Genomic DNA, 288,358 nt, shown 5'->3' with positions numbered 1-288,358 from the left:
AACCTGATTTCACTGTGATTATCTCAGAAAAAAAAAAAATAATAATTAAGCGGTAAAGCTGGGCAAGGACTTCCCTGGTGGCTCAAATGGTAAAGCATCTGCCTACAATGCAGGAGACCTGGGTTCAATCCCTGGGTCGGGAAGATCTCCTAGAGAAGGAAATGGCAACCCACTTCAGTACTCTTGCCTGGAAAATCCCATGGATGGAAGGGATTTTCCCATGGTAGGCTACAGTCCATAGGGTCGCAAAGAGTCAGACATGACTGAGCGACTTCACTCATTGACTCACTTAAAGCTGGGCAAGGTGGAGCTATATTGCATAGGGACCTGGGAGGTTTTGAGCAGTTAGTACCCTGGAGAGTAATGACTTGCCCAAAAGTCTCCCAGGAAGTTATAATATCCTAAACTGGTGACCAGCTCACAACGGGTGGGTAGTTTTGTTGTTGTTGTTTTGTGGTTTTTTTTTGTGTGTAACATACTCAGCAACTAAAAAAGTAATGAGGAAACAGAAGGCCCAAGATAATGCTGAGAGCTTAGAACACAAGAAGGTGAGCATATGCAGAAAGAGCCTATCCATTAAGAAGAAAATTTTTTGTAACATGATTCCTTTCAGTTTTATTCTCCCCAGACTGTGAGGAAGGAGAAAACTGCAGCACAGAGAGTTTTATAACTTGTACAACCATGAACCTTCAGCTACTAAATAGTAAAGCTATGATTCAGACCCAGGCTGCCTGATTCCATAGCTGATACACTTACCAATATAACCTTTGCTGGAATCCTTACAAATAAGTCTAATGAAAGGAGAGAGGTGGAGATTCAAAAATAGTGCTTTCTTTACCAAACAGCTAGTCAAGAAATGAGTTATTCTTTTCTTCTCCTTTGACTATCTTTGTTCTAAATTTTGGGCTTCCCTGGTGGCTCAGCAGTTAATAACCTACCTGCAATGCAGGAATCTGAGGAGACGTGGGTTTGATCCCTAGGGTGGGAAGATCCCCTGGAGAAGGGCATGGCAATCTACTCCAGTATTCTTACCTGGAGAGTCCCTGGACAGGGGAGCTTGGTAGGCTACAGTCCATAGACTCGCATAGAGTCACACACCACTGAAGAGACTTAGCATGCACACAGGTTCTAACTTTTAGTTTCCGTATACTCATAGGTATTTTTCTTATCTATAACTAACTTGGCATAATGCCTTATAGCTCTGAATCTGTCTTAATGTTTTGACTCTGCCCCTTGGCCTGTTACTTGATGTGGTATATTAACTTCAACTTTGACTGTGTATTTCCTAGACTAAATCCTCAAGAGAAAATGTGCTTTGGTCTGGCTCATATTTTAGGACCAGAACAATGTTATAAGCCCCTATCAGGAACTGGATATTCTTGGGTCACATGTCCATCTATGATCCAATCAGCTACGGCTGCAAGGAAGGTTTTTCAGGAAATGTAAAACCAGGCTAAGCAGATATAAAAAACTGTGGGTGTAGAAAATTTCCTTTCGAGGTAGGCAGTGTAGACACTGTAGTCAGGCTGAGCCCAACAGGAAAGGGCTGCAAGAGGATACTAATCAATATTAGGTGGCGACTCTTTTTTTCTTAAATTCCTTCAAAAGAATTGGCAGGGGAGGAGTGCAGTGTCACCACTAAAGACTTCTTACTCATTCCTGCTCCCCCAACCTCAGCCCCTTGAAATGAGGTGCCCTGGAGTCTCCACAGCACCGACCTTAGGGCTTTGACTATCACATGCTTGCCTAAATCCAAAGGCAGAAAGATTAAGTAGAAAAACAATTTTTTAATCTTGTTTCTTTAGTACCTTTTTTATCTTGTCAGAGATGAATAATGATTTGAACAGGATTAGGCAAATTCCACACTTGAAATGGAAATCCATTTAATGAACCTAATTGATATTCAATCAAACCTTCTCCCCAGAGAGCTGCTGTGGACTCTTTACAACCTTCTGATCTTGCATAATTTACATTCCTGCATAAACAGCTTGTTCTTGCCACCACTGGGCCATTTTCAAATTGCTTTTTACTTAACCTAATAATCTGAACTTTGATGTCAAGCGTGATTCATAAGCCATGACTAAAAACATCTGAATAGCATGATCTAAGATAAAGTAAGTAATAACTATTGATCATACCAGAAATCACTTTCAAAATACTGTTGTTACTATATGGAAACTGGTTAAATATTACGTAGAGGGTTAACCATGTATCCATAGGAAGAAGTTAATTGAAAAGTTTTTGTTAAAACTGTCATATTTTTTGCAGTTTGGATTGTAGTTAAACCAGAGGTTCTCAACTGGTGACAATTTTGCCCCCTGGGGGGGGAATGGCACTGTCTGGAGACATTTTTGATTGGCGCAATGGAGTTTGGGGGCTAAACATTCTGCAAAGCACAGGACAGCTCCTATAACAGAAACTTGTCCAACCCCAAACAGCAATGGTGCCAAGGCTGAGAAACTCTCAGTAAACCACAGCAGAAATCTGAAAGCACAGCGTAAACTGACATGTAGGTAACCATAAAAAAGTAAGGAGGGCTGGACGGGTTGGTGTCCCTCTAAAGAGCATGCTACTGCTGCTGCTAAGTTGCTTCAGTCATGTCCGACTCTGTGCGACCCCAGAGATGACAGCCCACCAGGCTCCCCTGTCCTTGGGATTCTCCAGGGAAGGACACTGGAGTGGGTTGCCATTTCCTTCTCCAATGCATGAAAGTGAAAAGTGAAAGTGAAGTCGCTCAGTCGTGTCCGACTCTTAGCGACCCCATGGACTGCAGCCTACCAGGCTCCTCCGTCCGTGGGATTTTCCAGGCAAGAGTACTGGAGTGGGGTGCCACTGCCTTCTCCACTAAAGAGCATAACTCCTTCTAAAGTGTTTGGCGGTTGCTCAGCTCCAATGTATTGATTCCACATGGAAATATAGACTGAGTTTAAGTATGGCCAGAACTATGGATTTTTTATATGAACACTATCAATTTTGAAATGTTGGCAAGGTATGTAAAATATTGATTGGATTCTTAGGCTAATAATCAAAAAGTAAATCAACATACATTCAATAAGATAGCTGGTCATTTTTGGCAGAAGAGAAATCATGTTGGGTATGATTTCCTAAAACTTTCTAAATCTGTTCTCAAGATCTTATTTTAAAGTAATTACCCAAATAAACTATACTGCCAAGGCCATAGGAATGTTTTTATGAAAAACTTGTCTAGAGGAAAAAATTATAACACCTTAGAATGCTCTACATAATAGAGCAGTAACATCTCCTGAAATTTTTCTAGAAAACAAAGAAAGACTTTAAAAAATAATGGTTTGGTCTCAAAATACTCAATGTATGCCCCTGTCAACAATATAGGAGAAAACTTATTTCTCTATAGGTTTTCAACACTGTTTACTAGGATTATTTAAAATTTTTGCTTGTATAATAGTTAAAAAAAAAGGATGTCCTGTATGGTTTTAATTTCCATTTCTTTTATTATGAGAGGAATTAAGCATAGTTTCATATTTTATCAACCATTTGTAAGCTCATAGTATATGTTTATTTTCATCTGTGAATTTACAATTGTAAATTGAACCACCAAGGAGACCCTTCTCACTCTGGGTCTGGCGAGCATACATTGACAGATTTAGGACAGTAGACTCTCAGCATGATCAAAACGTCAAACTAGTTTGGTTGTGTGCAGAAAACCCAGAAACTTCTAGTTCACTAAATGCTAATTTGACCTGGAGGGTCGGTTGGGCTTCAGGTCACCTAATAAAGGACAATTGCTTAAGTCAGAGAGAGTGCTGCTGCTGCTGCTGCTAAGTCGCTTCAGTCGTGTCTGACTCTGTGCGACCCCAAGACAGCAGCCCACCAGGCTCTGCCGTCCCTGGGATTCTCCTGGCAAGAACACTGGAGTGGGTTGCCATTTCCTTCTCCAATGCATGAAAATGAAAAGTGAAAGTGAAGTCGCTCAGTTGTGTCCGACCCCATGGACTGCAGCCTACCAGGCTCCTCCATCCATGGGATTTTTCAGGCAAGAGTACTGGAGTGGGGTGCCATTGCCCTCTCCGAAAGGGAGTGCTACTTGATCAGAAACTAACAAAGGGATTTGCGATATCTAAAGAGAGTTATGGAGACAGTGCTGAAAATACTTTGGCTTTTCCTCCAATTCTATGCTTCTTTCTAAACCATTTTCTGTCTTCAAAATTTCCAGAAATTACATCTCTTACTTTATGTTACCCATTACACAGGTACAGACACAAGAAAAATTTTCACAAGAAGCAATGCTGCTGCTGCTGCTGCTAAGTCACTTCAGTCGTGTCTGACTCTGTGCGACCCCATAGAGAGCAGCCCACAGGCTCCCCCATCCCTGGGATTCTCAAGGCTAGAATACTGGAGTGGGGTGGGTTGCCATTCCCTTCTCCAATGCTTGAAAGTGAAAAGTGAAAGTGAAGTCACTCAGTCGTGTCCGACTCCTAGTGACCCCATGGACTGCAGCCTACCAGGCTTCTCTTGCCATGGGATTTTTCCAGGCAAGAGTAAGGGTCAGATTTTATAAAATACATTGTAAGTAAAAAGAATTTTAAAATTGTAAATTTTGAATTAGGGTTTAGATCAAAATTAAGGATGACTATTCCCCATTTCCCAATAAAGTTTTGGAGAGTAAGCATTCATTTGTGATATGTTTTCCATTAAAAAGTACTAGTGATGGTCCTCAAGCTTTCCCCTTTCCCTTTTCTACCAATTCACCAGAGAGTTATGTGCATAATTTGAAAAGTTTCTTAATTATATTGCTCATCCTCTCCTCTTCCTACATGTTCCCCTCACTGACCCCAGCTTCAAGTTACTGAATTAAACTCATTCTTAATTATGAAGACAGAAGACTACTTACTCCTGATTGTCCCTCCTCTACCTGCTTATAAAATAGTAATATAAAAAATGGGATAGAGAAGTAAAGGGCCAGAGGAGATAGGTATTTAGACTATTAAGTGGGTTGCAGATCCAGGAAAAAGTTTATCTGATAAAAACACTAATAAGACCCTAAAGCAGGAATACAGGGACATAAAAGAAGAGACCTAAGATCCTTGTACTAATTACTCCAAGTTTATAACTCTTACCTTGGAGACAACAGGTGTGTGCTCGTAAAGGAAGCCCAAACTTCACACACTAGAGGTGCTTTTCTACATGGTGTAGAAAGGAGAGTGAAGCACTGCCTTTGGAAATGGATAGAACCCGGATTCTCAGGGAATATCCGTGGGAAATGATGTGCTCGGTTCTGAAGCGCTTAGTCTGTGACAGTGGTGGTTCCCAGTGGCCTTTTATTTATATCCTTTGGTTGCCCCTGAAGAGAACAACATTTTCAAACCAGGTTCTCAATAGGAAGGCCCCTCAACACCATGATGAGTATGTAGAGTAATAATTCCTTCATCCTTCCCCTATGGGGCCCATGGAAATATACTCACATGACAGCATTCTGGAAAACAGAAATGCTTGAATATTTCGAAAACAGTTGCACAAGAGGACCTGATACATCAAGAAGGTAAATTATTACATTGAGGCCCTTCTACTCTGAAAGGAAGTAAATAGTTGTTGAACATAGACTAGCTCCTGTGACTCACTTTAACCAATGAAATATAACAGAAGCCACATGGTACCAGCTCTGGACTTAGTCTTTCTAAGGCTTTGCAACTTCTACATTTTCTTGCTTGGAAATCCTATGCCATGTAGGAAGTGGGTTCTAGGCACAGTATTAAGTAGACCATTCTTGCTCTGCTCTTGATTCCTGGAACCATGAATTGGTAGCATGGGGACAAGCCTCATATACTAGGCATCGATCTGTGGTATATTCTCTTCTAAAGAACAATACTTCATCCTAGTAAGTGTCATCTCCGAGCTAGATCTCATCTATACCGACTTAAGGACATCCCACTGTTTTATCAGGCTGGTAATTTCTGGACGCTACAGTATGCGGTAGGATTAGTGAATCTTATAGGCATGTGCCCACTGCTTCCCTTTATCTATTTTAAACTGGGATCCTTGGGCTGATGCGATGCCAGGATGCCAGGTCAGTGGATCAAGAACTCTGTAAGAACTTAGGACCTTCCTTCTTGATGCTTTATGTCCCTTGGTGTTGATGTCAATGTGGAATCTATTATAGTAGACCACAAAACATCTGAATATTCTCCTTTTCTCACACTACAGTCACATGAGTGGATGGCCTCCTTTGGGAAAGGTCTAGGGGGTTGTCATGCTATATATGGTATATATTAACCATTATGTTGAAGAGTCCTTCCTCTTGGAGACCTACCTTATCCTATGATCAGCGAACTCTGAGCTTAAAAACAGCTCTGTTTCTAAAACTGGGAAATGGATTTTCACTTTTTATTGAACAGCTGCCCTCAGGCCATATAATCCTCTCTATCCTTCACTTCTTTTCACCATTTAGATTGATGTCCTTGTTGCCTTTCCATTCACTTTGCTGCTGGAGTTGCTAATTTCTATTATTTATCTCCATGACCCTGTCTAACTTGCCTTTCATTGCTGTACTCTCACCCATCTCGATTCTGAGAGTTAAGTCTCCACTGACCTCCATTATTTTAGGATCTCCTTTTGACCCACGTTGCTTCCAGGGAGCCCAGTTGTCTAACAGTATGCCCTACTATGTGTGCTGGGGATAGTCACTACTGGATTTTTCAACAACGCTGGTGTCCTTATTTCACAAGCTTTTATCACTGTGATAATGGACTATTTTCCAGACACTCTTGGTTCCATATTTTCTGAATCATTGTTTCATTTTACTATCCAGAGTTATCTAAGAAAACCATCACATACTTAGTGCTATTCTTGATGACTGTGTTAGGAAGTTCTGACTGAGTAGGAATAAATAGTAAGAAAATAAATCAACTATATAAACAACTGTACCTTCCATTATGGACAAAAACTTGGATATAATATCAAATCTCTTATTACTAAAACCACTATTATTACCATGATTGATTTTGAAATACTTCTATATTATTTATAAGCTATGTTATTGATACATATTTTCTAAGAGGCTTAAAGGATATACACCAAAATTTTGATCATCTTCCTTGGATGCTGGGGTTATGAGTAATTGCCTTTATTTAATTTACTGTAAAGTTATCAAAAATTTCTACTGTAAGTATTTTAGTATCTTTAGTATTAGTATATACTAAATACAGCAGAAAATTTAATTTAAATTTTTACTTAAAATTACATCAAATTCCTATTTCCCAGTAAAGTCAATATTCATTGATTATAGTATTCAAAGTGCAACAATACTAAATAAAGTTTTGAATTTGTTTTTTTTCACAGTTTTGCAGTGAAAAAATTTCACAGTAATGTAAATGTCCTCTTCATCCATCTTTCAACTGCCTTCAATAAAGGTTATTTCTCACAGATCTTCCATTCGGATTCCTATTCATTTATCATCATTTTTTAAGTTCTTTGATAATCAAAACAACAAAAATAATGGTGGCTAAAATGTATGCAGCTTTACCACGAGCTTGGTATTCTGTAGCTTCAGGCTTCCTACAAGCTGTTTTTTTGTAACCACCCTATAATCTCAGTACAATTGCCCTTATTTTAACAGATGAGAAAATCAAGCTCTAAGTCACTGTGGCTTACCCAGTGCAGCACAGATGTAAGTTGCAGACAGCTTCTGTGATTTCCCAGACACTATCACTGCAGCCCATCACCATGTTTCTCGACACAGCCCCCTCAGTATTGTGGGGCTGGGATGGTCATTTACTCCTATATGTTGGGAATTGGATATTGCTGTCTTTTAAACCTAAACCATTATCTTTCTGCTGGTTGGTTGACGTTTAAAACCAGGTTTAGAGATCATCAGCTTCTGTGGGTGTTTGCATCAGTTTTTCAGTACAGTCAGAACTAAAACATCAGCCAAGCAGGAGGACAGAATAAAGACACTGTATTCTTTCATCTTCCACAGAGTCCATCCCTAAAAAGGTATGTTCCTTATTTTTGCTTGATAGGTGGACTTACTATGGAGACTTTATACTTAAATGTCAGCAAAGGTACAATGCTAGCGATATACAAAACTAAGTTCCTTTTGGATGATGGTTTAGGAAAAACCTTTAAGTGTTTGTGTTAGCACTTAGTAAAATAGAAGATTGGGGTCATTGAGTAACAAGCTCATGTAGAAAAGTGTATCTATAAAATACACAGTTCACAAATGAAGTCATATTCCATAGTGAGATCAGCTCAGTTTATTTATTGTTGTAGCTTCTCATTTTTAAAGTATATCCTCTGCCTTGCAAAACACTTAATCTATCTGCCACTCTTCTCTTCACCTGAACCTGGAGCTGATGGAGAAAAGTCATGCAACCAGGCTGATGGGCATCTTAAACTCACTACAGCATCCTCAGCATGCCTGGCAGCCCCACTGGATTTCTTGGGTTTCCCCATTTTTCACAGTGACCACTGGTAACAATTTCCCCTCTGTCCAAACATTGAACAACCATCTCTCTACAGCTGCATCCCTTCAATCGCTTCTCAATTCTCTCAAAAGAAAATCCAAAATGTTTACTACCATCTCTTTCCTCCCAGACTTGGCTGATACATTCTTATGCCCATCTTTCCCTCTTTGACTCTGACGCACAATCTTGCTATTCCTCCCCCAAAACACCTTCCCTGAGACCTTCCAACTTAGGATCTTTGCATGTGCTTAACCCTCTGCCTGAACAGCCTTTCCTTTGATTTACAATTAGCTTCTTTACTTCTCGCAGATCTCGCACTCAAGTGTCACATTTTCGGGAAGATCTTTCTTGATTGCTGCTGCTAAGTCGCTTCCAACTCTGTGCGACCCTAGAGGTGGCAGCCCACCAGGCTCCCCTGTCCCTGGGATTCTCCAGGCAAGAATACTGGAGTGGGTTGCCATTGCCTTCTCCAATGCACAAAATTGAAAAGTGAAAGTGAAGTCGCTCAGTTGTGTCGGACTCTTAGCGACCACATAGACGGCAGCCTACCAGGCTCCTCCGTCCATGGGATTTTCCAGGCAAGAGTACTGGAGTGGGTTGCCATAGCCTTCTCCTATCACCATTCTCTATTCCCTTTATCTCGGTTTAGTTTTCTTCATAGCACTAACAGCAACTCATACAGTTTATCTATTTATCAGATTTTTTTTTTTGAGGAGAGGGGTCTGTTTTCTCAATTAGAATGTGAGCTCTCTGAGAAAAGAGATTTTATTTTCTTTATGTCTATATCACTTGGGTTTACAATTTAGCATATTGTTCCAAAACAAACATTTGTTGAATGAGTGAATGAATCAATGGATAAATGACAGACTGAATTTCTTGACTGACCTTTAGTCTCAGTCTCACTCCTTTCCAACAGATTCTGCAGAGTGTCAGAGTCAATGTTATAAAGCAGGCTCTCTCAAAGTGTGGTCCCTGGGCCAGCCCCAGCAGCAGTGCGTAGGAGCTTACTAGGAGCAAAAGTTCTCAAGCTCCATTCAGGCCCACTGTTCATAGTCTCTGTAAATAGCACTAAGAAACTATATTTTACAAAGCTCTCTGGATGACTTTTATGCACTCCCAACTTTGACAAGCATGTCTTAAAAAGAATATATGACAAAGGTACTGCCTTACTTGAACTCTTTCCTTTTCCCTGAGACGGTGTTTAAATGCTTTCACTTGTTCCTAATTTGTACAAGGCCCAATCCACATCCATCCATCCAGCTTCACCACATCACTAACCCTGTGATGGAGTTCTAGTTTGTCTAACTTTCAAAGTACTTTCAGTGAACTGTATTCCCTCCTGCTTCATCTTCCACATATGTTGCTTCTGCCTGTGGTCTTCACCTGCTTACTCTTGTCCATCATTTGGGCTCTTACACGCTCTTGCAGTATATTCAGCAACATCCTGAACTTTTGTGGTGTGTTAATGTGTTTAATTTCAATATTTATTTACCAGTTACCCGGGCCCTTAGTAGGCTCATGAATATTTTTTATATAAATAAATAAATAAATACAGAACTGGGAATATATTTTTTCCTGATAATCACAATGCTATCAATTATCATTAGAGCTCTTAATAGACGGTATTTCAGCTCCCAGCTCAGAGAGATTATTTGTTAACTGGACTTTTTGGACTCATCTGGATACATAAGCATTTTGGAAATTTCTTTCAGTTCCCAATACCTGATTTCCATGCTGTTGTTAAAAAGATTCCCAACTGATAAATTTAGTACTGCCATTAAAAGGGGATGCAATGCAAAATAAGGGAAAGGAAAGCAGTTCCTAAGGAAAAGACAAGTGAAAGATTTAGCAAACCACAAGCATGAAGCTGTAAAGGAAAGTGTTAGAAGGTCATTTAGAAAGTTAAAAAATACAGAGTGCTTAGCACCGAAAGCTTGCCGTAAAGACTTCTAGGAATGGTCAATTTGGTGGAGTTATTCTCTGACTCTGATCTATGAAAAGAGAGGAAGTAATTATGCTTTGAATTGCCCAAACTGCTAGTTTTTCATATGACCCAAGACCCTACATTAAGTTAGAAGAGAAGTAATTGCAAATGAATGTTCCTATGTGTTATTGCTTAACCTCCTCTTTTATGTTTCTTGTCCAATAAAAGAAGCCGTGGTGCTTTCTTTTATATCTCATTTTCCCCAGGCACACAGTGCAGTGGAAGCTGCCATGGACTGCATATTGGAATGATTAGTTGACCAGTTAGCTCTTTAATATAAGACTTTTCATATCTTATGCATTCATCTTCAAATGCTTAGGAGCACCAGAGATTCTATGGTTAATGGAGCTGTCGGGAAGAAATAAAATAAATTTGGATTGTACAGGGACATTCTCACTTCCCATCTGCCCTTGGCTTTATGTTTTGGGTTTACCATTCTTCATTTGGGCAGTATCAACTCAACTGGGATCATAAGGAGGCAGCTTAGTGGTTTTAAAAAGGGCCTGGATTTTGCAGCCAACCAAAACTCAAGTTCCAGCTCTGTGGACTAGAAGCCCTGTGACCTCAGGCTAGTAATTAATTTGAGTCTCCATTTCTTTTTCATTAGTAAAACAAGGCTAAGAATAGCATTTGTCATGAAGGAGAAGTCAGATACTGTATGCAAAATGCATAACTCAGAGTGGACTGTTAAAAAAGATTAATTCTGCTTCCTCTACACCACATCACCCTTTAAGGAAGGAAATAATTATTGATTATTTGTTAATTTGACTAATGTAGCATTAGATTTAAGACCTGAATTATCAGGTCTAGGTGTTTCTGTGTTTATTAAACACCTTGGCTAATTAACCATTCTTTTTCTACCTCTACACAACTTAAAAATCAATCCCACATGTTGTAGAAATCTTTCTAAATAAAAGTGCCAAATATAGAAAGCAGCACCATGAGCAAAAATTATGTGCCTTAAATCAGATCTTGGAAAAGCTTTTATAGAAAAGAGACTAGAAGAGATTAGAAACATCTGAGAGATGGAGAAGTGGCAGTACAGTATCGTGATTCACTTTTTTTTTTTTAGCATCTCTGTTCTACCTGGAATTTATTGTGCATCTTACTCTCCCTAATGTTCGACTCATCTTAGAGCAGCATATACTCCTTTTTGCCCTGATTTTCCCCTAAAGGGGCCTGTCGACTTAAATGTACAACCTGAGAGTTGTGAGTTGTTTTATTGGGGGCAAAATGAGGACTGCAGGCGGGAGATAGCACCTCAGACAGCTCTGAGAGACTGCTCCAAGAGGCAGTGGGGGAAGGTCAGTGTATATGTGATTTTTGGTGAACAGGAAATACAGACAATCAAGCACAAACTTTTTCTATAAGTTTTCTACTTGTCTCATGAAGCCTTTGCTAGTCATGAGGAATTGTCACTAGGAAGGATTTTAGTGCTTTACTAGATATGAGGAAATACAAGAATTGGGCTCATAAAATCAGTTCCTGAGAATATCTATCTGAAGACCTGTCCCGCCAGCTTTTCCCTGAGCACAGAGTGCCTCATTTTTGCTCTTCACCCTAAACTCCTTCAGGGGGTGTTGAAAATCAGCAGCTGCAGCAAGACATGATTTAATCCTTGTAAAGGTAGATGGCAAGCACCCATGCCAAGTACCAATTTATAGCTAACAGGCCATAACTTGGTTCCAATCCATTTTGGTAGACACATGTTACAAAATCTAGACAAAATTAATTTATTATTCAGACAATTAGGTTGGCTACGTTACCACTAGGAAACTTCAAAAAAGTATAAGCCCTAGAGAAAGTGGGTCAGCAGTACTTGGTGTCCAGACTTTCTAAACCAAGAACTGGAGCACATTGTCTAGAAATGGAAGAAAACATTTTAAATCTATGGTTTTACACAATTTAGCAAGTACCCAAACTTTAGGAAAATGCATTTAGTGTTTCAGTCAGCAACTGGGAGCCGACCTCAGGTAATATGTACATGCACATATGCAGATATGCTGTTCAGTTTCTGCAGGAGGGTAGGTAATGGTTTGGCCTGCTGCTACTGCTGCTAAGTCGCTTCAGTCGTGTCCGACTCTGTGCGATCTCATAGACGGCAGCCCACCAGGCTCCCCCGTCCCTGGGATTCTCCAGGTAAGAACACTGGAGTGGGTTGCCATTGCCTTCTCCAATGCATGAGAGTGAAAAGTGAAAGTGAAGTTGCTCAGTCGTGTCTGACTCTTCGCGACCCCATGGACTGCAGCCTACCAGGCTCCTTTGTCCATGGGATTTTCCAGGCAAGAGTACTGGAGTGGGGTGCCATTTCCTTCTCCAATGGTTTGGCCTAGCCAGAACTAAAGAATGAATTACAATGCGTTCTGCATGGAGTGAGTCAGATGACTTTAAGGGCTGAATTGGATCCACCCGACAACATATTTTTACCAAACCAGAGTTTGCAAATATTCCCACACAGAATGGAGTTTCCTGCTGTTCAAGAGGGAGGTGGATATGATACTTTAGAAATTCTCTTTGTCCTGTGTGGTGTCTGGAATTGTCAATGGGCTACATTTACATGATAAATAATGTGGCTGACAAAAGGCTAGGTCTTCCCCAGTTTTTCAAAGTGTTAAGGATAAGTGCTTTATGATAGGATGTTTATAAGAAGACAGGATGTGAAAGGCTATCCTTGCTCTGGGCCTGCAGGATACTCCTCAACACCCAATCAGGCTAAATCACATTTCACAGGTCGGGGGAAAATTAAGGTAATATGTGAAATACCTAGAAATAGACTCATACAGTACAAATTTTTTAAATATATGAAAATATGAAACTATTTTTTAAAGTACAAGAAGACTATATCCACCTCTTAGATTTCTTTAACATTTTACTTCCTGGAAATGGGTTGAAGAACATCCTTTTGTTTTCCCTGTCAAGAGTTTGAAAAATAACTGGTGTTTTCAAAACCACACCTCATCAGAAGCTTTTCGACATTGATCCAGAAACTTCAAATCTTAAAAAAACCTAAACTGAACAACCCCTACTGGTTTGAATGTAAATTCTCTCTCTCTCTCCAATACTTGGAGTCTCTCTTGTGACTCTTAGCATACTTTACTGAGTATTTAAGCTCGGTGGGGTTTCTCTTTTTATCCTGTAGATTATAAGCTCCTAGAAACCAGGACACTTATTTTATTCATCTCAAAAATATTTCTTATTGTGACTAGCTTAATGTGATTATATAGTAGGAAAGTGAAAAAAGAGTAAATATTATTAAATGTGTATATTTCAATGAGGTAAAACCTTTTGAGATATGAAGCAGGGCCTTGAGTCTACAGAAATCCTATTTTAATTATGTTCCATCAAGGTCCCGGAGTCTGGTCATTGAGTGGATGGATAACAAAGGATTACTATATTCGTGCATCGCAAGCTATGGGGACGATCATAAATTATCTTGATGCTCATTTCCTCTAGTCACTCTAGCACTTTCAACATGGGGAAAACGTTTTTGTTGCTTTTCTTTAAATTTGTGAGACCTAAATGGTGGGAAAGAACCTAAAACTGAGGTTGTTCAAGAATTATTTAATGAGTATGTAAAGCTTAAACTCTCATAGAGCCATTTAACAACCAATTGATCACAGAGGCCATGCTTAAGGTGACTGTTTCCTAAGTGCCATTTTTAGGGGATTGACTGGTGACCCCAGAGGTTGTTGACTTCATCCTAAGTCACCCAGATGTTCCTCATCTGTGTGCTGAGTACATGAGGTGATGTAACAAAGGTCCCCTGTTTTTCTCACAGAGATTGAAAAGAAAGCAGAAGAAAAGAATCTCTTTAATTTCTGGATGATTTCTACTCTCAAAGTCTCTGAAATGTAATTCAGAACCTTAAAAGGTTATATCATTTCTAGATCCTTCCATCAGTTCAGTTCAGTCACTCAGTCGTGTCCGACTCTCTGTGACCCCATGAATTGCAGCACACCAGGCCTCCCTGTCCATCACCAACTCCCGGAGTTCACTCAAACTCATGTCCATCGAGTCAGTGATGCCATCCAGCCATCTCATTCTCTGTCATCCCCTTTTCCTCCTGCCCCCAATCCCTCCCAGCATCAGAGTCTTTTCCAATGAGTCAACTCTTCACATGAGGTGGCCAAAAGTACTGGAGCTTCAGCTTTAGCATCATTCCTTCCAAAGAACACCCAGGGCTGATCTCCTTTAGAATGGACTGGTTGGATTCTGGATCTATGTGAAATTCACCCACAGAATTTTGTTCATGTCCACATTCATTAGTAGAAACAAATGACCTCATTTTGTTCTTCAGTTTCTTACCTATCTGTACATATTTTTAGATAGTTTTTTAAAGTACTTAGGACAGTCCTAACCAAGCAAATGCTGAATAAATATTTCTGAATTATCCACCATAAATGTCTCCTGGAAATTTGCCTGTGGATTACTTCTCTGTGGCTGCTAATTGTCTCATTTCCTTGTCTTTGTTCTCATTCCAGGATCCTTTGGCGTCTGCTTCACTTCATTGCTCTCTCATTTTTCATTTTTTCACGTAGGCTGAGCTAATTAACTGTAGCATTGAAAGTAGCAAGGATATTAATTCTGTATAGTGCTTTGAAATATACTTCATAGGATTATGTATTAATGAATAAAATTTTCATTCTGTGCCTTCTCTCTTTATTCTTCCCTTTAAAGAGAGGAAAGATCATCCTAAGGAACTTGAACCATGACTCACTCACTTCACTAATTTCTGTGAATTTTACATCTCTCATTGCTGAAAACTTGGACATTCTATATATGTTTTGCATTAAAAACCCCACTTTCTATTGTTGGTGCGCATTTCCTGTTTTCCCTTTTCTCAGTTCCCACACCCTGTTTCAGGACTCACCTCTCATGATGGATTTATTTACAGAGAGACCTGTTAACAGGGCAATAACCACAACCTCCCCCTCAGCTACTGCCTGTCAGCGCTCCCACCCAAGTGGCATCAAGTCCTGTGTGGTTTCTTTTCTCTTTTCCTTTCTTTTGTCTTTATCACCCAGAGTCATTTCTGTGCATAGAGACATCTCACATGGGGACAGCTTCAGTTGTCAAATGGACCTTTGGACACCCTGAAATTTGCCTCTTGCCACTAAGATTCAGCAAAAATGAAAGAAAACAGAATTCATCCATACTTGTCTCCTTGAATTTGGAAGCCAAGGACATATTTTCTGCTGTTTCTAGAGATGGACTGAAGAGAATCCTGCTTGGAATAGGCAGATGCTGCGTGAAGAGTGTGAAAGCATGCTGGATGTAAATCTTTGGGAGATAAGTCCAAAGACTCCAAACTGCTCTGTAGATCATTGTCTTCATCAGAGATGTAAAACTTAACAGAGAAGGGTTGATGTGTGAGTTTTTGTAAACAAGTTTGGTATTAATACTTAGGGTTATGAGTGCTGCTTCAAATTCTGAATCCTTTAGCTCCTATGTTTTCCCATTCTTCCTTCTTTACGTGACTTGGTATCTGTCTGAATCAATCAATCTCTCCCTCTCTCTCTCTCAAATAGACCTTGAATAAAAATTAAGAACAAGAGTAACATGAAAACCTATTCTCTTTGGTAGGTTTTCTTCACTATGTTGTGGTAAGTCTTTAGTAGAGAGTAGGTAGGGCCACCTTAAACAGTAATTTATTACTTTCATCAGTCCTAAATATTCCTAAAGACAAAAATCAACTCATTCCCAAACTATCAGCTGTTGATTGTTTGCATCATGAACCTGACTAGAGAGATGACCTCTGAGGAGAATCCTTCAGTAATTCATTCCATCAGATAAATTTGCTAACTATGTTTAAAGATCAGGCCAGGCTTTCAATGACAAAACATAAGAATTGGTGAAGAAATCTTTAAAATTTTTGATTATCTATCAAACATTATAATAACCTCTGAGAATTACAATCTTTAACTTCTATGGTGTTTTAAATACTTGATAGGCCTCTTTTATTCACTATTGATAAGATTTCTCACAAATTTATTATTCTGAGGGAAAGAAATAATTTCTTTAAATCCTCTGAATAAGTCATAATAGCCTTTCAAGTCTATAATGGTTTGTCAGGAGAAATAGATTACTAATAATCTAGGATTTAAGAGTGCAATATGGAAGTCAGAATTAGAAAAGACTTTTAAGAATTAAAACTGCCCAACAATGTACAGTAATGAGCTGCTTATAACCCAAAAGTATTATAGCCAAAGATAAATGACCACCAGGCACGAACACTGTACAGCATATTCTCACACTGGTTGGGAGGCTGTATTAGAGAACATGTACTCAGTTTAACACAGTCTGACAGAATTTCCAAATTCCTTGCCATTTGCACTTTCTGGACAAGTTGGGTCACTCTAAAAATGCAGTGTCTAAAGTTTTGTATAATATTGCACATATGCTCTGACTAGGGCAGAATACAAATTGACTAATGTGTAAATGATGTTTTATTAATGTAATTCAAAATTATGTTAGATTTTTTTCATAGCCAAACCATATGGCCAATTTTTGGTGAACTTCTAATAAAGTAAAACCCCCAGATTTTTACTGATAAGAATGTAAAGAAACCCAACCTCCTTTATTCTGTTCTAGCATAATTGATTTTTAAATCCTGAATGTAAGTGCTCACATTTATTGCTGATGAAATCTGTATTATTGATTCTAATGTTGAGATAATTTTTCATCCCAAATTAGCTTACTGCATAAATATTTCAAAGTATTTGTGTCATTTAAAATCGTAAAAAATATATTTTCTACATCTTCCAAATTACTGATAGAGGTTGAATAGAATTGAATCTAGTGATACTCTGATGGAGTCTTCCCAGAGAAAGTTTATCACTACTATCCATAAAGCAAATTCTCTAAAGACCCTACAGTTTTAAATAAAGTATCTTTCCTTTAATCCCTGAAAGCAACTCTTTATTCATCTTTGAAAAAGAGCACAAAAAAATAGTAATATATGATTGACGTGAGGATTTCCTACCGAGTGGTTTTTAAGTTATCTTAGGCTGAAAAACATAAGAACTCAGATAGGGACCTACCCATTCTGGGTTAATCAATAACCTTTGATTTTGCAAACACATCTGTGACTGTTAAGAGTGAATTGAAATACATTAGAAATGGCATTACCGGGTGATGGCAAGGCTGCAAGCCAGAGGTTACAGTCTCTGCCTTCCCAGGGCAATAGGCTTGCCTTTTGGTCCCTTTGAAAGCCCTTCACATCTGGCTGGTGCTGAATGAATCTACTGTCAAACCATGACTGCTGTGGTACCTGGTTTCTTACGAATTAATTACACGTTCAGAACAGAGGACTTAGGGGTGTCTGGGGACTCGTGGCAGAGTTCACACAGCCTCTGTTAAACAAAGGAGGCTCTGTCTCTCCTTATGCTCCTGCTCTTAACGAGGAAGTGAGTTTGATCACCAGCTACATTAGGGATCCCTTGTTTAACAGAGTTGGTGGTGATTGGATCAACTTTTAAAAAAATAGCATCTGTGTATTAGCCACAAGGGATGTTAGCTTTGTTCTATTTGGCTTTCAGATGTAGTTCTTATCACTGACTAGCCTCAGAGAAAGGAAAATAGCACAACTGTGTTTCCAGCAAGGTGTGTGTGTATGTGTGTGTCTCTGTGTGTATGTGTGTGTGTGTCTGTGTGTCTCTGTATGTCTCTATGTCTATGTGTGTCTATCTGTGTGTGTGTGTCTGTGTATGTATGTCTGTATGTGTCTGTGTGTCTGAATGTGTCTGTATGTGTCTGTGTGTATGCCTGTGTCTGTCTCTCTGTGTGTGTCTGTGTGTGTCGGTGTGTGTGTGTGTGTGTATCTGTGTCTATCTCTGTGTGTGTCTCTGTATGTCTGTGCATATGTGTGTATGTGTGTCTGTGTGTGTCTTTGTGTGTGTCTGTGTCTGTGTGTGTGTCTGTGTATTTGTGTCTGTGTGTGTCAGTGTGTGTGCCTGTGTGTTTGTGTCTGTGTGTCACTATGTATATGTGTGTGTCTGTGTGTGTCTGTGTGTGTCTTTGTGTGTGTCTGTGTCTGTGTGTGTGTCTGTGTATTTGTGTCTGTGTGTGTCAGTGTGTGTGCCTGTGTGTTTGTGTCTGTGTGTCACTATGTATATGTGTGTGTCTGTGTGTGTCTCTGTGTGTCGGTGTGTATGCCTGTGTGTTTGTGTCTGTGTGTGTGTGTCTGTGTGTGTCTCTGTATGTCTGTGCATGTGTGTGTGTATGTATGTCTGTGTGTGTCTATGTGTGTGTGTGTATTTAATCACAAGAAGTAGGAGAAAAGTAGAGGTTCTCATAGGACAGAAGAACTGGAAGCAAACTAACCAGTATCAGAAGACAAGACCTGTATTTGTTTGCTGTTTGTACCTCTAACCAGGAATTTCTATTTGAAACATTGGAGGAGTTTCATGTAGTCTGAAGGGACAATTCTAGCTGACAGGGGACTGCTCTGTGATTACAGCATATCTCAGAGGTTGCAGCCCAGAAACCAAGTCCCAGAAACCTAGGATTTTCAAAATGCTTCCCATCATGTATTAAGAAGTGCTCGAGTGACAATTGTTCTTTGGTCAAGTCCCTTTCTAAAATCACTCTAAAGTAGCAAAATCACCAAAGAAAGCCAACATGACTGGATTTTAGAGCTGGATCTGGGACTTGGAATTCAGATAGTACTGCTTTCCATGGTTGCTCTTATCTAGTCACTAAGTTGTACGCGACTCTTTTGTGACTCCGTGGACTGTAGCCCGCCAGGCTCCTCTGTCCATGGGATTTCCCAGGCAAGAATACTGGAGTGGGTTGCCATTTCCTTCTCCTGGGGATATTTCCAGCCCAGAGACTGAAGCCACGTCTCTGCCTTGCCTAGCAGCTTCTTTACCACTGAGCCACCATGGAAGCCCCTCTGCTTTCCCATCGCCATCTGCCTAGACTGAGCTGTCTGATCACCTCTACCCATGTGCGTGCTGCGCAGGATGTTAACAAGCACAAAGAAGGAGACTCTAAAAAGACGGCCAAGCAAGTAGGAATCAGTAAGAATAAATAATATCCACTCTAACCAGCTGGCTAAGTGAGGTCATTGTGTCCCAAAGGCACGCAAGACTCGCCAGTAGCTCTTTAATTCCCAAGACTGGATGAGAGAACTTTCCCTGCTCCCCACTCCTCAGCTGTCAGAAACCCTCCTTAGAAAAGAAAAACATCCAGAGGCAAAGAATTAATGGTATGGAAGAGATGAGGGGTGTAGAATGTTGGAGGGAAACCTTGCATATTAATGCCACTTTCTTTGGTCAACTTATAATTGTGCTGGCTGAGTTCTTTCTCGAAGTAAAATGCATTTTATTCTATGAATCAAGAAGGAAATTTACCCAGATTCTGCTGATTTTTCTATATTCTTCTTTCAAGCTGAAATTAATGACCAAACAAAAATGTCCAACTTCTTGAAGATTTTCTTATACATTTTCACGGCTATGTGTGTGAGTGAGAAAATCATTACATAATAATAAAAAGGAAGGTCATGGGTGGGTTTGTTTCCTCATTGTCAGTGATGTTGTGCTAGTGGTACAGCTAAAGCTGTCTGAGTGGATACGTGCGGAGACAGCCAAGGGACGATGGTGATGAATTAAAAGGCTTTTCTGTTACCAGAGTCTAGAATTCTAAATGGACTTGGAAGTGGACCAAGTCTAAGCAACTTGGAAAAACAAACAAAAAAAGCAATTGAAAACAAATGAGAGGCGTGGCTCTTATGTGTAATTATTACTTTTTAATTTTGCATTGTTTCCTAAGTAACCAAAGCAGTGCATTGAATAGCTAAGCACCACTGCTTAGTGCCCGATTCTCTTGAGGTCATGTTATTTCAATCATGTGATCTACTGAGATTTCCCTTTGCCAAAAGACCAGCGGGATCCTTGAAAGCAATACTGGATCACACCCAAAAATATAGAGGATCTGGTATTTTCTTTTCAATTGCAAAGCAAACTGAATTACAAGGAATTGGGAAGGGAAATAGGTATGGGCCCAGGAAGTGGTGCAATTTGTAAAATGGAATATGTTCTTTCTCCTTTTAAGGACAAATTGGTATTTATTTATTAAAGTGGGTATTTAGAAGAAAATAAAAATGTTTCTGCTTTTAAGATTGGTCAAATTATGAGCTGATTGTTCAGAAAAATAAAGATGTAAAGATACGTTACGTTATATTAGCAAAGCAGAAAGTGAGTGGCAGTTTCTGGTTATCTCAGTTCCACATGAGGCTGGAAATGTACATTGGATTTCAGCCTCTCCTCTTTTGGCTCCACAAAGAGGAAAACTATTTGGCATCTGTTCCAATTTGGTGTTGGAAATTGCAATTTTAAACACCATGTGTGTGTGTGTTCATGCACTTGCTACTGTGCAAAACAACTTGGTCCTTTATTTTATGAATTTTACCATGGTTTATTATAATAAGAAACGTTGGGATTTTCGGAGATCAGTATCTAGCTCCCTTCTCTTTGCTACCTGAATTCCAAAGCAGAATTGAGAGAGAAAACAAGAGTCAGACAGATGAAGATCAAAGTATTACTTTTGTTACCGACAAACTGGACAATGTGGCTTTTGATTTGCAACCAAGATGGCTTATGATTTTATATTTCAGCCTTAAACAGACACCTCCAAAAGTTTCTGACAGAGCCGGGGATCTGCAGGTCTCCCATGAAGTGAAGGCTCCAGAGAGCCCAGTGGAACACAGAGCAAGTGGTCTGATGAGCCAGCCCAGAAGCTCTGAGCCCCTGTGCCCAGCCTTTCCTCTTCCCCTGGGCAGGAGTGAGGAAGGGGCAGACAGAGGCCAGCGGTGTTAATCCTAAATTCCTCCCCATGGAGTTATGATGATGCCTTGGAGAAAAGGAGATCCCACAATAGGAATAATAACTCTATTTCTATAGTGATTTCATATTCCCATTTATCATCACAGTTTGCTGGGGAAGGGGTCTTTGCAGCTGAAAAAGACTGACTTTTGAAAGGGAAACATAAATGGTACTTTGTGCATGTAAAATAGAATTAACTCCTTTCATGGCCTGAATGTATTGGGTTGGCTCAAAAGGTTTGTTTGAGTTTTTCCACAAGATGTTATGAAAAATCCGAATGAACTTTTTGGGCCAACCCAATACTGTATTTTCATCTTGCTAATTTGTTTTTCTAAGAAAACGTAGGTGCTGACTATATTCCCTTTGTTACTCTAATTACCTAAAAATTAACAAAAGTGATTTTTAACTTTATTTTTAGAAGTTAATGTTGCAATGTGTATGGATAATATATTTGATAACACTTTCAGTCTTACCTAGATTGCAAAAGAAACAGATTTGTCTAATTTGTAAAGAAGACAGTTTGTCATATTTATGATCTTCCTTCTTCAATTCAGAAGCTTCAGTTTTTTTTCTCTTTTTCTTCCCATTCAAAGCATAAAAAACCTAGAATATGAAAAGATTCTTTTTTCTAAAGCTGGGATTCAAATGCTTGGTTTTCCATGGTGGTGATGGTGGTTTGGTCATTAAGTCATGTCTGACTCTTTTGTGACTCCATGGACTGTAGCCTGCCAGGCTCCTCAGTCCATGGGATTTCCCAGGCAAGAATCCTGGAGTAGGCTGCCATTTCCTTCTCCATTTGTTTTCCATATAAAGGACAAATAAGGACTGGGGAGAGACTGGGGCTCAAGGTGCCAGTAGATGTTCTCTACCACCATAGGGAGGTCAGGAGGGGGACAGTGCAGCCATAATAGCGAAAAGCAGCAGAGCCAAGGGAGGGATAGACAGGGGGCCCCTGGCAGCACAAGCTGCATCACTAGTTCTAGTAATACATTAAACCAGCTCCCTCCTTGACTTTCTAGTTTTGTGAGCCAATAATTAACCTCTAGGTGAAATAAGAGTTATTTTCTGTCACTTGAAACCCAGGAAGTCCTAGAAAATGCAAGGCTTGTTCCCCTAGGATATCTAAACTTAGTCTGTAAAATATAACAAAACTTCAGTAAGTGTCCAAGTTAATGGGAGAGAATCACAATACAAGCCACAAAATTGACTCTTTACCAGTAAGTCTGATCCTGATCAAAACCACTGCCTTTACAGGAAAAAGCAACAGTGTCCTGGTCCAGAATCTGCTTGGAGAGTAAGTCCCTAAAGAAAACAGAGCTTATAGAAATGCAGCTTTACCATCATAACTTGTCAGTTTTTTCTATACCTAGTTATTCATTCAAAGATCTGAGAAACTTCTTTACTATTTCCAGGGTCCTATCCTAGACCTGCTAATAACTTTTGGAATGGGACTTTGAGATCTGAAAATTTATAAAGTTTACAATATGATTAAAAAACTGTATTTTGGGGTATTTTTCTACCAGCCATCTTGGTAAAAGGGAAAATTATCCCAAACACAGCCTACGAATGGGAGCTCTGAGAAGAGAAGGCCTCAGTTCGGTCGCTCAGTCGTGTCCAACTCTTTGCGACCCCATGGACTGCAGCACGCCAGGCCTGCCTGTCCATCATCAACTCCCAGAGTTTACTCAAACTCACGTCCATTGAGTCGGTGATGCCATCCAATCATCTCATCCTCTGTCATCCCCTTCTCCTCTTACCTTCAATCTTTCCCAGCATCAGGGTCTTTTCAAATGAGTCAGTTCTTCGCAGCAGATGGTCAAAGTATTGGAGTTTCAGCTTCAACATCAGTCCTTCCAATGAATATTCAGTACTGATTTCCTTTAGGATGAACTGGTTGGATCTCCTTGCAGTCCAAGGGATTATCAAGAGTCTTCTCCAGCACCACAGTTCAAAAGCATCAATTCTTCAATGCTCAGCTTTCTGTATAGTCTTTTCTGTAGATGGGTGGAGCTGTGTTCTCTCCCTGCTATTTACCTGGGGCCAGACTATGGTGTGGAGAAGGCAATGGCACCCCACTCTAGTACTCTTGCCTGGAGAATCTCATGGACAGAGGAGCCTGGTAGGCTGCAGTCCATGGGGTTGCTAAGAGTCGGACATGACTGAGCGACTTCACTTTCACTTTTCACTTTCATGCATTGGAGAGGGAAATGACAACCTACTCCAGCGTTCTTGCCTGGAGAATCCCAAGGACGGCAGAGCCTGGTGGCCTGCGGTCTATGGGGTTGCACAGAGTCGGACATGACTGAAGTGACTTAGCAGCAGCAGCAGACTATGGTGGAGGTAATGAAGATAATGGTGACCTCCTTCAAAAGATCCCATGCATGTACTGCTACACTCACTGCCTTCAACCCTGCATCAGGCCACCACTGACCCACGTGTCCACTGGAGACTCTCGGACACTCCTGGACAAGTCTGGGTCAGTCTCTTGTGGGGTCACTGCTCCTTTCTCCTGAGTCCTGGTACATACAGGGTTTTGTTTGTGCCCTCGAAGAGTCTATTTCCCAGTCCTGTGTAAATTCTGGCAGCTCTATGGTGGGGTTAATGGTGACCTCCTCCAAGAGGGCTTATGCCATACCCAAGTCTGCTGTACCCAGAGCCCCTGCCCCTGTGGCAGTCCGCTGCTGAACCGTACCTCCACAGGAGACACTCAGACACAGTTCCGCCTCAGTCTCTTGGGGTCCCTGGGTCCTAGTGTACACAAGGTTCGTTGGAGCCCTCTGAGAGTCTCTGGTGGGAATGGGGCTTGATTTTAAATGTGAATTCACCCCTTCTACCTCTTGCTGGTGCTTCTCCTTTGCCCCTGGGATGGGGTATCTCCTCACAGCTGCCCCAGCACTGCGCAGCTGCTGTTCCAGCGCCTACCATCTTGCTGGGGTTTCTCTGATCTTGGATGTAGGGTATCTCCTCATGGTCACTCCAACAAAGAGCAGCTGCAGCTCCTTACCTTGCACATGGGGTATCTCCTCACAGCTGCTCTGCCGCTCCAGTGCCGTGAAGCCATCTTGGTAAAAGGGAAGCTTCTCCCAAACATAGCATAGGAGTGGGAGCTCTGAGAGGAGAAGGCCTGTTTTTCCTTTAATATCATGTTCCATCATTGCCTTTTTCCTATGCACTTGGACTGAGATATTTACCAAATCTTTCTCAGTGTATACTTCCACTCTCTCTGCTGAATTAAGCTATTATTTTTTGTCTTTCATTTTTAATAATAACTAGATATTATTATCCATGGGGTAGCTAAGAGTCTGACACGACTGAGCGACTTCACTTTCACTTTTCACTTTCATGCATTGAAGAAGGCAATGGCAACCCACTCCAGTGTTCTTGCCTGGAGAATCCCAGGGACGGGGGAGCCTGGTGGGCTGCTGTCTATGGGGTCGCACAGAGTCGGGCACGACTGAAGTGACTTAGCATAGCATAGATATTATGTAAAAATGAAAAAAAGAGCATGGGGTCTAAACCAGACTTGGTAAGGTTGACTAGATGCCGTCTCCTCTGAGTTAGTCAAGTAGGACTAAGAAAAGTATCAGTCCCAGAACATAGAAGAGTTTATGCATATCTTTAAGTGATCTCAGTTGAAATGTATAGTATGGGCATTAGATGATGAGAAGATCAGAAGTCAAAAAGACCATTAATTCAATATAAAAGTAACTCTCTCTGACATTCATAAACACAACCACACTTCTCAGTTCAGGGGCTCAGTCACATCCAACTGTTTGCAACCCCACGGACTGCAGCATGCCAGGCTTCTCTGTCCATCACCAACTCCTGGAGCTTGCTCAAACTAGTGTCCATCAAGTCCATGATGTCATCCAACCATCTCATCCTCTCTCATCCCCTTCTTCTGCCTTCAATCTTTCCCAGAAACAGGGTCTTTTCCAATGAGTCTTCTCTACTTCTACTAACATCCAAAGGGAATATTTAAGGATTTCTACAAATTTAGCTTCCTGATTCTTCAAAACCAATCATGCATATTCTATGTTAGTGATCCCAAAACAAAGATACTACTGGCTAAATGTAGTATCAATCATAAAATACAGAAGAATCATTTGAATCATGACTCACTGAAGTGAACCAATATTGCCATCAACAAGACATTATTGATACCATAAGACTAGATCAATCCTCTTCTATTCACGATGTTGATGGACTGGAGACACAGTTTGTCCAATAGCATATGAATATGCCACAACACAAAGAGCATGCAGTTACTTTTAGCATATTTTGTACAAAAGCCAATAAAAATTGCCCTCAACCCCATTTTACCATATTTTGAACAGAAAAATAAATGATGACTTTAACTTTCAGATGACATAAAAATCATATTATTCAAGAGTTTATTGGTGTCAGAGAATAATAGAAATCAGGATGTATGGTGAAAGTAGAAACTTAGATGAATTAGACATTGAAACAGGAAACTTGGCAGTACTCACAATTAAAGAATGTGTGTGTGTGTGCACACATGAAAGTTTGTGTCACAACAATCTCATCTTTCTGAGAATGTTGTTTTCCTCGTTTAGATCACTAGAAAATTTCTTGGGGGCTAGCCAGAAAACCAAATGAGAATTCTGCTGGAATACTGAGTATTGGCTAGAGTGGTGATCATAGGCTTTTGCATGATAACTACCATGCTTTGTAAAGTATTGACTTGGCTAGGCTGAAATATATTTCCCAGAATTGCCCTTCATGTCCATTTTCCATTTTGGTGGACTCTATAAGAGATTCTTCTATGGGATTTGAAGACTGCAACTGTTCCCCCTTCCCTGGAACTACTTCAGCTTCTCTGATTCTTGGGCCAGGGTCTAGTTTCAAGGACCCCCAGGTTCTCTGGAATACTATCAAGTTCAGAGATTTGAGAACTGACACGTGTCCTTGTCTATTCCCGCTTGTTCTTGTGACTTGCACCTTGTTCCTGATCCTCCCTATTTCCCTTCCTGTTGCCTGCCCTGAAGACTTCAGGCTTTAGCATCAGACACAAGGACAATAGCATTATAGAGACTACTTAACCAGCTCTCGTGATTGTGTAAGACCAGATTGCTCTAAAAATCCGGATTAATATCTATTTTGTTGATATCTATAATTAGAGATAGCTATAGATAGACATAGTAGATCTATCTCTTAATATCTCATCTATATACTCTAATAGTTCTAATTCTTTGATTGAACCCTAACTGACAAAATAACCACAGAAATTCTGTAACTTCCAAATCAAGCTCTATTAAGCTAGACTTGTTTTAACATTTAACACTCACATACCCATATCATCATCACCATCATCATTTAAGAAGATCTTTAATAGAGACAAAGACCTTGAGAACATATTCACTTTATATATTTCCTGACCTTACTGAATGAGAGATGGAGATGCTCTATTTCATTGTGCTAACTTTAATATATGTAATGTATATAAAAATAATATTTGAAAAGTATCTATTAAACATATTAATTCTTTAACCCAATAATGTAACTTCTGTGCATCTATCCTTTATGAAAAAAGAACCATCACCCCTTCTAATTGTGGTATATTCATACTATAATTTATTATGCAATTACTAAAAAGAATGTTTGCAAAGCAATATATATGTTATGGTCCCATGCTTGTAAAAACTAATAGGTGGAAAGACCTAGCTAAGTATGTGTTTGCATACAATTACAAAGAGCATAGGAAAAGGTGGGTAAAACATCATCACACTGGACTGATAACACTGGTTACTGGAATGGAGTGGCTTTGCTGAGACATTAACATTTTCTTTATACAACATGCCTGTATTGTTTGAATTATAACAAAAAACATGCATTATTTTTATGTTTTTTCCCATTCTACCCAAACTAACTTTGGAAAAACAATAATTTCAATGTGGCTTTGTTCTTCAATACAGAAAGAAAAGAAAATATCACATGTGACTGCTCACATGCCCCCTGCACCTACGTAGCTGACGGACTATATACATGTGAGGAAGGCTATTTCAGAGCCCAAGCTGCACTCCCTGCACACCCTGATTAGGTCAGTTTATACATTTAAACATTTATACTTGCAACTAGATTTGCTTTGAAATTGGTAAGATGTTATTAAAATTGCTAGGAGGATGAAATGGTTGGATGCCATCACCGACTCAATGGACACGAGTTTGAGCAAGCTCTGGGAGTTGGTGATGGACAGGAAAGCCTGGCATGCTGCAGTCCCTGGGGTCACAAAGAGTCAGACATGACTGGCGACTGAACTGAACTGAAGATGTTGTTTAATTTAGTAAATAGTCTCCTACTTATAGTTTTGCTAAACTCTGAAGGTTAGTAATCAAATTGAAAGGAGTAAATCAAACTATGTCATTTTATAAATAACAGTATTTTAAATAAGGGCAACAGGAATGCAGAGATTCCTAATCACAAAGTATTCTGTAAGGGCTGATGTGATAGAGAAAGGGATTAATATGAGTGAGCAAAGAGAGGTTCCTTCCATGCAGAGTCTTCCTGAATTTATTGGAAGGATTTTCTTTCAGTGGCATTAGATCTTGATTATATTTGTAATCAACACCAGAAACAGGCTTGGGAACTTTAATTTTGATTTCCAACTTCTCCAGAAAGGAATAAAAATGTTACTGTTATTATAAAAGGGAACATATTCCATTCGTTTGAACTCTAGAAGGGCTCACTCTCCTTCATTTCACTTTGTCTGGGTTGGAGGAAGTAAGATCCCTCAGCCCAGTTTTCAGGCTATTACTAGATGTATCCCTCCTTTCTCTTGTGGAAAATACGAGTTACATAGGTTTATTAGACTAACATCAATTCATAGAACTTCTGAAGGACAGAATACAGCATTCTTTCCCACCACTGTAAAGATAAAGTCGTTGGGTTCTTATTGATAGAGCCCTTGTAATTAGCAGTCAGCCCTCCCAAAGCCCTGCCCAGACTGTAGGCCATACAGCCAACTCAAACACTTTAAAGAAAGAGTAAGGTATTCCACAGAATATAGCTACCAACCAGAGACTAATCCTTATTCTCTAGGAAAACAGATCTGGCTTTCCACTTAAAGTACATCCATCAAATCTGACCAAGCAAGTTTAGCCTATCTTTTTTAAATGATGCCTGAAAATAGTTTTTCTTTTTCCCTAGCTAACTGCTCTATGACATCATGTCTCTGAGATGTTTGTTTGCTCCCTTCTAAACACAGAGGCCTTCCCTTTCTACCAGCAAGAAATGTTCTAAGCAAAAGGCATCCTTACCCTATTTGCTTCCAAAAAGTAAAAGAAATGATTCTGGGCTTGGTTGAAAAGAGAAACATTTGGCCACTTAAATGAATCATGTCTTCTAAAATATTGACTGAAAATTTAAAACTAAAAACCATGGCAGAAGACTCTGATTATTTCAAAACATCTATGGTTCCTGGACTGACACTAGATTTTCTAGATCCTCTTCTTTATAAAGTTTCATCCCTCACGCCAAATTTTCACAGGAGGAGAGAGAATGAAGAAAGTCAGTTAAAAGAGAAAGCTTTGGGGAACCAGACACCCACGTTCATTTTCTATCATCCGGTATGAGTCAAGAAACAGAATCATCAGTGACTGAGCAATTTATTTTGAATGGCAGAGAAAATGATTTCTAAATGTTAAATTGAAGTACTTCCTTCTTTTAAAGATGTATTAACTGCCTCTGAGCTCACGTGGAGAACGGTGTTTCAATTTTGTGTTGTTTACATGAAGTACCTAAATTTGAAAGAAGACAAAAGAAAACAGCCTGGCTTATCAAATCTTCTTGTGGTGACTTAGATTTAGAAAGGATGAAATTTTGCATTCAAGATATGAAACGATGCCTATTACAGCAGCAAGAAGCAAACCGTAAAATGTGTTTAATGGATTACTCCTAAGTTCCATTTTTGAAAGATCATGGCTCTCTCTATAGCAGTGGTTGATTGGCTTTTGAATACCTTGGGGGAACTTTTAAGGAATGCTGATGCCTTGGTTCTACTCTCAGAGATTCCTAGAGAACTGGGTGAATGTGCAGGGGGCACTTTCATGCACCACCAAGCTTGAGAAATTCTGCTTCAGAACATGCTGGTACAACCTCCCTCATCAGGTTCCAGCCACCCAACTGGGGAGTTATAAGGTGCTTCATGATTCCAGCCACCTCATTTGCTTCGGGTACCTTCAACTGAAAGAGAAATAGAAGCATTCCTAAGAACACTGTGAAAGGGAAACTCTGAAACACCAGAAATTAACAGAGTCAAGTTAATGCAGTTGTAAACTGATAAAAAGGAAGAAGAAAGATGAGTTAAGACACAGAGAGATAAACATATCTTGAAATACGGTGTCTCTTATCTTTCCTTTCAACTTTCTTGGAAGTAGATGTATTCATGTTTTCCTTCAAGCCCCAGAGGAAAGTGGACAAAGGACATTTAAACACGGGAATAAAGCAGGTGCCAAGGGCAGCTGGAGGAGAACTGAGAAATGGTCACAATGGCTCCCGTAGCAGCTGAGAGACCCCTTTCAGAAGTAAGAACTTTGAAAGGGTCAGGATCATGTCCCAGGGCCCTTGCTCTCAAAAGACTCAACTAGCCTTACTGGGTTCCATAGGAGGAAAGCTGCTACCTGGAAGAAGTTCCCATCCCTGAGCTCAGGGGCTCCCCCTGGGTGGCTCAGAGCGTAAAGAATCTGCCTGCAATGCCAGAGACTTGGGTTCTATCCCCGGGTTGGGAAAATCCCCTGGAGGAGGGCTTGGCAATCCACTCCAGTATTCTTGCTGGGGAAATCCCCATGGACAGAGGAGCCTGGTAGGATACAGTCCATGGGTTTTCCAAGAGTCGGACACAACTGAGTTCAAACTGGTCTGGATTGTCAAAGCGGGAACTCTGAGTCACACAAGACAGAAAACACACCATTTTACTTCGACCCAATTAAAACAGAAAAAGTAAAAGGGATGTGACAGAAAACCAGAATATAACAGTCAGGACAGTTTTTGATATTAAGGAAGCTTGGAAGTTCATCCCAAACTCTTCTTCCTTCAAAGAACAGTCAACAACCTTGTTATAAAAACACATCTGTTATGCAAACTGACTTTGGAAGGTACATGCCGATTATATACATTCTTTCCACCACTAGTCTTCTGAGACTTACAGTTGTTAATGTAAAATATCTTCCAAAAAAGAAACTGGCATTTTTCTAACTCCATTACCAATTTTCCTAATTGTAGATAATTTTGAAATTGGAATAATTACAAATGATAGTCATGTTGCAAGGCAGCATACTCTTTTTCAAGACGAAGAGAAACTCTCTTTGTATTAACAAGGATCTAAATGAGAGTTGATATGTTTCTGTTCCCTTTATTCTAATATGGTCTTTAATACTCAACAATTTATCACTGAGCATCTGTGTGCCATGCCCAGAGCCAGCTCCAGGGATTACAGTGAGGAGTAATATCTGATCTTTATGACAAACAGGTCAGTGGGTGAAACAGACACAGATACCACTAGCTGTGTAGTAGGGGTTATGCGGACAGTATGCACAAAATCTTTAGAGCACAGACTCAGAAGCCACTTAAGAACACAGGTAGCTGAGTGTGTGTGTGTGTGTGAGAGAGAGAGGGAGAGGGAGAGAGAGAGAGAATATCCCCAAATGATTGACAATTTGGGAGAGACTGCCTACAATGAGATCTATTTGTTTGTCTCCTTCTCTAAGAATTGTTAGCACAACTCACTTTTTAGGGCCACAATGACCCTAAAAATGGCAGGTCTAATCACCAGTGTTTTGCTTACTTCCTTAGGCCCCACGGACAACCGTTACCACTGAGAACATCTATTAAATTTGATGTCAGAAGCCTCAACATATACTTGGTTCGTTTTTGCTTGCTGGTAAACATTAACCAGCTGGTGAGCCTTGACTGTGATTTCCATGTACAATAGCACATAACTGTATGTTCTCTTAAACACTCAGCACCACCTTCCTTTCTTGTCTATTTCTTAATCTCTGGGTTCCTCAAATGTTTTTTTTATACAAAATGTACAAAACCTTTACAATGATGCAATACCTACTTTTCAAATATTTAAAGCCACAGAACTCTTTTCTTCAAGCAAAGTCTTATGAGGGAGATAAATACGCAAAACAAATTAAAGCAGGGCCCCGTGGTTAGAGGGGAGAGGCAGTTTACAGCCCTGTTTGCACGGATTCCACCCCAGGTCTTTGTTCTTTAGCTGCTGTTTCCTTTCCCTCCCAGGCGCCTACCTGAGGCTCTCTGAAAAGGTCTTCAGGCTCCTCAAGACACAGTTGGAAGGCAACTGTTTTAAGGAGAACAGATTTTTCATGCGAGGCATTTAGTAACATCTCTGTGGTTGAGTCTGACTGGAGTGGAGTGTCGGGCATTAAACCAGGTCCCCCAAAGGAGCCAAGCTGGGCACAAACTTGGCACATCCCTGAAACTTAAAAACGCTTCCTCATCTCCACCATCATGTCCTTACGAGTTGCTTTAAAGATTTAACAAAAAGCTTGCAAAACTAATCTGCAAACTTCAAGCACTATTCAAGTATAGGAACTACTGAAAATGTGTGCCTTTTTCCCTTGATTTAACGAGGGTACAGTGAAAACAACTTTAGCCACAGAAAGGTCTGCATTCCCATCTGGCTCCACGATTCACCAAATATGTGACTCTGACAGTAATTTTCCTAGCCCCTCAGTTTCCTCATTTTCAAAAATGGAAGTGGTGATACCAAATAGGGTTATTGTGGAAGTTAAATCACAACAGAAGTCCCTACCTAGCCTGAATGCCTGTAGACCCTAGATAAATGTTCATCAGATCCAGATGCCCTACACTGCAGCAAATATATTACCAATTGTCTCACCTGAAAAATGGTGCTATATAAATGCAAATTTACTCACTCAGCACAATCACATATACTCATCAGGATATGCCTTTTCATACCTTTCTTCCTTAAAAGCTATTACACCTACTTCTTTGCTCTGTATAGCAACTGCCCTTAGAACTTAATGAGCAAAATTTTTCATTTCTGAGCCTTTTTCTCTTTTTGATAGAAAGAGCTCATTTGGTTAAAGGTGATTTGATGAAAGTTTACAGTCACATTAAAATGTAGAAATGACTATATTCAGTTCTTTAAAACTAGGAGAACATTTGCTGTTTTTTCTCTTGAATCACTGTTGTTGCTATTTGGTCACTAAGTCCTGTCTGGCTCTTTGCAACCCCACAGACTGCAGCACTTCAGGCTTCCCTGTCCTTCACTATCTCCTGGAATTTGCTCAAACTCATGTCCATTGAGTCAGTAATGCCATCCAACCATTTCATCCTCTTTCTCCCCCTTCTCCTGTCTTCAATCATTCCCAGCATGAAGGTCTTTTCCAATGAGTCAGCTCTTGAGTCATTACTTTAATAACGTATATTTTGTATTATATATGAGACATTTCTGTATTTTCCATACCTTATTGACAATAGGCCATCATGGGAATCTTAGAAAAAGGAACAAAAGAACCAGAGAAAGACCACCCTGCTATCTAACTCTTCTTTTATTTGTTTGATGACTATTTTTGAAATCTTGTAATATGTGAAATACATATCTTGCCAAATCTGTATATATTTTGTCACTTCCAATAAGAAATTGGATCTCACATCTGTTTCTGTTTTGAGAATACATCACTTTTTTTTTTTTTAAGCAGACATGTGAAAATCAGAAAATGAAGGGATCAGAAATCTGTGCAGAGAATTTGAGTTGGACGTTGGGGGTGGAGGGGTCATCCTGTGGATTCACAGAAGTCCTTGATCTGGTGGATGTTTAACTATTCCAGCCTCCTCTCACTGCTCTATTCAGGACATTTTGAGCACTGAGCCTATCTCATCTGAGAAACTCACTGACTCTTCCAAAAAACCAGAAGGAACTTATTTAACAAGTTACAATCCCATGCCACTTAAAATAGTGTGACGTTAATTCTAATTCAATTAAAATCAGTGATCGTTTATTGAAAACTAACCTTATTAGTTCTGGTTGGGGGAAGAGAGAATTCTTACTCCATTCCACTTAGAAAAACCAAATTGATGAGACAAGACATGGCTTTAGCATAATTCATAGTTTCTGGGGAACAACTCTGGTGCTCATAATAAGCCAAAGGTTGGAGATGCAATACATTAAATGCCACAGAGTATACCAGGAACGACAAAAATCGCTGTATAAAGCAACAAAGGTGGAGTTGATAGAAAATGATCATAATACATAGGAAAGTAAGTCGACTTCCTTGGCAAGCACTCTGTTACACTGCATATACACCATTGTCTTTGCAGTGATGTTCAGTGGAATAGTCATCAATAAAAAGGACACAAATGCTTTCTTTATTCCTGGAAGAAGTGGGGATATAGGTGGGCCTGGGAATTATCAGTAGCCTTTAAAAAACAAACTTCCCCCAAATCTGCCTCCTCTGCAGGGAGGTGGGGTTGTAGGAATGAATGTGCTCTTGGTCCTCAGTCCCCAGGGGATGACAGTCACCCTACCCCTGCCCTGCCCATCACTGAAGGGTGCTTCAGGAAGGACACACAATGTACTGTTGAGTTTGATTGTCTTTGGTTCCAGAACCTAGAATATTCTCTTAATTCCAAAATTCATGGTTTAGAAAAAAGCAAAATAATATGATTCAAAATGATTTAAGTTATATTTCTTTTTTCAAAGATAAAAAGAGACAACTTCACACTGTTTTTCTTAGCTGTTGGCTTATTTATGCCTCCCTGGTGGCTCAGATGGTAAAGAATCTGCCTGCAGTGCAGGAGACCTGGGTTTGATCCATGGGTCAGGAAGATGCCTGGAGAAGGGAATGACAACCCACTTCAGTATTCTTGCCTGGAAAATCCTGTGGACAAAGGAACCTGGCAGGTTATAATCCATGGGGTCTCAAAAGAGTCAGACACAACTGAGAGACTAACACTTTCACTTTTTTTTAAACTTTATGTATGCCTCACAACACCCTGAAGCAAAAAAGCAAAAAAAAAAAAAAACCAGAGAAAATCACTTTATCAACTCCAAATGCCCAGAACAGAGACTCTTGCACTTGAATCTGGTTATGTGTCCATCTAATCCAGTTACACAATTGCGGTTAGGGTCGGGGGAGTCCACCCCCGTGGGCCCCACAACTCAGAGAAAGTGAGGTGGGTATCAAGTTGGGCAGACACCATAAGCACTATGGGAATGCATGCATGTTCGGTTGCTCAGTTGTACCTGACTCTTCTTGACCTCATGGACTGTAGCCTGCCAGGCTCCTCTGTCCATGGGATTTTTCAACAGGAATACTGGAGTGGGTTGCCATTTCCTCCTCCAGGGGATCTTCCCAATCCAGAGATCGAACCCCTGTCTCCTGCACTGGCAGGCAGACTCTGCCACTGAAACACAGGGAAGCCCATAACACTATCTACTGCTTGTTAAATTGCCTCCAGGCTCTGCAGAGATCTGTAGGTCAGTCCTATTATTTATTTATGCGCTACCTTCTCCCAAAATGAATTCTCAATGGTGTAGAAAATGATCATATGAGCAGAAGAGGGCAATTAGAATTGTTTTAAAAATAGATTTGTATGAAATAATAATGAAATGTAAAGGACTCTTTCGAGTTCCTAGGTAATTCATCAGCTAATGCAATTATATGCTAAATTTACATCTGAGCCCCCCAGCAGCCAAGATAACAGGAAAACTCGAATGATTATAGAATTCTCTTGTCCAGAAAAAGAATTAATCAAAGGAAAAGCATTTTTTTGTCCAGGCACTGAACTCTAGAAAGAATTCATAAACTAGGTACTTAGTAAAGAGATAGTACATGAAATAATAGAAAATGACTTCTATTATAGTTTTATAAATCATTCTTCAAATGGCTGTTTCTATTTCATTTCTGTGGAAGCTAAAGGAATAACATTAAACTTTAACTCAATAAACGTATGAAGGTAAAAGATTAATGTGGTTCAGCTTGCAAACACCTGTGGGGACGCATGATTTTTAGATTGCAACTTGTTCTGAGGTCTGTACCAGGTCTGAGCCAGCCTGAAAGATAGGCTAAGAGGTATGTAGTAACTCTCTAAACAAAGAGAGATATAATATTACATCCTCCAATTATTTTAAAATACTGCTTATATTATAGAAGCATGTAGACATCATAATTTGAAAAAATAAAACTTCACATTGCCACCACCCAGTGACTACTGCTATAAATTCTTAAGCACTTCTCCTTAAGATATTTCTGCACATGTTGTTATTTATCTTTTTGCCAACTTGATTTTTTTCCCTGATCACTAATCTTCATCTTTCCCTTTTAAGAAATTTTCATTGCAACCAATACTGAGTCCACATTCACATTGACCCAATTGTTCCTAAAATACTTTCACAGGTGGTCTATCCAAACCAGGATCCAAGAAGATTTATTTCATCTGGTTATTAGGTTCCTTAGGTCTTTTATTCAAGCACGGTCTTTCTATTATGACCTCAATTTGTTGACAGGACAGGGCAAGTAGTCCAGCAAAGTGTCTCATCTTGCAGGCTTGTCTGGTTATTCAGATAATCTAGTTGGGGGTCAGGGGATGGAAAAAAACAAAAGACCTAGACGCCTTCTCCCCTGGTTCCTGGTTTAGCCCTGGAGAGAGCCGTGGTGTGGGTGCCCACTGCTCTGGGAGATTGTATGTCGCAGATGGGTTAGTCTGGGCACTGGCTGGCAGAGGAGTGTCTCCTCTCTTGAGTTTGTGATTAGAAAACTGTAGTCAGAGGAAAGCGGGGTGGGGCAGGCAATGGGCCAGGACTGAAGCAGGATCTTGGTCGAGAGCTGTTTACTGGACCATGTATTAATATATCTTTTATAAAATGTGAATCAGTGGCCATGCCGACCAGAGTCTGGCTTTCAGCACTACTGTTAAAAAGAACAACCAGCTCATCTGAGGGGCAAAGTCACATTGCAGTGGTCCTGGGAAAGGAAGGAACTGCCCTCTCTGTGTGAGTTAATGTTTGCATTTCATAGTAACCTTTTCACAAGGGGATAATTCATTCAAGGGTGGTAACTGGTTCATCTCTGAGTCTGCAATATGTGACACAGTCCCTGGTCCATTAAGGGTCAGACTTTGGGGAGTGTCTGACATCCTTAAACATATAATCCAGAGGAGCTATTCAGTACTGACTTAGATCCAAGCAAGAGAGGCAACTTCTGTAAAGGGCTCTGCCTCTGTCTCCTGCCATCAACCCCCGCCCAGTGGGATGAGGCTTTCTTTGGGACTGAGCAGTGTACCCACTCAGGGCCCTTTCCTTGTTTCTAGACTATGCTGTAGATACACAGACCCTGGAATTCACAGCACAAATGGTGCCAAATGTTTTTTGAAGGACCTGAGTCAAACTCTCTGCAGGTCTAATCTCTTGAGAAGCCCCCTGAGCCGATAATATATACACCCCTAGGCCTGGAGGCTGGTCATGGGATGACTCCTTGCAGGGGATGTGGATGGAGCTTGGACCAGAGGGCTAGGTTGTCTGAGATTTGGAAGGGAGCTGGCTTGAAAAAGAAGTGGGACCAGGTGTGGAGAGAGGTAAGCAGAGTCTGACCCAGCTTCCCCTATACTCCACATCCCAGCTGGAAACTCTGAGGAGTCTTGAGTTCTAACCTGGCTTTCCACCTTGTAATCAAGGTGCATTTGTTAAGGTAGGAGGCCAGGATATTTTATTCGAGTATTTTCCCTTGATGTATTATGTTTAAATATTTAGACAAATGATATAGGAACTCTGTACTCTTGTTCCAGACCTGCAATCACTAGGAATGAGCCAGTCACTACTTCTTGCTGAAGGAAGTACTCTATAAAGATAACTGTTTTTGTTTTTTTTTCTCCTACTTTTTGCATAAAGTACTTTCAGTCAACCAATCCACTGCTCCTGAGTGATGGAGCAAGAAGTCAACTGAATTCAAGGGAATTTTTCACAGCTCTCATGTTCCTCTCTGAGATCCTTATTATGGGGCCTTATTATTAGTGAACCAAAGTCGAGTCTCAGAAATAACTCATGGACCATCCACTGCTTCTTCTCCTGCTCACCTTTAATCATTATAATACTCTTTTCTACCTCTACCAGTATAGTATCAGAATTATAAGAAAATGGATCTTAATTTCACTGACTTAATGTCCCTTGTGGGACTTACCAGGTGGCTCAATGGTAACGAATCCATCTGCCAAGCAGAAGACATGGGTTTGATCCCTGGGTTGGGAAGATCCCCTGGAGGAGGAAATGGCAACCCACTCCAGTATTCTTGCCTGGAGAATCCCCATGGACAGAGGAGCCTGGTGGGCTGTAGTCCATGGGTTGCAGAGAGCTGGGCATGACTTAGCGACTGAACACCAACAATGTCACTTGTAGTAGACAAGAATTGGAAGCATGAAGATGTCATTATTTTGTTTTTGTTATTGCTACTATTACGTATCTATTTCAGTGCCTTAGCTCTCCATTAAAAGCTAGAGCCCCAAACTGACAAAAGACCAATTTTGGAAGAAACATCAAATAATTAACAGACATCAAACAGATGTTTAGGAAGTCATACACTAGAGAAATGCTTTTGCAAAAGAGAATGGAGAAATAAACATTTCTATCTTGTCAGCTATATAGTTACTGAAAGAAAAATGAAAATATTCTTTCTTCTATAAGCAGGAAAGTTTTTCAACCTGAATTACCCAGCTCAGCCATATCAGAGACACTTCCTATAATAAATGTGTAAGGAAAAAAGATCATGTGCCAGCAAAATTGGATCCTTACTGTGAAATGTATTTATACAGTATAAGTGAGGTCAGAACAAAATAACTCAGGGAATGGAGGGAAAGTTTCCTTTGAAGTGTTCTGAGATTAAGAGAAGCTCCAGTACCCAGATGGAAGTGCCATTCGCTTTGCGTTTTCCATTTCTCTCTTTCTCTCTACTAAGACAAACTATCACAGTGGCCCTCAGACCTATATTTTATAAGAAGACTCATAAGTGAAAACATCCGAATCTTGGGAACCTGATCCCCGTTACCGGTTGTATGTTTCCAAAAGGGCATTTAAAGACACCATTGTTTGTTCCCAGTGACTAGTTAATTGCATTCTGATTTGGTAATTGCAAACAGATCCCAGTGTCTCAGCTTTTCTATAAGCATAGCAATCTTTAATATGATGGAACCAAAGTTATACTCACAAGTTCCCAAAGAGGTTTGTATTAGACACTCAGATGCTTTTCTGCTCTTCTATTGTTAATGTTAGATCTAGGGCTTTTTTTCCCCTTAACCTTTAACAATGGTCATTATTGATTCAATGTTGATTTGGTCTATAGAGAAATTGCCCAAAGATGGTGGCAGAAAAGACCACAAAATGTTCCTATTATTTTATTTCATACTATAGGTTATTTACCTTTACATGCATGCCAGACGTAGAGAAAGAAAGGCTACCCACAAGAAATGGAAGTGTTTTCTTCCTGAATTGGAATGATCGGGGAATTATGAGCTGTCTTTGGAAACTCTACTTCTTCTAAGAGGGCAACTGGTCATCATATTTGTAGCATATTTAAGATGGAGACAGATTATTAGTTGAATTAGTAGGATTCTGAGCAGGATGCAACCAGTGCTAAAAGTAAAGAAGCTCTACACAAAAATAAAAACAATGAACTATGGATAACATGTGGCAAAACGGATGAAACAAACAGACATTATGGGCTTCCCAGGTGGCACTAGTGGTTATGAATACGCCTGCCAATGCAAGAGATGCAAGAGATGCGGGTTCAGTCCCTGAGTAGGGAGGATTTCCTGGAGGAGGCCATGGCAGTGCACTCCAGTATTCTTGCCTGGAGAATCCCATGGACAGAGGAGCCTGGCAGGCTACAGTTCCTGGGGTCACAAAGAGTCGGACATGACTAGAGAGACTCAGCACAGACATTATGTTGAGCAAAAGGGCTACACATAAAAGCCTACATACTACGTGATTCATTATATGATGTTCGGAAACAGGCAAAATCATCTATGGTGTTGAAGTCAGAGAGCGGTTATCTCAGGGGTAAGGGTTGGACCTGCCTGGGAAGAGCATGAAGGAAACATCTGGAGTATGGAAATGTTTTAAATTTGCTCTTGGTGGTAGTTACCTAGGTCTGTACATAAGTAAAATGTTATCAAGGTGTATAATCCTAAAATCTGTGAGTTCTGTACACTTGACTATATGAATATTTGACTAATTAAAAAATGAAGAGAGGAGACAACTAACTGCAGTTAGTCTCCTTTCTCAAGATCCTGCTCTGCTTTATTTGTATTTTTTATTTTTTGCTCTGCTTTATTTAGTTTCCTTCATCTCTTGTTCTCTCATATGTTTTTCCTTCCTGTTTTTACATAGAAGGTGATTGGAGATTGAAGAATCATCTGAGTTCATGAGAGGACAAATGGGTTTCGAACCTTATTGAATTTGGTGCGAATCCAAACCAAACTCAGAATTTCCTTAAGGATGCAAGTAGAAAAGGACAAAATAAGATTAGCTAATATTTGTTAATCACTTTATAGTTTAAGAAACTTTTCCATGTTTATTGTCTCATTTGATCATGAAATAACACTAGAAAATATTAATATGCATTCATGCTCCCATTCTACAGATTTAAAAAATCTCAGCTTGGAAAGTTAAAATGACAAAGTCTGCACAGTCAGTAAGTGGTAGAGCGCTTACTGAAACCTAGATTTAATGACTCTGATTCAGGAGATCCATGAACTTGGATAGGAAAACCAATTTATATCTTTATGCTATAATTCCTAACTAAGCATTTCTGTCCATTTTAAATGTATGCAACAAATTTCAGTAGCATTCATAGTTCCTATAACTATCACTTTCAGTCAGCTTGGGTTGCCAAAACAGATTACCATAGACACGATGAAAGTTAAGAATCTCTGCCTCAGACCTGTGCTTTTTCTACTATGTGATCATTTCACACTGTTTAGGAATAACAGGAACACATTTAGGAAAACTTGGCTTGAAAGGAAAGTAAAAATTCATGATCTGTATCATTCGGTTTCTCCAACTATTGCCTAAGAACTGGGTGAGATGTTTACAAAAACCTTTTTCTTCTAGGTCTCTGCAATGCTAGGATCCACCCAAGCCAAGCATAGTCCATGTTACAACCTCCCTCCATGGTAGTTGAAGGTGCAGCCAACACAATTTTATGTGTCTAAGGTTAGTCAAAATAGCTAAATAAAAAGTGGTATACTCTGTCTGATTAGGCATAACTCTTTTGTAAGCTAAATGATATTAGTCCTGACTGCCTAGAAATAGCAAAGGATAGTTTTTTTATCAGCCTAGGATTGAGGACACTGTGCACAAAGGATCTTGACATCTGTACTGATGGTTGTGTTACCATCAGCAGATCAGGGTTTGATCAATACTTTGCAGAATCATGTGATTTATACAAAGAAGTTTGCCATCACTACCATCTCCCAAGTATTAATGCAAAAAAGATAATAATAATTCTCAATCTTTATAATAGGAAGTACAAAGCACAATTTTTAAATGAATCAAATGCTATTGCCCCAGTTATGTATGTGATAGAATGAAAACAAAAGTGGCTAGTCTGTAGAAAAATGTCTTAAAATATTTAAAAATAAAGGTGATCGAACCAGTAGCAGGTGCCCAAATGCCTAATTCCACATCTCTTTCTTTTTGCTTTATCGAACAAAAAAGGGTTAAAAGTATTGGGCACTTTTAAATGATTAAAATACATTTACAGTGAAATACTGTCTTAAAAATAAAAATAAAACCAAAAGTAATATTGTCAAATCTATAACTTAATTATTCCCTCATTTTTCAGGATAGTGAAGTGTGATGGTTAAGTGTGGAGTTTGGAGGTTTATTAAGCCCTAGTTCAATCACTCCCTAGCTCTGTGATTCTGAACAAGTTTCTAAACCTTTCTGGGTCTAAGTTTTCTCACAGTAAATTATAGCTTTAATACCTCTCTTAAAACACTGCACACAGTAAGTATTTGACAGTGTTAACCATTGTAAACCATGTAAATCTCTGGAAACAAATAAAAATTATGTTTAATTTTTGTCTTACATATAAATAGAATTTTGTATAGGGTCTTTTATATTTTTGCCATAGTTCATCCTTCAAAATAGAAGGCCAGATGGCTAACATTAGACTCTTAGTACACTGAATAAAATATTTAATTCCCAGAAGGGAGGACATTTACAAAAATCTGAAAACTTCATCATTTCCCACTATTCAAAACAAATTTTAGGAGTGATAAATTACCAAAAGTATATGATCCATTCTGCCTATCGATAAGAAATCACTTAGCTGTCCTGGATATTATAAGTATAATCATCTTGCCCTTTGAATTATTTTTCTATGGCCACAAAGAGACCAGTCACAAATCCTGAGCAGCATACAACAATTAGCATTAATTGCTCACACATCTAGGGCCGGCAGCTAAGCAAGCATCCCTGTGATCCAGGCAGGGTTCACTCGCGTGTCTGGTGTTGGCTAGCTAATGGCTGATCTAATAGCTGTGGCAAGGGTGACTCTGATGACTCAGCTCAACTCCACATGGATCTTATCATCCCAGTTAGCGCAGACATGATGTCGTCATGGTGACAGCAGAGAACAAAGGCCCAAGCACAAATGTGCTAACACCTTTCCAAGTCTCTGCTTGGTCTTATCTTCTAAATCCTGCCAGCCGAAGGCCTTAATCAAGAAGCAAGGATATATACTTCACCTCCACATGCAAAGTCACACGGCAAAGGACCGGGGCCTAAGGGAGGGTGAAGATCGGAGACCACTAATGCTACCAGGCTGCCACATCCAAGCACAGGTGTGGATCATCGCCACAGAGTCTACCAAGCTAATAGAATTCACATCTTAGGCCAGTAACTTTTATGCATCATAATACATTAATGTATACATGCTTTGCTCTTTGAATGCCATCTTATACCACCATCTCCCTTTTCTAAACTTATCAATTTATCAGACAATTTGTCTCATCTGAATTACTGTTTCCATTCCTTCTTTTTTTCCCCCCCTGGAATAAATGTAAGCTCTATTACCGATCTAATAATATAACATATACATTTTTCTCTTTGTTATAGTTGTGCCACTGTTGACTGCCACTGAAATGTTTAAATTTTGCACAAGTCAAATTGAAGTGTATGTAAAACCCAAATTTATGATGAGTACCTAAGGGCAAATATATCTTCTGTAAGTTTTTACTGTTATGAAAAAGAGCTGTGATTGATGATATATACTAGTCTTTCCTGGTCATGATTGTCGCTTATATTTATATTCTTCTATAAATACTTCAAATCTGCCTAGAAACTGATCCACAGCTGACTTTTGTAACATCGCCATGTTTCTTGTGCATGATGACATAGCTAGCAAAACTTTCACTCAAAAATTCATGAATGATAAACATCCTTGTCCTCATGGCATATTCCAGCCAGTGGTTTTTACTATTTCCCTCTACATGGGTTTGCAAAAGTCAAAAATTTCACCATTCTCTAAATCTTACATCATGTTCTATCATATTTGGCATCTATGACATTCCTAGTGACTTAACAATGATGATAGCCACAATAAAATCCTGAAGGAGGCAATTGATAACTTCTTTGAACTTCTTTCTGAATGTTGAAATAAGAAGGTGGTTTTGGAATTGTTAATTTCCCCTCAAATTCATCTTTTCCCCTCTTTTCTCCTTGTAACATTAGAGACCATTTAGATCTTTTATTCTCAGTTCTTGTTACATCGTTAATCTATCTCACTAAAAATATGTCCTATCTCACTAAAAATATGTCTGCCTCTGAGAAACCTCTTGCAGAGGAAGAATGTCAACAGTAAAAGTCAAGTTTTCCAGAAATATCAAATGTATATGTCCACATTATAGGCCTGTTACAAAAACTCAGAGTATCATACACTTGGTTAGAGTTTAAAATGCTACGAGCAATGACAGGAAATAAGATATGATATTTGACAGCCTTTGTTCTATTTTTCTTCTCCATCTCTTCACTTTGCTTTCATTAATGTCTGCAATGAATACTTAATACTTTATATATTAATCAGAAGGAAATACGTCTGCTTTGTTTGTACTGACTCTCTTTTTTTTTTTTTTTAACGCCTCCGCCCGAAGCTGAGCGTGCCCCCCGGGAACCACAGCCACCCGCCCTCCAGGCTCTACGTCCTCGTCGCAGCGCCTGAGGGAGCCGCCGACTCCAAGAGCCGGAGCGCCGGCGACCCCGTCCCCGTCTTCGCCACTGTACTGACTCTCTTCCTTGCTAAATCTTTTTCTTTCATTTCCTCATATGAGTCACAGTTCTTCCATTCTTTTACAGTACATGTAAATCCTAAAATTATTTGTTTCCTATGGTTCTTGAAAGAACTCTTGTCTGCCTTTTTCCTTTTCTTTTCTTTAGGCTGCCATGGAAAGCAGCCTTACTGACTTACAGAGAGTTAGGTCTTATCCTTTCTGTTTTCAATTCAACCGAAAGCTTCACTGGCTGGAAGGAGAATAACAAAAAACTGTTTTATTTCTGTCTAATTAGTATGTGTGCTTTTATTTCATTTCCCTCATATTTACTTCTATTGTAAAATAGTCTGCTTGCTGTATCAAATTTTTCTATAAATGGTGGGTTTGAAAGACAACCAGCAGCAGTTACAGGCTGATATAGGAACCTCTTTTGCCTTAAATTAAAAGACTTCAGAAACCCAAAACAAAAGGCTAGGTGGATAACGTTCAGAGTGGAGCTGATGGGTCATGAATGTTATCAGCTATCAGGTTTTAGGACCAAGTAAGGCTTCGTGGAAGTGAGAAATAGATTTAAGGGCCTAGATCTGATAGATAGAGTGCCTGATGAACTATGGAATGAGGTTCATGACATTGTACAGGAGACAGGGATCAAGACCGTTACCATAGAAAAGAAATGCAAAAAAGCAAAATGGCTGTCAGGGGAGGCCTTACAAATAGCTGTGAAAAGAAGAGAAGTGAAAAGCAAAGGAGAAAAGGAAAGATATAAACATCTGAATGCAGAGTTCCAAAGAATAGCAAGAAGAGATAAGAAAGCCTTCTTCAGCGATCAATGCAAAGAAATAGAGGAAAACAACAGAATGGGAAAGACTAGAAACCTCTTCAAGAAAATCAGAGATACCAAAGGAACATTTCATGCAAAGATGGGCTCGATAAAAGACAGAAATGGTATGGACCTAACAGAAGCAGAAGATTTTAAGAAGAAGTGGCAAGAATACACAGAAGAACTGTACAAAAAAGATCTTCACGACCCAGATAATCACAATGGTGTGATCACTGACCTAGAGCCAGACATCCTGGAATGTGAAGTCAAGTGGGCGTTCGGAAGCATCACTACGAACAAAGTTAGTGGAGGTGATGGAATTCCAGTTGAGCTATTCCAAATCCTGAAAGATGATGCTGTGAAAGTGCTGCACTCAATATGCCAGCAAATTTGGAAAACTCAGCAGTGACCACAGGACTGGAAAAGGTCAGTTTTCATTCCAATCCCAAAGAAAGGCAATGCCAAAGAATGTTCAAACTACCGCACAGTTGCACTCATCTCACATGCTAGTAAAGTAATGCTCAAAATTCTCCAAGCCAGGCTTCAGCAATATGTGAACCGTGAACTTCCTGATGCTCAAGCTGGTTTTAGAAAAGGCAGAGGAACCAGAGATCAAATTGCCAACATCCGCTGGATCATGGAAAAAGCAAGAGAGTTCCAGAAAAACATCTATTTCTGATTAATTGACTATGCCAAAGCCTTTGACTGTGTGGATCACAATCAACTGTGGAAAATTCTTCAAGAGATGGGAATACCAGACCACCTGATCTGCCTCTTGAGAAATTTGTATGCAGGTCAGGAAGCAACAGTTAGAACTGGACATGGAACAACAGACTGGTTCCAAATAGGAAAAGGAGTTCGTCAAGGCTGTATATTGTCACCCTGTTTGTTTAACTTACATGCAGAGTACATCATGAGAAATGCTGGACTGGAAGAAACACAAGCTGGAATCAAGATTGCCGGGAGAAATATCAATAACCTCAGATATGCAGATGACACCACCCTCATGGCAGAAAGTGAAGAGGAACTAAAAAGCCTCTTGATGAAAGTGAAAGTGGAGAGTGAAAAAGTTGGCTTAAAGCTCAACATTCAGAAAACGAAGATCATGGCATCCGGTCCCACCACTTAATGGGAAATAGATGGGGAAACAGTGGAAACAGTGGCAGACTTTATTTTTCTGGACTCCAAAATCACTGCAGATGGTGACTGCAGCCATGAAATTAAAAGACGCTTACTCCTTGGAAGGAAAGTTATGACCAACCTAGATAGCATATTCAAAAGCAGAGACATTACTTTGCCAACAAAGGTTCGTCTAGTCAAGGCTATGGTTTTTCCTGTGGTCATGTATGGATGTGAGAGTTGGACTGTGAAGAAGGCTGAGTGCCAAAGAATTGATGCTTTTGAACTGTGGTGTTGGAGAAGACTCTTGAGAGTCCCTTGGACTGCAAGGAGATCCAACCAGTCCATTCTGAAGGAGATCAGCCCTGGGATTTCTTTGGAAGGAATGATGCTAAAGCTGAAACTCCAGTACTTTGGCCACCTCATGCAAAGAGTTGACTCATTGGAAAAGACCCTGATGCTGGGAGGGATTGGGGGCAGGAGGAGAAGGGGACGACAGAGGATGAGATGGCTGGATGGCATCACTGACTCGATGGACGTGAGTCTGAGTGAACTCCAGGAGTTGGTGATGGACAGGGAGGCCTGGTGTGCTGCGATTCATGGGGTCACAAAGAGTGGGACACGACTGAGCGACTGATCTGATTTGATCTGATCTGAAGGCTTTGTGTGCAGCGGTTCATGGGGTTGCAAAGAGTTGGACATGACTGAGTAACTGAACTGAACTGAACTGAAGTAAGTTACCTCTGAGCACTGATTCTCCTAATAAATAACGAAGGAGTATATGGAATTTGAAAATAACTTATGACATTTGTGCTTGATTGTGTGGTAACATAAGCATTGTCTGTCAAAATTTCGATTGGAATATAAACTAGTGTAAACTTTCTTTTCAAATTTCTAACTATTCCTGTGGTATGTATTATTTGGCCCTGTAGCCGGCCTTGATAGTTTCATATTTGTCTGTCCAGCCTTATTCTTTTTTAAAACAATAAATAAGCTATACCTTTTTCTTAAAATAAAAATGTATATTTGCTGTAGCTATAGGAGAAGGAAATGGCTGCTGCTGCTGCTGCTGTTAAGTCGCTTCAGTCGTGTCCACCCACTCCAATACTCTTGCCTGGAAAATCTCATGGACGGAGGAGCCTGGTGGGCCGCAGTCCATGGGGTCTTTAAGAGTCAGACACGACTGAGCGACTTCACTTTCACTTTTCCCTTTCATGCATTGGAGAAGGAAATGGCAACCCACTCCAGTGTTCTTGCCTGGAGAATCCCAGGGACGGGAGCCTGGTGGGCTGCCGTCTATGGGGTCGCATAGAGTTGGACACAACTGAAGCGACTTAGCAGCAGCTGTATCTGAGATACTCAAAATAAAAGACTAAAATAAACTTGGGGTATTTAGAATAGGAAATTAAAATTAGCATAATTCTAACAACCAGAGTGAATTACAATACTATTTTAGTTATCTCCTTTTAAACTCTTTACAACTCTATGATCCATGAACATCTTAAACTCAACGTAACCAAAATGAAACTTACCCTATATTGAGTGCCTATTAAATGTCAGGCATAAACAAAATTAAGTCCATGTCCTACTGATTCTTACAGTCTAATGGCAGCACAATAAGCAAATAGATTAAAAAATCTATTTATGTCATATTTCCTTCCAAAGAGGAAGTGTCTTCCTCTTCTTCATTTTGAAAGACACTTAAGAACCTTTCCTTTTGCTCATCCTTCTCGTCCAATTATCTGCCCAACTCAAATCACCTAGCCCCTCTATTTTTATTCAAATCTCACTGGCTTTTGTCTAAACTGTTACAATGATTTCCTAAATATGCTTCATATCTCCAAAATGTGCTTCCAAAACGACAAATGTGTCTTATCACTCTACTTCTCTATATCAAGTTTTTGGGTTTTTTTGCTTTTTACTTAAAAGATACTGCAACTCTAGCACAACTTTAATCTTTGATTATAAGATACAAATACAACAGAAGTAATATCTCTGCTATAGTTTTTAGTAGTCAAAAAATATTTAAAAGGAGGGAGAGAGGACAAATGCTTAGGGATACAAAGGTTTGGGGACGGGCTGGGATTTTTTTTTTTCTTTGTAATCTTATTTTTTTCTGATATTATTGGGCTATAGTATTCTTCTCATGTGTAAATTGAGAAAATGTAAAATTAGAGATAAATAATGAGAAAAATAATTTTAAAAATGTATACTGCAGAATAAATAAGGAGAAAATATAACAATATATCAACCAAAAAGTAAGACATAAGACTCAGGACTTAATATACCAAGATAGAAAATGTATAGGTAAAAATATAGTAGAGGTTTAGACTAAGAAAATAATCTATGCTATGAAGAAATAGATGGGATAATCATAACTTTTGTAAAATGAAGGTTTAAAATCATATATAGTAAACACCCCTAAGTGGAATAATGATCTACATATTCTCACTTCAACAGTAACAAAACTTTGCAAACCGAAAGAAAAGGAATGTGGGGCTGACTTACCCAACACAGAGGAGGGCGTAATAGACTGGAGTCAAACAAACATGGGTTCAAATCTTGACTCTGACCCTTACTAGCTTTGAGTCTGCATGAATTAAGTACACTGAGTGCCAACACCATCATACAGAAAACGAGAACAGTAATGCTTACATGTCTGGACATGCTACATGGCATATATTTGGTACAACTGCCTGGCACTTTTCTCCACAAATTGTATGTACTGTTAGGATTACTAGAATCATCGAAAACTCTACAACCAAGGCAAAGTAATCTCATATCCAAACCAAAGCAATCATGTGGTTTGGCCTAAATTATAGTTTATGACTGAAGAAAGAGATGTTATCAGAGAATTCTAGGTAGAAATTACTATGTTATGAATACTTTACATTAATTATTAAAGCCCTCACATAGTATATGCTATTTAGAGAGGAAACGTAATCGTCAGCATTCATCCTGTTAAATGCTACCACTTTCCCTCTTTTCATTGTTTGTGGAAGTAGTGCCGGGAGAAAAGCATCAAGTTTCTAATTCCTTGGAGAATAGGACAGACATTGGTATTTGAAAGCTCCTTGTGGAAGTGCTGAAAGCACAGGCTTCAGTGATTCATGCATGGTGTAGTAGTTTTGGTCACTTAGAGGTGTTTTGCAACCTGCGTTTTGGCAGGACTATAACTTCCAACTTCATTCAAAAGGTCCAAAGAAAAAAATCTATTCTAGTCTATTTTAAAATGAGAGAGAGAGAGAGGAGAAAACATCTTTCTCTGTAAACACTGAGTGAACAGATCAGTGTTTGTGGGGAACCCAACTAAATCATGGCTGATCCAGAAAGTTTGTCAGAACACCAGGTATTTAGTTTCCAAAACATGTTGTACTTGGCTTTTACACCTTTAGTAAATATGACTGAGCAGCCAACAGGCAATCCAGAAGGACAACATGTGCACAGAATCATCAGGTTTTTTTTTTCAAACTGGCTGGAAAAGGAGAGGGTTGACTTGATGGGTTCTTTTAGGATGTTAATTCCCCAAGAGTCTCTTAGCCTTTCCTTGCATAGCAAGTGAATTCAATGCCTGGAAACATAACCCAGTACTACTCTTTATGACCAGCTTGCAGCTCTAGTCCATGGGGGACTGTGCTGGCCAAGACCAGCAATGTCGTTTTACCTTCCAGTGGCTTTAGCTACTTACTCCAGAATGAAAACTGGGGGGAACCTTGGAAAAAAAGAACGGGCTAACTTAAGACTCCATTTTTCTAAATTTTAACATTTATAAAGTTACTTGGAGCATAGGAATACATGGTAAACTGCAAAAACGGAATCCTAGGAAATACTTATTGCCTTTTGTTTAATTTTCCTTGTTTCTTTTACTGTGTGTATCCAGATAAATATTAGAAAGTGTATTGAGATATTTAGTAGCATTTTGCTGTTAGAATTCAATAAATAATTGTTCTTAATGATCATATACCAAGTCATTGATAAAAATGCTAATCAAAATAATATTTTATACATAATACTACTTCTCACAATGAGTATCCCTCTAACAATGATGTATATTCATTAATCAGTTCTTTTTTTGTACATTTGTTCTGCTATGAATCTATCAAAATCTCCATGATTTCAAGTCTTATTTTTCAAAATTGTTCAGTTGTCAAGTGGGACATTATGAAATATTTGATGGGCAGAGGACATCACAAAGATTAGTCACACCAAACTCTTTGAACTTTGAAAATCCTATTCCAGAAAATGTGACCATTCTTACCAGTCATCACTGAGTTCTTTTGTAATGCATATTCTACATGCCCCAGAGCTGTTTATTCCAATAGGTCAAAATAGCTAAGATATTTTATATAACAAATTTGAGTGCAAATCTAGCCATATGTGTTAAATGCAAGTAACAGAAGAACATGTGGGTAACTAACCATTACTAACACATCTATAGGCATTAAAAATCTTGGTTAGGAGATACCTCCAAAATGTTAACGTGCAAAAAAGAAAAGTCTGACTTAAAATCAAGACAATATTCTTTCTCACAATCTTGTCCATCAAAGCAGCTCGTGGAATATACTTTTCTCCTGTTATAAAATAGCCAAGTCACACACGTACATCCCTAGTTTCTCAGTGGTCCTCTGAATTCCAAGATTTGCTGCTGCTCTCCTTTGAAAGTTATTTTTGTACCTTGTGGCTGAATTTATTCTAGCCTTTAGGTAGACTCCTTTAGAGCTGCTAAGGACCGTCTTAGAATCATTTTGGGTTTAATGGGCTTATTTCCCCATTCATATTCATCTCATCATTTTCCATCTAAATATGATTCTTTTGATGAAAAGAGAAGCAAAAGAGAATGTGGAGTTCAGCTTTTTGTATCTCCAAAATTACACCACTGTCCTTGGGCACCAGGCCTATTTTTCCTTTGCTTTTATGGCTTCAAAAATAATCTAAAGCAAGTTTTCTCTTCTGCTATTAGCATTTTTTTACAATAGACTTCCTGATATAATTCTGATAAGACTATGCCATCCACTTGCACTTACCCTTAAAAGAGAAACTATATGCAAAAAGCTTTGGATGATTCTTGGCACCTCATGTAGTATGGTAGTAATCATCATTGTCCCTATTGTCGTCATGCCTGTCATTATTAACTGCTCTTATTTCTCTTTTCAGAACTGGCTCCTTTAAAATTTGAAATATTTGTGCAAATTGAATGCTTTTGAAAAATAGTATCAACCTCTAATAACTGAAAAAACTCCTGACTCTAACCATCATCACTAATTCATCACTGGAAATTGCTTGTCCGTGTTCGCATAAGAAAACCAGGTTCCTAATAAAGTCTTTGAAAGAGAAATACTATATTTTCAGCAAACAGGAGGAACAAATTAAAAATTGGCTCCCATTCCTTAAGCTTTAAGTGAGGGCACCCTGTTGCTTTCAAAAGATTTTTATGTTAGATATTTAGAAGGGAAAGTTGATCTCACAGGTGTGCACACTGGTCTACTCAAGCTTTGACGGAAGGAGTGGGGAAAGGGGAGGGAAGTCCTAAAACATGATCAGGTTTCAGTGCCTAGTCACTGGAATCCCAGTCAATAAATACAAACTCAAAGTTAAAATGTAATGATGAGAAGATTGTACCCCCTCACCCCAAATTATCCATCTCTTTTTATCCTTAGTTTTCTTTCCTGGTCTCTATCTGTGATGCTGCTCTGCAGATCATAAATATGAATTTTATCACTATTAGTTTGTAATTTTTGCCATGCTTATAAATTTCTAAATTGTATGCTTTAATAATGATGATAATATCAATAATAATAAAGTGAAAGTCGCTCAGTTGTGTCCAACTCTCTGCGACTCTATGGACTATACAGTCCATGAAATTCTCCAGGGCAGAATACTGGAGTGGGTAGCCTTTCCCTTCTCCAGGGGATCTTTCCAACCCAGGGATCGAACCCAGGTCTCCCACATTGCAGGCAGATTCTTTACCAGCTGAGCCACAAGGGAAGCCCAAGAATACTGGAGTGGGTTGCCTTTCCCTTCTCCAGGGGGTCTTCCTGACCCAGGAATCGAACCAAGGTCTCCTGCACTGCAGGCAGATTCTTTACCAATCGAGCTATCAGGAAGCCCATTAATAACAATAGTGATTACACATATACTCAGCTTAAGATAATTTTCTGTATGAAGCCCTTTCTAACTGTTTCAGGTAAAGCCAACCACTTCCTCCTTTGTACCCTCACTGTAATTGTGCACATGTCCATCCTGGCTACACAACACTTCACTGTGTTTATTTATATACCCACCTCCTACTACCAGATGTTAGCTCCTGGTAATAGCAACTGTACCTGGGGATACACTATGAATCTCAACAAGTATTTGTACAATGATTTTCTGAATAAAGAAATGATTTACTCAATAGTTTATTACTTCTGTATCTTTTGCTATATCAGTTTAGTTCAGTTCAATTCAGTTGCTCAGTCATGTCTGACTCTTTGCAACCCCACAGATTGCAGCACGTCAGGCCTCCCTGTCCATCATCAATTCCCAGAGTCCACCCAAACCCATGTCCATCGAGTTGGTGATGCCATCCAACCATCTTATCCTCTGTCATCCCCTTCTCCTCCTGCCTTCCATCTTGCCCAGCATCAGGGTCTTTTCAAATGAGTCAGCTCTTTGCATCAGGTGGCCAAAGTATTGGAGTTTTAGCTTCAACATCAGTCCTTCCAGTGAACACCCAGGGCTGACCTTCTTTAGGATGGACTGGTTGCATCTCCTTGAAGTCCAAGGAACCCTCAAGAATCTTCTCCAACACCACAGTTAAAAAGCATCAATTCTTTGGTGCTATATCAACTTGATACCAAATTTTTGATATAAGAAATTAGTATTTTACTCTATAGAATGACTACTTTACTAATTAGAATAAGATTGGTAAAGCAGTTAAATCCTCCCTTCACCATGACTTTCTATTCCATCATTATAATAACACTTAGGTCAATGCTGGTATTGCCAAGGAAATATATATATTTAACTTTAGTAGCCAAACCATTTTCCAAAATATTTGCATCATGCAACTGAGCACGCACGCACCCTTCCCACTAATGGTGTATGATACTCTAGTAGCTCCACAGACATTCCAACACTAATAATGTCAGCCATTTCTATCATAGCCATTTCAGTGGATGTGTTTCACACTGTGATTTTAACTTGCATTTCCCTCATGATGAAGGATGTGCAACGCTTTTCAAATGCTTATTAGTGATTTGAATATGTAGTTCGATGGCAGAGAATAACACATTTTTGAAAGATGTTTAAGATAACAAACCTGAATTGAAGCTTCATATTGACTTAGGTCCTTATCCTAACCCTCCCCACACTATTCAACAGCAAATACTAACTTTAATGTAGTTATCTGTGTCCAAGGATGAGAAAGGAGCAAATATAGAAACGTACATATGCATACACTCACACACCCTTAGAGGAAAAGGACTTGAAACCCTTATATGAAAAATAAAGCATCCATATATATAATTCTCATAATCTCTGAGAGATTGAAACGTAGTCCTTGGAAAAAAAAGAAAAGGGATCCCAAATATATCATACAAAAGGTTAAAGAAAAGATAGAACATCCGGAGAAGACCAACAAATAGTTAAAGCAACAGGAACGAGATTGAAGGAAAAATGAAAACCTTAACAGATGACTGCTATGCTAAAACAATAAAAGGTAGACAAGAGATAGGAAAGTTTCATAAAATTATATAAAAATAATATGGAAAAGAACAAGATATAAAAGTGATTCAAAAAAGATGAAAGGTAGAAAAAGGAATACCAATGTATACATTGTTGTTCTTAGAAAAAAGAACAGGACAAATGTAAGAAAAATGTATTTTGACAATAGACTGAAACCTGCCCATTGAAAAGTCAGGAAAAATAAAAATAAATAAGAATGACCCCAAGGTCCCTAGTTGGTATGATTTCTTCTTTCTGTCCTGCAGAGTTTTCTCACATATGATATATATATATGGTTGTTGGCTCTAGTTGCTGCTGCTAAGTCGCTTCAGTTGTGTCTGACTCTGTGCGACCCCATAGACGGCAGCCCACTAGGCTCCCCCGTCCCTGGGATTCTCCAGGCAAGAACACTGGAGTGGGTTGCCATTTCCTTCTCCAATGCATGAAAGTCAAAATGAAAGTGAAGTCGCTCAGTCGTGTCCAACTCTTAGTGACTCCATGGACTGCAGCCCACCAGGGTCCTCCGTCTATGGGATTTTCCAGGCAAGAGTACTGGAGTGGGGTGCCATTGCCTAATTAGTGATAGTAATAGAAATATTTAAGTCTATTTCATCTTCTCAGAAGTGCAAGTCTGTTGGCTGTATTTTGATCAGTTTCTGAAACGATTTTTATGCCCAGCATGTTTCTCTTCCTGAAGGAACACAAGGATGTTCACTCTGAGTCATCATCTGATGGGCCTCCCTTTTCCATATGCTTCTACCAAAAGGCAAACTCACCAGGTGTTTTTGATAGGGGACATTTTCATAGGTAAACCTGCTCATATCGCCTTTGGCCTACTTACTCTTTTAATGGAAATCACATTATTACAGCCCTGAAAAGCACTTTGAAATTTCAGAGTAAGTCATTTTCGTGAAGAGGAAGAAATATATAAATTAGACAGTAGAAAAAAAAGTTACTCATTCATAAGACCATTTTCAACAATTTTTTCTAAAGCCTAAAAAAAACAGGACTGTTCTATTGGTATGCACAAAATTCTATGTCAAGGGAAAATGTAAAGCAAAACCTCCATGACACCAGCAAAAGTCATTTAGACAAAAGAGAGAAATTTTAGGGATGGCAGGGTGGAGAGAGGGTGCCCTGAATCAGACATCCCCACTTTGCTTCTCCTCCTCCATCCTCTACTTTGCTCGGTGGCTTGCGTATTGGGCCAAGCAAAGTGGGTCATCAACGCGTCCCTTGCTCCCTGGTGTTCCACTGGTTTTGATTCCACAGGAATCCTGACAGCAAGTGGAAGGAGGGCAGTGAAAAGGACATCAGGGAAGGGATTTCTTGATACTCTTGTGGGGTCACCTTAGGTTGCTAGGTGTTATGTTCCTCAAGAGAAGGTCACCCTTCCTCCGAGGATGGCCTCCCTGAAGTGTCCGCTCAGGACACCTCTCCTCTCTTCAGAGCCAGGGATGGTTACAACTCCATTGTCATTAATCCCGGGGAGGGCAGTAGCTCCACTAGGAGCAGTTTATAGAGTTTCAATCACCCCCTGACGGAACATGTGCTTAAAGTGGTCTTCATTCTACACATATGTCTGAACACTTTTGCTGTTTTATAGACAGAGTTTTAAGGTTATATCCTCCTCCATATTCCTCTTGACGGTGCTGCTTAATAGCTCAAGACTCTTTTTCAGTGGGAGATTTTGTGTTTGTGTCCACACATCGCCCTATTTCTTCTGTAATCCCTTCCCCTGCCCCTAGCTTTCTTACCCTACAGGAAGTTGTTTCTTCTATCTTATTTCCATTATTCCTTTTTCATTAATTTTTAAGACATATGCAAAAACCTTGGAACACTAATTCCACCAGCCCAAGGTAATCTTCCATCTTATTGTTACTTATGTTTCTATTCTTAAATTCCTGTTTTAAAGAAATCATTATTGTTTTATACATTTAACATTTTTTAGGAGTTTCCCACATCTACAATGTTTTTATCTTTCCTTCTTGGATTTGAGTCCTTTTTTGAGTTAAAGTTCTTTTTTCTTGAAATACATCTCCTGGAAGGTTTTGTTGTGAAAAGTCCATTAGTAATCTAATCTCCATTTTGATTTGTCTGAAATGGGCTATTTTGTTCTTTGGGAAAAATATTCCAAGTTAACACTATTGTGCTAGCATTTTGAAGATGTTCTTTCACTGTCTTCTGTTTTCTATTGCTCTTGAGAAGTCAATCATCAGGACCTTTTGTCTTTACCGATAAAGTTTCTTTTCTTTCCAAGTGCTTTCACAATCTGTAGCTTGGTTTGGGTATTGTGTAGTTTCACAATAATGGGTGTAGAGATATATTTTTTAATGTCTCCTTCTTGGGATTTGTTGGGATTCCTGAATCTTTAATGTTTCTCTTGAGTTTTAAAAACTTCTTAGACATTTATCTCTAACATTGGCTTCTGTCATTTTCTTTTTTTAAGAATTTGGTAGATTTTGATTTTTCTCATTCTTCCACCCTCCCTATGTTTAACTCATTTTCAAGTTTCCCCTCACTGTCTCTTTGATGCATATCCTGGATGATTTTCTCAGAATTATTTTCCAGTTTACTGTTCCTTGCTATAATTGTATTTAGTCTATTATTTAACCTCTCCATTAAACTTTCCCTTTCATTTCTGCAAGTCTTTTCTTCTAATTTGCTTTCAGAGTCTCTTAGTTTCACTCATTTGTTTATACATTTAAAGATAATCACTTTAATTTCTTACATGATACTTCCAAAATTTGAAGTCCTTTGAGCTTTAATTCCTGTACTTATTTCTGCTAATCTGTGGCGTTTGTTTTATTGTTTATAATTTGAGTATATGCTCCTAGTTTGGTGATCAATGTCTGTAGGAATCATGAGGGTTTAAGCTACAGAGACATTCCTCCAGAGAAGTTTTACATTTGTTTCTTCCAATGACTGTGGAACATTTATAATCATGTTAAATTAATTTAGTTTCCCTGGACTGCACAGGTAGTCTAAATTTAAAACTGCAAACTCATATAATGTCTGCTCTACAGCTATAGATTCTCAGGGGAGAATTTCTATTTTTCATTGTAAAGACAAATTGATTTGTTGTCTCCCTTTTAAAACCATAAATTTATATTGCCTACATTATAGCATTCTTAGTTCTAATCCCTCCTTGCACAGGCCTAATGTCTTATTTCTGTCCTGTATGTAGCTGTTAAAATTCATGGCCATGTACTCCTGGAGCTGGTAAATACTTTTAAGGCTGTGTTGGCATTAGAAGAGATTTTTCAGGTCCATCTTCATTTTTTGTCCCTGAGAATTAAAAATATACTCTTATTTTTAGTGATGTGAAATTAACATAAAAATAAAAAATATTTTTCATTTGCCTATTGCTTAAGGAGAAGGCAATGGCACCCCACTCCAGTACTCCTGCCTGGAAAATCCCATGGACAGTGGAGCCTGGTGGGCTGCAGTCCATGGGGTCGCTAAGAGTCGGACACGACTGAGCGACTTCACTTTCACTTTTCACTTTCATGCATTGGAGAAGGAAATGGCAACCCACTCCAGTGTTCTTGCCTGGAGAATCCCAGGGATGGCAGAGCCTGGTGGGCTGCTGTCTATGGGGTCACACAGAGTCGGACACGACTGAAGTGACTTAGCAGCAGCAGCATTGCTTAAGTTCTTTACTTGCTTTATTTTTATTCACTTTTCACATGTATGATCCATTTTCAACTTTTTCTAATGATTACTCATCTTTAAATAAAGCCAGCTTTTTGCTTTAGTGTCATGTGAGAATATAGGTACATCTCCATCCCTGGGAGGTGATTCTGTGAAGGTTGAGATGTTTCTCCAACAGAGAGAAGTGGTTCTGGCACAAAGAAGGTTCTCAAGATTATTTGAATAAACAGATGAACAACTCTACACCCTAGATTTATATTGAACACATTCTCACTGTATTTGTTTCTCTTCTAATCTTCATGCATATTTCTCTTCCTTCAGGATTCAGTTTAGTTCAGTCGCTCAGTCCTGTACGATTCTCTGTGACCCCATGGACTACAGCACGCCAGGCTCCCCTGTCCATCACCAACTCCTGGAGCCTACTCAAACTCATGTCTGTCACGTCGGTGATGCAGTCCAACCATCCCATGCTCTGACATCCCCCTCTCCTCCCACCTTCAATCTCTCAGCATCAGGATATTTTCTAATGAGTCGGTTCTTCACATCAGGTGGTCAAAGTACTGGAGTTTCAGCTTCCTTCAGGACTGGCCTTCAAAAATCCAGCCTTCTTCACAATAAAACCCCTCATATGCCAGATGGTTTCCTCTTTGTCCTACCACTTATCTAGGCTAAGAGGCTAGAGCAGAGGTAATTCCTGGCCATTCTATTTGAGCTAGCTATCTACAAGGAATAGTCTTATTTCCCTTAGACTTTGCCCACAGTCTAGAGCTCTTGTCTCTTTTATTAAAGGGATTATTGGCTGAACCTTTCAGGACTGTAACGCTGACTTCTAAGGAAATTTGTCTCCTGCTTGATGTCTGAAAAGTTTTGTCTGGGCACTCAGCGCCCTCGTGTTTTCATTGGTGTAGATTTCTCAGTATTTGGAAGGTTTGCTTTATAATTTGTGGTTTGAGGTTGTGGCTATTTCTCTGTTTTATTAAAAATGGAGAGCTTTTCCCTTCAATTTTTCACTAATTTATTGTTCACAGTTGGGTTTGAGCAAGAGTGTGAGCTTTACCCATGGTGTCTTCCTCTGCTGGAGTTCAGGCCACCCACATCTATCCCCCTCTTTTTGTCACTGTCACCATCATCTTCTCACATCTAGAAAAAACCGCACCTTTAAAAATTTTCAATATCCATGTCAGACTTTTTCTCCACAACCACTCTTATCCCACGGCCTCTGGGGGTTATTAACTTTAAGTTGGGAACAAGAAAATCATCTGGTGCTTTACCCCCCATAATTTGTGTATCACCACATAATATTTCAGTGTTTGAGCTCTGAGACCAGTTATACAAAAATAAATCCATGATTATAGTAATGTCTAACAGGCAGCCTCGTTGCCTAGATATCTAAGTTAAATTCCTTTACACTATCAACCTATGAGCAATAGGATTTCAACAGATTTGAACAATGTATAATTGTACAAATTTCTTTTGTGACCAATAGAATGTACTTCAAGTTGGCAGGTCTCATTAGGCATGCTATCTGTATCAATAGAAATTTAACTCAGTCATAGGAATCAAACTCAAGTTTGATGCTTTTGAACTGTGGCGTTGGAGAAGGCTCTTGAGAGTCCCTTGGACTGCAAGGAGATCCAACCAGTCCATCCTAAAGGAAATCAATCCTGAATATTCATTAGAAGGACTGATGCTGAAGCTGAAACTCCAATACTTTGACCACTTGATGCGAAGAAGTGACTCATTGGAAAAGACCCTGATTCTGGGAAAGACTGAAGGCAGGAGGAGAGGGGATGACAGAGAATGAGATGGTTGGATGGCATCACCGACTCAATGGACATGAGTTTGAGTAGGCTCCGGGAGTTGGTGATGAACAGCGAAGCCTGGCGTGCTGCAGTCCATGGGATCACAAAGAATTGGATGCAACTGAACTGAACTGTTTCTACCTAAGTGAACCAAACAACCGGGCTTAATCCTATTCCATAATAATGTGCTCTAAAATCCAATGTTTATATTCCCATCTACCTCATTAGATATAAAACCTCTAATAACAAATATAATAAAATTCAAAACCAACTATTTCCCACCACATGTATTTCTTCCTCTGCCTTACATGTTAGACCAGAGTATAAGATAAACAAACAACAAAAAAGAATATTTTATACCCAATCACCTTTCTAAAATTGTTTTTTCCTTTTACCTTATATCTGCAACCAGTCTAATACTGTCGTTAATTAAAAATCTAGAAGGTTATTTTTGGTTGCACTGGGTCTTTGTCGCTGTCACGGGTTTTTTCTAGTTGCAGCAAACAGGGGCTACTCTGCATTGAGGTGGTTTCTCCTGTTGCAGCACAGGTTCTACTCATGGGCTTCAGCAGTTGCAGCACATGGGCTCAGCAGTTGTCACATGCCAGCTCTAGAGCACAGGCATGGAAGTTGTAGCACAGGGACTTGGTTACTCCACGGCATCTGGAATCTTCCCAGACCAGGGATCGAACCCAGGTCCCCTGCATTAGCAGGCAGATTCTTACCCACTGTACCACCAGGGAAGTCTTAGAAAGTTTTACTTATTTTTAAGCTCAATCAATTTACATTGGGGAAGCAGAAAGAACCAAATCTCTCCAGAATGTTAACATACTTTCCAGGTGTAGAAGGGAAGTCACGTAGGATCCAGACTCAAAACCTCAGAAATTTTTGATGACATTATCTATTATTTGAAATTGGATTTTCTTCCCTTTCCAGTAATCATCTGGACATTCTGTCACTTTTGTATACAGAATATACAATCAGTTCTGCTCTAATGCTTGTTTTGAAAAATGCAAATTTGTTTCAAAGCAATAATATATCAGGAAACAATTTTAGCACAACAGATTTTATGTTTATGTGTAATCTTGAACGAGGAAACATAGGTGAACACAGAAAACTGTACTTAAAGATGAGTAGAGCAGGAATACACGAAGCACACGTGTGCATGTATCTCCGTTCTTAACCATCACCAGCTACTTCAGTCCACTGGGTGTGCTATGAGCCACGCCAAGGCATCTGGTATTTCTAATAACCATTTAGAAATGGGTATTTCATCCCATTTCTAATAACCCTCCTTCCACCACATCACAGCAATACACAACTGCAACCCCTGCAATGCCCACTTCTGTGTGCAAACTTCAGCTCTTCGTCAAGGTAAAGTGCCATGTTTAGCATGGTATTTATGTATTTCTTAACCATTTAACATGTGTAAAATTGTGCTACCAGTTTTATAAGGTTATTATTATTTCACTCTATTGTTGAGAAAATTTTTGAGTGTTGTATCCTTAACCTTTGTAATTTTTTAAACATTTAACTTTAGAGATAATTGTAGATTCACTTGAGTTGCAAGAAATAACATTGATATATCCAGTGTATCCTTTACCCAATTCATTCCCCCAGTGAAAACATTGTGCAAAAGTATAACATCACAACCAAGAGATTGTTATTGAGACAGTCAAGATAGAGAATGATTTAACTACTGCAGGGATTTTCTCTGTTGCCTTTATTAATACTACTATTTCCCTCTTGGTCCCTCTTCTCATCTTTAACTTCTAGCTACTACTAATCTGTTCTCTACTTCTGTGGTTTTGTCACTTTAAGGATGTTATATAAATGGAATCTACCAAATATCACTTTCTGGGGATTGAGTTTTTCCACTTAGCGTAATTCCCTAGCAATTCATGTTGCATGTATCTGTAGTTTGTTCTTTTTTATTGCTGAGGAACCTTCCATGATACGGATGTACCGCAGTTTAACTATTCAGGTTTGAAGAGCATCTGGGTTGTTCCCAGTTTTGAGCTATTACAAACAAAAATGCTATCAATATTCATATAAAGGTTTTTGTGTGAACCTAAGTCTTTATTTCTCTGGGCTAAATGCCCAGGAGTACAATTTCTAGGCTGTATGTAAGTTGCATGCCCACTTTATTAAGAAATTTTCCAACTGTTTCCCAGTTTCTCCACATTCATACCTGCTGCTGCTGCTTCTGCTGCTAAGTCGCTTCAGTCGTGTCCGACTCTGTGCGACCTCACAGACGGCAGCCCACCAGGCTCCGCCGTCCCTGGGATTCTCCAGGGAAGGACACTGGAGTGGGTTGCCATTTCCTTCTCCAATGCAGGAAAGTGAAAAGTGAAAGGGAAGTCGCTCAGTCGTGCCTGACTCTTAGCGACCCCATGGACTGCAGCCTACGAGGCTCCTCCATCCATGGGATTTTCCAGGCAAGAGTACTGGAGTGGGGTGCCATCACCTTCTCCGACATTCATACCTAGTGAGTTACAAAGAGTTGGACAGGACTGAGCAACTTTCACTTTCACTTTTTTCCCACATTCTTGTTGGAGCATTGAATACTGCTATTAAATTGTTAATCACATTTTTAATTTTAGCCATTCTGACAGTTGTGGGATATCTTATTGTGATTTCAATTTGCATTTCTCTAAGGGCTAATGTTGAATATCTCTTCATGTGTTTATTTACTATCTGTATACCCTCTTCCATGAAATGTTTCTTCATGTTTTTTGCTTATTTCCTAATTCAGTTGACTTGTTTACTTTTTGACTGTTAAAATTTTAATCTTCTTTATATATTCCCAATACTAGTCCTCTGTCGACTAAGTGGATGGCAATTTTTCCTTGTAGTCTGTAGTCCATGTTCCTAACAGAGTCTTTCACAGATCAAAAGGTTTTTACTTTGATGAGGTTCAATTAATCAATTTTGCCTTTTGGGGCACAGGTTTGGTGTCAAAGCTCTATGGCTTCTGTGAAATGATTGTGCCTAGCATGTGGTTGTATGGCATGCACGTGTAACATTATAGCAGAATTGACTGTTCTTGACAGAAATGGAATAAAGAACTATTAGGATAGCAAACAACATTTTAAAACAAGCTGTCATCTGGAGAAGGAAATGGCAACCCACTCCAGTACTCTTGCCTAGAAAATCCCATAGACGGAGGAGCCTGGTAGTCTACAATCCATGGGGTCACTCATGACTGAGCGACTAGATTTCAAACTTTTCAAACTCTCAGGTACTGATTAAATGCTTTACATAAAAAGCAAAAATAAATAAATAAAACAAGCTGTCATTGGCTGAATGATATTATAAAATCTCTAATAAATTCTGAGGTTCCGTCTAAAACAATTTGGAAAAATTGACTTTAGGTCTCGTTTCACACTGCATTAAGTTCATGGGAGGTGTGGCAATTATCTGCTTAGTTTGACAATATCCATGAAGATGAGCTCAGGGGAACAGATCCTCACAACACTAAACTCAGAGATTCATTCTGTTCACAGCAGTGCCCTATATTTAGCCACTAGTTCCAATCATTAGTAGGAAAATATCTGTCAATGAGTTTAAGTATTAGCATCCTGTTAAAAGATCTCTTTATCTCACTGGTTTTCAATTAAGCAAGACCTCTATTACAACAAAAAGCTGAATGTTTTCCAGCCAGCCCCTCAGGAAAGATACCATTTTGACTCTGAAAGCCATTATGAAAACTTGACCTTTTTACCTCTTCCTGACCAGGGCTTTCCCAGATGCAAATTTAATGGCTTAAACACTGAATGCTATCAGCCTCATAAAGCACGAAACCTCCTCTCTTCAAAGCAGCCCTCGTAATTTAACTGGCGAGGCTGCCACTGTGCAGCGGGCTCCAGCCGTGTGCCTGCCAGAGAAGCCGTCGGAGCAGACCTGCCCTTTCTTCAGCTTTCAAGGGTACCGAGAACTGACCTCGAGTTAGGTCTCTTCCACATCCAGGAAGGAGAGAGAAGAAAATAAATTATTACATAAAACAAAGACTATATTATTTGGTACATATGTTATGGTTTACCCCCATTTCATCCTCTGAACAAGGGATTGTCTGCCTTCAACTTTTCCAGGCTCTTAAAATCCCTCTTTATAGTCTGTGCAGTCAACTTAATGAGGACCATTCGAGGCGCATAAGTAAAATGATGTCATTTGGTCTCTCTCTTTTTCCTTCTGGGTCTCTAACTGCAGGGTTTGATCCACCCTGAGTGGGACACAATACGCACACAGTCTCAGAATTATTAAGGTGAACACTCTGACCTGCTTCAGTGCACCAAACTAATGCCTGCTTCTCCTACCATCTGAGACTATTCTGGATTCACCCGGAATTTATTGAGCACCTGTGTGCCAGGCGTTATGCTAGACGCTTTTATTTCACATGCATCCGTTTTTCTCTCACAGCAAACTGCAGCACCAGCTTACACAGCGCTGGGAGATTAGTAGTAGACTTGCCTCGTTATATTACACCCAGTGGAGTGCTGGAAGCAGGCTGTGCTGGCTTGTGAGAACTGACTGTTAAATTCTCAAGAATTTTGTGAGCACTTATTCAGTATAGCCGTTATTTAAAAGTCATATTATAGAGGCTTACAATTAAATAAATTATATTCAATGCAAAGGTAACAAATACTCAAAATGCACCACTTCCTAATTATTTGACTATATTTTATTAAATATCTATGCCCTTGAGGTTATAACTATTGATTCTGCATGGTAAAAATAGTATAATAACGGTGTGATCCTGCACGTCTCTTCCCAATTCCACCTTCAGTGATGTCCCATTGGTGGCTTCAAAGTGGCACTCGTGGGAGTATTTATACCATGGAAATGAACAAATGCTACAAATCAGAGTTTTTGCCCTCTCAAGAGCTGGTTGCTGATACTTTACCAGCATACCAGTGACTACACTCTTCCATGGCTCATATGTGGTACTGTGTTTGTGAACGACTTATTACTGACTAAAAGTTTTGTGGATAACTATGAACCGAAAGAAATTAACTACAGGACAAAAAACCTCTCTGTGTCTTGAACTCTGGTAGAAATGAGAAGCTTGTTTACACTACATGCATTCTTCTGTTGTTCTAGAAGGAAACATCGTCAACTTGGGGAAATGAGCCATGTGCTTTGTATGTATCCACATCTGTCTGAGCACCATGGGTAGGGCCTCAAAGACAGTGTCTGCCTGGGGGAAACGAAGAGCCCTATGTGAGATCTGAGGAGAGAAAAACGTGATTCACGCAAGTGTGGACCATGGGCGATGACGTGGGCACAGCTGAGGTGTGTGCTGCCCTCTTGTTCTTTCCTCTTCCTCTGGTTTGCATGAGTCCCACAGGATGAAGCCTCTGAAAGACAGAGCACACCAGCAGGAAGGAACACGCAGTCTCACTAAGGTCACTATATGGTATTGACAGCATGAGGCAGCCCAACCTTGTGACCGTGGGCCCATATGTCCGGAGTTAGGAGACAGAACTTCACTCCAACAGGATGTGGGACCAACGCTTAGGGAACCCAGCAAAGTTGCAAAGCAGGAGAGCACACAGCAGCGGGACTAGTCTGTTTGGTCTATGTCTGGAGTCAATTAGGATTCCACGGGGCATACTGTATCTTGGACGATCAGATGGAGTTCAGAGAGCTCAACATTACTATACCAGACAGACAGGAGAAGACAAAAGGTGAGAAAGCGAGGCTACCATGAGGTACGAGAACAGAATCCCCAAGTGTGTACCAGAGAACATAGAAGACTCCACCCACTGGCCAGGAGTATTGCCTACATGACCACATATGGAAATAAGCTCAAGGGATTTCTTAGACTAATTGGGAGAAATTTAAGGAGGCTGAAACCCCACATTCTTTTAAATAAGAGCTGAGTCAGGAAATTCTATCCTGTCCCTGTTATTCAAATCCATAATAGTTTACCTCTGGGTTGGATTGGTTGGACTGGGACTAATCTATTTTCTCAGCAGTGGTTCCAATGGCTTATCTATATTCTAAGATGGGAAGCCTTAAAACCAGAATTAGTATAAATTCCAGGTGATTACCATTACAGTCAATGAAGACTGCAGGAAGAAGTAATGCCTACTAACAACATGCATTCAGATAGCTTTCTAGTAAGAAGAACTTGCTATATTCTCCTTTGACATTTTCATCAGAGAGCATCTCATCAGATCAGTTCAGTTCAGATCAGTCACTCAGTTGTGTCCGACTCTTTGTGACCCCATGAATCGCAGCACACCAGGCCTCCCTGTCCGTCACCAACTCCCGGAGTTTACCCAAACTCATGTCCATCGAGTCAATGATGCCATCCAGCCATCTCATCCTCTGTTGTCCCCTTCTCCTCCTGCCCCCAATCCCTCCCAGCATCAGAGTCTTTTCCAATGAGTCAACTATTCGCATGAGGTGGCCAAAGTACTGGAGTTTCAGCTTTAGCATCAGTCCTTCCAATGAACAGCCAGGGCTGATCTCCTTTAGGATGTACTGGTTGGACCTCCTTGCAGTCCAAGGGACTCTCAAGAGTCTTCTCCAACACCACAGTTCAAAAGGATCAATTTTTTGGCACTCAGCTTTCTTCACAGTCCAACTCTCACAACCATACATGACCACTGGAAAAACCATATCCTTGACTAGACGGACCTTTGTTGGCAAAGTAATGTCTCTGCTTTTGAATATTCTATCTAGGTTGGTCATAACTTTCCTTCCAAGGAGTAAGCGTCTTTTAATGGCTGCAGTCACCATCTGCAGTGATTTTGGAGCCCCCCAAAATAAAGTCTGACACTGTTTCCACTGTTTCTCCATCTATTTCCCATGAAGTGATGGGACCAGATACCATGATCTTCATTTTCTGAATGTTGAGCTTTAAGCCAACTTTTTCACTCTCCTCTGTCACCTTCATCAAGAGGCTTTTCAGTTCCTCTTCACTTTCTGCCATAAAGGTTGTGTCATCTGCATATCTGAGGTTATTGATATTTCTCCCAGCAATCTTGATTCTAGCTTGTGCTTCTTGCAGCCCAGTGCTTCTCATGATGTACTCTGCATATAATTTAAATAAGCAGGGTGATAATATACAGCCTTGACGTACTCCTTTTCCTATTTGGAACCTTTCTGTTGTTCTGTGTCCAGTTCTAACTGTTGCTTCCTGACCTGCATATAGGTTTCTCAAGAGGCAGGTCAGGTGGTCTGGTATTCCCATCTCTTTCTGAATTTTCCACAGTTTATTGTGATCCACACAGTCAAAGGCTTTGGCATAGTCAATAAAGCAAAAATAGATGTTTTTCTGGAACTCTCTTGCTTTTTCCATGATCCAGCGGATGTTGGCAATTTGATCTCTGGTTCCTCTGCCTTTTCTAAAACCAGCTTGAACATCTGGAAGTTCATGGTTCATGTATTACTGGAGCATCTCATAGAGTTCATTAAAAAAAAAAAAAAAAAACTGCAACAAACCAGGTCCTCTGGTTTTGAGGAATTATTTAGACTGCAAGGAGATACAACCAGTCCATTCTAAAGACACAACCAATCCCATCCCAGCCCTGGGATTTCTTTGGAAGGAATGATGCTAAAGCTGAAACTCCAGTACTTTGGCCACCTCATGCGAAGAGTTGACTCATTGGAAAAGACTCTGATGCTGGGAGGGATTGGGGGCAGGAGGAGAAGGGGACGACAGAGGATGAGATGGCTGAATGGCATCACGGACTCGATGGACGTGAGTCTGAGTGAACTCCAGGAGTTGGTGATGGACAGGGAGGCCTGGTGTGCTGCGATTCATGGGGTCGCAAAGAGTTGGACACAACTGAGTGACTGATCTGATCTGATGTGAGGAATAGACTTAGGTTTTAGTCAGTCCCAGCTGAATGACCCTTTTTGAGTTACAAAACCTTCGTGTCCCTGTCTCACCATCAGCAATGGTAGAACTCTGACATGCTAGGATTCTAAGTGAGCCAGCTCAAAGGAAACCATGCTTATAAAGAAGTGTGTTTGCAGTTATTCAAGTGGCCAAATAGTCTACTGCTAGACAATCTTCATTGGTAGAAATCTGCACAGCAATCTTTGAAAAGCACCTGGCCTAGAGGACAGTGCTAAAGATTGTTTCATGGTTTAATGTCCCAGGCATCCTCTTCCTCCATTTGCCTCTTTGGAACACTGTGGGAAAGAGCATCACTACAGAAATCTCTAGCACATTTCTCCAAGTTATTTCCACAGGGGCATCCCATGCCTTTCAAACCCCAGTGATATTGTCTGAGAAATACACATCTCACTCACAGCTCTGGTCTGAGCTCTTTAAGTGTGTTTTCCCCAATTCATGATTTAGAATAAGTCAGGCATAGACCAAGCACTATTCACATCTTTTCAAGATTCTGTGTCCACCAAGCCTGTTTAAAAATAAGTAAATAGTTCCTAGGCAGGCTTCATTGTTTATTATTTTTAACATAAAAGAGAACTTAACATGGAAATAATTTTCAGATTAGTTAACATGCAACTGCTGATCCAGGATAAGAAAAGCTCCCGGGAAGGGATTGCCAGGAATGATGGCACTTTTCACACATCACTACAAAGTGGAACAAATGAGGAGTCTAGTGCTTTTCAAACCAAGAAAAGCAGCTTGGAACAAAAGCAAAAACCGAATGCAAGAAGCTGAGTGGTTCTCCCTCTCCAACCAGGACATTGAGGGTGCCTCACAGGTTGAGCCACAGTGGGTCTCACCACTCGCCAGAAGGAATCCTACTATTGCATATAGAGATTCTCCACTGATAACTAAATGGGAGAAAGACGTTATAGTAGAGTGTATGCGAAAAGGGCATTCTTATCTTGAGAAAAGCATCAATCTGTAGGCTTTATATTGGTTTAAGTCTGGCTACACACCTGACTCAACTATGCCAAAAGACACGCTGCTTTGGGTATCATTGGGTTAATACTGTTGCTCATGGTCTTTCCATTTAACCCAGATGACATCTGCATCCACCAACTGAGTGCTGAGAGGAAGTCAAGGTGTATGGCCCTTAATGGGAACACTGTTCACTGAGTCTCACACTTTTGACTGTGAATCACCAGTATTCACACTGAGTAACAGACAGGAGAACACTGGTCCAGGAGTCCAGGAACCTAAGTCCTAGATGTGTGCTTGCTACTATTAGGTCGTAGCTCCCTCATCAAGCCACCAAACCACTCAGCATTGGATTAGGCAATAATCATGATCCCCTCTTGTTCCACATTTTAGGATTCTTACAAGAAACTTTTAAGTCTCTCACTGGATGAGCATCAGAGCTTGGACATTTTGGAATGCAAATGTCCTGAGCACAACTGAAATTAGGGTGATTGCTCCAGGCCCTGTGTTAGAAATCTCTGAATTGTTAAAACCAGTGACTGATGGGCAATGAATCCAGGAGCCATTTTGTTGGAGAGGAAGATGAATATTGCTCCACTGCTCTCTAGGGAACAACTCTGGTTCCTTAATCTCAGAGGTATAGTCTTGGAAAGACACCCAGAATGTAAAGCACTGAATATTTAAAAACAGAAGTGAAGAATGGGAATTCGCTTTGGGTCTACTTGCAATGCTCTACAAATGACTTAGACGTGCTCTAAGTATGGGCACTAGGCATGTGACTTAATTGAGCACTTGAGATGAGGCTGGTACAAGTTGAGATGAGCTCTAAGTGTAAAATACACACTGATGCTTAAAGACTTAGTATGAAAAATACGTAAAATATCTTTTTCTGTTGTTGATTTTTTTATATTTTTCATATTGATTACATGTTGAAATGACTATATTTTAAATATACTAATTTACCTTTTTTCTTTTTTAAATGTGCCTACTAGAAAATTTAAGATCACGTATGTGGTTCACATTGTATTTCTACTGGAGATTCATGGTTCATGATAGTTTGCAGACCTTATATGGCTCCTGAAGGAATTCCAAATGGAGATTGTAGGGTAGCGCTGAAAGTAAAAGGGAGGGAGAAGGCAAATTGAGATGGAAGAGATTTAGCACTGGGCCTGGAACTGTGTGGTAGTGTATGCTAAAATGGCTACTTGTGTTTGCATCTATGTGTTTCTTCGACTGCATTATCAAATATCATGTTTGCCATTTTTTGTTGTTATCCAAACATATCTCTCTCTCTCACAGGTTTACTTTTTTTTTTTTTTCTCCTAATTAAAGCTGAGGCTGTAGGCAGGTGCAGTGCAGATCTCATGGGGCCTTATGGATCCTGTACGGATTTTGCTCTTCATTCAGCAGGCAATGGGAGGTCCACAGACATGCTTCATCAGGAAGGGTGTGTGATCAGACTTATATTTCCTTGTGACAGCAGAAAATGGACCAGAAAGGGCAGGCAACCAAAGGCAGCCAATTCATCTTAGAAGTAGTCCAGTTGTTGACCATGACCCGACTTGGAGCAGTGGGATGTCAGGTTGGGGGCGGCGGTGAAAAGACCTGGACACGAGGAATATTTTTTTAGATGAATCAATATTTGGAAATGAATGAATATTAGAGGATGACTAGAAAGTGAGGAGTCAGGAATGACTCCTAAGTTCCTTACAGTAAATCCCTGTCTTTGCAGAGAGACAAGAAGCCTTAAAGAAGCCAAGTGTAGACATATGCTGTGCTGATCTCAGAGGCAAGTGCTACAGCCTCTTCAACACAGCCCCACCCTTACACTAAGATCCCTTATGGGGAGCCATCAATACCCTAGAATCTGTTCCTTTTGCCTCCATCCTTTTTTAAAACAGGAGGTTACATGTAAAACCATATGTGTCTGCTATGTAAGTCTTCCTTACTATAGGCTAGTGATGAGCTTTATGGAATTCTTTGAATATATGTAATGTCATGTAAGGGAAAAGAAACCCAAGTTACAAGGTAAGTGAAGACCAGTAGATATAAAAGACAGAGAAGCTGCATGGAGAGGTTTGCTCAAAGAGTCTTTAGCAAACTCTACCTGAGGGTCTTTCCCTAGTTCTCTTGGGGAAATCTAAAGAGTGACAAGTTGTTTTAGAAGGAACATAATAAAATCCTATCACTAAGATACTACATCAATAAGATGCTGCTGCTGCTGCTGCTGCTAAGTTGCTTCAGTCGTGTCCAACTCTGTGCAACCCCATGGACTGCAGCCTACCAGGCTCCTCCATCCATGGGATTTTCCAGGCAAGAGTACTGGAGTGGGTTGCCATTGCCTTCTCCCAATAAGATGCATGCATTACCAATACCTATATATGTTTGTTTGTTTAATTTCTTACCAAAAGCGGGGGGGGGGGGGTACATAGAACTTGGAAACTATTTAAATATAATATCTAAATCAAACATGAACACTTGGTGACTTGCTCTCCCTTGGAAATTTTTTAGTTTATTTATCTAAGGTTTGAATGTAAGGTTTCATCATTCTCTGAGTTGTGACTCATTAAAGGTTTTTACCTTTAGAATCTGTGCTCCATAAAACCCCCCAAACCACTCTCTACCAGAGACATAATATTGTACAGAGCAGTCGTGTGTTGATTTTTTTCCAACCATCATATGCTGTGGGCCAAGAACCACACACTAGGAAAAGCAAACCTCCCCAATGCATCACCAGACTATTATTTTTTAATGTTTCACATTATATGAAAGAGAAAAATGTCTTTATTGTGACAGAACACATATATGAACAAAATATGAAACCTTGAGAATGAACAAACATCAAGCGAATTCTAGCAGGACTAGGAGAAGTCTTAATGAAGAGATTGCAGCCAGCCAGCCCCCCTCCTCCACTTGGCTTTTCATTTCCCGTCCCCATTCCCCCACAGTAAGAGCAATAACAATAGCCTCTTCTGGCTGGAGACTTGAAATTGGACCTGTTTTGTCTGCAAAAGAGAGACCTGTGAAATTGTGGACCCACCTGTTGGAGAAAGAGCGCTCTGTAAAATGTGAAGTGTTCACAAGCTAAGATGATGAGGGAGACCCCGATCCAAATCAATGGCTAGGTCTCCAAGAGTTGATAAGGCAGGCAGTGCTTGAGTGCTGGGTATCCAGAGTTCCTCGCCCTGTGGATAATCTGTCTGTAAAAGCATCTGGGAAAAGACTAGGACCAAACTCTGTGGTACGTGTCTATAGTGTTCAAACCACCCAAGGCTCTCTTCGCTGCTCAGCATATTTTACCACCCAATAAAACCAAGCACTTGGAAGTTACATATTTGCTTTGCTGTCTCTCAGTTTACCTACCCCTGTTTGGAGATAACCCTCTAAAATAACTGGGATAATGATGAAATGTTTGGAGAGCAGTTTTCTCTACTGTCTCTGGGTGGACTCTCTTCCAGGAGCCTCTCTGTTTTTCTTTCCTTCATTACCATCCAGCTGCGTCTTTGCACAGCACCTGTGCAAACACCAGCACTGGGTTTGACTCTCTCTGCTTCTGTCTGGGAGCAGGTATGGAGGACAAGTGAGGTTTAATGATGGAGGAGAGCAGTTTGTTCTCTGGACACGCTGGAGTCCCAGGCTGGCACACTGCCTCACTGTGCTGTGCTTAGTTGCTCAGTCATGTCCAACTCTTTGCAACCCCATGGACTGTAGCCCTCCAGGCTCCTCTGTCATGGGGGTTCTCCAGGCAAGAATACTGGAATGGGTTGCCATGCCCTCCTCCAGGGGATCTTCCAGACCCAGGGATCGAATCAGGATTTCCTGCATTGCAGGCAGATTCTACAGCCTCTCTGAACTCATTGCAAATAGCATTGCTGAAGTGCCCAGACATGGGGGCAGGAATCTCCACTCAGAGAGGACTATAGGTGGAGAACCAAGGCTGACCTAGAGCCCAATTTCCCATCAAACAAAACATGCAAGAAATAGAGACTTACACAACCTTCCCCATTCCTCCTATTCTATATTGCCTCATCTGCAAAGATAACTCTGACCCTACTTTTATAAAGTGAGATAGAGGTGTGAAAAGGGATTAAAAACAGCATAAAAATTGTATCAGTAAGGAAACCAGGTCTCTGCTCAGTCCTGCCATTAGGACCCTGAACACCCATCTCAGGCCAGGGCACCACTACTTGTCGCCTACTTGTCTGGTGTTCCTCTGCGTTTCCCACAGGCGTTGATGCAGTCCATGCATGCCACAGGGTAAGAATTCCTACTTACAGATTGGGTCACTGGAACAAGCCTGGGACAGGGGCTCTGCACCTGACTCTTCTGTGCTAGAGCCTCTCTGACAAATCTCATTCAATTTCTCATCTCTTAGGCTCATATCTTATACAGTCATGAAATTAAGATGCTTGCTCTTTGGAAGAAAAGCTATGACAAACCTAGACAGCATATTAAAAAGCAGAGACATTACTTTGCTGACAAAGGTCCTTATAGTCAAAGCTATGGTTTTTCTAGTAGTCATGTATGGATGTGAGAATTGGACCTTAAAGAAAGCTAAGTGCCGAAGAACTGATGCTTTTGAACTGTGGTGTTGGAGAAGACTTTGAGAGTTCCTTGGACTGCAAGGAGATCCAACCAGTCCATCCTAAAGGAAATCAGTCCTGAGTGTTCTTTGGAAGGACTGATGCTGACGCTCCAATACTTTGGCCACCTGATGTGAAGAAGTGACTCATTGGAAAAGACCCTGATGCTGGGAAAAGATTGAAGGCAGGAGGAGAAAGGGATGACAGAGGATGAGATGGTTGGATGGCATCACCGACTCAATGGACATGAGTTTGAGCAAGCTCCAGGAGTTGGTGATGGACAGGGAAGCCTGACATGCTGCAGTCTACGGGGTTGCAAAAAGTTGGACACGGCTGAGTGACTGAACTGAACTAGGTTCTTATCTAGCTGAATGGAGAGTGATCATGCCTCAGTTCATAGTCAATAATAGCTTAAAATATTAACCTTCTTAGAAGACACTTGTACTAGAAAATTCATTATCTTTCTCAAAGAAAGTGACCCTTGTTGGGGAGATGGGGGAGGGGGTAGAATATGGGGAAAGGGGAATTGGGGAATTCCTTATGCTTATGCTGGTGCTCCAACCTTATGCTGGTTGGAGCACCAGCATAAAGCCCATCATTTTAGGTGTATTTAGAATGTCCTAAAACTGGAAGAATCAAGAGATATCTAAATTTATTTGAAACAATAGCTAGGGTGGGGAAATGGCTTCCAGGATTTGCTTTGTTCTCCATTTACCACCCCCAGGCCATTAACCTTTCTTCTCTGTAGAAGGACTTCTCTGCTCGGCAGCTTGTGTCATCCAGCCATTCCACTCATCTTGCCGCTATTATGTCGTCCACGCGCTCCCAGGCCCACACACCCCTGAAACCCATTTGTGGAATACATATTCACTTCTCCACTCCAAGCCCTGCCATCACTGGATGGCAGCCGCCTTTGTGGGCGGCACCTCCATCAGCCACCAGTAGAGCTTCTCTCTTCATGAAACCAACAATCTTCACCTCCACTCCACTCGTCACCCACCCTCGTGAACCCCTCTTGGGCTCCATCATCACCTAGGGATGTTCCATCTAGCAGTCCCTGAATATGATCCTGGACCCCAGCAACCTCACCCCCTTGATTCCAATGCAACTGCTTTTCAACCTCAGACCTTCAGCGCCTACTCCTCTCACTTTTCATTGACCATAACCCTCCCCATGGCCATTTCCGTCTCTACTCTCAAAGGCCCCATAGCATCACTTCAGCCAGAATCCTCAGGATCCTTCTGCCATGCTGCCCTCCACTTTGGCTCAGTCTCATTAGTGATATTTTAGTTTCCATACACAAAATGCTAAGTATTATTGTGTAAACACACATATGCACTCACAATATATACCTACAGATGGAGAAATGTATCATCTACATTTTTTTGAAAGTCCTGAAGCCTACAGCCTTTTTACATGATCCTGGCCATTTTCCTCTTGAATCACACTTTCCAAGCCCCTGGTTGTCATCTCTCTGATACCTGTGTTCTTTGTCCCATCCCTTTCCACCCTTTTCAAAACCATCACTTTGCTTTCTCTCCTGTAATTTCATTCTTTCCGTTTTCTTCCCCCACTGCCCATAATAGCTATATTACCTACTTTTCAAACACTCTCCCTAGTTTGTGTCTAGTTCTGGTTATTTCCCTACCTCTGTCCTGCCCTTTATAGCTGATCTCCTCAGAATAGCCTGATAGACCACCTTACTCAGCTCCCAGTCACTTTTCAAACCACTGCCCCCTGGTTTGTCCAGATGAAAATATCACTGAAAAAGCTCTGAAAGAGGTAAATGAAATTTCCAAGCTAAATTACTCTTTTCCTTTAGCATCCTGTAGCCTTTAATAGTGTCAACTCTCCCTTCTCCTTAAACTCTTTTGTGCATTAGAGTCTCTGGCCTCCTTCTTCCAGTGTTCTTCACCAGTTCCTAGTCTGCAGCCCAACTGTTGAGTGATTGTGTTCCTAAGAGATCCAGTTGCATCACTTCTCAGTTGTGTGACCTTGGAGGAGTTCCAAGTCTCCACTTCTTCACCGATCAAGTGAGAATAGTAATGGTATCACGCATCAAGGGCTACTGTGAAGATTGAGTGAATTAGCATATGCAGTGCACTCAAAATCATTTCTGGCCCCTGGCAAACACTCAGTAAACATCAGCTATGGTTGTTATTGTGGCGGTGGTTATCATGGCCCTCTTTCCACTCCACAGCTCATGGGGGGAGTCTCACTTCCGTTGTTCCTACAAATATTTGTATTTGATGATTCTTCTCAAACTCACTATGTCAAACATCAAGCTTCTCATTTTCTCCTAAAAACGTACTCCTCCCCTACTAGTGGGAATCTCAATGAATGACCCCATTATGCTCAGTTCATCCTTTCAAAACTTATTATGTGTCTATCCTTACCAGGCACAATTCTCTTTGCTGAGAATACAAAGTCTCCCTCACGGGCAATAAACAAGACACAAATGTTACCCCAGAGAGTGATGAGGTCTGTGAAGAAAATACAGCAAGATAAGGAACAGTAGGCGACTGGATGGAGATGAAGGACACTCTTTTAGAAAGTCAAGAAAGGGTGTCATCCTGGAAGAGACGGCATGTTATCAAGATTCCCAGATCAAGCCATCGATTGCAAGCTAAATTCTGATGTCTTAGCTTTATGTTTCTATATTGGTTTTCATTGCTTTCTCTCTTGCCATCGTTTCAGGCCCCCTTTTTCTCTTATAGCAGTTATTATTAGATTTTTATTTTTGTCTCTAGTCTTGCAGTCTTAGCTCTCTATACTTTTTGTAACTCTGAAGTTTTTTTAAAATTCACATACAAATCATTGTGGGTCCAGGTGAAAGGTGGTCAGCTGCTTCCACTCCTCCGTTGGAGGCACGGACCTCCAAGAACCTTGTGCCATCACCGCCTAGGTCCTCTCAACTGCTTGTCATCCACACCAAACACCCATGCTTGTAGTTTACCTCCTTGTCTTCATTCATGAGGTCCCTTCTGGCTACCATGCCCTTTCTATCTAGCAATCATTTAGATTAGTCATTGATTTTCTAGTTTCAGCAAAAGCTGACATTCCTAGACCTTGCTCTACCTTGACACTCTAGCAGGCCTGCCCTCTCCCTCTTAGGTGCCTTCACTGTGTACTGGTCTGCTTTCCTCTCCTGAGATCCTCAAGAGCCAGGACTTTGTCTGGGCCCCGGAATCCACTAAGTGCCTTGGACGTAGTTCATAGGAGGCAGAGCAGACCTTCACACTCACGTGGAACTCTGAAGCTCGCTCTGTTCCCGTTAATCCCTGGAACAAGAGTCTTACCCTAAGACAAAAGCTTGGTGAATGATTCCATGACAAGGCTCATTCAGGACCCCTGCACATTCTTCCTCCTGCAGCTGCCTCACCTGTTGAGCATGATTAGAACCCCTTTCTTGCCACATGTGAATCCACCCACCAAGCTTTACTCAGGGCCATACCTTTCTTTTACTCCTTTACAAGGGTCTACTGAGTTTGAACAACTCTGGGAGATAGTGAAGGACAGGGAAGCCTGGTGTGCTGCAGTCCATGGGGTCTCAAAGAGTTGGACATGACTGAGTGACTGAACAATAATAACAACCATTGTATTGGTGTTGGTCTTATTCTCTTAGTGTCTGTGCTGCCTCATCCAGGATAAGCTAAAGAAAGATCTGAGATGTGGACTTAATCCATATATATCTGCTTGAATACTTGCTCTATAAAGGGCACTGAATGCAGAGCAGCAGGCATTACACAAAGAACCCAGGTCTGATCTTAAGGCACATGCAATTCATGAGGAAAACAGACTCACACAGGTAAAAAAGGGTAGAAGGCAGAGTGTGAGGAATGCTGTAGCAAGAATAAAAAGTCTCAAGGGAATCCTGAGAGCTATCCCTCCTAACAGCGCTCCTGATATAAGATCACTATCCGCCAGGCAACATCCTGTGGATTGAGTATGAGAACTTCCTGGAGATCACAGACACCATTGCCCTCGTTACCACTTTATCTTGGAGAAGACGTGAGCTTCTGTAAAGCACTGCTCTTCCACTGCAAATAGCCTGGTGTTTCCCTCTCCCGTCCCTCAGCCCCAGCCCTAAGCAGAGTAAAGAGGAAGGGCTATGTCTGCGCCCCGCCAGTGCCACACCCAGCTGTTAATCCATAGACTTGGACTAAAAACAGGGAGCTTTTTTCCAGCTATCTCAGAGATTTGGAATTTGACTTGGTCTTCATTGCTGCTTCCTATACCAAGGACTCTGGTATTGATAGTGTTTGAGGGAAAAAAATCTGAGCATATCTGCTATGTGATCGATGTGATTGTCCCTAATCTCTGGGGTCTTCAAAGTGTCTCATCCAGGGATGAATCCCATCTGCTCAACTGGTAAATGGAGGGAAGGTCCTCTCTTCCCAGTAACTGAAGGTTTGTCACTTTGTCATTCAATTCATGGCCTTGGGTTCGTAATTCCAATGGATCTCCACCCACTAGCTCTCTGTCAGGTGCATGCAAGTCTGAACGTGCAACTTCTTGCCCCAAATTACTTTAAAGGCTAAGGAAACACAGCGGAGAAAGAATGTTTATCTAAGTGGATAAATCTAAAAGTATCGAAATGCAGTTATTGGGTAGTTACCTGCAAAAATTTCAGTTTCTCTGTAATTTCAGATGAAGAAAGACAGTTTAAGTCACAGATTTCTGGTGGAACATAACATGTTTGCTCTACTAAATAATTTAAAGCCTACAGTTGAGGTAACAATCTGTAAGATTTTGAAGAAATCCAATCTTCCAGAACACCTGAGTTTGCACAATGAAAGCATGATTCTTTCCTTAGGTAATATATATCAGCATGCTTCAAAGGGTGGGCCATGGGAACTTTCCCTGGGATCTGTAGTCAGATAACTTTGGGAAATGTTGGGTTAAACAGATTTTCTTTAAAGCAGAACTAATTGGAGACTTTAGTAAGCTAAGATACCTTATGAATGTCTACGGTGGGATAATAGTGGCATAATGGAAATCATTATTTCCCAAATGTATTGGACCATAGAACCCTTTTTGTAAGATACATCTTATAGTACTGGTGTTCCATAAGACAAACTTTGGGAAATGCTGATCTAAATGCATATCAAGCATCTTTAATGTAGACTTTAATGTAGACCAGGCTTTAAGAAAAATCCATATCTTCCTCCTATTAAACTCATTACTATATCAGTATTTTTGCTGACAATGTAAAACCTAGCTAATTTGATTTCTTCCTGAAAAATGTAAATCCATACCCCAGAGTGCTGAGAATAGCAGCATTCCCGTATCTGTCTCTTATCAAATGTGGCCTTTTAAAGTACTAATGCTTTTCTAATCCAGCTCTCTCTGGAAATATCACATCTAGAGTTAACAGTGCTGTCTATTCTTTTCATTTTATTTTTTAATTTAAGTATAGTTGATTTACAATGTTATGTTAGTTTCAGGTATACAGCAAAGTGATTCAGTAATACACAAACACACACACATATTCCTTTTTAGATTCTTTCCCCGTATAGGACATAAAAAAATATTGAATATAGTTCCCTGTAATATACAGTAGGTTCCTGGTTGGTTATCTCTTATATATATGGTAGTGGGTGTATATTAGTCCCAAACTCCTTATTTACCCCTCCCCCACAGCCTTTCCCCTTTGGTAACTGTAAGTCTTTCTCTATGTCTGTGGGTCTATTTCTGTTTTATATAGAAGTTCATTTGTATCTTTTTTTTTTAAGATTCTACATTTAAGCAATATCACATGATATATGTCTTTGTCTGGCTTACTACACTAAGTATGATCATCTCTACGTCTATCCATGCTTATTCTTAATAGCCTGAGACACAATCCTTGAAGAATTTTAGTTAAATCTTCAGAATTTAAATAGTTAAATACCAAGAACAGCTAACCTCTACTGGGCACTTGTTTATTACCTCATAAAATCATTACAGCAACCATATAAAACGGGCAGTATTATTGTTCCCATTTTATAGGTAAGCAAACAGAGAGGTTAAGTAAAATGTTCAAGGCCACACAAGTAGGAAGTGGATGAGCTGAGGCTGGAATCTGGTTCCAGGGGCCTCGGCCTCACCCACCGCACTGCTGTCACATAAAGGGAAAGCTAATGAGGTCTGTGGGAACACAAGTGAATACAGAAAGTTGTTGGCGCAGGCTCCGTCACCCGAATCTCCACCACGCAGGTATTGCTGGCTGTGGATGGACAGTCCTAATACACTGGCACCAAGAGTCTGCTCATCCCTCAGACAGACCTGAACACAACAGGGTGACCTGAAGCTTGTTAAGATAATACCAGAGGAGGCCTAGTTGAACCACATGTTCTCATCCCATACCCTGAACCGCTGAGTCCCATGTTTAGAGTTTGGCAGGACTCAGAGCACACTGAGCCAAGTTTTCTTCTCTTTAATTGCTAAACCCATGTTTATTTGAAAGCAGAGTTAATCCATGTATTTCTGATTACCCATCAGAACTCATCAAAATGAGGTCCTGAAAAAAAGTCTGTTTGATGTTCAAAAACTAATCTGAAGCCATTGCTCTTGTGAACAGGAAACTGGACTTTGCCAACAGTAAACTGTCCCAAATTTTGAAAGACCAGTGTGGTTTGATCCCTTATAAGATATTTGAACCTCTTCACTGCAGACTTGGCCCAAACTTCATCCCTCTGTCTTTATTTAATCCACAGCCCATGCTTTTGTTTAGGGTGTGATGGTGATTTCTGTCATCTGGGATGAGAACACTGCTAAAAATTTTACTGTGTAACTAGTAGCAATAAAAACATATTATTTCCTTCATATGCCAAGCCATGGTTTCCACTTTCATGATAGATATTTTTTTTTTTAGTCCCTTTTAAGTTCTCTTGCTTAATTTTATTTTTCATCATGGCTAAAATATATCAACCAGTTAATTGACAAATATGAATATAACAGGGCATGGAATTATAAGATATTTTAAGATGTGAAGAAAAACCCAGTAACTTCAGTTAGGTTTCAATATATATGTAATGGGTATGTGAATATATTTATTTATGGACTTTGGTGTTTCTTTTTTTCATATATAGAAAAAAAGAACTATATGATCTCAACTTTGAGATTTAACTCCAGAATTCTCTGATTTCATAACAAATTTTTATAAAGTTCTGCTATAAAGTAACTATATACAAGCCACACTTGAAACTTGTTCTCACATGTAACTTCTCTCAAAAGTTCCATGGCTAAAATGTGCAGAACGGATTCAGCACATTTATATATGACAGGTTTGGGAATGAGAAGTTTTGCAGTAAACCCTTGCAATGCTTATAACATCCATAAATATCATGTAAGTGTATTTTTATCCTTCTGTCATTAAGAAAGTTACATCAAATACTCTTGAGTAAAGTATCCTGTTTGTTCCTTTAATAAGGAGGGCCTGTTTGATGGTTTAAGAAACATGATTCCAGACAGAAAATAACGCAGGTGTCTTCATTTTCTTCCTTCAGAGAATAAATGTTTCTTTTAGCTCAGTCATCTGTTCCATGGCACTGCCAACGACTTAATTCTCTCTCACATCTGGATATCTTTATCCTGATGAAAACTGCAATTAACTTTGCAACCCAAACTCCCACTTTCATGGAGACCCAGAATTTTCTATCTACTTCCTGGCACTGCCCTTCCTTTGGCAGTCCCCATCCTTGAGGGGAGCCAACTCAGAGCAGGAAAAAGGAACCCACCGAGTGGATGTCCTCCGTTGGCCAGGCCCAGTGCCCTGGAGTCCTGCGAGTGCCACACGGGCATGAGGACGCAGGTGTGGGGCAGCGAGGTTTACAGGAATAAGCTGGACTTGGCTTCCCCAGGCCTCCTCACTCGCCAGCGGAGTACAGATCCCAGGTCTTAAGGAAACACTTAGGGAAACATGAGGTACAAAGTCTGGGGGCTGAGTCTGACCCCCAAAGTGCCCAGATCAAGGCACCCGATGAATGGGGACAGAAAGGGAAAAGCAGTGCCAGCCCAAATGTCTGCAGTCAAAACAAAATCTCCTCCAGGTCGAGACCCCTGACAGCTCTGGGATGTTGTTCTCCGGGGCGGCACCCTTTCGTCTTGCTGGGGGAGCGATTATCCACGATGAAGTGGAGCCGGGCTCTGACTCAGACAAACACTGAGGCTTGTATAACTCTCCCTGGGTTTGTTTTTGCTTGTTTTTTTCTTTTTTTTCTTAAATTAGAGAACAGGCAGAAAACTACCTGACAAGGTCATTAGTTTTGTTTACTTTTTTAACATAACTTTTTTTTTCCTTTCAGTTTTGAAAGTAACATGCTCCTTGTAGAAAAGTCTGCACATCCAGAAAAAATGTGAAGAACAAAATAAAAACTAATGCAGAATCCCACCACCACCCAGGGATAAAAATTGTAATATCTTGTAGTATTTTCCTCCACATTTCTTTCCCATGCATTAATTTCACCAAACTGAGATTATGCTCTATATAGAGTCTGGGGTCCTGCTTGTCCACTGACCGTAATTTGAGCATTTCCCCCAGATCATTAAATGGTCTTCAAAACAGGATTTGGGATGGCTGCATAGTCATTTTCTTTAAATGGACCAATGTTGAAATGTTTTTGGCTGGAGGAGATCATAGGCCTTTTCTAATAAGCACGAAGAGTTCCCAGGTTTTGTTCTATGTATTACATGTTCCTTTTCCATTAGGAGTTTTCACGGGGTGGGGTGGGGCCAGGTGGAAGGACTGATTCAGCTCTTTGTGGAGGACTGCAAGCAGGTAACCCGCAGCCTTTTGGAGATCTGAGCTCACCAAGTGTGGAGTTTACACTCAAGTCCTTTATCTCTGAAAGTAAGAAACAGTTAAGTGCCATACACTGCCACTTCTCCTTCCCTACAACATTTCTGAATTTCTGCTTTCTTTTCATGAACTTAGGGGATGATGGGGTGTAATGACAAAATGAAGTAATGAGTAAAATAAAAAGGCAAGCAGAGAATCCACAAGAAATAAGTGTACACTGCTATGGTAGAGGGCAAACTTTGATTAAACTGATGAATAAATATGATAAAATATGATAAATAAAACTGATGAATAAATATGCACAATGCAAAGATTAAGCAGCGTTTCTGTCCTGGAAATGTGAAGGTGGCAAGAAGAACATAGGGCATCTTAGAGGAGGTGAAGAAACAAGGAAAACAGTGAGGATCCCATTGGTCAAATTAAACTCAGTATATGCATACGTAGTTGATAAAACTACTTATTAAAAAAATCCAAGGAATAAACAACACCACACTGAGATGGAGGTTACCTTTTGGGAGGTGGGAGTTCACAATGAGGGAGCATCCACAAAGGGCTTTTGAGTGCTGGCAACGTTTGATTTCTTGACCAGGGTGGCTTTATTGTATGGTAATCTGTCAAGGAACTTATGTGTATGCACTTTTCTGTATGATAAATTCACAAGTAAGGGAAAAAAAAAACAGAATCAATTGCTAGACGTACTTGGAAGAGTTTAAGATTTTGTGTTTGGACTAAAGGAGAGTTTAATTGATCAACAAGGGAATACACAGATGAGAAATAGCCTTTTGCTGAAAGGGGGAAAAATGGAAAAAATTCACATGTATGAATTGGGATTGGGAAGGACAAAAAGATGCTCCTAGTTTGCAAAGTTACTTATATAATAGTTGTGCAAAATTCTTAAGGATGAGAAAATTAAACTCATGGCAAAGGTCTTTAGGAAGATACAAAATGTACGGCCAGGTGACTATAATTAAGAATGTTGTATACTTCAAAAATTTGCTAAGGCAGTAGATCTTAAGTGTTCTCACCACACACATATATAAAATATAACAATGTGATGTGATAAGTGTGCTAATTAACCCGATTGTGGTAACCATCTCTCAATGTACATGTGCATCAAATCCCCACATTGTACACTTTAAATGCATACAATTTTATTATTTATATCTCAATAAGTCTGGAAAAAGAAAGAAATATACAGGAAATGAGAAAGAGGCAAGACAATGAAGTAAGGACTGCTGATTATATGTGTGTGTGTATATAACATATGAATGAATGTAATTAAAACGGAAGGCAATAACTATTGCTCAATCAAATCACTAATAGAAAAAGGCTGGGAAGCAGACAACCTGGGTTGCAGTTGTACTAATTTGCCATGTAATATTTTCCAAGGCACTTGATTGTAAAAATAGAGATGGCAGTATAGTCTGAGAGTTCAGTTTTTGCCTTTGCAACCAGATTACTGAGATCAAATTTCACTTTTGCTCTTTTGACTTGTGTCTTTTAAACCTGTCTGTGCCTCACTGTTCTTGCAGTGAGACTTTGTGAGGATTACATGAAATTGTCTGTGTTATTTGCTTAGCACAATGCCCATAAATGCTGTTACTGCTGTCCTTGTTATGAGTAACTTGTAGGAGTCTTAGCTCTAAAGTAAAGGTAATGCTTTAAACAATGACTAAGCCCCCTTCCTATTAAAAAAATAACAGGATTCCATTCCAATGGCAGTGCTTCTGATGTGTTAAACTATCTTAGACTGTCATGGAGCCAAGAGTAATCAGTAAAATTGTGCCAAAGTGCAAGAAATTGAAGAGATATGAGGTGAAAATCACTCTGATTATTCCGAGTCCATGATGACATATCCCTCAAGAAGAACCAGAGATAGTGCGAGTCAGCCCCTTCCCCTGTTGACACCTCCAACTACCTGAGTGAACTAATCTTTCCCCAAATCCCTGAGATAATACTTGATGTTGTTTCCTCAAAGGGTCTGCCCAATAATTCTTTACAAATGTATTACTCAAAAGAAAGAAAGCATATATACTTTTACCTGTTTTAGTTTATGAAAAATGCTGTTTGGAATATTGACTTTGCTTTTATTTGCTGATGGCTTTTAACCCACTCTACTGAGATGTCCCAAGCCCTCTCTGCTACTTACTGCCATGTTATCCCACAGTTGTGGCTGTGAGACTCTTTAAGGGTGACTCAAAGACTAAACTAGAAATGTTTTTCTGTTCCTGAAAATATTGTTGAATATTTCTTTGTTAGTTTATCTTATGTCTTAAATCATCCAAAGCTAGACTACATTCTAATAGCCTTCCATCTGTCTCCTGGGGTCATAGAGGAAGGACAGTGTTCATATCTTTACGCGTGGTCACCCTGAAGTCACCTACCTCTAACCCATCCCCTCCAGCCCACAACACTCACTGCTGCTGCTGCTGCTAAGTCATTTCAGTCGTGTCCAACTCTGTGTGACCCCACAGACGGCAGCCCACCAGGCTCCCCCGTCCCTGGGATTCTCCAGGCAAGAACACTGGAGTGGGTTGCCATTTCCTTCTCCAATGCACGAAAGTGAAAAGTGAAAGTGAAGTCGCTCAGTCGTGTCCGACTCTTAGGGACCCCATGGACTGCAGCCTACCAGGCTCCTCCGTCCATGGGATTTTCTAGCAAAAGAGTACTGGAGTGGGGTGCCATTGCCTTCTCCACAATACTCACTACCACACCCTTATATCTGCAGTTCATTTCTGTCAAAAGCATCACCTGATTTTGGTTTGTGTCCAGTAGAGCACATAGAATACAGAGCTAGTTTTAAAATTTTATCATGTATTACCTGATTCTTTGAGGGTCAAAAATATGTCAAATTTTGCTATTACTATTTATATTCCTTTTGTCATCCTCATAGCATATGAGAAAAAGTAAAATAAGCTATCAAATGAAATATGACACAGTATATTTTCATGAGTATTTGAGTTTCTTATTTTTCCAGGATATATTGTACAATTTTCTTCAATGAGACAAACTAAGAATTTTTAAAATGGTAATATGCTTTTTCAAATGATCATTTCTACTAAGTTTCTATTCATTCAGATAATTTTAAATTGAATCTTGATCATTATCCAAAACCCGAAACACTGTGATTTCATAATTGGAAAGGCTCAGGAAATACAGTATTTTCTGTGAAAACGGTTGTTTCAGTGAAAACATTTGTAGAGACTAATTCAGGGAGGCAGAACTGATATTTTGTAGGTGTTGGATAGAGATCTTAAAGGCTGTTGGGCAAGAAGGTTGGTAAATCTCTATAAGGATCCCAAATTCATTTTGAAACTGAATAGTGTGAAATGAGATGATCCTGACAAATGGCAAGTGACAGGGAAGGGTAAAGAGAGACCTGGGAAGTAAAACTCCCATGAGACATGAGACTAAAGGCTGACTGTTCACCCCCATATACGGGGTGTGGGATCACTCCATCACAGTGGGATGGAGACCACATATTTATAAACTCCTAGCCCCTAGATCATGTTCCAACATCTAAGAGAGGGCCAGCAAGAATGTAGTCAGGTTATCAAATAAAAAGAGTTACCCCATTGTTCAAGCCCAATATCATGTCCTTGAACCACTGTCACAGAGGATGGTGTTTACACCAACCTCAGCAGCAACCACTGGACCAGAAGGCTCAGCCCCTGTGTCAGCACTTCGGGCCTAACTGGAGGCAGTGTTAAGTCATCTTAGTGGTGATCATGGACGACTCCATGACTACCTGAGTTTGACCTAATATTTCCTTCTGAAGCTACTATCTCTAGAGATAATTGTGAAGTTCAGCTGCCTCCTAGGTTCCCTGGCCTAGCTGAGTTTGGATCCAGCACCAAGACCTGAGCCAGCACCCTGAGGGATTCTTGGACATCCAAGGGGTGAGGTGTGAGGGAAGGAGATGAACTTCCTAATAAAGGTGACATGCAGAAGACCACAAAAAAGGGAACACAATGTTACATAACATTCAAAGAACACTTAGAGTTAAAAAAATAACTTGTGGGTTTACAGCGCATTTAGCACCATATTGGGAGTCATATTGATTGAGACAGTTTTGCTGAAACTTGTTTTTTTAACTCCCTACATTCAAGCCAATATAAATGATATCCAGATTCTAAGTACAAATATGAATACCTGTTTTCATTTGAAGTGAAAATTTAAACACAAAATTCTTCAGATTAAAGCACTAATCAGCCATCAAGATGACATAAATATTTTAAACTTGTTTCATACTCCAGGATAAACATGTTTCTGGTGCAAAAAAATTTTTTTTTTTTTTTTTACTGAAATTCAGTTTAGTAGATATAGTTTATAAACATGTTTTTTTCCATAATATTACATCAAAAATATTAATGTTAAAGGGAATGGTAATGGAACTTTAATCAATTACTGTTACAGTTTAATATTATGTTCTACTACCACCAAAATCAATCTATTCCATTATATCCCATTTTGTACTTGACTTTTTTGAAAATAAACATGGCTAGATATTAGAGTTACTTTTTATTCCACTTGAATCTTTGAGTGGGGTTTCTGATTTCTAAATTCCAAAATGAAGGTTATCTTCTTCTTTAGCTCATGAATTCATTTCTCTTAAGGTTAACCTTGATTTCTGCTTTCAAATAAAATATCCCTTCTTTAAGTACTTTTAAAAAGCCAGGAACTGTCCCTGTATGACTGTCCAACAAACATACGTTTTACACCAAAACCTTAGGCAGTGATGATTCATGAGTCGGTAGTGAAAGTTGCACAGAATGGAAGTTAGACCAGGATGAGTTTGTATAATGCATATAAAGATGGAAAATGGGTAAGAAGGGCTCATTTAGTTCCAGTTCATAAAGTTCATAATAAGCAATTAAATATCTGTAATTAAATCTCAATTTACTCAGCAGACCAGAACAGCATGCTCAAATCCAGTCTTCAGAGTAAGTAAGCAATAAGCTTTATGAAAACTACATTCATTAATTCTGATAATAAAGAACGTAACAAAAACAATAAAAAATAAATGTGTGTTTAAGAGCTCTGGTGGCATTTAAGGTCTAGACAGGCTTAACTGGACTCCAAAATTAATACGCACCTGCAGAAATAAAATAAACAACCCTAAAAATTAATATGCATTTATTTCAGTACTGAGTAAGACTAGCAATTCATGTGGGCAAGAAAGGAGTTTAAGAATGAAACACCTGTGGGTATTAAAAATAGTAACATGCCCCTTTAAAATGATTTCTGTTGCTATGAACAATATTCAAGACATGTGGAAGGGGGAGATTTATAATATAATAAAGGTATGATTGTTGGACTCATGGCATTCTTGGGTCTCAATAATACCCTTCTTCTATATAAGACAAATTGGATTATATAGTTTTCCATCCAAAATAATAAATATGAAATAAAAAGTTTCTCATTTGAGTAAAAGTGCTGCAGATAAATGACGGTAAGAACTACTGAATTAGGGTTTATTGTGGACTTTATGTTGTCAGAGATCTGAATTAGAAACACAAGGTCTAGAAGAAATGAAAATATGACTCCGGTTTTTCAGATGCTTATATTGCGACTGGAGACCCAGGACATACTCTTAAGAAACAGAACAATCGCAAAAGTGTGCACACACATCCATTTACAAGCCACTTTCCTCTCGTTACCTCACTAAGACACAAATAATTTTATAATATGAGAAAAGAGGAGAGTCATTATTGTTATGTGTGAGTTTGAAAAACTCCACATCTGTCATAAATTAGTAATAATGTAACTAAAGAATTAAACATTTTATAGGCACTGAGATAACAGTTAAATGCAATCTTAATTACATTTCACAACAACCCCAGGAGGAAAGAGTGATTATATTCCCACTTCAGAAATGAGAAAAATAAAACTAATTTCAATAATTTTCCTGAGAATACACAGCCAATAAGTGCTAAAACTAGCATAGATTTGAACCCCTGTCTGACTGACTCAGAGCCTATGTCCTTAACCTTACAGTATCCCACCCTCCAAGTAACATCTTCCTCACTCTAAGAAGGTGACAAGTTGCAACCTCTCCGAGCTCAGTGTCCCCATGGATAGCATGTAGCTAACAACACCTGTGTCTGGGGCTGTTTTGTGATTAAATGGCATAACTTTGGACAAGTTCTTGCTCCAGTAAATGCATTAAAGGCAGGGTCCTTCCTCTTGCCTCTCCCTTAAGTTGCATGCCCAGGGCACACAGCCAGTAAGCGGGCAGACGGAGTGCTGAGACCCACCCTCTGTCTCCGTGCTCTCTGACTGCCCTAAGTCTCCTTCCACAGTGCGCCTGCGCTGTGCCGCGTCCATGGTAGACATTTCACTCCGTTCAGTGTTACTGCAGTTCCAGGACTCGTACGTCCACAGTCTGTAACAGACAAGAGCAAGCAGCTGGTGTGCCTCCACATTCACCAGGCACTCAATGGAAACACTAATTTCTGTGTGAGCTTCGGAATCACCGCTGACCATTCCACTGTTTCATTGTTGTTTTTTTTTTGGTGGGGTAGGGGTGTATGGGGGTTGGATACCAGGCGAGATGTGTTAACCAAAGTAAAACAAAGTGTTCTACAAGCAAAGGAAGTCAGGGAGATTAATTCTATGTACTTCGATTTGGAAACAATACTGCAAACACAACATTAAAATCATAAAGGCAACCAGCTGACAAAATGTTATTTTTAAAAAGAACTGCAGACTTCAATGGACTTGACTTAGTCATTGGGGTTCCCTTTTGGGGTATTCCTTACTCTGCTCTCAGAAGTGTTTTAGTATTTTCTATGATTTGAAACAGATTGTTTAAGCCTGTACAAGAGCACAAGGACGATCAGGCAGCAACAGCAGCCCAGCTTCACGGGCCAACAGACATCAAGATGCACTGAGCGAAGTTTTAAAATGCATGAGTTGCATCCTGTTGTTTGGAGACCAGATAATTCAGGATTTTAATAATTACTTGCAAGAATAATCACTTTTAATCACAATAATCACTTGTAATAATGTTAATAATATTGCACAGTGACAATTCTTTCAGTTCTGACAGTAATGGAAAGCTGACCTCCTATGCTGAGGAACAATGAAAATCAGAGGTGAGAACTCACAGTGGATCTTTGAATTATTCATGAGCTCATACTTGTCACTTGCATCTGTATATTAAACAAAACAACAACCAAAAAAACCAGTGTAATAGCACATTAGTGATGCAAATTACAAAAAAGCGGGCTGTATTCTGGTTTAGTAAAGATTTTCATAATTTGGGCCATCTAGCATTTTTACCAACAGTGAAGTGCCTGCTTTTTGTTCTTTACAGTTGCTAGGATTCATTTGCTTGGCCAGGTCAACATTTTGGGCATCTTTTATTTCACTCAGCTCTGACTTATCCATTTTGTCAGCCTCTAATGCACACCAATGACATTAATTAAATCACTCTCATAATTTCTCTGAGGTGCAATTTGAGTGGGGTTGTATCATGTGTATAGTTAAAATATGTGAAGTTAACAATATATGTACAAAGAAGAGGAAAGGATTTTTTAAATCTACTGCAAAAACACGAGAGAGAGGAAAAAAGATATAACAAATGTGGTTGAAATGTTAACCTTGGGGAATTCTTCGGACTGTTACAGCTTTTTGGTAAATCTGAAATTATGCCAAGATAAAATATTAAAAGAGAAAAATTACATCACAACTCAATCTGCCACTAAATGAGAATGGACAGAATGAGAGAAGATGGGACAGGATGTGAAAGTCTCAGTTGTAGTTAGCACTTCCCTCCATGCATGCCATGCTGAGTGTGAGTCTAGGGTTTTAATAACACATTTTTTTTTGGTATGTAAGAGACTATATTTTTTTAAAATTACAAATACATTTTATTATACACTATATATTACATATTTAGGCATAGAAATTGTTAAAAGAATTATAAAACTCTACTACATTTCAAGGATGATGTAAGGTTTTCAAGGGCGATTTCAGCTGTGTATGATTTTTGCTTCATGTAACAACTTTAGGTCTTGTCCCTAACATGCGAAAACACTGAACCCTCATTTACAGGTAGAGAAAGAAGTTACATGAATGAGTGAGTTAACAGTCTTGTCTGGAAGGCAACTCTGTCCTCACAAAACCAGAGAATGACATCTGTCTGGTTCAGCATTCCGTTCCCTTTGCCGTGCTCTTTGCCCTCTTTTCCCATCTGCCATCACTAAGGGGCCACACCTTTAAAGTGCTCTGGTGGCCCCGGCCACTGAGTGAAAACATCCTATAAACTTAATGTGCAACATGTCCCAGGAATATTTTGAGGGCAAAAATTGCTGTCTGAGAAAAGTAACAAACAAAAGGAAATCTGACAAATCTGAGTCATTAGTCGGAAGAAGTCTTTGGTCTGGGGCAGTTCCTGTAGCTCTTTGATTATTAATTATGCCGACATACTTATTTCATTTGTTTCTTGCCATTTTAACCTCTACTACTGCTGAGGTCAAGCTACATTTATTCTAATATGTCAAGGTATTATAGGTACACTATGTATAACAAAGGACAAGCTTGCCCAAGGAAATTTTTATTTTACCTATCATAATACACATCTTTTGGAGATTTGGTTGTTCTTGGTTTAGACTTTGAAATAAATGTAAACTGTAGTCAAAAGACCTAGGATTAAGAGTTGGAAGATCTGTTACAAACTGTATATTTGCCAAGTTACACAACTTTCCTATTCTTCATTTTCATAATTTGTAACAGGCATGAAGATCATTCAGTGTCTTAATAATTACTACTGGTCACAGTCATCACCTGTGAAAAGGTTAATGGCAACATGTCCTACCTAGCTCACAGGTTTGTGGTAAGGACCACAAGAGATGCTTATGAAAGCACTTTATAATCTCGAAAGCATAATTACAGCACAAGAGACTATCTGTGATGACTGGTTTTATGTATTAACTTGATTGGGCATGGCTCATTGTTCATTGTTCAGTCACTAAGTTGTGTCTGACTCTCCTGTGATGCCATGGACTGTAGTCTGCCAGGCTCCTCTGTCCATGGGGTTCTCCAGACAAGAATGTTGGAGTGGGTTGCCATTTCCTTCTCCAGGGGATCTTCCTGACCCAGGGATTGAATTTGCATCTCCTGCATTGGCAGGCAGATTCTTTACCACTGAGCCACCAAGGAGACTCTTCAACTGGGCATGGGATGCCCACATATTTGGTTAAACATTATTCCGGAAGTGGGTTTCCCTTGTGGTTCAGCTTGTAAAGAATCTGCCTGTGGTGCGGGAGACCTAGGTTTGATGCCTGGGTTGGGAAGATCCCCTGGAGAAGGGAAAGGCTACCTACTCCAGTATTCTGGCTTGGAGAATTCCATGGACTGAAGAGTTCTTGGGGTCACAAAGAGTAGGACAAGACTGAAGGACTTTCACTTCACTTTATTCTGGGAGTATCTGTTGAGGGTGTTTCTGGATGAGTAACTAGTACTGGAAGTATACCATCAGCTCTCCAGCTTGCTGACTGAAGATCTTGGGACTTTACTGCCTTTATAATCACATGAATCAGTTCTCCTTATAATCACCCAGAGAGATAAGAAGATGACAGATAGATAGATTTATCCTATTTAATAATAGGTTACACTGTTATTATATATCATACATGTACATTAACATATGCTGTATATATCTCCTATTGGTTGTTTCTCTGGACAACCCTAATGTACTAGCTATGAAAAATATTTCTTATACCTGTTAACTGGGTAAATTGAAAGAATGACTAGTGAACAGTTATATCAATTAAACAGTTTCATCATAATATCTATGCACCCTTCTCCCCTGTATCTTAAAATTACCATAAGGGCTGAAGGGTCTAAGGTGGTATAGGACCATCTGAGCTTATTTCTGGGAGCATCCATTTCCACTCAGCTTGTCTTCTTTGTCCGTAGACTGTTTCACAGTCATGTAAAACAAAAGGAAATGAGATTTCATGGTTTAAAAAATGAGAAATCACAAAGCACCATATTAGACATAAATTAGCATTATGAACCCAATTTATCTCACTGTGATAATGTCTTGTGTGCTCCCTCCTCCTCTGGAAAAGGTTTCTGTTTGTACCGGTTATTACCTCCTTCTCTCAGTGGAATTCGTTTTCCAGTAAGTGGTAGAGAATCCGCCTGCAATGCAGGAGACATGGGTTCAACCCTTAGGTCAGGAAGATCCCCTCAGAAGGAAATGGTAACCTGCTCCAGTATTCTTGCCTGGGGAATCCCATGGACAAAGAATCCTGGCGGATTACAGTCCATGGGATCACAAAGAGTTGGACACGACTTAGCAACTGAACAGCAACAAAAAACAGCAGCATAGCCTGTAATAATTATAGGCCAGCACTGTCTTCACAAGCAGTGTGTAGGGTTTTTATTGTCCTTAAATCTTATCTAGATTAGGCATTTAAAATATTAAGTGCCCCAGTACAAAGTTAAATAAGGAAATACCAGCAGCGGCACAATCTCCGTCAGGAGTAAGGAAACGCAGCCACAATTTGATTCACTTACAGGACTACATTTCTGTAACGGTTCTTGTCAAACACAATAGATGGAACTAGAAGGGAAAAAAGGTCTAGGTTAGTCTGCCCTCTAGTGTAGTTTACTGGTTCCTGGAATAAACTGGAGGAACGTGTCCTGGAAGCCAATTAGAGCAGTTCTGTCAAGATGGCAAGTTGCCATCTTCGCCAGCACCAGACTGTCGCAGTTCCCTCCTCCCTGGGAGCTATGGACTTTTCTAGCATTAGGTCACGTTTCTAACCTAGTTTTCAAAAGAAACGCGTATGAGCCACGCCCTTTTGGACCTGCGCCTGCTTGAAGTCAGCGTTACATGGATATCTTTGACCGGGTTTTTGCCATTAGCTACCATTTCAGGAGAGCAGGGATGCAAATAAATAAAAAGACATTTCTGAGTTCAGACATGAGGGCTTTAGGATTGGCTTCTGGAATGGAGCTATTCAGTCTAAGCACTGTTATTACTGTGAGCTAGTCTCTTTGGGACAGTCTGAGCTGTCTACAAAATAAAGCACTCGGTCCCTGGCTGGCTCTCTGAACGTGAGCTTGCTGCAGTATGGATCCCAAGCTGGACTCCAGGGGCCATGTTAGCCGCACAGAAACATCTTTGTGTTCCCTGTTTTATATCTTCCCTCAATTTCTGCTTTAGAGTTGGGAACAAAAATGCCTTGGGGGAGAGATTTTTGAAAAAATTTGTAGTGTATACTCTACCACATAAACACTCCCCTCCTTTTTTTTAAAAAAAAGAAAGTCTAATTCTTGTAATTGGTGTACTAGGGTAGGTGAAAGCTTTCCTGTGACACATCAATTTCTAAACGATTTCAAACAAATAAATACAATGTCAAGTTACCCTTTTAAAAACAATTTCAAGGCCCCATGTACCTATTTACCAGGAAAACCTGAATTAACTAGTTGATCACAATCTACCCTGTACTTCCTTGCTCTTTCCACATTCTCTTAGTTCATCTCCCAAAGATATTTAGCTAAGTAGCAATATTTTGTTTCCAGACACCTCCGAATCACTACCAATTTCAGGAAATAGCAGTTCCTGACTTCCACAAATAAAAGCAATAAGAAAATACTTTTTATATGTAAATGATATATACACACACAAACAAATATTCTGAAGTCTACAAAATGTAAGAATATTCTTCTGTTTATATTTCTGTTATCATAGCTAAGAGTTCTGGTGGGCTAGTGATGAACCAGTGGGCCACCAAGCCCCCAGTGATTGCACTATGATGTACGGATATCTCATTGACATCAGGGCTTCCTTAAGCCATCATGTTTCACTTCACAGTAGAAGTGAAAAGACAACTTTGATCTATTTTCTAATTGTTCATCTTTGACAGTAAGTTAACCATAGGATCTCAGGCCCTAGCATTACTTTTTTTGGTAAATTCTACATTTTCTTACATTTAGTATTTTTACATTTAACATTTATATTTTTTATGTTTAATATGTAGGCCTTTTACATGTCTTACATATAATTGTCACCAGCCTATGTACACTAACCTGGGTATTTTAAAACAACTGTGGACAGTAAATACCTAATAGCTATAAATCCTAAGAATTACTTTTATTGGAGTATAGTTGCTTACAGTGTTGTGTTAGTTTCCGCTGTATGACAACGTGAATCAGCTATACGCATCACATATGCCCTGCCTCTTGAACCTCCCTCCTAGCCGCCCCCCATCCCACCCCCCAGGTCATCGCAGACAGCCAAGCTGAGCTCCCTGTGCAATAGAGCAGCTTCCCACTAGCTGTCTATTTTACACACGGTACTGATATGACAATCCCAATCTCCCAATCATCCCTCCCCTTCCACACCCACCTTGTGTCCACACTTCCATCCTCTATGTCTGCATCTTATTCTTGCCCTGCAAATAGGTGTATCTGTACCCTTTCTTAGATTCCACATATATGTGTTCATGTATTTTTCCCTCTCAGTGGAGTTTAATGAAAAAGGAGAGGCAATGTGAAAAACAGACAGAGTGCTAAGAATCAAGAGACCTGAATTCTAACTGTGTTCCCGTCACCAGTTAACCTGTTCACTTGAGTGGTCACTTCACTATTCTACAGTCTTCCTCTTCTCCTCTGTGAGAGGTGGGCCGGACCCAGGGAAAATGAAGGTATCTGAACTTTCATCACCAAACTGCCTGTTCTAATCACATCTGTGTTCTAAACACATCCACATCTGTGTTTCAATGTGTTTCAGACAAAAAATATAACAGATCTGAGTTTACCAATCCAGGGATAGTGTTATCCAAATACCATATTCTCACTGAGGCAGGTTCTCAATCTGTCCCACACCCATGGCATGTTTGCCATTTGCTGTGCTGATTTTCCGTCTTTTTTTCCCTTTGCCCACGTCTCTGAAAGACATTATGAGCTTAATCATTGTCATAAAGGGAAGATGAAAGATTGAAGGCTCTCTGATTAGCATTTTGCATATTTTTTTTCTTAGAATTTCAAGAGCACATAAAACTCACTCACTCCCTATCAGCATTTCCCCTTGCCCCTTTAGTGGGCTGACATGTGATTTTCAAGTCATTTTCGGAAATCTGAAACCTGTTAGAGATCACAGATGCCAAGATCGGCATGATTGCTATAGTTTTGGCAGAATATGCTTTCTTAAGACAACAAAGGCAGTAAAAAAAAAAAAAAAGAAAGAAAGAAAGCTGTTTTTCTCCTTCTCTATTCTTTTCCAAATGAAGAAAAAATAATTGTGGATGCATGGCATTTAATAAGATTTTTAGACCGTCTTGGTTTAGACTGGTTTTGTTCTCAGTTTTTACTCGAAATAGCATTTAGGCTTTTCATCTTGAGAATTGCAAGCTTATTCCTGTTACCAGCTTCCACTTAAGAACAAGCTTCATATTTTCTTTAATGTCTGTGAATCTCTTTAATAAAGCTAACCATGTAAGTGCCAGTAGTTGGCAGCAGTAAAACTATGTTTCTGCCAATATGAACAAGTATATGACTAATTTGAACCCTAACCTCGGCCAAGCCTCCTAGTCTTCATGCATTTAAGCTTCTAAAGAGGTCCCCCAAAATCTACAAATGTATAGTTTTGTAAATAAGCATAGTAGATGAGAAAAAAAAAAGAGAGAGAGAGAGATATGACATCTGACTTCAGGTTTGGGGGAAAGGAAACATTTGAGGCCTTCAAGACTGGATATAATTTTAAGGGATAGAATTGGGAGAGATGGAAGTGGAGAAGGAGTATTAAAGGTGAAGAGGTAAGAAAGGAATAGACATGGAAGAAAAGCCAGAGGCTCAGTTTTGTTACAATGTGTGCTAACACAGGAGAGGTGGTCTTGGAAAGTTGATCTATAGTTAGACTAGAGAGGATGTAGGAGTGGAAAGGGGTCTGCACTTTCTCAGTGAATGATGGAGGGTGCCCCAAAGGGAGAAACAGGGACCACCCAGACCCTTACCAGGTTTGGGACACCATCCAGGTTGGCAACAGTAGTCCCAGCCAGCTCCAGGAACCAGAGGTGGGGAATCTATGGTGTGGGACCCAGAAGAGGGGCCTGGTGGCCCAGGACTAAGGGCAGAGGCTTGGGGGACACCGCAGGGAAGAAGCAGGGAGTTCTGAAGGCAGCCTACAAAGTGGAGGAGGCGGCACTGAAGACGGCATTGGCATTCTAAGCCTGAGAACTAAGTCATCTTTTGCATCATGTGCTGGGCCCTGCCCTGCCCTTCTTAACATTGTTTTAGACCATTTTCTGGAGAAGGAAATGGCACCCCACTCCAGTACTCTTGCCTGGAAAATGGTATGGAAGGAGGAACCTGGTAGGCTGCAGTCCATGGGGTCACACAGAGTCGGACACGACTGAAGCGACTTGGCAGCAGCAGCAGGCCATTTTCACCTCTGAGAACTTTCAGTGAAACGAAATCAAATACATGTGACTGTGGCAAATTATTTAACCTTTCTGTGCCTCCATATTTTTTTTAAAAAAATCTGTAAAACAGGATGTTTATTTGTAAAACAGGATAATGTTTTATCTGTAAAATGGGATAATGTTTATTACATGTTTATGAAAAGCATCGAGTTACTCTTTGTAAATCAGAACAGTACCTGGCACAGAGTCAGAGCTATTTAAGTGGCTGTTAAATACATAATGTCTTACTTTTTCAGAATCCTCCTTCATATATAAACAGCACAAACAGGAGAGCTGAAGAATCTCCCAGGTGACCACACCATTAAAGCCCCAAAGGCAACCAAACTACCTTATCCTTCTAGAAGCTCCTCTTGCTTCCCTTGGGAAAGGAGACAAGGGGAAATGGAATTTCACCCTGCCTTTCATATGAAGTCTTGATGTAAATTTGCATCACCTCTAATTCAAATTTTAGCTGATAGCCAAATTCAGAAGCAGACTGTTTCTTCCCTTCCAAGGCTTTCTGCTGTTACAACTCACATCTCAAGATTTGCTGTGCTGTTTGTGTCTGCAGTGGGACACGGTAAGCTAAGACTTCTTCCCCCAAGCCCCACCACAGCACTGACCCCATTTCACCCCTTCTATGTCCGTCTGCCCTTGTTAGATGGGGAGTTCCTTGCAATCTGGGGCTGTGTCATTTTCATCTTTCTATTCCTCAGCAGCGGTCAGCATGGGGTTTATACCAAGCACATAGTTGACAGTTCTTTCCTAGGCAACACTGATAGAAAAAGCATACAAATGACATGTGTGTGTACAAACACTTTCAAGGAGATGAACAACTAGTTTTCTTGTAAAAACCAGAAACAGTCTGTGTGAGAGTATCTGGCTGGGCCCTTCATGGGTGACACCAACTGAATCACCTGTTTTGTCTGAAGACTAAACTTTTAACCCCAGCCCAACATCATAGCCCAATGGAATGATGTAAATGAAGCCATGTGGTCGAGCAGGCCTAACAAATAGCAGTCTCATTTCTCCTGTTGCTTTAAACTCTTGAAGTTTCACATGACTGCAGACTGTTAGAATTACTTGGAATCTGTTTCCAAAGCCTTGCCTCTACCCTTTTTGGAAATAAGTCCCATCCAGCTGCAATTCCTGCCACATCACAGTATAGATGAAACACATGCAACTTTGTTTTCTATTAACATAAAAAATCGGAGTCCTGGATCCCGAGCCAGCATCTGTAATATCACAGGGAGTTAAAGCAGAAAAGATTTCGGAAATCAGCTGATACAGTTCCTTACTTTTCCTGACAAAGTTCTATAAACAGGTGGGGGAGGTGGGGGAAGATAGCTGACCTACTTATCCATAGGGCTCAGTAGGTCACATTGCAAGGAATATGTAGATGATTGAGGAAATGAATTTTTAGTTCAGATACTATATAAGGGATTTTCATCCAGGAATCAAAGTGTTAATATTAAGCTTTGTGGATTGTTGTTAAAATCCCCACCCCACTTTTTCTTAAAAAAAAAAAATTGATTTTTGCTATCTCATTCTCTCCTGGTTTTCCTCCAAATCTTTGGCTTCTTTTTCTAAACCTGTATCCTTTTCCTTCTAGCGTCCTATAAATGTTGATGATCTCCAGGGATCATACTGATATCTTTTTCTCTTCCTGATCCAACTCCCTCTTCTCGTGTGAGCCCAGCCACTCCCATGGCTTCAATGACCACTCTACTTTGATGTTTCCTAAAAGTCAATTTCCAGCCCAGCACTAGCTTCCTGAGCCACACACACTTATGCATTGAAGAATACCTACACTTGACTATCTTTCAAAAATGTCACATTCAGGGTACAATGAAAAGATCTTCACATGGCATGGAATATGCTAGTAATTTGACCCCAGCTGCTCCCTGGGCTCCTGTTTCACCTCGTTTCCTGCTCATCTCCCCCCAACCATTCATAAGAAACCAACGTGCATATCTTAACCAAGCATTTGAACTTGAACTCATTCCTTAGTATCTGTGTCCCTTCTGCCTGGAAGCCTCCTATGCCTGGTTAACCACCTCTCAACTTCCACGTGCAGCTCAGAGCTCATCTCCCCCGATATCCCCCTGCCTCCCAAATCTGTGTCAGTGCCTCTCTAATGTCTCACATGTTGTCCTCGACCAGCTCTGCTGTATCACTTAGCCCAGTTCTATATTTGTTAGGGAGTGCACTTCCCATTAGAAACAACTTATTGAGCTTTGTGTCTGCAGCGCTGACAGAGCTTAGATCCATTCCTGGCACATGGCAGGTTTTCAATTGTTGGCCGTCAAGTTAACAGAATGAAAGATGAATCTAAAAAGAAACCCAGACCCTTTTAAGCCAGGTTATTATTATTTTTACAACATTTTATTTTGACATAATTTACAGCTTACAGGAAAGTTGTAACATACTATTACAAAGAACTTCCATAGATCTCTTACCCAAATTCACAGATTGTTTATATTGCTTTATGATTCTCTCCATGTGTAACCATACTACTTCTAAACCATTTGGGAGTAGTTTGAAAACATCTTGCCCCTTTACCTCTAAATACTTTAATATGTATTTTCTCAAAGCAAAGATATTCTCTTATATAATCAAGTGAGGTTATCAAAATCAGGAATTTTAATGTTCAAATAACACTGTTATCTAAGTCATAGTCCATTTTCAAATTATGCCCATAATGTCATTTGTTTATAGCTATTTTATAGCTACTATCTTGCCAATATTGTCTTTTATAGCTTTTTTTTTTTTTTTTCCCCCGATCCAATCCAAAAGCAACACATTTTACTATTATTTCTCCATCTCTTCTAATCTGGGGAGTTCTAGTGTCTGGGCCTTTCGTTTTGTTTTTGACCTTGACATTTTTGATGAATACATCCTAGTTTTTGTAATAGACTGTCCTTTAATCTGGGTTTTTCTGGTATTGCCTAATGATTAGATTTGGGTTATGCAGTTTTGCAAAGAAGTGTTGCTACATCTTCTCAGAAGATGCTATCAGTATCTTCTGTCCCAGGATTGACCGTGGTAGCTTTGATCACTTAGTTCAGGTGGAGTCTGTCAGTTTTCTCCACTCTGAAGTTACTATTTTTCCCTTTATAATTAAGAACGATTAGGAGGGCTGGGACACTTTGAGGCTACATTAATATCCTGTCTGTTTTAAAACTTTAACTATCAATTTTACTTCCCATTGATGATTTTCTAATAGCACCATCCTGCCTTTACTTGCATGACGTTTAGCTATAAAGAATGTTCTGTCCACTCCTCCTATTGAGGTGTTTTTTTCCATTAATTTATTTGTAACAGTGTTGATTGGTTGACTCTGGCTTTATGCAGTAAGGTGTAATCCACTGTATCATGACTTATTGTGATGTTCAAGTTGTCCCTGACCTGCTCAATGGGAGTCCCTTCCTTTGGACTGGTCCTTTTGTCCCTTAGACATCCCCTCAGTATTCTCCGCACACTCCTTCACTGTCAACTACAAGAAGATTTTCTAGAGGAAGCTATTTTCCCTTGTGTAACTTGGGAATTAACCAGTTTTTTTGGTTATCAAAAATAATCTTTATGGAAGCATAATTTATATACATTCATATATACAATATACACATGTATACATATATACAACTGCATTCAGTAATTTTGACTATATGGTCCAGTTGCCATAACCATAACCCTGTCATCACCTCAAACTTCCCTCTGCCTCATTGCTCTTAGTCTTCTCCTCTTCTCAGTACCTGGCACCAACAGATCTGCTTTCTCACTGTAGATTCATCATTTATTGACTTTTAGGTAAACAGTATCATACAGTGCCCACTATTTATATCTAGCTTTTTTCACTCAGCAAAATGCTTTTGAGATTTATCCATGGTGTTTTTTGCACCACCTGTCAGTCACCTAGGTCACAAAACTTTCTACTTTTTTCTAAAGGTGTTGTATTTATCACTGTTATAACCATGATAGATTAAATTAATAATTATACATGGCATTAGGATCTTTTCCTTCCATTTAATTTCCAACTGTTCCAATACCATTTATTGAAAAGATTATTCTTTCTCCATTAAATTATCTTAGCAATTTTGTCAACAATCATCCAAATATGTCTATATCTGTACCTGGACTCTCTATTTTGTCCTATATTGCCTTTGTCTCATTTTTTAAAATCAGTAATTCCATCCTCTTAAGGTGAGTTAGAAAATACTCTATAGCTGGAAGAATTCACTAGTGAAATCATTTGAGCTTGGGGATATTTTGATTGGGAAGTTTTGAACTATGACATCAATTTATTTATTGATTATAGGACTATTTAGGTTATTTATTGCTTTTACGTAAGCTCTGACGATTAGTATATTTTTAAAAATTATTTCTTTCCTTCTAAGTTGTCACATTTATTGACATAAGTTTTTTCAAGTATTCATTTATTATCCTTTTAATTAAATTTATAGAATCATTAGTGATGTTCTCTTCTCATTCTTGATACAGGTAATTTGTGTCTTCTAAATTTTTTCAATCTGTATAGAAATGAATCAAGTTTATTAATTTTATTGACTTTGCAAAGAACCAGCTTTTCATGGTTTCTACTTCAATTAATCAATTCTTTATTACTTCCATCCTTCTGCTTATTTTACATTTAATTTACTCTTTAGTTTCTAGAAGTGGAATCTTAAATCAATTTTGTTTTTCCTTTTCTAATAAAATTATTTAATCCTATAAATCCCTTTCTAAATACTTCTCTAGCTCTATCCCACAAATTTTGATACACTGGCCTTTTATTGTTAGTTATAAATTCTGTGTGACTGACTTTCAACCCATGAGTTGTTTAGAAATGTTTTGCTTAATTTCCAAATATTTGGGGATTTTTTCATACATTTTTTCTGCTAGCAATTTCTACTAAATTCCACTGTAGTTACAGAATATACTCTGTACAATTTAAATCCTCTTCAATTTGTTGAGATTTGGTTTATGAATCAGCATATGATCTATCTTGATGAATGTTCCATGTGTACTAGAAAATAATCTGTGTTTTTCTTTTTCAGGGTGGAGTATTCCATAAATGACCGGTCAAATTGTTTCAGAGTTTTGTTCAAGTCTTCCATTGCCTGACTTAATTTTTCTTGTTTTATGAAATCACTTAGAAAAGAATGTTGAATTTCAACTATAATTAGGATCTATTTGTGTTTTCAGTAGTTTCAGATTCTGTTCATGAAATTTAATGTTCTTTCATTATGTGTACATAAATTTAAGATTGTTATTTCTTCCTGATGTACTGACCTGTTTGTTATTTTGAAATGTCCCCATTTATCCTTGGTAATATTTCCTGTTCTGAAGTGTATTGTCTAATACTGACATGGCCGTCTTTCCGTGATACTTCCATATGCACTATAGTTAGTTGGCTTGCTCCCCGAAATTTAGCTTCCATTTGTCATCATACAGCTGATCCCTGTTACCCACTTGCCCCCACCCCACTCCGCCACTCTCTCCTCTCTAGCAATACTACCCTGTTCCATCTGCATGTTATACCGTATTTTCTTCATCCGTTGATGGCCACTAAGGTTGTTTCCACATCTTGGCTACTTTAATTTGTCTCCATTTCTGAAAGAAATTTTTTTGTTGGTATAAAATTCAAGGTTGAAATAGTTTATAAAGGCTGTTCCATTATCTTCTCACCTGTACATTTTCTGAAAAGAAGCCCTGTGATTCTTCTATGTAATTCATTATTGGATTTATTTGACTTGGTTATCAAGAATAGTCATGGAGAATGGCTCAGAAATGGATGATGGCTTCATTTCTGAAATAACATAGTAAATTTAGGAGTGAGTGGAAATTGGCTTATGAGGCTAGAGGCAGTGGAGTGGTTGAGATATACAATGAGTTCTTTCAGCTGCAGCTTCAAACCTTAAAAATTCTCTCCCTAAGGACCAGTCTTTTCATTTAGTAACAGACTATACATATATATGATAAGAATAAGCTATATGTGATACCAAGAAAAACAACTTATGTTGATGCTTCCAAACAGACACTGGAAAATTACTAAAGAAAGAAAAAAAGGCTAAAAATGAAAAGCAAAGCTAATTTTTATAATTATGAGAATTACTTATATACAATAATTTCTATGCATGTATATGCATCAAATTAATAGTTTTGAAAATTCAGTTTGCAGTCAGCTCTTTTCATGACTGCTTATCCTTCCACTACCTACATTCTAATGTTTTATATTTCATACAAACATTAAAACAATATGGGAAAAGAATGTGTCTGCCTTCAAAAAAACAGTTTGGTGAATATAATGGCTCTTCTTTTGTGATAAATATGTTTTTGCCAGTAGCCATTCTCACTAAAGTAGTTTAAATCCAGGTGGCTTGAGGCGATGGTCCTCAGACTTCAATGTATGTAACAATTACCTGGAGAATTTGTGTTAAATGCAGATTTCCTGCCCCTTGCCAAACATGCTGATTCGGTAAGAGTAAAACCCAAGAGCAAGTGGCACATGTACCCTTCTGAAGACTTTTTTACAGGTAATCTGGAGAATACACTGTGAGAAACACTTTTGAGTTTGAACTCATAAAAGAGTATATGCAGAGATTCAAGGGATAAGCTTTTTTTTTTTTTTTTTTGCCATTCATTTCTTTCCTCTAAAAGGAATTTGAAAGCAGGATTTGAGGAAAATATTTAAGTAAAGTTTAGTTTTGTCATCTTTTTTCATCTTTTACTCAGAGTAGTGTTGCACATGATTGTTTATACCAGCGACTGGATGAAGTATCAGACTTTTTATGTACATTATCTTTGAGGCAGGTAATGTCTCATTTTTGCCAATTACAACCAAGAAATGTGAAGTGACTTGTCCAAGGTTACACAGCTAATAAATGTGAGAGCTGGAATTCAACTTGGGGCTGTGTAATCTAAACCCCATGTCCTTTCTGCAGCCTCTGCCTATCCCTCCTCATCCTTCCTCTGTGCTGTTTCCAGAGACTGCAAGCTTAGGAGTAAATAAAATATCTAGAAAGTTTCTTATTCTTATCTTGGAAAATGTATATTATTGAAATAAATGAAATCAAGAAAAATAAATGTTCCAAAGAAAAACAGCCATAAGGAAAGAAAGCTTTATAAAACTGACCAGAATATTGTGATTAATACTTTTATACCCATACTTATTAACTGGTTTGATCTTCTTGCTGCCCAAGGGACTTTCAAGAGTCTTCTCTAGCACCACAATTCAAAATCATCAATTCTTTGGTGCTCAGGCTTCTTTATGGTCCAACCCTAACATCCATACATGACTACTAGAAAAACCACAACTTTAACTATATCGACTTCTGTTGGTAAAGTGATGCAAACCAGTTAATATTAAAGGAAATAAACCCTGAATATTCACTGGAAAGTCTGACACTGAAGCTGAAGCTCCAATACTTTGGCCACCTGATGAGAAGAGCCACTGGGACAGATCCTGATGCTGGGAAAGATTGAGGGCAGGAGGAGAAGGAGGTGACAGAGGGTGAGTTTGGATGGCATCACTGACTCAGTGGACATGAGTTTGAGCAAATGCTGGGAGAAGTGAAGACATGGAAGCCTGGAGTGCTACAGTCTTTGGGGTCGCAAAGAGTCAGACACAGCTTAGTGACTGAACAACAACAACCCATACATATTACTCCATATTGATGTTTACTGTACAACATACCTTTTTTTTTCCCACTAGAAAGTGAGTTTCTCTAGTTCAAAGTACATGTCTTATTTATCTCTGTGACTAGCTACTGCTGACAAGTTACATTGACAAGTTGCCTGTGGTAGATGACAATAGTGACAAGAAATGTCTCTATAAATGTCACTATTTGTTCATTACGACTTAGCGAACATATTCTGTAAATGATATTCCAAAAAACAAAATTTTTTCTTCCAAATTGAAGTATCAGGAAATGTTTTGCTTTGCCTCAGAAATTTGTATGCTCCCTTCTTATGGACAGTATGAATCATATAACTTTAAGAACTTATTTTTAGTATTGCTTTGGTTTCCAGGAATTCAAGAGCCAAATTTGTGGCTCAGCTAAATTATTTCTGTTCTAAATTACCACTGATTTTGGCCTTATAATCAAATTTATATATTCCCATTTTATTCTTTATTTACTACTCAAATCTTTGTATTCTTATAGGTTATTTCAAATATTTTGTGAAACAAATTATAAATGAAGTCCCAGTGCCTAGCTCTGTTACTTGAATATACCAGCTTTTCTAACAGATAACCTTTCAAATCTTAATACAGTATATTTTTCATATTAATTTCCTTGGCTTAATAGCTTTCCACATGGTTATTCAGAGTCCAGGCTCTTTTTGCCTTCTGGACCCTCCCCTCCCTCCTCCAGGATTTTAGAGACATTGGGATTCAACCAGTATAGGATGATGAGACTGGAAGAAGGTACCTCCACTTCATTCATGTTTTATTGTTAAGAACTGGAAGCTAGTTTCCATCTATGCCAAGTGTGCTAGAAATCTAAGAGCTGGAAATTCTGAATGTGGAGCAGCCTTCCAGCACCTACCTGTATTCAAAGAAGGCAGAACACAAGTCTGTGCTGATCACTCAACTAACCCCACTCTCAACTTAAAAGATGTTCCAAGATATTTCTTGGATTATTTAATGTGATACTTCCATACTTGGAAAACCCTTATTTGGTGAAAGAGCTATTCTGTGTATATGTTCCCCATGGACCTTGCATTATTTACATGTAATCAACATGTATTAATATATAATACTTACATGGTCATGCCTATGAATCAAGTTTCTTACACAAAACATACTATAAGTCCAGTATTTTGTGTGACCTCAAACTGCCAATCAAAGTTTCTTGGTCATGGTCATGTAAGCCAACAGAAGGTGTTTGTTAATGACTGGCCTCCAGTTGCTTAATGGAGAACTATGGCCAGTAGGCTGAGCAGATGGCTGGATGAGGTGAGGGAGGCTGGACTACATGGACCATGAACACAGTTGTCAGAGTGGTAACAGGAGGTCTACAAAAGGCATCTCAGTTCCTTCTAATCTTGCAAACTAACACAGTGGGGCAGAAGACCTGAAGCTGATCATCAAAGTCAGACCAAAAAGCATCAAATTATGACATGAGAAAGACCAACAGTCCTTGAGTTGTTCTCACCAGGGCTGCAACAACAGCAAAGTTAATTCTCCAAAATGTCAGACCTTTATATTTTAGATCAGGTTCTGCGTATCCAGAAAAACAAGCTTTTCTAACTGTGTTATCAGGATCCTCAATATTTCTTACACTTCCCTCAACACAGCCCTCTTCTCACACTAGGTCCTGCTTTTTCTTAAAAGTTATAGTGGTTTAAAAGGAAGAAAAAACTATCAAAATAGCACATCCTCCTTTGGTTCCTTCAGTATTCCTTTAGAAACTTAGAAACTGTATCTTATCTGGGTTTATTTCACAACTGTTGCTCTCAAGTCTCTGCCCCTATCCAAGGAGAAATACATAGAACTTTCTTTGAGAGTGTTCTCCAGTTATGACTGATATTAATATAATCATGATTTCACCTGCACTGGATATGATTTCATAGCTCACAAAACAGTTGCACATATTAGTGACATATTATTTCACTATAGCCTTACAATAATCTTATAAAATAGGATGATTTCCATTTTAACAGATGAGGGAACTGGGTTAGTTTGCCCAAACACATTGTAAGTAATAGAATGACCATACATCTCAGTTTCCCCAAGACAGTCTTATTTTATGCCTGTCATCCTAGTATATTAACAGCAGCCCCTCTCACTCTCAGAGCATCCCAGTCTTGACAACAGTCAATTATCGTCAGTGGTGAATTCAGGACTGGGTCATAGTTCCTTTGACACCAAGATCATGGTATAGTGCTCATTTCACAACATCAAGTTGTTTCCAATTATAATCAAACATCATCATCAAGGGAGTGGGGATCACAACACTCCGTCTCTTCTGGGTTACTAGAAATTTATAGAGCAGAAAGTATAGTCAGAGAAGTATAGAACCATGATTCTCCCTTTCTAAGAACTGGGTAAAAGTAAGCAAATTGGGATGAAGAAAGAAGGCTGTTCTTCCTTTAACCTCAAGGTAAGCTCCAACATTCATCCTGAGTTTGGAAATCATGTCAGTTCAGTTTACAACTAAATTGAAAGAAAATTCAGAGATTTTCCCCAGACTCATGGATCCATTGTTATTATTCAACCCAGGTCTTTTTCTGCAGAGCTACGTCAACTGCTAGCCTCATATTACTTCTATCATCCACTGAGAAGATCCATTAGTGACACAGCTTCATTGTTCCCGATACCTTTGGGTAAGGCCAGAGTGCAATGCATTTTCCTTTCCTCAAACATTTAGTCATAGTACGCAATTTAATGTCAATTAATAACCAAGTCATTTGCTGCCTGGAGGGCTTCACTGGTGGCCCAGAAGGTAAAGAATATGCCTGCAATGAGGGAGACCCAGTTCAATCCCTGAGTCAGGATGATCCCCTGGAGAAGGGAATGGCAACCCACTCCAGGATTCTTGCCTGGAAAATCCCAGGTACAGAGGAGACTGGCAGACTACAGTGTAGTATAGGGTTGCAGAGAGTCAGACACAACTGAGCAACTAACACTTTCACCTTCATTTGCTGCCATATGTAAGAAAGAACATAGCTACCTGAGAATAAATGTGAAAATCAGACTGTAATGGTCTGGAGGCTGAGCCCAGGGAGAGATGAGACAAGCAGAAGAACTGTCCTCTACCTTGCAACGTGTTTTCCTTTCATTTCTTTGTGCTCATCACTGGTTAAATGCCTCAGAGCCCAATTCCTTTCTCCATCTGCATACCTTCAGGAGGAAGTGGCTCCCCATGAAGCAGGGAGAGAGAGCATCTTAAACAAATGGCAATAAAAAGCCATTTCACAAAGCCAGAACAGACTTGTGTCTGAAGCAAATGGCAGCCCTGCAGGTTTTTATGAAAAGTACCTTTGTTCCAATAGTTTTTCAAGAACAAAAATGTATCTTCACACTTTTGTCATTATATTTATGAACTGTAAATCTCATTTTATGGAAATACTCCAGGATTTCAAACTCCTAAATCAACCTGGTAAATCTCCAACCTCAGGAGTTCAATTCAAGGAGAACCCCTTCAAAGATACTGACATTTTATAGGGAACTTCAGGAAAAACAAACAATGAGAGTTTTCAATGTACATTTTTTTTCGTTACCCTAAAGGCTTGTCATGGGAGACAGCTAACATGTAGACAGAATAAAGACTGCTGCTGAGATTGCATTTTCTGAGCCCCAGGTCAATATGACTTAAACAATAACAGTAAAATGGTCTCTCGGGAAATTTGGTCTGGGGCCCCTAACAAACCACCATTGTTTTCTTAGAGGACTATTTTACTTTTATATCAGGGTATCATGATGTTGGATACACAAGTAAACTTTTGAAAGGGAGAAAAATGACTCTTTAGAAAATCCAATTGCGATTGCAAAGCACTTTATAAATATTGCAAGCTTGAGGTTTCACCTCTCTTACAATATTTCCCATTCTCTGCTGGACACAGTCCTATTATAGTGGTTGTATCTCCACAAACTGTATGCCAACCTCTACTAATGACGCCATTTCCACACACCCAACCTCACCAATGTTTAGCCAGCTGGTAGCCCACGTCAGCCAACCCAAATATTTCATTGTTGGATGAAATAGTTTCACAGGCAACCGCAGGTCTTGGGCATGTGAGTTTTATTAAGGCTTATTCCACAGACTAGGACAAAAGAGAACACAGAGCAGTTTGCCCTGAGTTGCTGAGTGAGACTCATTGCAAACAATTTCCACCCACTCACTGAACAATGTCCAAAAAATTATGGTCCTCACAGAATTTTGAGTTGTGGAGGTATGTAGAAATGCTTAGGGTCTCAAGAGCCATTCAAAATCATGTCTTTGTCTGGTAGTGGGAAGGCCTTAGTTCATTAAGTGCTTAACAGAGGTGGAGGCAAGTGTCTGTTAATCCCCGAAATAAAAAGGATACATAGAAACTATATAATGAAATGTCTTTCTTTCTCCAATGTACAGAGGTAGTGATGCCAAGAAGTAATGCTGTATTTCTGCAAGTCTATACCAAGCTTATTTAATGACACTGTCAGCAGGATGTCCTATACTCATTCCTACATGGATAATTTTATGTGCTCTTGAATGAAAGACTCCCCTTTCCTAGGCCACTATGGAAACACACTGCTTCCCACAGCTTATGCTTCTCCATGCTGTCATAACCACTTTGGGGAATGTCTTTATCAGCCACTAGAGACTCAGGGCTGGAAAAAGAATTCCCAGGATGTCCTTAGGTCTACTTACCAAGAGGGCTTCAATGTGTTCAGTGGCGTCACCAACACATTTAAAAAGTCAGACACTTTCCCCAATTCCTTTGGAAACGGAGTGAAGAATGTTACGAGGAAACTGGGCATAGACTCGGGCAATTCAGGCTCAAAAAGGTCACAGACCACAAGAAAATGAAACATCAGTGTTAGCCAAGAGGGGAACAGTCACAGCAAGGATGCTCAAATGATAAAATTGGTTAAGAAGAATCAATGAGGTATTGGCTACACAGAGGAACTGGGGGCAAGGGTCAACCATAGGAGACTGGTTCCCCCTGCTGCTACTGACCTGTGTGTGATGTGTCTGGGCAGCCTTAGCAGAGTTTAGCATCCCCCATACCCAGTCAAGGTGATGTCTCAGATTTGAAATCATCTATTAATGGGGACACAGTCTACTTTTCTTTGATTTATGTGTTTATGAATCTTGTCCCTTCATTCTAAATTATAATCACTTTAAGGTCACAAACTATTCAAAATATGGCCTTTGGACCCACATAAATACTGCATATGTTGAAGGAAACCAAAAGTGAAAGAAAGTAAAAGTTGCTCAGTCTTGTCCAACTCTTTGTGACCCCATGGACTGTAGCCTGCCAGGCTCCCCTGTCTATGGAATTTCCCAGGCAAGAATATTAGAGTGGGCTGTCATTCCCTTCTCTGGAGGATCTTTCTGCAGCAGGGATCGAACCTGGGTCTCCTGCATTGAGGGCAGATTCTTTACCATCTGAGCCACCAGGGAAATCCTACCCCAAGGATTAAGTTCCATGAGGGCAGATGCCCTGAGAGATTTTCTGCTCACTGTTCAATACCAAATACCTGGCATAGAATGTTTAGTGCACTTTTTTTGGGAATATGCAAGAAACTCCAATACTTTGGCCACCTGATACGAAACGCTGACTCATTTGCAAAGACCCTGAGGGGAGGACAGTGGATGAGATGGCTGCATGTCATCACCGACTCAATGGACATGAGTTTGGGTAAACTCTGGGAGTTGGTGATGGACAGGGAGGCCTGGCATGCTACGATCCACAGGGTTGCAGGGTCGGACACGACTGAGCTACTGAACTTAACTGAACTGAAGATTTTTCAAATGAATTCATGACTATTAATGTATATTTGACCACATTTATATACTTCTACCTGTGTTTTAACGAATTAATACATGCGTATCCATTTTCCCATTTAGTAATGGGAACCTCTCTTCTAGAACTGATTCAGCAATTTGTCCTTTATTGTATAACAACCATGTAAAAATGCTACACATGCGTTCCATCTTTTTTCATCCCCTTCATCTTGCTTTCTCTTTCTTTTGATGGCCAGTCTCTTTAAAAATTCACATAGGAAAGAATTTTGGCTAGACAAATTTTAAAAAGTCCAATACCTTATGAGGACAGTTGTGGGGTTTTTATAAAGAAAAATTTGTAAAATTTTAATTATTTATTTTGCTATTGTTCAGTCACTAAGTCATGTCTGAGTCTTTGTTGCCTGAAGGACTGCAGCACTCCAGGCTTCACTGTCCTTCACCATCTCCTGGAGCTTGCTCAAACTCATGTCCATTGAGTCAGTGATGGCATCCAACCATCTCATCCTGTCATCCCCTTCTTCTCCTGCCTTCAATCCTTCCCAGCATCAGGGTCTTTTCCAGTGAGTCAACTCTTCACATCAGGTGGCCAAGTATTAGAGCTTCAGCTTCAGCATCAGTCCTTCCAATGAATATTTGGGGTTGATATTCTTTAGTATTGACTGGTTTGATCTCTTGCTGTCCAAGTGACTCTCAAGAGTCTTCTCCAGCACCTCAATCTGAAAGCGTATTTCAACATAATTATAGATTCACCTGCAGTTCTAATGGTAGAGAGATCCTCTGTACACTATTCCTAGTCCCTCCTACCCCATCATCATAAGACCACCACCTTGCAAAACTACAGTACAGTATCAGAACTGGATATTGGCACTGATAACACAATATTCTGAACATTTCTATCAATTCCTCCTATGGTACTTTCACAGCCACATCCTCTTCCCTCAAGCCCCACTCCCTCCGTAAACTCTGGCAACCACTGATTTGTTTTCCATGTCTATGTTCTGTGCTTTCATTCCTGCTATATAAGCAGAACTATACAAAGTGTAAAAATTTTGAAGGTGGGCTTTTTCACAGTATAATTCTCTGAATATCCACCCAGGTTACTTCTTGTATCAACAGTTTGATCTGAGTTCTCTTACTGAGCAGTATTCCACGGTATATATCTGCCACAGCTTACCTATCTATTCAGCCACTGAAGGACATCCGAGTTGTTTCAGTTCGGGGCTGTTATGAATAAGCTGGTGTAAACACTTGTGTACAGGTTTTTGTGTGAATGTAAGTCTTTATTTCTCTGGTATAAATATCCAACAGGGCAAAGGACAACTATTGGACTGGATGGTAGTTGCACGTTTATTTAGCAATTGCCACATTGTTATTCTGAATGGCTGTATCATTTTACTTTCTCATTAGCAATGTACAAATGATTCAGTTTCTCCACATTCTTGCCAGCTTGTAGAATTATCAGTATTTATTTTAGCCACTCTTATAGATGCATAGAGAGAGCTTACTGGTTTCTTTTTAAATTAGTAAAGACTTTTTAAAAAGCAGTTTTAGGTTTACAGCAAAATTAAGTGCAACATCTGGCATTCCTGCACGCCCACTCTCCCTACATATACACAGCTTCCTCCGTTAGCAGCATCCCACATCACATTGGTGTATTTGTTGTTACTGAAGATCCTACACAGAAAACAGCATTATTACCTGAACACCTGAACAACTCTTGCTGTTGTACATTCTATGGTATTTACAAATGTATAATGACACGTATCCACTACTATAGAATCGTACAAAATAATTTCACTGCCATAAAAATCCTCTGTGCCCCACCTTTTCACTCCTTTTTTTCTCTAACCCTTGGCAACCAATAATCTTACTGCCTCCACAGTTTTGCCTCTTCTAGAGTGGCATACAATTGGAATTATGGTGTATGTAGCCTTTTCCGTTTGGCTTCTTTCACTTAGAAATATACAATTTAAGTTTCCTCCATGTCTTTATATGGCTTGATAGTCTTTTTTAGTGCTGAAGAATATTCTGTTATCTAGATGTACCCAGTTTATTTATCCACTCACCTACTGAAGGATTTCTTGCTTGCTTCCAAGTTTTGGCAATTATGAATAAAGTTGCTATGAATATTTATGTGAGGTTTTTGTGTGGACATAAGTTTTTAATGCATTTTGGAAAATACCAGTGAGTGAGATTGCTGGATCTTATGGTAAGAAACGGCCCATTGTCTTCCAAAGCGGCTATATACCATTTTGCATTTCCATCAGCAATGATGAGGGTTCCTGTTGTTTCACATCTTCACCAGCATTTGTTTGTCATTGGTTTGGATTTGGGCCATTCTAATAGGTATGTAGTGGTATCTCATTTTTATTTTAATTTGAATTTCCTTATGATATATGACATGGAGCATCTTTTCATATGCTTAATTGCCATCTATATAGCTCCTCTGGTGAGGTGTCTGTTAAGGGGTTTTGCCCCTTTATTTAAACCTGTTTGTCTATTTTCTTAGTGTTGAATTTAAAGAGTTTTAGGTACACTAAGGATAAAAATCCTTCATCAGGTATGTCTCTTGAAAATATTTTTCCCCAGTCTGCGGCTTATTTTCTCATTCCCTGATACTGTCTTTAACAGAGCAGACTTTAATTTGTTAAATCTAGCTTATCAATTCTTTCTTTCATGGATCATGTTTTTGGTAACATGTCATTGGGTGTGTGTGTGCTCAGTTGCTACAATTGTGTCCAACTCTGTGATTCCATGGACTGTAGCCTCTAGGCTCCTCTGTGCATGGGCTTCTCCAGGCAAGAATACTGGAGTGGGTTGCCATGCCCTCCTTCAAGGAATCTTCCCGACCCAGGGATTGAACTCACGTCTCCTGTGTTGCAAGTAAATTCCTTACCCACTGAGCCAGCAGGGAAGCCCAAAATGCCATTGCCATATGCCATATCATCTAGCTTTTCTCCTATATTATCCTCTGGGAGTTTTATACATTCCGATAAAACCCCAGCAGTTTGTATACTCTGGTAGCACAGTTTCTCCTGAGGATAGGACTTGTTAAGAACAGAATACTCTGGCTATTACAAAATGGTGACTTTTCCCCTTTTCCTGCCAGGAACATGAAGAGATCTTTCTCTGGTATTCTCTGGAAAAACATGGTGGTAGAGTTCCTGGAAGTAAAACGCACAGAAGTGCCGGAGCCCTCCTCTAACTGTGTCACCCGGGAGTTCTTAACTCTCACTCTTGTCCACACGGAGCTCCAGCAATTTGTGAATTACAGTTCAGGTTTTCCTACACGGGAACTGATTCCCAGGCAGATTTCTGCTCATGGATACCTGTGTCAATAAGTTCCTCTCTGTATCTGCCTGTCTGTCTCTCCAGTATTGGGGGCTGCAGTTTTCCCTGTGCTCTCACTTCTCTGGCAGATCTAACAGGACTTGCTGATTTTTCAGTTTGTTCAACTTTTTACCTTTTGTTAGGAGGAAAAGACTTCTAAGCTCCTTTTATGCCACATCAAAAACCAGAAGTCTCTCATTGTGGATTTAATTTGCATTTTCCTAATGGCTAATGAGAAGACTCTTAAGAGTCCCTTGGACAGCAAGGAGAGCAAAACGGTCAATCGTAGAGGAAACCAACCCTAAATATTCATTGAAAGGACTGATACTAAAGCTGAAGCTTCAATACTTTGGCCACCTGATGCAAAGAGCCTGCTCATTAGAAAATATCCTGATGCTGGGAAAGATTGAAGGCAAAAGGAAAAGGGGGCAGCAGAGGATGAGATAGTTAGATAGTATCATAGACTCAATGGACGTGAATTTAAGCAAACTCCAGGAGATAGTGGAGGACAGAGGAGCCTGGCACAGTATAGTCCACAAGGTCTCAAAGAGTTGGACATGACTTACTGAGTGCACAACAGTGATGCTGAGCATCTTTTCATGTGCTCAGGTCATTTTAAAACACATTAACTTTTAATGACAACTAACCTTTCTAACTCAAAAGAATAACTTCATTCTCAAAAAATTTTCACCTAAAGAGATTAGACCACTCAGATCTATAGTCATGTGTCTGCTGGAAAGACAACCCATGCCATTTACTCATTCAATACTTCTTGTCAGCAAGAGTGACGTCTTCTTCTCTAAGCACAATGCTGTTTATGGAGCTGCATTATCCCTTGAATAGGTGACTGACAGCTCAACAACAGAATTCTAGGCAGGAAAAAGCACCACTTTCTTATTTTATGGAAGTAATAGACATCCAAAGGCCAACCAGTGAAAGGTGGAGCTAGTGAAACTGTTTCAAATTTCTAAAATCCCCCATAAAGTCTAGAATTGTAAGCCACATTGTGGTATGGTTTATCGTTACATGTATCAGGCCATTGCCAGTGAAACAAGAGCTCCAACTACTACAGATTTTAAAAGCTAAAAAATTATTGTGTGAGGGAAGAGATTTCCCTGTGATAGCCTCAGCCTTACACATAGCTCTCATAGTGTGTATAAAGCCAATATGGCCAATACCACATCTAATTACAACCCAGCAGTTCCCGATTCTAATGACCTATTTTCCATTTTACCTAGACTTCCCAAAGTCACATTTTAATAGTGAAATTTCAAGTATGTGGTATTCTCTGACACTTTGAAATTGTTTAAATATCTTTGTTGTTGCTTTGGGATTAGTTTTGGCTAATGAGACCACACACACACACACACACACACACACACACACTTGAATTTAACATCGATGACAAGATAGATCCAATCACTCTTTGGAGCTCAGGAATGATAGGCTGTTTTACCAGACACACAGAAGCCAAACTAACCCATATACATATAATGCAAGGTCAAATCAGAAACAGCAGGAAAGCCAAGAGATGTAAACAGTTGCAACTGTCCCCTCCAATCCTGAGGAAGCTGTTGAGATCTCTAGTAGAACAATCTGTTGTTTATCCATGTCAGTCACTCATGTCCTCCTGCGCACACATTCTCCAATACAGGGAATGCATGTGGTTCCCTTGACAGTTTATTTTTCATTTGTGGCTCAGCAACATGTTTGGTCCTTCTCTTTACCTACCGGAATTCTACCCCATTTGCTTTTGTTTTGTTTTTGAAGATGTTGAGGAGAAAATAAGCTTATAAAAATGAGCAGTAGATTTTAGAAAGAAAAGATGTAAGAATAATTGTAAAATATGGTAGTAATTTTAAGTAAGGACTCTTGTAGAATTCCAATTTTCTAGAAGAGTGTAAACAGAAAAATTAACATTACCTGAGACCAAATGGGGTGGCAGGAACACAAGTTGGCAATCTAATCTTTTTTTCTTACGAGTTTATTTCCCTGCCTCCTCACAGATGAAGGTGGCAAATGAGATATAACTAGAAATTATTGAGGGGCCTTTCTGATAAAGCATTTTTGCCAGTAAGTGAAAATGATCGCCATGTCTCCAGCATCCATATTGAACTCAGAGGAGAAAACAAAGAGCATCTTTGACATCCGTGCCAAGATATTCTAGAGGTGTCAAACCAAGCCAACAAATACCTACCAGAACATTTAGGAAAAAAAAACTTCTGTGTGATGAAGCCACTTTTGTTTGAATATTCTGTTATTGGTATTAGAACATAATCCTTTTTGATACTATTGGTAATGGAAAAAATTTAAAACCCATTGGCTGAATTTGAAGAGAAAGTTTAACTCCTATTTGAAAGCAATCCACACTTATCCTCATTGGAGAAGAGTATTTCTAATGTGTGAATATAAAATAAAGATGCTACATGCTGACATGTACAAATCTTGAAATAGAAATAAGGATAAGTTTGGACTGAAAAAAAACTTAATGGGAGATTCCTAAGAAATCTCTAGAATGATGAACTGACTTGTTGATTTGACCAACTAGAAGCGGCCATCTGGTGAGAAGTTACATATGTAACTTCTAGGAGCTCAAATTAAAATTGTTCATGATGAAAGCAACATCAACCAAAAGAAATTAAAATGTATAGTATTCATAGTGCTTATGAAATAGTCTTCATCGATCATTCTAACAAATGAAAGTATCACTTATATTTTTAAAAAGGGATCTCAAAAGTGATTCTTTGAACTTCCATGGCAACTGGTAATTTCTGAGAAATTATCTTTGCAATGTCTTTCATTGTGTTAGATATGTCTTCTGTTGGGATTATGCAGTTTGTTTAAAGTGCAAAAACTAAATCATTATGTTGAACATTTACAAAAAAAGTCAAAACTTTTATTCAGTTATCTGGATATAATGGGAAGAGAGAAAGAAAATAATCTGATTTATGAAATTCTACACTCCAACCTTCCAGGCCACTATTTACCTTGCTGGACAATTTTCTTATTAGCCTTTAAAGCTTTTAATACAAGATAAAATAAGCCACAGAATTAGTTTCAGGAAAAAAAAAAAAAAAAATTCTCCCATAGCCACATGGAAGTCAAAGGTAATTTCCTACGGATAACATTTTCAATGGACCCTTTGTTTTTTCATATGATTTTTTAAAAAATGTTAAATCTAGCCAGGCAACTTTGCTTTTTAATTACTACTATTGCTTGTGTAAAAGTATGAAATTTAGGCTAAATTATTAGCAGTTAATCCTCTGAGCTAGATACCATCTCTGTAATGAAATACATTTTATGCAACAAAGGTTTTGCTTTTTTCTTATTAACTTGGAAATTGTGAGAAGAGAGAAGCTTATAGTTATAAATAATTATTCTCACTAATAATAACTATTCTACATCATACATGTACTATACCCCAAGCACTCTATTAAGGACTTTACTTTAAAAATTCTAATTTCAACATCCCCAAAAGCTAAGTACAATTATTATCATCCCATCTGACTGCCAAAGCAGGCAAGAGAGGCCAGAGAGACTCTGTATTTTCCTGAAGTCACATGGTTAGTAGAATGTCAGAGGGGCACCTAAATGCAGGCTGTCTGATTCCAAACCCATGAACTAATCACTATACGATATTGCTTAGACTTTGAGGAGTCATGTATTATAATGGAAAATAAGTTTAAAATTTCCGCAAATGAACATGAAAACTCAGATAAATGAAAATAAAAATTTATGGCTTTACCTCTTCAATAAGTGGTCCTGGGAAAACTGGACAGCTACATGTAAAAGAATGAAATTAGAACACTTCCTAACACTATACACAAAAATAAACTCTAAATGGATTAAAGGCCCAAATGTAATATAAGAAACTATAAAATTCCTAGGGTAAAACATAGGAAAAACACTCTTTGACATAAATCACAGCAAGATTCTCTTATGACCCACTTCCTAGACTAATAGAAATAAAAACAAAAATAAACAAATGGGACTTAATTAAACTTAAAAGCTTTTACACAGCAAGGAAACTATAAACAAGGTGAAAAGACAACCTTCAGAATGGGAGAAAATAATAGCAAATGAAACAGCTGACAAAGGATTAATTTCCAAAATAAACAAGCAACTCATGCAGCTCAATACCTGAGAAAAAACAACCCAACCAAAAGTGGGCAGAAGACCTAAACAGACATTTCTCCAAAGAAGACATGCAGATGGCTAATGCACACATGAAAAGGTGCTCGACATCACTCATTATCAGAGAAATGCAAATCAAAACTACAAACAATAAACGTTGGAGAGGGTGTGGAGAAAAAGCAACCCTCTTGCACTGTTGGTGGGAATGCAAATTGATACAACTATGGAGAACAGTATGGAGATTCCTTAAGAAAACTAGGAATAAAACTGCCATATGGCCCAACAATCCCACTACTGGGTATTTACCTTGAAAAACCATAACTGAAAAAGACACACACATACCTCAATGTTCATTGCAGCACTATTTACAATAGCTAGGACATGGAAGCAACCTAGATGTTCATCAACAGATGAGGGATAAAGAAGCTGTGGTACATATACACAACGGAATATTACTCAGGCATAAAAAGGGATGCATTTGAGTCAGTTCTAATGAAGTAGTTGAACCTAGAACCTATTATATACAGAGTGAAGTTAAGTCAGAAAGAGAAAAAAATACTATATACTAATGCATGTATGTGTGTGTATATGTATGTATGTATGTATGTGTGTGTGTATATATATATATATATATATATACAGGCTCAATTGGTAAAGAATCCACCTGCAATAGAGGAGAACCAGTTTTGGTCCCTGGGTCAGGACCAGGGACCTGATCCTGTATATGTACCACGGCTTCTTTATCCCTCATCTGTTGATGAACATCTAGGTTGCTTCCATGTCCTAGCTATTGTAGATAGTGCTGCGATGAACATTGAGGTATGTGTGTGTCTTTTTCAATTACGGTTTTTTCAAGGTAAATACCCAGTAGTGGGATTGTTGGGCCATATGGTAGTTTTATTCCTAGTTTTTTTTAAGGAATCTCCATACTGTTCCCATAGTGTATCAGTTTGCATTCCCACCAACAGTGCAAGAGGGTTGCTTTTTCTCCACACCCTCTCCAACAGTGGAGAAAGGAATGGCTATCCACTCCAGTCTGATATATGGCAGAAACCAACACAATATTGTAAAGCAATTATCCTTTAACTAAAAATAAATTAATGTAAAAAAATTATGGCTTTAGACTAAAGGATGACTGAAAAATTAGTTTGTATTTTGATGTCATATTGAATGAGCCAGGACTTTCCTCATCTTATGGAGAAAACTCAGCTTGTTTTATCACGGATGAGTGACGGTGTCTACCTGGAAGATGAGATAATATACACAAGAAGTAGACATTAGATTTCTCAGGAATTTTAGCCTTAAGTAAACTAGCTCCTCCCCGCTTCCTTTCTTATTTCTTTCCTCAATATAAGCCATCTTAAAATACACTAAGACTATATTTTTTCATCTCCGGTGGCATGGCAATTCTCACATCCAAAAACTGAAATAAAAATCAATTCTTAATTGCTTTTCTCCTTGATCATTTTAAATTGTTTTGCAGCACTCTTTGACACGTTACTTTATCCACTCCACAGACCATGAGCATATAAGATCACAATAAGATCTTATTGAACAAAAGATGCTATGTGGAGACTGCTGGAGTGCTAGCCCTGTTCATGTACTAAGGCACTTAATCTCTCTAACCCTCAGTTTTCTTACCTATAAAGTGAAGTCATTAGACTGCATTAATTCTATCCCCCGCCTCCAGAAATAAGATTCTACAGTCTCTGAAGTGTCACTTAAACTTTTAGTGTGGGTTAAAAAAAATTTTATCACACACTTTTCTCAACTTGGGCAGTCTATCACCACCCCTTCCGTGATGCCTCCTGTGACAATGTCCTTCCTACTCCTTTAGACAACCATTGCCCAACCATCTTGTGCCTAAGATCAGCTCCAGAGCAAGACTTGCCTGTGGTTTGGTGCCCTGGGCAGCACTATGACTAGATGTAATTGACCAAAGGCATTTTGAAGATGTCAGTAATGGTGAGTCAGGGTGAAGCTTAATGAGTAGAATGTATCAGACCTGTAGTGGGTTATTTACAGTCAATAAGCATATTTCCCAGAGAAGGCAATGGCACCCCACTCCAGTACTCTTGCCTGAAAATCCCATGGACGGAGGAGCCTGGTGGGCTGCCGTCTATGGGGTCGCACAGTCGGACACGACTGAAGTGACTCAGCAGCAGCAGCAGCAGCACATTTCCTTACACAACTGAATCCAACAGGCAGGAGTGTGAGCAAGGAGGGTTAGGATGTGAAATCAGGTACCTTGATGCTACGGGAGTAAGTTTACCTCTGAGGACTCAGAGGAGAACCATATCACTGGAGAAAAAGAATCCAACTCACATGATGAAGGAGATTTTCATTAGAGACATTTAGAGAGGTATAGGGTGGGTGAAGAGAGACCAAGAACTACATTGCAATCTCTCGGGAACTAGCAACACAGGAAGGCATTATCATGCCTAGACCTGAAGGGACAGGAGACACAGTAGCACCGAGAATCCCAGGGAGAGAAAGTGCCAGGGAGCAGGGCCCATATAATAGGATCTCTAGTGGTGGAGAGGTGCACCCAAAGCCAGAAAACAACCCAAAGCTGGCAGATGCAGAAAAGAAATGCCCTATCCTTTGTCACACTGCCTTCATACCTCCTGCCAATGCCTGTCATTGACCAAGGCTTCCCAAATGGCACTACTAGTAAAGAACCTGCCTGCCAATGCAGGAAAAGTAAGAGATGCGGTTTTGATCCCTGGGTCAGGAAGATCCCCTGGAGGAGGGCATGGCAACCCACTCCAGTATTTTTGCCTGGAGAATCCCATGGGAAAAAGAGCCTGCCTGGCTACAGTCCATGAGGTTGCAAAGAGTCAGACACAATTAAAGTGACTTAGCACAGCACATTCATCAAGGAGCCCTGGTAATACAGTGCTTAGATTAGAGGTCAGTGTCTTGCAGCTCAAAGTAGGGCAGGGAACAGCAGGGAATGGATCTGTCTCATGCAGGGGATTAGTGGGCAAAAAACTAGCATGGGTACTAAGATTTTCCAACATCAGTTTTAGTACAATTGGACTATTTTTCATTCCTAATGGAGAGCTGAGTATAAAGAAAGTATGATTTAGTAGATAGTCCATTTTCTCCCAGTGATTTTTTTATAGGCAGACAGTTTCCTTTTGATTCATTTTCATTTTGACTGTTCATTTTTATTGGCACTTAGATATTAATGAAGAATTGCTCCATTTCCCTCTAATTCTTGCTTGTCTTGATTGATACTTCTCCACATTAGGGCCTTGTCAAACACTGTCTAGCACTGGCACTACCCTGTTAGAGCTCAGCATATAAAACAAAGCAGACTGGCTTTTGTCCTAATATTCTGAGATGTTCTAAAAGTTAATCATTCTGATTTTTAGATTAAGGAAAAGTGAATTCGGAGTAGGAGAATATGTACTTAACATTAATTGTGGGCACTATTTGAGGGTTCTATTTGTTAGCCCTGAAATATGTGTCATGCCTTGAGAAGAAAAGGTAATTAAAACATGGAGACGCTATTTCCCAGTGAATCGCTACATAGACTGTATTGCTCTTTCTAAGCACGATATTTTGGATTACTCTAAAACATGACATTGACGTGTGAACAGATTAAGAATAAAACTGAAAAAAAAAAAAAAGAAGAAGAAAACTGAGTCCAGTGTATGCCAAATTTGGGCAGTTCATAAACCCAGTAGAGCTTGCTGTTAAAGTATAGCTTGGCAAACCCGCTCATGGTCTGAGCTGCAAGTTGGGCTGTTTTCTATCTCTCTGTATCCTTTAAGATTCTGGGATTGACCAGAGATGTCAGCTTGGTTTAGTGAAACAGAATCCAGCTCCCTCTTTGATGCATTCAGTTTCTTAGGGGAAAATTAATTATAATTTAAACTACATATATTTACACACACACACATATATGCATGTGTGTGTATATATGTGTGTGTGTGTGTGTGTGTGTGTGTATATATATATATAAAGTTGTTAAAGGAAAAGAAACTTTCAGGGTATATCGAGAATGTAAAGTCACCCTTGGATCATATAGTAGACTTACTTGGTTTTATATTTTACCATTATTTCCTCCTTTGCTCTCTTACCATGTAAACTAATTTACAGGAATTTGGGATTTTTGGATAAGTAATCCAACGACAAAGACAATTTGAAAAGACAGAAAAATATTTAGTCCATTGAATTTATAATTTTGTCACTTGGCCTTCTTTGTATTACTCGAGCTAAATGTTTCCTAACATAGTCGTCCAGGAAGACATACAAACTTATAAGCAAACATACAAACATATGAGTGTCTGCTTTATAATTGTTGAGGAAACATTCAGAATAAATACAGAATTCCTGTGTTTATCATTCAGAAGGAGAGAGATAAAAGATTTAAAATACCATGGGAAAGGGCTATAATATATACATATCCATGGAGGTCTGAGGATGAAGCCTGGGAAGGCACAAGTGGCTTCATTGAGATAACACATTTGAGGAAGGGCTTTAAAAGATAAATAGAAGTTTGTTTAGTAAACAGGGGAGAAAAGACATTCCAGACAGGAGGGAATGGCATCTTTAGGAAATAGTTTTGCTCTCCAGAACAGGGTCTTTGCAGAGGAATGATGAGAGATAAGATCAGTGTAGGTAGAAGCCAGAACAGGTAATGTGTTGTGTGCCTGGCTGAGGAGGCTGATATTTATCTGTTAAACAATGTTTAAACAACTGTGATATATTTTAACTATATATTTGTCTTGATTACATGAGTAATTCAGAATTTACAAAAATTTCAAAATTTTCATAAGAGCTGAGGAAAAGGTGAAAATCCACATGATCATAACCTCCACTGTTTGTACATTAGTATCTTCAGAGTTTTTCAGTGCTGAGCACTGAGCTAAATTACACCTTTTTCTGAGTTACGAAAATGGAGATAACAAATGCTGCGGTTTCAAGCACTAAATTTGGGAGTTATTTGTAGATAGCCATATAGAACTCTGTATATAAGATAATCTGATAATCACAATTGTGTGATCACTCACCTAGAGCCAGACATCCTGGAATGTGAAGTCAAGTGGGCCTTAGGAAGCATCACTATGAACAAAGCTAGTGGAGGTGATGGAATTGCAGTTGAGCTATTTCAAATCCTAAAAGCTGATGCTATGAAAGTGCTGCACTCAATATGCCAGCAAATTTGGAAAACTCAGCAGTGGCCACAGGACTGGAAAAGGTCAATTTTCAATCCAATCCCAAAGAAAGGCAATGCCAGAGAATGCTCAAACTACCACACAATTGCACTCATCTCACACGCTAGCAAAGTAATGCTCAAAATTCTCCAAGCCAGGCTTCAACAATATATGAACTGTGAACTTCCAGATGTTCAATCTGGTTTAAGAAAAGGCAGAGGAACCAGAGATCAAATTGCAAACATCCACTGGATCATCGAAAAACCAAGAGAGTTCCAGAAAAAAACATCTATTTCTGCTTTCTTGACTATGCCAAAGCCTTTGACTGTGTGGATCACAAGAAACTATGGAAAATTCTGAAAGAGATGGGAATACCAGACCACCTGACCTGCCTCTTGAGAAACCTGTATGCAGGTCAGGAAGCAACAGTTAGAACTGGACATGGAACAACAGACTGGTTCCAAATAGGAAAAGGAGTTCGTCAAGGCTGTATATTGTCACCCTGCTTATTTAACTTCTCTGCAGAGTACATCATGAGAAACGCTGGACTGGATGAAGCACAGCTGAAATCAAGATTGCTGGGAAAAATATCAATAACCTCGGATATGCAGATGACACCACCCTTATGGCAGAAAGTGAAGAAGAACTAAAGAGCCTCTTGATGAAAATGAAAGAGGAGAGTGAAAAAGTTGGCTTAAAGCTCAACATTCAGAAAACAAAAATCATGGCATCTGGTCCCATCACTTCATGTCAAATAGACGGAGAAACAGTGGAAACAGTGTCACACTTTATTTTTCTGGGCTCCAAAATCACTGCAGATGGTGATTGCAGCCATGAAATAAAAAAAACGCTTACTCCTTGGAAGAATAGTTATGACCAATCTAGACAGCATATTACAAAGCAGAAACATTACTTTGCCAACAAAGGTCCATCTAGTCAAGGCTATGGTTTTTCCAGCAGTCATGTATGGATGTGAGAGTTGGACTATAAAGCACTGAGCACTGAAGAATTGATGCTTTTGAACTGTGGTGTTGGAGAAGACTCCTGGACTGCAGGAGATCCTTGGACTGCAAGGAGATCCAACCAGTCCATCTTAAAGGAAATCAGTCCTGAATGTCCATTGGAAGGACTGATGCCAAAGCTGAAACTCCAATACTTTGGCCACCTGATGTCAAAAGCTGACTCATTTGAAAAGTCCCTGATGATAGGAAATATTGAAGGCAGAAGGAGAAGGGGACAACAGAGGATGAGATGGTTGGATGGCATCACCAATTCAATGGACATGAGTTTGGGTAAACTCTGGGAGTTGGTGATGGACAAGGAGGCCTGGCTTGCTGCAGTCCATGGGGTCGCAAAGAGTTGGACACGACTGAGTGACTAGACTAAACTGATGTAGAACTCTAACATACACTTCTACTTCCTGACTATTACTTTCACAGCAAACCTTGATTCTCCTTGTGGCTTTGGCAGCTGGCTTCTCACAGGGATAAACTGACAGCACCTCCCCTAGGCTGTCCTGTTTGTTTTGGACTGGGGGCCCCAAACCTTCTGACACCACAGGTATAAGACTCCCATGGGAACTTGCTCACCATTACACAGGTACAACCCTGTGTTGTTCAGTCAGTCAGTCTCGTCCAACTCTTTGCAACCCTATGAACTGCAGCATACTAGGCTTCCCTGTCCTTCACCATTTTCTGGGGTTTGCTCAAAGTCATGTCCATTAAGTTAGTGATGCCTTCCAACCATCTCACCCTCTGTCATCCCCTTCTCCTCCTGCCTTCAATATTTCCCAGCATCAGGGTCTTTTCCAATGAGTCGGCTCTTCACATTAGGTGGCCAAAGTATTGGAGTTTCAGCTTCAGCTTCAGTTGTTCCAATGAATATTCAGGGTTGATTTCCTTTAGAATGGACTGGGTGAATCTCCTTGCAGTCCAAGGGACTCTCAAGAGTCTTTTCCAACACCATAGTTCAAAAGCATCAATTCTTTGGCATTCAGCCTTCTTTATGGTCCAACTCTCACAACCATACATGGAAAAACCATAGCTTTGACTAGACGGACCTTTGTTGGCAAAGTAATGTCTCTGTTTTTTAATATGCTGTCTAGGTTTGTCATAGCTTTTCTTCCAAGGAGCAAGTGTCTTTTAATTCCACAGCTGCAGTCACCATCCACAGGGATTTTGGAGCCCAAGAAAATAAAGTCTAGAATGCTGTGTAGGAGAGGAAAAATAATTTTCCCTGTAGTCTTCTAAGTTCTGTGGCTGAGGTCTCACCCTACCCTCCACCGCCCACAATAAAAGACAGATTAACAGGAAAAAAGAAAAATAATGTGGATTATGGATACCCTACAAAGATATGAGACTCCAAATGAGTGAGGTTTATATGAGTTAAGGAGAAGGATAGGATCTAGGGGTTCAAGAGGGGAAGGCAATTCATGCAAAGGTGAAAAGAGGCAAAGTTTGATAACTAAAGTTGCCTGGCCCAGCAGATAAGTCTCTCAGGGGAAAAAGTGATCTCTGGTAATATATCCCTTCCTGGTATAGGTCCCCATTCTAATGTAAATTTCCCTTATAAAAGGGGTATTACTACTCTTGTTTTCAGAGCTTTTCTTGGGTCTGCAATTCCTCAAATTAATCAGCTCAAAGTTTCCTTATGTCAAAGAGGCCTATTTTGGGAATGGTCAGTTCTGCTATTTTCATCTAGAAGGAAAGGGAGTCCATCCTTAAGGGGCAACTCTAAGCCCGTGTAGGACAGGAGCCTGTCGAATCATCTTCCCTCCACTGTTGCACAGAGGATGGTTCTGCCAGTCTACGCAGACTCTCGGAGGCCCCAGGCCATCAAGCACCAGGTGCTCACAGTAGTAACCAAGTCAGTTAGGCATCCTCCATTGGCTTTCCCTCCCACGCATTAACCTCTTCTAAGACAGAAATTCCTTTCCACTGCCTGCACTCATGTTCTTTTCTCAGGCTTTGTTTTTGGTTGGGGAGTGGGAATGCAAGCTAAGGTACTTTGTCTTCTCTTAGCACGGTGGAACCAGGTCAAGGACTTACTAAATATTGATGGTTTTGTTTCTCATAGATTGAAGAAGCAAATGTCTAGAATATCCCAATAAACATATACTTTTCTTTGGCTTTTTATTACATACATCTCTTGCCTTTTTTTCCACAGAGTTTTTACCTCACAGGCACAAAACCTATTCAGCCCAACACTCTCTTTGCTACAACAGCACATAACACTGTTACAACTCACATACACTGTCTTCCTGGATCAAAATGTTTTGGCCCAACTTGAAATGTTAGCAGTCCTTCTGCCTGTCATGCACAGCAAGTGAGAACCCCTAGCAAATATATTTAAGTTAAATTCATAGTGTGGGTTTTGCTCCCGGTTAATTCTTTTGTTATTTTTACAGAAATATGAGTAAAAAAACATCTCTGATTACTGCTAGAATCATATCCAGACAACTGCATGTAAACTCCAAGATACCTAGTCCACCTCAGATAGTTCCCAAAACGTCACTGGTTCCAGTACAGTTTGTATAATGCCTGAAAACCCTCTGCAGAAGTAAGATCCAATCCCAGATCCTAACCCCATGGTCTGTGCCCCAGAATCCAGACAATATTTTTTGCAAAAGTTTTCTGTGTCTCTGTGTGTAAGAGGAGCATTTTACAACTGACCTTTCAAGAAATGCCACAGATCTATTTTTTTAAGAAAAATGCAATGTCTCCCTTAGCATTTCCTAATTTAGAAAGAAAATTAGTTTTCATTTAAAATCATTGGCAAAATTTCCAAGAACAATAAAAGACTCCTAAATAAAATGTATTTATTCTTGGATTACATAGCTCCCTTCCTGATCTCATGCTGAGATAAAACTTTTAATTCTCTCTCTCAACCCTGCTTAGTTTTTATCCCCTAAAGTAAGTTGATTGGCTCTCAGCTCTACTCAGTTTTTTATCCCAAGACTAATGAGGAATGAAAGCAGAAGGGAGAATTGGAGAGATTTTCCAAACTAGTCTAAAGAGACTATTGAAATTTCCTTTGGTTCTCTCAGGGCAACTTGGGGGCTTCTAAAGAATTTAAGTATAAATAAGCAATTTTCACATAGCAACAACTTTGCTGTGGAAACTAAATGAATCGCACAACAGCTTGTGGTCTTGTATAAATTTGTTCTTTTCTTATCTTTCTTTGTCCTTTGTCTAAAAGAGCAAATTCGTTCTTAAAGGGCCAGATACTAAATATGGCTTGTGAGCCATACAGTCTCTGTCACAACTGCTCAACTCTATCTTGTAGATTGAAAATAGCTGGAAACAATATGCAAACAAATGAGTGTAGTTGTGTTCTAATAAAACTTTATTTATAAAAAGAGGCCAGCCTTCCAACTACATTTTCCCAACAGATGGTCTAGAACAAGAAACTTATTCTATAGGGTGAAGTTACATTGTTTTGTTTCTATGTCATCCTTTCATCCCCAGTGATCCAACCACTTATATTTTAGTTTATTAAAATATATTGAAAGAGGAGGGAAATCTCTGTGGTACATGTGTAAATAAGCATATATCTTTGAAAAATTTCCAGAACAGGAAACACAACTGAAAATAATAAGGAGCTGTTTACACTGATGGATGATGCAAGTTCAGCTTCACAGTGTGTTTGCTGTACTTTGGAAGTTCAAGAAAAATGCTGCTCCTCGTAATGGATAGTGGTGTCAAACACAGAAATAAATAAAAATGCAAATGGAGCACTGGCTCATGCAGATAATGGCTAAATAAAACTATTTCTAAAATAAGTATCTCCTTGACCGAAATAGATACATTCCAGTCTGACAGTAATCAGTGTGCTGTAGTCCATTCCATAATACATAGCACAGCCTGGGATGTCTGACGTGACATTGATAGGCTGAGGTAACATTCAATATTTCTTCCCTCTCTGCCTTATCTAAGGTTTTGTAAAAGATCTTTACAGTGATGTGAGTCTCTGAAATCGTAAGTAGAAAGTGTTGTACAAATTTTTCTCAGGAGTGTTACAGAAAATTTTCTCAGGAGAGTATTCATAAGGTGGCTCAGTGGTAAAGAATCTGCCTGCTGCTGCAAGAGATGTGGGTTCAATCCCTGGGTCAGGAAGATCCCCTGGAGGAGGAAATGGCAACTCACTCCAGTATTCTTGCCTGGGAAATCCCACGGACAGAGGAGCCTGCTGGGCTACATACAGTTCATGGGGTCACAGCAGTCAGAAACGACTTAGTGACTAAACAACAACATAACAGTCAACAGCTTTTCAGAGACTCCATGATTCCAGAGTACAAAAAATCACATCATTAATGAAGTGAGAGAAAAGTAAACTCTTCACTAAACCCAAATTTTAGTCCACTTACAGGGTACGACTGGAAAGGTAGCAGAAAAACCCAAGTAAAAATATTCTCGCCATTGAAACCTCAAATGTCACTATGACTTGATAAATGTGTGTTCATTATCACACTTTATTTCAGTTCCATCTTTAAAATGTCTTTTATTTTAAAACGTTCTTTAAATATGGAATGTGCTTTTAGCAAATAAAAGTATTTGCTAAATCATTCAGTTAAATTTGAATTTTGTATGGGATATATTTATAGTAAAAGGTTAGTCATTGTTTATCTTAAAATTCAAATTTAACTGGGTGTTTTATATTTTATCTGGTGAAACTAGCTGGAAGCAATATTACTCACAGCATTGCAATGAAAAGGAGATAAACTAGCTTTAAATTCATGACATTTTTTGAACATATCATAAAACTGAAGTTGCAGAACAAATAACTTGTTCAAAATTTCAAGAGAAACGGGCACCTACTGGGAGAGAGGAGACATAAGCATTCACTAACCCAGGTTAAAAGCGACCACACACCAGTAAAGCTTCAGCTAAAATAACTGATGAACTGTTGAAACCAGGATAGGACCAGGCAGACAGCATGAAACAATTAGGAGCCATAGAAATTGGAATAGTTCATATGCTTTGTTCTTTTTTCCCTCTATAAACCCCACTGGATGCTCCCTCACAAAAAGAAAGTGCCTTAAAAATATCAGTTTTAATGCAAACCTTGGAGAGGAGAAGAACAGCCACATGGGAGAAGCAGGGCACCTTGTCTGTTTCTCCAACCTCCTTACAGAACAAAAGCCTTAATCTTTGGGGAAGGGGGCAATAGCAATGATGCTGTCCTTAGGACACAGATGAAAACCTGCAGTGGGAGGAGGGAAACAGAAGGCAAAAGGTTAGTCCTATGTTATGGGCAGGGATATACACTGGACCCCAAATTACAACCAGGACAGGGGTAGGAAAATTGAGAAGGCCGTATTTCTAAGATCCTCCTAAGACTGGGATTTGGTCACAGCAACTGAGAATGTTCCATTCCACTTTCCTCCACCACCAAGGAAAAAGTTCAAATAACAAGTAACAAGAAGATTGTGGTGAAATGGACATCAGAGGGGCAAGAATGTACAAAGAAACCCTCCTGAGGCAAAGTAGAAAGGGAAGACTTGGCGAGCAGGGCCAAACTGACACTGTAACTCTCAGATTAAACACAAGGCATCCACATTTGCAGCCTGTGGGGCATGGAAGGTAACCATAGCAACAGCAAACTTCAAACCCAACCTAACAGAACAGAACCCAACAGAAGACACTCAGCTTTCAAAAAATACTATGAAGTATACAAAAAGGAAAGAAAGATGACACAAAGCAAAGCAATCATTGGAACCAGATTTGGGTATAACACATATGTGGAAACCATCTGATAGGTAATTTTAATTAATTTAAAATAATGGTGACTAATATGTTAAAAGCTCTAAAGGAAAAAGTAGGCAACATGTAAGATCAGATGAGTAATTCCATCAGGAAAGAGAAACAATCAAATGAAAATGCTGAAAATGAAAGGCACAGAAGCAAAATTAAAGAATGACTTTGACAGGTGCATCAGTACACTTAACTCTACCAATGAAACCATCAATTAACTTGAAGAGAAGACAATAGAAATCACCCAAAATAAAGAGTGAAAAATAAACTAAAATAATTAAGAGCTGTGGGACATCACACATTTATAACACTCACATAATTAGAAACTCAAAAGAAGAAAGTGAAAACAAGGCAGAAAAAATATTTGAAGAAAAAAATGGCCAAGAATTTTCCAATATTAATTACAGATGCCAGCCAGCCAGCCAAGAAGGAAAAATACTAATACGCACACAGACACCCACATCTTCAAATGTCATATTTAAATTGTTGAAAACAAAAGGCAAATATAAAATTTTAAAGCAATTAGAATAAAAAGAAACATTACACACAGAGGAAGAAAGAGAACTGTAACAACAGATTTCTTATCAGAAACCAGTATATCAGAAGACAATGACAGACATCTTTAAAGCGATGATACTGGGGCTGGGAGGAAATCATCAAACTAGAAATCTATAATCTGTGAAAATAACTTTCAAAACTAAAGGAAAAAGACTCTCCTCAAACAAATAAAAGCTGATGGAATTCATTGCCAACAAATCTATTCTAAAAGAAATGATAAAGCAAGTTCATCAGGCAGAACGAATATGAAGTCAGACTAAAACTTGAATATGCAAAAAGAAATAAAGAACACCAAAGACTGGGAGAAAATATCTGCAGATGATATATAGATAATTATGCCCATAATGAACAACTCTCAAACCCACCCTCCAAAAAAGAAAACACACAAGCGCAATATTTTTAAATGGATGTGTTTCTGAGTAGATGCTCAAAGAAGACGTATGGGTGGAAATAAGCATGAAAAGTTGTTCAACATCCATTGGCAATCATTTATTGTTGTTGTTCAGTAGCTAAGTCATGTCCATGTCTTTGCGACCTCATGGACCAGCCTGCTAGGCTCCTCTGTCCTCTACTATCTCCTGGAGTTTGCTCAGATTGATGTCCATTGAGCTAGTGATGCTATCTAAACATCTTATCTTCTGACGCCTCTTTCTCCTTTTGCCTTCAATCTTTCTCAGCATCAGGGTCTTCTCCAATGAGTCAACTCTTCACATCAGATGGCCAAAGTATTGGAGCTTAAGCTGCAGCAGCAGTCCATTTAATGAATATTCAGGGTTGATCTCCTTTAGGATTGACTGGTTTGACCTCCTTGCAGTCCAAGGGACTCTCAAGAGTCTTCTCCAGAACCACAATATGAAAGCATCAATTCTTTGGTGTTCAGCCTTCTTTATGGTCCAACACTCACAGCCATACATGACTACTGGAAAAACCATAGCTTTGACTAGACAGACCTTTGTCAGCAAAGCAATGTCTCTGCTTTTTAACACACTGTCTAGGTTTGGTAGTCATTAAGGAAGTGTAAATTCAGGCACAATAAGGTAGTGATATACAGAATGGTAAACATTAGGGAAAGCTGAGTTAAGAGCAGAGACTCTGGATATCTTTGTAAATTTTCTGTAAGAACAATATAATGTCAACATGAAAAAGGCAAGGGACATTTTCCACTGTTGAGACTTCAGTAACAGAAATTACTAGTAGGGAGGGCACCAGAAGAAAGAGAACATCTTTAGGAGGGCTAAAGGCACACTTTGGCTAAGAAAGTCCCTTGTTAAGTTCTCCTTAAAAGGAAACCAAATATATTACCTCAAAATATCCCTCTTTGACATACAGATAATTTTGAACTGATGGTAATTAAGAAGTAGCAAAAGCAGAGAAAACCTCTCTCCCTTTTCTGCTTAAAAGCAGGATATAAATTCTCCTTTCAGACTCTTATCAGAGGTGACACCAGAGAAATTTACAAACTTTAACTCATTAGTTTCCAGTCATATATTTACTTTCCAGGTTTGCTGCCCTTGGAAGCCAAAAGCTACCTTTCTAGGCCTGCCATTTCTCTACAAGTTTAAGTTTTTGTTGAAGATGCTCTATAAGCTGGGACTCAAAGCTGCCATTTTGAGTTACTTTAGGTTTAAGTTTCTCCCATTATGTGTGGGCTGCAGCATTAATAAACCATTTTTCTCTCGTCAATCTGTCTTTTTGTTAAAAGAGTCCCAGCTGAAAACCTAAGATGGGCAGAGGTGAAGTTTTGCCTCCCCTTCACCAACAGGGTCTCAGAAATTTCCTAGTGACTCAGATAGTACAAGTATTACTATATTCTGGGCAAGTACAAGCTCGTAAGCTTTGGCAATCACACCTCACCCCCCATATCTGATCGTCTCCGGCGATGAGTTCTCCTTAGTTGTTTCTGTAGTACCTGCCATGTGTATCAGGTATTGTAGCATTAACAGACTAGAGGGAAAGGCAAGGGGTTTCTCAGAAAGTGAACTGCCTGCTAAATGCAAGTGATCTTATTGTTACTCAGGGCCGGTTTATTATAGTGTCCAATAATGAAACACATTTAAGTTGAAAAGTGGTCTATTTTGGTGGTGATTGAGCTTGTCTTAATGACTACTTCCACTTGCAGTTATGGACAATTTTCCTTTTCATTTAAGACAATTCTAAGACCCCACCAAGGCAGAAGCTGATTTGGAGCTTCATGCCAATCTGGCTTCACTGATTGGGCCTTGGTAAGCTCACCTCTTAAACATTATTATTCTTCAGTCTTAAGAGTCTTTTTAAGAAAAAATTAAAATGTTAAAGAATAGTTTTGGATCCAAGACTTTTAGTGTTCAAAATCCTTTTCAGGTGTGCTCACATGTAACCATATAACATCTGGTGAATTTCTCAGAAAGCGTTGGTCTACATAGCCTTTGACTGCAGTCCATGATTCTATCAATTAAATTTAAAATAACCAAAAATATGACTTAATTTCCTCCACTCATCTCCACACACAACCACCTTTTGGGAAGCCAAGTACAACCTTCTTTTTGGCCAATGAACCATACACCAAAAACCACATTTCTGCAAATGTATCAAATAGACCTCTGTGAAGAAGTTCTAGCAAGTGCTCCAAATAATACTTCTCTACATGGCATAAATATGTAGAAAATCACTCTTTGCTTTGTTGAACTAGTTAGACTTTGTTGCGGGGTGGGGGGTGGGTGCAGGAGCAAAAACTTGCTTTCTTTTACTCTTCTTTATAAATTACTTACTCTGGCTCAAAAATTGAAAATTATACCCTGAGAACAATGCTTCTCCTTTCATCGCCCGCTGTTCTCTGCACTCAGTGAACAGAGAAACCACTGCAACCCTAAGTTCTCCAGAGGTGTTCCTTGTCCTTCTTACCCTCATCAGCTCCACCTGTGTGTTGGTCTGGGCTCTCTCTACCAGCTTCGCTGTTCCAGAGAAGGCAAAGAGCCTCCCTCCACAAAGAGTCATCCTCGGTCTGAGTGTAGGCTCCTGGGCTCAGGCCCTGCCTCAAGGCCGGAAGAATGTCTTGCAATGTCAAGTTAGTGCCCTCCTGACCCCCAAGTTATCTCTCTATTTCCTTTCCCATAAGAATCGCAGGGTGTGTCATTTGTGTGTGAACTAGACACCATCAGGGGGATGGAGGAGAAGCAGCAGTCGACAGGGGCAGGCCTATAACTACTTAGCTTACTGCGTGGCATCTATCAGTTTATTTTCCTGTTTCTTCCTTTTGCTATAAGAATCTTGAGGGCAGGGACGATGCCTTGGTATTGTATCTGACCAAGAATAAATGTTCAGTACATTTAAAAAACTACTTAATAACAGTTTTGTTTAATCTGCGCAATAAACAGAAATAAATACCCAACCAGGAAAAAAAAAAAAAAAAAAGACAAACTAATTGGGGAATTTTATCTCTACCAGGGATAGTGACTGTTTTGGTTCTTTAATAAAATTTTCATTTAGATATATGAGATAGATTATCTATAAATAAGAATCTAATACTCAGCAATGGGGGGAAAAAGGCAAGAGATTTAAGACTGTAGAAGTTCTAAATGCTTCTCATGTGTTACATAACCCTTTTTAAAGCCTAAACTTGGGTCACAATGAGCTTGTTCTTAGCCTTGAAATGATGCTGAATTAAATCTTTAAAAAGTAATTAACTACTTAAACTTGGACATCCTGGTTTTTGCAAATGCGAAATGAACTCACAAGTGGAGGTGAACCATAATTTGATTTTGTGTTGGGGAGTCAGAAGAATAGAACCTGCATGCTGAAGCTCTCCATCCATAATTGCATATCATTGGCTTTATCTGGAAAGCTACTATCCAACTACCAAAAACCTAGTCAACAAGTTAATATCTTTGGCTGCATGCAGTTCCTTACACTGCCTATCATCCTGGAGAGTAAATTTTCACTTGGCTTCCTTAACAGACAGAGAAGAAAGAATAATACCAAAACTCCACAGCTGCTTCTGCATAAGCAAGGGTTTACCATCCATACTGTAGTATTTGGCCATCAAATAGCTTTTTACACTCCACAGTGCCTGTCTGCACAGCAAGGAAGGAAAGGGAGTTGGAACCACACGGGCCACATGAGAAATGGAATTGCTTCTCTTGGCATGAAGTGCTAGGCAATCTATAAAACTACTCCCTGGCATACACCCGTCTTTCTTTATTGACTTCAAATGATCTTAAGGCTGGAACAGCCAAAGTCGAGGTGGATGTTCTCCACATCTTGACACCCATGGTCCAGTCCAAGAGTTGCCAACAGGCCTTTGAGGGAACTTCTAAGGCACCCTGATTTCCCTTCCCCTTAAGAGACACTGGGAGGACCATATATTATAGCAATTAATAGCTTTGAGGTCAGCAGGCTTCAATTTAAACAGCTCTTCTACTGTCTAACCTGTACTGAATCTTCTCTGAGTCTCAGGTCCTTTATCTGTAAAATGAAGATATTAACACTTACCTCATAGGGTTTCTCAGGGAGAGAGGAGAGGATGAAATGAGAATAAAAGAACTAAAAAACAAAGCCAGCACATAGTAAGCACTATTAAATAGTTACTATGATTACAATTTTCTCTTCTCTCTCTCTTAATGTTTCTCCTTGTTCCTTTCCCTCTCTCCTGCCTCTCCCTTTATGCATCTATGCTGCCTCTGCTTCAGGCATGCCAGGGACATCTAAGAAGACCCATAGTCCCTACACAGGCGGCACCTCTGCTTAGAGACCCCACTGGCTCTCATTCAAGACTTTATCACAGGATGGCTTTTGCCAGCTCTTAAACACCACTCAAGTGCTTTTGCTTATTTAAATGATCCTTCTTTCAACTGTTAATTGAAGTTTGCTTTCCACCTGTTATGTTTTCTTAAAATAACTTACTTCAGTGAAGTGCATTGTGCCACCTCTAAGTCCAAATGATGGGATGCTAAAAATTAGAAAGCTTTAATTTTTGGTTGATAGTGAATATTTTCCTAAGGGTGAGAACTCCTGGGATTCAGTCTCTCAACTTTCATATGTAATACATAGCAGTGTCAACTGTATTTACCATACTGTATACTACAAACCTGGTACTTATAACTGGAATTCTGTATCTTTTGACTGCCTTCATCCAATGCCCCCTCCCCTCCCCTCTGCCTTTGGTAGCCACAAAACTAATCACTTTTTCTATGAGCCTGTTGGTTGGTTGGTTGGTTTTTGAAGTATAATTGATCTACAACACCGTATTAGTTCCTGTTATACAGCATGCTACTGCTGCTGCTGCTGCTGCTAAGTTGCTTCAGTCGTGTCCGACTCTGTGCGACCCCATAGACGGCAGTCCACCAGGCTCCCCCATCCCTGGGATTCTCCAGGCAAGAACACTGGAGTGGGTTGCCATTTCCTTCTCCAATGCATGAAAGTGAAAAGTGAAAGTGAATTCGTTCAGTCGTGTCGACTCTTAGCGACCCCATGGACTGCAGCCCACCAGGCTTCTCCATCCATGGGATTTTCCAGGCAAGAGTACTGAAGTTGGGGTGCCATTGCCTTCTTCAATTATACAGCATAGTGATTTCTATACTTTTCAAAATGATGACTGCAATAAGTCTAGTTACTATCTGGCACCATACAAAGTTATTACATTAGTATAGACGATATTCTCCACACTATACATTTCATGCACATGATTCATCTGTTTTGTACTTGTACAAAACAGAAGTTTGTATTTGTTAATCTCCCTCACTATTTCCTCTCTTCTCCCTCACCACCTCCCCTTTGGCAATCCTTGCCACTGCAATTTTAAATAAACTGTCAGTGTTCCTAAGGAAGCTTCCTAAATGAACTTAAAGAAAAGTCACTATGATTGGAGAGGAAGAATAGAAAAATTAAAAAAACCTTACACTGGAGACTTATATTGCTCTTAAATTAATTTCTTAACTATTGGAGTCAGTGCTTCTTGTAATGCCTTGCGATTTTCTTTAATTTTTTTGAAGTCTGCAATTTGTGGTATCAAAAGTTTTCTACTTATAAAAGTAGCAGTTTCTTTTTAACACCTACAATCATAGCCAATAAACTGAGCACTGACTGGAATAGAAATGGAGACTTCAAACTTACAGCCTAGATATGCCCAAGAGCATACTTCTTCAGTTTTCAGGGGTTTTTCCCTCAAAACTTGAATCATTATTAAACATTAGCAATTTTGCATAGAAAGCCTAGATTTCTATTCTCTTATTTAAAAGCCAGACTATGACAATTCCAGAGCAACATTATCCTGTGGTGACAGTCCACTTTAGCAGAGTAATGGCTGTATCCATTAAAAACAAAACAAAACAGGCCAGCACTGCTGTTGAGCTGGGTGTGGGAGGTAGGAAAAGAAACAGTAGGAGAGCAGTCAGGCCTGTGTGATGTCACTGACCTGGGCAGTGGACTTGGGGGTGAAGGAGCTTCCAAGAGGAGGAATAAAAACAACAAACCACTCATCACAAGAAAAAAGAAAAAAGGCTTTCTATTTCTTTCATGCTATAATTATATGAGATGATGGATAATCACCAAACTTATTGTGATAATCATTTCATGATGTGTAAATGTTAAATCATGATGCTATATACTTTGTGAACCTTTTATAAACCTGTACAAGGCTGTACGTCAATCATATCTCAATAAAACGAAGGAAAAAACAGCAATCCAAAGAACCTCTCAAACAAAACTTATGAAGTGTTCTCATAATGATTCAATGAAAATGGAATCATGATTCAAATGGAAATCAAAATAATGGAACCAAATGGAATCAAAATAATGATTCAATGGAAAAGATAATAAAAGGTAAGAAAGACAAATAAAGGACATTTATGATAGTGTGAAGATTTTTTCTTTTCAAGGCAAATTGCAATCAAGTCAGATCTCTCACCTACAGATGAGACTAAAAGTAGGTAGGTTGGAGAGGAATAAAGAAACTGTGTGTTTAGAGCCCCTGAACAGTACTTGATCCACAGTAAGTACTCAATAATTGTTGGCAATTATCAGCCTCCAACAAGAAAACAAGGAAAAATAAACAAACTGGGTATTCTACCATGTGGCTGGGCATAAGTATATATAAGCGTGACCTATGTGTTTGCAAAGGTTGCACTTTGTATTTAGAAGGCTTACAAATTCCTAGCTTGATAATGCAATCTCCTATGAGTGTTTGGCAACCCAAACAGCATGTTTTGGCTATTTACATATAATTTATGCTATTGACCTTGCAATCTTTTTCCAGTCTACTAATTCTCCCCACTCACCATCCAAAAAAAAAAAAAAAAAAAATCACAAAGACCTAATAATCTAGTGAGAAACTTTTTTTCATGTGACATAAAGTATCCATTGTAACTCTGCTGTTCTGGTGGCTCCCTTCAGTAAATAGTACTTATTAACTGTGGAAACCGTATTTACATGCCTTGATAAACAATGGGTTACTCTGAGAACCTGATTTAGTAAATACTGGGGTCTGTGGGATTTCAGTACAAAATTATAACAGCAAATGGAGAAGGAAATCTCTATCGCTCTTATCTACATTTCAAAAAGAAGAGATTTAAAAGTCCTTTCACAGGATACTTGATCAAGTTTCAGAAAATGGAAAAACATTTGTAACTGATATTTAAGGAAAGTAAAACTACTTGCAAGATTTATTGTTTTAAAAAAAGATTTAAAGTAAGTAAGAGGAAAATTGAATCAGAGATTCCAGGCAGGCATCTGACCACACACTTAACTTCATAGTAGTGATTAAAAATAATAAAATTATGTATCCAATAGTAATCACACTGATTTTTGAAGCAAAACTCAATTCAAATGCATCAATTCATATACAGTAAAATATAACTGTATACTAATTCAAATATAAATATTTATAGTTTTCAAACATCAATTTTCTAAAAAAATGAGACGAAATTTGGAAGATGTTCACTTTCAAACAGATTAAGATTTCAGCTTGGTCTCTGTAAGACTTACAGATTTTCAGACCTGGAGATAGTCTTAAATAATTAAGCAAGCTTTAATCAAAATGGACAACCTTGAAAGAGAACTAAGTGTTAAATCCACAAGTGTAAATTTAACATAACTGAGTATTTTACCCTTTTTTTTTTCTTCTCCAAAGTAATTACAGCAGGGAATTATGAGAAATAATGGAAGTATGTATGTGTTCAGGCATATACACTGTGGGCATTCACAAAGACAAAAACTGTATTTGTGGGGAAGACAGCTAGAATATACATCACTCCAAAGCTTATTCATGAAAACCTCCAAGACACTTCACAGAGGTCTCTTCTAAGATAATTTCCCTGGTTATTTAAAACTGATAAGGACCTGTTCTCATCTGAATATGAATTTCCTATTTCTGTGAAAAGTTGTTGTGTTTCCTCCTTCATATTACTATAAAGAGGGAGGGGAAAAACCCTTAATCTGCTAAAAGAACACTATCAGAATATGATTACTAAATGATCCCTGAGTATTTTCCATTTCCCAACACATCATTACAGTGAGTAGCATTTTAGGGTAATTGTCAGATACACGCAAAACCTCTTAGAATATCCTTGCAGAATTAATAGCAGAACACTACCTGTGGCCAATCCACTCCACCCGTCATGTTCCAGCATAATCACAGGTAGCTGGTCCCAGAGCCACAAGCGCAGCTCCCAGACCAGCTTCCCCATGCTTCCTGGGGAAGTTCATTCATCTGTGATCTTGAATAACATGGACTTAGGGTAAGTGCTCATCCTGGTTTATAAGGATTTCTTATGGCCACCTGATGCGAAGAGCCAACTCGCTGGACTAGACCCTGATGCTGGGTCTTTTCCAATGAATAGAAAGATTGAGGGCAGGAAGAAAAGGGGGTGATAGAGGATGAGATGGTTGGATGGCATCACCGACTCATGAACATGAGTTTGAGCAAGCTCCAGGAGATAGTAAGGGATAGTGAAGCCTGGCATGCTTCAGTCTATGGAGTGGCAAAGAGATGGACAGGACTAGGTGAGTGAACAACAACATATGGAGGTGAGGAGGTAAGAGGAAGGGTAGCATCTCCTGGATGTGAAGGAGAAATAAACTCCTGCATATCCTGGCCTTTTCATGGAGATAAGTTCAGCCTTTATCTTATATCAGCTACCAGAGAAGAGGGCTACCCCTGCTCTGGAGGGCGCAGGAAAGCAGGCTATCTGAGGTCAAATGTTTCCACCTCCACCCCTTGGGGCCAGGAGCTGTATAAAATGTACCTATACCATGGTGAGAAGGGAGGACGAAACTTTCATCACTAAGAAAGCATCCAAAAGAAGACTTCTTGCAGATGTGGCAGCTGGCTTTCCCTAGGGAGAGTACCAGGCATTGTGAAGTTTCCATCAAGTCCTACAAAGATATATTAGTGAAACCTAGACAAATTATTTAATCTGGTCACTGTCTCTGATGGCTCCAATATACAGTGCATAGGGACAATTTTCCACCTTTGTATAACACAAAATAAGAGAAAGAGGAAAAACAGAAATTTAATGCAAGTCCATGACATATCTTGCACACGACTTATCAGACTGATCACTTTCATGAAAGCAATATTCTACTCACAAATGAGCATATAAAACACACTGCTCTATTTCTAACCTAATGGCCCCTGCTAACCAATTAGTGACTATCTAATAGCATGATTTCTTAGGTTAATGGGGGTACTCCAGTTCAGTTCAGTTCAGTCACTCAGTTGTGTCCAACTCTTTGCGACCCCAAGAATTGCAGCATGCCAGGCCTCCATGTCCATCACCAACTCCTGGAGTTCATTCAAACTCATGTCCATTGAGTCGGTGATGCCATCCAGCCATCTCATCCTCTGTCGTCCCCTTTTCCTCCTGCCCCCAATCCCTCCCAGCATCAGAGTCTTTTCCAATGAGTCAACTCTTCGCATGAGGTGGCCAAAGTACTGGAGTTTCAGCTTTAACATCATTCCTTCCAAAGAAATCCCAGGGCTGATCTCCTTCAGAATGGACTGCTTGGATCTCCTTGCAGTCCAAGGGACTCTCGAGAGTCTTCTCCAACACCACAGTTCAAAAGCATCAATTCTTTGGTGCTCAGCCTTCTTCACAGTCCAACTCTCACATCCATACATGACTACTGGAAAAACCATAGCCTTGACTAGACGAACCTTTGTTGGCAAAGTAATGTCTCTGCTTTTGAATATGCTATCTAGGTTGGTCATAACTTTCCTTCCAAGGAGTAAGCATCTTTTAATTTTGTGGCTGCTATCACCATCTGCAGTGATTTTAGAGCCCAGAAAAATAAAGTCTGACACTGTTTCCACTGTTTCCCATCTATCTCCCATGAAGTGATGAGACCAGATGCCATGATCTTCGTTTTCTGAATGTTGAGCTTTAAGCCAACTTTTTCACTCTCCTGTTTCACTTTTATCAAGGGGCTTTTTAGTTCCTCTTCACTTTCTGCCATAAGGGTGGTGTCATCTGCATATCCGAGGTTATTGATATTTCTCCCAGCAATGTTGATTCTAGCTTGTGCTTCATCCAGCCCAGCGTTTCTCATTATGTACTCTGCATATAAGTTAAATAAGCAAAGTGACAATATACAGCCTTGATGTACTCCTTTTCCTATTTGGAACCAGTCTGTTGTTCCATGTCCAGTTCTAACTGTTGCTTCCTGACCTTCAAGAGGTACTTAATGAGGTACAAATTCTAAAAGATGATGTTGTTAAAGTGATACACTCAATACACCAGCAAATTTGGAAAACTCAGCAGTGGCCACAGGACTGGAAAAGGTGAGTTTTCATTACAACCCCAAATAAAGGCAATGCCAAAGAGTGTCCAAACTACCTCACAATTGCACTCATCTCATGCTAGCAAAGTAATGCTCAAAGTTCTCCAAGCCAAGCTTCAACAGTATGTGAACCGTGAACTTCTAGATGGTCAAGCTGGATTTAGAAAAGGCAGAGGAACCAGAAATCAAATTGCCGACATCCACTGGATCATCAAAAAAGCAAAAGAATTCCAGAAAAATATCTACTTCTGCTTCATTGACTACACCAAAGCCTTTGACTGTGTGGATCACAACAAACTGGAAAATTCTGAAAGAGATGAGAATACCAGACCACCTTACCTGTCACTGAGAAATCTGTATGCAGGTCAAGAAGCAACAGTTAGAACTGGACATGGAACAACAGACTGGTTCCAAATAGGAAAAAGAATATATCAAGGCTGTATATTGTCACCTGCTTATTTAACTTCTATGCAGAGTACATCATGAGAAATGCTGGGCTGGATGAAGCACAAGCTAGAATCAAGATTGCTGGGAGAAATATCAATAACCTCAGATATGCAGATGACACCACCCTTATGGCAGAAAGCAAAGAAGAAGAACTAAAGAGCCTCTTGATGAAAGTGAAAGAGGAGAGTGAAAAGTTGGCTTAAAGCTCAATATTCAAAAAGCTAAGATCATGGCATCTGGTCTCATCACTTCATGGGAAATAGATGGGGCAACAATGTTAACAGTTACAGACTTTATTTTTGGGGGCTCCAAAATCACTGCAGATGATGACTGCAGCCATGAAATTAAAAGATGCTTGCTTCTTGGAAGAAAAACTGTGACAAAGCTAGACAGCATATTAAAAAGCAGAGACATTACTTTGCCAACAAAGGTTCATCTAGTCAAAGCTATGGTTTTTCCAGTAGTCATGCATAGATGTTAGAGTTGGACTGTGAAGAAAGCTGAGTGCTGAAGAATTGATGATTTTGAACTGTGGTGTTGGAGAAGACTCTTGAGAGTCCCTTGGACTGCAAGGAGATCCAACCAGTCCATCCTACAGGAAATCAGTCCTGAATATTCATCGTAAGGACTGATGCTGAAGCTGAAACTCCAATATTTTGGCTACCTGTTGGGAAGAACTGACTCATTTGAAAAGACCCTGATGCTGAGAAAGATTGAAGGCAGGAGGAGAAGGGGATGACAGAGGATGAGATGGTTGGATGGCATCACCAATTCGATGGACATGAGTTTGAGTAAACTCCGGGAGTTGGTGCTGGACAGGGAGGCCTGGGGTACTGAAGTCCATGGGGTTGCAAAGATTTGGACACGACTGAGCAACTGAACAGAATAACATGATTTCTTAGCTTAATGAGGTACTTTAACTGAAGTTCGGACCTCCTTTTAGTCACTGACCTTTTATAGTGACCTTAACAAATTCAGTGGCAATTTACCCCAGGGTCCTTTCAAGTGTTCAAAATATTTATAAATCCTTTCTAAAGTCTGACAACGTTCTTCAATGTAAACATAATCTCTTCATACTGAAAGCCTCAAAGTGATTCCGCAATAATACAATACTAAGTAGAGGCATCTGACCTTCAGACAAGCCAGTTCTGCAGTCTTCAGTTAAAATATTATGTGACCCTATGAAGGGACATAGAAATCCTGTTAGAAAGATATAATTTCCCACAGCCTCAAAATCCATTCAACTGTGATGGTGGTGTTCATAGTTCCTATGGCAAATAAGGAAAAATGGGCTTCCATGAAATTTAGTTAAGTGCCTTCAATCTATATGGTTGCCTTCTCCTTTTCAGGAAGGAGAAAAAAATCCATTTTATTCCACTACAGTTAAGATATCCTTTTGTGTTAAGAATTTAAGCCTATCAGAACTATCATTATCATATAGTAATAGTTAAAGGAACCAAAATGTTTAAGAAGCCACAATATTTGTCCTCTTGTATTTGGTTGGGCAAGAAAGATTAGATTTTTCTATCCTTGATCCTAGGGGCTTAAACAAAGGTTAATTGGCAAGTGTTATAAAGAGATAGAGTTGGTCTTCAAAAAAAATTCTTACAACACTACAAAAGGAGAGTGAGTTCTTCTGGAAGTGGTAAGTCCCTCTGTGTATGTGAGTGTGTGTGTGTTTGGGTATAACTGAAAATATACTTGGGATTGGGAGACAGGGCCTCTGTAGTATTTATCTATTCATTGATCTTTTCTTGAGAACTTGCTATGGGTCAGTTATTGCTTCAACAAGGTGAGTTGTGTGCTGACAGAGTTCCTCAGCAAAAAATGCTAAGAATTTCAAGAATACTTTCTCTCTCTATCATTTCTATTGAAGTTTACCCCAAATGTCAGTAGGTGACTTAATAGTTAAAAGTCTCTATTTTATTGACTTTTTATTGGAGTATAGTTGACTTAAAATGTTATGATAATGTCTGATATACAGCAAAGTGAACCAGTCATGCATACACATATACTCAGCTCTTTTTAGATTCCATTCCCATGCAAGTCATTACAGCATATTAAATAGAGTTCTGTGTGCTACATAGTAGGTTCTTATTAGTTATCTACTTTATGTATAGTAGTGTGTATATGTCAATCCCAGTCTCCTAAATATCCCTCTCCAACCCTGTTCCTTTGGTAACCATAAGTTTGTTTTCTACATCTGTGACTCAATTTCTGTTTTGTAAATAAGTTCATTTGTAACCTTTTTCTTTTTTTTTTAGATTCCACATATAAGTGATGTCATATGATATTTGCTTTGCATCTGCCTTACTGTATGGAAACACAAAAGACCCTAAATAGTCCAAAGAAATCTTAAGAAAGAAAAATGGAGCTGGAGGAATCAGGTTCCCTGACTTCAGATTATAATACAAAGCTATAGTAATCAAAACAGTATGGTACTGGCACAAAAACAGAAATACAGATCAATGGAACAGGACAGAAAACTGAGAGATAAACCCATGCACCTATTGTCATTAATCTATGACAAAGGAGACAGTAACATCTGATGGAAGAAAGACAGTCTCTTCAATAAATGGTTCTGAGAAAACTGGACAAACACATGAAAAGAATGAAATTAGGAATTGTCTAACACCATACACAAAAATAAACTCAAAATGGATTAAAGACCTAAATGTAAGATCAGATACTACAAAACTCTTGGAGGAAAACATAGGCAGAACATGCTCTGACATAAATAGCAGCAAGATCTTTCGATCCACCTCATATAATAATGAAAATAAAAACAAAAATAAACAAATTGGACTTAATCAAATAAAAGATTTTGTATAGCAAAGGAAACCATCAACAAAATGAAAAGAAAAGCCACAGAGTGGGAGAAAAATATTTGCAAATGAAGAGACTGACAAGGGATTAATGTCCAAAATAAACAAACAGCTCATGTAGCCCAATATCAGAAAACCAAACAGCCCAGTCAAAAACTGGACAGAAGATCTAAATACAGTGAGTCCCCTATATATGAATCTTCAAGCTGCAAACTTTCAAAGATGCAAATATGTGCTCTATCAATGTTGGACGTGGGTAAAATTGAAGCTTGTCCTCCATCTCTATTGCTGATGATCCTTCAGCTCTACCATCTCCCACCTCCTTTTCCTTCTCTAGTCAGTAACTCTTCCTTCCTGCTCACTTGAGGCCAGCCCCTGTGTGCAGCTGTTGTACTGTACTACTGTACTTTTCAAGATACTGTACTATAAGATTAAAAATATTTTCTTTTTTTTTATTTGTTATGAATTTATTTGTGTGAAAAACATTGCAAACCTATTACCACACAGTACTAAATAGCCTATTGTGTTTGTTGGGTACTTAGGGTAACTTTGTTGGACTTAACAAACAAATTGGACTTACAAATATTTTCTCATATGTAGGGACTGTACTGTAGACATTCTCCACAGAAGAAATACAGATGGCCAAGAGGCGCACTAAAAGAGGTTCAATATCACTAATTAATAGAGAAATGCAAATTAAAACTACAATAAGGTAGCACTTCACACAGGTTAGAATGTCCATCATCAAAATAGTCTACAAACAATAAATACTGGGGAGGGTATGGAGAAAAGAGAATCCTCATATACTGCTAGTGATAATGTAAATTGGATTAACCACATAGAATGAAAATTGGCATTGCAGTGTAAAAATCTGTAGACAGTGACACTATTTAATGCACTGACAGTCTGTCCTTGGAAAGATGAAAATAGAGAATAACCTGAGCAGTGTAATCTCTTCTCTCAGTGACACCACTGACAAAATGTGTGATCTCAGATGTTTATTATACTCAGTTTCCCCATGTGCAAACTCTTCACCTAAGTAATACACTACATTGTCAGAGGACAGTGGAATAAAAAATATGTTGGAAAGAAACTAATGCATCACAGAGTCCTGATTTGGACACCTGTGAAAATAAATCTTTAGTTTTTTCATCTTGAGTTTTAATTATTAAAGACTTGAAAAAATATTGAAACAAAGAAACAACAGGAAATAACACTAAAATAATAGAGATGAGCAAAAAGCCAACTCATTGGAAAAGACCCTCATGCTGGGAAAGATTGAGGGCAGGAGGAGAAGGGGATGACAGAGGATGAAATGATTGGATGGCATCATTTACTCAATGGACATGAGCTTGAATAAACTCCAGGAGATAGTGAAGGACAAGGAAGCCTGGTGTGCTGCCATCCATGGATTGCAAAGAGTTGGATACAACTTAGTGACTGAAGGACAACAACAAGATGTAAGGAGCATGGGAGAGATCAGATGTGGTTGGCAATTTCTAGAACTAGTCACAAAAGGCAAAGCTGGAAACAAGTCAAGCAATCATCAACTGATAAACAAAATGGTCTAGCCAATTAATGGAGTATTAGCCATGAAATGGGAGTGAAGTAATGTTACCTGCTACCACATGGATGAACCTTGAAAACATGCTAAGTGAAAGAAGACAAAAACAAAAGACCATGTGTTGTATGATTCTATTTATGTGAAATATCCAGAATAGGTGAATATCTAAAGACAGAAAGTTTATTATTGGTTCAGTTCAGTCGCTCAGTCATCTCTGACTCTTTGCGACCCCATGGATGGCAGCATGCCAGGCCTCTCTGTCCATCACCAACTTTTAGAGCTTGCTCAAACTTATGTCCATCAAGTTGGTGACGCCATCCAACCATCTCATCCTCTGTCATCTCCCTCTCCTTCTGCCTTCAATCTTTCCCAGCATCAGGTCTTTTCCAATGAGTCAGTTCTTCATATCAGGTCTCCAAAGTATTGGAGTTTCAGCATCAGTCTTTCCAATGAATATTCAGGACTGATTTCCTTTAGGATTGGCTGATTTGACCTCCTTGAAGTTCAAGGGACTCTCAAGAGTCTTCTCCAACCACAGTTCAAAGGCATCAATTCTACAGCACTCAGTTTTCTTTATAGTCCAACTCTCACAACCATACATGACTACTGGAAAAACCATAGCTTTGACTAGATGGACCTTTGTTGGCAAAGTAATGTCTTTGCTTTTTTAATGGTTGCCAAGAACTATAGGGATGGGAGAATGGGGAGTGATTGCTTAATAGGTATAGTGTTTCCTTCTGGGAAATGGAAATGTTCCAAAACTAGATCATAGTGATATAGTGATGATTGTACAATATATATATTTAAATTATTAAAATGGTAATTTTTATATTATGCGTATTTTACCCTTAAAATTGTATATGCATGGTAGCATAGGCAGGAGCCAGATGGTGGCCAGAAGGACAATTTGGGAGGCTCTTGTATAGCCTAGTGTGGTAGGCAGACAGAAGAGTACCTCTTCCTCCTCTGCCAAGATGTCCACATTCTAATCCAGTTCAGTTCAGTTCAGTTCAGTTGCTCAGTCGTGTCCAACTCTTTGCAACCCCATGAATTGCAGCACGCCAGGCCTCCCTGTCCATCCATAGAACCTATAAATATGTTATCTTACATAGGAAAGGGGGATTAAAGTTGCAAACAGAATTAAGTTTGCTAACCAGTTGATTTCAAAATAGGGAGAAAGGGAAATATATAACCAACTGAATGCAGAGTTCCAGAGCATAGCAAAGATAGATAGGAAGGCTTTCTTAAATGAACAATGCAATGAAGTAGAGGAAAACAATAGAATGGGAAAGAAGAGATCTCTTCAAGAAAATTGGAGCTATCAATGGAGCACTTCATGCAAGTATTTTCATGCATGATAAAGGACAGAAGCAATAAGGACCAACAGAGGCAGAAGACATTGAGAAATGATAAGAATACACAGAAGAACTATACCAAAAAGCTCTTAATGACTCAGATAACCACGATGGTGTGATCACTCACCTAGAGCCAGACACCCTGGAGTCCAAAGTCAAGTGGGACTTAGGATGCATTATGACAAACAAAGCTAGTGGAGGTGATGGAATTCCAATTAAGCTACTTAAAGTCCTAAAAGATGATGCTGTTAAAGAGCTGCATTCAATATGTCAACAAATCTAGAAAACTCAGCAGTGGCCATAGGACTGGAAAAGATCAGTTTTCATTTCAATTCCAAAGAAGGGCAGTGCCAAAGAATATTCAAATTACCGTACAGTTGTGCTAATTTTACATATTACCAAGGTAATGTTCAAAATCCTTCAAGCTAGGCCTCAGCAGTACATGACCCAAGAACTTTCAGATGTACAAGCTGTATTCAGAAAAGGCAGAGAAACCAGAGATCAAACTACCAACATCCGTTGGATCATCAAATAAGCAAGAGAGTTCCAGAAAAACATCTACTTCTGCTTTACTGACCACACCAAAGCCTTTGACTGTGTATATCACAACAAACTGCAAAAAATTCTTAGAGATGGGAATACCAGACCACCCTACCTGTCTTCTGAGAAACCTGTATGCAGGTTAAGAAGTAGCAGTTAGAACCTTACATGGAACAACCGACTGGTTCAAAATTGGGAAGGAGTACATCAAGGCTGTATATTGTTACCCTGCTTATTTAGCTTACATACAGATACATTGTGCACAATGCCAGGCTGGATGAATCACAAGCTGGAATTAAGATTGCCAGGAGAAATGTCAATAACATCAGATATTCAGATGATACCATTCTAAAGGCAGAAATTAATAAGGAACTAAAGAGCCTCTTGATTAGGGTGAAAGAGAAGAGTCAAAAAACTCAACATTCAAAAAACTAGGATCATGGCATCTGGTTCCGTCACTTCATGGCAAATAGAAGGGGAAAACATGGAAACAGTGATAAATTTTATTTTCTTTGGCTCCAAAATCATCATGAATGGTGACTACAGCCATGAAATTAAAAGACACTTGCTCCTTGGAAGAAAAGCTATGGCAAACCTAGACAGCGTATTTCAAAAAGCAGAGACATCACTTTGCCAACAAAGGTCTGTACAGTCACAGCTATGGTTTTTTTCCAGTAGTCATGTACAGATGTGAGAGTTTGACCATAAAGATGGCTAAGCACTAAAAAATTGATGCTTTTGAATTGCAGTGCTGGAGAAGACTCTTGACAGTCCCTTCGACTGCAAGGAGATCAAACCAGTTAATCCTAAAGGAAATCAACCCTGAATATTCACTGGAAGGACTGATGCTGAAGCTCCAATACTTTGGCTACCTGTTGCAAGGAGACAACTCACTGGAAAAGACTCTGATGCTGGGAAAGATTAACGGCAAGAGGATAAGAAAGTGGCAGAGGAAGAGATGGTTAGATAGAATCACTGACTCAATGGACATGAATTTGAGCAAACTCTCAGAGATAGTGAAAGACAGAGAAGCCTTGCATGTTGTAGTCTGTGGGGTCCCAAAGTGTTGGACACGACTTAGTGACTGAACAACAACACAATCCTGAATTATCTGGGTGGGTTTGATGCAATCATAAGAGTTCTTAAAAGTGAAAGAGGGAAGCAGAAGAGAGTCAATGTTAGAGTGAGGGAGGCACCATGAGCAAAGCTTGACTGCCACTCCTGGCTTTGAAGGTGAGGATGAGGGTAATTGAGCCAAGTAATGTGAGCAATCTCTAGAAGAAAAAAAGGGCAAGATAAAGTATTGTCTCCTATAGCATCCAGAAGGAACACAGCCTACAGCTTCATTTTGGACTTCTGATTCATAGAACCGTGAGGTAAAACATTTGTGTTGCTTTGAACCACTGTTTGTAGTAATCTGTTTACAGCAGCAACAGGAAACTCATACATTATTCTACTACCAATCTGGATTATTGAATTTCACTATTTCTTGGTTTATCAGTTTTTAGAATGGAATTTGATTTTAGCCCCTTTGAAACCCATTTTTGATCTGACCTTCAGAACTGTAAGATAGTAAATTTATTTTGTTTTAAGCCACCAAATTCAGTGACTTGCTGTAACAGCAATTGGAAACTAATACACCTACTAAGATACGACAGTGGACTAGATTAAAGTGGATGTAGTTGTATGAAGAGAAGTAGATATATTCAAGAGATTTTATACAGTACAATTGACCAGGCTTGGTTGCTCTTTTAAGATGGAGATTGAGAAGACAGAAAGGGGGCATTAGGAGAGATTGGATGGTTCCAAGATTTCAGACTGAGCAAGTGGACTGATACTGGTATCGCTCCCTGCCATAAGAATTGCTGCAGGAGAATTAAGTCTGGGAGAGGAGGTCCATGAGTATAATTGTACTCTTGTGACATCACTACCACGAGATCAAATAGAGATGTCTACCATGCAGCTGAGAATCAGAAGAAATCAGAAAGAATACAGATCTGGCAGCTGAAAGAATATAAATAGCAAATGAGTCCATGGGAGCAGAGGAGATTGACTAGTGTGTGTATGTAAAATGAAAAAGAAGAGGATCCTTGAAAAGCCCCGAGGAAGTCAATTTTAGGTCCACATAGAGAAGGCGATACTGAGAAAGGAGACTAAGAATAGTCATCTGAGGGGAGACTATCATCCCTTGGAAAGAGCCACTTAGACCTTGGAATCCACGGCAAGAGTAGCTATGATAAGTGGTGGGAATAGAAGCTCTATCCAGTTGACTGGGTAATGAGTGGGAGGTGAGGAAATGGTGAAGTGAAGACAACTGTTCCAGGAAAACTGAAGAGAAATGGAGAAAAGGGCTAGGGTTTTCCAAGTCCCAGGAACAGCACTAGCTAAGCTTTGGAATAAACCATAAGACCAGTGCGTGAGTTGTGCCATGAAAAATGGGGCAGGTTAGAACACTGACTACTTCAGAGATGAGTTACAAGGATGGTGTGTGAATGTCTTTGAATACCACAAATTCAGTCCACACTGCCCTGCATAAGTTAACTCTGGGCTGTGTCATTATACTTCATGAATCTCGAAGTGTGCTGATAATTTACTGATTGGAGAAGGCAATGGCAACCCACTCCAGTACTCTTGCCTGGAAAATCCCATGGACGGAGGAGCCTGGAAGGCTGCAGTCCATGGAGTCACTGGGAGTCAGACACGCCTGAGTTACTTTACTTTCACTTTTCACTTTCATGCATTGGAGAAGGAAATGGCAACCCACTCCAGTGTTCTTGCCTGGAGAATCCCAGGGACGGGGGAGCCTGGTGGGCTGCCATCTATGGGGTCGCACAGAGTCGGACACGACTGAAGCAACTTAGCAGCAGCAGCAACATTATTATTAATAATCCATCTGCCAAATCAGTGAATTATTAACTAGAATTACTTAATGCATCTATTTGCTTTCTACACCTAGGGAGTGTAGAAAGCACGGTCTCCAAGGTTGTCTCATGCCAGAGACGAAACAACCTCAGAACTAACACAGAAACTCACACTAACATGTGAAAAATTCTGTTGGTTTCCATCCAAATAAATAGGAGACCATAAAACCCCAAAAACTGTTTCTCACTTATTAAAAAGCCTACTATTAGCAGAAAAGCTTCTGGATTTCTTTCTTTTTTTTTTTTTTTTTGTTTCAACACAGTGGCATGATGTTTCTGCTTTCTTTCCCCATCGATACATAATCTAATGTAACAGGTACCACCAAAAACTGCAACATTCATTTGGCTGTAACAGCCAAGGGTTTTCTGATTTGTGCCTTTGGGAGGGAGAGGCATTCCGAAGGGTTGGCATTCTGCCACCAAATCTATGGTTTGGAAGCACCTCCAATATTAATCCTTGCTCTACTTTCACTCAATACGCAACACTGCCAAAATACTGTTCATCTGCTGGAGTTAAGTACTCAATGAAAGCCAGAGGGAAAATTACAACCTGGAGAAATAATCAAAAGACTCAAAGCAAGATACATATCTGTCTGGATTGAATTTTTCGCTTTTCTCACTAGCCTGCCCAATTCATAATAGGTTCATCCTTCAGAACTACTGAGTAGTGGAGAGTCAACAAGATGGCAGTGGCTATGAAAGCAAGAGTAAGCATGGCACTGACTGTCACTACTCCTTCAATAAACTATGTCTGAAATTCCAAAAAAAGAAAAATAGGGGAAGGGGTTCTGTAAGAATTCAGTCACCATCATGTGCAGGATTAATTTTTTGATGTATGAGATAAGAGCTACTTCCTAAATCATAGACTCAAAGAGACCACCACTGCAAAGGTTAAATCTTCACCTAATTCAAGCTCTTTACTTTTTCAAGTTCAACTAAGAATTGCTTCCCAGTGCAATTGCATTGAACTCTGGCATTACCGTTTAATATATTAATGGAACTTATTCAGAGCTGAGACCAGGTGGCTCAGACGGTAAAGCGTCTGTCTGAAATGCAGGAGATGCGGGTTTGATCCCTGGGTTGGGGAGATCCTCTGGAGAAAGAAATGGCAGCCCACTCCAGTATTCTTGCCTGGAAAATCCCATGATCACAGAGCCTGGTAGGCTACCATCCATGGGGTCGCAAAGAGTCGGACACGACTGAGAGACTTCACTTTCACTTATCTAAAATAAGAGTTATCTTACAGTTCAGGTGGGAAGGGGAAAAAGAGTTGTTATAGATATTAGTTTCCTTCTAGATGGACCCAAAGAGGTGAATTTACACTTAAGCTATAAAGCCTATTGGAGGACTAGTTCAGATTGTCATTTAAAAAATGACTTAAAAGTCAGAATTTTATAAAATTGAAACACCTTCATGATTAGCAAGTTACCTATTAGAGAAAACTTTTTCAGGATTACCCGTTATGAGTAATTTTAATAGGGTACAAATAGGAAATAATTTTATTCTTTACTGACCTGCTTTGAAAAAGTGAAAGCGTTAGCTACTCTGTCGTGAGCACATTTCTTCCACTTGTCTCATCTCTGCCTGGGCTAGGCTTCCAGACCATTACAGTCTGATTTTCACGTTTATTCTCAGATAGGTAGCTACCTTCTTTCTTGCATATGGCAGCAAATAAAAGGGAAAGTGTTAGTCACTCAGTTGTGTCCGACTCTCTGTGACCCCATGACTGTAACCCACCAGGCTCCTCTGCCCATGGAATTCACCAGGCAAGAATCCTGGAGTGGGTTGCCATTCCCTTCTCCAGGGGATCTTCCTGACCCCAGGATTTAACCCGGGTCTCCCCCATTGCTTGACCTGTTTTATCAACTATTAATTTCCTCCCCTGGAAAAAACATTTCAAAGATACCACTATATTGTGAAGAAGACCCATCCAGCTGATTTCAGAACATTGATCTCATCCAATTTAAAACTTCTCCCTTTCTCAGCTCAGAAGCCAGCATGGGGAGGGAAATAATCTTGATGAGCTTCTTCACTACTTCTCCACAGTGCTTCTACCAAAGGTCCTGCTTTGGTAGCAGACTCCTTTGGCCCCTCCAGGACTTTCTGAGGGCAGATGAAATGCAGAGGTCATACTTGATTAGGACATCTGTGATCTGGTACCAGGACTGTCTGTGTATCAATTCTCAGATGGGCAAGCATGCTTTTTCTCCCAACTCAGAGTAGCAGGGAGCTCTAGAGAGCAGTTCCCTGGTGTGAACCTCACTCAACATGCAGACATAATTTTTAGAGTTCCATTATATAGTTCAAACTGAACAACATTTTATTAAAAAAAAAAAATTAGCATGCTGTGTATCCAGAAAAACATCTGTATTTTGCTTATTATGATTCCCTTTGTATACATTTAAAGAAAATCTTGCTTCTTCTGTGAAAAACTATTTCAAATCATGAAAAAATCAGTTCTTCAACCCACACCACACTCCTGACACCAAGACACAGGATGAGTATAACTCCTGAGAATTTTCCCCACTGTGTTCCCTATGGTTCTAGCTTCCCTCTTGAGTATCAGTCTACAAAAGTCAACACACTGATAGATCTGCTTTTATAGACTGTATGAAACACTCTGACTAAAGACTTTGCTGACAAAAGATCTGATCCATTTATTAACAATGTAAAACAATCATTGTACAGAAAAAGAAATTGTGTAGAAATTATTATTTCCTTCCTGGCAACTGAAAGAACTGAATTCATCCAACTGGTAGATTGTAGCAATCGTTTCCAGAAAGTTTGAGTGGCTGCCAAGCTGTAACACTCCGTGACATTTGAGCAGTGTCTCAGTTTAGAGTCAGATTTGTCTATCATGCCACCATCATACAGAGTGGTGGATCTCTATCTTTCAAAAGGCCCAAATGTGGATTGGAAATCCACCAGTCTATGGAAAATGATGGATTCCAGAGACTGAATATAGAATCTCATAGGCAGTGACTCTTAAGTCCAGTCTGACAAAGATTCATGGTATCACATTGGGAAACTTGCTTCACCTCTTTGGACCTCAGAATCCTCACCCATAAGGGTGTACGAAGTAAGTAAGTGTTTGTCATGCAGTCATGCTCGACTCTTTGTGACCCCATGGACTGCAGCCCACCAGGCTCCTCTGTCCATGAGATTTTCCAGGCAAGGATACTAGAGTGGGTTGCCATTTCCTTCTCCAGTAGGGTATAAGAAAGAGTGGGGCAATAATCCCCTAAGGACTAAGGGCTCTTGAAACTGTAATATTGAACAATTCCAGGACTCTTGAAACTCCATATTGAACAATTCCAGGAGTTAGAGTAAATTTGTTGTACCATTACAAATCAGGAAAGTTCCTTGGAAAAATATATAATGGACAAGAGATGTAGAAAAAAGTTGACAAGAATTGTACAGGTTGGCCCTAGAGTTGATGGAAAAAGCAGTCTTGCTTGTGATGTTTAGACAAATGGGCCAAAACGAAGACATTTCTTTAAAAACACCTAAGCTCCTCCAATACTGTGGTCAGTCTCAGGTTGGAGACTTTTCTTTCACTGTTCTTTCAAGTGTAATTGAAATTTTTACATTTTATATTCTTTCACTAAGGCTCAGATATCTTTTTACCAGACATTTCTAAGAACACGGATAAAGTGTGATTTTCAAACCCTTTTACCCCAGAGGAGCGCTCCCAAACCAAAGCCGTGATTTTAAAGACAAAAATGTGTGCTTAGTAGTTTCGCTTGCTTAAAATAATACCTTCCTCCCACAAATGAATATACACAATGCTGAGCTAAGCTACATAAAATATGAGCAGAAAGCTTTCTTCTGAAAAAAAATTGTGCATTTTTAACTTTGGAGATCTAGTCACAGTCAATAAAACTTTATAAACATATACCATGTTCTTAATTAATTGAGCACATTATAGCCATCTCACAAATCTTCTCACTATAGGAGAAAGTCTTCAGTTTTGAAGCTTTTAATCTAAATTCAAAATTAACCTAAAAAGATAGCAACAACTGTTTTCCACAATTGTTGATATGACACTAGGAGTATATAGAGATTGGTGAAGCTTTACAGAATCTGGTCAAGAAATAGAGTGGGTTTGTTCTGGAAATGAACCATTTTAGTAATTATCATGAAAGAAGGCATTGTCTGATGCTCTAATTATCTTTAAGAATTAGAAAGCTGTGAAATGGATCAGGTGCAACACTACCGGGAGATGGAAACAGTTAAGCATGAATATCGACTTAGTGAGTAAACAACAACAATCATATCTTTGTAGCTTAAAGATTCTATGTGAGATGAAATTCAAATACAAAATAAAGCAACTAGAGTTTCTCAGAAAGCACAGATTCTGGGCCCCCTTCCTGCAAGTCAGAGATGAATAAATGGCACATCTTCCAGTTCACTGAGTGACTAAAAGATTCATCTTCTTCCAGTCCTATATGGCTTGCCAGATACTCAAAGGGGAGTAAAGGGTAACTGGGCTAATGAAACAAAAGATGTTTTATTTTAATACATTTGACCACTAACAGATTCCAAACTGATATTTCTTTTTCAAAGAATGATTTAAGAGGAAATCAGATAGCATCAAAAAACATTTTTAGCACCTGATTCTCCCTTCTATTACCTTTCAACAGCTCGTTCTCTTGCCCCTCACTCCCTCAACCTCCTCAAAACACACCCAAAATTGAAACCACTGGCGCCTTCACACAGAGGGGAAATGTGTATGTTGTACAGATGTATTGCTACCTTTGGGATTTGAATCACCCAAACAATCTGAGTTAATTACATCAACTGATGTAACCTAATTCCTTTAAAAGAGATGTCTGGCTGTGAAGAATTTTGAATGGATATTTAAAGCTTTCCTTAGCCCCCTGGAGAGAGTTTGAAATTAGGGAGATATTTTTTACCTAAGGAAAACAGTCCATCTTTGCAAATTCAATATTTCCATGCTGGTTACTCACTCATGTTTTTCTGTATTCTTTTTAAAAGTTAGACCTTTCATAGAACCTTGTAATAATACAGAGATTAAATTTTCATTACTAAGAGAAGGGAAGACAGTACTTTTTGCTAATAAGGTAGCAATAAGTCAAGTGATGTAAACAGCAACACAAAAATAAGTATTATCCTAGAAATCCTAAGATTCTCTCCACCAGGCAAAGTCAGGTCCATAAAGCCATTTTCCCCCCAATTATATTCTCATAAAAGGTAGGTGATCTCAATGGGTTCCTGAGCTCTTTTCTGCTGACTCTGTCCAAGGGTAGCTATCAGCCCCTTGAATCTGTTTTCTGGTGCACAGATGGTGGTAGTGATTGTTTTGAAAACAATTTCTTGCATGGCCACCCCTCCAAAACCACCCAAAGCAAAATCCATCCCACACTTCTGTATTTACAGATTGAGAAAAATCTCCAAGTTTCTAAGGATTTATGATATTACCAGCATGTTTTTGGATGGTGGAGGAAAGCCATCCTAAATACTGCCTAAAACATTTTAGTTTGCCTAGCCATGACTGCACTGGAAAATTAGAGCAATGGCCTGGACACCGAACAAAGAAAACAATATCATTAGAATACAGTAATTCTGTAATTCCCTCCACTAAAACAAATTCATTTTTATGGTACTCAAAATGAAAACCTGCCATGTTGGCAGAGGAATTGGTGAGAGTGAACAGGAACATAAATACGTATCTAGTAAAGGTAACTATGGTACTCATCTTTTTAAATTCCAGTTGTGGAATAGGGTTAAATCATAAATACAATTCAGGAAATCCAATTAAAGCTAACAGTGCATACTTATGTGCTTGTAATAAAAAGGGCATAGTTCAGTGAGCTAACAGGAAGAATGTCAGGCTTAACTAAGTATTTGATGTTTATAATATTCTAATAATGCAGACAATATAAAGAGCATCTTTCCCCCCAGAATCCTAACTGGTGAGTGGAAGAAAAAAACTGGTAGAGAGTTTTACAGAAAAACAGAATGCATTCAGGAAGGATATATCAATACCTAAAATATAGTATCTGATTATGCCTGGGAGCCATGAAACAGCATGTGAAGAAGAAACAAATGCCTCATTCAAATAAAATGACTGGAAAAATAGCCAAAGGCTAACAGAAACCCTCAAAGCCCCTTATTAGTTTATGATATATTCACTTTGAGGGGCTATCAAGGGCAGTACCTCTAAAGATATCTGGGTCTCCAGGGTTTCAGGTCACACTGATGAGTCAGCCACCATCTACTGTAAGCAGTGCAGAGATAAGACCACTTGGAAATCCTACATGATCGTTTGGGGATGCCACTTACAGAACTCTGGATAAACATAATGTCTGGCCATCACAATCATTCAAATAAAATAGATCTCTCAGTGTCTATCCTGAATCATGGAGGCTGTGGGTATGTTTGCACAGTTTAATTGCCAGTGATAAAATGCAAGTAAATCAAAGCTTAATAAAAGTAATTAAGTTTATCAGCTCATATAACTGGGATCTGGAGGGATAGAACTGGGTTTAGGCCAAACTGTTTGTAGAGATCTCTCAGTATCTCAACTCCAATTCTTTTAGATTGACTTTGTTCTACATGTGGGTTTTCTCCTCCTAGAAGGCAAGATGACTACTGATAGACACAGTCTCAAATTTTTCTAGTTTGACCTTAGCTAAACATACCCACCTATATACATGAGAGAGACATATCTTAGCTTTCAGTTCAGTTCAGTCGCTAAGCCGTGTCCGACTCTTTGCAACCCCATGAATCGCAGCAATGCCAGGCCTCCCTGTCCATCACCAATTCCTGGAATTCACTCAGACTCACGTCCTTCGAGTCAGTGATGCCATCCAACCATCTCATCCTCTGTCGTCCCCTTCTCCTCCTGCCTTCAATATTTCCCAGCATCAGGGTCTTTTCCAATGAGTCAACTCTTCGCATCAGGTGGCCAAAGTACTGGAGTTTCAGCTTCAGCATCATTCCTTCCAAAGAAATCCCAGGGCTGATCTCCTTCAGAATGGACTGGTTGGATCTCCTTGCAGTCCAAGGGACTCTCAAGAGTCTTCTCCAACACCACAGTTCAAAAGCATCAATTCTTCAGCGCTCAGCCTTCTTCATAGTCCAATTCTCACATCCATACATGACCACTGGAAAAACCATAGCCTTGACTAGATGGACCTTTGTTGGTAAAGTAATGTCTCTACTTTTCAATATGCTATCTAGGTATGTCATAACTTTCCTTCCAAGGAGTAGGCGTCTTTTAATTTCATGGCTGCAGTCACCATCTGCAGTGATTTTGGAGCCCTAAAAAATAAAGTCTGACACTGTTTCCACTGTTTCCCCATCTATTTCCCATGAAGTAATGGGACCGGATGCCATGATCTTGGAGCTTTAAGCCAACTTTTTCACTCTCCACTTTCACTTTCATCAAGAGGCTTTTTAGTTCCTCTTCACTTTCTGCCATAAGGGTGGTGCCATCTGCATATCTGAGGTTATTGATATTTCTCCCAGCAATCTTGATTCCAGCTTGTGTTTCTTCCAGTCCAGCGTTTCTCATGATGTACTCTGCATATAAGTTAAATAAGCAGGGTGATAATATACAGCCTTGACGTACTCCTTTTCCTATTTGGAAGCAGTTTGTTGTTCCATGTACAGTTCTAACTGTTGCTTCCTGACCTGCATACAGATTTCTCAAGAGGCAGGTCAGCTGGTATGGTATTTCCATCTCTTTCAAAATTTTCCACAGTTTATTGTGATCCACACAGTCAAAAGCTTTGGCATAGTCAATAAAGCAGAAATAGATGTTTTTCTGGAACTCTCTCGCTTTTTCCATGATCCAGCGAATGTTGGCAATTTGATCTCTGGTTCCTCTTCCTTTTCTAAAACCAGCTTGCACATCAGGAAATTCATGGCTCACGTATTGGTGAAGCCTGGCTTGGAGAATTTTGAGCATTACTTTACTAGCATGTGAGATGAGTGCAATTGTGCAGCAGTTTGAGCATTCTTTGGCATTGCCTTTCTTTCGGATTGGAATGAAAACTGACCTTTTCCAGTCCTGTGGCCACCGCTGAGATTTCCAAATTTGCTGGCATATTGAGTACAGCACTTTCACAGCATCATCTTTCAGGATTTGGAATAGCTCAACTGGAATTCCATCACCTCCACTAGCTTTGTTCGTAGTGATGCTTTCTAAGGCCCACTTGACTTCACATTCCAGGATGTCTGGCTCTAGGTCAGTGATCACACCATCGTGATTATCTGGGTCGTGAAGATCTTTTTTGTACAGTTCTTCTGTGTATTCTTGCCACCTCTTAATATCTTCTGCTTCTGTTATGTCCATACCATTTCTGTCCTTTATCGAGCCCATCTTTGCATGAAATGTCCCCTTGGTATCTCTAATTTTCTTAAAGAGATCTCTAGTCTTTCCCATTCTGTTGTTTTCCTCTATTTCTTTGCACTGATTGCTGAGGAAGGCTTTCTTATCTCTTCTTACTATTCTTTGGAACTCTGCATTCAGATACTTATATCTTTCCTTTTCTCCTTTGCTTTTTGTTTCTCTTCTTTTCACAGCTATTTGTAAGGCCTCCCCAGATAGCCATTTTGCTTTTTTGCATTTCTTTTCCATGGAGATGGTCTTGATCCCTGTCTCCTGTACAATGTCACGAACCTCATTCCATAGTTCATCAGGCACTCTATCTATCAGATCTAGGCCCTTAAATCTATTTCTCACTTCTACTGTATAATCATAACAGAAAACTAGTCAATCTAATCACACTAGGACCTCAGCCCTGTCTAACTCAATGAAACTAAGCCATGCCTGTGGGGCAACCCAAGACGGGCGGGTCATAGTAGAGAGATCTGACAGAATGTGGTCCACTGGAGAAGGGAATGGCAAACCACTTCAGTATTCTTGCCTTGAGAACCCCGTGAACAGTATGAAAAGGCAAAATGATAGGATACTCAAAGAGGAACTTCCCAGGTTAGTAGGGGCCCAATATGCTACTGGAGATCAGTGGAGAAGTAACTCCAGAAAGAATGAAGGGATAGAGCCAAAGCAAAAACAATACCCAGCTGTGGATGTGACTGGTGATAGAAGCAAGGTCCGATGCTGTAAAGAGCAATATTGCATAGGAACCTGGAATGTCAGGTCCATGAATCAAGGCAAATTGGAAGTGGTCAAACAAGAGATGGCAAGAGTGAATGTCGACATTCTAGGAATCAGCGAACTAAAATGGACTGGAATGGGTGAATTTAACTCAGATGACCATTATATCTACTACTGCAGGCAAGAATCCCTCAGAAGAAATGGAGTAGCCATCATGGTCAACAAAAGAGTCTGAAATGCAGTACTTGGATGCAATCTCAAAAACAACAGAATGATCTCTGTTAGTTTCCAAGGCAAACCATTCAATATCACAGTAATCCAAGTCTATGCCCCAACCAGTAACACTGAAGAAGCTGAAGGTGAACGGTTCTATGAAGGCCTACAAGACCTTTTAGAACTAACACCCCAAAAAGATGTCCTTTTCATTATAGGGGACTGGAATGCAAAAGTAGGAAGTCAAGAAACACCTGGAGTAACAGGCAAATTTGGCCTTGGAATACGGAATGAAGCAGGACAAAACTAATTGAGTTTTGCCAAGAAAATCCATTGGTCATAGCAAACACCCTCTTCCAACAACAGAGAAGACTCTACACATGGACATCACCAGATGGTCAACACCGAAATCAGATTGATTATATTCTTTGTAGCCAAAGATGGAGAAGTTCTATACAGTCAACAAAAACAAGACCAGGAGCTGACTGTGGCTCAGATCATGAACTCCTTATTACTAAATTCAGACTGAAATTGAAGAAAGTAGGGAAAACCACTAGACCATTCAGGTATGACCTAAATCAAATCTTAGCTTTAACCTCCCTTAATTTAGCAACTGTATAAAGTAAGAAAGACATACCTCTCCCAAGAAAGGAGTGTTGTAATGAAAACATTAGGTCTTCTAGAATAAGTCTAATGAGCTTATGTTGGAAGCTAGGGTACCTCTTCCCTCAGGACACTCCTTCAGAGAATTAACATCAAGCACAGGCTCAGTGTGATTATGTCAATATTTCTTCAGAAGACAGCATCAAAGCATTGCCCCAACACACACACCTCTGCATGCATGATTGGGAAACCTTCTATGTTGAACAAGCCAGAATGGATTGGAACTATTGGCCAGATTCCCCTTCCCTCCTACTCTCCCTCCAGTCTTCAGTGATAAGGGAGAGCGCATGAACAAATCTGCCACCATCTCTCCTTCTCCCACAATCCCATCTGTGTTTTCAGGAAAAAGTAGAGTTTCAAAGTTCAACAGCAATAGTGATTGTTGCCTATTGTAATTAAAAAGAAGAGTAAAAATGACATACGTAGAAGGCAGCTGTAGAAACTGGAATTCAACTGTCACAAAACTGAAGGGCACACTCACCCTACAGGTCAGCAAGAATTTTAGTTGATGGCAAGGTCCCAGCGGTGTGCCGTACATTTTCCCTTTCCTTTGGGATCAAATTTTTCCACGCCTTTTCTTATCCCAGAGATAACTACTGGAAGTTTTGACAAAGCCTATTCACTCAAATAAGTCATTTTTCACTAGTGACCTAAAAGCCCAAGTTTACCAGCCAGGTGAGAAAAGGATTTAGGTACGGACTGTTTACTTTGAGCGTATCTAATCCAATCAAATGCCATCAAATCCAAGCAAATTTCCATCTAGCTCAAGTCTGTAGAATTTGTGCACCTCAATCTCAGATCATGGTAACAGAATATCTTCCTCCTGTGTATCCCAGTTCAGGACTTGCAAACTGGTATGTTCAACAGTTAATGGTTTAAGTTAGTGCAAATTCAGCTTTATGATACATTTAATTTCTATTCTATTTTGTCTAAAATAATTTTTATCCATTTATCTTCTACCGAACTCCCTCTTAGATGTCACTACACACCAACTGATTATTGAAAGAAATCTTCCAAATTAGGTTTCTTCTCACTTAGTAGTAGTATAGCTGTCTTGGGGCTCTCTTATTAATAGAACAGCTAATATTAAAAGGTATTAGCAGAGCTGGTGCAAGAATATCTAAGACTACCAGATTTCATTAAAGCCTCTTGAATGGATCAAGCACAAGAAAGAAAAAGAAATTCTATATTGATCAATGCAAATGAAAAGCAATTATATAAAAACTATTAAAGGTTTATTTTATATGTTGGGGGAATTAGTTCTGAACACAAAAATTACCCTCAAAATTCACTTTGACAAATGTATTTTTTAAATGAAGGGAGAAGGCTTATCTTAAGTACTTAGAATACATAGGTTTCCAGAAAGGAGGGAGATGTCTGAATGAGGAATTTAGCCTGTGTGTGTGTCTGCTTTTGTCAATTTTGGCTTCAGATATTCCACACAAATATTGTGAAACAGAGGGTACTTTTTCTGCAAGAATTTGGCAAGATTAGAATTGAGTTGTGCTCCTAATTTTGGGATTCAGTGAGGCATGATGGAAAGATTCCCACTTGGAGTAAGGCAGTTCTGGACTGAAATCTCAGTTACACCCTACACAACCTACAGATCCTCAGCAAGTTATTTAAACTCTCTGAATGTTAGCATTTTCACCTGCAAAACACAGACAACGTTAACTTATGATGTTGTTGCAAAGACTGAATAAATCACTGACTTCATGGTGTGTGTGTGTTGTTGCTTCAGTTGTGTCCAACTCTTTGTGACCCTGGGGTCTATAGCCCACCAGGCTCCTCTGTCCATGGGATTCTCCAAGCAAGGATACTGGATTGGGTTGCCATGCCCTCCTCCAGGGGATCTTCCCAACACGGGGATCAAACCTGCATCTCTTATGCCTCCTGCATTGGCAGGCCGATTCTTTACCACTAGCGCCACCTGGGAAGCCCACCTTTATGGTAGTTAACATAATTTAAACAAATTCTATTATTATTTAGAATCTTGGAGTTGGCAGAGAGTTCATCTAGTTCTTTTAGTCCAACTTCGACCCAATGCAGGATATAACCACACAAAAATTTACCGACAGACAATCCTACAACCTTAAGTGAAGAAGAGCTGTGTCTCAAATGTACCCATTCTATTTACATAAATATTTCCCTTGTAATAAACCCAAAAATTACCTCCCTGGAACTCATATTTATAGACTTAGTTCAATCTTATAGCATTGCTACTGCTAAGTCACGTCAGTTGTGTCCGACTCTGTGTGACCCCACAGACGGCAGCCCACCAGGCTCCCCCGTCCCTGGGATTCTCCAGGCAAGAACACTGGAGTGGGTTGCCATTTCCTTCTCCAATGCATGAAAGTGAAAAGTGAAAGTGAAGTCGCTCAATCGTGTCCAACTCTTAGCAACCCCATGGACTGCTGTCTACCAGGCTCCTCCGTCCATGGGATTTTCCAGGCAAGAGTACTGGAGTGGGTCGCCAGTGCCTTCTCCATAGTTCAATCTTCTAGCATTAAATAGTGCATTTAACCCCTCTCTTTTATGACAAATCATAAATTCAAAGACTATCAAATTCAAGTAATTATTAGAGCATATACTCCTCCTCTCCAAAAATGTATTGTCTTACCAAGCTAAATATTTCCACATTTCAAGATCTTTAGATATTATAATTCTTTAGATATATTCCAGGTGATAGAACTGTACTATTTTAGTAATTTCATTATTTTATATGTAACAAAGTAACTGATAGAAATACTTTATTTCTTTGTTTAGGTGATTGTATTGAAAATTTTAATCTTAATAATTAAACAGAATCTTGTATTACCCACCTTGAAAAACCACATATAAATTTTAACTCTAATTATCTCCCTCTCAAGTTACCAGCTTTTATTTATTTTTAGTTTTCTATTTTAAGTCTACATAGAAAGCATTATTATTTTTATTGCTCTAGACAGTTAATGTCTAACAGAGTTGTCTATTTTTCACCATTCACTTTACATGTCAAACACTCCTATGAAATTTCTGCTTAAGTACACCCTTTAGAAATGCCTTTACTGAGGTCCTATTGAAAATGTTTCTCTTTTTGTTTTTCTGAATATGTTCTTAAAAGATAATTTTTCATAGATAAATAATTGAGTTAACAAGCATTTTCTCTGTATTTTGAAGATTGTATTCTACCTCCTGACTTCTATGCTGCACTTAAAATGACTGCTGTCAGTCTACTCAGACCACTTGTTAAAATCTTCTGTTGTATCTAGTACTTTGCTTTTAGTCTGTGTGGTTTTGAATTTCTCTTTAGATATCCTGTTTGTGATTTTTTGAAATTTCTATGCTCATGACTGATGTCTTTTATCAATTCTGGAAAATTCTTAGCCATTTATATGTTCACATATTTAATCTGAGAGATTTTATCTAATAGGTCTATTACTCCAAGTTCAGTTCAGTACAGTTCAGTCGCTCAGTCGTGTCCGACTCTTTGCAACCCCATGGACAGCAGCATGCCAGGCCTCCCTGTCCATCACCAACTCCCAGAGTTTACTCAAACTCTTGCCCATTGAGTCGGTGATGCAATCCAACCATCTCATCCTCTGTCGTTCCCTTCTCCTCCCACCTTCAATCTTTCCCAGCATCAGGGTCTTTTCCAATGAGTCAGTCCTTCACATCAGGTGGCCAAAGTATTGGAGTTTCAGCTTCAGCATCAGTCCTTCCAATGAATATTCAGGACTGATTTCTTATAGGATGGACTGGTTGGGTCTCCTTACAGTCCAAGGGACTCGCAAGAGTCTTCTCCAACACCACAGTGAAAAAGCATCATTCTTTGGTGCTCAGCTTTCTTTATAGTTCAACTCTCACATCCAAACGTGACTACTGGAAAAGCCATAGCTTTAACTAGATGGACCTTTGTTGGCAAAGTAATGTCTCTGCTTTTTAATATGCTGTCTAGGTTGCTCATAACGTTTCTTCCAAGGAGTAAGCGTCTTTTAATTTCATGGCTGCAATCACCATCTGCAGTGATTTTGGAGCCCAAAAAAAAAATGAAGTCTGTCACTGTTTACATTGCTTCCTCATCTATTTGCCATGAAGTGATGGGACCAGATGCCATGATCTTAGTTTTCTGAATGTTGAAATTTAAGCCAACATTTTCACTCTCCTCTTTCACTTTCATCAACAGGCTCTCTAGTTTCTCTTCGCTTTCTGCCATAAGGGTGGTGCCATCTGCATATCTGAGGTTATTGATATTTCTCCTGTCAACCTTGATTCCAGTTTGTGCTTCATCCAGCCCAGTGTTTCTCATGATGTACTCTGCATATAAGTTAAATAAACAGGGTGACAATATACAGCCTTGTAGATGTATGTTAAACACTTTGATTTTCCTCTTTTTCTTTCATATCTTCTATCACTTTACCTTCCTGTTACTTTCTGGGAACTTTCTTTAGCTTTATCTTGCAGTTTGCTAATTTTTCCAATTATGCCTAATCTGTTTATGCCTCCAAGTGAGTTTTTAACTTCAATTCTTTTTTTAGCTTTTAAATGTTCCATTTCCTTCTGATTCTTTGTTTGCATTTTAAATTCTATCCTTCATTTCTTTAAATGTGTTTCCAGAACACCAAAAAGCATACGGTATAATACAGTGGCTAGGAGCTGGCTGTGAAGTTGGACTGTCAGGGTTCAAACACCAACTCTACCACTGATATTTTACGGGTCTGGTTTTGCTGGTTGTTATTTCCGCTTATTCTCCCTCACAGTGCCTCATTTGCAACTGCTGATTGTGATTACTTATTCATTGAGAATTTATCTAAGGAATTTCTGTAAACATTGAGTAGAAAGTAGGTTCCTCCAGAAAAAACATTCATGTCCCTCTGACTGGTTCCTGGAAGTGTTACCAGTTTTGTGGTTATGGTATAACAATTCCTCAGGTGGCAGTTTTTTTCTGATCACAGATTATCTGGCTTCAAACCTTAAACTCAGGTGAGGTAAGCCATTAGCTATGGATCATCAGAGATAATATTTTCATTACCGCCCAGGTTGTCTTGGCATCTCCCTTTAGTAAAATAGAATTTCAACCTCATTCTTTTACTGAGGGTATAGCCTATTTTGTTTTTGAACTATAAAAGACATTTTAAATTTCAATTGCATTAACATTATCTAGTGTATCAGTTATCTGTACCAAATTTGCAATATTCATTAATGTCTTCCTCTAGGGTATGGGCAAAAACGTTAACATTTCTATTCTAGTTAATGCCAATATAAGTACCTTGTCCATTAGACATACAAATTATCCTTTACATAAATCATATCAGTAACTTCCTTCTCTTCTATTGTATTATTTCCAGAATATATAGACTGGCTATTATTGGTGACACCATTAAAAGAGAAAACTCTTATGTTTTTCATTAAGGATCTCATTTTTCTCTTTTTGAATATAGCAAAAGTTTGTGAGAATGTTGTTCATACCTGGAATCCCCAAATTTCTTAAATCGTTTTAAATAGTTTTTCCCTCTCCACTCCATTGAAATTGCTTTTTAAAAGTCATCAATAAGTTGCATCTTGCTAATGCTTTATTTCCATTGATCTACTAATTAAAGTTTATCTCTTGGTCTTGGGTGCTTCTCTGGTGGCTCAGATGGAATCTGCCTGCAATGCAGGGGACCTGGGTTCCATCCCTTAGGTGGGACGATCCCCTGGAGGAGGGCATGGCAACCCACTCTCGGATTCTTGCCTGGAGACTCCCCTATGGGCAGAGGAGCCTGGTGGGCTATGGTCCATGGGGTCACAAAGAGTCGAACACAACTGAGCGACTAAGCACAATGGCCTTGGATATCAAGAGCCTGGTTTTCTCTGCCTTTCCAGCTGTTCCTGTCTGGTCATCTTTGCTGGTTCTTCTACATCTCCCTGACATTTTAAGCCAGAGACTTTGGTATTGCTTCTTAATCAAATTATAAAACAGATTAATAGTATTACTTCCACTAGCTACAGACACTACACAGATTTCATAGTTTTTCACTACTTTATTTCATGTACTTTTCATAAGTAGGTGTTATCAACCTAATTAATAAATTTTAGCAGGTGATTCTGGAGCCCTTTAGCAAGCATATGGTTATCTAGAACAAGTTTTCCAGGCAATCTGATCTCCTTTACTGCTCAGAGTGTTTGATGTGTAGATCAGAGGAATACCATAGACATAACTGCGTTTTCACCAAGTCTTCAGACACTGACATTCCTGACTTCTTTGGAGAAGAAACAATAAAATGTTTAGAATTTGCAAAATGCAATGAACACGAACGATAGATCCAGATGACGAACAGAAGGGCCTGAGGTGCCACTTTGTAGTTATATCCTTGCCTCCAATTGCTTCATTCATTCATTAATTGCTTAAACAAATATTTGTTGAGTGCCTATTTCCAGGCACTGGTTTTGGTTCTGTGTATATAAACGTAGCTATGCAGTGGTACAGTGGTAAAGAAACTGCCTGTCAGTGCAGGAGACATAGATTTGATCGCTGGTTCCAGAAGATCCCCTGGAGAAGGAAATGGCTACCCATTCCAGTATTCTTGTCTGAGAAATCACGTGGACAGAGGATCCTGGCAGGCCGCAGTCCATTGGGTCACAAAGCATCAGACATGACTGAGCACACAGCACCCACATGACACATTAAAGGAGAAATTGCTGGCTTTATGAAGCTTACATTATAGTGGTGGAAACAGATAATAAATAATTAAAATATATACTAGACAGTGATAAGGGTTAAAGATAGTAACAGCAAGGAAGGGTGATAAGTATGTGTGTGTGAGGGAATAATTATAGATAGGGCAGTCAGCATGGGACTTAGACTTACAATTTATGTACATAAAGAATAGAAGGAGGGGAAGGAGGGTGTCTATTATTGCTTTACTAACCACTGAACATAACACTTGGAGTCTTCCTAGGTGGAGCTAGTGGTAAAGAACTCACCTGCCAATGCAGTAGATGTAAGACATGCAGGTTTGATCTTTGGGTTGGGAAGAGCCTGTGGAGGAAGACATAGCAACCCACTCCAGTATTCTTGCCTGGAGAATCCATGGAGAGAGAGGCCTGATGGACTACAGTCCATAGGGTCGCAAAGAGTCAGATACGACTAAAACAACTTGGCACTCACATAAAATAACACTTAACATATTGGTTAGCACAAACCAGTACTCAATAATATTTAATTAATAAACAAGTAAGTAGACAAAGTTTGATTATCTACCAAGGTCTTCATCATACTAATCATATCAGAATCTTAAGAAGCATTTCCTATAGAACAAAGTCATCTGGCTTTTATTTTTCACTTGTACTTTCTGAAGACTCAACAGAGCCACAAAGTGAAGGAAGCAATAATTCTCTAGCCACCACAGCTGCTACTGGCGTGTCCCCTGTTGTTATTTCCCCTTGACTCAAAGATGGTATGAAAAAGGTCCCTGTATGCTTTGTTAAGAGCATGTGTTAGCAGGAGTGAAGAGTGTGATATATCAGGAGCATGGTTCAACTTAGCATTTGTACTCCCTTTGAATATGTAACTATATTCTGTAGTGATCTGACGTGGAGTCAATCCTGAAGGGTTTGGGGGAGGAAACAGGAGAGGGGAAGATAAGAGAGGTCCTAGTGATTCTATACATAAATACAATCAAGCCAATGAAGGCTTTTGGAAAAGAGTGAAATAAATATCTCCATCACCTTTCAGAATGTCTGTTAATATTGATAAGTTTTTTTTCTTCAAGGGTTTCACCAAAATTTCTCAAGTTCATGTGTTTTTTTTAAAAACAGCCTGAGTTTCCTGAGGAACTGCTATGCCACTGATATTCTTTGTCTCAGTGTCTAGCTCTCTGAAGGTACACTCAGCAGGCCCTCTCATTCCTTCTCCTTTGGATTGTCTAAAATGGTGAAAAAATGGAAAATATGAAGAGCTGTTATGACTATCTCTGTTACAGGAGCAGCCTTTAAGGAATTATCTTCCCTTTTTTGTAATTAAATGGCTTTTTTTTTTTTTTAATGCACTTACATCCAGCTAACCTGCCAAAGCAAATCCAACAGTTAAATTTTCCTAAAAGACTGACCCAGGATAAAAGTCAGCAATCCCCAAGCAGGATGAAAGTGACTGGGTTGTTTTCCAGAGCTTTGCCTTACCCATCAGAGACTAAACTGATCCTGAGCTGGAGAGGAGAGGAGCCAAACAGGTCCTAAATACCAGCCTACAGGACACTGTTCTTGCTGTATAACACAGGTCCTATGGCCAAGAATATAAAGGGCTATTTCTCCTTCAAAGTACCTAAATGCTAATGTAAGTAGCTCTTATTATAATTCATTTTTAACTCTCTATACCAAATTCTTAAATAATGAAATGCAGAAGGAATGGGAACAGCAGGGTATGGTCTCTTGCCCAAAGTAGTCATTCGTCTAAGAATCCATTTTTGGTGATTTTTTTTTTTTTTTTTTTGCTTTTCCCCTTTATCCCTTTAGGCCATGTTTGCATCTCCCCTTTAGTTCTGAGATTCGTATTCCCTTCCGCAAAATATCATCTATAAAGTGTGCTCACCTAGTTGTGGGTAAAGCATTTTGAGATCTCAGAGAAATACATGATTTTGAAACCAAAATATTCAAAACTATACAAAATTTTAAGTTCAAGTATACTAAATAAGAATTGGTACTCCTTAGAGCAAAGTCTAGAATAAAGTTTAGGTTGCGAAACCTCTATTTTGGGATAATTTATATATACTCTAGAAGCACAACTTATGAATACAAAATGTTAATACACTAAGTAGTCATCATAGTAGGTCTCCTTAGGAATTCCATTAGATAAAATAAACACAGCCAGACCAAGAATATATTCATGTGCTTGAAATTGATGAATGTCCTTTGTTCTATAAATTGTTTCTTTTTACCCCCTTGGAGCTCTCTAATAAATGAGAGTTTTTGATTTAATGATTTAATATTAATCTTCTCTACATACCGACCCACTTCCTCTACTGATGGAATCAGAGGTATATAATAGACCTTTCTACACAGAGAAGTTAAGCAGCCTAAACAATGTTAACAATATTACCAAAATTTGGGTAAAGTTATTTCCATTTCACAAGCTGCTGCTGCTGCTGCTAAGTCGCTTCAGTCGTGTCCGACTCTGTGCGACCCCAGAGACGGCAGCCCACCAGGCTCCCCTGTCCCTGGGATTCTCCAGGCAAGAACACTGGAGTGGGTTGCCATTTCCTTCTCCAATGCATGAAAGTGAAAAGTGAAAGTAAAGTCACTCAGGCGTGTCTGACTCCCAGTGACCCCATGGACTGCAGCCTATCAGGCTCCTCCATCCATGGGATTTTCCAGGCAAGAGTACTGGAGTGGGGTGCCATTGCCTTCAAGCTAGATGAGGTTAAACACTTTAAAACCTGCCAGAACATTGGGCTATTTGTTGCCTTTTTACTTGATTTTCTAAGTATAACTTTAACATATTCATTTGGAAATTAAACTCTGCTCTTTATCAAAGAAAATCTAGAGGGGGAGAATGTTAGAAAGCAAAAGTTTTAGAGATAATTTGCTAGAGACATGGCTTCACTCCTCAAGTGAGTCTCCCTGAGTTCTCCCACCTCTGCCTAATTTACCATCTTTGTTATCTTGGTCACAGCATGTGTTCATTAGATGCTGATCTATAAAATGTGATGATTCCACTCAAAAAATGGGCAGAAGACCTGACTAAAGAGACATTTCTCTAAAGAGAACATACAGATGGCCAATAGGCACTTAAAAAGATGTTCAACATCACTAGTTATTAGAGAAATGCAAACCAAAACTACAATGGGATATCACTTCACACTGGTCATAATGGCTATCCTCAAACAGTCCACAAACAACAAGTGCTGAAGAGGGTGTGGAGAGAAGGGAATCCTCCTGCACTGTTGGTGAGAATGCAAATTGGTACCGCACTATGGGGAACAGTAAGGAGGTGCCTTAAGAAACTAAAAATAGAGCTACCGTATGACCCTGCAATCCCCCTCCTGGGCGTATACCCAGAGGAAAACAAGGCCCCAAAGATACATGCACCCTGATGCTCATTGCAACACTGCTTACAATAGCCAAGACATGGAAGCAACCTAAATGTCCACTGACCGAGGAATGGATAAAGAAGATAGGGTACATATATTTACACAATAGAACATTACTCAGCCGTTAAAAACAGTGAAATAAGGCCATATGCAGCAACATGAATGGAGATAGAGAGTGTCATACTGAGCGAAGTAAGTCAGAGAAGGAGAAATAGCATATGACATCCCTTACATGTGGAATTGAAAAAGAAATGATACAAATGAGCTTACTTACAAAACAGAAAGAGACTCACAGACCTAGAAAACAAATTCATGGTTGCGGGGGAGGAGGAACAGTTAGGGACTTTGGGAGGGCTGTGTACACACGGCTATACTCTAAATGGATAACCAACAAAAGACCTATTATATGGCACAGGCAACTCTGCTCAATGTTTTGTGCCAGCCTGGATGGGAGAGGGTTTTAGGGGAGAAAGGATACATATATATGTATGGCTGGGTCCCTTCATTGTCCACCTGGAACCATTGCAACATTGTTAATAAAAAATAAAATCAAAGAAAAAAAATTTAGGGGTTCCTCTAAGCATTATCTGAGGTTGCTTTCAGCTTGGAGTTGACATTCAAAGAACTGCAGGTACTAATAAGCCGGTTTCAGATGCTATTCTGTCTTAAATGTGCCAGGGTTCTCAGTCACTGCTGTCTGCATAGCATCTTCTGGGGAAAATTCTCTGTTTAGAGCTCTCCAGAGGCAGCCTCATGGAAGCCAGTGCTGAACCCAGAACCCAGAATGGTACTTGGCTCACAGGAGGAATCCAGATTCTGGCCATGTCCTGGAACACTTAATCAAGTATGACCGATAAGATTCTCTGAATGCCTAGAAATTTGGAATGAGGATGAGAAAATAACTCAATTCCTCATAGAATCTGGATATATACAGTCATGACAAGCAAGAAATCTGGAGAGGCCATGGTAGACTATTAGAACTCAAGAAATTTAGAACAATTTTATGCAAAGATTAGGGAGGCTTGCTCCTCCTTACTTGTACCACATTAATTAGATTTTTTGTTATTAGCTAATAAATAAAAAAGTTTGGACTTCTTTGAGACAGGCATCATTTAACAGATTATTTCAGAAAGTCCCCTTGGTTTCTATTCAAGATAACATTAAAAAATAGTGAGTTATTATTCACAAGGGTTGTGAGTAGTCACAGGCCTCTGTGATGAGATTTCCCTCCAATGACCATTTCAGAATTTTGAGTAAAGACAAGAGACATCCTCGTCTTAGGAGGGCCAAACTCAGACATAATTGTCATGGGTTCTCTTATTTGAAATGACCTGCCTTCCTCTTTTACACCCCAAATGACCAACAGAACCAATTACATGTAATGACCAATTACAACCTCTTCTCTCGCAGTTGAGGTGTGAAGAGATGACCTTCCTTCACTCTCTAGCAAAGAAATTACAAGAAAAAAAAAATTCTCACCACAAGATGTAAAATCTGTCTTTAACATAAACCTCCATTTTCTGAGGTTATCGGTGATTTTCTGATCAGACTCTTGAAACCAAAAGAGACTACTTAAAATAACTTTAAAATCAACAATCTAGGGGTACTTTAATGAGAGAAAATCAGAGAATCATGGAGTTAGACAGTTATTAAAGAACTAATTGAGCCTTTTGCCTGTAACTTAACGCCATATAAAATGGACAACTGTTGTTCCTATTTTGAGAGCTCTCTGATGAGGATGTTTCAAAGGAATGTAAAAGCTCCCCAAATCATGGTAATTGAAAGTGGTCTAGAAAGTGGTCTCACATCCACAGATTAGGCTTCCTCCTGCCTAATTCCAAAACGTAGGCTGACCTCAGGGGTATTCAACCGATCTATCGCAACTCTGGGCCTTCAGTCCCAAGGCAGAGCCATTTCTTTTATTCCTGGGTCTGAGTTGGCATCCAGAATTGCCCTTTATGTGCAGGGTTTCCTTCCTCTCTTCCTTCGTTCACTCAGTCAACAGTCAATTGTGAAGGGATTATAATAGTCCAAACATTGCCCTTGGGCCCAGGAATTATAAAATAGTTACAAGAGCTCTGCTATTAAAGCTTTTACATTCAATTTGGGGAAAGAAAGAGAAAAACAAACAAATGAATAATTGAGAATACTCAGAGACTAGCTCTTAGGAGGGCTAGGTGTCTTCTTCAGATTATGATGCTGACCTCTTAAAGCGTTCAGGAGCTGGAATGATGAGAAAGACAGGTTTGAGATACCATGAATTTTTTTGAAGTCCTGTGCCCCAGTGCCTACTTCTAGAATATTACCTGAGAGCTCCAGGACAGCTGGGATGAGCAGGCCTGCCCCTGTTTATGTCACTAAGAACACCCTGGTTGTTGCTGGCCACCTGTATACCCTGGGACCAGAAAGCTTGAACCTAGGCTCTTTACAAAGAGAGAATAAAACAGCGTCTTCATCCGCTAGGGATACAGAAGGTACAGGATACCTCTCCAAGTTCTACGTGGTGCCAAATGACCCCAGAAAAAGTAGGAGACCTGGGGGATGAAAGCTGTGCCTTCATTTTCTATGGTCATCATTTATAATCCCTCATATTAAGAGGCCTACTTTATTATTCCACAACTAAGTTAATTTCAAAATCTTTTCTCCACAGTGCTCCTAATAAAAAGCAGATGTGGGAACCACCTCGGAATCAGGAGAACCCCTCTCTCCTATCTCTCCCAACCTCTGTCTGTTGCAAATAAGCCAAATTTAAACCAGCAATCATGCATGTTTCCAATCAGCACTCCAGCTTTCTCCCCACGGAAGTAACTCCTTGGCTCGCACAAGGGAAGGAGATGTTTCCTTCAAAAAGCAATGCCAGGACAGGGAGCAGCTTATTCTCACGATATTTAAAATGCTAACCGTCCAGTGCAGTGAGAAAAATCGATGTAAGAGCAGCCAGGGAAAGGCAGGAGAGGCCTGAAGCCAGCAGAAACAATGAGAAAGACAGAGGAGGACTGGGGAAAATATTTATGAAGTTTGAAAACATGAAGCTTGTCTTCTTAGAAGCCCACCCTGTTGTGGGTCCATACGGAAATGTGGTTCATGGTGAGAACTGCCTCTCCTTTATCTCACACATTCCTGATCATAAACAGACAGCAACGATAGTCTGAAATCCACAGTGGGGTGGGCCCAGTTTTATGGTATGTGGAAGAGGGGACATTAAACGAGTGCAGCTACAAAACATAAGTGCCCTTCCTGTGTTTTACGACAATTCTCTCCAATACGAAAAGTTAAAGATGTTGCTATATCATGAATAACAAGAAAATGCCACAATTGTCCAATGAAGAAGTCTTCATGAAAAAAAATCTGCTTGGGAGGAAAATCAAATTAGTATGTAAGAAATAGTCATTCTCCCCACCAGCCTCATTCTTTTTTTTTTTTTTTTTTTAGATTTAAGAAATTTTTCTAGATTCGCCCCCTCAAATGCTTCTCAGAATCCTTAGAAAATGGGTGAACTCAGTTGTGAAAAACCTTGAACTATTTGAGAGGTTTTTGGACAGTTCTTGAAAGAAAGAGGCTCCATGGGAATATTGCTGTTGACACTGGCTTTTGTTTGGGGGCTTTAAATACACATGCTAGGAAACGTTACTTGTGAGAATGTAGAGGGAGTTTCACTGTGTGCATAGCCTTCATCAAAAGTAATTAGCACTAAGCCAGGCTTCCATTTAAAAGTCTTTTCAGTGGAAAAACCACCAGTTCAGTTCAGTTATGTGTGCTTGTCTCTTTCTGACAGCAGTTCTCAAAGCAGAGCAAAGCAGCAGCATCCATAGTAACAATCAAAACACCAGAAGACTGGCGGTTAACTCAATAAAACTCTTGAGCACACAAAGAGCTGATAATGTCTAATTGACTGAATAGATAGTGAGTAGCTGACAGTTCTGGGAATTAAACTGGATATTTATTTTAATCTGTTCAATTTAAAATTGGAACAACATTTTATCGTACCGTAAGTTTATATAAATTTTTTACTGGTTGGTTAAGTTACATGCCTGTTTTTAGATGGCAATTTAAAAACACTTATCACATGCAGTTTTTTAAGACATTTTCAGTTTTCCCAAAGCACTGAAAAAGAGGTTAATGCAATAAACATAAAAAGTCAACAGACCATCACACTTTGTTTAAAAGAGCCTTCCCGACAACAGGCAACCTGCGTTCAATTCTTCCCTCTGCCACCTTCTAGCTCGGTGAGCGTGAGCAAGTCACTTGCTATGCCTCACTACAACCATCTACTAAATGAAATCAAAACAATCCTAAACTCACAGGGCTATTTTGAACATTAATAAAACAAGGCAGGTAGAGCAATTAATGGAGTGCCTGTCAGTACTCAGTTATTATTATACCCACTCTCTTTGGCAACTTGACATCAGCTGGCTAACTTACCTGTTTGCCCTGAATCATTCATGAACCCCAACTCTGGGGCCATGCTGCTAATCAGAAACCTATTACCATAGGGATTATTTAAAAGCACATGGATCTTTTCACTTACTGAAGTCCAAAATACAGAACTATATTTAACAGAGAAGCTCTCTAGGAAGAGCTGTTTGGTAAAAAACAGAGCACAGTTCATTTGTATTCTATTCAAAGAGAGCTGTTCATCTCAGACCCAAAGAATGCCAGCCCTTAGGCTAGTCAGCACTCACAACGCACTCTCCCACCCTCTATCACTTTACTTTATACAGGGAAAAACTCCAGGTAATTGCCATGGTTCCCTTTCTTCCATTCGTCTAAGTCTAGAAGCAACTGAGAATCAAATCTGGAGTCTTTCAATGCATGAATGAATTTTTTTGACTTGTATTATTTAAATTGATATTTGCTTTAATATAAATGAAAATATGGATTCTTACAAAAAATTTGGTTAGTAGCCAGAGGCCACGTGGCAACCATGCCATAGATAGGTCAAACATTCAAAGCTTGCTATTATGTTGTCTCAGGTTACTTTAATTAGGAAAATATCACTGACTCCTGGTCAGGGTTTGAAGCCCAATGCGGTGAGTGAGACAGTCTCTCAGGAACACCCTCTAAGGGGTTAAGTCTGGAGGATGCAAGTCAGAAGTCATCCTGTTTCCTCTGCCCACTTTATGGCAGAGATGCCCCTGAACAAGACTTCTTTCATTCAAGTCTTATCCAGAAACTTGTAGAAATGTCTTTCTTCAGCAGCTCAGGGCTGCTACTAAAAAATACATGGGCCAGAGAAAAAGTATTAAAAAGAGCTTCTACTAGGTACAATGCAAATCGAAGTTACTAACAACACACTTTTTCAGTGAAACTTTGCCAACCAACTTTTGTGAATCTAAAAGACATAAGTGCAGGCATACAAACCTGGAGATGAGGTTTGTAATAGACGGCACTCTGCCTGACTTCCTGTCAATGAGAAAATGCCCCAGAGATGGGAGAGGTGAACCTACTTTTCCCTTAAGTGTGATTTGAGTATTTAAAAACACATATTTTTTGAAACAGCATGGCCCCTAGAAGCAAGCCAGCCTCTTCATCTGGTGATCATCTGCTTGAAAATCAGAAGGAAAACTGGCTCTATCTTGGCTTCCAACAGAGCATCTTCCTTAAAGCCTTCCAAGAATTCTTCTGTCTCTGTGATTTTCACTTACTTACTGCCTATGGAATTTAATCTTTTTTCTAATATGTGACTTCACTGTGGTTCATTCTTGACTGGAGTTTGATAAATCATTGTGGTTCATGGCCTGTCATGACATTCATGATCCTTTATTGTCACGAAGCAATAAATAAAGATAATCAAATCAAAAGGCCATTCTTCTTTTCTCAGATTCTGAGAAAACCCTAATAGAGCCACCCTAAAAGAGGAATCTGAGCCACCCTAATAGAAGTTCAGAAATGTGGGTTAAGCTCAGTAAGTGTTAATCTCTCCTCAATAAAAGAAATGCATCAAGTCATCTCAGCCCCCTGCAAAGCTTTATAACATTTCATAAGAACTGTAAACTCTCTGCTTTTAAAAACACTAACTTCCCAGTTAGTGCTAGTGGCAAAGAATCGGCCTGCCAATGCAGGAGATGAAAGAGATGCGGGTTTGATCCCTGGGTCGGGAAGATCCCTGGAGAAGGAAATGGCAACCTACTCCAGTATTCTTGCCTGGAAAATCCCACAGACAGAGGAACCTGGTGGGCTACAGCTCATGGGGTTGTAAAGAGTCAGATACGACTGCGCGTGCACACACACCCCCCCAAAGAACACTAATCAGTGCCATTTCTGAGCAGTTCTCAAAAGAGGCAAGGTTGGACATCTCCAAAAAACAGTCATATTACTCCCCAGTTACTCTATTGAACTTGGATACGGAAGGGACCCTACCATCTTTTTTTGTCTCCTTCCAAAAACACAAGACAGAATCTGAGAGTTCGCTCAGTTCAATAGGGTGTGGACACGATGGAGCCTGTCCTGACGCCAGAACAGCCACATGTGAGGGAGCTCTATTTGGATTCTGGTGGAGATAAATAAGATGTCAAGAGATTTAAAGAGAAAAGAAGAGACAGCAGATTTTGTTGTAATAAACCTCAATTCAAACAAGGCAGTGAATTCAAAAGCTGAGCCTGCTGAGACTGCATAGGCCTCTGTCAGGGCAGACAAGACATCCCTTGAGAGATGAGGGTAAAACTATTATAGGAAAGAGCCCAAAAGGCCTAGGGGGAAAGATTCCAGAAGCAAAAAGCTCCAACTTGAGAGGAGGAGAGTGCTTTAACCAAAAGAAATAATTAAGGAGACCTTCATGGAAAGAAAGAAAAAAAATATAAGTTGTTTGTAATTTTCCCAACATCTTCAACCCAGAAAAATGTGGTTGGTGCATCTGGCATTCCTGCCATCTGCATATTCCTTGGAGCATGACACGGAGTTTGGAGGCGGAGAGAGACAGACGGCCTTCTGTCAAACACACAGGAATGCTCCGGCCAAGTGGCTCAGGGAGGGTCGGGAGCAACACCGTAAGCTTCCATTATAGTGATCTAATTTTGCAACCCTTCCTTTGGAAGGATCATATAGGGAAGAGCATGTATTTTAACTCCAGAATTCACTGAGAAGGAGAGAGAAGCCAATGCAAAGCCAGAACTACCCATAATGAACCACTGAGGCATTTCTTTTTAGTGGTTCTAACATCCAAGTCATTCTGACCTGGGAAAGAGATGTTTGCAGTACAGTATCACATGTAAAACCTCAATCTTCATGGCAGGAATGGGAAGAATCAGAGCATCTGTAACAGAACCACGGTTATTACCTATAACCTACAACTACTGCTGCTGCTAAGTCCTTTCAGTCGTGCCCAACTCTATGCGACCCCAGAGACGGCAGCCCACCAGGCTCCCCCATCCCTGGGATTCTCTAGGCAAGAATACTTGAGTGGGTTGCCGTTTCCTTCTCCAATGCATGAAAGTGAAAAGTCAAAGTGAAGTCTCTCAGTCGTGTCCGACTCAGCGACCTCATGGACTTCAGCCTACCAGGCTCCTCCATCCATGGTATTTTCCAGGCAGGAGTACTGGAGTTGGGGTACCATTGCCTTCTCCCTAACCTACAACTACAATTACTTTTATTCCTCAATACTCAGTACTCTCAAGATTCAACTATCTGAATCCCCATATAAATTTGACTGCTTCTTGGAGAATCTTCAATCTTGAAGATTCTCCAAGACTGTCATTACAGAACTGAAAGAAATTTCCAGTTTGCAGGCAAGACTTTTCTTCAAATAACAAGTCTGTTTCTGCAAGGTCAGTTCATGGAGCATCTATCCTGAGAACGAAAAGGGCATTTTACACAAAATCTCCCTTCATTCTTCAGAACGTGATAGGCTATGCTACGGTAAAAAATAAACCCTAAAATCTCAGTGGCTTAATACAATACTGCTTTCTCTCTCTGGTAAATCCTCATGTGGATAGGGCAAATTTTCCAGGGCAGTTGTCCTCTGTGTGGTAATTCAAAGATCCAAGTTTCTTCTACCTTTCCTTAAGCAGGGAACAAGAGATGGAGGAGGAACATTGACTTTCAACTTGTACTCACAGTCCATCGGTCTAAACTGGTTACACAGCCTTAACTGCAGGGAGGAAAGGAGATTTAGAGAAGCATAGAAAATATTTAGTTTGTACTAAGTGTCTACTGTATTCACATTCATGCATTAATAGTTATCTGACTCATTGGAAAAGACCCTGATACGCTAGGAAAGATTGAGGGCAAGAGAAGAAGGGGCAACAGAGGATGAGATGGTTGTATGGCATCACTGACTCAGTGGACATGAGTTTGAGCAAACTCAGAGAGACAGTGAAGGACAGGAAAGCCTGGTGTGCAGCAGTTCATGGGGTTGCAAAGAACTGGACAACAACAACAACAACAATCCATCAGAGAACGAGTGAGATTAGGCTTGACGGAGCCTCAAGGGTAATACAGGGCTCGCTCTCTATGGTGGCACAGGAGGGCATATCTGTGGGATGAGACAGGAAGGGAAAAAGAGTGCTCACTTCCTCTCCCTATGCCTACAATTTCTATGCTATTGTATCACTTGAGTTCAGATATATAAGGCTGCTTTGACTTTAATTTTTTAAAACCACTTTATTGAAATATGACTGACATACAAAAAGCTATCAACATGTAATGTGTACAACCCTACACAACCCTTTCAATGTATCTTTCCTTGTTTCTGTGCCCCACCAGTGCTGTCTGGTGTTCCCCTTCCCCCACAGATTCTTCAGCTCTCATAAGGGCATTTTTGTCCAGGTTGTTAAATCAGTATTTGTGTTATGGAACAAGGGCTGGGACCTCCTACTCTGCCATCTTGATAACATCACTCAAGGCTGCTTTTAAAATACAAATATTAGAAGGAGGCTCAAGAGGGAGGGGGTATACCTATGGCTGATTCATGTTGATGTATGGCAGAAATCAACACAATATTGTAAAGAAATCATCCTCCAACTAAAAATAAATAAATTTAATAAAAAGTGAAAAAAAAAGAAAAACTAAAAAAAAAAAACCAAACAACAAATATTATCTAAAAGGAACCCACTTTGAGCTTGAGTGTTTACCAAGTAAGGACTCTTAAAGGGACAAATGAGGTATCAAGTTTCTCCCTGGGCCAAGGGCCACAGGCTTGCCTCCTGAGATCAAGGCTCATGCTATGGTTACCAGCCTTGATCATCCCAGGGCAGCTGAGCTCAGGAGAAAGAAAACTTGCAGATGAATGGTGACCTTTCTCCACACTCCCACTGGCTTGATATCAAGCCATTAACAACTTATCTGGAGCTGATTCATGAGTTGATTTTATCAGGCACCTTGCTGGCCTCTGAAGCAGGAAAATATGAAGTTAGTATGTTAGATTGGGCAGTAACATGTCATGGTTATAAGCTGTCAGTCAAACAGACCAGAGCTTATATCACTAGTTACACTAATTACTAGTAATGTGAGTTGGGTAATTTGCTAATGTATATGAGCCTCATGTGTAAAATGGGAATAATAGCTTTGAATATTGCTCGGAGGTTATTGTGAGGAGAAAATCACGTCTAGCTTCTGGCTCAGAAAAGGCACTCAGTAGACATATTAATAAATTCTCTTTCAGATTACTCTTGGACAGAAGGAGACAGGAAAAAGTTTAACCCTTTTAAATCAGCATGAGCTTGAAATGGAGGAACATGAGGACACATTGGGTGATTAGGTTACTGGTTAGGAACTGGTTACTATGTGAACGGACTGAGGAAAAGAGAAAGGAGAGGAAAGGAACTCAGGACAAATGTGGCCAAATTCACAATTTGGGGAAGATCAGTCTACACTACAGTCTGATTTTTGTCCCCATTCATCATGCATTTGGTGACAACTGGTAGAAATGATGATAAATTAAACTACAGAATGACCATGAAGTTCACTAAGACATTTACAAAGGCTTCTGGCTCTGTATTTGTATACATCTGACTTCTGAAATCCCACAGAGTGCGTTGACTCCAGGATACACCTCTTAATGTCAGTTGCCAAGAAAATGAGGAAGGCACTTTAAACACCAAAATAAGGCTGGCTCAAGAGAAAAGAATTTATTTCCCAGACTTAAAGATCCTATTTTTCTTACAGTGTCTTAAATTGTGAAAACACAGGGCAACGCTCCTAACTAAACAGTGTATTGGCTTAGTTTTCAAATCAAAATTTTATAAAGTATTCCAGGAAATATTTCCAGAGCCTCCTAAAAATTCTTTAAAATATCCTGTTCTATGACACCACTTTTGCTAAGCATTACATAGAGAATTGAAGAAAATAATCTCATTTTTGAAGTAAACTTTCATGGTATGATAATACACTTGCTCCAGAAAAATCATTTAGCCAAAACAGCTGCCACATGTAATGCTGCTGTTTATTAGCTCAGTTGTATCCAACTCCATGTGGGCGGAGCCCACCAGGCTCCTTTGTCCATGGGATTTCGAACGCAAGAAGACTGGAATGGGTTGTCATTTCCTTCTCCAGGGAATCTTCACAACCCAGGGGTTGAACCTGTGTCTCCTGCCTGGCAAGTGGTGTCTTTACCACCTGGGGAATCCACCAGATGTAATAAAAAATAAAATATTTACAAAGCTTCACGTTGCCTATATTTAGGCATACTAGATTTTACCTACAATCAAATCATGATAGCCTTTTGTACTGGAGGTGAAATCTTTTCAACTGATTAGTTCAAAAACTAATTTATGATTGTATTTATTATAAGAATCTGCCCCACTGCAGAATTATATAGGAATCTGTAGAGGGCAAATAAAAAGAACATTTCCCTAAAACAGTATGGCAATTTCTCAAAAGACTAAAATTCTACTCCTGGGTATATCCAAAAAAAAAAAAAACCCAGAAATACTAATTTGAGTAGATGCATGTACCCCGATGTTCATAGCAGCATTATTTACAACAGCCAAGACATGGAAACAACCTAAGCGTCCATCAACAGATGAATGGACAAAGCAGCTGTGGCATATACATACAATGGAATACTACTCAGCCATAAAAAAGAATGGAATTTTGCCATTTGCAGCAACATGGATGGATTTGAAGGGCATTATGCTAAGTGAAATAAATGAAACTGAGAAAGATAAACAAGTATGATATCACATATATGTAGAGTCTAAAGCCAACAAACTAGTGAATATAACATGAAAGCAGCAGACTCATGGATATAGAGAATAAACTAGTGGTTACCAATTGGAGAGCATGCAGTATGGGGTAGAGGAGTGGGGGGTACACACTATTGAGTATACAGTAGGCTCAAGGACACAGTGTATAACATGAGGAATCTAGCCAATATTTTGTAATAACTGTAAATGGAAAGTAATCATTAAAAATTATATAAAAAAGAGTATAGTTCCCTAAAATGCAGATTAAAAGTACCAAAGTGGATGTTACACTGGGGAAAAAATATGTTGTAGTGTAGACACTTTTGCATATCCCTCTCACTAGACACAGTGTTTTGCCATTACTCAAGTTCTTTCAGTCTTGCTAAAGGCCAGGGTGGAATCTGAGATGCTTATGGAAAATCAACATAAAAGCAAAAAAATCTCTCTCTGGAAACAGAGAATTCACAATCAGATTTAATAACTCAGCTTCATCAATTAACAAGCTATGTAGCACTGAAACAATTATTTAGCTTCTTTAATTCTCTTATTTCTTATCAATAAAATAAAAATAACATGTCTTTCACAGGACTGTGGTAAGATGAAGTACAGTTGTCCCTCAGTATCTGCAGGGGATTATTTACAGGACCCCCAGACACTAAAATCCAAGGATGCTCCAGTCCCTTATATAAAATGGCAAAACACAGTTGGCCCTCTAGATCTGCAGGTTCTGCATTTTGGGATTGAGGTTACCCCAAATCAGGGCCCCATTAAAATCATAGAGGTGATTATAAGTAACAGTGATCCACCCTCCTAGTCTTCGAAGGAACGTGCAACAGTTACTCAGTAAGTTTTGCTGGTTTCTCTTCGGTGCCCAGTGTAAGGGCTCCAGACATACATGCAGTCAGTTTCAGATTGTGGTTGTCCATAATTGAAGGCTTTTGACCTAAGCAGCAGAGAAATCTTTTTAATTCTGTGCCATCTGAGGAGCCACAAAGTAAAACTACTTGTGATTTGTTTTGGCTATCATGATGTTGAGTAGGGGAGTTCTTGATGCTTGGGTTGGTTCTTGGTGAATGGTTGTTGCTACTTATTTTGGTGTGGGCCTTTGTTCTGAGAATAAAGAATGCATTGCATATACTGTTATAGCTCAAAACTCACCCCAACAAGAAGGTGCTTTAAGTCTTTCATTAGTATTGCCTACTTGTTGCCTGCCCTTCCTGGCTGGTTCTCAGAAATTTCCCCTGACAAGCCCAACTGTCTATTTACCCCTTCATTGGATCCTCCTTGGAAAAAAATAAAAATAATTTCTATAGAAAAAGGAAACAACCCTCAGTGGATAAAGTGATGAACTAGGAATAACATATCTAAGTGCTGCTCTACCATGTTTCTTACAGTGAATCTCTCTCCTTAGCCTACAGCCTTTGAAAACTGATTGTTCAAGTCATTATGCTGGGAATCTTTCTGTCTAGTTTGAGGCATGAGTGAAAGTGAAAGTGAAGTTGCTCAGTCATGTCTGACTCTTTGCGACCCCATGGACTGTAGCCCAACAGGCTCCTCCATCCATGGTATTCTCCAGGCAAGAATACTGGAGTGGGTTGCCATTTCCTTCTTCAGGGAATCTTCCCGATCCAGGGATCGAACCCTGGTCTCCCACATTGCAGGCAGATGCTTTGAGACATATTCATAAATAACCACAACACAATATTGACAATGCTTTGTGTTTTATAATAAATCTCAATACTCTAGTGTTTCATGATCTCCTTGATCCTCACAAATATCTTGAGAGGGAAGTATGGTATTATTCCCATTTTATACGCAAGGAAATGGAGATCCAAGCAAACCACTCTGATGACAACAGACTGATATGGGGACGTGGAGAGGAGAGGAGCAACTGCCAGCTTGAGAAAGTGCTGTCTCAGGAGCTGCAACTTAAAATTAACAAAGACCTGCTTACTCACTGTTTCATAAATAAATATCCTATGTTTCCAGCCAGACTCTAGATCTGTGGGGCAGTACTGGGCCACAGTAATAATAGTGTGATCATTATTTTTTGAGTAGTAATTATATTAAATATACTGTAAGGTAAAATATAAACATACACAGTCTTATTTAATTCTCACAATATTCCTATGAGGTAAGGATCATCACATTCATTTTACAAATGATGACATTGAAGCACAGAGAAATTAAATCGTTTGATGAGGTTATAGAATCTGCAAGCAACTGGCCCCAAATGTCTTCACCAGAGCTCCCATGAGCTACACTTACCACCAGTCAGTGCTAAGAACTAAACACATAGTGAGTTGTAAAAATGCTTGAGTAAAATGTAAGAACTGGGCCTGCTTACTCTGAGACTTATGAAGATTAATGCAGGATGCTGTGTTTTACTCAAAGTTCATTTATATGCAGAGAGATGCTCTAGAAACCAGAGAAGTAGCATATGTTGTTGTTGTTGTTTAGTCATTAATTTGTGTCTGAGTCTTTGTGACCCTGTGGACTGTAACTTGCTTGGCTCCTCTGTCCATAGGATTTCCCAGGCAAGGATACTGCAGTGGGTTGCCATGCCCTCCTCCAGGAGACCTTCCCGACTCAGGGACTGAATCTGCACCTCCTGTATTACAGGGGTATCCTTTACTGCTGAGCCAACAGGAGGAGAAACTGTGCCAGGCAAAAAAAAAAAAAAGATGCAGTTATTCCTCATCAGGAGCACAGGACAGACAGGGCTTCTCACTGTATCACCCTCCTCTCCTCCCCGACCTTGGCAGCTTCTGGTCACTTGGGGTGGCGGTGGGAGAGTTCTTCACAACCACTCAGTACTCCAAGGACCAGCAGAATGTGGAGAACAAGAAAGGACTATGAGTTTTAAGAACTCACATGTTTTCTAAGAAATATTATGGAAACACATTCCTTCATTTCAGAAAGGACCCACTATCTCTAGGGTCACATTGGTTCAGTTTGATAAACTGCTCCCCTGGCCCCCTACTGTCTTATGATTCATTTTACATATAAAGCGTTAATTGCTGTTGTTTCAATACTGCTGGCTCTTATGTTTTGCCAAGTGGTGTGGGCCTGTACATTTGTGGTTTAACTCAGTCTTCTGTTTATTTTCATTGTTGGCACTATTTAAATGGTTATACTAGCATTCAGATTTAGAGGGAAAGCACATTAACCTCAACTTTATTGTTAATAACTACCACTGTGCCTTGTTTCACATATATCTTGGAATAAGGGGAGTGTGATTCTTTCTAGTTTTCCTCCAGAAAGTTGATACTGTAATTGAGAGCCTGGCTAATAGTCACTGTCAGCGTAGAAAGCAGGGCTTTGTGCTGGGTCAGCTTATGGTCAGCCTTCTATTCATCAGAGACCCCAGTCTGGAGGCTAGATGACTCTTGTGGCGATGGATGGAGTCATGGATGGAGTGCTAGTCATGGATGGAGTGCTAACTTTTCAAAGCATACTCCTCCTGAACTATATGAAAAGAAATTAAATCTATACAGACTTATAAGACATATGGCTGGAAACTGATCTTCATGGATTGTCATATGTAGTACTCAACCCTTCCAACGGATAAGTAAATCCCTCCATAGATAACCAAACCCAAGAGTATTTTCATTACCTCTTTTGGACATAAAACCCCTCAAAGAGAATGCTTGAGGGCTTTCTGCCAGAACAAAGAGGTTCTTCCTAAGCTTAGTGGCCAGTTTCAGTAAGTTATATGGATTGGAGAAGCCGTTGTCCATAATGAAAAATGACTTGCAGTTACTTCACAAGAACTGAGATAATCTGGAGTTACTCTAAAGAGAGGCAGTAAGCACTCCAGAGATTTGGGAGGGAGGGAGTAATCATAGGATTATTTGGAAGATTTACTAAACTAACACATGTTTGCATGCTAAGTCACTTCAGTTGTGTTTGAGTCTTTGCAACCCCATGGACTGCAGCCCGCCAGGCTCCTCTGTCCAAGCAATTCTCCAGGCAAGAATACTGGAGTAAGTTGCCATACCTTCCTCCAGGGGATCTTCCCGACCCAGGGATGGAACCAGTGTCTCTTTATGTGGCCTGCATTGGCAGGCACGTTCTTTACCACTAGTACCACCTGGGAAGCCCCCAAAGTGGAGTGTTCTTAAAACACCACACAGAAGAATGTGCAGTACATATAGCTATAACCATTGTTACGATTTCACAAGAACCTATTTGATCAGTGAGGAAACTGATGCATGAAAAAAGCAAATAATTGGAATTTTAGTTCTTAGATTCTGTGTCTATTATGAACTTGAGATCCAAGACCCTAAGCTCAGAATCCCAGGGCTTGGCACATCCCCTCCATCCAGGAGTAGCTACTCAGAGAATAAAGAATAAAACCACAGCTATCCTTAGCGCTTCCACTTTTATTGATGTACACACAACCTTGGGCCCTTAGTCCTTTAGGATTTTTCTCCCCTGAAATCTTATTGACACATTATAAAAGGAAAAGCCAAGTGATTGATAAATTAGAGGCCTGTTATTACTAAGGTGTTGAGCCTTGTTTTGGTATTTAAAATCATATTGTAGGTTAAAAAATAATTAGAAAAGGATTTATATAAGACATATAGAAAAATGCTATAGCTATATAAATCTTCCCTATAAAAATGAAGTTAAAAGAGTCCAAAAGAGGGACTTCCCTGGTGATCCAGTGGCTCCCAATGCAGCGGGTGTGGGTTTGATCCCTGGTCAAGGAAGTAGCAGAGAAGGCAATGGCAACCCACTCCAGTACTCTTGCCTGGAAGATCCCATGGGCGGAGGAGCCTGGTAGGCTGCAGTCCATGGGGTCGCACAGAGTCGGACACGACTGAAGTGATTTATTTAGCAGCAGCAGCAGGGAAGTAGACCCACATGCCAGAATATATAAATATAAAAGAAAGTCCAAAAGAAAGGATTGTCAAGTATTTGAAGAGTGCTCTTTAAAAAATAAGAGATAGGAGTAGAATACCAGAGTAAGATTGCATTTCTAGGAAGTCTTGACTACAGCACTGGTTTAATGGACAAAGATTTTTATTTTCCTCAAAATTTGAACAAATAGGCGCATTCTGACACAATGAGGAAGTCTTCAGGTCTCAGGCTTCCTTTGGAGAATCCTGAGGAAATGTCACCAAATAATGCAAAGGCTGCATCTGGCAGAATATTAACATTTCATTTACATTACAAAAGCCCACGACCTAATCCCAATCCAACAAGGAAACTACTCCAAACCCCAGGAAAGCTAGAAAACAAAAGCATTCAAAAACACCACTGTTTAGGCAGCATTTCCTGGAAAAGCTACAAAGATTAAATGCTTTCAATCCCTTAAAAATCAGCCTGTTCTCAGACTTTATCTCCTTGGCTACATTTTCAGAATGGCCATGTATGTATATCCCTCTCCAGGCCAGGGATTTGTTTTAACTGTCTATAGCCTTAGGCTTGATTACAAAGAAAAAGATAAATTAGGAATTTTTTTATGAGAATATTTTTCTCTTTCCTGTAGGAGTATGGTCTGCAGGGACTTGGGATACTATCATCTATTCAAGTATGAACTCATAATGCATTAAAAAAAAAAAAAATACTGGCACTCAGATTGGCCACAGCAGGGAAATTACAGAGCCTTAAAGACCATCTTTGAATGTGTGAGGTTTTCTAGGCAGTACATGAATCTATTGGTGATTTATACACAAGGCAAAGGGATGCTAATCTAGAAACTATTCTGATACCAGTAATTGTTCAGCTATTTTCTCCACTGCATTGCCAATCTGCTATAAGCAGAAACTGTCCCACGATGTCAAAGTCATCAGTAGCACCAAGTTAAAATCAAAACTCATCCAAGTAGCAGCTTACTCCCTTTTTACTACTTATGTACTTGTGTATGGTTCACTTCCTTCCACAGTTCAAAGTGCCAAAATCAATTTTCCCAGCTCATCTCCATCAGATCACAAGCTCGCCTTTGTCTCCTTTCTGGCTTCACTGAGTTCAGTCGGAGAAATCGATTCTCAAATTACTCCAGTGATAAAATCTTTTTGCTGCTAGTAACTCTGGTGAAGCCTCACATTTGTTTCCCTAGTTTTTGCATGTGTTGTTTTTAGTAACCCATTCCTGGATTTCTTTCCTAGAGAAAACATTTTTTTCTCTTTTTCATCTCTTCTTCAAGCACCATCCCACTTATATCTTTATTTCTGTGATTGTTCTTATGTTATGTATTCCAGACAAACGGAATGTAATAAGGAAGTTTGCTTAGACCAAGGAATAAATATGAAAGCAAAGAGAACAATGACTGACTGTCACAGTCCCATAAGTCCCTATGTAGTCCACATAAAGAACAAATACCTCACAACTTGGTCACTCTGAACATTTAATTAAAGTTATAAATGGACCTTGGGGTTAGATAAGACCCCACACAACTCTAACATTCTATGATCACTCATCTCTAAGACGAAAATCAGTAGCCTTTTTGCTCCCAGCGACACCACTCACTTGGCACATTTACTGCCCTGTGCTTATTAAATATTTCTTGAAAAATATTTGAGAATCTGCTAATCACCATGCTAGCTACTGTGGGAAATAAATAGTAAGGCAATGCCCTTAAGGTGATTTAGTTCAGTTCAGGCCCTCAGTCATGTTCAACTCTTTGCGACCCCACGGACAGCAGCATGCCAGTCTTCCCTGTCCATCAACGACTCCCGGAGCTTGCTCAAACTCATGTCCATCAAATCGGTGATGCCATCCAACCATCTCACCCTCTGTCATCCCCTTCTTCTCCTGCCTTTGATCTTGCCCAGCATCAGGATCTTTTCCAGTGAGTCAGTTCTTCACATCAGGTGGTCAAAATATTGGAGCTTCAGCTTCATCATCAGTCCTTCCAATGAATATTCAGAACTGATTCCCTTCAGGATTTACAGGTTTGATCTTCTTGCAGTCCAAGAGACTCTCAAGAGTCTTCTCCAACACTGCAGTTCAAAAGCATCAATTCTTCAGCACTCAGCCTTCTTTATGATCCAACACTCACAGCCATACATGACTACAGGAAAAACCATAGCTTTGACTAGACAGACCTTTGTTAGCAAAGTGATGCCTCTGCTTTTTAATATGTTGCCTAGGTTTGTCATAGTTTTTCTTCCAAGGAGCAAGCATCTTTTAATTTCATGGCTGCAATCACCATCTGCAGTGATTTTGGAACCTAAGAAAATAAAGTCTCTCACTGTTTCCATTATTTCCCCATCTATTTTCCATGAAGTGATGGGACCAGATGCCATGGTCTTAGCTTTTGGAATACTGAGTTTTAATCCATCTTTTTCCACTCTCCTCTTTCACTTTCATCAAGAGGCTCTTTAGTTCCTCTTTGCTTTCTGTCATTAGGGTGATGTCATCTTCATATCTGAGGTTACTGATATTTCTCCCAGCTATCTTGATTCTAGCTTGTACTTCATCCAGCCCAGCATTTCCCATGATGTACTCTGCATATAAGTTAAATAAGCAGGGTGACAATATACAGACTTGACGTACTCCTTTCTCAGTTTGGAACCAGTCTGTTGTTCCATGTTCAGTTCTAACTGAGGTGATTAGGTAGGACAAATAAACTACTGGAGTAGAATAGTGGTTTACAGATATCAAAGGTGGATAAGAAAGAGACACATGTATCCTATTGTTCACTGCAGCACTATTTACAATAGCTAGAACATGGAAGCAACCTAGATGTCCATAGACAGATGAATGGATAAAGAAGTTGTGGTATATGTACACAATGGAATATCACTCAGCCATAAAAATGGATGCATTTGAGTCAGTTCTAATGAGATGGATGAATCTAGAACCTATTATACAGAGTGAAGTGAGTCAGAAAGAGAATGATCAATACCATATTCTAACACATATATACAGAATCTAGAAAAATGGTACTGAAGAATTTACTTACAGGGCAACAGTGGAGAAACAGACATAGAGAATAGACTTATGGACATGGGGAGAGGGGAGGAGAGGGTAAGACATACGGAAAGAGTAACATGGAAACTTACATTACCATATGTAAAATAGATAGCCAACGGGAATTTGCTGCAAGGCTCAGGAAACTCAAACAGAGGCTCTGTATCAACCTGGAGAGGTGGGATGGGGAGGGAGATGGGAGGGAGGTTCAAAAGGGAGGGGATATATGTATACCTATGGCTGATTCATGTTGAGGTTTGACAGAAAACAGCAAAATTCTGTAAAGCAATTATCCTTCAATAAAAAATTAATTAATTAAAAAAAAAAAGGTGGATAAAAAAAGCCAAATAAGCAGGGGCTAAACCTGAAGGAGCAGGTTCGGGAGAAATCGGGTTTAGGGTAAGATCATTCCTTGTCATTCACTAAGGCATGAAGGCATGTGTGGCAATACACACACCATAGTTTTTGATTATTTTATTTTATTTGGCTTTCAGAAAATGCAGTCTTATGGTGTGAGAGGAAAGTGCAAGATGGGTCACTGGGCTTTTTTTAAGTAATAAAACAGGATGATAACGGCAAAAATATTACAACATAATCTGTCGCACTGATTTATTGTTGAGCCATAGACTGGTAAAAGAGAGCTCTGTGTACACCAGCAGATAAACTTCGACATGGGTCATACATTTTATAAATTATAAGAGTTTAAACTATAGGGGGATATCGTGTCCTGAGATTTTTAAGTTTTCTTCTAGATTAGGTGGCATTTGGCCCTCTCAAATGAAATAGATTTTTTTTCCCCCAGAGCACTCTAACTGGAGAAAAACAAAACCTCTCATCACTACTTACTAACTATATAAACTTAGGCAAGCTTTTTAAGATCTCTAAAGCCTCAATTTTCTATGATAAGTAGTAATATGTAAAATAGAGATAATAATAGTACTTACAGTGAAAGCTAATATTTATCACCTGTCAGGCACTATTCCAAGGAATTTATACAAATTTAATTTGTTCTCATAATAAATTCAAAGAGGTGCGTGACTGTTTTTAGCCTCATTTTGTAGATGAAGAAACTGAGGCACTGAGAGCTTAAGCAACTCTTATACTACGGGTAAGAACAGAACCAAGATATTGACATAAACTTTTTATCTCCAGAAACAACTTTATTATTAAGCCACACTGCATCTCCTAAGCTTCCTAAAGGTTTCCTAAAGGATTAAATGAGACAATTCTAGGAAATATTCATCACTCTGACACACTATTCTCTAGGAGTTCCACTTTCCAAAGCTCTAAGGAACAGCATTCACACTGTGTTCTCAGGAGCACCCTATATATATTGATAGAATGGAAATCCAAAATGGCATCACGCAAAGTAGCTTTCACTTAGATGACACTGAGTGAGGTTATCACTGATGTCATCACTCAGATGACACTGAGTGATGATGATTTCATCAGATAACATACTCTACCATAGCATTTGCTCAAGTGCCATCCCTCCCCAACAAATTAGGTTACATGTATAAATCACCTGGAAGAGCTTTTAAGGACATGTACAACCTGGGTAGGAAAGCTAGTCTTCAGGATATCAGTTAATAAGGAATACCAAAGTGCTAGATCGTGTCATCCCAAGCTTGTCAAATGGTGTCCTGCCTCAGGGCAGCACAGTGAACCCAGAGGAGCTCTGGGAGCTATTTTGTATTATTAGGAAAACCATGATCCTCTCTACCTACAGAATATTGCATGACCTACTAACCTGACATAGTTCACTCTCAACATCAAATCACACTACATTCCTTTCAAGGACATTAAATCTTGGATACAATGGCTATTCTATAGGCATTGTGATAAAAAGTATTGCAGGAAAATCAGTGTAGAACAGGAAATGAGAGTAGCAATATCTAATCTGATTTCAAAATTTGAGGAATTTAACAGTGCCCAACAAACACGTAATCACATTGGTTAAAAAAAAAAATGTGGTTAAGAATGAAAAAATATGTTTTCTCTTTCAATGTATGTATATTATCCTTTCAAACAGCCACTAAATTTGTTAGAACATAAATATGTATTAAACTATGTGTCCTAACTACTTAATAAATGCAAGATTCAGCTCGCATACTTCCATGAGTCATACATGAGATACACCTGTGGATCCTCACTGTACCATTGGATATTCCTTTTGTCTTGAGAGCCCCATGAAAAATGACTGAGACCCTGAGGGCTCCATGAACTGAGAAAGTTTGGGAATAGCTGCTGTAATCCCTTTTCATGTATTATGTTTTATAATCCTTATGGTAACCTAAGGAGTCAAGTGCCATCAATGTTTTTGATTTGCATATACGGAAACTGAGGCTTTGAGCAATAACAGGACTAGACTGAGATCATGGAATGTCTTAACCAGGGGATCCAGGGTCCAAACCCAGCCTTGTGACTTTGAAGCCACCACACTTAATCATTATACCACAGCTAAGGCCAAATCCGGTGGCAGTTTTGCCCAGCCAGACCTTTGGGCAAAGCTGGCTAGTTCCTCATAGAACTGAACCTAACCCCCAACCAAGAGCAACTAGTGTATGTTTTCCTCACATCTTATCACAGGACATACCAGCTCAGGTTCTCAAAGTTATTTGTTGAAATCACAATCTTCCAAGCTTCTGCAAACTGTGTGTGTGCGCTCTCTAGATGAAAGTCACCTTACATCCAAGCAGACAAAGAAAATCAGAAACTGTCTAAAGTGGCAGCTTGAGTTCATCAACTCTATCAACTTGCCCAATAAACATTACCAAGTGCATAGGCCCCCGTCTGAAGGAGTCTCTGTGGAAATCCCAGATAAAATAGCAGAAGTTGGTAAGCTATTCCAAAAGAAACATGACTCATCCGGTTTTGACATGTCTTTAAGACCTGAAATACAGTCAAGCTACTGCAAGCTAATGCAGCGTGGGATCTATGGTCTAACTGCTACAGCAGGGGTCAATAACCTGGGCTATGTGATTTGGAACTGGGCTTCTGCCAATCTTGAGGAGCCCTGGAAAGACAGACCTAGCTTCAAGGTACTCTAGTGGTCTTGAGATAAAAAGGGCTCCTTGTTATTCTCCCTGTTTAAGTCCCTGCAATTGCTGATTGTAACTTGCTCTAGGAGGGAACAAAATTCGTCATAAAACTAAGGAGCTGACCGTTGATGAACCAGTATCATCCCATTTATTTCTACCATTGTCATCCCTACTTAACTTCCAGCTTCTATCTCAATTCATCATGCCCAATTCCTTCTTGCTTCCTGCATAGCTCAGACAGTGAAGCATCTGCCTGCAATGTGGGAGACCTGGGTTCAATTCCTGGGTTGGGAAGTTCCCCTGGAGAAGGAAATGGCAACCCACTCCAGTATTCTTGCCTGGAGAATCCCATGGACAGAGGAACCTGGCAGGCTACGGTTCACGGGATTGCAAGAGTTGGACACGACTTGGTGGTAATTCTTTTCTTAAGTCCTTCTTAGACAGTCTTTAACTGCCAACGTGTGCAAAAAACATAAGTACAATGCAAGTATGACAGATCATTCTCCAAGTGAAACTACAAAGCTACTGAAAGACCCCAAACTGGATGAAGCCATTGAAGGTGATTTTAGAGAAACGTTCACATATTACATAAGACATTGACAAATGAGGATCTGCTAACCTGGTTAGCAATCAAAGAAAAAAATTCAACAAGAGTTAAGGTAAGACAAGCTTTAAAAAGAATGATTTGACTATCTATTTGAACATCTACAGGCTCCTGAGAAAATTGATGAAAAGTGTCAAAGTTTTGTTTTTGCCAAAATGTCTGAACCAGTCTTTGTGCAGCCAGAGTCAACATAAAGTGTGTCAGATTTTTCTCACAAATTTAATCATATATTATGCAAACAATCAATACAATATATCTTTTGTCCTAATAGTACATAGTTGAAATTACACCTAAATTTCATTTGACATAATTAAAACTGACTGACTGTTATAATTTTAGATGAGTTTTATATAAAGTTAATCCCAATCAAACATTTTTCCTTTTTAAATTTTCCTACAAAATTATGGTTCTGTATGAAATGGTATGTTAACTGGCATTTCCCCACCACTAATATTTAGATATTTAAAAGACCTCTAGGTAACAGGGCATCCCTGGTGACTCAGCAGTAAAGAATATGCCTGCTAATGCAGGAGACATGGGTTCAAATCCTGGCTTGGGAAGATCCACTGGAGGAGGAAATGGCAACCCACTCCTGTATTCTTGCCTGGAGAATCCCATGGACAGAAGGGCCTGGCAGACTACAGTCCATAGGGTCGCAAAGAGTTGGGCACAGTTCAGCACAGCACGAGTTAGGTAACAGGCCATCCAATTACTTTGAGACCACCACCCACTAAATCCTATAAAAACCATTCCTTTTTCTCCCTGAAGGTGTAATAACTTCTCTATAAGTAGGGCTCTCCAGAGAAACAGAACCAATAGGATGCATATATACAGAGAAAGATTTATTTATTTATTAAATTTTATTTTATTTTTTAACTTTACAATATTGTATTGGTTTTGCCATATATCGAAATGAATCCACCACAGGTATACATGTGTTCCCCATCCTGAACCCTCCTCCCTCCCCATATCATCCCTCTGGGTTGTCCCATTGCACCAGCCCCAAGCATCCAGTATCGTGCATCAAACCTGGACTAGCAACTCGTTTCATACATGATATTATACATATTTCAATGCCATTCTCCCAAATCATCCCACCCTCTCCCTCTCCCACAGAGTCCAAAAGACTGTTCTATACATCAGTGTCTCTTCTGCTGTCTCGTATACAGGGTTATTGTTACCATCTTTCTAAATTCCATATATATGCGTTAGTATCCTGTATTGGAAAACTCAGCAGTGGCCACAGGACTGGAAAAAGTGAGTTTTCATTCCAATCCCAAAGAAAGGCAGTGCCAAAGAATGGTCAAACTACCGCACAATTGCACTCATCTCACACGCTAGTAAAGTAATGCTCAAAATTCTCCAAGCCAGGCTTCAGCAATATGTGAACCGTGAACTTCCTGATGTTCAAGCTGGTTTTAGAAAAGGCAGAGGAACCAGAGATCAAATTGCCAACATCCGCTGGATCATGGAAAAAGCAAGAGAGTTCCAGAAAAACATCTATTTCTGCTTTATTGACTATGCCAAAGCTTTTGACTGTGTGGATCACAATCAACTGTGGAAAATTCTTCAAGAGATGGGAATACCAGACCACCTGATCTGCCTCTTGAGAAATTAGTATGCAGGTCAGGAAGCAACAGTTAGAACTGGACATGGAACAACAGACTGGTTCCAAATAGGAAAAGGAGTACATCAAGGCTGTATATTGTCCCCCTGTTTATTTAACTTATATGCAGAGTACATCATGAGAAACGCTGGACTGGAAGAAACACAAGCTGGAATCAAGATTGCCAGGAGAAATATCAATAACCTCAGATATGCAGATGACACCACCCTCATGGCAGAAAGTGAAGAGGAACTCAAAAGCCTCTTGATGAAAGTGAAAGTGGAGAGTGAAAAAGTTGGCTTAAAGCTCAACATTCAGAAAACGAAGATCATGGCATCCGGTCCCACCACTTCATGGGAAATAGATGGGGAAACAGTGGAAACAGTGTCAGACTTTATTTTTCTGGACTCCAAAATCACTACAGATGGTGACTGCAGCCATGAAATTAAAAGACGCTTACTCCTTGGAAGGAAAGTTATGACCAACCTAGATAGCATATTCAAAAGCAGAGACATTACTTTGCCAACAAAGGTTTGTCTAGTCAAGGCTATGGTTTTTCCTGTGGTCATGTATGGATGTGAGAGTTGGACTGTGAAGAAGGCTGAGCACCAAAGAATTGATGCTTTTGAACTGTGTTGTTGGAGAATACTCTTGAGAGTCCCTTGGACTGCAAGGAGATCCAAGCAGTCTATTCTGAAGGAGATCAGCCCTGGGATTTCTTTGGAAGGAATAATGCTGAAGCTGAAACTCCAGTACTTTGGCCACCTCATGCGAAGAGTTGATTCATTGGAAAAGACCCTGTTGCTGGGAGGGATTGGGGTCAGGAGGAGAAGGGGACGACAGAGGATGAGATGGCTGGATGGCATCACTGACTCGACGGATGTGAGTCTCAGTGAACTCCGGGAGTTGGTGATGGACAGGGAGGCCTGGCGTGCTGAGATTCATGGGGTCGCAGAGAGTCGGACACGACTGAGCGACTGATCTGATCTGATCTGATACTGTATTGGTGTTTTTCTTTCTGGCTTACTTCACTCTGTGTAATAGGCTCCAGTTTCATCCACCTCATTAGAACTGATTCAAACATATTCTTTTTAATGGCTGAGTAATACTCCATTGTGTATATGTACCACAGCTTTCTTATCCATTCATCTGCTGGTGGACATCTAGGTTGCTTCCATGTCCTGGCTATTATAAACAGTGCTGCGATGAACATTGGGGTACACGTGTCTCTTTCAATTCTGGTTTCCTCAGTGTGTATTTATTTTTAAAGAACTGACTCATGCAATTGTGGAGGTTTAGCAAGTCAGGGGCTTCCCTGATTACTCAGTTGGTAAAGAATCTGCCTGTAATGCAGGAGACCCCAGTTTAATTCTTGGGTTGGGAAGATCCGCTGGAGAAGGGATAGGCTACCCCACTCCAGTATTCTTGGGCTTCCCTTGTGGCTCAGCTGGTAAAGAATCTGCCTATAATGTGAGGGACCTAGGTTCGATCCCTGGATTGGGGAGATCCCCTGGAGAAGGGAAAGGCTACCCACTCCAGTATTCTGGCCCAGAGAATTCCATGGACTGTATAGTCCATGGGATAGCAAAAAGTTGGACACAACTGAATGACTTTCACTTTCAGCAAGTCTAAAATCTGGTGGAGAAGTCTGGCAGGCTCGCTACTTAGCGTTGCAGTTTGAGTCTAAAAGTAGTCTGCTGTAGACCAAGAAACAGCAAACGAGCAGATGAAATCTGCAGACAAACTGCTGGAGAACTCTCTTTGCTCTGGGGGGAGGTCAATCAGTCTTTTGTTTAGCTGGGTGGATGAGGCCCACCCACATTGTGGAGGGCAGCATGCTTCCCTCAAATCCCACTGATTTAAATGTAAATCTCATCTGAAGATATCCTCACATAAACATTTAGAACAAGGTCTGATCGCGTATCTTGGCACCATGACCCAGGGAAATCGACACATAAAATTAGCTATCACAGACAGCTACTATAGGCTGGAAGAGACAAGACCAAGTTGATAGCCCTAAATAGATTCTGGAAATCCCCAAGAGGTGGCTGCAAAGATGTTCTGAGAACCAGATCCAGACATAGTGCCCTCCCCAGGATGGTGCTTCCTGGAAAACACATGACTGTAGGTAAGAGAGTGGCAGACGGCTAATGTCAGGAGGCAGGCTGTTATTAATAGAAAAGCATGCGACAGCAAACAGCGAGGGCGTCACACACCCCTTGAGCACCACTTCAAGTCCTCCTGACCCTGCCTACCTCTTTTTCGAGCTGCTGCTATGGTGACCGGGGCAGCACAGACTTGGACCAGCTTTGACAGGGACAACCAGACAGAGACTCTTCTTGAGCCTGCATAGCGTACCTCTCCTTCCTGCTTGGGATCTATGACATTCCAAAATAAGCTACCCAAGAAAACCTGATTGAACACATGCTCATGTGCCCATCAAATATGAGAGAAAAGGAATGCCCCAGGGCCAGCCTTGGTCAGCGGAGAATGGGCTCCTAGACATGTTTCATAAGGCTGAGCCACTTGTGGCAGTGGCAACTTGGTTAACAATTTCCTTCTTCATTATTTCACTCACCCTTCCCTGCATGCTGGCTCCCTAGGATGGCATTCCCAAGTAAACCTCCTGCCCTGCAATTCTTAATCTCAGGCTCTGTTCTTATAGCTAAATCAAAAGGTGAAAATCTTTTATTTGAATTTGTAAGGAAGGATTTAAAATAAGCACTGTAGTCTATTGATTACCAAATACTAGGTTGAAGGTTTTTATCCTATGTCACACCAAAAACCACAACTGAACAAGGAGTACATGAAGAGTATGGTGGAAGTAGAATATGAACAAGTTCAAAAGTCCATGAAAAATGGATAATTTCATTTTATAAGTCTCTCAGTTCTCCTAGCATAAATAGCTGATTTAATAGTCTCTACTTAATTTCTAATGTTTATACTGCCACATCCTTTCCAGTATTTCTAAACAATATTGGCTTTTCTGGCTTTTTATCTGGCCAAATATCTCCATTGATTTAAGAGATTTCTAGCAACCCAATGATGCTCCTAACTAATTTGTTGCTGTAAACCAAATCAACAACACTTTATTTTTTACTTCTACAAATCCCCTAAAAGATATGACTATGATTATTTATTGAAGACTCAGAAAAAATATATTTTAAAACACATTTTAAAGGCTAGGAAGAGAAAGAATAATCTAAAATAGCAAAACTAGTGAGATTCTCAATCTCACAATCGGAGAGGTTGTGAAATTCATTCATTCAATATCTTGCCAGCCACTATGTCAGCAAATAGACCAGGACCTAGGATCCCCTCAGAAACCCAGGATTCCCTTCCAGTGAGATTGTTCTTGAACTGCCAAGCATGAGACCCAATTGACTGGGCTTCCCTGGTGGCTCGGTGGTAAAGAATCTGCCTGCCAGTGGAGACACAGGTTTGATTCCTAGTCAGCAAAGATCCCACATGTAGCAGAGCAATTAAACCCATGCAGCACAGCTACTGAGCCTGTGCTCTAGAGCCTGGGAACCACAACTACTGATCCCTAGCACTACAACCATCAAAGCCCACACGCCCTAGAGCCATGCTAGGCAACAAGAGAAGCCACTGCAATGAGAGACCCCCGCATGCTAACTAGAGAGTAGCCCAAGCAGCAACAAAGACCAGCACAACAAAACAACAATAACAACAACAACAACAACTCAGTTGACTAACCACAAAGGGCAGTAGTGAGTGACCCAGCCGGGCCATTCCTCAAGGCAACTAGTTCGGATGTGGGCATGAGACCAGGTGACCATCACCTCAGGGTTTGCAGTCTGAAAGTAAAGGAAAGGAGGTCTTGGCCTTTGTGTAGCAGAGTTGGTAGAGGGTGAGGGGGGATTGTTAGTGACCTTCTCCTCACCACAGGGAAAAAATTCGTATGCAGTGAGACCACATGAACCTCAGAGTCAAGCAGGGATGAGAGATGGACAGAGGCAGAGAGTTGTCATTTTTAACTGTCTGCACCTCTCACGCCTGAGGCCTATTCTACTCAATTCATTTCAGTGATGAGTTTATTTATTTATTTATTTTTTAGTGGTTCTCAAAGTTTTTAGTTTTATTAACCTCTTACAATCATAATTATTGAGAACCTCCTGAAGTTCTGACTTATGTTGATTTAAAATTTCAATTTATACTTACACTAAAATTGGCTTTTTGTCACTGTCAGTTGAAAAGATCTTTGCAGTGTCCTATGAGAGAAACCAATTGTGAGAAGCATCTTTACTCTTGTTTTCTGTGAGGCAGTGTTTTTCCTAAATGCCCCTGGCCTCTCTCTGTGCCTTTATTTACTTCGTCTCAGAGGAGGTAGATCAACTCATCTGATTTGTCAATTTGAGAAGAGTAAAAGGTCATGCTCAGCTCAGCTACTTTCTTCTGTCTTCTTGGAGGTAGGCGGCCTGCTGTGAGGGGAATTCTCCTTTACCTGAGTAGATCCTCTGAGGGTGAGACTTGCCTGATCCAGGCCTGCCATGACTTGTGGGACACAGGGGTAAGATATTCTCAGTTCTAGAGATATGTAACAGTAGCTCCATTTTCCAACCAAGAGAACCATGTCCTTTCATCTACTCCTGGAAATAACAACAACAATAACAGCTAACACTCACATACTGTTCACCGAGTCAGATCAGAGCAGATCAGATCAGTCACTCAGTCGTGTCCGACTCTTTGCGACCCCATGAATCACAGCACACCAGGCCTCCCTGTCCATCACCAACTCCCAGAGTTCACTGAGACTCACGTCCATCGAGTCAGTGATGCCATCCAGCCATCTCATTCTCTGTCGTCCCCTTCTCCTCCTGACCCCAATCCCTCCCAGCATCAGTCTTTTCCAATGAGTTGGCTCTTTGCATGAGGTGGTCAGAGTACTGGAGTTTCAGCTTTAGCATCATTCCTTCCAAAGAAATCCCAGGGCTGATCTCCTTCAGAATGGACTGTTTGGATCTCCTTGCAGTCCAAGGGACTCTCAAGAGTCTTCTCCAACAACACAGTTCAAAAGCATCAATTCTTTGGTGCTCAGCCTTCTTCACAGTCCAACTCTCACATCCATACATGACCACAGGAAAAACCATAGCCTTGACTAGATGAACCTTTGTTGGCAAAGTAATATCTCTGCTTTTGAATATGCTATCTAGGTTGGTCATTACTTTCCTTCCAAGGAGTAAGCGTCTTTTAATTTCATGGCTGAAGTCACCATCTGCAGTGATTTTGGAGTCCAGAAAAACAAAGTCTGACACTGTTTCCACTGTTTCCCCATCTATTTCCCATGAAGTGGTGGGACTGGATGCCATGATCTTAGTTTTCTGAATGTTGAGCTTTAAGCCAACTTTTTCACTCTCCACTTTCACTTTCATCAAGAGGCTTTTGAGTTCCTCTTCACTTTCTGCCATGAGGGTGGTGTCATCTGCATATCTGAGGTTATTGATATTTCTCCTGGCAATCTTGATTCCAGCTTGTGTTTCTTCCAGTCCAGCGTTTCTTATGATGTACTCTGCATATAAGTTAAATAAACAGGGTGACAATATACAGCCTTGACATACTCCTTTTCCTATTTGGAACCAGTCTGTTGTTCCATGTCCAGTTCTAACTGTTGCTTCCTGACTGCATACAAATTTCTCAAGAGGCAGATCAGGTGGTCTGGTATTCCCATCTCTTTCAGAATTTTCCACAGTTGATTGTGATCTACACAGTCAAAGGCTTTGGCATAGTCAATAAAGCAGAAATAGATGCTTTTCTGGAACTCTCTTGCTTTTTCGATAATCCAGAAGATGTTGGCAATTTGATCTCTGGTTCCTCTGCCTTTTCTAAAACCAGTTTGAACATCAGGAAGTTCACGGTTCACATATTGCTGAAGCCTGGCTTGGAGAATTTTGAGCATTACTTTACTAGCATGTGAGATGAGTGCAATTGTGCGGTAGTTTGAACATTCTTTGGCATTGCCTTTCTTTGGGATTGGAATGAAAACTGATCTTTTCCAGTCTTGTGGCCACTGCTGAGTTTTCCAAATTTGCTGGCATATTGAGTACAGCACTTTGACAGCATCATCTTTCAGGATTTGGAATAGCTCAACTGGAATTCCATCACCTCCACTAGCTTTGTTCGTAGTGATGCTTTCTAAGGCCCACTTGACTTCACATTCCAGGATGTCTGGCTCTAGGTCAGTGATCACACCATCGTGATTATCTGGGTCATGAAGATCTTTTTTGTACAGTTCTTCTGTGTATTCTTGCCACCTCTTCTTAATATCTTCTGCTTCTGTTAGGTCCATACCATTTCTGTCCTTTATCGAGCCCATCTTTGCATGAAATGTTCCTTTAGTATCTCTGATTTTCTTGAAGAGATCCCTAGTCTTTCCCATTCTGTTGTTTTCCTCTATTTCTTTCCATTGATCACTGAAGAAGGCTTTCTTATCTCTTCTTGCTATTCTTTGGAACTCTGAATTCAGATGTTTATATCTTTCCTTTTCTCCTTTGCTTTTCACTTCTCTTCTTTTCAAAGCTATTTGTAAGGCCTCCCCAATGGCCATTTTGCTTTTTTGCATTTCTTTTCTATGGGAATGGTCTTGATCCCTGTCTCCTGTACAATGTCACGAACCTCATTCCATAGTTCATCAGGCACTCTATCTATCAGATCTAGGCCCTTAAATCTATTTCTCACTTCCACTGTACAATCATAAGGGATTTGATTTAGGTCATACCTGAATGGTCTAGTGGTTTTCCCTACTTTCTTCAATTTCAGTCTGAATTTGGCAATAAGGAGTTCATGGTCTGAGCCACAGTCAGCTCCTGGTCTTGTTTTTGCTGACTGTATAGTGCTTCTCCATCTTTGGCTGCAAAGAATATAATCAATCTGATTTCGGTGTTGACCATCTGGTGATGTCCATGTATAGAGTCTTCTCTTGTGTTGTTGGAAGAGGGTGTTTGTTATGACCAGTGCATTTTCTTGGCAAAACTCTATCAGTCTTTGCCCTGCTTCATTCCGTATTCCAAGGCCAAATTTGCCTGTTACTCCAGGTGTTTCTTGACTTCCTACTTTTGCATTCCAGTCCCCTATAATGAAAAGGACATCTTTTTTGGGTGTTAGTTCTAAAAGGTCTTGTAGGTCTTCATAGAACCGTTCAGCTTCAGCTTCTTCAGCGTTACTGGTTGGGGCATAGACTTGGATTACTGTGATATTGAATGGTTTGCCTTGGAAACAAACAGAGATCATTCTGTCGTTTTTGAGATTGCATCCAAGTACTGCATTTCGGACTCTTTTGTTGACCATGATGGCCACTCCATTTCCAGGCACTTTTTCCTTCCCTCAGCACTTAAGTACTTGATCTTCACAGCAAATTTTTATGGCAAGGATACTCTTATTATCTCCATTTTATATTTAAGAATATGAGACATAGATGGTGTAGGCAGCTTTCTTTAGATGACACTTTCAGGAAGTGGCAGACCTGAGATTCAGATGCCGTGTATGTGATTTGAAGTCCATGATGTAACCACTATCCTTGTACATAAAAGGTCTTAATGACCCACATAACCACGATGGTATGGTCATTCACCTAGAGCCAGACATCCTGAAGTGTGAAGTCAAGTGGGCCTTGGGAAGCATGACTACTAACAAAGCTAGTGGAGGTGATGGAACTCCAGCTGAGATATTTCAAATTCTAAAAGACAGTGCTATTAAAGTGCTACACTCAATACGCCAGCAAATTTGGAAAACGCAGCAGTGGCCACAGGACTTGAAAAATGTCAGTTTTCATTCCAATTCCACAGAAGGGCAAAGCCAAAGAATGTTCAGACTACCTGGCTCCTGAGAAACCTGTATGCAAATCAAGAATTAACAGAACTAACATGGAACAACCTGATGGTCAGGAACAGGTCAGGAACAGCCTGACCCTGATTCTGGGAAAGACTGAAGGCAGGAGGAGAAGTGGTCAGTTAGGAAAATATGAAAGTGCTAACTTCAGAGGCAGCTACCACAAGTGCTTCATCAGCTAATCTGAGCTCCCTTGACACCTCAGGATTTGATAATTAACATAGCAAGTGTAAAAAAAAAAATTCAATTGGTGGAGTGGTCTATTTTCTAGAATAATGAATATAAGAAATAGGCTTTCCTTGGTGAAAGCAAAGTTATTCAAGTCTTTGCAATTCCATGGACTGTAGCCTTTCAGGCTCCTCTCTCCTTGGTATTCTCCAGGCAAGAACACTGGAGTTGGTTGCCATTCCCTTCTCCAGGGCATCTTCCCGACCCAGGGATTGAACACAGGTCTGCTGCATTGCAGGCAGATTCTTTACCATCTGAGCTACCAGGAAAGCCCATCAACTGACTAAAATAGTTTAAAACAGAATATGAGTCTGGCACCAGCCTATGGCCTCTATCCTTAGTGATGGACCCTGGAGCTTGATCTCTAAACGGTCTTACACCCAAACATTTTCTTAGGAGGGTTTCTGGCTGACTGATAGCAGTGCAAAGAATGTTGCCTCTGGAATGCTGTTGTAGTCACTGCGCTGTGTGGTTTTGGTCAAAGCACTTAACAGAACATGAACCTGGAAATTTATCACACCTTTAGAAAAGGTTTATAAAATGGTTCGTGTCAGCTTATTAATGAACATTGACTTAATAAATATCTGTTATATGTGACAAAATCTAGCTGGAGTCTTGCTCTTGTTATAACCTGGTTCAGTTCAGTTGCTCAGTCGTGTCTGACTCTTTGTGACCCCATGAACTGCAGCACACCAGGCCTCCTGGTAGCAAAATTTTAAAGACATAGTTAACCTGCACCCATTTCTGGCTACCATCATCTACCAAAAACAACTTAAGAATTGTACATAAATAAAGTAAGGTCAGCTTGAATACAGGTAATGGAAGAAAACAGGCATTTTCTTTGGTCCTCAAATGAATCTAACTTGTAAAGTAGCTGTAAATCCCTGAAAGCACCCAAACTAATATAAAATGGTTATGGTAGATTTCTCTCCCTCACCTGAGAAAGATGCATGACCCACCCTATAGGCTTGCCTTTGTTCAGAAATTACTGAACACCTCTTGAAGATAATAGTCCCAAAATGTGACCTTTTGCCAAGGCCAGAACCTAAATATCCTGAAATATCATGATGAGTTCCAGTAAGGGAAGAGTTGATAAATGCTCTACTTCAAAGCTGTGTTCAGATGGAATCTTTTTACATCTGTAACAATATATATTCTACTAGTGACATCTTCATGCTTCATTCAGTAACAAGTATGAGAATGAGAATTCTGAAAGTACAGTTAGATGGACCTTCAGTCATTCATTTATTTGCTACACTCTGAGGCAAAAGCACAGTCCTAATATTTCTAAACAACTGTTCTTTTTTTAATTTAAGGCCATACCCTGCAGCTTGATATACCCATATGAATGCAGAGTTCCAAAGAATAGCAAGGAGAGATAAGAAAGTCTTCTTAAGTGACAATGCAAAGAAATAGAGAAAAACAGTAGAATGAGAAAGACTAGAGACCTCTTCAAGAAAATTAGAGATACCAAGGGAACATTCATGCAAAGATGGACACAATAAAGGACAGGAAAGGTATGGAGCTAACAAAAGCAGAAGATACTAACAAAAGGAGGCAAGAATACACAGAAGAACTGTACATAAAAGGTCTTAATGACCCACATAACCACGATGGTGTGGTCATTCACCTAGAGCCAGACATCCTGAAGTGTGAAGTCAAGTGGGCCTTGGGAAGCATGACTACTAACAAAGCTAGTGGAGGTGATGGAACTCCAGCTGAGATATTTCAAATTCTAAAAGACAGTGCTATTAAAGTGCTACACTCAATACGCCAGCAAATTTGGAAAACTCAGCAGTGGCCACAGGACTTGAAAAATGTCAGTTTTCATTCCAATTCCACAGAAGGGCAAAGCCAAAGAATGTTCAGACTACCTGCCTCCTGAGAAACCTGTATGCAAATCAAGAATTAACAGAACTAACATGGAACAACCTGATGGTCAGGAACAGCCTGACCCTGATTCTGGGAAAGACTGAAGGCAGGAGGAGAAGGGGATGACAGAGGATAAGATGGTTGGATGGTGCTACCAATTCAATGGACATGAGTTTGAGCAAGCTCTGAGAGTTGGTGGTGGACAGGGGAGACTGCTGTGCTGCAGTCCATGGGGTGGCAAAGAGTTGGACACAACTGAGTGACTGAACTGAACTGAACATGCAACAACAAACTGGCTCAAAATTGGGAAAGGAGCACATCAAGGCTGTATATTGACACCCTGCTTATTTAACTTCTATGCAGAGTATATCATGTAAAATGCTGGGCTGGATGAAGCACAAGCTGGAATCAAGATTGCTGGGAGAAATATCAATAACCTCAGATGTGCAGATGACACCACCCTTAAGGCAGAAAGCGAGGAGGAATTAAAGAGCCTCTTGATGAAGGTAAAAGAGGAGAGTGAAAAAGCTGGCTTAAAATCCAATATTCAAAAAATGAAGATCATGGCACCAGTCCCATTATTTCATGGCAAATAGATGGGGAAAAAGTTGAAACAGTGTCAGATTTCATTTTCTTGGGCTCAAAAATCACTGTGGATAGTGACTGTATACGAAATTAAACTTGCTTGCTCCTTGGAAGAAAAGCTATGACAAACCTAGACAACATATTAAAAAGCAGAAACATCACTTTGCTGACAAAGGTCCATATAGTCAAAGCTACAGTTTTTCCAGTAGTCGTGTATAGATGTGACAGTTGGACCATAAAGAAGGCTGAGTGCCAAAGAAAGAAAGTGAAGTCACTCAGTCATGTCTGACTCTCTGCGACCCTATGGACTGTAGCCTACCAGGCTTTTCTGTCCATGGGATTTTCCAGGCAAGAATACTGGAGTGGGTGCCACTTCCTTCTCCAAGGGATCTTCCTGACCCAGGGATCGAACCCGGGTCTCCCACCTTGTAGGCAGACACTATCCTCTGAGCCACCAGGGAAGTTCTTGAGTGCCAAAGAACTGGTGCTTTTGAACTGTGGTGCTGGAGAAGACTCTTGAGAGTCCCTTGGACAGCAAGGAGATAAACCAGTCAATCCTAAAGGAAATCAACCCTGAATATTCATTAAAAGGATTGGTACTAAAGTTGAAGTTTCAATATTTTGGCCACTTGATGCAAAGAGTCAACTCATTGGAAAAGACCCTGATGCTGGGAAAGATTGAGGACAGAGGAGAAGAGGATGACAAAGGATGAGATGGTTAGATGGCATCACTGACTCAATGTACAAGAGTTTGAGCAAACTCCAGGAGATAGTGAAGGACCGGGAAGCCTGGCGTGCTGCAGTCCATGGGGTCACAAGGAGTTGGATATGACTGAGAGACTGAACAACAACTGCAGCTTGTGGGATCTTAGTTCCCTGACCAGGGATTGATCCTGGGCCCCCAACAGTGGAAGCGTGGAATCCTAACCCCTGGACTGCCAGAGAATTCCCTCAGCAACCCCTTTGAACTATGAATGCATGATAGGTAAATAATGACTCCTCCAAAAATGTCCATGACCTAATTCCCAGAACCTGTGAACATGTTACAAGGCCAAGGAAAATTAAGGTTGTTGATCCAGTGACCTTGCAGAGGGGAAAACCTCCTGAACTATCGAGGCGGACTCAATGCAATTTCAAGAGTTGCTGTAAGTAAACGAGAGAGGCAGAAAAGGGGAGAGTAAGACATATGGAACATAAGAATTCAGCCTGGTATTGCTGGCTTTGAAGATGGAGGAAACAGTCATGAACCAAGGATTGCAGACAGGCTCTAGAAGCTGGACTTAGAAATGAATTCTCCCCTAGAACCTCCTTAAAGAGCACAGACTCACTGTGCTTCTGGCCTTGTGAGACCTATTACAGACTTCTGACCTCATAAACTATTAGGTAATGCATTTATATGGTTCTAAGCTCGCTACTAGGTTTCTGGTAACTTGTTTTATCAGCAATAGAAAAACTAATACATAGGGCAAAAATAAGGAACCATGACCACCCACTCCCAATAGCCATTTTCTGCACTGTATGTGGACACCATACAGTAGTCCCTTGGGCTGCAAGGAGATCAAACAGTCAATCCTAAAGGAAATCAATCCTGATTATTCATTGGAAGGGCTGATGCTGAAGCTGAAGCTCCAATACTTTGGCCACCTGATGTGAAGAGCCGACTCGTTGGAAAAGACCCTGATGCTGGGAAAGATTGAATGCAGGAGGAGAAGGGGACGACGGAGGATGAGATGGTTGGATGCACCACTGACTCAATGGACATGAGTTTGAGCAAGCTCATGGAGATGATGAAGGACAGGGAAGCCTGGCATGCTGCAGTCCATGGGGTTGCAAAGAGTTGGACATGACTAAGCTACTGAACAACAGCGACAAACGTGACCAGCATAACAGCATCACCCAGGCTCCCCTGCCTCTGGCTTCTGGAATTTCAGGCAGTAAGTGGAGAGAGGTATCAGGATAGTGAGCCTGTTTCTTCCCCAACTCTTTCTGCTTCAATGTCATGGTCCTTGCAGTAGTTCTGCCCCCTAGACCACAGTTCCTATAGGCAGCTCTCATCCGCAGTAAAATCAACCAGGCTCTGGTTACACTATTTCCTCTCTGTGCCCCTTCACCTGGTAAATTTTACCTCTTAACGATAACTGAAACCTCTGAAGTCATTTGAATGGTCAGTGATGAATCTATAGGTTATGTGAAATTCTGAACTCCTGCCCTACTTCTCTCAAAACATCAGGTCTTCTTTCAAAAGAAAAATTAAGCCTTTCCTGGAAAATGCTACAAACTTACATCAATTTGGGGCAATCCCCAGCTGTCCGGTTAGCAATAGGGCACAGCAACAGTCAATATTAAATCTCTTGTTTCTGTCTTAAAAAAAAAAGAAAAATTAAGAAAAATTAAGCCTTTCCTGGAAAATGCTACAAACTTACATCAATTTGGGGCAATCCCCAGCTGTCGGGTTAGCAATAGGGCACAGCAACAGTCAATATTAAATCTCTTGTTTCTGTCTTAAAAAAAAAAGAAAAATTAGCTTAACACTCCCACTAGTAAAACTTCACATGCTACATAAATAAAAATAAGAGGGTTTATGCCTTTTTTATTGCCTACAGAATGCTGGGGGGGGGGGTGGATTTTATTTAAGAGCAACTAATGTGAATGTGAGAATTATTATCAAAGAAAACCCTACTGCTTTAAAATGCTTCTTTTAAGTATTTTTTAGCTATTTTGAAACCTTAAAATTTTCCTTTTTACACAAAATGCAATGTTTCAGTTACTTAAACTTCACTACGTAAGTGTCCACAATGGAACTAATAGACAAGGGCACTCAGTTTGCTATGTACTTTATTAAACCAATTAAAGAATTTATGGAGAGAAGAAATCAAGTTAACTACCATAGGAAAGAAAAAGGAAAACAAAGTCTTTTGTACTTGAGCCAACGCCTGCATCGTTTCACAGGTGCCCCAGTAACATGATGTCATTTTGATTGGGGCAACCTCTCTCCCACAAAGAGAAATGAAAGAGCTCCTTTTAAAATAACCCTTGCACCTCACACAGATGGTCACATCTAAAATAAACCTCCAGGCTGCACCTCAGAAAGAGTTTTCTAAAGAAACATTCTTTTAGGGCTGCCAAAGGGAAAACAGTGTTGCCGTATGTACTGACAGCATTACTGAAGAATCATGGAGAATAGTTATTCTGCTCTGATTATAATGAAAGGTATGGTATCTTAGTAGTAGTTTGTCTTCGAGAAGATGCCGTTCCTTGGAGTTTAGGACTTTTGAGCTTGTACCACCATCCTTCCATTTCACCTTACTACCACCATCCCATTCTCCTTGCTTGGCCCTTGCAATAAACATTTCTTTGCTCAAAAACAAGCAACAAAAACAAGCAAAAAACCTTTTAATTCTTTAAAATTGGTTTTTGATAGTACAGATTCAGATTCCTTTTTTGATGCCCTCTGATTTAGCCTTTAGGGTCACCGTCTTCTATTGTTTAGTCACTAAGTCATGTCTGACTCTTTGCAACCCCACGGACTGTAGCCCACCAGGCTCCTGTCCATGGAATTTCCCAGGCAAGAATACTGGAGTGGGTAGCCATTTCCTTCTCCAGGAGATCTTCCCAACCCAGGGATCAAACCAGGGTCTCGTGCTTGGCAGACGGATTCTTTTTTTTTTTTTTCTTTTTTGCTAACGTTCCTGAGATCAACTCAAAACCCCAGGTTTAAATATGTATATTTAATTTCTTGTTTTTTTGTGATTATATGAGAGTGAATTGTATGAACAAAATGTGGAAGTCAATCCTGTTTTCTTTTTAATTTCTTATCATTACTTTTGGTATTCTTAATAGCTGTGAATCTCATCTTTTCATATTTTGCATTCCACAAGCTATTTTATCCACAATGATAAAATAAACACATATCTTTTCTGAGATTCATATTTTTATGTCCACAGACATTCTACTTTATGTTTGTAAACGTATCAAGGAGAAAAATTGCATTTTTCTAATTAGATTTTACTTAAATCTCACTAAGTGGCATGTACACTTTTGGTTGAAGACTGCTTTTCTGTTGCATCAAAGAAACTGGGTTGAGAAATAACCAAGTAGATACTATAAACTGTCTGAAAGGCAACTTGAATCATCTCAGAGCCAGTCTCTTTGTGTTGGCAAACTATATGTGATTTTGAGTAAATATTAGTTAAGATGCTTCCAAGTGGAAGTAAATAAAAGTGACTTTAAAAATAACTTATTTTTATCACACAAGATAAATCCAGAAAGCTCTAAGCTGACTTTCCTGCAGTTTCTTTTTTTTTTTTAATCATTTTATTTTTATTTATTTATTTATTTTTTAATCGAAAATTTTTTATTTCTATAAAATTCCTTTCTCCATAATAATACCACCAATAGGAGCAGGGAAAAGTTTATGTGACCTTATGAAAGAAATTCAGGATTCTGGTCCTCTAAGGATGTTTGTCATTGTTCAGCCACTAAGTCGTGTTCGAATCTTTGTGACCCCATGGACTGCAGCATACCAGGTTTCCCTGTCCTTCACTATCTTCCAGAGTCTGCTGAAATTTGTGTCTAATTGAGTCAGTGATGCTATCTAACAGATATCCTCCTCTGCCACCCTCTTCTCCTTTTGCCTTCAATCTTTCCCAGCATCAGGGTCCTTTCCAGAGAGTCGGCTCTTCAAGATATATTTCTTTTTTTTTTTTTTTAATTTCTATTTACTGCTATTTCATTGAAATGCTTTTTTTTTCAAGTAAGCTGTTTTTTTTTTTTTTTTTTTCCATGTGCGCTTAAGAAAAAGGTGAAATTCATTGTTTTGGGATGAAATGTCCTATAGCTATCAATTAGGTCTAACTGGTCTATTGTATCGTTTAAAGTTTGTGTTTCTTTGTTAATTTTCTGTTTAGTTGATCTATCCATAGGTGTGAGTGGGGTATTAAAGTCTCCCACTTTTATTATGTTATTGTTAATTTCTCCTTTCATACTTGTTAGCATTTGTCTTACATACTGCGGTGCTCCCATGTTGGGTGCATATATATTTATAATTGTTATATCTTCTTCTTGGATTGATCCTTTGATCATTATGTAGTGACCTTCTTTGTCTCTTTTCACAGCCTTTGTTTTAAAGTCTAATTTATCTGATACGAGTATTGTGACTCCTGCTTTCTTTTGGTCCCTATTTGCATAGAAAATCTTTTTCCAGCCCTTCACTTTCAGTCTGTATGTGTCCCCTGTTTTGAGGTGGGTCTCTTGTAGACAACATATGTAGGGGTCTTGTTTTTGTATCCATTCAGCCAGTCTTTGTCTTTTGGTTGGGGCATTCAACCCATTTACGTTTAAGGTAATTACTGATAAGTATGATCCCGTTGCCATTTACTTTATTGTTTTGGGTTTGAGTTTATACACCATTTTTGTGTTTCCTGTCTAGAGAATATCCTTTAGTATTTGTTGGAGAGCTGGTTTGGTGGTGCAGAATTCTCTCAGCTTTTGCTTGTCTGAGAAGCTTTTGATTTCTCCTTCATACTTAAATGAGATCCTTGCTGGGTACAATAATCTGGGCTGTAGGTTATTTTCTTTCATCATTTTAAGTATGTCTTGCCATTCCCTCCTAGCTTGAAGAGTTTCTATTGAAAGATCAGCTGTTATCCTTATGGGAATTCCCTTGTGTGTTATTTGTTGTTTTTCCCTTGCTGCTTTTAATATTTGTTCTTTGTGTTTGATCTTTGTTAATTTGATTAATATGTGTCTTGGGGTGTTTCTCCTTGGGTTTATCCTGTTTGGGACTCTCTGGGTTTCTTGGACTTGGGTGATTATTTCCTTCCCCATTTTAGGGAAGTTTTCAACTATTATCTCCTCAAGTATTTTCTCATGGTCTTTCTTTTTGTCTTCTTCTTCTGGAACCCCTATGATTCGAATGTTGTAGCATTTAATATTGTCCTGGAGGTCTCTGAGATTGTCCTCATTTCTTTTAATTCGTTTTTCTTTTATCCTCTCTGATTCATTTATTTCTACCATTCTATCTTCTAATTCACTAATCCTATCTTCTGCCTCTGTTATTCTACTATTTGTTGCCTCCAGAGTGTTTTTAATTTCATTTATTGCATTATTCATTATATATTGACTCTTTTTTATTTCTTCTAGGTCCTTGTTAAACCTTTCTTGCATCTTCTCAATCCTTGTCTCCAGGCTATTTATCTGTGATTCCATTTTAATTTCAAGATTTTGGATCAATTTCACTATCATTATTTGGAATTCTTTATCAGGTAGATTCCCTATCTCTTCCTCTTTTGTTTGGTTTGGTGGGCATTTATCCTGTTCCTTTATCTGCTGGGTATTCCTCTGTCTCGTCATCTTGTTTAAATTGCTGAGTTTGGGAGTCCTTTCTGTATTCTGGCAGTTTGTGGAGTTCTTTTTATTGTGGCATTTCCTCGCTGTGTGTGGGTTTGTACAGGTGGCTTATCAAGGTTTCCTGGTTAGGGAAGCTTGTGTCGGTGTTCTGGTGGGTGGAGCTGTATTTCTTCTCTTTGTTCAGTCGCGCTGTGGGGAGGGAGGGAGGGATGCTGCAAACAAATGACACTGGCGTGCGCTCGCAGTGCCTGAGCCACACTGGGTCTGCCCCTGCTCACGGTGCGTGTAGCCTCCCTGCCCACACTGCTCGGGCTCTAGGTCGTTCCGCCGGGAACAATCCGAGGCTGGCCCTGGGTTGCATGCACCTCCCAGGTCCAAGCCGCTCAGGTTCAGGCACTCAAGTAGTCCTCAGAGGCGCAGACTCAGTTGGGCCTGCGTTTTGTGCTCTTCCCAGGTCCGAGCAGCTCAGGTGATGAGGTGTTTGGCGAGCGCCAATGCTGCGACTTATCACCTCCCCGCCACTCGGTTATCTGGGTGTAAAACCGGCGCACCTTCTCAGGCAGATGTTGACCGTCCAGACCCCCAATAGGTTTTAGTTAGCAAAGAAGCCAGTTTTATAGATAATGTCTCTCTGGGGCTGCGATTGCCCCCTTCCGGCTCTGGCTGCCTGTCACAGGAGGGGGAAGGTCTGCAGCCGGCTATCTCTGTTTAGTCCTTTGTTCTGTGCGCGGGCTGGCGGTGTCTTAGGTTAGGGCTGGCTTTTCGCATGGTAGATATCCTACAGTCTGGTTTGCTAGCCCAAATTATTTCGCTCAGATAGTGCTCAGGGTATTCAGGCCAGATTCTTACTCTCAGCGATGCAGCCCGCGCCGCGCCTCCCTGCCCAGCCCCCGCTTGCTAATGGCGGATGCAGGCGTCTGCGCTGCTTCTCCGCTGGAGGAGTTACCGTAGGGCTCGCAATCTGCGAGTTTTAATTGTTTATTTATTTTTTCTCCCTGTTATGTTACCCTCTGTGCTTCCAAAGCTCGGCACGGATTCGGCAGTGAGAAGGTTTCCTGGTGTTTGGAAACTTCTCTCTTTTTAAGACTCCCTTCCCAGACAGAACTCCGTCCCTCCCTCTTTTGTCTCTTTTATTGTCTTTAATATTTTTTCCTACCTCCTTTCGAAGAGTTGGGTTGCTTTTCTAGGTGCCTGATGTTCTCTGCCGGCATTCAGAAGTTGTTTTGTGGAATTTACTCGACGTTTAGGTGCTCTTTTGATGAATTTGTGGGGGAGAAAGTGTTTTCCCCGTCCTACTCCTCCGCCATCTTGGCACCTCCCCCTGGCAGACGGATTCTTTACCAGTGAGTCACCATTTAGCCTTTAGGGTCACCATCTTCCGTTAACTACCTCCAAGACTCTCCACAGGTCAGCGTCCTGTAGCCACTCCTCTAACCTTGACACTCATTACAACACTTGGGTCCACAAAGTTTTTATCACCACTTTGCCTCTTGTTTTGAGATCCTACCATAGCAGATCACTTTGGCAGGGCACCTAACCCACTTCAGAGCTCTACTACGGTCACGGCTGGGTGGAGCTTTCTCTGCTCTTCCGCTTGGAGCATTGCTTTACAGGCTACCAAGGAGACCATCTGTTTCACACTTTTAACTGCCTATTAAATGTTCTCAGCTTTCTGTTACTTCCTTTCAGAGCATCAGTTGAAGCTAACAATGGCCATCCAATTCCATTTTCCTTATGGTTACTATTTTCCCACATTTCTCAAATACTGGAAACATCTCTTGAACTAATGCATTTTCCTCCAGTGCTATACCACTCCAATTTACCTCTAGGGAAAATTCTAACAATTGCACTGTTTTCCATCACATTCCATGGACTATTTGCGCTTCAGCTGTCATCAGTTTTGGAGTTGCCAGGACCAACTGAGGGTGAATGAAATAACCTCAATATCCCGTTCTTACATTTGCTCTCTTGGACCACTCTGGTACCATCTGCCACAGGTAGGTTTTCCCAGAAGCCAATTCTGAGGCAGAGATTAGAACTTGGGTGGTTCATTAGGGAGTACTCTTGCATGCAATGGGCTTCCCTGGTGGCTCAGTGGTAAAGAATCCACTTGTCAATGCAGGAGACATGGGTTTGATCCCTGGCTCAGGAAGATGCCCTGGAGAAGGAAATGGCAACCCACTCCAGTATTCTTGCCTGGAGGATCCCATGGACAGAGGAGCCTGGTAGGCTACAATCCATGAGGTCAAAAAAGAGTTGGACATGACTTAGCAACTAAACAACAACCCTTGCATTCAACACTGAGAAGGGGAAGAGATGAAAGCAGGAGTGGTCAGAGACAGAAGTGAAGATTTAATGTGGTCTCAGTGGAATGCCTCGGCTGACCACGTGAGGAATTCTGAAGCTGGACTGACCCTTCTGAGTACCCCATATTGGTCTATAAGTCATTGCTTTGAGCTGCCCTAGAAACAGGGTGTAAACTTGGCTGAGGAGGACTGACAGCTGAAGGTGGCACTATATGCAGATACTCCCAGCAGCTGAGCTGGTAAATCCTTTACTCCTAAAGAGAGCTGTGGATTGCAAATCATAATCCTCTTCCTTGTGATTTAAAACTTTTACCAATATGTAAGGGCTCCATAACTCTAGTAATGCTTTTCCTTTAAGTCTGGATGTGAATAAAAGCATGTAAGCCATCAAAGACTTGTTTAGTAGATTTTACACCATTTTGTTATTGAGTCACTTTCTGAAACAGAATTTTTGTAATGTTTAAATATGAGTGATTTTTATATAAGTTGGAAAAAAAAAAAAGAAACAGTTTTAAAGAATACAGGATATACGGCTTCCCTGTGGTGCTAGTGGTAAAGAACCTGCCTGCCAATGCAGGAGACGTAAGAGACAAGGATTTTATTCCTAGGTCAGGCAAATCCCCTGGAGGAGGACATGGCAACCTGCTCCAGTATTCTTGCCTGGAGAAACCCCATGGACAGAGGAGCCTGGAGAGCTATAGTCCATGGGGTCGCAAAGAATCAGACATGACTGAAACAACTGAGCATAAAGAAGACAGGATATAGGAATGAAGAGGTGGGGGGAAACTGTATTTCACATCCTTTTAAAGAATATTATTGTTAAAGAAAAATAATAAAGATGAGAGACCAAAGTCAGGCTCTGAGAGGAAGTTCTGCTGAACAGGGAGTCAGAGGCACCTCGGTCAAAACCGGGTCCCTGAAAGGAGGACAGGAAGTGGGAGACAGGACTTTCAAAGCCAGACCATCATTTCTCTCCCACATTAAAAAAGCAAATCCTGTGAGAGCTGCTGATTGGCTGGAGTCACCTGAGCTTGCAGCTTGGACGGCTCTGAGCTGGCTGCAGGAGGCAAGTGGGAGTATGTCTCAGATTAAGGATTCCAGCTGTCTCACGCTTATTATCTGAATGACTTAAGTTGCTCAACATCATAAATACGAGTATAATCATCATTACCTCTCCAGGGCGAGCAGAGGAATAAATGAATGGTATATGTAAAGCAAATGCCAAATATTTACTAAAATTTTTTTTCTATTCTTTAATTTCCCTGGCTTTGGATAATTTGTTTTCTGACCCTGTATTTCTTTCTAATTCATGTCTTTCCACTTTTCTGCATCAACACTCTTTGCCATATTATGTAGCCCACATACAACCAGTGTGTGCATGTTCTCAGTCATGTTTAAGTCTTTGCAACCCTGTGGACTGTAGCCTTCTGGGCTCCTCTGTCCATGGCATTCTCCAGACAAGAATACTGGAGCAGGTTGCCATTTCCTCCTCCAGGGGAGCTTCCCGGACCAGGAATCGAACCCACATCTCTACATTTCCTGTATCGCAGGCAGACTCTTTACCACTGAGCCACTTGGGAAGCCCCACATATAACCCTTACACATGTCTTTAGTTTTCCCAACCCCATGCTCTGGTTTGTGACTTTTAAAAAAGTAGTGCCTGTTTATGTGCTGGTACTGTGTTACACTGATATATTAGCCCATTTAATCCTAATAAATAATGTATTATTACAGATTAGGGAATTGATGTTTCAAATGTTGAGAAACTTCAGATGCATTACCATCCATCACCATGAAAATGGTACTTTTATTTTTCCCATTTACAGACAAAAAAAATCTTAAAGAGTTTCAAAAAGTGATGAGTGGTGGTTTCAAGCAACTTAGGTCAGCTTGCTTCAACAATGACAGAAAAAGACTGAAACACTGCCGTTTGCAGCAACATGGACGGACCTAGAGAATATTCTACTTAGTGAAATAAGTCAGAGGAAGACAAATACTATATCATATCACTTATATGTGGAATCTAAAAAAATAACAAAAGTTAATGTACATACAAAACAGAAATAGACTCACAGACATAGAAAATATTCCCAGAGGGGGAAAAGAAAAGTAGAAGCTATGCTAATAGTTTATAAATAAAACAGACAATTTTGAAGGCAAAAAACCCGAGAGCCTTATAATGAAGAAAAAAAAGTGAGAGTCTTATCCTGAATACCAAGACAGTATAAAGCTACAGTAATTTGGATGATGTGGTATTGGCATAGAAATAGGAAATGAGCCAATGGAACAGAATACAGAGCCCAGAGAATGGACCCTTTTATCCAGAGGAATGGATGATATGGTTGATATATATCTGAATCATTAGGAAAAGAGACATATCCTACAATAAGTCCTGTCGGGGGGGGGGAAATAAAATTAGACTCCTACTTCATTCTACAAGAAAAATACAAAAATAAATTTCAAGTGGTAAAAGATCTAAATGTGAAAAAGTGAAAATGTGTGGAAGAAAACAATAGCTTTTTGACCTGAGAGTAGAAAATGGTATTTTCTTAATACCAAATAGCACAAATAATTTGGGGGGAAAATAAGTGATAAATACATTCACATTTGTACCCAAGCCTGAAAAATTAACCACTTAAAATAAAATATCAAGTACAATTTTTCACCTATCAGAAAATCTTTCAAGCAAGATTCTGACATGGTTTGTGGAAGTTTTCATAAATCACTTAATTGAAACTTTATAAAATTTTCATATTCAATTCTTTTAAATCCATTATACTTTGTGATAAGTGTAGTAGCAGCCCACTGATATTTCCTTTCAAATGAAGGAAGCTATCGAGTAAGACAAATAGTATGATGATTTTTTGATGACTTATGACCTGGATACTTTTCTCTTTTTTTCTGTGAAGAGAATATGTGAAAAGGGATTTATCTCCAAAAGAGATCGTCTCTTCATGAAAATTTGAACTCACCAAAGTAGCTGGCAGCCAAAGAATCAGGCTAGAAAACCTAAGGATAGAGAATTGTGGTCTTCCTGAGTTCTTCTAGAACTTGTAATGTGAAAGCGTTAGTCGCTCATTCATGTCTGATTCTTTGTGACCCCATGGACTGTGGCCTACCAGTCTCCTCTGTCCAAGGAATTCTCCTGGCAAGAATACTGTAGTAGGTTGCCGTGCCCTCCTCCAAAGGATCTTCCCAACCCAGGGATCAGACCAGCATCTCTTCTGCCTCTAGCACTGGCAGGTGGATTCTTTACCACTGAGCCATCTGGGAAGCCCCGTGGAATGAAATTTACCAAATTTTGAAATTACCAAAAAAAAAAAAAAAGTGTTTTCTTTTTCAGCTATAAATAACCTAAAGAAAGAAAATGGCATTCAGTAAAAAAATTCAAAATAGCAATAAATAGTAGAAATATGTGGGAATAAATTTAACAAGAAAAGCACAAATCCTATATGAAGAAAATGACTAAACTTTATGAACTTATGGAATAATACACCATGTTCACAGATGGGAAGAAAACATATGAAAAAGATTAAATTTCCCCAAATTAATAAATAATCTTAATGTCATTCTAATTGGACTTTCAGTGGAAATTGTTTATCCCTTTATGTTGGGAGATGACTGGGGTGACAGTGGACATTTTCATAAAATGATCTTAAAGTTTACAGAAAGGTAAAACATATGATGAAAGCTAATAAATTTAAATTGTCTATAAAAACAAGAGTATGGATTCGTACTAACGAATTGTGACTCAGATGGTAAAGAATCTGCCTGCAATGCAGGAGACCCAGGTTTGATCCCTGGGTCAGGAAGATCCCTTGGAGATGGGAATGGAAACCCACTCCAGTATTCTTGCTTACAGAATTCCATAGACAGAGAACCTGGTGGGCTACTGTCCATGGGGTCGCAAAGAGTTGGACACAACTGAGTGACTAACATCCATTCAATCAGTTTTAAAAGCTCACGATTTTTTTAAATGTCACTGCAGATGGTGACTGCAGCCATGAAATTAAAAGATGCTTACTCCTTGGAAGGAAAGTTATGACCAACCTAGATAGCATATTCAAAAGCAGAGACATTACTTTACCAACAAAGGTCTGTCTAGTCAAGGCTATGGCTTTTCCTTTGGTCATGTATGGATGTGAGAGTTGGACTGTGAAGAAGGCTGAGCGCTGAAGAATTGATGCTTTTGAACTGTGGTGTTGGAGAAGACTCTTGAGAGTCCCTTGGACTGCAAGGAGATCCAACCAGTCCATTCTGAAGGAGATCAGCCCTGGGATTTCTTTGGAAGGAATGATGCTGAAGCTGAAACTCCAGTACTTTGGCCACCTCATGCGAAGAGTTGACTCATTGGAAAAGACTCTGATGCTGGGAGGGATTGGGGGCAGGAGGAGAAGGGGATGACAGAGGATGAGATGGCTGGATGGCATCACTGACTCAATGGACGTGAGTCTGAGTGAACTCCGGGAGTTGGTGATGGACAGGGAGGCCTGGCGTGCTGCGATTCATGGGGTCGCAAAGAGTCGGACATGACTGAGTGAGTGAACTGAACTGATATAGAGAAATAGCTTCTAAATCCTGGTTTCCACTCCTTCCCTCTACTCTCTCTATACCTGCTTCTCTCTGACTTCTCCAGTTTTAAAGATACCACCATGAACCCAAACATAATCCAGATGGAACCCAAATCTACCATTTTACAATTTTCAGTACTGCCACCCTGGACTAAACCATTCTCATCTCTAATCTTGGACTCTTGAAAAAACCTTCCACATGTCTTGCAGCTTTCACTTGGATCTCCTTAAAGCATAGTACTTCAAAAATATCTTGTGGTTTCCTGAAGTGCTCAAATCAAAATCTGACCTCCCCACTTCTCCAAAGTTCTACAGAGTTGGTTCCAGCCACATCAATAAGCTCTTTTATACCACTCTCTCTTGTTATCCTCTATGCTCCAGCAACAGTGGCCTTCTTCTGATATTTTAAACAAACCAAACTCGTTTCAGCCATAGAAACTTCTCATCTGTGGGTCTCTGGGTCTACCAAGCTTTTGCCCTGATCAGTGCATGGCTGATGCTATAAGCAATTCCTCCTCAATATATATCCCTTGACCACCTTTCAAAGCATCCTGTTTTAAATATCTGCAAGGGTCTTTCTTTTGTGTATTTATTTGTTTGGTCTATATTTATTCCCACATGAGAATGTAAGCTCCAAGAATAATCAACGTGTCTACCTGATCTCTTCAGCACCAGACACAGTGCATGATGAACAGCAGGCACTTATTTGTTAAATTATTTGTTAAATCAAAGAACAAATGCTTGACCAAAGTTTTATTTCTGAGTGTTTTCCTAAGAAAATGCTGAACCTCCAGAAACAGGTTTGCTTTGAAAGATCTTTGAAGGAATGTGCCTTATGTGTCACACACATAGGCCTTTATTATTTCAAAAGGAGATATTTCTATAGCCTAATTTCAGGAATATTTTTAAAATCCAAATGAAAACACAAATGCCTTGCCTTATGTATATCTGAAGTCACCATCATCAAATACGGATTAACTGCCTTCATCTCTCAAATGTCAAGAGACTGATTAGTAGCATCTAACATCTTGACTACAGAGACCATGCTCAGTGTGCTATAATGATTCATATAAATTAGCTGCCACATATTGTAAGGGAGACATTAATTTCCCACCACCTATTTCTAAGATAAAGCGCTAAGTCCTAAATTCACCCTCAATGAGGTTATCAGTCACCCACAAAGCTTGATGTCAATGAAAAGGCCTCATTTGATATTGACATATATCTTGGCTTGGGGCAAATAGGAGAGAAGCATCATGATGAACTAGATGAATAATGGATCACATTCTGAGTAGTTACTCTGGAATGCTTACCGCCCCCAACTGGGTCACTTGGTAATAATATTCACTGTCTTCTTCCTGACTGGTAGGATTTCTGATTTAAACATAATTTCTCCATCCCTAAAGATTTCCCTGAATTTCCCCGAGGCTGCCTGGCCTTAGTTCTCCATTAAGATTATCCCTCATCTTTAAAATAGAAAACCAACAAGGACCTATGGTATAGCACATGGAACTATGCTCAGTGTTATGTGGCAGCTTGAATGGGAGGGGAATTTGGGGGAAAATGGATACCTGTATATATATATGGCTGAGTCCCTTTGGTGTTCACCTGAAATTATCACAACATTGTTAATCAGCTATACCCTTATAACAAAATAAACTTTTTTAAAAAAAGTATCCTTCAGGCTTATCTTTTCAACACAACATGCAAGTCTAATTGTTACCTATGAACTAAATGACAATTGTTTGACAAAGACATGGCAACTATAGGTAAAACATGAGGGAATGTTGGCCCAGTTTACGGCCCAAATTGTGTCTTCCCTCAAAATCTGTATGTTGAAGTACTAATATGATTATATTTGGAGGTAGACACTTTAAATAGGTAACTAAGGTTAAATGACATCATAGAGGTGGGCCTAATCCAACAGGATTGGTGTCCTTAAAAGAAGAGACAGAGAGAGACACCCAAGGATGTGCATGCACAGAGCAAGTGTCTGATGGCCAGGAAGAGAGAATTTGCCAGAAACCAATGATGACAGTACCTTGCTCTTTGATTTCCAGTCTCCAGATTGTGAGAAAACAAATTCTCTGTTGCTTAAGCCACCCAGTCTGTGATACTTTTCTTTTGACAGCTCTAAAAGACCAATACAGTCCTCCTGATGAACTCTGGTTCAGGGACTCCAACATTTATCCCATCACCTTCCCATATTTCTCTTCTGCTGGTCCCTTATCATGCCTTACACCCAAGGCACACTGACTTTGTCAGGATTGCCATTACTGGGGTGTATGACAGCTGCAGGCAGGAAGGCACAAGTAGCTTAAATGGAGACCCCTTATAATGCAGTCCTGGAAATGAAACCTAAACGACAGAATATATATATATTCAGTCACTGCATGAAGCTTTATTTTTCCAGGAACATCTGCTTTAGAACAAAGCTGCAGTTTCTACATATATAATCTCAAATGAAAGGTAGAGAATAGCTTTCTAATGCCTTCCTAGACTAAAAACAAAATCTGCTCTAATTAGTTGCCAATAATATGCCATAAAAGATTCAGATGCTTGGGGTCCAGGCCTAAGCACCAGCCTTCCTGGGATAAGGGTTTTCCAATGGGTCAGAGAGATCCTCAATATCAGTGCTCTGCTGCTAAGTCCCTTCAGTCGTGTCCGACTCTGTGCGGCCCCATAGACGGCAGCCCACCAGGCTCCCCCGTCCCTGGGATTCTCCAGGCAAGAACACTGGAGTGGGTTGCCATTTCCTTCTCCAGTGCATGAAAGTGAAAAATGAAAGTGAAATCGCTCAGTCGTGTCTGACTCTTAGCGACCCCATTGACTGCAGCCTTCCAGGCTCCTCTGTCCATGGGATTTTCCAGGCAAGAGGACTGGAGTGGGGTGCCATTGCCTTCTCCTATCAGTGCTCATATCCTATTTAACTGATGAGAAACTCTTACATGCTTAAACAGGAAGCAGAGTACCTCAGTGCACCTCAAACATTAACTTATGTCCAGAAAGAGAGGCTGAAAGGCATCAGTAAAGCTATTAAAAACTAGTTCTTCTGTTCATGAATTTTGATATCAAAAAGGATAATCTCCAGAATTCTTATTGGAAATGAATAGAGAAAATAATATATACAAGTCAGTTTTTGACTGAAAACTCTCTCAAAAAGCCAAACACACTCATATTTTGGGTTCTTCTACCTGGTTGATTCATAATCTCCCGATTATTCTATACTTTTATTTGACAGCTCAGAGGAAGCCAGTTTCATAGAAAGATTAAAAGTTTAGTCATCCAGTTTTTAAAAAGAAAGACCAGCAGCTCAGGCTCTCTAAGTGACAATCATTTGCTCCAAACTTCTATTACTCTATGGAATAAAAAACTACCCTCTAGATGCTCAGCCATTTGTATCTGGGTGCTCTCCAACTTGTAAAAACTTTGCAAATTAGTAATCATAATTAAAGTTTATTGAAGACTTACTTTCCAGTTAAGGTTATAAATTATTAAGCAATAGTGCACGACCATTTGTGTTTTATAAGCCCATTAGTAGCAGCTTTATCTGCCTCATGAGGTACAATGATGAAGGTCAAGTGACCCTAGGGATCTTCAAAACACATTAATAACCTGGCCTGATAAATGACCTCGAGGTCTTCCTGGAGACCTAGCAGCTGGAACATTTTTAAACAAAGAAATATTAATGGATTTTAAGTTGTTCCCCTTTGACTATACATTATCATGAAATAAGAAATTGTTCAAAAAATGGAAAACAATATAATGTGTTAAAAAGAAAAATATTTACATGGAAGATTAGCAGCTTATACCCTGCATTATTTCTGTCCTTCTCACTAGTTGTATGATCTGTGTCAAGTAACTTTACTTCACTGGGTTTTAGCCACCTCAACTGTGCAATCAGAGGGCCAGAGCAAGTGAGATAAGGCTTCACAACTTAGAAATCTTCCATTTGCTTCTCATAACTTGACTGTGAACTTCCAGACAGAGGAACCAGAGATCAAATTGCCAGCATCCACTGGATCATCGAAAAAGCAAGAGAGTTCCAGAAAAACATCTATTTCTGCTTTATTGACTATGCCAAAGCCTTGACTGTGTGGATCACAATAAACTGTGGAAAATTCTGAAAGAGATGGGAATACCAGAACACCTGACCTGCCTCTTGAGAAACCTATATGCAGGTCAGGAAGCAACAGTTAGAACTGGACATGGAACAACAGACTGGTTCCAAATAGGAAAAGGAGTATGTCAAGCTGTATATTGTCACCCTGCTTATTTAACGTCTATGCAGAGTACATCATGAAAAATGCTGGGCTGGAAGAAGCACAGCTGGAATCAAGATTGCCGGGAGAAATATCAATAACCTCAGATATGCAGATGACACCACCCTTATGGCAGAAAGTGAAAAAGAACTAAAGAGCCTCTGGATGAAAGTGAAAGAGGAGAGTGAAAAAGTTGGCTCAAAGCTCAACATTCAGAAAACTAAGATCATGGCATCCAGTCCCATCACTTCATGGCAAATAGATGGGGAAACAGTGGAAACAGGGGCTGACTTTATTTTTCTGGGCTCCAAAATCACTGCAGATGGTGACTGCAGCCATGAAATTAAAAGATGCTTACTCCTTGGAAGGAAAGTTATGACCAACCTAGACAGCATTCTTTGGAAGGAATGATGCTAAAGCTGAAACTCCAGTACTTTGGCCACTTCATGCGAAGAGTTGACTCATTGGAAAAGACTCTGATGCTGGGAGGGATTGGGGGCAGGAGGAGAAGGGGACGACAGAGGATGAGATGGCTGGATGGCATCACTGACTCGATGGACGTGAGTCTCAGTGAACTCCAGGAGTTGGTGATGGACAGGGAGGCCTGGCGTGCTGCGATTCATGGGGTCGCAAAGACTCGGACATGACTGAGCAACTGATCTGATCTGATCTGAGACAGCATATTGAAAAGCAGAGAAATTACTTTGTCAACAAAGAAATTACATAGTCAAGGCTATGGTTTTTCCAGTGGTCATGTATGGATGTGAGAGTTGGACTATAAAGAAAGCTGAGCACTGAAGAATTGATGCTTTTGAACTGTGGTGTTGGAGAAGACTCTTGAGAGTCCCTTGGACTGCAAGGAGATCTAACCAGTCCATCCTAAAGGAGATCAGTCCTGGGTGTTCATTGGAAGGACTGATGTTGAAGCTGAAACTCCAATACTTTGGCCACCTGATGAGAAGAGCTGACTCATTTGAAAAGACTCTGACACTGGGAAAGATTGAGGGCAGGAGGAGAAGGGGATGACAGAGGATGAGATGGTTGGATGGCATCATGGACTTGATGGACATGGGTTTGGGTGGACTCTGGGAGTTGGTAATGGACAGGGAGGCCTGGAGTTCTTGGTTCATTGGGTCGCAAAGAGTCGGACATGACTGAGTGACTGAATTGAACTGAACTAAACTGAATTTGACTTTTTCCCTTTGCTAAAATGCTCCAGGTGAGGTCTTTGTAGTTGTTTTCATCTCTGCTCTTTTTAGGAAAACTATGAATGACAGGATATACTGTAAACAATCAGGAGTAGGAAATGGCAGTCCACTCCAGTATTCTTGCCTGGAGAATCTCATGGACAGAGGAGTCAACAAGTAATCAGAAACCATTTGATCACTTTATATGTGCTCAGAGCTGTGAACAATACAAAGAAGGATGTGAAAAGCAAGGTCACTGTTTCAGTATCATCAAAGTGCCTGCAATCTAATGTCAGAGATATGTGACATGACATATGAAACCCAAGTAGAGGACAGTGTCCAGCACAACATCCAGCAGTGAAAGTGTACAACCGATGTCTGTCAGGCTATCATGAACTCCACATTTTTTAGGAGGAACAGTTCACTGTGGTCTGTTAGGCACCAACCATGATGAGAATACTTTCCTCAGTTTGGGGTACCTGTCTCAAGGTTGTCATTTAAGCAAGCAGGAGGACATCTGAAGGAAGAAGGTAGGGGTGGTGAAGATTCTGGAAATCGTGATCTACAAAGATTAGATAAAGATAATCTTTAAGGGTGCTGAATCACTATGTTTTATACTTGAAACTAATATTGTAAATCAAGTACACTTCAGAAAAAAAAAAATAAAATAGAAACAGATTTCAGTACTAAAGAAGAGCGGAAGAAAGATTAGTGAAAGAAACTGGAGTTGTTGAACCTACAAAAGGGTCTTGGAAATAGAACACTGATAACCATACTCAAATATTTGAAGGGTTGAATGATATGCTAAAACAGAAAATTAAGGCAGTATCAGATAAGAGAGGCAGAACAGTATAATTCCAAGTTATTAATACTGGTTCCTCACAATAGCCCAGTGAAATACAGTTGATCTTTGAACAAGGCAGGGGTTAATCCATGTATAACTTATAGTCGGTCTATATTTAGGGTTTCTACAAATCTGTGGATTCAACCAATCCATGTATAAGCTGTATTACAGTATTCAGTATTCAAAAATACCCACATGTAAGTGGATCTGTTTAAGGCTCATCTGTATATCATTTGCCAGAAGAGAAACATTTTGCTATACCTATTGGAAATTACATCACCATGTTAAACGTGTTGTTCAAATTGTGAAACATAGATCACAAATCTATTTGTTCTGTGGTAGTGGGCAAATCAGAGAAGGAAATGGCACCCCATTCCAATACTCTTGCCTGGAAAATCCCATGGACAGAGGAGCCTGGTAGGCTGCAGTCCATGGGGTCACTGAGGGTCAGACACGACTGAGCGACTTCACTTTCACGCACTGGAGAAGGAAATGGCAACCCACTCCAATGTTCTTGCCTGGAGAATCCCAGGGACAGGGGAGCCTGGTGGGCTGCTGTCTATGGAGTCGCACAGAGTCGGACACGACTGAAGTGACTTAGCAGCAGCAGTAGCCATGGGTAAATAACATCACAAACATAACAATTTAAAACAACAGAAATCTATCTAGAGATTATTATAATGAGTGAAGTTAAGTCAGACAAAGAAAGACAAATATATGATATCACTTATATGAAGAATCTAAAAAAAAAAAAAGGTATAAATGAGCCTATTTACAAAGTAGAAATAGAGTCACACATGTGGAAAATTTATGGCTTGTTTTCACCAAGGGGGAATGGTGGGTGGGATAAATTGGGGGATTGGGATTGACAAAAACACACTACTATATATAAAATGGATAACTAATAAGTATTTACTATATAACACAGTCAATTCCTCTCAATACTCTGTAATGACCTATATGGGAATAAAATCTAAAAAATAATGGATCTGTGTGTAGCTGACTCACTTTGCTATACAGCAGTAATGTTGTAAATCAACTATATTCCAATAAAAATTAATTTAAAATAAAAATATATAATAAATAAACAAAATTCTAGGTGCACCACTGCATAAATCACATTTTACACATCACCCTGACTACACACACTTATGCAATTTTAGTTACCCTAAGGCTCTGGAAGAAAAGTTGCAGATAAACAACCATTACAGGAGGGTTAAAGAAGAAAGTAGAACTGTTATCAATTAAGGTTATGCATCTTTTTAGAGGTCTTCTCTCCAAGTCCCAAACTTAACATTTTTATCACTGTGAACACTTTTGCTCTAGATGATTATCAGGGAAGAGAGGAAGTCAAGAGAATGAAGTCAGAGAAGTCTTAGTTTTCTGCAACTTTGTGGGTATAAAAGGACTTAGAACTAAGACAGCAAAAAATTTATTCCACTTAAATCAAATGGAACAAGACTGCAAAAGGCAGAGAAGTAACAGTAAACATCAAGCTGTGCCTCACCCAGTGGAGGCTAGTCAACAAAGCTGATGTGGTCAGCTGTTCTAGGGTAGTTGTGATGGTGCTGAGAGGTGAGATGAAGCCATATTAGGAAAAAGACAGAAGCAGACAAGTACAGCAAAAGTGGAGTTCAGGGAAGAGTAAAGATAAATATAAAAGACCAAGGTCTCTATTCGTAAAAAGGCCAAGGATGTGAACAGTGAATTCACACAAGGGAATACAAATAAGAATCGAACATATGGGAAACACATTCAGTCTTACAACATGCCATTAAATATAATAGAACAGTTAAATTGACCAAAATTTTACAAAAGAAGAAACCTAATCCATGCAAATTTCAGGAGAAATAACAGTATTTATACATGGTTTATAGCACTGAAAATTTGTATGAGCCTTTTGGAGGGAGATTTAGTAATACACACACACTATATGTGTGTGTGTGTGTGTGTGTGGACACACATCTATATACATATGTGGGCTTCCCTGGTAGCTTAAATGGTACAGAATCCACCTGCAATGCAGGAGACCTGGGTTCAATTCTTGGGTCCAGAAGATCTCCTGGAAAAGAGAATGGCTACCCACTCCAGTATTCTTGCCTGGAGAATTCCATGGACAGAGGAGCCTGGCAGGCTACAGTCCATGGGGTCGCAAAGAGTCAGACACGACTGAATGACTCACATATATACATACACACATATACATAAATTTATTATAACCTTTGGCCCATTAATTCTATGACTTGGAATTTCTCCAGAAGAAATAATTGAAAAGGAAAAAAGTCATTTGTACAACAGGATTTTAACCATTAGCAAAAAGCTGGAAATAGTCCAACCATTCTTCTGTCATTAGACATTTAAATATGGCACAGAATCAATGCAATTTTATGTGATCATTATAAAGAAAATAGGAAAACTATGGAATAACATGCAACTGTTCATGAAACATTAAGTAAAAACATAGGACACAGACTTGTACACACACATTGTGGAGCTTTAGTCACAGTCGTGTCCAACTCTTGTGACCCCACGGGTTGCAGCCCACTACGTTCCTCTGTCCATGGAATTTTCCAGGCAAGAATACTGGAGTGGGTTGCCATTTTCCTCTCCAGGGGATCTTCCTGACGCAGGGATTGAACCTGGGTCTCCTGCACTGCAGGTAGATTCTTTACTGACTGAGCTATCGGGGAAGCCCAACACACACACTATGGCCATGTAAAAATATCCCATGTGTGGATAGATTGGAACACGAATACTGAGAAAGGAAAAGTGAAAGTGACGTCGCTCAGTCGTGTCCGACTCTTTGTGACCCCATGGACTGTAGCCTACCAGGTTCCTCCGTCCATGGGATTTTCACAATCCTATTAGGATGTTGGTTAAAAGTATACTTTCTTTTCCTTGTTTTTTTTTTTAATATTGTTTTTAACATTTTAAATTAAGTTTTAATAAATCCATTTTTGTTAAGGAACTCTGGGGGATAATAAAGTTTTTTACATAGGGAATATATATGATGAAATCGGGATTGACTGAAGGATTAAGAGCCTAAGTCATACAGTCCAAGTAAGAGACTGTGATATACACACTCTAGATTGACAAGCGGTTTGATCAGAGTACAGAATGAAAATAGAAAGTAAAACTTAGTTGTGCAGAAGCTTTTAAGTTTAATTAGATCCCATTTGTTTATTTTTGCTTTTATTTCCAATATTCTGATATCCCAATGTTCATCACAGCACTGTTTATAATAGCCAGGACATGGAAGCAACCTAGATGTCCATCAGCAGATGAATGGATAAGAAAGCTGTGGTACATATATACAATGGAGTATTACTCAGCCATTAAAAAGAATACATTCAAATCAGTTCTAATGAGGTGGATGAAACTGGAGCCTATTATACAGAGTGAAGTAAGCCAGAAAGAAAAACACCAATACAGTATACTAATGCATATATATGGAATTTAGAAAGATGGTAACAATAACCCTGTATACAAGACAGCAAAAGAGACACTGATGTATAGAACAGTCTTATGGACTCTGTGGGAGAGGGAGAGGGTGGGAAGATTTGGGAGAATGGCATTGAAACATGTATAATATCATGTGTGAAACGAGTCGCCAGTCCAGGTTCGATGCACGATACTGGATGCTTGGAGCTGGTGCACTGGGACGACCCAGAGGGATGGTATGGGGAGGGAGGAGGGAGGAGGGTTCAGGATGGGGAACTTATGTATGTGTGGCAGATTAATTTCGATATTTGGCAAAACCAATACAATATTGTAAAGTTTAAAAATAAAATTAAATTAAAAAAAAAAAAAGAAAGTAAAACTTGATCATGTCATTTTTTTAAAAAGCAACAACAGAGTTGTTTGTTTGGCAGAAAATTGAGTGAACCTATAAGTGAGAAATTAATATCAAAGATACTTTAAAAATCCCATGGATTTGGAAATTAAATGTCCACTTTTCATTAATGGGTGTATCTAACAAGTCATAACAAGGAAATAGAAAATATTTCTAATAGAATAAAAATGAAAAGTGAATTTACCGGAATTTGTTCCATGCAGTTGAAGCTGCTCAGTGTAGTTAAATACAACAAGGGGCCTTGAATAAGGTATGAAAACAAATAATGGAAACTAGCATAAAATTTTGTGAAATTTTGTGAACAAAGTCTGTAGTTTGGTTAATAATACTGTATCACATATTAATTTCTTTTTTTTTTTAACACCATAATATTTCTTTATATTCTCAGAATGGTGAACCTATCTTTTCTAGTCTTGATGCATAATAACTAGACTAGATGCTACAAGTTTAATCATTTATTCAACAAACATTTATCAGTCACCTACTATGTGTCAAACTCATAGTTCTAGGCACTGAGGCTTAAAAACAGGTTCACGATCTCATGGAGATTACAATCCATTCCACTGGAGGAAGAAAAACAAATAGACTTATGACAGAAAAAGAAAGACAGACAAAAATATTATGTGGTATTAACTGCTATGAAAAGGATTAAAATACACTAATTTGTCAAGGTAAGTTATTTTACAGTGGGTGATGAGGGGAAGACTTTAGAGGATGCATCAAATATTTGATATTTGACGATATCTGAATGGCAAGAAGGGGCTAGCTATGCACTATCTGAGGAGGAAGGAGTGGAAGCCCAGGGATATTCCCTGGTAGACAGAAAATCAAGTACACAGGTCTAGATTTAAGACTAGTATTTTTGAGGAGTCAAAAAAAAAAGAAAAAAGGACAACAGTATCTGGACACAATGGCCCAGGAGGAAAGGTGTGCGTGTTGAGGTAAGATATAAATCATGTAACATTAGGGAATTTGAATAATAAGAAAAGTACAATGGGAGGCAGAAGAGATCCATAATTTGACATACAATTTTTTAAAAAGATGACTAGTACCCCATGAAGAATAGACTTCAGGAGATAAGAATGAAAGCAGAGAATTATATCTGGAAGCTACAGCAGTGACCTAAGGGAGAAAAAAAAAATGGTAGCCTGAACAAGGCAATAGAACCCCACTCCAGTACTCTTGCCTGGAAAATCCCATGGATGGAGGAGCCTGGTGGGCTCCAGTCCATGGGGTCGCTAAGAGTTGGGCACGACTGAGCGACTTCACTTTCACTTTCCACTTTCATGCACTGGAGAAAGAAATGGCAACCCACTCCAGTATTCTTGCCTGGAGAATCCTAGGGACAGGGGAGCCTGGTGGGCTGCCGTCTATGGGGTCGCACAGAGTCGGACACGACTGGAGCGACACAGCAGCAGCAGCAGCAGAACAAGGATGAGGATGGTAGAAAGACATAAATTAATCGGTCAGAATCTGTACTGGAGATACATTGGCGAGCAGGGTCACTGGAAGGAGATGCATCCTGAAGACAAAGAGAAGAGGAAAAAGAAGACTCAGGGTGACTCTAATTGGATGGAAAGCTGCCTTAAAGGAAATACTGCCAGAATTGATGCTCTGAGCAAGCATTGGTAGCAACAAGTAAAGGACAGACCAGATTGGGGACAAATTATTGCTCAGTGTATCTGCCCAAGTGAGTCATTCCAGAGTGCCTTCTCACTGAGAAAAGGAAGAGCACAACGTTCTACCAGAAAGACTGTTGGGTCATGAGTTAATTACAGAGACCTTGAATTGTAACAAGCCTACAGCTTCTGGGGAAAGATATGGCCTGGTTTACATAATGGTTAAAGCAACAAGGTCTAGGAATCCATCAACCTTTTACGCGTGACCTCATTGATCCCCACAAAAATCAATCAAGCTTCTGATATCCATATTGACAAGCCATGAAAAAATAAGTCTTCTTGTGTTTGTTTTTGTTTTAGTCCCAAGAGAAATGCTCAGACCAAAGGGAAAATATTTAAAGACCACCATCACACTGGTTTTCTCTTATTTCCATTTTTAGAAGGACATTGAGATTTCACAGTGGCCTGAAATTCTCAGTAAATTTCATTGTTTAGAGCTATTCCATGCTTCATTTGGGAATCTTAGTTCCCTGCACCATAAACTTTTAATTGTTTATGGAGAACAAATAACACTTGGATAAAATATCTATACTAAAATAATCTATCCCTCCTACCAAGTAAAAGGCACTCCACATAACATTTGGAAAGTAATATTTGCCAACTTCTTGACTTCAACCCTAAAACTTGCTTTTGAAAAAAAAAGTCCTAAAATATCAGGAGTAAAAAGACTCTTTTAGCAAAGTTGTCCTATAAATTAATTTTATATTTAGACACAATTTGATGATCAAGACAACCCACAGAAGTACTTTTAAGATATGTTTTCAACTTTTGAGATTTTAACCAGGCAGATGGATGGATCAAGAGACTGAAAAAAGAGCTTTTACCACATAGGTCATTGGTTCAAACCCAACCCAACTCAGTGGGAAAGCAGTTACCCATCTGCTGATCTTTATGAAATGTACTGGTGGGCTAAATTCAATTTCTAACAAGGAAAATAAACAGCTACAATTGCTGGGAGCCTAAATGTGCGGCCAGGGATTCATTTAGTTGTTTCATGTCAGGACCGATACACATCAGAAATACTACATTGCAGGACTGACTGAGCTGCATATTGTTGATAAAAATACATATTGTTGATGAAAAAATCAAGGAAATTCACACGCATCTACTTACGTATATGTGTACATCTACAGCTGTGTGTATATATACATACAAATAAATGTATACACATATATGTATGTGTAAATATACACACTTTTCTTTTGATATATCATAGATCTTAATATTTGTGAGCAAAGATTCACAACATAGTTCTGTGGACCCTTGCCATTCATAATATATCCCTAGACATTCAAGAATCCCATATTCACAAATGCACCTCTTGCATATAATTTCTTCCTTAAAAGCACTATGATATAAATGAAAAAATTGAAGTGACTCTGTTAGGCCCTTCATAGAAATGTTTATATGTGCGCCTAGCTTTTCCCACATTCCATTTCCATTAAGAGATGTATGTTTCTTGCCCATATCCTCACACCACAAGTTAACTGCCTTTCCACTTTCACTTAATTTTAATCCCCTCTTTGTTGAACAATTTTTCTGCTGGCTGGAACACTGGCTGGAGTTGTTTTATGAAATGCTTTTGTCTTGTTAGCCTAGCAAAATTAATAAACCTCACAGACCTTCAGGGCCATAGTACATAGCCAAGCCCCAAAAGTTCAATCAGTAAGCATTCCTTGCAATGTACCATTTTGCTAAATTGGTAACAACTCAGGCGCATTATGTTGGGAGGAGTCACTTAGTGAGTGAGTGAGACCAGCTGATTACTCAATCTTTTCCCCTTAGTGCAGCTTTTTATTTCCATTATTTGTCTTTAGTAGTATAAACTTAAATTTTGCCACATGTTATGGGACAAAAATATTTATATTATTGAAGACCTACAGGTTTTGGAAGTCTTAGGAATCTAACAAACTTGAAGGATCTATGGATTCAAGTACATCCTTCTCTCCTAAAAACTAGCTGAAAGTTGGCTAGCAGAGAGTCAGACCAATACCTAAATGGACAGTTAGAAGAATAAAGATGCTGTTACCTTGAAGAGAGAAATTTCTAGGAGGAAATGAGAATTTCAGGTTTAGACATCTTAATTTCAAGGTCTGCTGTGACAGCTAGATAAAAGATATGAAATAGGAAGATGAATCTTTAGAAAAAGACTAAAAAACAAACTACAAACTTGGACGTCTTCATTATAAAGGCTGAAGCTGAGGTGACAGGTATAGCAAAGGCTTTTCTGAAGTCAGTCAGCCAGTACATATGAACCCAGCTCTTCATGTGTGTTGAGAGTCAGACTTCACAAGCTCAGTCACAGTTCAAGATGTTAATTTTGTGTTCACTGTTTTTCTTTGTATTAAACATTTTTTTCCTAAGGACACTTCATTTTCACACATGAAAGGGACTACTCAATTTAGTTTAAAAAAAAAAAAAGACAAAGAAGCCTTCAGTTGACCGTTTTAGTCATATGAAAACTAAGAGTAGAAGAATGTCTCTGTGAAAGTGTCACAGGCAGAGTCTCCTATTCAGTTAAGTGTCCACTCCTCCATTTAGCCCCCACTGCATGGACATTTACTTTGTTCCAAAGTTGAGCAAAATTTCACTGCCAAAATACACAAACCGGTTTCTGAAAGCAAAATGTTAATTCGTCAAGTCATGTCCGGTTTCCTTTTCTTTATGGGAAGGTTTTTCATTACAAATTCAATTTCTTTAATAGATAAAAGGCTATTTAGATTTTCTATTCTGTTTTCTTTTTATTAAGGGTGGTAGTACAATGATACCAACTTGAGGAAAAGCTTATATTTTTATAATTTCTAACAATAAAGGAGAAAAGGGCTCTCCTTACAAGAAATCTTTTGTTTAAATCTTCCCTTTCTGTTGAAAATTAAGCCACCATGAACATGAAGCCAAAACATGTTGGTCTTTCCTTCTAATACAACACAGATGGACAGTGTGCCACTCTGAGGCCGTGCAGGGGACCAGCTTTTCAGCACTGGAAAGGTCACACCAGAATTAAGTTGGTTTCAGTAAAATGAAAACAAATGAAAACTTTGTGTTTACCCCTCAAACCCAGTTTTTTAGGTTCCTCCATAAAGACACAGCCAGGCGCACCACCGCTGCTCTGTTACCCACCACAGGCTCTGCTCTCCATAATCTGGAGAGAGGCGCTGGTTCACTGCCCAGGAAATCTCATCATGAAGCACCTTTATGAGACAGAGGGTCTGTGCTTCGCTCTCCAGAAAGTGCTCCATGAATGTTGCCGGAACAAATTAACAAACTGAATTATTATTATGTCTTTCCTTCTTGCTTGATTCTCCCCAAAAAAAGCATAAAGAAGCATAGTTTCAGAGTTTTAGTAATTAATAAGAGCTTTTTGGTCTAGAGAAAAACAAATATCACATACTAACACATATATATGGAGTCTAAAAAGATAGTACTGATGAAATTATTTGCTGGACCCACTCCAGTGTTCTGGCCTGGAGAATTCCAGGGGCAGGAGAGCCTGGTGGGCTGACGTCTATGGGGTCACACAGAGTCGGACTCAACTGAAGTGACTTAGCAGCAGCAGCAGTAGAGGAGATGCAGACATAGAGAACAGACTATAGACATGGTGCAGGGATAGGAAGGAGAGGGTGGAACGTATGGAGAGAGTAACATGGAAACTTACAATACCATATGCAAAATAGACAGCCAATGGGAATGTGCTGTGTGACTCAGGGAACTCAAACTGGGGCTCTGTGACAACCTAGAGGGGTGGGATGGGGAGGGAGGTTCAAAAGGGAGCGATATATGTATACCTATGGCTGATTCATGTTGATGTTTCACAGAAACCAACGGAATTCTGTAAAGCAATTATCCTTCAATTAAAAAATAAATTTTAAAAATAGAGCTCTTTGGTCTGTGTATAATTTAGTATAAAACATGTTACTCTCTCCATACATTCTACCCTCATAAAAAATGATCCTTCACACCTGTGTAAGAGTTGGGAGCACCAACATTTGCTGTAAGAAAAAATAGTGAATCTGACCTCATTTATGACTGCTACATAAAAGATTTAAAGGGAATTAATTTTGCCCTTGAAGTGTTTTGATGTGAAGCCATGTCACTTATGAGATTTTCTCATGAATTTATCTTTTGGCTAATTTATTCATAAATTTAACATCTTCCACTTTTATAGGTAAGCAGGAAATAAAACTTCCTAATATTTATCCTAAAGTTACCTCTCCCTTTATTCAATTATTCCAAAGTTTTTATAAATCCATTCATACTCAATTTACCTAGACTGATTCCCTATTGTCATCAACTGTTATAGTAAAAGAGAGAGAATTTGAAGAAAAGACCTAGATTACTCACTATAGACTCTTGTTCAATCACTTCAGGATTGGAAGCCTCAGTTTTCTTATCTGTCAGATAGACCTAATATGACCTATACTTCATAGGGACAATGTGGAGGGGTTGAAGTACCAATATCAAAAGACTTTTTAAATTATAAAGCCCCTCACAATATGCAAAAAATATTATGACCCTGTCTCTATTGTTCAGCTAATCTACTCCATCCCTTAATATTTGAAAGATGCCCTCTGCACCTTCCACAATTCTAGAATGCCCTTCTTGAATATCTCCCCCTGCCCACCCCCGATCCCTACACACACACACGCCATGAGCTCTTGGAAGGCCACGTCAACGTCTCTTAGTGTACCAGATATCAGGGTCTTAATAGATATTTGTTATAAAATTAAAGACAGAAGAAAAAACATGTTAAATATGGAAGGGTACTTTGAGAAATGTAATTTTTTTACATTTAAATGGGACTTTATAGTTTACTATACACCCACACACACACATATAAATAAAACTGTAGTTCTCAAAAAGTAAACTAAGCATATATTATTATCCTCATTTTGTCAAATGGAAAATAAAGTTCAAAAGAATTAAGTGAGTAAGCTACCAGTAACATTCCGTGCTTCACAAATGTGAAGTGTTTCCATTTTCTGCATGTGAAAATATTTTCCTTTCCACCTTTCCACCTCATTGTTTTCCAAAGCAAATTGAGGAAATGAGAAGACCCCTCCATCACAATTTACGAAGTACATTTATGCAGCATGAACTTCTACGTGAATCCCCCTGCATCAGAGTTTTTCTTACTGGAAGCCTGGAGTTTCTAGAATCTGTCTGAGAGAGAGAAAGGTGTGGGCCATTGTCCTGCCTTAGCAAAATGGTCCTTTTCACTTCTGAGTGCTCCTGATTCCAGGAAGAAAGGCTCCACTGCCTCTCACCAATCTCCTACATAGTTCTTAATAAACTGAAGATCATACGGCAGAAGGAATTGAGCGTTTGAAGAAGTGACAGTTGAAAGTGCTGGAATACACATTTGGCACTTAAAGAACCACAAATCAGTCACAATCAGTAAGTGAAACATTTTTACCAACCTAGCTGTAGGAAGTAATCTTTATCTCTCACCTGCAAAATAGACCTGGGGAAATATAGTCATCCCTTTGTATCTACAGGGAATGGATTCCAGGACCCTTGCAGACACCAAAATCTACTGATGCTTAGGTCTCTTATATAAAATGGTTTAGTATATGTAACCTACAGATATCATCTAGTATATTTTAAATTATCTCTAGATTACTTTTACTTACAATGTATATGCTATGTTAATAGTTGTAAATGCTATATAAATTGTTGCTTGTGTGTGGCAAATTCAAGTTCTGCTTTGGGGAGATTTCTGGAATTTTAAAAAAATATTTTCAATCCATGGTTGGTTGACTCCATGTATACAGAACCCTCAGATGTAGAACCCACAGATACGAAGGATGAGCTATACAGATGGGGCTGCCTTTCAAGCCCCTTTATATAGGCAGAGGCATTTTAAAGACAATAGGGGACAAAGAGAGGGAGTGAAGGATGAAGGGAAGAAGGGAAGAATGGGGAGAAATAACATCTCAACAATGCAAATGGAGTGTATGGCCTACCAGCTTAGAGGTGGGACACTGAAGGACAGTTGCTCTAGATTGTGGAAAGGAAGGCAGAGGCCACTGCCAATCACCTGCAGAAGACACGATGTCATTCAAACACAAGATGCAGTGATTTGGAGCAAAGGATGGAGAAAATCCATGACAGAGCTGGTGGAAATTCTGAGCAAATGGAGGTTTTTAGAAGAATGTCTGTTGCCACCCAAATGACCAAAAGAGATGCCAAACGTATCTGCTTAGTAGTAACTACTAGCTATTCTGTATTGAACACAACTTTGTGAAAACCATTTCACTAACAACAAACTCTTATTATCAGCCAGGTTTTTAAGTACTCTGTGCGTGCTAAGTCGCTTCAGTCACGTCTGACTCTTTGCGACCCTATGGACTGCAACCCACCAGGCTCTTCTGTCCATGGGATTCTCCAGTCAAGAATACTGGAGAGGGTTGCCTGCCCTCCTCCAGGGTTAAGTACTCTACATTGATTATCTGAATGACTTCTGGTGACAACTCTGCAAGGCAGAAAGGGAGCCAGGAGAGAATTAGGCGATTTGCCTGAAGTTCAACAACTTGCAAGTAACAGGGTCAGGACCGGAACCTGGGCAATTCCACTCCAAAGTCACACACATTCCTAGCCATCCACTATGCTCGCAGACGCTCATGTAATCCATGCTGTGACACAGCCAAGAAGGCACTGTGAGAAAGCGGAGACTGAAAGGTTAGTACCTACCTGCTCAGTGTCAGACATAAAAGGTGGGGCCAGGATTCAGACCAGGCCTATCGTAATCCACAGCCCATAAAGTTGCCCTCAACACATAACCTGCCCAGGAAAGAAGTATCCTTTCCAGAACTATAGATCCCATAAAGGAAATGGGATCGTTTCTATGTTTTTATGTCTCAGAATTCTCAGAGCCAGGTTTGATGTGATGCTTTGGCTCAGGAAGGTGTTCACATTCCCAAGTCCCCACTCAGAAATTACACATTTTTCCACTTGGAATATCCATTAGGATTCCCAGGAGTAATCAGCAATCAAAGACAAACTAAAAACCTTCACCCAATTAAAAGGGCTAAGGAAGAAGAAACTAACATTCTCCTAAGCAGCTGAGCTAGGGAAAAATCTGTTTGAGAACAGTTTCTGCTTTCTGTAAAGGCAAACAGGGTTGGATTTATTTCAATAGAACCACATTCTCAGAAATCCCCTTTTTAATAAGTTGCAAAACTACTGTTCCCCAGGCTCACTCTTGGATGTTTCCTACTTCATCTTTCTTTACATCTCAACTCAGAAGAACTTAGTTGAGGAATAACAAGAGTAAAATCTGAAAATGAATAAAGCATTTTTGGGGAAAAATGTCATTAAAAATATAGGCTTATTTGCCCCTGAGCTTTACTTTCTTATCCAAGAAGCCCTGACCTGTCATGGCCAGGGCCAGTTGCGACAAAACTAGGAAAAATTAGGAAAACTCTTCCTAAACTGCCGTAACCTCCCCTCCCCCAGCCACCACCCCAGTATACACACTGCCTCCATCCAGTATCCTCTGATATCAAGTATCCTTGTACTTTGGAGCTCTAGCAAACTCTATTCAGACTGATAACTCAGATGTCCCTATGTACACACACATACGCCAACAAAGCAGCTCTAAGACAGGTCAGTGGGGAATACTCTCGGATTACATGAGGTCACACAGTACACTGCCTAGGTGACAGATGCCTATCACGTAGACACTCACTTACACAAGACCAGTCCTGCATTGGCCACAGCTCACAAGAGGCCAGTGACTGGCCCAACCTCTAGTCACCTAGAGTGGTGGGTTCAACTTCAATATAGAAGCAGCAGCAAATCTATAGTTTAAACACACAGGGAATTTGACAGTTACTGGCCATCCAGTCTACCCCCATCCCATCCTCTCAAAAGTTTTTTCTTCTTCCATGTCCACGCCCTTCCATGCTCTCATGTTCTCAAGCAAGCTTTGTCCAGTTGTCTGGACTCTAACGATGAGTGAGCAACATGCTCTCCCTTTTGTCTGTGACTGTGCCCCAAACACTGTCAGCAGTAACCTCTGTCCTGTCTTGGAAAAGAGCCCTGAATTGCGCTCTTCTACTGCCGGTCTCCCCTTTCAGAGCAGCCCATTAGATCCCTTGTGTGTATGACCTTGTCAGTGGGCAGTGAGGGAAGTCCTGGAGTGATTCATGTTTCCCGGACAATTCTGCATGGATTCATTCACATATAGTAAATCACCTTGTCCCAAGAGTGCTAAGATGTCATCTTGGAAAGCTTAGAGTATCACAGACATATGAAGCCAAGGGTAAGTTCATGAGAAGCAAACTCTTTATTTGACATGGAAACTCCTCAAGCATTATTCCAGAGCACCAAATTCACCGAGTTTAAAGCCACAACTGCTCTAATTAGCTCCGTCTTGTACAAAACCACTGGCTACAAAGAAGATATTTTTGACCTATTTAATTCAAGGGCTCTGCCTTTGTGGGGGAGGATGATTATTTTAATGCTTTGGGCTTTTATGGACATAAATTAAAAAAAAAAAATCATCATTCTCCAACTGCTGCTTTGTATTTAATCTATACCAAACCATAGCCTTAAGAAACATCAGTAAATCTGAATGAGGACTTTCTGGGTGCAAGTCTCTCTGCTCAGGACCAGGAAGATGGGAAAGTCTTTACCTAATGTTAGTAATCAAGGAAAGAATTCAGGCAAGTGCTGATAATTCTGATTCAACACTAAAACTTCCAGACAATTGAAGGAAGAGTAGAGAACTGCTTAATGTTAAAAAGAAAAAAAATTAGATAAAAATGCCAGCTCGGTATCTACAAAGCCAAAAGTAAAGTGTTAGTTATTCAATTGTTTTGGCTCATGCAGATAATAAATCCAGGCTCCAGGAAACCATACAAGAAGAATGGACCAAAATAAGTAGAAATAAATGGAAAAGCTGAAAAAAGCAGCCCCACCCTATCCGCACCCTACCTCCCTGACGCATACACACTCATCAGTCTATTTTTCCCCTAGAAAACCTTCCTCCTTCTTCCCAATATAAACGTCTTCTTGATTTTTCTAAATAATTACTGCTAGAAGTCATTTTACATTGGCTTTGTCTACACACACTAAGGGCTTCCCAGGTAGCTCAATGGTAAAGAACTCGCCTGACAATACAAGAGACACGGGAGATGAGGGTTCGATCCCTGGGTCAGGAAGATCTCTTGGCAGAGGAAATGACAACCCACTTCAGCGTTCTTGCCTGGAAAATCCCATGGAAAGGAGCCTGGTGGGCTACAGTCCATGGAGACACAGAGAGACACGACTGAGCAACTGAGCATGCAGGCACATACACTAAATGGGGAAGAAAAACAAACTACAAGCCATCTGGTGATCCGGTCACATAAGGCGGTATTCTATGCCTGCCTGTATTTTTGTACTGTAACCCATTTGTGTAGGAAAACCCATGTCAGACGAGGGGGAACATCCCATCTCCACTGGAGTGGATGTATATCAAAAACACACAGATAGAGTCAGAATGCCAACATGCCAATGCCACAACCCCAGGGACTTTTGGTGTGAGCTTTTCTATCTTTTCTATCTACACTCACTCCCAGATGATCTCATCTAGTTCCATGACTTTTCATGACAAATTATTTCCAAATTTGTATCTCCAGCCAGGGCCACCCCTTGAGCATTTGAGACCTGGGCAAATTTTTTTTTTTTTTTTTTTTTGCCAATCTCTGTCTCTATAAACAATTTGAGTCACCCATAATCTGCCTGTCAGCACCATTCTGGTGGCCCAATTTCACTCAATCTTGGAAAGACCCTGCTGAACAGTGGAGCGATCCCCCTGGGATGACCCCATCCATGGTGCACTGACATTTCCAGTTGCCCCAGGCCCCAGAGAGCACTTTAAAAAGCTGGAGAAAGTCAGTCCAAAGCCTGGGACCCCAGAGGTACACAGTTGGGCCAGTGGCCTGCTTTTCTTGGATGAAGGGGACACTGTTTCCAGCCTCAAACTGTTCCAAATTTCAAACTTGTCAGAAGTCACCCGCTTCCCAGCATATAACCATTCACCAGTCCAACAACTGGCACATTTACATGTATTCATTTCTCAATAAAAATATCCATATACATGTGCGTATTATGTGTCGGTCTGTCTCTATCCTCTCTCCACGAAGTTACACTGCAAAATGAAGCCCTCAGGATGTCCAGACCATTACTATCATGATGGGGGGAAGAAGAGGTGGTAGCCTATCAAATCCTACATGATCATCAATTCCATGCAAAAAAAAAAAAAACTCAGCTAATCTCATTTTGCCCAAAAATGTTGCTTGGGGTAGGGTAGGAGAGAGGAAGCCATGAATTCAAAAAAAGAATCTAGGCTGTATAAAGATGATTTCCCTTCCTCTATGCCCAGAACAAGGACAGTTAAGGCTCTCCTGAACAAAATGAGAAACCTTCTCACTCAAGATGGGCACAGAGAAGAGCTGAAAAGAACATAAGGTTGAGGAGAGGTTGTCTTCTTTCCTCTACTCCCCCTGCTTCCCAAATTTACCCCACTTACCACGAAAACTACTAATAGGAATGATCCACACCTGAGAGCTGCCCCCTCAGACATCGGGGGACATGCCTACTGGTTCCTAGCAGTTAAAGAGAGTCACCACAGGGTTAAATGGGACTTCTCGGGTTGCAGCACTCACCCTAGGGACTGGCATCAAGTTCTTCCAGGAAACTTTGAGAACTTGGAAGGCTCAAAGAGGAAAACATCTACCACAATCAATCAACAGAACTGCATAGCACGTATTCAGTTAAAACCTCAACTGGTAAAAAAAAAAAAAAAACAAAGACCCCAAAGGTTTTACTCCCTTAAACCACTGTCGTGACCCTTCTGCAATATTATGAGTGGTACTCCCTGCTTCTGTTTGCTGGATAACGACTAGGTTCCTTTTGTTTTACAAGATAAACTATGACCTTTTCCAAATATATAGTATCACTTTCCCCTTTCAAATGACTTTTAAAGTTTGCCAGCTTGTGACTTCAAGCCTACACACCCCTGTTAAATGTCATAAGTTTGCCCTACCTATATGTCACAAGGTCCCTCCTTGTCCGCTAACCTTAAAACAGTTTTGGGGTAGGGAAGCGTTCTTGGGTTGTCCACATGTACAAACAGCTTATGATTAGATATGTGAAGAACAGAGGGATGATCACAACCTAACTTTCTACTGAGTGCAGATGTTCTGAAAACAACCAAAGCTATGTTCAAAATTTGAAATGCAAGGACTTCTGTTTTCCTACAGAAAAATTTAGTGGTTTTTTTCTTACTTAATGCCAGCCAACATGGACCAAAAATCTGGTTGACTCACCTTGACCTTCTACCATGGACCTACCACTGGCAGAATTGTCCTTGAATATACAGTACAGAGCTACATGACCAGTGACCAAAATCAAAACATTTCTATTGCTTATGCTGGCATCCTATACCCCTGCTCATTGCTTTTGACATTAACCACAGACAGCTATTTGACAACAGGTTCAGGTTATATCTGACTGGGCTTCCTTGGTGGCTCAGTTGGTAAAGAATTTGCCTGAAATAGTTTGATCCCTTGGTGGGGAAGATACCTTGGAGAAGGGAATGGATATCCACCCAGTATTCTTGCCTGGAGAATTCCACGGACAGAGGGGCCTGGTGGGCTATAGTCCATGGGGTCACAAAGAGTCGGACACAACTGAGTAACTAACACTTCACTTCACATCTGCCAACAGAGTTGGCCAAAGAGCAACATATCTTTGCTCCCTTACAGAATTCTGCATTCAATAAATAAGAGTAAAATCACTGCTCAAAAAACACCAAGTAATATTCCCAAAAGTGTTCACCTTCATACTCTCAAAATCTTTCCTGTTAAAGGAAACATATTTAGCAAATTACCACATTATGTGCAGAACTGTGACCCCCTCATTTACACTTGGTTGACTCATTCTTGAAGGAATAGAAGGTGACCTTGAAATTAAATGCTTGACTATCACTTTGGGGTATAGGCTGATAAACTAGCATCAGCTGTGTTGAACAGCCAACCTTTCCAACTGCCCTCCAAATACCCTTGAGAGAGGCATGCAAGGTCACAATGAAGCCCTTACATGTTAGAAGAATGAATGCATTGAGAAGTTTTGTTCCAGTTTATCAAGAAGTTCAGAACACTGAGTGAAAAAAAAAAAATGCCCTTTGGGAAAATATCCTCAAAGAAGTGGAAGAAACTTGTAGATTCTGATTCTATAGCAGAAAGAAATCAAGCCCCTCTCTTGTCTCCGGGAAAACATTGCAGGCTGATGTATCAGTACAGCCATCTTTATTTCTGTTTTGTGAATCTAAGCAACCAAGCCTTTTTTTCCACAAAGGTGTCTCACATCTGTAATTTTGGAGCTCCTTCAATCCAGCCTCCACAGCGCTGCCAGAGTGGTCGTCCTAAAATGTAAACCCAGTCATCTTACTTCCTCGTTTAAAATCCTTTCAGCTTCATTGATGTTATATAAAACTTAAACACCTTAGCATGGCATACAAAGATGGCCTTCCTTACAACACCTCTTTCCACTTCCCAGCTCTTACCCTATGCTCCAATCATAATGAATCACCTGCAGTTCCCGGAATGCCCCATGTTCTCTCATGCTGCCATGGCTTTGTTCATAATGTTCCTTCTTCCTGGAATTTTATTCCCACCACTGATTGCTGGGATTAATCTCCTGGATAAATATATTCAGTTCTTAAGACCAAGCTCACACAGTCTTCCCTGGAAAGCCTTCCTTAGGTTTACCAATGTGATCTAGGCTTCCTCCCCTCTGTTCCTGCAGCATTGGGTCATAACTGTGTTATAGATCTTATCACACTACAGATGATGTAACCATCTACCTACAGAAAGAGAAATTACTTAGGACATCTCTCATACAGAATTATATATGAGGAAATGCTATGTAAAAATATGTTATAAATATTAAAACATAGGTAAATATAAAACAAAAAGACTGTGAAGCCATTGGGCCCGTGAATTTTTCTTTCTTTTTTCCCCCTGTGGTCTCTTGCAAGACCTTTGGGTACTATTTAGTTGATTATATTCACCAAACAGAGAGCAACATGGCTGTCTAAGACCTCCCTCTATGATCATGAACCAGAAGGTATTCGTATTACCTTTGCTCACATTCTATTGGCCATACGTAGATGCAAAAGAGAGGAGAAATGTAATCTCCAGTTATATGGCCAAGTTATATACCTTAGGGATTACACATGCCAAGCTAAACTTAGGGGTTCTCATACTTACAAAAGAAAAAAAGGAGAAGGATGAGAAGGAACAGGAGGAAAGAATAGATACTGGAGGACATCTAGGAATGAGTAACTTAAATGCAAAGTTTATTAATTCTTAAATAGTATGTTTCTAATGACATAGCAAATACAGAAGTTTACAAAAATAGAATTACAAAAATATTTTGAATAAAGTTTCCCATCACCTAATACAGAAAAAAGTGACTGGAGAATTCATGGAGAAATGGAGGAAGAGAATAGAATCAGAGCTTGACTATGTTGAATATACTCCTATTTTATAGGAACCGATAACTTATCTCTCAAATTTAAAACATGAGCTTTAGACATAACAGTCCCTGAGCTTTTTAACCTCTGGGCTATAAATTAGTAGATATGCATCAACTCCGCTTGTGAAAGTTTTCTCTTGGCAGACAGAAGAAGAGCCCAGCCTATACAAAGTAGTTTCCTGAGGTTTAACATAGTAGAAGTAGAGATTGCGACAAAACTGCACCCTCTGCCAAAACTTAAGGAATTCACTAATTTCCCCAATGGCTTCTGTACTTGCTCAATTTCTGAACAACATGATCCTGAAAGGAGCAACTTATTACTTAAAAATAAACCTTGAGTATCATATAAACATATATTTTACAACAACTGACCTAAACTTTGGTTTCTAAAGTACCTGGGCCCTTGGTTTTTCCTTTGCTGTTGAACATCAGAGTCATGTCAAAAAGCTAACCCTTTGTACTCTGTGTTGTTCACTGATGTGGCTCTGAATTGGGCACAGTTGCTGTTCTCCCAGGGAAAGGGGAGCCTGGTGGGCTGCCATCTATGGGGTCGCCCAGAGTCAGACACGACTGAAGCGACTTAGCAGCAGCAGCAGCTGTTCTCTAGAAACTCGAGGCCAATCATCAGTAAAAACTGTGCTTGTCTTGCCTTCAGGAATCACAGAAAAGAGAACAATTAGGAGAAAAGCTGCTGTGGCACAAATCAACTTCAAGATCTACTAGAAGATTTTGATCCCTTGTTTGCGAGCCTTATGTTAGCTTCCAGAGATGGAAAAATAATAAATGAACTTGACAAGATGAGAAGGAAAGTCAGCCAGTTGTTGGAGAAAACAACTCACTGAAAAGAACAGGAGAAAGAGAGAGGAAGAGAAACAGACACACAGATATCCAGCTTTGTGGAAAGAATACAAAAAGACAGGTAAATTTCAATAGCAGGGGCATAGTTTTGCTCTATTGGCCAATAGAAAGTAGTTTTAATAGTAGCTTTACAAAATAATTTATAATTTTGTTTCTAGCCATATCATTAAACTAAATACCCACAGATTCCTTCTGCTTTCAAACACACATGCACACACACACAACTTTTAAATGCATAAAAATTTCATACAAATGTAAGGGAAAATTTTAAGGGCCAAAAGTGAAGGAGAAGAAAGTGAAAAGCACAGTAGGAATCCTTGGAAGGTTTGCCAACCTCAGGAACCTAAAGTGCTTAAGTTCTAACACATACGTGGGAGAGGCAGGAGATGGAACGAAGATCTTCACATACAGTTGGGATCTTTAAAGATCTACACCTACATTGCAAGGGTATTTTAGAAAAAATTCCTCCGCTAGTCTAGGGAAATAACAAGTAAGTTTGCCTATTTGGGCCTGGGACCTGGGTGGCTGAGACACAGTCTTCCCTGAAAATATGTAACAGTAGGTATGCCACATTTGGGTTTCTGGTTCAAATTTATACTTCCTTCTTGGTCCAGAATCCACTGAGAAGTAACATAGGATCAGACCCAAAGTTTGCATATGCTAGTCCCACACTCCCGATTTGCAGATGCAAACTATTATATATATAAGAAAGAAAGAAACAGACCTAAAGTGAATGATACCTGGGGTGACTGGCATAGGCAGAACCACTCCTGAAGGATATATGTTCAACACATGCCAGACAAAAGCCTTCAGGCAAAGTCCTGCTTAAGACTTCTTACAACTAAAAATTACAAAACATCCAAGAAACAATTCAAATGAACAAGAGAAGCAGATACAACAGTAGTATTAAACTCTAAGCACTCTAGATCTTAGAACTATTAGAAAGAACCTATAGAATTAGTTAGGCTTCCCTGGTGTCTCAGATGGTAAAGCGTCTGCCTGCAATGCAGAAGACCTGGGTTCGATCCCTGGGTTGGGAAGATCCCCTGGAGAAGGAAATGGCAACCCACTCCAGTACTCTTGCCTGGAAAATTCCATGGATGGAGGAGCCTGGTAGGCTACAGTCCATGGGGTTGCAAAGAGTCGGACATAACTGAGTAACTTCACTTTCGTAGAATTAGTATTCAAGAATAATGACATAAAAGAAAATTAAAAACAAGAAAAATGTGCAAAACAATATCTAAAAAGAATGGGTAGATTTGAAGGAAAAATATAGAACTTCTAGAAATTAAAAAGAAAGGCTCTGAAATTAAAAGTCCAATTGTTGGTTCAAACTGCAAATTAATTACATCTAAAGAAAGAACTCGTGAACTACAATTAAGCAAGGAGTCAATTAAGAACTTAAAATTAAGTAAGGAGTCAATCCCAAATGCAACACAGAGAAAGAGACAGAGAATACAAAAGAGAGATTAAAAATAATGAAAGAAAGAATGAGAATAATCAACATAATCAGTAGTCACCTCAGAAAGAGAATTCATGGAGAGACAATATTGGAAATAACATCTGAAATGTTTGAAAATGTTTTAGAATCTTTCCAAATTGATCAGAAATGCAATCCTTGGATATAGTAAACATGATTTCAAACCATTGTTAAATAAAATGTCCCTATGAGGGTATTGTCTCTAACTTTCAATTATCTGGACATAAAACTGTGAAACTGACAGTTACTTTCTCTCAGTCCTTTGAATAGAAAAACAGCGAATTAGATACAGGTTAAAAAAAAAAAAGGTAAACATATAGGTAAATCTAAATAAATCCCTGGCTATATAAAATAATGATACTAACTAAGAACTAATGTAGGTAATTGTGATGGTTAAGTTTATACATCAGTTTGGCTGGGACATGGTCCCCAGGTACTTAGTGAAACTTTACAGATATTTCTGTGAAAATATTTTTTGAATGGGTTAACACGAGTCAGTAGACTTTGAGTAAAGCAAATTGTCCTCCACAAGGTGGGTAAGCCTCATCCCAACAGTTGAAGGCCTTAAAAAAAAAAAAACTGACCTTCCCTGAAGAAGTGGGAATTCTGCCAACAGATCACTTTTGGATTTGAAATGTAATCCTTCTGCCAGTCTCCAGCCTGCCAGCCTACCCTGTAGACTTCATACCTGTCGGCTACACAATCACGTGAGTCAATTTTTTAAGATAAATATTTCCTCTCTCCCCACCTATCTTCCTCCTCCGTGTATTAAAGTTTTATATTACTTTTTATTGTATTAGTCAGGGTTCTCAAGAGAAACAGAACCAATAGGGTATAAGTGTGTGTGCCAGTCACGAGTCAAGGTTGTTACCTGTGCTTCTGACCAATCAGCTATAAATTAGAGGTTTCTAAGTCCCCCTCCTTAGGTTCAAGTAATTTGCTAGAGTGCTCACACAACTCAGGACAACAGTCTACTTACTGTTTATCAGTTTATTATATAAGGATATGATAAAGGATAAAGATGAACATCCAGATGGAGAAGATGCACTGGGCAAGGTATGTGGGAAGCACCGCAGAGCACTCATGCCCTCTCTGAGCATGCCACTCTCCCAGCACCTCCACATGTTCAGTGACCCAGAAGCTCTCTGAACCCCACATGTTGGGATTGTTATGGAAGCATCATCATGTAGGCATGATTGATCATTAACTCCATTTCCAGCCCCTCTCACCTCTCTGGAGAATGGAGGTGTGTGGCAGAAAATTCTAAGCGTCTAAGCATGGATTGGTATGTACAATGATCAGCCCCAACCCAGGAGCCATCAAGAGTCACCTCATTAGAACAAAGGACATTTCTAACTCCCAGAAATTCCAAAGGGTTTGGAGTTTCAGTGTCAGAAACCAGAGTCAAAGAACAAATCTTAAAACAGAAGGTGCCCCTGTTACTCTTATCACTTTAGAATTTCCAAGAGTTTTAGGAGTTCTGTACCAGGATCTGGGGGCAGAGATCAATATATTTTCTTTTCTGTTATTTCACAGGATACACACACACACACACACAAACATCCGCTTTGTTTTGTTTCTCTGCTGCTGCTGCTGCTAAGTTGCTTCAGTCGTGTCCGACTCTGTGCTACCCCAGGGACGGCAGCCCACCAGGCTCCGCCATCCCTGGGATTCTCCAGGCAAGAACATTGGAGTGCGTTGCCATTTCCTTCTCCAATGCATGAAAGTGAAAAGTGAAAGTGAAGTTGCTCAGTCGTGTCCGACTCTTAGCGACCCCATGGACTGCAGCCCACCAGGCTCCTCCGTCTATGGGATTTTCCAGGCAAGAGTACTGGAGTGGGGTGCCATTGCCTTCTCCAAATATTAACACTAAGTGGCACTAAACTACCGGGCAACAATAGCTTATAATAAACAGGGTCTTGATTGAAGGTAAATTGTTAGACAGTTGACGCAATATTCACGAGACATATCGATACAGTGAGCAACTTTTGATTTTCTGATATGAATGCATGTTAGGTTTTTTTAAAGTAAACATTACAAAGATTAGGACTAGAATATATTACTTTAAACAAATAGAGGTAATCGAGAAAAATCCATCAATATAAAGGACAGCAGGAAGGAAAAAACCACAGAAAAGGCAGGAAAAAGAGAAAGCAAAATGGATGGAAATAAATAAAAATCTACCGGTAATAACTGGGCTAAATTTGGCCCATGAAAAAGGATTGCTTGATTGAATAAAAAGAGCAAAAGTGAACACTATACTCTAGAACACATTTAAAACATCTGAACAGAAAGACGATGAAAAAAATATATATTAGAAAAATACAAATCGAAAAAGTAGTAAACTATGTTACTATCAAACTAAATGTAGCTTAAGGCAAAAAAAATCATTAAGGATAAAGATGGTTATTACATTATGAGGAAAGAAACAGCACACTAGGGAGACATAACAATTCTCAATGTGCATGCATGATGAAACAGTCTCAGACTATATAAAGCAGTAAGATTCATTTAGATGCCATGTTGGCACACAGCTAGTAATAGGGCTTGCAACATGCTAGCTTTGAGATTCTTCAGGGAAAGCGATTAGTCCGGTCACAGAAAGAATGAATACGGACGTCTTTAGAACCAAAAAGTTTAAGATGGAAACCACGCAGCTCCACCTATGTTGGCCCGAGAGTCACCACAAGGCAAGAGGCCACTGACTGTGAGGAAAAACGAATTTTTCTTTTTATAGAGTTTGGAGGCAGGAGTTAGAAACTAGGGACACAAAGATCTCCCATCTCCCCAGTCTCTCACTTCCTCCCTGGCAGCAAGCGAGACACGAAGGTAGGTCCCACCTTCCTTCAGCAACATCTCAAGATGGTCCCGTGAGACACATAAGTCATTTATGGAAGGTGGCCTCCACCCAGAGAGACTGCTTCAGTAGTTCTTAATAGAAAACGTAATGATAGCAGTTTGAGGCAGGCCCAGGTCTATTACAAAGGAAGCTTCTGGGTTCCTCCCTTCAATTAAGATTACACAACCCGACTTCAGAGGTAGGACATCATGGTGACTAAAAGCACAGCCTGGCCATCAGGTGGTCATGGGATCACATTTTACCTGCAGCAAATGAGCTGTACAATAACTTGGGCCTTAAACTCTACATACCTCAGTTTCTACATTTATCAGAAGTGAAATAGTATACGTAAATAGTATATAAAAAACAGGACAGTGTTTGTCACACAACAATCATGGAGAGCTACTTTTTTTAAAAAATTAAGTTATTTATTTTTGGCTGTGTCACATGTTAGTTGCAGCATGCTGGCTCTTCAATGCTAGGCGCACGGGTTCCAGAGCATGTAGGCTCTGAAGTTGTGGTGCACGGGCTCAGTTGCTCCATGCCCTGTGCGGGTCTTAGCTCCCCAACAAGAGATCGAACCCACATCCCCTGCATTGGAAGGCAGATTCTCAACCACTAGACCACCAGGGAAGTCCCATGGAGAGCTACTTAAGCACGGATTGGCTGTGATTTGATGACGATGATAGTTTGATGAGTCTCACCCCCCACTAAGATACTCACTCCAGTTACTCGGGAATGAATGGAATTCTATAGTCCTTTGAAAGCTGAGGACTGAACCTCCTATCACACCATTGTTCTTTTACACAAAATTAGGGTGAGTGTTGTATACCAAGGCATCTCCTTCTCCTGCTCTTCGTGGTCACTATGTACCATTTCTTGGCACTGCCCTCTGCAACCGACTGAAGAGGAGGAAGTGACCACTGTGTCCCTTTGCTGGATAACAGCTCTGCCCTGCAGAAATCAACAAAGTGCTGCATTGCCAACAGCAGTGCCTGGAACTGCCCTGCCTTCATCACCACATTCGAGTCATCCAATGAGAAGAAACGGCTCTTTCATTTTTCTCTCTTTTACAGGAAGAACTGGGGACTTGGTCCTGGTTCTGGTCTACTTTCTGTGCTTCTATTTCTTGTCGGCAGAACACTAAGGGGCTCTCTGAGTCACAGCTCCATGGGTTCCAACTCTCATTCTGATTTACAGCATGCCAAGAAAGAACATAGCCCATCCAGAAGACAGGGACATACCATAACGTTTGCAGACACCCTTCAATATCTACGGGCGTCCCTGGTGGCTCAGATGGTAAAGAATCTGCCTGAGCAACTAACACTTTCACTTTCAATATCTAAACCCCTTGCCACTATCAACCCCTAGTCCAAGAACAAAACAGCCTTCCTATAGGAATGGAGCAGAGAAGGCAATGGCACCCCACTCCAGTACTCTTGCCTGGAAAATCCCATGGACGGAGGAGCCTGGTAGGCTGCAGTCCATGGGGTCGCTGGAGTCAGACATGACTGAGGGACTTCACTTTCACTTTTCACTTCCATGCATTGGAGAAGGAAATGGCAACCCACTCCAGTGTTCTTGCCTGGAGAATCCCAGGGATGGGGGAGCCTGGTGGGCTGCCGTCTCTGGGATCACACAGAGTCGGACACGACTGAAGCGACTTAGCAGCAGTAGCAGCCACAGGAATGGAGGGAATCCTTTTTCCCCTACAATACCTCAGGGCCTATGACTGCAGCTCCCCACGGCACATGAAATCTACTGACTGAGGCAATATGTCAAGTAGCCTCTAACTTAAGTTCCTTCTGCAGTGGCTCTGGAGCTTCCCTGGTGACTCAGATAGTAAAGAATCTGCCTGCAATGTGGGAGACCTGAGTTCAATCCCTGGGTTGGGAAGATCCCCTGGAGGATGGCATGGCAACCCACTCCATTATTCTTGCCTGGAGAATCCCAAGGACAGAGGAGCCTGGCAGGCTACACGTGGGGCTGCAAAGAGTCAGACATGGCTGAGTGACTAAGCACGCAGCAGTGGCTCTAGTTCAGGAAAGCGAAAAGAACAAGGACCAACTTTCCCATTTATGAGAAAAGAATGAATAAATGTCTTTTATAGAATCACATCTAAATGTATCGGAAAGGAACACGCATGATGTGAGGAGGAAGGAAAATCTATCCTGGTGTAACGGCCTGGAGTCCCTTTGTGGATTTGCAATAAAAACATGAATTTTTCAGCTCCTGGTTCTGGTCTTTCTACCTCTTATTTTTTGTTTCTTTGTCTTGCTTCTTCATTTATTATTCAAAATATTTACTGGGTTGATTGGAAAGCAAGTCATACCAGAAACAAAATCAGCTACAGGCAACTGATTGGTTTCATATAAACAGTACTCATTTTGGCCGCACTTGTAGTACAGTGTGTAAGCACAAAAGTCAACGCACTCTTAATCATTCCGGTATTTTTTATTCCAGCCTTCGGTTAGATACGGGAACAAGAGCACTTGCACGCATTCCTTTGCTGCCCAAAGTCACATAAATATATTCTATCCCCATCTATCTTTGGGAAGTGTCTTTCTGTTCATGTGTTTCTGACTTTCTCTAACTTGGGCATGGCCCATGAATCAGTTCACATGACCACTAGTTTATTAACAGTTGTTCTGAGAACCTGCAATGAGGACATCTTGCCTGAAACTGCAGGGGCTTCTCAGACTTTAACATGCAGAGAAGCAATGGTTGGATTTTTTCGCCCAACTGGCTACAGCTCCCCTCTGTGGGGACACTGTAAAGGTAAACATGAAAAATGGAGCAGGCAGTTTGCCTCTCAGATCAGAAAGCAAGGTTAACTGTTTGCAGCCCTAACAAGCCAGAACTGAAATTCAGCATGCTTCAAATCCCAAAGCACCACAGCCAGGTGAAAGGAAAAACAGCAGGAGCAGCAATCTTGAGGTTTCTGCCCTGTACGCTGTTGATATCAGTTGTGAAACCTCTGATGAAGCAGAGGAGAAAGAGCAAAAAGCAAAGCAACAGGAAGAGCCTGCCTGAAGCTTCTCTCCTTACGCAGCACAGCCTCCCAAGGCACAGACAGAATTCCCAAGACAAGCGTTCCACAAAGTTCATCAAAATATATGGCTCCTTCCTGCCTGGCAGCCACAAGTCTGCACTGCTCTGAGGTTTGTCCAGATATTTTGAATCTGATTCTCTACTCAGTGTCCAGCCAGAGGGCAAGCAAAGTCCAGGGGGGCTTTGGCCAAGAGCTCTGGCAGAAGGTCCTCAACTCAAAGAGCTGATGCCAAGCATTATATCCCTTCTGTGTCAACTAGGCAGTGTTCTCAGAACCCATCTTCAAACCTCCAGTTGTGCAAGCTGTTGAAAGGGGCAGTGTTAGAATGTGCTGCCCACCAAAAAGTGGTCCAGAGAGCCAAGGAGCAAAAGGGCTTCCTGGAGCACTTCTCGGGCCCTCACCTCTGCTCAGTGTGGATGAGGAATGCTAGAGTCAAGCCTTGAGGATCCAATGTCCAATCAATCTAATACTATTCAGGACTATAATAACCAAAATTGCTAATTAAATAAAAATTAGCCATCTACTCAGCTTGAGAGTAGCAAGGCACCAAATCAATCACTATTTTGATTCATATTTGTACAGCACTGTGTGGTTGATAACCTCAAAGAATATCTCACTCATATTTATGAAATATTATGATTATTACGCACTCTTGAGATACCAGAGCCTCAGCTAGACTACAGTCAGTAAACAGCAAAGCTCAAACTAGAATCCCGGTCTGAGCTCTTAACTTGCTATTTTTCTACTTGACCTCAGCTCTCTCACCTGGGAAGTCGTTACATCTATTTTCAAAGTTCCTCACACATTTCACCCCATTTTACTCTCACACAACTCTGTAAGATATGCACTTTTACTACGCTCATTTTTATAGATGAGAAATTTATACACAGAAAAATTAAGGGATTTGGCCAAAATCCTTCAGCTAATTAATGGCCATGATCCAGGTCTCCTGAGGTCCCAATCCAATGTTCCTTGGGCATTATGACAACACCTATCAAACTATGATCCACTAACAGAGATGGGCAATAAAACTAGGCCATGGCTGGAGCCAGGCCATCCAGAAAGACCATGATGGTATCTTTCCATCAGCACACTAGACTTGAAGCGATGGTGTTGACACAGTGCCGGATGTATTTTTCAATTTCCAATAGTTCTTGTGCTTCAGAATAGCTTATTGGCCTTAACACTCCCCTGCTGAAAGCTGCCACCCTGCCAAGCCTGGCATGTGGTTCCTATTTCACACCTTGCATCCTCCAGCTTACAGACTCAACTCCTTAAAGTACATGAAAGCTATGGTGATAGAAAGAGGAGGCCTTCTGCTTCTTAAACCAGGGAGCTGGGTAGAATGACATACTGATTATGAAGTACAGATTTCCAGGCTCGATCTGTTTCGTATACTACATACATCAAAACAGTGACCATAAGTCTAAAGAACTAGTGATAAATGTTTATTGTTTCTAATTGGGAAACTCCCCCAATGACATATTTAAAAGTCTTTCCGTGATCAAAAAATGAAAGAGAAAAGTGCCTTCTTGGCATCAGGCAAGGACCAAACAAAAGGGCAACCAATTGCTCCAAATCCCAGGTGACCCCAACTCTGGATGGATAGTGCAGGTGGAAAAAAGCAGCCTGCTTACTGGGGATTGGATGAAAAGAAATCAGCCAGCAGCACCTCACTTCTCTCTCAAGCCTGAGTTACTTCCCTTTCAACAGAACACCTGCATCGCCCTAAGCCACATGGCAAGTTCTCCAAATCAGCATCCGGTAGTATAGTAGTCTAAGTACCAGGGACTTTGGCCTTGGGAAGGAAATGCATTTCTTTCTTCATTGGGCTTTTATTGTACTTTTTTTCTGTTGGATGGTATCCTAGATATTAACTCTAGCTGAGGACATCTGGGTGGGTAACAGGATAATTTGAAAAAGATTTGAGGCAGGGGCTAGTGTGGAAGAGGCAGTGAGAACAAGTTTCTATTTGAAGACCCCGATGGGACCCAGGAATTCTCAGCTTTGGAAGCTGCACCCAACCCACATGACACAAATGTTTTAGAATATGGCCATGCTTCACATGAAAAGTAGTTAGTCTGTAACTATGAGGTCTCAAACTTTTAATTCAAGATCTACTAATTTTTATTTTGAAAGTGTTTGTATTTTGTAGGCAGCAAGATTTAGGGGGAACTTAATCTTCCTTAGAAGCCTGTGAAAATCCCCACATCTTTGGCACTGTGCCCACCAGCCCTGGCTGGGAGAAGGTCGTGTGTGAAGGCAGAAGTGGGTGAGGGACTGAAGAGGCAGAGGGCAGAGATTAGGATGGCAGTAACATGAAGTCTGACAGTAGCCAACTTATGACACCCATAGAAAAAGAGCTCAGAAGTTGGTCTGGGATTCACTGGAACCCTCAGTATATGGCAGCTCAGCAGAGCTAGAGGACGAAGGTGGAAGGAAAATAAGCTTCTCTTCTCCTCTTCACTGTTGTGCATCCCTTCCCTTTCGAGACCTCTTTCCTTCTTTCTCTGTAGATGGAGCAAGCAGAAGGGCTAGGTCTTCCCCCACTGGAGAGTCCCTCATACCTCAAAAGACCCAAGAAGTTCAGAAAGAGAGTCCAAATTGAGGGGAGATGTAACCTCACACTCAGTCACCAATTCATGACTAGGAAATGAGATTACACTTCTTTTTTATTCCCAAATCACTATGACATAGGTCCCATGATCCCAGTTCCTGGAATCTAGGCCTAGACCTACTTAGCAATTTCCAAAAATGCTCACCAGTTTCCACCCCAGCAAAAGTCCCCAGATTTCTGCACTGGAACTGCTTTGTTGCCCTGCCATGCACTGCCTTTCCTAACTACACCCTCAAGGAGGGCTCCTCTGTTGGATTTAGCACTCTTTCAGTGGTGCCTGCGGCCAGAAGTCCCATTCTAGTCTCAAGGAGGGGACAAGCCTCTTCTGTGTGTTAGTCCTCTGAAACACGGACCAGAACTCCTTGGTCCTCAGAAATCAGTTTGTAACTTTCAAGGTCTTTACTGATGGTTAGAAGATAACAGAAATGTAACAGAGAATAACTTATAAGTCTTGCTAAAATTAGCTACTCCAAGAAACAATAGCCCCAAATTGACCTCAGAGGCTCTTATCCCGCCAGCTTCCAGTTTGGCTCCTGCCATGTCTCCACACATATCAACGTTCACACTTCAAGGTTAGGACCCAACAAACCACTGGCCCTCGAAAAAAAATAGCATCCTTTGCTCCTCAATTCAAAGATGTCTAATTTTTATTTCAGAAATATCCTTTTTCTAGGATGTTTCACTTTGGGAGTAACCATTCCCTTGAGATTGTATACAATCCAACTCAAAAAGAATCTCTAAGTTAGAGAACGCGTTTTTCAAAGTATGGCTTAATCAAAATGAGATAAGATCATGAGTGGGACACCAGCAATTTAGCCTAGTCAAGCTCTTGATCTTGCCTCCAATAAGAGGTAAGAAGATAAAGCATGCACACCACCTTTGTCATAATCAGGTTTCTACTTTTGATTTCCTACAAGCAAGGGGTTGAAAAACATACACATGTGATGAAACAGTAAGTCACACACACACACACACACACACACACACACACACACACACACACACCTCTCCCCAAAATACAAATTATAACAAATTATAATTTTAATCATAGTGAAGTCTAATTCTAAATATAGGGGGGAAACATATTACAGAGGAAAAATTTTGTCAGTTACTAAATAAAACATTTAATGGTTGCAGCATTCAAGTTTTTTCTCCAAAATCAGAAAAGAAAAAAAAAAAATTGCCTTACATTTGCCAGAGTAAAAGGGCTAACTCAAGTTGTTTTGCTCAAAGCAAAAGGTCAGCCTCTTATAATCCCTACTGTAAAAGGCATACATGTTTGTAAATTTTTAGATGATTCTTTTCTATATCCCAAGGGAAAAAATCTTGATGTCAATTTTCCATTGGAAACTTTATTATTGTAGAGTGGGTCACTTATTCCTTGGAAGAAAAGCAATGACAAACTTAGACAACATATTAAAAAGCAGAGACATTACTTTGCCAACAAAGGTCTGTATAGTCAAAGCTATGATTTTTCCAGTGGTCATGTATGGATGTGAAAGCTGGACCATTAAGAAATCTGAGCACCAAAGAATTGATGCTCTTTAACTGTGGTGTTGGAGAAGACTCTTGAGAGTCCCTTGGACTGCAAGGTGATCAAACTAGTAAATCCAAAAGGAAATCAGTCCTAAATATTCTTTGGAAGGACTGATGCTGAAGCTCCAATACTTTGGCCACCTGATGTGAAGAGCTGACTCATTTGAAAAGACCCTGATGCTGGGCAAGATGGAAGGCAGGAGGAGAAGGGGATGACAGAGAATGAGATGGTTGAATGGCATCACTGACTCTATGGACATGAGTTTGAGCAAGCTCCAGGAATTGATGGACTTGGAAGCCTGGTGTGCTGCAGTCCATGGAGTCACAAAGAGTTGGACACAACTGAGTGACTGAACTGAACTGAGGCCACTTACTCCAGCTTCATTCAAGACCTTTTGGGAAAATTCTCAATTTGAACTCACTTTCTAGAAACAGCTCTTTTTAGTGAGAATGGTAGTGTCCAGAGAGCTAAGAGAGAGAGTGAACCTAGAAGAGATGGACCAAGGCAAAACCTTAGTATAGGGAGGCAAAAGGAATTCTCTCAGTCTACATGCGGTCCTGCCTAGGACACAAGCACAGCAGATCATAATGTTGTCCTGGGACAAACTTTTAACTTACTATATAGAAAATGTATCTAGAAAGTATTTGGTGTATGTACCTCCTAGGAATATGAAATAATGATGGCAATGGATTGACAATTTGGGATACAGGCCAAATGTCTTCCTTCAACAAACAGAGACTCAACAAACAGATGGGTAGCATTAAAATAGGCACACGGATGTAGACATTCAACAACCAGCTTTTTACTGAGGTGGAAACTGCATCCCACTTTAAATAAGTTTTATGTACACTGAAAGAACTCAGAGGCCTCACAATCATTTAAAATCCAACAGCATATACAACACTGTTACCACCCCCACCTTAGCTGCACAAGTTGGGTAGCCATGGGAAGCTGTGTTTGTTTGTGTATATTGGTTGGTTCAGACAAAGCAGTTGACACCAATACAGCATTTCTACCGATTAGTGAAGTCTATTTCTATTATCTAGTATATCTTATTAGTGTTCAGGGGGTAAAACCAAAGAATCAATGTCAAAAGATTTCTCCTGTCAAGTCTACATTCATGGAAATATGTCTACAGTAACATCCTGAAGGGCAAGCTATTTATAAGTTGTAAGTAAGGTTTTCTGTTACAAGATGCTTTCCTCTGCAGGAAGGGTGGGCAGCTGATGGCTAATAGAGACCTTCTAGAAGCAATCTCCCTGAAGTATCACCTTGCCATCAGACTATAAAGTTTAAAATTGTGACTGGAAGACTATTATGCAAAAACTCCACCTGAGGCAGCAAAAGCACTTAAGTGAGTCTCTGTTTCAATTCTTTAATGCGGAAGCTGTTAGTTTTCTTGACATGCTTTGGAATTTTGCTTTGCAGACTCATCTTTGGTAAAAGCCTCACCCTCTTTCTCATGTGCATATTCTTCTGTCTCTTTCCAGTAAAGGTTATTAGGGCCCAGCTCATTAGTAACCTCATTTTTCTTAATATTCTACCTTTTTAAAGACCCCATATTTTCAAATACAGTCATATTCTGAAGTACTGGGTGTTGACTTAAGAGGGAGGGAAGAATCCAGCCCATAACAGGGCCATGAGAAAAGATTAAATTGTGAACTTAGAATGTCTTCTCTACCAGCCTTCCTGGCAAGAAATTTTACATCATCCCCTAAACTCTGAAGGGTGGGCACTTCTTGGTGAAGCCTAGCTTCATCACTGTAGCTCACAGCCCAGATGCCATCCTGCAGCACCCATACATGTCCGTGGACATACAGTCACAAAACAGGTAGGTAAACAGGAGGGCACAGGTGTCCTTTTCTCACTGAAGTTAGCAGTAAGATAAGGGATTCTTCAGCCACAAGAGCAGGGAATGAAGTGGAATTGAAGCTGGTCCCTGTGAGCCCCATCACCTGGGGATAAACCACTGCACAGGAGTCCTTGACACATGCATGCTCCATGAAGAGAAAGGAAAGATTTAAATACCTTGTGAAGGAATGGAGGGTTGAAGGACAAATTACCCCAGGAAGAAAGAAAATAAGAGAATCAATTGGTAATTTCTCAATAAGCAGGCCGGTATTAAAACCACCATCACTGCATTTGGATCCATCGTGAGAAACTATTGAGGACGTTTGTCTTCAATATCATAAGCAAGGTTTATCAAGCATGGAGGTTTATTTTACCCCACTTACAGTCTCACAGTTAGCCTGTTACTGTTTCCTGGATGCTGGTAGAAGACAAAAGATCCCTGGGTCAAAGACAAAAGGCTTTATTACTCATATTACAGCAAGCAGCATGACTTGTGCTGTGTTCTTGACCCCAAAGTCCTACAGCGACGGTGCGGAGGGTGTGGGTTGTGTTATAGGAAGGAACACTGCTGAATTTTGTTCCCCCCAGTGAATATGTTGAAATTCTAACCCCTCAGCATTTCATTCTGACTGTATTTAGAGATAAGGTCTCTAAAGAGACAATTAAATTAAAATGAGGTCACTGGGGCTGGCCCCAATCCAATACAACTGGTGTTCTTATAAGAAGAGGAAATTTGAATAGAGATAGGTGCAGATGGAAGGCCATGTGAAGAAACAGAGAAGACGGCTGTCTACAAGCCAAGGAGAGAGACTTCAGAAGAGTCCAACCCTGCCAATAACTTGATCTTGAAATTCTAGCCTCCAGGACTATTAGTAAATACAATTCTGCTATTTAAACTATACAGTCTTCTGCAGCCCTAGAAAATGAACACAAACACTAAGTCTGGGGAATCCAGTGCCTGTTTTTTGTCCTGGAGACATTACCTCATCTCTTAAGGTCTTTCTCTGCAAACATAACTGTGAGAAATGGCCCAGGTAGAGAGTACTCAGGGCCTTGCACTAGACAGGTAAAGAGACAGAGGCACATGGAGGACTGTCTCTCCCAATAAGACGGTCAGTGAGCATCTTGCAACATCTTGTCTGAGAAATCTCAAAGACATAGTTAAGGTGGAAAATTCAACTATACAAAAATCCCCATCATCCAGTAGAACCCAACTGTAATATTTAGAGTTTTCAATTATAAAGGACTGGCACAGGTGAGTAACAGTATGTCTTCAACAATGTTACATCAAAAGTTGGTCTGAGTGGAAGTAGCAGTTGAGAAACACTAGTGTCAATGCTATGGTAAGGATCGCGCTTATGTCTACCAGACTGTTAGAAAAATAACAAGGCTATGTGGGTAATTTTTTTTTTTTTTTTGCTTCAATACATTATGGTATTTGGTTTTGAAAAAAGTGCAGGAAGTAGTTAGTGTGCAAGGCTTTGTAATGTGTCAACTTGTCTAGGCTGAACCACATTTCCCAGAATTCTCTTCCCTATATGTAGGGCAGGCTTGATGGATATACAAACACTACAATTGCACAGGGATCTGTTCTCAAAAGGGGCCCCACACTGGAGTTCAATGTTCTCTGTTGAAATTCTTACTAATTTTATCTTTGAATTTGTGTTTTATAAGTGAAGCCCACTGGGCTGCTGGTGAATGTCCTGGAAGCTGGGAAACTTGGCTCACACAACATCCCACCTCTTACCATCTCCCTAGGATTCTCCTTCCCCATCATACTGGCTGTTGTCACTCTCCACCCCGATGGGATCCTGGGCATATGGCAGGAAAGGCTGGAGATAGGGTTCCTGGATGGTGAGTCATGGTATAGAGCCCAAGGCCCCTGTGAGGTGTGCCTTTACCATACAATTATCCCATAAGGTAGGGTGCATAGCAGTAAATAGCAAATAATAAACACCATCACATGCCCAGAATGAAACTGTAGAAGAAAGGTAAAACAGTTCTCTTGGATTCTGAAAAAGAGGCTCCACATTTTCATTTAACACTGGCCCCACAAATGATATTGCCAGCCCTGACTGTACGTTTCACATCGGCGTGTGCCATGGGTACATATGTGTGTGAGTACAGAAGTGAAGCAGCAGTCATATTGCTTTTCATTAGAAATGTAGAGGCAGCTATATTAGTAGCTCAGGCACGTTACCACCCATCTGCTGATTCAACACAATGGCTCAGGGCAGCAGCCGGTCCCGCAGTTTCCCTACCTTCCCCTAGGTCTTCTTTCAGCTTTTTCAGTTTCTGGGCGTGCTGTGTATGTAACCTCATGACGAGAGGCACCAGCTTCTCCTACATGGCATACACATCATAGCCAGGGATGACAAGAACTGAATGAGTTCCACTGTGTGTTTATGGCTTCCAGTTTGTCCTTGTTCTCCTCCGCTTTACAGCCATCTTCCCTTCTAAACTGCCCATCCAATGGACTTGGGCTCCAGCATCAGACACCGGGACTATTGCTTAGTCAGCACCCATAATTGTGTAAAGTTTAGTGACTACAACAATAAATCTCCTATATTACATCTAGCACTCTGCCTCTGTAACTGAACTATAACTAGTAAGTATGGCTAATTTTTTAAAAAACTTTAGAATAGGTTGAGGAAATAGGATTACATAATATATAAAAATAAAAACAAGGGAATATGACATAGTGAAATAATACCATGCATTTATACAATCTTTTTTGCAGTTGACTTACCCTGTCTTATTTGGGCATCACCACAAGCCCCATAATGTAGGTTCAGATCAGATCAGTCGCTCAGTCATGTCCAACTCTTTGTGACCCCATGAATCGCAGCACGCCAGGCCTCCCTGTCCATCACCAACCCCCGGAGTTCACCCAGACTCACGTCCATCAAGTCAGCGATGCCATCCAGCCATCTCATCCTCTGTCATCCCCTGCTCCTCTTGTCCCCAATCCCCCCCAGCATCAGAGTCTTTTCCAATGAGTCAACTCTTCGCATGAGGTGGCCAAAGTACTGGAGTTTCAGCTTTAGCATCATTCCTTCCGAAGAAATCCCAGGGCTGATCTCCTTCAGAATGGACTGGTTGGATCTCCTTGCAGTCCAAGGGACTCTCAAGAGTCTTCTCCAATACCACAGTTCAAAAGCATCAATTCTTCAGCGCTCAACCTTCTTCACAGTCCAACTCTCACATCCATACATGACCACAGGAAAAACCATAGCCTTGACTAGACGGACCTTTGTTGGCAAAGTAATGTCTCTGCTTTTCAATATGCTATCTAGGTTGGTCATAACTTTCCTTCCAAGGAGTAAGCATCTTTTAATTTCATGGCTGCAGTCACCATCTGTAGTGATTTTGGAGCCCAGAAAAATTAAGTCTGCCACTGTTTCCACTGTTTCCCCAACTATTTCCCATGAAGTGATGGGACCGGATGCCATGATCTTAGTTTTCTGAATGTTGAGCTTTAAGCCAACTTTTTCACTCTCCACTTTCACTTTCATCAAGAGGCTTTGTAGTTCCCCTTCACTTTCTGCCATAAGGGTGGTTAGGGCAGCTATTACAATTTCCATTTTACAGATGGAAGTCCGATGTCAGGGGTTAAATACCTTGGCTAACATCACATAGATAGAAAGTAACAGAGTTGGAACTGGTCCTCTAGTCCCTCTAGTTCACTCCCATTGACCCAAAGGGTCTCTGCCAAATATGAATTATTAAGGTCAACTCTGAAGCTCAAATCTTCAGTGTAATGAAATACATTTCAACCAGAAGGCATGGTCTCTTGTTCTCAGTTATGTAATTGTATTTTTGCTGCCCGAACATTAAATAAGCAGACTATGAATCATTCAGTTCACACCTTTACATCCATCTCCTCTGCCCACAACCCCACCACGGAGTACAGAGCACTAGAAACTCTCACTCAGCACTGAACAGTCCCCAGCTTCCAGTCTCAGCAAATAAAAAGAACACCTCAAATAACTGCAAGTATTTCTACAACGCACATTTCACACTGGTAGTTTTTAACACTTGCAGACATACACATTGTAGGTAACAGAGCTGAAAGCAGCCCTCATCATAACTCAGGCATATGATACACTGGAGCAAGGTTTGGCAGTTGCTTCACGATTATGAAAAGAACCAGCTTCATTTCAAACAAATAATCAAAATTCCACAATAGACTACAAAAGTAAGTGAGGCTTGGCTTTTCTATTTTTACTAACCACAAAAATGAGAAATAAGTCATTCTATTAAAGCCTTTGAGCTATAACCATATAAAGTAATAAATACACCAGCACCATGAAAAATCCAGAGAAAATGCAAATTTTCACCACTTGTCAACAATTGCAAAATCAGCCCAAAAAAGGTTTTATGTAATTACAGTCCTCCTCATGGAAGAAAGCAACAGTTGAGTTCCACAGAGAAGAGAATCTGTCACCAATTTCTGTTCTTCTAGAGGTACTTGCTACTGCTACTGCTAAGTCACTTCAGTTGTGTCCCCATAGACGGCAGCTCATCAGGCTCCCCCGTCCCTGGGATTCTCCAGGCAACAACACTGGAGTGGGTTGCCCTTTCCTTCTCCAATGCATGAAAGTGAAAAGTGAAAGTGAAGTCACTCAGTCGTGTCTGACCCTCAGCGACCCCACGGACTGCAGCCTTCCAGGCTCCTCCGTCCATGGGATTTTCCAGGCAAGAGTACTGGAGTGGGGTGCCATTGCCTTCTCCATCTAGAGGTACTTACAAACCCATAAATCTCCATAAACACTAGGGAGCACGTCTCACAAAAAAGCAGGCCCACTGTACCCTCCTGCTACATCCATGCACATTGAATGATCCCAAGATCCACAGGCACAGGAGTCAACTGGGCCAGAGCCTTAGGAGATGCTGAAAACACCTGGGCTACTCTCTGAACACCCTAGTTCATGTCCACATACTGGCCTCCTTAGATGATGAGGACGGCTTCATTCCTTGGATATCAAGCAGAGGAATCATAAGCATGCTCCAAGGGGCTTTCATTATTCATCAGAACAAGCATTCATCAGGAATTTAGTCCATGCCAGACATTGTACTCGGCCTCGGGACACAGTGGTAAGAAAAGCAAACGTGACTTTCCTCTAGGGGTTACAACCTAACACAGGATATAAATGTGAATCACCAATCATGCAGATAAATGTGTCATTGCCAACAGAGGCAGATTCAGGGAAGGACAGGTTACGCCACCAGGAATATGTCTTAGAGAAGCCTGATTTCACTCAGGGGCTCAGACAAGGCCTCCCCAAGGAAGTGACACTGTACTGAGTGCCTCTAGAGGAGGAAACACAAGTCTGAACGTGGGGCCCCAGTGGAGCCCTGACCCAGGCCATGCGGGCATGAACAGTAAGCTCTGGACTGAGGAGATTAGGCCTGGGCACAGCAGGAAGGGAAGCTGAGAGAGAGGTGGGGGAGCTAGGTAATAAAACATGAGGCTTGAGGGGATGACTTTCATCTACAGCAGTGCTGTGCCTCAGGTGGCCCTGTACCCAGAAGTAAATAACGTGGGTGGTGGGAGGGAGAAGGGAAAGACACGAGGGTGGGAGGAGGCGAGTGGAGAAACTCAGTCCTCTTTAGGCAACAGCAGGCTCCCAGGGCCCTGAACAATACTGCAAACAGCATACGTTTATCCTGCTGCCCCCAGACGTGCTCCCCTCCCAGCGTGGTCTGTGTCTGCTTCCTGCAGCCTCACACTCCTGAGCATCCTCCTGCCGCTCTGGCCTGCCCTTCCTGCCTCATTGCTAACATTCAAATACCAGTTCACCTCCAGTTTCAGCTTCAGCATCAGGAGGAGAAATGTGATTACCTGATTTAAGTAATAAACTCTAAGGTGTCAATAGCTAACCAGGTCTTTACTGACCTTCAGGACTCTTACCTTCTGAGATGGCCCACACTCTGTCTGTAGAGGGTGTTTTTCTCAGGGCCCCTCACCTTCCAAGATGGACCACATTGTGCCTATAGACTGCGTATCTCTCTCGGTGAACCTGTTTTCACTTTACTATGGCTCAATCTTAAATCCTTTCCTGCACGAGGCAAAGGGTCCTCAGTTGGCGGCCCACCACGGGAAGTCACCCGAGATCTGAGACATAACCATCCTCTCTCACCCCAGGGCAGAGCTCTCTTGCCTGCCCCCTTGTATCTTTCAAAAGCATTCCATATTAAAGAATCTACTTCTTAATCTATCAAAATTTTTTTTTTACTGACCTTTGGGAAGACGACTTCTCTCAATTCCATTTATTGAAAGGGAGAATTTAGGAAACACTGGGCAGGAGGCAGAGTCAGAGGATCCAAAAGTTAGTCCTGAGAAATGGTCCCAGCTTTGTCCTGAAGTGATGGAGTCCAGAAGGAGCGCAGAGGAAAGACCTGTCGGTCTTTATGAAGACCCTTCAATGCTCTCCTGAAGGCAAGCGACTGGAAGTGCTAAAAAGAACAGGAAAGATAACAGTACTTCTCAGAATAGGTACTCACATCTTCAAACTTTTTCCTTTTGTCCTGGTATTAAATCAGTACAAGAGGTAATTCCATGGCAGTCCAGTGTTAGAACTCCACACCTTCACTGCCAAGGGCCCAGGTTCAATACCTGGTTGGGGAACTAAGAACCCACAAGCTGTGTGCAGCCTCACCCCCCCAAATCAATACAAGCACATTAAGAAAAAAACACTGGTATATGCATGTATGTTTGTGCAGATTTACTCCTGAACTGCTTAATCTTTTAAGAATAAGTAAGATTCCAAAGCATTGTTCCTAATACACATCATGTGCCTATGCTATTCTAAGTAAAAATCTTATTTGAGTCTCAGAAATTCCAAAAGGTAGGTACTATTATTCCTGCATTTTAGAGAGGAAATTGTGGTATAGAAATGTTCAGTAACTTCCCCCAAGAAAAAAAGGTTTATGATTAAACATCTAAAGATTATTTTCTCTTTCTCTGAAAGTCCAAAAACATATTTGTTTGCTATCTTTTACATGAATGCCCATTTTGTAGAAAATCACATAGAATTTAGGCAATACATAGTAAATCAAATTTATGTAATATTTTGAAACCATCAAGTAAACTACAACTTTGATTTTTATTAAATACTAAAAGAATGAAAATGAGAAATGATTGATGTGAATGTTCTGAGCCTTTGAGTAATACGTGCGCTGCCATTTAGCGCAGGGTCTGTCCTGACCTGTGACTCAATATTCACAACGGTGGAGTGACGGTCCATTGCATGTTAGCTGCTCGGTTGTGTCTGACTTTTTGTGACCCCATGGACTGTAGCCCATCAGGCTCCTCTGTCCATGGAATTTTCCAAGCAAGAATACTGGAATGGGTTGCCATTCCCTTCTCTGGGCAATCTTCCTGACCCAGGGATCAAACCTGGGTCTCCTGTATTACAGGCGGATTTTTTCTGATGAGCCACTAGGGAAGCCCTGATGGATCATTAGAGGCTATATTGATTGGCTAGGACTTTCATAACAAACCATGACAGACTGGATGCCTTAAACAGCAAAAATGTATTGTCTCACAGTCTGGAGGCTAGAAGTTCAAGATCAGAGTGTTGGCCATGTTGGTCTCTCCTGTGGCCCCTCCCTTTGGCTTGTACATGACCATCTTGCCCCTGTGTCTTCATGTGGTCTTCTCTCTGTATATGTCTGTGATCAAATTTCCTCTTCTTCTAAGGACATGAGTCATATTGCATTAGGACCCACCTGAGTGACCTTATTTTAACTTAATTACCTTTTTAAAGACTCTATTTCCAAATACAGTCAACTCTGAGGTACTGGGGAGTTAGGATTTCAACACAGGAATTTTGAAGGGACACAACTCAGCCCATAATAGAAAAAGTGACCCAGGAATCAAGAGGAAACTAGATTCCTCAAATGGACAGGAACACACCAAAAGAGCTAGATAAGTAAACTGGTTAGAAACCCACCCTTGGATGTGTCTTGTCCCTGAAGGGATTAGGTCCAAAAGTTAAGAAGAAGATCTGAATAGTCACCCAGTCACTACTGTCCAAATGGGAAAAATGCTTCATAGCTATAGCTCATACATACTTAAGAGGATAAAATTTGGCTGAAATCCATGCTTCCTTCCCCTAATGTAGCCTTAGATCATTATTTGGTCCTCTTCAATTATGTGAGAGTTCAAACAGGAAGATATATGTAATAGATTTGATGTTGGAAATTAACAAGCCCAAGTCCTTCTCTCAGCCTTTTACAGGATGTCACTTGATTATGTGGTCAAGAGCCAATTCTAGTGATAGCTCCCAAATTGTTAACATATTTGTTTTCAGAAAGAAATATAGCATGGTTTGTCTAAAAAAAAGCAAAATAGAGATTAATCCTAAAATTCAGAAATCTGTGGATTGTTTTATTTAATTCTTAAATGAACTGGTTATTTTAACTTTCAGTACTCAATTTTCATGTCTTTAAAAATATTTGTCAACTTATGCTTACATGAAGAATATTTACTTTTATAATTAAAAAGAAAACTTTTAAACAATTAGCACATCTTTCTAAATGTTCCTTTTGGGGAAAAAACAGTTTTTAGATTTGTTGTTTTAATTTGCCCATTTTTACTTCCTCTAATTAAATAAATCTGATCCTTAAACAGAATAAAATAAATTTTTGCAGGATGAATCACATGTTCCCATTTTAACTTCAGAGGAGTGTCTATAAGGGGAAACATTGGGAGGACATAAGCAATGAAAACTCTTCCTGCAACATCTCTCTTCTGGCCAATTGAAAAGAAACCTTGAAAGACGAAAGCAGTCCATCAGGTACTGTGATTAGCATGAGGCAGTCACTAAAACCTTACAGCTATCTCATAGGAAAATTTTACTTTTAAAAAACTGACTTTGCAGTTTTCCACACAATGGGGAAAACTTTGTTACATGCATTTATTTGAGGAAGATCTGTATCTTAATATACGAAAAACTTTTAAAGTCAAATCAATAAAAAAGAGACAACCCAATAAAAAAATGAACAAAGCCTTGCAAAGTTTACAAAAGGAAATATACGAATGGCCAATAAGCACATAATAATAGAGTTAATTAACATCATTAATTATCAAATAAGTGCAAATTAAAATCACAATGATTTACCATTTCACACACACCAGAAAAGCTAAAGTTAAAAAGAATGAGTATACCTGAATGGCCAGGATGAGAACAACTAGAACTCTGGAACCATTGGTGGTATGAAATGTGTGCAAGCACTTTGAAACTGTTGTGCATGCTGCTAAGTCGCTTCAGTCGTGTCCAGCTCTTTGTCACGCTATAGACTGTAGCTTGCCAGGCTCCTCTGTCCTTTGGGATTCTCAAGGCACGATCACTGCAGTGGGTTGCCCTGCCCTTCTCCAGAGGATCTTCCATCCAAGGATGGAACCTCTGTCTGTGTCTCATCTCCTGCATTGGCAAGCGGGTTCCTTACCACTAGGGCCACCGGGGAAGCCCATGGGTGAAACTGAAACTGGCAATTTCTTTTTAAATATATGCCTATCTTACGCACTTCTAATTCTAGGTATTTACCCAGGAAAGATGAAAAGTCCTATCTGTAAAAGACTTGCACAATGTTTATAGTAGCTTTACTCAATAGCTCCAAACTGGAAGCACCCAAATGTCCAACAGGAGAAAGGAAAAATAAATTGCAGAGTATATTCAGACAATACAATACTACACAGAATAACAAAGAATGACTACTAATAACACAACATTGGATGTATCTCAGAAACCGTGCCCTAGTCAAAAGAATAGTGCAGATACCAGCATTGCATCTTGTTTGATTCCATTTATATGAAGCTCAAGAACAAGCTAAACCAAGCCGTGGAGGGAGACATCAGAATGGTGGTGTCTACAGGGTAAAATTTGACTGATAGAGGGCAATATACTTTCTAGGGTGGTAGTTATGCAGATGTATAATTTTTATTAAAATTCACTGGAAACTTAAGAACTGTGACTTTCGTGGTGTATCTATTTCACTTCCATAAAGATGTTAGCAAGAGTTGTGAAAAAAACTGACTTTGCAGTTTTCCAATATTTCATGCATACCCCCTTGCACACTTTTTGTCTGCGACTTGGCTGCCTAGCTGACTGGCTGTTCACATGCCCCCTACAGGTTGTGACACCCTTCCAGGAAGGTCAAGCAGTAAAAACACTAGTGAGCCCACCCCCACGCTGGGCCTTTCTGTTTTGCAAGGCCTTACAGAATGCGACATGTCAGAGAGATAAAAATCTACAAGACCCTCTTTAAGAGTCATTAGCTCCAAGTGCTCTCAGCCAAACATAACACGGTGAAGAGGAAAGAATGGGATCTGTGGAGCCAATCAGACCAGAGTCAAGTCCAGTGCAGGCATTCACCAACTGTGAGCAGGTCACCAAGCATTTCTGAACCTGTTTCTTCTCTTGTAGAACCGATTATTCTATACAATCAGAGACCACGTTAATAATAGATCTAGATTAAGCCTTGCACATAGTAGGTCCTCAGTGAAGTAAAGCTACCACTGGCCAATCAGCTTCCTGAAAGTAGGCAGGGGAGTCTGGCACATAGTCAGGTTCAATAAATATTTAATAAATGAGTGAATGTGTATGTGTTAGTCGCTCAGTTCTGTCTGACTCTTTGCAACCCCATGGACTGTAGCTTGCCAGGCTCCTCTGTCCGTGGAATTCTCCAGGCAAGAATACTGGAGTGGGTTGCCATTCCCTTCTCTCCAAGGGATCCTCCCAACCCAGGGATCGACTCTGGGTCTCCTTCATTGCAGGCAGATTCTTTACTGTCTGAGCCACCAGGGAAGCCCAAAGGAGTGAATAGTCTGAGAACTTTCTATTTTCTCTAATTCCTATAAGTAAATAACAAGGGATGTACCCAAGAAGCAGCAGGATGGGTGATCAAACAGGAAGTATATTTGCCAATATATTGTCCCATCTCACATACCTCCTGTTTCTTGGGTCAGATTATTTCAGAACTCAGAACTTGTCTGATTTAGGGAACATAATATCATGCGTACACCATACATATGTAACTCATCTAGTAGATTGGACAACACTCCAGATCAAACATATTAACATTTCCACAGCAAAACTTTTAAATATTCACATAAAATGGAATAAAGATAAAAATAGTCTTATATAGTTTCATGTTCATTTTGGCCACCAAAGAAATTATTTTTAAAATAACAATAATAGAGCTATTAGGATTGCAGAGTTGATGGAGACCCTGTAATGGCTAACATTCAGGAAGCACTTACAGTGCACCAGGCATTCTGGCCTAAACATTCTGTATACATTAACTTTCTAAAACTTTTTATTTTGTATTGGGGTATAGTTGATTAAAAATGTTGTGAGAGTTTCAGATGGACATAAAAAGGGTCTCAGTCATACATACACCATATCGATTCTCCCCCAAACCCTCCCCCCACAGAAGCTGCCACATAATATCGAGCATAATAACTGCTAGCCAGTAGCGCCTTGTTGGTTATCCATTTTAAATACAGCCGTGTGTACATGTTGATCCCAAACTTCCTAACTATCTCTCCTTCCCACCGTACTTTCCCCTGGCAACCAGACCCCCATTAACTCTTCACGACAACCCTTATGAAGTAGGTACTATTTTTACCACTGTTTTCATTTTAAAGGCAAGGAAACTGAGGCACAGACAGGATAAGTACTCGCCCAGGGTCAAACACTTCACCCCGGAATCTGTATTCTTAGTCATGCATCTATCCTGCTTCAATCTTCCCTTTTGTCAGAGCATGCAACCTCATACCTCCAAATTTAAAACTATTAAATAAAATTGGTTCAGGCCCTGGGATTCCTACCCTTTTAATGCTTCCGCCACTTGGAAAACTCTAAAGCTTGCTGTAAAGAGTGACTTTAAAAGATCTACCCTCTTTAACAGACTCAAAAAACATATTATCTGCCTGAGACAAACAACCATAAGCAAGAAACTCATTTTTTTTCATTATTTTTTTTAAATTTCAAACAGATTACTAATAGAAGAGCACATTCACAAAAGGTTTAACTAGCAGTGTGAGTGACAAAAGAAAAGCCAGCAGCCTACAAAAGCAGAATAACACTCTTTCAGCACCACCAGGTCATTAAAAAAATACATTCAAATTTATGGGTAGTCCAGCCACCTTATCAAACGAAAACAATATAAAAAGCTCACAGCTCTGAGGTGGAAAGAGGAGAACCTACTCCACAGAAAAGAGGCAAACTCATGCATCAATCACATAGCTGGCCCAATGTTAACAACTTCTAAACAGTGAAGGTGAAAGAACATTTGTTCACCAAAAGGTCACTTTCTCCATTGAGGGGGAAGGTTTAGGGGCACACGCTGGAAAGTTTGCCTCAGTGTGCTTGTTATTTTACCCTTGGGCACCATTTGCTTATGCAACAAGGTTGGTGGTGGAGCAATTAGTCTGGCAGCTAATCACTGTCATTGTACTGAAAGCTTTCAGGAAATGATCCCAATCTGGAAGAATGATGCTTCAATGCTGGGTTTGCTTCTCATGGAAAATACCAAGCACAGAGGATGCTCCCTTGGGAGTACACACTTGCCCTCAGTCAATCAGTATTTACCAAGTGTCTATAAAGTACTTAAAATACAATCTGTGCTTAGGAACACTAGTTAAACCCAGTTTCCTCCCCACAACTAATTTAACATCTTAATTGGGGGGAATTTAAAAATGTAATCACATCAGAAACAGAAAATACATACAAATGCAAGAGCTGGCAAAATGTCTTGAGATTTTCTATTTCTCTTTCTCTGTTTGATACACAATTCAAGTTACAACCTTTATTCCAACTGACTGAACTCTCAGAAAATACCTGAACCTACTTAGGTCAAGTGTTTCCAAACTACCTGACACATAATCAGTAGTAATCTATATATATGCATGGATGCTTAGTGTGCATGCTAAGTCGCTTCAGTCGTGTCTGACTCTTTGCAACCTTATAGACTTAGCCCGCCAGCCTCCTTGTCCATGGGATTCTCCAGGTAGGAATACTGGTGTGGGTTGCCCTCCTCCAGAGGATCTTCCTAACCCAGGGATCGAACTTGAGTCTCTTAAGTTTCCTGCATTGGCAGGCAGGTTCTCTACCACTAGCTCCACCTGGGAAGCCTACTTTACATATATGCTGCTGCTGCTGCTAAGTCGAGTCAGTCGTGTCTGACTCTGTGTGACCCCAGAGACGGCAGCCCACCAGGCTCCCCCGTCCCTGGGATTCTCCAGGCAAGAACACTGGAGTGGGTTGCCATTTCCTTCTCCAGTGCATGAAAGTGAAAACGCTCAGTCGTGTCTGACTCTTAGCGACCCCATGGACTGCAGCCTACCAGGCTCCTCCGTCCATGGGATTTTCCAGGCAAGAGTACTGGAGTGGGGTGCCATTGCCGTCTCCAACTTCATATATATAGGGCAGAGCAAGTAGAAGCACAGGTTTCACTCAGTGAGTAGTTGTTGAAGTAAATTGAAATCCTGCTCAATTATACCAAACCTAGAAGATTTTGTTCATGAATCTGAGAATGATTCACTAACCACCAGTGACTATGCTTTTGGGTTTAGAGAAACATTCTCCTCAGCCCAACCTACATTCATTCCTGTAGGAAAGCTTTTAACTGCAAGGCATAACTTCCTAAATAAACCTTTGCTGTCCACAAAATGCTAATATGCTACTGTTTAAGGTAACTTGTTTTTTAATACTGACCTGGCTCTAAATATAATTCCATCCAAAATTCTCTGTTGTCTTATACATGTTTTACAGTAAAGGGAAGAAAGGCAGTGAAACATAAAGTTAAGCTGAGTACTGCAGCCACAAAATTAAAAGACGCTTGCTCCTTGGAAGGAATCCCATGACAAACCTAGACGGTGAATTAAAAAGCAGAGACTTCACTTTGCTGACAAAGGTACATTTAGTCCAAGCTATGGTTTTTCCAGTAGTCAGGTACAGATAGGAGAGTAAAACCATAAAGCTGAGCACGAAAGAATAGATGCTTTTGAATTGTGGTGCTGGAGAAGACTCTTGAGAGTCCCTCAGACTTCAAGGAGATCAAACCTGTCAATCCTAAAGAAAATCAACCCTGAAAATTCATTGGAAGGACTGAAGCTGAAGCTCCAATACTTTGGCCACCTGATACAAAGAGCCAACCCACTGGAAAAGACTCTGATGCTGGGAAAGATTGAAGGCAAATGGAAAAGAGGGCGGCAGAGGATGAGATTGTTAGATAGCATCATGGACTCAATGGACATGAGTTTGAGCAAACTCCAGGAGATAGGGAAGGACAGGGAAGCCTGGGTGTATTAAAGTCCATGGAGTCACAAAGAGTCAGACATGACAGCAACTGAACAGCAACAACAAAACTGGATGAGAAAGTAAACGTGAGTTGAGCTGAGGAGGAGGAAGCTGCCAGCCCTCCATTTCCAGCCCTACCTTGTGCCAGGAGGACAACTTCCGTTTGAAGGAGGTCAGGTTCCTGCAGTTCAGGATGACTGAAGTAAAGAAAGTCCCTTATCCTTCCTTGAAGTGACCAGCCCTACTTCACTGTTTACCCTGTGTGTGCTTAGTCGCTCCACCATGCCCCACTCTGTGAGACCCCATGCACTGTAGCCCTCTAGGCTCCTCTGTCCGTGGGATTTTTCAGGCAAGAATACTGGAGTGGGTTACCATTTCCTTCTCCAGGGTTTTTTCCTGACCCAGGGTTAAACCCAAGTCTCCTGTGTCTCCTGCACTGCAGGCAGATTCTTTACCCGCTGAGTCATCAGGGAAGCCCACTGTTTCTCATGCAAAGCCAGTTAGATACAAATACACTGATCCGAAATGTCAGACCATGAACCACAAGTTCTTACAATATGGTAGAGTGCCTATTCAGCACAAATGCACAATTTAAATGCCAAAACTTTGACTGTGTGGATCACAAGAAACTGTGGAAAATCCTGAAAGAGATGGGAATACCAGACCACCTGACCTGCCTCTTAAGAAACCTATATACAGGTCAGGAAGCAACAGTTAGAACTGGACATGGAACAACAGACTGGTTCCAAATAGGAAAAGGAGTACGTCAAGGCTGTATATTGTCACCATGCTTATTTAACTTATATGCAGAGTACATCATAAAGAACACTGGGCTGGATGAAGAACAAGCTGGAATCAAGCTTGCTGGGAGAAATATCAATAGCCTCAGATATGCAGACGACACTGCCTTTATGGCAGAAAGTGAAGAACTAAAGAGCCTCTTGATGAAAGCGAAAGTGGAGAGTGAAAAAGTTGGCTTAAAGCTCAACATTCAGAAAACTAAGATCATGGCATCCAGCCCCATCACTTCATGGCAAATAGATGGGGAAACAGTGGAATCAGTGTCAGACTTTATTTTGGGGGGCTCCAAAATCACTGCAGATGGTGACTGCAGCCATGAAATTAAAAGACGCTTACTCCTTGGAAGGAAAGTTATGACAAACCTAGACAGCATATTCAAAAGCAGAGACATTACTTTGCCAACAAAGATCTGTCTAGTCAAGGCTATGGTTTTTCCAGTAGTCCTGTATGGATGTGAGAGATGGACTATAAAGAAAGCTGAGCACCGAAGAATTGATGCTTTTGAACTGTGGTGTTGGAGGAGACTCTTGAGAGTCCCTCGGACTGCAAGAAGATCCAACCAGTACATCCTAAAGGAGATCAGCCCTGGGTGTTCATTGGTGTTCATTGGATGCTGAAGCTGAAACTCTAACACTTTGGCCACCTGATGCAAAGAAATGACTCATTTGAAAAGACCCTGATGCTGGGAAAGATTGAAGGCAGGAGGAGACAGGGACGACAGAGGATGAGATGGTTGGACGGTATCACCGACTCAATGGACATGAGTTTGGGTAAACTCCAGGAGATAGTGACGGACAGGGAGGCCTGGCATGCTGCAGTCCATGGAGTCGTAAAGAGTCAGACATGACTGAGTGACTAAACTGAACTGAAATGTATTTTTTAATATTCATAAACTATAACCAAATTCTCATCATATCTAATCTTTGTCTATAAGTCAGATATGACCTGAAGTCAACCAAATCTTTAAGGGAGTAAGTAAAAAGTGCCCAAGAGTCCATTCTATATCCAATAAAAAAAAAAAAGTCTAATTCCTCTCACCTTCCTACTTTTTTTAGTCTACTTCCCTTGGGTTCCTCCCCTTCCCATAGTCAGTTACAGTCCTCCTATCTGTGGGTTGGTAGGGCTAACTGTACTGTAGTTAGTTATTTTATATAAGAAACTTGAGCATCCTTGGATTTTGGTATCTATGCAGTGGTGGTAGGGGGGCAGTCCTGGACCCATGTACATTTAAGGGACAACTACACCATCATAATTCAATAAACGTTACAAGGAGTCCATTATATGTCTGTTGGGCAGTGGGGATGCTGTGTAAACAAAACAGATGCAACTGTTCCTACCTTCCTGTCTGGTGACAACAACAGGCTTCAAACAAGGACATTTACACCGAGAGGCTTAAAATCCATCCTCATAGGAAAAGCAAGCTATGGTGGAATGTTCAGTTCAGTTCAGTCGCAGTCATGTCTGACTCTTTGCAACCCCATGAACTGCAGCACGCCAGGCCTCCTTGTCCATCACCAACTCCCGGAGTTCACTCAAACTCATGCCCATTGAGTCCATGATGCCATTCAACCATCTCATCCTCTGTCATCCCCTTCTCCTCCTGCCTTCAATCTTTCCCAGCATCAGGGTCTTTTCCAATGAGTCAGCTCTTCACATCAGGTGGCCAAAGTATTGGAGTTTCAGCTTCAACATCAGTCCTTCCAATGAACACCCAGGACTGAAGGATGGACTGGTTGTATCTCCTTGGTGGAATGATTTTCCCACTAAAAGGAATGATTGCATTCACTTGAGAATGTCAAAGTGGTTTCCAATAACAAACAGCAATGAGACACATCAAAGGCAGTGTACCAAACACACTGCTCTGACAACAACACAAGCAAATAATTGTCATCAATGTGGATAATATTTTAAATTTTTCACTGGAATATAGCTGATTTACAGTGTTGTGTTAGTTTCAGGTTTTCAGCAAAGTAAATCACTATACAAATATGTGCATGCATATATATGTTCATGCTGTGTTATGTCTGGCTCTTTGTGACCCCATGGACTGTATCCCACCCAGTTCCTCTGTCGATGGAATTTTCCAGGCAAGAATAGTGGAGTGGGTTGCCATTTCCTACTCCAGGGGATGTTCCTGACCCAGGGACTGAACCCACGTCTCTTGTGTCTCCTACACTGGGCGGCTGACTCTTTACCACTGTACCACCTGGAAAGCCCGTACACACACACATATCCACTTTAAATACAGATAACCCTACCTGAGAGGAGCTGCTGATTATGGTACTGAAACGCAAACCTCATGCTAAGTCCCTGCCTTCACTGTCCTTCTCTTATTCCTATATTCCTTCTCCACTCCCCCTTGCCCCAGGTTTTATAGAAGCTACTAAGATCCAACCAGTCCATTCTAAAGATCAGTCCTGGGTGTTCTTTGGAAGGAATGATGCTAAAGCTGAAACTCCAGGACTTTGGCCACCTCATGCAAAGAGTTGACTCATTGGAAAAGACTCTGATGCTGGGAGGGATTGGGGGCAGGAGGAGAAGGGGACGACTGAGGATGAGATGGCTAGATGGCATCACTGACTCGATGGATGTGAGTTTGAGTGAACTCCGGGAGTTGGTGATGGACAGGGAGGCCTGGCGTGCTGCGATTCATAGGGTCGCAAAGAGTCGGACACGACTGAGCGACCGAACTGAACTGAACTGACTAAGTCAGCAACCTAATGCCAGGTCATTCTGAACTCATACACTGCATGTTTAGGTCTAGTTCTCTGTAACAATCTCCTCTTCAGCTGATTGTGATCGTCTCATATGAAACTGAGCATGACTTGAGTTAATTACAATCAAAACCAAAGCATAGTAAGAAGCTGGTAAAATCCCTTTAACAAGGAAACACAACATTGCAAATCAACTACACTTCAATAATAAGAAAGAAGCAGAGGGCTCTCCTGTATACTGCAGGATATTTAGCAGCATCTTTGCCCTCTACCCACTAAATGCCAATGCTCTAGGGTGTCTACAGATTTTGACTCAAATGAAACATCTTGCTGTTGTTGAATGGGAAGAACATCCACCTTTGCAAGACTCTGGCTATAGTAGTAAAAGAAACCCAAGGCAATGTGTTGGGGGCCAGAGTGAGGTACTCCGCCCGTGGCAAAGGTTATGAGGAAGTAGGCTCGACATACACAAAGGCGGGATCGAGCCTCAGGAGTCCCCCTGGAAATCCTCGAGCATCTACCCCCATAACCAGAGCCTGCCTACTTTACTACTTTGTGCTCTCACCTACACCTCTGACTTTACGGGGGGCTGCCCCCCACCACCTCTTTTGGAGAAGGAGTTAACTTAGAGCTCCAGTTAATAATAATTCCTGGGTGTGATAGGAGTGTTTAAACCTACAAACTCCTCTGAAGGTTCTCTAGCCTGCCTGACAGGCTTGTCCAGCCACATGTGATTGCTCACAGCCTCCCAACCGTGAGAGGCACGAGATGCTTTAAACCTTCTAAAAAACAGGTTCTTTAGAGAAGTTAGAAAACTATTAGTATAAGTATAATGGGCTGATTAGAAATTGTATTGGTGAAGGGTTTTTCATTTGTTGAGCCAATGTTTACTGCTAAGTCTTCACATCCCCTGCCCTTACACACATTAATGAATATATAGAAGAAATAAGTATTAACCTTTGATATTAATCATGTTAGACCTTAGGCTAAGTAAATTCTTTCCTAAAACCCACTACACCCTCACCCTATAGGAATGTAACTTTATTTGGGTGGCGTCTGTTTTAAGAATAATCACCCTTGGAGAAAAAAGTGTTCTGGTTGACTGACCACTGTCACAAGGAGAGGGTCATAAATTGTCAGCAGGCCCCCCTGGCCAGAAGATGATGTAACACCCCTAAGACCTCTGTATACATTTGTGTGAAGCACCTGACTTTAATAAAAGTCAGGACTGCTGTCCCCACGTGACTTTTGTATAACATCTTAGTGTATAAAAACAGACTCTGGAAAATAAAGAATTGGGATCAGTTCCTCGAAATACTGGTCTCCCCATGTCGCTTTCTCTCTCTTTCACTCTGGTTGAGTCTCCATCTGGAGCGCGGAACCCACCAAGCTTACTAATTTTGCCTGGGCTTCTAAGATCCGACCGGGGAGGCCTCAGTGTCTTCTCTCCTTCGGGAGAACGGAAGGACGCCTGCGGCCTACGTAAGTGGTGCAAGCTTCTTGTCTTGAAGTTTTATTGGTCTCCCGAGTAAACCAAGCTACTCAGCCTCTTTTCTCCACTGAATTTTCCTACTGAGCTATCCTCATTCTATTACTCTTTATATCTTTGATGAATATTTAAATAGTCGCCGAAGCCGTCTCCCCTTCGAATACCCTGGATCAGCCGGGGCTGGACCCCGGCAGCAATGAACAGCCTGGGAGTGGTGGGAAGCAAATGAATTACAGGTGGGAGCTGATCCTCAGGGCAGGTGGCAGGAGCCTGGGGAGCCAGAACCTTCAGGAGTCGTCACAATGGACCAGCTTCAACGCTTTAACACTCATATGTCATTTTTCACTAAAATGGTCCTTCCCAATGTGATTGTCCATCTTCTTCACTAGATTGCTCTCCAAATGCCTCTGGCTGTTTTAAAGATCAAATGTCTTCTCAAAGGGCAAAGAGTTGCTATATTAAGAGCGCTCAAGAGAATGAGACACAGGCATGTTGAGAGAATATTTTGAGAATAGAAAGCAAAACTTTCCACGATGAGCATTTTGAAAGGGACAACACTTATGTGAACATGCAAGTTTTAACACACTTGCTTGCACGTCAGTTTAATTACTTGATAGTCATAACACCATTCCTTGCATTTACCCTAAGGAAGTGCACAAAAAATAGGACACCAGACAATTCTATGAACAAAAAGGATAGAAAACAAGAGGATATGAAATAATTATAGGTTTCTACAATATACTGAAAAATGCTTAGACTTTGGAAATCAGGTAGAGCTGGGTTCAAATCCTGACACTGTCTCTTACTAAGCATGCAACATCAGGCGATTTTCTTAAATTATCTGAGAGAGAGTTTACTAATGTAAAATGGAAATAAAAAATACCTACCTCCTGAAATCACTGTGATGATTAGAGTAATACATTTAAGTACTAGCATGCCAGGTGGCTCAGTGGTAAAAAGAATGCCTGCCAATGCAAGAGACTCAGGAGACATGGGTTTAATCCCTGGGTCGGGAAGATCCACTGGAGAAGGAAACGGCAACCCACTCCAATATTCTTGCTTGGAAAATCCCATGGACATAGGAGCCTGGCAGGCTATAGTCCGTAGGGTTGCAGAGTTGGACATGACTGAGCATGCACACAAAAATAATGCCTAACTCTATACTCAGAAGAAGCTGTATATAAAAGGACTACATGTGTGCATGCTAAGTAGCTTCAGTCGTGTCTGGCTTTTTGCAACACTACAGAGGATAGACCACAAGTCCATGGGATTCTCCAGGCAAGAAAACAGGAGTGGGTTTCCATTTCTTTCTCCAGGGGATCTTCTCGATCCAGGGATTATATAAAAGATCTATATCTCACAAAAGAACTAGAACGCTATTCTAACCCTATGTAAACTGAGAAGGCAGGCTGAAAATATTCCTCTTTTCATTCAGCAAAGAGTACTGAGTGCTAGTTCCTCTACTAGGGGTAGAACAGTGAACAAGATTAAGGATTTTACTACAATGAAGTCTTCAAAATACCTGCAGCTCATGGATCCCTATAGAAAAGAGAAGAGTATAATAGCAGGTCTAAGAAATAATGTGTTTCAAATTCATGTCATCTGTCTTGCCTGGAAAAACTGGCCTTAATTATATTTATATAATTAACATCTTTTTATATGCTTTCAGTTAATCGCTCAGTCATGTCTGATTCTTTGTGACCCCATGGACTGCAGCACGCCAGGCCTCCCTGTCCATCACTAACTCTCCGAGTTTTCTCAAACTCATGTTCATCGAGTCAGTGATACTATCCAACCATCTCATCCTCTGTTGCCCTCTTCTCCTCCTGCCTTCAATCTTTACCAGCATCAGGGTCTTTTCAAATGAATCGTTTCTTCGCATCAGGTAGCCAAAGCATTGAAGTTCCAGCTTCAGCATCAGTTCTTCCAATTAATATTCCAAGCTGATTTAGTTGCAAGAAACAGAATCCAACTCTGAGTAATACCAGCAAAAGAGAATTCATTTCAAGGTGTGGTGTGGCTCAGAGAACCAGAGGCCTGAAGAAGCAGAATCAGGAAGGGCAGGGACCAGAGACACCCCTGAGTTTTCCTGTATCAACAGAGCTGCCACGTGGATGATTCTGCTCCAGTTATTTTGTTAGTTTAGCCTCCATTCTTGCATCTTCCCTTTCAGGCCCCAAAGCCCCAGAAGAGTCTAAAAGCCTATTTTAGGACACATATCAACCCCTCAGCTAAGGAAGACCAAATCTCCTTCAATTATAATCTCAGCAAGATTGTCCAAATAGCAGAGGCCATTCACCAAAAGGAAATTGGAATAGTATTACTGAAAGATGGTGACCAAAATAAAACATACAGTAATAGTAATAATAATTACAACAGAAACTAGCTTTTAATGAGCACTTATGTAGTATTGGGGCTTTCCTGGTGGCTGAGATGGCAAAGAATCTGCTGGCAATGCAGGAGACCTGGGTTGGATCCCTGGGTCAGGAAGATCCCCTGGAGAAGGGAATGGGAATCCACTCCAGCATCTTGCCTGGAGAATTACATGGACAGAGGAGCCAGGCAGGCTACAGTCCTTGGGGTGACAACGAGTTGGACGCTACTTAGTGCTTAACATTTTTTATTGTATGTAGTATTAGGTACTATGTTAAGCATCCTATTGGACTATTTCCACAATCCCACAAGGTAGAAAGTATTATTACTTTTAAAGATCAACAAACTGAGCTCAGATGTGTTAAATGATATACCATGTGTCACACAGCTAGGAAATTGAAACCTATTCTGATACCAAAAATGTGCTGAATTGCTGTTCTATTTTGCCTCTTTTCTTAACTTTGGACAGTAAATAACCAAGTGGTCAATACTCAAAACTTTGATATTTAAAAAAAAAAAACTCCTATACGGTGATAAGTACATTTGGTGTTGGCAGCGAATGATAATCTAGCTACAGAATGGGAAGCAGCAACCACAGAGCTTATAAATGAAACATAGAAACCCAGAATCACATTTTGCAAAAAAGGCAAATGGCAATTCATTGAGTACAGATATTTTCCTCATCTCTCTGTAGCTTAGAAACTGTTAACCTTGACAGTGAACAAGTGACTTACTGCAAATTGGATTTCAACCACCAGCATGAGCAGGCTTTCAATCAAATGTCTGTGGAGTAGTCAAGTTCAGTGAAAAACTGAGAGTATACAAATATCGTCTGTCACGTTAGTTTTACCTTTGCAATGACTTCTCTGTTGCTGAATTGATAGAATGCAAGTTGAAATATCCTCTATTTGCAAAATTTGAAATAAACTAAAGAATATGTCTATGCTGTACTTTTCAAAAATTTAAATAATCTCATCCATAGCTTGAATAGTGCTAATAAATAAGAGTCAATGTGCAGAACTGGGGGACCAGCCACCCTTCCTCCAGTGCCCATCCATGAGCAGTGTGCCCACTGGTCTTGTGAGCCAGTCACAGACCCAATCCTGGATGCAGTGTGGGTGATGGGACAGAGCCCTGGCAAGGACCAGATGGCCTCCGTACAAGTCTCAGGGCACCTCTGCGTGTCTTCACCTGTACATGTTTTCAGTAAATAGCTAGCTCCATGACTTGCTCTAAGGGCTAGATAAATAGCACTGTAATTTGCTTGGAACCAGGTTCTCTTCGGGTGGTTCCCTAAAAGCAGAGTGTGAGGTAGGGTTTCTTGTGAATGTGATTCTTTAATAAAAGAGTAAGAGAAGCAGAATAGAGCAAAGTAAGAAAACTGAACAAGGATGTGGTCTCCTCTGGAAATTGCTTTAGCCTGATCCATGGGAAGATCTGGAGCAACAAGTGTGCTACGGAGGCAGGGGGTTGGTCACCGGCCACTGGATAGGGTTCTATGAAGAGGGCAGCAGTAAGCATTAACCATCAGTCCTCAGGTAAGAGGATTTGAGCAGAGAACCAACAGCATCTATTCACTTGCTTGTGTGGCACATGGTTAAGTGCTTGATAAATATTAGCTCTTTATCTTATCCTCAACCTAGCAAATATTTATTGAGCCCAGGAGCCTTGTTAGGCAACAAAGGTATGAAGATGAATAATGTATAGTTCCTGTCCTGGAAGCTTCACAGTCCAGCTGGAAAGACAGGTGAACACTGGACTATAAAAAATGCAATAAGAAGTAGGAGAAATTATCTTTAGAGCCTCTTCTCACACCCTCCCCCCACCCCCGCCCAACCTTTCTTTGAATGACCTCCTTTCATCCAATCTAAGGGCCCAGGGTCTTTTCTTTGCTAGCCATCTCTCCCCTGGCAACACTCAATGTCCAGATCTATATTTCAGAAATCTTTTTCTTTTCAACACCTAGCACAGATATATGTATGATAATGGCAGTGGTTTAATCAATAAACCAAAGCAGTGCTTTCAAATCACATTAGTGAGCATGAAATCAACAAAGTGCATCCAACAACTTGTATTTTTAAAAATATAAGGAGACTGGAGCATAATAGAGGGAAAAAAATATCAGAGTGCATCATAGTGTAAGTAAGCTAAGGGTAATATAACTATGGTCTTTGAATGGATACATCTATATATGCTGCTGCTAAGTCACTTCAGTCGTGTCCGACTCCGTGCGACCCCATAGACGGCAGCCCACCAGGCTCCCCCGTCCCTGGGATTCTCCAGGCAAGAACACTGGAGTGGGTTGCCATTTCCTTCTCCAATGCGTGAAAGTGAAGTTGCTCAGTCCGACTCCTAGCGACCCCATGGACTGCAGCCTATCAGGCTCCTCCATCCATGGGATTTGCCAGGCAAGAGTACTGGAGTAGGGTGCCATTGCCTTCTCCTACATCTATATATAGGTATCTGTATATGTGTATGTATTAATAGACATTTTTCCCTTCCTGCTTTCAGGGTAAATGTTTTTCTTAAAATGGATAACCACCAAAAACATTTGAGAAACACTAGCCAAACTAAACCCGGCTATTAGTTTGCTAAGGTAGTATTTCACTCAGATAACAGCCAGTCCCATATAGGTCACAATACAATTTTAGAATGAAAGTATGAAATCTGAGGTAGCAATTTCAAATAACGTTGCAAAACAAAGGGGTAAATATTTTGGTTAGCTGTGTCTTCCATCACCCCTCCTGTTAATAAATCTGCTTTTTCTATAAGGTTTTTGAACGTCTTACCAAGTTCAGAGCTGTGTACTGAGCATACAACAAACAGAAAGACATGGGCCATCTAGGAGTTTATAATTTCACAAATACAAGTTGACAATTTTAGTTAAGTGTGGTAAATGCTATAACAGAAGCACGCAGCTGGTAGAACATGAATTTAAATCCTGCCCAGCACAAGGTGTCTTTTCTGGTCAGCGTGAGGGACAGCCGGTGGCTGCCCTCAGGGGCCTTATAGTCTTATTTGGCAGATATAATACATGGAAAGAGATAAAAATACAATAACACACAAGTATTTTTTGAAGCAGGGAGGGGATTTTGATTTTTTTTTAAACTCCAGAAAGACAAAGGAGAAGTGCAAAACCAGGAGACTAGCTTGATTCTGGAAAGCTAGCCTGGGCCACAGATTCATGAGCAGGGGCCAGAGAAATGCAATTAAGCACAGGTATTGCTGTTTAGCCTGGAACACAATTAACACAGGCACTTACTGAATGAGTGAACACAGGCAAATACCCGATTGCCGATGAGTGGGTTGCTCCTCTGACCATTTCTTATAAGCAGCAAGAATGTAGTTAACAAGGATCTGCTTCACACTAGATTTACCTAATCTAAGAAAAATTAGCACACATCTGATGAAAATGACAAGACCTTGAAAACCCATTTCCTGTGATTGGCAATGAGTGGTGAAACCAAGAATGTAATACCTATCTTAGTCCATTCAGACAGTTCTAACAAAAATATCATAGAATAGGTGGTTTAAACAACCAACATTTCTTTCTCACAGTTCTGGGATGTCCAAAATCTAGGTTTCTGGAGATTCAGTGTTCGGTGTTTCTCAGTTTATAGACTATTTGCTCATTGAGTCCTCACTGGTAGGAGAAGCAAGGAAGCTTTCTGGGGCCCTTTTATAAGGGCCCTAACCCCATTCATGAAGGCTTGGCCTTTATGACCCAGTCACCTCCTAAATACTTCACCTTCAATACCATCATGCTGGCAAGTAGGTTTCAATGTGTGAATCTGGGGGAAGACACATTCAGTCTGTTGCATTCCTCCCTTGACCTTCCTAAGTCCGTATCTTTCCAGCATGCAGAATACATTCAATCCATCCAAGAGCCCCCAAAGTTTTAACTTGTTGCAGTATCAACTTTAAGGTCTAAGTCCAAGCTCTCATCTAAACATCATCTAAATCATATACGGGTAAGACTCGAGGTATGAGTCATCTTGAGCAAATTCCTCCCCAGCTGTGAACCTGTGAAACCAAACATGTTATGCACTTCCAAAGGACAATAGTGGGACAGCCATAGGAGAGACATTGCAATTCCAAAAGGGAGAAACAAGAAAGGAGTAATAGCCTCTTATAAATCCAGAACCTAATGAGGCAGAGAGCATTAAACCTTAAAGCTCAAGAATAATCCCCTTTGGCTCAATGCTCTGCCTTCCGGGCTCATAGCATGGCAACATCACCCCTGCTGGGGGGGTGCCCCCTCTCCTCCCAGTGCCACCATCCTCCTGGGCTGGGGGCAGGTTTCCTGTGGTTTCAGGCAGCCCTAACCTCAAACCTACGAGGAGACTGCCATGCCCCTGAGACTGCATGCTCTGCATGCCAGTGGAGACAGCGCTCTATAGATGCCACCACATTTTGCTGCCTGAATCTTTCTGGAGTTCTGGCCTTCAAGGCCAAGCTTCACCGGGCCCCCTGTAGCTGTACCTGGGATGGGCAAGGATCACTGAACCAGAGGACAGGGGAGCAGGGGGCACCCAGGTAGAGTCTGTGATGTGAGAGAGCTCAGCATCACACACAGGGGTCACACGGGCACAGAAGCACCCACTTTGAAACCACTCTGCCTACCCGTCCGTCCCTCTCTCCCTACACGAGGGAGCTGTGGCAGGACTGGCAGCTCTGATTGTCTCTCAGTCACCTTCTAGGTCCTTCTTCCATTGCTTTGGAGTAATTCCTGGCTTCTGTTCAGATGGGCTTCCCTGATAGCTCAGTTGGTAAAGAGTCCGCCTGCAACGCAGGAGACCCCGTTTCAATTCCTGGGTTGGGAAGATTCCCTGGAGAAGGGAAAGGCTACCCACTCTAGTATTCTGGCCTAGAGAATTCCATGGACTGTATAGTTCATGTGGTCGCAAAGAGTCAGGCATGACTGAGCGACTTTTACTTTCTGTTCAGATGGTTGACCCATACTAATTTAGTCAAACAGTCACTTGGCCACATCTTCAGTGTTCTTACTTTTCTCAGTATGAATGGGCTGAGAATTTTCCAGATCTTCACGTTCTTTCTTTGCTCAACAATTCCTTCTTTAAATCATTTCTCTCAAATTTTACTATAAGCCTTCAGGACGGGCCAAGGCTCACCTTCAACACATTGTTTAGCCACTTCTTCAGCTAAATACCCAGCGTCATTGCTCTCAAGTCCTGCTTTCAGTAAAATGCTGGAACATGAATACAATTCAGCCAAGCTCTTTGCCACTTTACAAGGATGGCCTTTCCTCCACTGTTTAATAGTATGTTCCTCATTTCCAAATGAAACCTCATCAGAATGGCCTTTACTGTCCTTGTTCCTGATAACATTCTGTTTAGGACCACTTAGGCATTTTCTAAGATTGAGGTTTTCCCCACAGCTCTCCTTTCTTTTTGACTTTCACCAAAACTGCCTTTAAAGATCTATTTATGTCAATGTGGTTTTCCCTGGTGGCTCAGATGGTAAATAATCTGCCTGCAGTGCGGGAGACCCAGGTTTGATGCCAAAGTCAGGAAGATCCCCTGGAGAAGAGAATGGTGACCCACTCCAGTATTCTTGCCTGGAGAATCCCATGGACAGAGGGGACTGGTGGGCTACAGTCCATGGGGTCGCAAAGAGTCAGACACGACTAAGTGACTAACACACCCAGGCTCTTTCTGCTGCTGCTGCTTCTAAGTCACTTCAGTCATGTCCGACTCTGTGTAACCCCATAGACGGCAGCCCACCAGGCTCCCCCATCCCTGGGATTCTCCAGGCAAGAACACTGGAGTGGGTTGCCATTTCCTTCTCCAATGCATGAAAGTGAAAAGTAAAAGTAAAGTCGTTCAGTCGTAACCGACCCTCATCGACCCTATGGACCGCGGCCTTCCAGGCTCCTCCATCCATAGGATTTTCCAGGCAGGAGTACTGGAGTGGGGTGCCATTGCCTTCTCCACAGGCTCTTTCTAACACACGTTAAATCGCTTTCTGCCTCCACCCACTGTCCAGTTCCAAGGCTGATTCCATATTTTTTGTATTTGTTATAGCAGCACTCCAATTTCTTGGTTCTAATTTCTGTCTTTTTTATAAGCCACCCAGTCCTTGGTACTCCTTTGTAAGCAGCCCAAGCTTACTTAAAACAATACCTAAGGAACAAAAGGAAGAAGATATTTGGGATGCTTTGGAGGAAACAATGGTAACGTGTGGTAGGAAAATCTAAGATTTGAATCATTTTTACTTAGCATTACTTCTTTTTAATCAGTTTTACTGAAATATTATTTATACAACATAATTTGGCAGTTTTTAAGTGTATGATTTGAAGAGTGTGGACAAATGTATATATACAGCAGCTTAACCAACACCATCAATATATGGTACAAAGTCATCACATTGAAAATTTCCAAATGTCCCTTTTACTTTAAATTATGGCTAAAGGAAGCACTAAGATTAATAAATCTAACCACTAATATTATACACACATAAACAAAAGGCAAACCCCATTATCTCTAATTGAGATCTCTCAGTTCCTCAGCAAATGTATCAAGAACAATGAAAAATCAAGAGCTATAATTTAACAAAAACATAGATAGCAAAAAGATAAACTTTCTCCAGAAAAGTAATCTAACAGTTAATTTATATAATAGGTCCTACTTTCATCTGTATCAGTTTGATCAAAGTGCCTGTGCAATATTGTCATCTTCAGAGACAATGGGTATTTTTCAGGGGGATGGAAGACGAGCTCTCTGTCCCCAGAGTCAATTCTCCTTTGAAAAGGTGCCAATCAGAGAGACCAAAGAAAGAAACGGCCTGAACATTCTCACAGCCATCTAGTTACACAGACTTGCAGCAAGTTTCTCCCATGTTCAGTATAGGGACTTATCGTGGACCCCAGTCCCACACAAGAAGAACGTTACTCTAAATAACCAAGTGGTCATGGGGATGCCTATATAAGTTTCAGACAGATGTTTTTATTAAAAAAAAAAAAAAGAAAGAAAGGAAGAAGCCAGATGGGAGTATTAAAGGGAGGAACCAAATTAAGCTGAAGATTACCCAGAAAGATAAAAAGATGACTAGGAGAGTAACAGCCAGTGCTGACCGGAGTCAGAGTGCAGCCGGCCAGCCCGTGCAGACGGACGTGGCTCAGACTTGGCTCAAACCCAAAACAAGCACAAAGTACCCATATCCCGAGCAACCAGAGAATGAACCGTGTGCTAAGCAACTGAATCATCACATGTTACAATAAGGTCTACAGTCCCTTCCCAGGAAGAATGTTTTAAGAATAAAAAGAAATCTCATTGCTGGGCAGGATGAACCCTACATACTCTTGCCCAGAGGCAAGAGACAAGCCAGCAATGAATAAAATACAACTTTGACTCGCATACCCCAGCCTGCTTTCAATCAAATTTCAAAGAAAGTAAAATATGTAAAGAAAACACAAATTTAAATTTTCACCCCCTAGAAAAGCTAGATCAAAGGGTTCCTATTTTATAGTTTCAAAAATGTTAGTCCCATTAAATATTTTCTGGCCTGCATGAACCTTTCCCACAATAATCAGTGTTCTGGAGGTTGAGCGTCTGATCAGCTACTAAAACCCCTCAGCTGTGAATTTGAATTGTGATTATTTACAGCTTGTTTTCTCTTAGAGTTGAGACCTAAGAACAAATGCTAATTCAGTCTGAGATTCTGGGTGTTTTAAAAATATGAATTTGAGGGAAGGGTACACAATTCAACTCATAACAGAAATAAAATAATGATTTAAATTTTTTTTAAAAGGAGGAGTGCTAATTTACCTAATTGCCTTGCTGTGTGCAATGCATAAAAGCACCGCAGAATACCACAGAGTTTGCAAAACACACAGATATATGTGATTCTAACTGATACCTGCTTTACTCCTTGCCGGGGAACAAAGGAATACCCTACTAGAAGGGATCCCTTCAGTCCCTGCTAGCTGCTCTCACTGTGAATGTCCATCTCTCCTCATTTCAAGCTTACCCATCATCCTGCAAGTCCTCAGGAATCTTCAGGGCCTCCTTCCTTTGATGCAGACTCAGGTTAAACCCATGGATAGAGGAGCCTGGTGGGCTGCAGTCCATGGGGTCGTGAAGAGTCGGACACGACTGAGAGACTTCACTTTCACTTTTCATTTTCAAGCATTGGAGAAGGAAATGGCAGCCCACTCCAGTGTTCTTGCCTGGAGAATCCCAGGGACGGGGGAGCCTGGTGGGCTGCCGTTTATGGGGTCGCACAGAGTCGGACACGACTGAAAAGACTTAGCAGCAGCAGCAGCAGCAGCAGCAGCAGGTTAAACCCCAAAAGGTTGTAGTTAACATTCTCCTGAATGTCAGTGAAAAGATTGATGGCCCAGAGAAGACGAGACGGAGGGAGAAGATTTGGTGGCAGGAAGCTACCACCACTGGCTCTGAGGAGACTGCTTTAATTAAGAGCAGCGAGGTGGTGTTTTACACAAGATGGCTCCCAGAACAATTAGATCACCAGCTGAGTGTTTCTCAAATCACCTGGAGATCTTATCAAAATGGATGTTCTGATTCTGTAGATCTGGAGTGGTGGATACAAGACTATCTCCAGTTCACATCACCTGGAGAGCTTATCAAAATGGATGTTCTGATTCTGTAGATCTGGAGTGGTGGATACAAGACTATCTCCAGTTCACATCACCTGGAGAGCTTATCAAAATGGATGTTCTGATTCTGTAGATCTGGAGTGGTGGATACAAGACTATCTCCAGTTCACATCACCTGGAGAGCTTATCAAAATGGATGTTCTGATTCTGTAGATCTGGAGTGGTGGATACAAGACTATCTCCAGTTCACATCACCTGGAGAGCTTATCAAAATGGATGTTCTGATTCTGTAGATCTGGAGTGGTGGATACAAGACTATCTCCAGTTCACATCACCTGGAGAGCTTATCAAAATGGATGTTCTGATTCTGTAGATCTGGAGTGGTGGATACAAGACTATCTCCAGTTCACATCACCTGGAGAGCTTATCAAAATGGATGTTCTGATTCTGTAGATCTGGAGTGGTGGATACAAGACTATCTCCAGTTCACATCACCTGGAGAGCTTATCAAAATGGATGTTCTGATTCTGTAGATCTGGAGTGGTGGATACAAGACTATCTCCAGTTCACATCACCTGGAGAGCTTATCAAAATGGATGTTCTGATTCTGTAGATCTGGAGTGGTGGATACAAGACTATCTCCAGTTCACATCACCTGGAGAGCTTATCAAAATGGATGTTCTGATTCTGTAGATCTGGAGTGGTGGATACAAGACTATCTCCAGTTCACATCACCTGGAGATCTTATCAAAATGGATGTTCTGATTCTGTAGATCTGGAGTGGTGGATACAAGACTATCTCCAGTTCACATCACCTGGAGAGCTTATCAAAATGGATGTTCTGATTCTGTAGATCTGGAGTGGTGGATACAAGACTATCTCCAGTTCACATCACCTGGAGAGCTTATCAAAATGGATGTTCTGATTCTGTAGATCTGGAGTGGTGGATACAAGACTATCTCCAGTTCACATCACCTGGAGAGCTTATCAAAATGGATGTTCTGATTCTGTAGATCTGGAGTGGTGGATACAAGACTATCTCCAGTTCACATCACCTGGAGAGCTTATCAAAATGGATGTTCTGATTCTGTAGATCTGGAGTGGTGGATACAAGACTATCTCCAGTTCACATCACCTGGAGAGCTTATCAAAATGGATGTTCTGATTCTGTAGATCTGGAGTGGTGGATACAAGACTATCTCCAGTTCACATCACCTGGAGAGCTTATCAAAATGGATGTTCTGATTCTGTAGATCTGGAGTGGTGGATACAAGACTATCTCCAGTTCACATCACCTGGAGAGCTTATCAAAATGGATGTTCTGATTCTGTAGATCTGGAGTGGTGGATACAAGACTATCTCCAGTTCACATCACCTGGAGAGCTTATCAAAATGGATGTTCTGATTCTGTAGATCTGGAGTGG

General features: G+C 40.2%; 2 long non-coding RNA genes across 3 annotated transcripts; one reads left to right on the top strand and one right to left on the bottom strand.

Moving 5' to 3' along the window:
* The first annotated feature begins 34,791 nt into the window (after nt 1-34,791).
* LOC147369894 (uncharacterized) lies at nt 34,792-43,805 on the top strand. The gene is made up of 4 exons (XR_015168623.1): nt 34,792-36,246; nt 40,354-40,455; nt 41,844-42,089; nt 43,398-43,805. It is a non-coding gene; the product is annotated as an uncharacterized LOC147369894 (long non-coding RNA).
* An 81,967-nt stretch (nt 43,806-125,772) lies between these two features.
* LOC147369893 (uncharacterized) lies at nt 125,773-287,019 on the bottom strand. Of its 2 annotated transcripts, none has more exons than XR_015168063.1 (3): nt 286,346-287,019; nt 262,911-263,126; nt 125,773-127,512 (listed from the first exon to the last, which is right to left on the bottom strand). It is a non-coding gene; the product is annotated as an uncharacterized LOC147369893 (long non-coding RNA). The 2 variants fall into 2 exon arrangements; XR_015168062.1 differs by lacking the exon at nt 125,773-127,512 and adding an exon at nt 180,614-182,810 and having other exon boundaries at nt 286,346-287,018.
* Between the last annotated feature and the right edge of the window lie 1,339 nt (nt 287,020-288,358).

This window comes from Bos grunniens, chromosome 7, assembly GCF_055505025.1.
Source record: "Bos grunniens cultivar Pamir isolate PY7600 chromosome 7, Bosgru_T2T1.0, whole genome shotgun sequence".
Taxonomy (NCBI): domain Eukaryota; kingdom Metazoa; phylum Chordata; class Mammalia; order Artiodactyla; family Bovidae; genus Bos; species Bos grunniens.
The sequence above is the reverse complement of the archived record's forward strand: the minus strand, read 5'-3'. Positions and strand labels throughout refer to the sequence as shown.